Source organism: Pithys albifrons, chromosome 3 (genome assembly GCF_047495875.1).
Source record: "Pithys albifrons albifrons isolate INPA30051 chromosome 3, PitAlb_v1, whole genome shotgun sequence".
NCBI classification, from domain to species: Eukaryota; Metazoa; Chordata; class Aves; order Passeriformes; family Thamnophilidae; genus Pithys; species Pithys albifrons.
In genome coordinates, this window is record NC_092460.1 from 3,882,198 (window position 1) to 4,155,154 (window position 272,957).

The window sequence follows — 272,957 nt, forward strand, 5'->3', positions numbered from 1 at the left end:
TTTCCTTAAGCTGCCACCATCATTTCCAGGAAAGGAAGGGATTTCAGAGTTTTTCTAATGGTCCATTTCCACTGGAACCCATTCACCACAGGTGTTCAATATTTTCACCTCACCTGTACTTCCCAAATTACCATTTTCTCTTTACTGCTCTTAGGGCTGCTGAAGGCAAAGGAACTTTTTGCACCCAGATATTTCTAGTTCTGCACTGCTGCTGCATCCATGTCTAGTCAAATATTTATGGACTACACCATGTCTGGAGATACCGACATAGGCAGGACAAACATTTCACAGGAATTTCCTTAATTTGATGATTTTCAGTTAATAAGAGTTGAAAGACTAAAGGGAATCTTTTTATTCTCTGGTTAGTCCTGTCAAATACCCATAATTACTTCCAGAACAAAACCAAACAATGATCACTAGACTTTTTAGTAACTTTTATGGCCCTACCCAACTACCTTTTCCAACCACTATTAACAGGCAGCAAAAAGAGAACTTGTGTGTTTATGATGATCGTCCATATTTATCCTCAGGGTGTTAACTCACCTTGTCTATGCACATCAAGTGGAATATTTGAGAAAAAAATTACTTTCCTTATGTAGGTTTTTTTTGTTGTTTTTTTTTGTTTGTTTGTTGGGGGGGGGTGTTTGGTTTTGTTGTTTTGTTTTTTTTTTAATCACTGGCATTACATTTAATTCATGTTTGCCCTGAGTTATAGGGCAGTGCCAGCACAGACCCTCTGGATGCATTTTTGGGTAGCACTTTGAGAAGAAAAGATGCTGCAGGACAATAATGGGGATGTCTTAAATATCTTGAACCTTCATGAATAAGTCACAGGGCTGTTCATTCCCTTACAGGGATTTTCCGTGATATTATAATACAAAAATATTATTTTTCTTTTGATACACATGTAAAATAAACTCCACTAACAAAACATGTTGGGGCCCTGATTCAGCTCTGCTTGGTGTTCATTTGCTGCTACAAGAAGAGAGTTTAAAATGAGCTCAAACCATCAAAACCACCTGCTTGCTCTATTTTGCAATCACTTTACAATCAGCCCACAAGGTATTAAATGACTGCAAAAGTGCATGGAAATGGAGAAACAAGGAAATAGAGACACAGGGAAATCACATCCTTGATCCAGCTGTGTCCTGAGCACCATCATTTCCCATCCACAAGCACTTTTGTAGGAGTGAATGGCTCAGCTTTTAGAAATGAAGAACATCAGTGGATTTTCTCTGGCCTCATAGATCATCAGAAACATTTTAGGCCAGTTGCTGCTCCTGGCTGAAGTATTGCCCAGGATGGAAGCACCAATCTCCCCAGAACACTCACATCCCAGCGAGAGAAATGCTGGAGCTGCTCCTCTGCCCTCAGCAAAAGGCATTTTTTATTTCATGACTTCAGCCAAACCAAAACTCAAAGCAGCAGCTATTTAATGATCCAAAACCAGAGTGAGATTTGACTTGCACAAACATCCTATGGAATTATTCCAGATTTTGTAAGACAAAATGAAGGCAGCAATGGAGTTTCTGCAAATTGGGAGTAGACTAAGGGAATCAAGTACTGCAACCATTTTAAGGAGGGAGGATCAGGGAAAAAAAATAAACCAAACAAATTTAAAGCTATATATTCAAAAATAATAACAGATTGTAATTTTTTTATTATCTTTTCTGCTGTACAGAGACACTGGTTTAAACCTCCTCTCCAGAGATTTGCCAGCTCATCCTCCCTCCTCCCAGCCCAGCCCCAGGAGCTGGACCAGACCCCCATAAACCAGCAGGGAGCAAATTACCCTCATCACTTGGGTTTTGCAGTTGTAGGTGAAAGCCCTGCAGTGATTTAATGGCAAATGGAAAAGCCAGGTCTCTTCACTAGGGGCAAACTTTAATCATCTGTCTATGTGGCTGCTAAAAATTGCTTTAAAATAAATTAATAGAGGAGAGACATTATCAAACAGGCTGGCAGAAAATAGGGGGGGTTAGATTGTTGGAGGGGGGGTGGTTTTGATTTTTTTAAACTATAAATAAACCATGTTTCCTTTTTCTTGTTTGACTTCAAGCCTCTTATTCTTTACATATTTCATCAGGAGCCACCCACAAGAGGATCAGCCTGTGACATACAAGATCTACTTGTCAAGCACATGCCAGAATAAAGCACCCCTGTGTTTCAGTATTCAAGAACCAGCCTTAACTTTACCAGAGGTAGGAGCAGATGGGAGATCATCACAGAAAATGCACTTCTTAATTCACAAAACCACATGTGCTGGTGCAGTGCAGCACAGTTTAAGGTCCTTATGCAACTTAGAAAAAGTTTCTGTACAAAGTGTGCTCATTTTTGTCCATTTCACAGTAAACTGTTTATTATTATATTTACAAATAAGTTCAAGCTGTCTACCTTAAAGTTCACTGGATGGAGTAGAAGGCTGTGCCTGGTCTACATCCCTTCCATGTTTGCCTTTAGATACCACAAAAAGCAATTCTGAAAGCAAAGCTTGGAGATAGACTTAAAAAAAACTTAGTGAGAGAAGAAAAAAAAGACCTACAAACAAGCAGAGAAACCTCAGCAAACCCGAGTTGTTGCACAGTACAAGCAGGCAGATGGAATTTCACAATACACAGTACAAGCAGGCAGATGGAATTTCACAACTCCTTTATCTCAGTGCCTACAGCTAAACCATTCATATCCCTAAAACTCTTCAGAGCTATATGGAAAGCTCACATCACCGTGGACTCACATTTCTGGGTGCCAGATATTAAGAGCAGAAAGCAGCTGCTACTCATTTGCTACCTGGGAACTGCCCATTCTGGAGACTGAAGCTCTCTGAGAATCATCTGCAGCCACAAACAGATACAAACACCCCTCAGCTCAGAGCACCCCCTGCAGTCACTCCCTTCCCCTCTGCCACAAGGAACTGAGAGATTCATTGGTGCAAAGCTACTTACACAGAGCCCTCAGTGGAGTTCCCTCTGGTCCCCTGGGAGCTGCAGAATGGACCAGAATCCAACTTGGAGCAGCCACTACCTGGGATGGAGCTGGCAGCCCAGCCCATCTCATATCTCAGGCAGTCAGAGGGGTCTTGGTGCCTTTTGCTGCATGCTCTATGTGTTTTATAGGCTCCTTAAAACCTTCAGCAGAAGTTTTGGATTAAATTCTATTGATTCCACCAATGATTCACAGTCTACAGATTAAAAAAAGAAGGAAAAAAAAAGACTTTTCCCCATTGCTTGGCTCAGACAGGAACAGTAAAGCTCCTCAGAGAAGAGAGGTGGCAAGAAACAGGCAACAATATTAATCAAATCTTGTTTTACAAAGTTGCCCAAGATGAGGGGAAATACAACTGAAAAGTGACTACATCTCTAAGGTAGCACTTAGAAATGGGTGGAGGAGCCCACCACCACATCTGAATAATCAGTCAGGCATCATCTCTGCAAAGCAGAAGCATCCAAAACAGCTGAAAGGTGTGCTGGGAGTATTCTGAATTAATCAAAGCAATTTTATTTTATTTCTCTTATATTGTTGTTATATTTTGACTGTCCTACAGGAAGCAGAAAAATAAGGATAGATAACTTCCTGGCAGGGAATGCAGTACCTTGGGAGCTGCACCAGGTGAGTGCAGGGTCTGGCAGCACCCCCAGCCCAGCTCAGAGCACCACACTCACTGCACACTGTGTTCTCCAGAATCAGCAGCACGAGCTCCCCCTCTCCAACACACTGTGCCAACAGTCAGTGCTCTGCCTACCAAATACACCATCTGATCACACCCAGCTGACAGCCTGTGCCAGCAGATACCCAACACTGTCCTACCCTTTGCCCTCCCCCTGAGAAACCTGCCCTGGGGCAGAGACCAACAGCAGCCCAACATCAGCCCTTGCTTTGCTCGCTCCCCTTATTCCAGCTCTGAGTCACAGCTCTCTCTATGCATCACATTTTAATGGTTTCTTCTTGGCTCCCTTTCCCATTGGAAATGGTTGCCACCATTCCCTCACACCCTGGGATACACAGACAGCAGTTTTTGTGCCTTTTTTCTCTTTTCCTTCTTTAAATCTCCTGGTATTGTGTTACACGAGCAGCTCAGTAAAAGAAAGAATCAAAGTCATCATTCTATGCAGTGGAATTTTTCATTTGTCTTTCTATGCCTCGTCATTCATTAGTGATGCACAAAGTCTTTCCCTTTCTTAATCCTTCACCCTTCTCTATCCTTTATATTCTGTGATGTACATGGACTTTTGTGTTACAAATTCTTCAAAGACATCATTACTCTTTACATTTATATGCCCCAAAATAATCTTTGTAATCTATGATCAAAGACTTGCTCTATCTGGCTGCATTCATTTTCTTTCTTTACTCTCCCCAATCAGCCATTTTTATTTCTATTGAGTTTTGCTACCAAAAAAAGCCAGCAAATCAGAAAGCCAAGGCAACTCCAAATCATATCAGTGTGCTGGTGATTTGACTACACTGCATATACTACTATTCAGAAAAGTAGAGGTTCATCAATTAAAAGAAAAAAATCTCATTTTCACCCATTAATATAACTAATTGTCACTCAACCTCAGTAATGAGTAGGTATTATTCCCCTTAATTCACAAGAATTTCAGTAAAGCCTCTCCTTGCAGAACTCCAGGATTTATCAGTTTGCCCACGCACACGTTGCTCAACTAACACGAGCTGTTGAGATAATAGTTCCTCTCTTTTAAAAGCAGGTAAATCTGAGCTGCAGCAAACCCTCTTCTCAAACAGCATCTGCCAAGGGAGACAATTGTCAAGGCCTTTGATGTCAGTCCTAACATGTAAGTCATCACCCAGTAGTCAGTTTGGCCCCTGAACCCACCCACCAACATCTCCTCATTCACAGATTCCAAAGCACCACCTTTATCTGGACTTCCTCCTATCCTGCCTTTAATATCAGGCAGAGCTTCCCCTACACACCCCTAAATTCAACTCTTGGCTCCAAACTCTCCTATGTCAGAGAAAGGGATGTTTAAATGCTGAAGTTTCCTCATCACACCCAGTGCTGCAGTGTTGTTTCTTCTCCTCTCCCAAACCTACACTCAATCTCTGGCTCTCTATTACTTAGTGTTGTGTCCTCATGTAGCACTTGGCATTGTTGGCTCTCAGCCCATCAACTCATTAAAATGATATCAAATTATCAGTAACAGACTGATAATATTGTAGATTTGCTGCACAGTGAAGTCTCTGCTATCTTTGAGGCTCTCACACCTAACCAGCTTCCATGGGATGCTTTCCTGACCCTCAGACTAAATATTTTACTAACTTTCTGCTCCTTTATCTACAAGAATTAAGCACTACCAACCAGACAGGCACAAACACAGGGGAAAAAGAGGAGGGCACATCAATGACCTTAAGGAAAACAGGAATCAGAACATGTCCTTAAATCACTACCTTTTCCCCAAAATCCATGAAGCAGAACAAAGCCATGGTACAAACCACACCAACTTATGGACGTGACCCCTGGAGTCCATTAAATAAAACACAAATGTGTATCCTGACCCCACAGCAAATAAAGATATTCATGCCCTTAGAATGCTCCCAGTGCAGCACCATGTGAATTATGGCATCATTCTGAGGGAGGACCAGAGTTTTAATCAGGGAATTGTTTCTAAAGGTATTTTCATTTTTGAAGGAAATCTGAGTAAAAACAGAGCACAAATTATCACTTGCACTAATAAAGTCTGCGGATCATCACCGTTATTCCTTGGTGAGACAAGGACTACAGAAAATACTTCTCTGTTTGTTGGGATTTCTAGTCAGTCAAATATTGAATTCCCTTTAACCCATACACACATTCTTTCTTCATTTTTTAATATTTATGTTCTTCTCTCATTCAGTTCTGAGCAGTTCCCTTCTCTTATTTCCTTAGCCTTCTATTTTAGAAAACTGAGGTTTTCACTTCCCCCATGATGACATCAACACTCAGGAATTAACCTTGGATGCTGAACTTTGTCAAAACTGCTTTCTGTACCCAACTTTTCATTCAGAAATGTGCATCTGTGCTCTGAAATATTTTTCAGCTCCTCAAGGTTGTCTTACCCTGCCATTTGATTTCAGGGTGGAGGTTACTGGACTACTCAGATGCCTTCCACATCAACATGCCTGGTTTAAACAGGGGCTTTGGGGGTTTTTTTTGGTGGGTTTGGGACTTTTTCTTGGTAGGATATTTGGGGTGGTGACTGAAATACAGATTTACACATAAACAGCACCATAATGAATGTACCAGCATAAGTTACTATTCCATAAATAAGGTCAAAGTGCTAAACAAACTATATTAATTTACAATTTATAGCTATTTCTAAAAGTCTGTATAAAAAGGGCACATATTTAATGAATGTCAGGATGCATTATTAAATATCTCAGGTACACCAGGACAAAATATGCCTCAGGAATGAACAGTAACATCAATGAAAACCTGTATCCACCTGCTTTCAGCCCAAAGAGATGGGCTACAGAACCTGTCCATCAAACTCAAAACACTGTGAAACACAGGCCTTTTGAAGATTTTTCTATCACTAACTGGCAGGATGAACAGCTGCAAATTTAAACATCTTTTTGTAGTTTTTTTACAGGTTTTTTTTAATGCAATTTCACATATTCAGCAGCAGAGCAGCAGTGACTATAAACATATATACTAATATACATATATACTAATATGCATATATATATACACCATGCTATTGTATATATATGTTATATAGACTGCTCTGCCAGGCACCTGAACCTGCCCTGTGCATGCCAGTGAAATGCTGTTTCATTCCCAAAGACAAGTGGAAAGCACCATAGTACTTATTTACACTTCCATATTGTACTCATTTACACTCTATATGGCACTTATTTACACTCTGCCATAGTGGGAGCCATTGAATAGAAAATGAGGCAAAATGCTTTGATAAATTTAACCACTGCAAGCAGCAATTGTGCAGATTTTATTGGTGTTCCCTCCCTGCAATTCTGCAGATGGGCTACAAACAGCAAGATGTTAAGTTTGGGAACGTGACTTTGAAGTGCTGCCCATGGAGATGTTTCCCACTGGACAGGAGGGACACTGATCCTTTTTGGGTGACTGCTGGGAGTCAGCACCTCCTATCAAAAGAATTCCCAGGATCCATATCCCTGGATATTACCCTCATGCTCATTCAGCTCTTTAGAGGCAAAAAGAAGTATAAATATGGGGCAAAATTCTCTTTGCCTAACACAAGACTATGGATGATCACAAGATCATCCACTTGAGTAAGGCAAGACATGAACAACCTTGATAAGCTGTAATATTAGCTTTAAAGTTGTAGCATAACACAGAAGTCATTTTATATCCTCAAGTTCATTTAAAAAAAGGCAAATAACTCTTGCAGAGGGGTTGGAAACATGTACTGTATGAACAGAGCACCCAAAGGACTGATTATAAACTGGACTAATTATAAAGTGGAAAGAACAGAATTTAAAGTATCAGTCTCTGGTGCAAGCAGCCCACAAGCCATATCAGAACCTTGGCCAAGCAAGTCAGCTGCAGTGGGAGCATTCCACATGCTTTTTGTGGCAGAAATTAGCTCCAAAAAAGACAAATTCAAGTAGTTGTCACTGATGTTGAGCCAGAAAAGCTTTCTGCTTTTAGCCCGTTTCTCTGTGAGGTCAGAGGTGACCACAGGACCTTTGTTATTGCTCATAGTTCATTTTATTTGAATCATACATGAACACAATCCAAGCAGCTAATTAAAGACATAAACCTTCCCTTGGATTGGATTAAGGGTTGTCATTTTTTTTCCCCTTTCCCACAGGAGGATAATTTTTTGCAGCTTGAAGTGAAGTTACATATTTTCACAAGACAATACAGAATGAAAAAGAGAAACAAAGAAATACATGCTTTCCAAAAGCCAATAAAAGAGAGAGATTAGCTTTCAATCACACTGAAACAGGTCAAAGAAGTAAATCTACCTTTGCAGAGCTATAAAGAAAAAATCCATCTTTGTCTCTGCGGTTTAAATAAAAGTTTGTCAAGAAAGTTAATAATATGAAAGAGAAGGGAGGATTTATAAAAATCTTTTTGCAGAGGTAAATAATTGAAACAAGGCACAGAGCTCAGAAATGATTGTAGCTCCACTCCAACATGAAAAAAGCCCTGCTGAATTTAGCACAGTGAGCAGAATGTCACGGAATGGCAACGCTTCACAAAACCAGTTTGCATAAAGATGGAGCAATTTGGGAAGTTTCACTGGTACAAAAATTAGCCAAAATTTGACTGACTTCAGCACCTTCCTGCCTTGGCAGGGGAATGAAGAGAGGAGTGAGCCCAATGTCTCCCAGAGACTTGTCCCCCCGTTGCTGCTCTGGGGCATCCAAAGTGCCACACACTTTGTAACCCACTCCATTAAACCCCATTTCTCCCTTCCCAACAGGCCCACAATAAAAGGGCTATGCCAAGAAAGATCCAACCTATGCTCAGGAATAAAACCTCTTCCAGGAGCCCCTGGCACTCATCCCAAAGAAAAGTTTCTAAGGAAATCACCTTGGCTTCAAAAATAAAGCAAATTTCCTTCAGCTGTGACTCAGATGGTCCTTTCCTTCTGCAATCACAAAGCAGAAAGGTTTGTCTCTGACCCTCTTAAAGAAGCAATTTCCATAAAAAGCTTTCAAAAAGGTATTCTCTCACCTTAAGCCCAAACTCTTCAGCACTTTTTTTTGCAAGATATAAAGGAAGAGAAACCTCTACCAGGAGCTCACTTGGCTCATGCACTCGGGAGTTAAATGGACTGTTCATAGAAGGATTTATCCTCCCTGGACAGTCTGGTGGAGGCTTTGAAGTTGGGAAAGCAACTCATTTCTTAACACCAGCTGGACTTTTTTTTAGCCAGCAAATTTGCTGCTAATTCAGTAGTTCAAGACATCAGCAAGAGTTTCCCATTTCTTGCTTTCCCTCTGGCACATCACAATTTTCTCCATTTTCGTGCTCAAGGTCTGCAGTTCATTCCAGTGCCCACATAGGCAGGTGGTGAGGCTTTACTAGGCAAGAGCCAGAGGTTCTGTGGAGCCTTCTGGTCTAGTTTAAAGGGATCAAACGGACTCCATTAATCCCAAATTTTTGCCTACATTTTATCCTTGCCATCTCTATCTCTACACACCCCTAATTTTCCAGCAGGATGAAGAATAGATGCACTACTCAGCTGGAAGTGACTATTAAATCTCTGCAGCTTCTGCTGTTGCAGTTTTATTCTCCCACCTTGATCAACCGAGGCTTATTTCCTCAAACCTTCTTAGGGCAATATCCAATTCCTCAGAATCTTAGATTGTTGCTCAGAAATGAGTGCAGATTACTTGGCTGTCTCCTTACCTGCTCTGAAATGCTAAACAAAGATGTGAGGTACTCATCACCTCAATGCTGCCTCTTACCCGAGATTGTAATTTCAAATATCTGATTATATTCCTCCCCTGATGAGTTCAAAGGAAATAAAAGGCAGCAACTAAGATGCAGGGTTTAATTGCAGGAGGAAAAAAGGCTCTGCAGAAGTTTCATGTGACAAAAATCAGCAACAAGTGCCATTTGTCATTAAGTTGTCACATCACAGTGTGTGCAAATGAGAATATTTTCCACAACAAGAGGGATCCAGAACTTGTTGTAAGGAAAAGAAACACACACACACACAAATAGCAATCATGACTGAAAGACTGGGTGTTCACAGAAGAGCAAATAGTAAAAGGGGATAGGAAATATCAGCTTAAAAAGGTAAAAGATAGAAGCTCTTTGGGTCCAAATCCCTGGGTTTGGATATTGCTCAAGCTTGCTTTAGAACTCCAATTTCACTTCAAAATGCACATTTATTTCCAAACAAATATTTACCATTAGGTTTCATTTTACCAGGACTACTGTTACTATGGAAGACTGATCTAGTTAGAGGACATCATATTTATGGAATAGCCCTTTTTTACTTTAATCTCCATAGCAAGCACATTTCAAACAGTTACTGAATCAAAAGAGGGTGGTGGATGTTTCTGAAGACACTTAAAGATATTCTGGATCAAGAGAGACACAGCCTGACTGGGGAGAGCAACAGGAGGGCAGTGAGATTGGAGATCTGCAATGACATGACATGAAGGAAGATTAAAAACATTATGGGCTGTGTCCCCTAAAGAGCAGACAACTCATGGGGGAACCTCAAAGGCTTCATATACAAAGGGTAAAATATCATCTTTTTTCCCTACGTGGGACAAATAAGTCAAGTGACTCACTTTTCTTGACTAATTACAAGAAAAAACATTCAGGGTAAATGTCAAGAAAAGCTTTCTAAGGGCAGGGATGAGGAGACAGAATAGATTAGCTGAGCATCTCTCTACCATTGGAGATCTTTCAGAACACATTGAATAAATATCTGTCAGGATTAATAAATAGTTGATCCTGCCTTGGGGCTGATGGATGAGTTACATGACCTCTCTAACATCCTTCCAGGTTATTTTACTGTGATTCTGTTCCACAGTTGCTCACAAAACCAGGATCTGGATTTGACAGCTGAAAATACAATTTCCAAGGTTCTTCAGGAACACATGAGCAGTACAAAATAAATCTCACTTTCAGGGACCACAGAGCTATTTGTTTCCCTGCTGTTGCAATCACCATCTTTAAGCAGCTGGGAACACACACAGAAGTTGGGGTAATTTCCATTATCCAGTTTGGAACTCAGCTCCAAAGGGTGGCAGATTAACTGCACTGCAATTGTGCTGAGGAGCATTTCAGCAAAGATACATCTGTTAAAAGCACCCTTGAAAGGCAGAGACCTTTAAATCTTTAAAGTTGTCCCTTTGAAAGACTTAATTTTTGCAGAAGTGATAAAGGTTTAACTAACATAGCTTGATATCCAACCTGGGAGAGATCAGGGAAACAAATAAAGAGTTTAAACACCATTTTTGAGAATTAAAATGCAAGATCTCCAAGACATTCACTGGCAAGGGTCCCAAATCATTCTTGCTTAATATAGAATATCTCAAGTTGGAAGGGACCCATAAGGATCAATTAACTTACTAGCTAAGTAAGTTAATTCTCACCTTTAATGCAGCCAGATGGTTCCCAGGAACCAGATCACTGATAAATGGAATCTTTGGCCTTTCTGAGATCAATTTCATAGCTATAAGACAATGTAATATCTTTTAAATAAAGATTGCCCTTTCTTGTAGGAGTCAGTTGTCAAAGAAAAATGTTTTTTAAAATGGTGGCAATGAATTTAAAGAATTTATTCTCCTAATGATTTTTCTCCTGTGTACAACTGACCACCTGAACATCTCCAACATGAGCTCTCTTAATAAATCTTTCAGACACTGGGAAAAAATGGGGTTTGAAGTTTCCTAAATCAATGGCCTGTGTGACTCTTAATATTTCCCACTTTGGACATCCTCAAGATGATTAAGCTTTGTTTGTTAATTGGGGCTCAAATTGACTGGCAGCACAACAGTTCACTCCAGGTCCAGCCCCTGCTCCAGGGGCATGGACAGCACCATGTGAGGTTCCTGTGGCTCCCAAGCCATGCACTGTCCTCTCCACCACCTCTGCCCTCCAGCAAAACATACCAGAGCTGAGCTGCCTCCAGGCTTTCAAAGCTCATGATTGATGAGCAGGAGATGAAAAGCTGCACCAGGCCCTGCACTCTCCAGCTGCAGGTCAGGATGAGGTCCTGTCTCTGAGCCCAGAACTGAGCTCCTGTCACTTGGCATGGCTCTGTTACCCTCTGAACCTATTTACAGCACCATCCATTTTGATCACACAGCCCATCCATCTACATCCCATGCAAACTGAATTAAAGCCTCAGCTTTCATCAAAGCAGTCCTTGTTTGTGTTGCAAGATGTGTGGTTTGATCTCTTTGTAGCTCCAGCCTCGAATCCCAAGTGCCACGGGCAGTACCTGGTGTTGCTCACACGGTTACAGCCACCTCCTGGGTCCTCCTGAGGATCACTAAGGAAACTTGTTTGACTTTTTTTGTCTTGGCTGTTATTCCTTGAACCATGAGTGGGGAAATCCCCTGTGCCATGAGAGTTTTGGGTCACAGCTCTGGAAAAGAAGGTTGGGAGGTACACACAGAGCCAGGCCCAGGGAGCAAAGGCAAGGCACTGCAGCCCAGCAGAGATGGAAAGGCTCTGCATGTTGCCCATCACCTCTGCAAAGGACTATCCTTGGTTTCTAGAAAACCTCTGAATCTGAAAGCACTTCTCCAGAGGAAAACAAACCTATAGGTTTTTTACACACACAAACCCAAGGAAACGTTGTCAGTTGGGGATGCTCCCACCAGGACTCCATGGCCTCCTCCTTTACTCTCCCCATGGCAACAGTCTGTGTTGGTGAGGAATAAATGCCATGAAAGAACCAAAAAAAGCCCTGGTTTTCACAATTACTTTTCTTTGCAACAATGAGTTTTTCTCCTCCTCCAGTAAAAGGCATTACAAAACCAGGCACAAGCAGCTTTTACAGGAATCAGCAGAAGTGACAGTGGCAAAAGTTCATGCTAAAATCTCAGTTCTCGCCTCATTATGAGGAACTGCTCAATGAGAAGCACTGGCCAGTGTCAGGCAGTAACAGCGACAGCAGTATGTAAAAATCCTCTCCAAATCCTAGTTTTACACCACATTTTACCCTCCATTCCACAACAGAAGGGAACAGCCACATAAGCTGCTTTCCAAAGCAGTTTGTTGACTAACAGCTGGTTGAGGAGGAGGTGATGTTGGGCAGTGGCTTTATGAATTCACCTCACTGCTACAGGTTTCATCTTAGCCACAAATCCCTTTCAGACAGGAACAACAGAGGTTTGTACCTCCACCAGTTCACTTAGCTCACTAAACTGTATTTTTCATCCTTTCTCTTCAAGAGAGGAAAGAAAAAAAAGTCACAAAGTCAACACATTAAACCATCCAACTACTTTAGAAGCACATTGCAAACTCACACATCCAAACTTTTGTTCTAGTCAGGGTGTTCAGAGTAACTCAGCACTATATCATGCAGCTCATGGACCGAAATGGTGCTTTTGAAGCTACTCTAGCTTATCAGTTAAATATGCATTGATTTTTTTAATTTATTCTTTAAAGAGATGTATTATTAATTAGGCAACAGAGTAGAGCAGCTTCCCTGGAATTATTTCAGTCTGTGACTGAAAAACATATGCAGGATGCCATCCAGAATAAAACCCCTTAGTAACTCAAGAGGAGATTTCACACAGCGAGCTCAACAGTCAGCTTTTCAAAAATCATGTATTAGGACACAATATCCTTTCTTTCCAGTTTCTGCTGGGCACAGTAATCAGGGGCAAGATGAAGGATAGGTGACTGTCTGCTTAGTCCCTACTGATTAAAACTAGCACAAGGACAGCTTGTGGGATCTCACCCAAGCAACTCAATCCCTGTCTTCACCCATGCAAACCAGAATTCCCTTGACAGATTCACGACCCACAAACATTGCCAGAAGAACTAGCAAGTCCCACCTGACACCACCATGCTGGTTCAACAGCACAGTAATGACACTACTGGAAATATCAAGTCCAAAGTCCAATTTGAGATGTTGGACAGCCAAATAACTTAGAAGAATTTAATGACTTCATTAAGTTTGCTCACACTTACCTCTGATCCTGCTGGCACTGCAGAGCTGGAATTCAGGAGCTCAGTAAAGGTGGGGTGAATTTAAAGGTGTTTTCTTATTCATGGAGTCAAAGGCAGTCCCCAGTGCAAATTAAATAACCTGCACTCCTGTGCCTGCAGACAGTGCAGCAGAAACAGATGCAGAAGTAAACCAGCCCAGACCTATAAATGAATGACAGGGAGGACAATTAGCACAGCAGCCAACAAAGAATACACCACCCTTCTTCAGAGTGTTATATTACATTGATGTTTATGTTTAAACATGGGTAAAATTGAATATTCCCTTTTAGCACAAGTATAAATGAGAATGCAAGTTGCAGATAATGAAGCACAGGCCATAGACCGCTTGATAGAGCACAAAGCAGAAGCCTGTGAGAACTGCAGGAGCCAGCTGGGAGGCAGGTTCAGCTCAGGAGCTGTGACAGGGCAACCCAAACACGCACCTACAACCCAGCCCAGGTACCCCTGCACAGCTGTGGCTCAGGATGCTGTAACAACTGGTTCTTAACATTCACTTTGAAGGGTGCCCTCTGCACCTGCCCTCACACTCACACAGATCAAATGAGAACAGCTCAAGCAGTTGCTGCCCACATGCAAGGTCTGAGACTCTGCAAGTGCAAGGAAACAGCTCAGCCTCAACAGAAGAGCATCAGCTCACACAGGTGAGAGGCAGTGCCAGGGACCACAGGGAAGATGTGCTGGGTGAAGTGTCAACTAATCATACTGACAACTTGTTTTACTTCCTGCCATTCCCCTCTAACCTCTCATGATCGGCAAAGGCTGTTGCCAACTGAACCATCACGAAAAACAGGGTGTCCATCTCCACACCACAACTCCAAGCACTGTGTAAACAACCAGGATGGTTCTCAGTATCAGGGAACCCGGTCCCACATAAGGTGCTGGGAAAAGAGCCACAGGGACATGAGTGTGTTCAGCACTGCCCTCAAACCTGGCTGGGGTGACCTTGTGCAACTGCCCCTTCATTATTAATGCATGAAAAAAACAACTCACATTCTTCATATTGACCTCCTGTATATCACAGGGCAGACTGGACTTGCCAGAATTAATCTTGGAATTAGAGCTGAGCTTTCAGAAAGGTAACTGATCTCCATTTGGACACTGCAAGCCATGCAGAATCCACCAAAGCCTGTGACCAGCTGCTCCCTCGATTTGTTCTCTGCAGATTTGACCTTTTTTGACATTCAGTCTCTGGGCCTTGGACCAGTGAGACTGAAAAGCATTTCATTACCAAAATTTAATCATTTTTGTGTATCCAGCTTCAGGAGCTTTGCCTACTTACACAACCTATGAAAAAAGTCAGTCCAAGACACCTCAAAGACCAAGTGAGTCCACAAAGTCTTAGGTGCCCAAACATAGGATGATAGTGGTCTAATTATCCCTTAGGTTTCTTTTTATAGAGGTGACCTCTTAAAATCCATCTACTGTTACTGCACAGAACTGGGATTTTTACCACCCAATTTACCCACCACATCAGACACCTGAGATGCAGCTCCAGATAAAGGTCTCCATGCACAAACCTCAAACTTGTGTTTCCAGCTGACTGACCCACAGAGCCCCCAGACACACAGATGTGCTTCACAAGCACCCTTGGATGTCACATCTCTTTTTGACAGGTGTTGGAAGGAATTCAGGAAAGTTGCATTAACACAACTTTAAAGCAAGAGGACTCCAGGCTAAATAAATTTAAAAAAAAATAATCCAGAGGGGAACACAGAGAAGCTGACATGGCTCTTATGTTGGGCTGGTCATTTCACCTTCCTTTTCGCTTTTCCCTTCCAGAGGGACTGGGGCATTAGGCTGAGTATTGAACTGTCAGCTCAGATTTTCAGCCTTAAGAGATGAATTTCCCTTATGACTCGAGTCATGCCCATGCTAACCCTCTGCAATTGTGTATGTGTAGTTAATCATATGCAGCTACACTGAACCTGATTGTTAAAAGGCTGAGTAAATATAACTACACCCTCGTTATCTTGTTTAAAGGTAGAAAGATTAATTTGAATTCTAACTGGAAATACTGATTCAATGAATAAGCCTGAAATGTAGCAGTTTTCAATTACACTAGGAAATTGGTCTTTTGAATTTTCAAATTATGCAAGGCAAGGCGAGTTCACTTTAATCTATACATGGGGATATATTTGCCATCCTCACAGCGCTGTGTGTCAGTGGGTAATGGCTAAAAGGCCAGGGAAGAATCTGTAATGTTGGCTGTTGGTGCCCTCCAGGGGCCTGGCTGGGTATAAATTTCAGTCAAAACACAGTTTTTGAGCATTCAAGCAAATACTATAAATATTGCATATTATTACCCTGTTTTAAAAGGGGGGGAAGGTCATTATTCATGGTACTCAGTGGACAGTTTCTCTCCACAGTCCCACAGACACCGGGATGCTCGATCAAACAAGGCAAGGGAGGGATGTATTTATGTATTTATATTTGACTAGTTCCTAAGAAAACAGGGTTTGTATTCAATCCCATAAACCTGGAGGACGAGTAGAGGTGGGGAACACACTACATGCTGACAGCATTTGTGACAACAGGCACTGAGAAATGAAAGCAACTCATCCCAGTGTGCCATACGCTGGGAAGGTGACACCAACTCAGCCCTTACACCAGCTACATATGGAACCACAGGGTTAAAAATTCAAGAAAACTCAGTCTTGTAATTTCCACCCATGATTTGAGTTCTACTTACATCTATTTTTGGTTACAGGCTTGCTCCAGCTTTAGAGAAAATGTCTGATACCCTCCAGGGGGGCTTACACCCTCTGGAGCAAGGCAGGAAACATCTCTCTTCCCTCACATTGCAGGTTAGTTCCTTAGAGCAAGGACTATTAACTGTCATTTTCCCTTGCCATCCCATAATACAGCTGCCACAAGACCAGATACCAGAAAGCAAAAAGGAAAACAAAAACAAACAATAACAACAAAAAACCCTCCCAAACAACGAAACAAAAACTCAACTGAACAAAAAATCTACCAAAATCAGGCCTGTCAGAGCACAGGACTGCCCCACACAAACTCAGAAGATAACCTGGGTATAACACACCTCCAGCTACCTGATCCAGGATTTTCCTGGAATTACTGGGACTCTCCACTGCCTCCCAGTGCACAGACCTCGATAACTGCAGAGAGTGTGGCTGAGAGGAGTTCTGTTCTCGGGGCACAGCTATGTCAGAATTTCTCCTCCTTAACATTCCCACACCTTACAGAAGCATTTTGCCCAAAATCAGCCTGGCATTATTGTCCAGTCTCACTGCAAGAGTGGCTACCACTTCATAGACTTCTGCAAAATTAAAGCTCAGAGTTTTGGTTATACTAGAGATGTCCACCAAAACCACATCTCCCTTCTTCCTCCTAGAGGGTGAACTATCCAATAAAAATCTTGGCTGTGGAAAGCTCTGCTTCCATTGAGGTGGGTATGGCACAATCCTTTGTTTCAGGGGTTGAATTTCCAGTCCCTGCCCACAGTTTTCAGCCCACTATGCACAAATACTATAATGAATATTTAAATTTTCTGAGAGGCATAAGCAGGCAGGACTGCACTGGATGCTGGGAATGCCAAGCAGGGCACAACATGCTCAGCTCTGAGCCTTGTGCTTTCTCCTCCACAAAGTCCAGGTGCAGCTGACCTAATACAGCAACTGGGTATTTGCAATCATGAGACTCCAAAAGCTAAAGCTGCTGAAGATGTTCTGCCATGCCAGGGGCACAAGTCACCCTCTGATAGAACTGCTACAAGAGTTACAGTCTCCCTCCCCCTTTCCCTGCACAAAACTCCCTGGTCACGTCAAGAAATGAGACTTTAAAGATGAGGAAAATCCGAAAAGTCTTTGACGTAATTATTATCAAATAATTGTTCTGAGTCTTCTTTCATCTGCCAATTACAAGTGGAAATTGAGTCTGGGGAGCTACTGCAGATCATCTTTATGCAATTATGACTTATGATGAAGTACTGAGCCCCAGCAGCACTCCCTGTGCTCAAGCACAGTCCTGGATGGCAGACCTGGAGCAGCAGTGACACAATGTCAATCCTGATATTTAACATGCCCAAAAGCCAGAACCTGCTCCTGGTTTGCTACTGAATTTGACCACACAGCTCATGGATGAAAAATCACTTCAGAAATCACAATGGCAGGTAATTAGCAACACATGCTGTCTTCCATTACTTTGTTTTGTTCTCCTGAAATCACTTCCCATCCGTGCTCCCTCTCACTGCTTTCAAGGGTTATTTGTAGGGTTATTTGTTCAAGCCTGAACAGCAGTTTGGCTTCCAGCAATGCCACCGTGGTGGTGCTGCAGCCTGACACAGGTGGGGCTTGGTCTGAGTGTAGTCCCAAACAGATAAAATTTGACAGTGAGCAACCAGAAATCTGACTGTGCACCAGTTCAGCCTTAGAAGAAACAGCTCCATCTTTTTACCACCTGTAAGAGATCAGGCTGTCATTAACAGAGAAACATCAATTAATACAGAAGCCAATACACCAAAGCCTGAGGGTTCTGGTCCATGGGGACCTCAGACCTAGAGCTGCACCAGGAAAACAATCCCCCACTGATCCTGCCCCAGCCAAGCCATTTTCACTCATATTTAGTCAAGACTGATTCATATGGGGATTCTGGAACGATCCACTGTATTCCATGTTTTCCACTTGCTGAAGTAGAACAGAAACTCAAGTAGGTTTATTTTGGTCACCTGCAGGCCCATGTGAGTGGCAGCTCAGCAGGTTGGCCAGCACTGGGTGGGCACTGCTGAGAAATGCAGCCTCTCCCCAGCACCTGCAGGTGGCACGGGCTCCCTGCACATTCTAACCCAGGATCCATAATCACATTCCAAGAGGGGGGGGGGGGGGGAGGGAAGGAAAAAAGAAAACACTTTCTAGATGAACAGAGGTTTCAAAGATCATATACTGATTTATGATTTATTTTGTTCACAACCATCAATTTAAACAATTGCTTTATTTTCCTCAGGCTGTGCTGGATTAGATTTAGAAAACATTGACAAGAAAAGATTAATGCTGGAGAACAGCAAATGAGTTAAAGGAGACTGACAGTGAAATACACACCAGCACTGTGCTCAGAACAGCACAATATGAAGACTCATGAAAAGTATGACTTGTATTGATCACAACAGCAACAAACAACTTCAAACAACAAAGCAGTGCCCATTTTGGGAATTAAAGTTCAGCCAGTAATTTTAGCTAGATACCGTCTCACTGCCAAGTTTTTGCACTGACTAATCTTTTAACTCCTTAACAGGGTATTTTACCCCCCCTGCCAGGTTGCCACACACTGCAGATATGGGCACTCACATGCCACCCCCCAAGGGGGAAGAAACTGAAAATTAGGATTTCAGCAGGGTTAAATTTCGTGTGTTCAGCTTGAAACACCTTTTAAAATTATTTATCCACATTAAAAAAAGTCAGAACTTACATCATGTCCTTCTGCAGGTATTGGTCACTTAAAAAAATGGGCTGTTCTCCAACATCAGCATTACAGAGTCCTTCACACTTGCCCTTAAATTTATACACGTTGACACAACACTTTGCTGCCTTCCATTTTTTGTCTTTAACCTTTGTGTAGATACATAAATATGGAACAAACCAGAAAGGAGGACCTGCCTGAGCTACAGCTCAACCACAAAGGATTTTCACTGGCAATGAAACAGCAGCTTTTTCAGGGCATGGTGCAACCCCAGGAACATCCATGTCCAGTGGCAAAATTTTGTGACAAGTTGCACAGGTTTGCTCAAGAGAATGATCAGGGAATACGCTCTATGCACCTCTCCTTGAGCCAGAAATGCTGCACAAGTTTCCCCACAAATGTATTACACAGCTCCTGGGGAGAGTTCCCACACCATTCCTTCCAGGCTCATGACAAACAGGATGTCCAAAGTGATGCAACCGGGGGGGGGAGAAATAAAACACAATCCAAAAAACCCACACCAGCTATTTTTCAGGTCAGTTCTTCAGAACATCCAGCTGCAGGGACACATCTGGCAGCACAACTAAGAGGGATGGACAGTGGGACAGTGCAGAGGCAGGACCACCAACCCCAGTCCCAGCACTCCACAGTGCTCACAGCATCCCCTCTCCCAGCCCTGGAGACACCATCCAATACAGGATCTCATGAACTTTGCACTGAAGCTACCAGGACATGGATTCTAGTAGGAAAAAATACATTTACACTTGATTCAGCTGCCAAATTGCCTCAAAATGGGAAGGAAACTGAGGCCTAATCACTAAAATGAATGGCTTTGTAGCAAGCCTGAGGTACCTTGGCCACAGAACCAAGTGATTGGTGACATGAAACAACATTGTGGTAATCACATCTCTTTACAAAACAAAACTAGAGCCAATCGGGGTGGTCTTCTTTCCCTTAAATATATTAAAAAGTCATTACTTCAAGTACTCATTACATCAACAGAGCACTTTCAGAGGGACAGAATTAGACAAGCTGAAGGGTTTTTGAGATGCTGATAGTCCATCCTTCAGCCATCCCCAAAACAGCCCAATTCTTTCATTCAACAGCTAGAAACATCAAACTTCTATTTTCTCTGCTCAAAGCTTCTTGCTGCCTTTCACTGGCACAGACTCTTGCTGAGCTTGGGAAGGAAATCAGACTGCACACACATATCAGCACATTTGTTCCCCTGGGTCTAAGTTGAAAGCAGACAACATGTTTCAGAAATATTAATTTACAGGAGATATTTTAAGTGCAGCATCGGAGTTTCCCAGAGTTTTCCTTCTCATGCTTCAAGCTTCATTAATCAACTCAGCCCTGCCAAAATACATTGTAGGAAGATGTCTGTAGCTGCTGCTCCAAGGCATAATCATACCTCAGAGTGGAATATTTACAAGCCAATGTCTCCACTCTAACAAGGACACAAGAACCCAAACTGCCTGGCAGCTGCACAACACTGCACTTAACTCCTCCACATTGGAAGGATTCTTATACTAAAAAGGGAGCAAAGCAAGAGAAGAGCAGAGCAGCACAGGAACTGGGGAGAAGCAGAACATTGAAGTGCAAGGAAAAGGGCAGAGCTAGAAAAGAGTGGGAGAACTCTGGAGGAAAAATCACAGTTTGCACAGGAGCTACCAGGGAGCCAGTCCAGCTTAGGTCCTCAGGAAGGAAGGACAAAGCTTCTCTCCAACTTTACCAAGCTTTCTATAACTTCTTACCACAAGTCACACTGTGCTTTTGAGAGAGCTGAGTCAAACAGCAGAATCCCACTGTGACAGCACATCCCTCCCCACTGCTCTAACAGCAACACGGTCCCCTCACTGAAGAGCTGGATGACAAAAGTTTGCTGTCACAGAGCCACGGGGAGGAAATAACAGAATAACAGGAGCAACACTGAGAAGCTCTAAAGGTCAGCACTGCTTGAGCCAGAGTAGCAGTTATCCCTGCTCTGTTCTCACAGAGCAGAGCACCTGTAACAGCCCAGCACAGCAAGCTGGAAGCCAGGAATCCTCACCCAGTCCTCACACTGCTTGAGCCAGAGTAGCAGTTATCCCTGCTCTGTTCTCATGGAGCAGAGCACCTGTAACAGCCCAGCACAGCAAGCTGAAAGCCAGGAATCCTCCCCCAGCCCTATCACTGCTCCAGAGCCATGACTCCCACAACATGCCCCCCATGCCCAGCTGCTCTCATCTGGATGCCATCCACACCAGGCACTGCCTTCTGCAAGCCTTGCTCCAGCCCTGCTCTTCCTCTGCCTGTGGAACACCTGAGCTCTGGTCATTTCCCAGTCTCAGTCTCACTGATCAGGCTGAAAACAGGCGTGACTGTCTCCTCCTGAGCTGCACACAGAGCACAGCTAACAGGCACAAGTCCTGTGCCACTCCAATTCGAAAAGGTTTGGTGATACCTTATTTCTCCTTGTTTATCTCCCATGTTCACCTTGATGTTGGCCCCCAGAAATCACAGCAGAGTGATTTTCTGTGTATAACACCCTTTGTTTCTGCAGCAGCAGCATCCCAGCTCCCCACTCGAGCTTTAAGTAACAGAATAGCTTGTGTGGCCATGATAAGGCACATAAAAATTGCTAAATGCAGCCAAATGCTTCTTCAGACCTGGAAAAGCATCTTTCCAATTTCAAGCCACTTGTATGCTCTAATCTTTGCAAGCCACAACTCTTGCTTCTCATCTGAGAACAGAGAAGCACGAGCAGTTTTTGCACTGTTTGTTGCTCTTTTCAACAATCAAATCCAAGAAACACCAGCAAACCAAATTATAAGTTTTCCTCCTCTAGGCTTTCAGATGTGGTTCTTCAGATTTTTCCCAAATAAGTCATTCACAGTGATATTAAGAGCTCTGCATGTCATTCCAAGAAAGCCACGAGTGTGTGCTGGATAAAGAACATGCATCAGCCCAGTAACATTTGCCCCAAGATAATCAGCTCAGGGCTGACAAGTGACAAGATACCCTGTGTGCTCCTGAAGCATTAGGAATAACTGAGGTCCACACTTCTATCATTCTCCCACAGTCTCCTACAGAAAAATCTCCAGTTCAATACAGGCATGATCTGTATTCATACAATTTGATTTTCCAGAAAAAACACAGCAGGTTACAGTTCCCCTCTTTGCTCTCCAGTTACTGATGCTCCCACCTGTGGCAGGAGGGATTTCCAGGGTAAACATAAGACTTTTCTGCCTGTGCAGCTCAGCCTTTCTGCCTGTGAGAGGTGGGACAGGAGAGCCACATTTAGTGCTGCTAAGCCTAAAACTATCTTAAATAAATCCCACCTTCTTCTGGACCAGTCCTTTCCACTTACATCACCATCCACCTGCATGGGATGAAGTGCTGCTATAAAGCTAATCATTGTGTTTTTAGAGAAATTAGATGTTAAATGTTTTCTGATTATATTTAGTGCTCAAATACAGCTTCATGCTGAGTTCAGCTCAGCATAGAAATTATTCCTGTTCTCCCCAGAGAAAAATTGTAGTTTCTATAGCACAGAAAAGGTATTTCCCCCAAAAAATGGATCAGCTTAAGACCAAGACCAGCAGATTTCAGGCCTGTACCAGTGAGAGATTCTCAACTCTACAGTCAGGGATTTTCCACTTTAAAAAGTCCTGAAGGAAAAAGCTCCCATTAGTATTACTCCTAGAGCTGAGAAACCTTCAGACATCAAGTCCTGGAATTATTCAGTTACTCTGTCCTGAAAAAGCACTTTCATGCTGCTTGTGGAAGGGAGCATTTAAACACTGATTATTAAGCTTCTCTCTCAGTCCCAGATCCACAAAAGTATATTCTGAGCAACTGGAATCAAAGCTGGATTTATAGAAGAATTAGTACTTGAAACCCTTTGAGGACTTTTTCCTCTTAAAGCAAAACCACTGCTCATGCTTAAACCCACATCTCCACACCACCCCAAGGCTCACCCAGCACACACAAGCCTTGTACTCACCCAACCAGGAGGACAAGGAGACCAGCATCCAGGAAACAAAATAATCCAGATATATTGGAGGTAAAAATAAGCATTAAACTTTTAGACAGAGAAACCTTTGAGCAGCTCAGCCTGCAAAAGCCCTGGGTGGTGCCTGGGCAGCAACTCATCACCCCCTGCAGCTGTGGGATTCCTCATCATCCCCTACAGCTGTGGGATTCCTCATCATCCCCTACAGGTGTGGGATTCCTCATCATCTCCTGCAGCTGTGGGATTCCTCATCATCTCCTGCAGCTGTGGGATTCCTCATCACCCCCTGCAGCTGCAGGAGCTTCAACTCCCTGGCATCAGTTCCCCTGTACCCACCTGGACCCCATCACACCCTTCCCACTCCCAGGGTACGTTCCCCATGCCAGACAAGCCCTGTGGTGCACCCCCCATTGCATCTCCCTATGGGTAGCACCTCATGGAAACCCCAGTGCATCCATGAGCCTGCCCATGGGCACAGTGGTCCAGAGCATGGAGATGTTGGCTCTTCTAAGGCATCATGAAAGCTCAGAACTTTCTATTCTGTGACAAATTTTAGCATGTAAAGTTGTTTCCAACCAGAACCAGTTGCTGAAATACTGCACTCTTAACATGTTAGTGTTTAATAGTTTGAGCACCCTTTTTTCCTTTGTACCAGGAAGAATGTGCAGTGCTTGAGCACACACACAACAAAAAGGTTCAAGAAGTCTTGCAAGGCCTTTCCTACAAAGATTTCAAAGTACAAGTGTTCACTGAGGTGGGTAAACACTGAAACTTGGGAAGTGCCACTGATGTAACTCACACAGTGGGACAAAAGGCTGAGCTGTAACTTAAATCCAGCTCAACACACCCCCAACTTTGGAAACAAAAAATGCAACACCCATTCTGTCCCATGATACAGAAGTTTGTTCCTACTGCTCCCATACAGTATTCCCATTTTCAATTGCTGCAGGAGAAATCATTTGCAAGGCAGGCTGTGATGCTGATGAGTTATTTTTAAGATTTACTCTGGAATCTTGGCGTTCTCTGACTCCTCTACAGGACAGAAGGCATCTCATGAAAATTATTTATTCACTCTTAAACAGTTTTCTTTAAGTCCTTCCAGGTTTCCTTCAAAAAATGGGAGACAATAATGCACATGGAAAAAATAAGATAAGAATCTGCCAGAATCAAATTTTTTTGGTGCTGCTGGTTTAGAACAAAAATGTATGAAGAGCACAATGTAATTCCCATCAGATGGAAATTGTGCTGGCTTAAAAAAAAAAAAACACAGCTAAAATGGCTCTGAGTCCTTCCCTGCCATTTGTTTTTATAAGGGACTTTTGACAAGGGCTTGGAATTATAGTACAAGGCATGGATGCTTTAAACTGAAGGAGGCAAGTTTAGATTAGATATTAGGAAGGATTCTTCCCTCTGAGGGTGGGCACGCCCTGGCACAGGTGCCAAGAGAAGCTGTGGCTGCCCCATCCCTGGAAGTGTCCAAGGCCAGGCTGGACAGGGCTTGGAGCAACCTGGGCTGGTGGGAGGTGTCCCTGCCCATGGCAGTGGGTGGGATGGATGGGCTTTGAAGTCCCTTCCAAGTCAAACCATTCTGTGATTCTACAATTTCCTGATCTGCTTCTCAGTCACATACAGACAGCAGTTCATTTGTGAGCAACACAAGTACAGTGATATTGGAAACAGTATTAATTAATAAAATTGTGTAACTTTCAGGCAATGTCAACATGAGCAGGGTCACTTCTTACCTGAAAAGGAGTGCTAAATGAAGTCCATAAAAGACACACTTGTTTTCAAGAACAAACCAACTAAACATGGGGAACTGTCCCTGTTTCTCTGGGACTCTTTTCCTGTGGCCACACTGCGACCAGTGCAAACTGGTTTTACCCTGGTGCCCACTCCCTGACCTAAACTAAGGTCCTGGGTGACACCTTTAATACTTTTCCCTTCCTCAAGTTAGAGCACCAGAAGGGACAGAGACTTTGAGAGCACCCCTGAAACCCTTTGCCCTCGTTTGCCCAGGGGTCACTTTGTGGCTTTTGGCAAGAAATGCCATTACCTTCCTTACCCACCTGCAAATCAGTGCTGGTTTTCCGGTGCTTTCAGCCCCAGCCCCTTGTGCAGGGCCAACGGGGCTCTCAGCCACCCACTCAGGATGGATCAGTCCTGCCTTGGCCGTGGCACAGCCACAGGAAGATGACAAATTTCCCCTGTCATGCTTCATCTTTCGCTGGTTGTTAACACAAAACAGGTGTAAAGCAAAGGAAGAAAAAATACCAGCAATCATGGCAGATACTGCAGAAGAGGAGTGTGAACAAAGGACTAACAGGAGGCATCCCTGGAGACCAGCCTGCAGGAGGAAGCTTTGGAACACCCTTCCCTGTCTCCAGCAGACAATCACAGGATAATGGTTCATACTAAACTGTTAGTTTTATGTAGAGCTGTGTTTCATTAGTCCTTAATGAGTGACAAGAAAACTGCAGGATAAAATTTGGTACCCATCAGGCACCAAAGCAGGATTTGTACTTTGGAAACACTAGTTCTGTGCCTGCCTTTTTAAGCTCCTGAGTAGCTTTGGAAAACTTGATCTGCAGAGAGACTGAGCAAAACCTGGGCTTTGGTTTAGGGTATGTATCACTGGTCCAGCGTGTGCCACCTAAGCAGACCAGTAAGGTGGAGAAGGTATTGTGTCTCCACTCAGGCTGGCAATCAGACTCAGGAGTTTTAACTAATTGTCTCACTAATGTAACTACAAAATGTTGCTGAGGTGCCTTTTGCTGACAGTCAGCTCTGAAATTTCCAATATTCTCTGGGTTGGCAGAACCTGGGAATTATAACTATCCCTCCCTTAAATCTTGTTCATTGGAATCCTGGATTAAATTTCACCAAGGCTGAAAATTCACCTTCCTTCAGTGAGTTTGGGGACAAATACCCTGTGAGTTCTCTGAAACCTACTGAAGTCCACCATACACTGATCCTGCCTTTAGTTTTCTTTTTTCATGATTCATGATCTCTGCTTTGTTCTGAACATGAGAGCTTATCTGCAGCCACATCTTTCCCATTTTGGCTCTCATGCCTGTGTATAAAATGTTTTCAAATACAGTCCACATGTTTTTTAATACACTGAACTTGAATTTCATTTTATGGAACCCAAGCAACTATGTTTAGTAATTTCTTTTCCCTTAGATCTAGCCATTGGATTTTCTTTTTTTTTTCTATATACTAGCCATGAACTTACTGTACTTTAATTTTCTGATGTGGCCTCACTTCACATTTTGACATTTTGCTGAAATTTCAACAGCAATTAGTCAAAGCACGAGGATGCTTTGGTTTTCCATTTAATCCATAGCAGAGCATAGACCAAAGCAGTTCCTTCCAGAGAACACAGACTTTCTAATTACACTCACTAATGACAGGAGTGGTAAGAGCTTTTCAGGGGGAGGAGAAGCCTCATGAGTTCGTGCTCCAGCCTAATGAACATGATGTGATGCTCCTTCATGCAAAGTGACAGGTTGCACATCGGCAGCTGGGCTCCGGGCAGGGCTCTGGAGAGAAGCCTTGGCTCTGCTTTGCAGCCCTCAATGGCTTTCCCCCCACTGAATTTAGACTCCTCTGTTTCCCCTAGAATCAGCTTTGATGATCCCCCAACACTTTCTGATTTAAGCTTTTGCTACTCTTCCACAATCTGCTGACTGCAGCCCATGGAATTAACTCGCCCAGAGCTGCTCCCAGTGGTGATGGCACAGGAGTGGGACATCACAAACTGATGCCAGTGCTGCAGAGCTGAAGGGAGACCAGGATATTTAACCCTACCCTGAACTGGCTCTGAGTTAACTTGGGGTCCTCAGCCATTCCAGGCCTCCCAGTGCAGCAAAAAGGGTGCACCTCTCCTTGCTGGCTCTCCAAACGGGAATGCAAAAGATGTACAATTACTCTCAGTGGCCTAAGGGAATCCAGAGCTTTATCACTAAGCACTTCCACATCCAAAGTGTGCCACATATTCAGTTTCCAACAGCCAAATTGCTCTGTGTTGCTCCAGACACAACTGCACCAATGCACAGGTGGTAAGTGGGTTTGTACCTGCACCTCCAGAGGGCTGCTGAAATATCTGCTGCTTAAAAGATCAACCAGAAACCACTGCAGAATTTTGGGATCTATATGGACAAACAATTTTGACTACAGATCTAGAGAAGAAGAATTTGAATACAGAAAAAAAAAACCAACCCCAAAGTTTCCATAGAGAAAAAGAAAAAAACATGCAGCATATTGGATTATCTCATAATATTATTCATATTTTCACAAATATTATCACTACAGCAGCAAGTAATTGGCATTTCTCAGCTCAACATGACATTGTGCCAAATGTAATCAGTAAAAGTAAAACAATACACGGTGGTTGCTTCCTCAGCTGGAACAAACACTTTCAGAAAATGAATGATGTTTTTCTTGTGAACCCAGTAAACAGATAGACCACGAAATACTAAATATTAGAGAGCAGGGAATGTATCTCACACACACACAGTGTTGGCAGCCATGGAGCAGGAGGGTTGTTTCCCCCTGATGCAGGGAGAGTGCATGGCACCAAACACCCCAGAGGGGGACTATCCCAACACCACTCTGTTTCCTACATCACTTAGGAGTTTATTAAAATTCTACCCCTGTTCCAAACTTGTCTGAATCATAAAAAAGTTCTGAGCTAAAACCGAATTGCACATCCAGAACTTTTATTGACAAAAAAAAAATGTATTTCCCAAAACGTAGGGGATAAAGGAGAGAGAAACAACATTTTAAACAGCATAAACTGCACTGCAGAGACACAAAAGCCCTGCCAGTACCAAACAAGTATCCCAGACCAATCTCCAACTCAATGCCTTTATCCTAAAAACCCTCTGAGTTTAAAAATCCCTGCAGCTGGGATCAACTCCCAGACACGGGAAAGGCTGTTTCTGGAACGCTGCTCGTATTCTCCCATTTGTGAACATCTGCCCCGACACACACAGACACTCCAGACACAATTGCAGCCATCCCCAGAAAACCTGGAGCAGGCCACATTCCCAGGGACAATGCCAGCAGCCCAGCCAAGCCCCTGCAGGGTCCACTCTTTGTGCTCCTCACACTGGGGGAAGAGCAGCGGAGCCAGGAGCCCGCGGTGCCAGCATTGTGTCACCGTGTCACCGGGGGTGGCACAGCCAACACCCGGCCAGGCAGAGTCCCAGATGCTCCATGCTATCAGGCAGCAGCAGGGATGGTGCCTGGGCCAGGAATGTGGTCCAAGGCATTGTGAGCCAGGACAACAGCGAGACAAGGCGATGTGAGACAGCGAGCTGGCTCCCTGAGGTAGCACTGATACAAATCAAGAATCATTCCATAAAATTACAGAACTTCTCTCCCTTCTCCACTTACACATGATGGGTAACAAAGGTCCTTTAAAAATCAGCAGGTTGGTGTGACTTGGATATCGGAAAGAAATTCTTTACAGAGAGAGTGATGAGACATTGGAATGGGCTGCCCAGAGAGAGGGTTCTCCATCCCTGGAGGTTTTTAAGATGAGACTGGATGTGGCACTCAGTGCCATGATCTGGAGATCAAAGTAGTGTTGGATCAAGGGTTGGACTTGATGATTTCAGAGGTCTCTTCCAACCCAGCTGATTCTAAGATTCTATGACTTGCACCCTTCAGGCTGCAGCAAGTTTACCCAGGCCAACATTGTCCAGACAATATCCCTGAGAGAAAGAACCATGGAATGGTTCAGCTTGGAGGTCTGTAAATAAGGGATAAGGAGGTGGGCTAAAAGTTCCTGTCTTTCAAAAAGATTGAAAGCAGAAGGATGAACCTGGGATTCTGGTTCAGCAACAGTCACACATCTGAAAATGAAGATGCTTATATATTTATATACACACACACACACACACACACTCTCTAACCAATTATGAATTTTAAGATCTGCTCAGCTCTCACTGAATCCAAGAACTATCCTAAGGTGACTACAACAGGATGTATGGGCAACATTGTGTAGCAGCAAAACTCCTGAGGGCATAGCAGGGACTGGAAAGTTCTGCTAAAGAAATTTTCAACCATGAAATGCAATCCCTGATGCCCTTTATGTCTGAGAAATCATGTCCTGCTGGCTCGGATTAGCTGGCAGGGAAGAGCTGAATTCAGAGGAAAAAATGCAGAATAAATTCTTATTATCAGAAAAGCACTGGGTCATTGCATGCCAGTCCCAGGATTTTATTCACCATTTGGCTGCTCCAGCTATTCCAGCATCTCTGGGTATCATTAACATAACTTTGTGTAACCATTAAAAAGCTTTAGAATGCAAGGCACAAGGTAAGAGCTGCCTGCAATTGAGGGGCCAATTAAAGCACCAATTTGAAGTGGATGTGATACAGGAATTACAAGCCATAAGCAAGTCTTTTAACCATAATACTGACCAAGTGGCTCCCTTTATGTATTTAATGTTGCTACACATAGGCAGCAGCTGCTTAATAGTTAAATGCTTCACATTATTTCATAAATCCCAATTTTTATGCTTTCATGCTATGCCTCACAAAACTGAATTACCCCCAAACCAGCAGAATAAGGGAAATGGCCCTGAAAATGTAAAATAAAAGAAGAAAACCCATGACTTGAATTCCTGTTCCTTGCCCACATAAAATATTTATAATTGACTTTTCATACTTGCCATAAAATCAGATCTCCTGCAATTTAAACACAGCTTTAAATTAAAAAAACAAACATTTGTGCTGCTAGACAACATTTGGTGCAGATCATTGAGAACTTGGCCACCTTTAAGAAAATGAGAGGTCTGGGCACAGTCTCACTGATGTTCACACCAGATTTATTCCAGACTTTGAGGTGAGCCTGGCAAGATGTTTCACAGATGCAGCTGTGAGGGTAGTGCCACTTTACTCTATGGGGATGAAAAACATTACAGTAGATTTAAAGAACTTATTCATAAAGTTCCAGGGGGTTTATCAAAATTCAAACTTTTTTGGGAGGTGGGGAATTGGGGAATTGGAGACTTAGGGAAAAGGTTAAAGGTTTCTGGCTTCTTTTCCTTTTTCTAAAAAGAAAAAAACTTCTTGTAAAGGATAAATAATTGGGGAAAAATTTTATTAATGGAAAAAAATCTTTTTCTCCAAAACACACGCCAACAAAGAAGTTTCGTTCAAGCTGTATAGTTCCATTTTTGATTCCACTCAGCAGCTTTGGATTTTGATGCATCCTGTCTGCCTCAGTTATTTGCTAATGTAAGCATGGCCAATTATCTGCTATCATCTAACTGAAGCTATTACACTGCACTTACTAATTTACTGCTCAACTTGTCTTTATTCTGAACATGCAAATCATTAATTGATTACAGGTTTTCTGTAGTCAGCTGTGCAAATGACTGCTCTTGCCATTCACTGATGCCTCCTTCTCCACCTGTCTGTCTGTCAGCTCCTCTTGGTGAGGCCAAAATCACATTTCAGTCTGTTTGGGGAGCGATGGAGCTGAAATGACAGAGCCAAGAGGAGCCACAGTGGCTCTGTGGCCACTCAGGTGTGTGATGGTGACATTTGGCATGTGTGATGGTGACATTTGGCATGTGTGATGGTGACATTTGGCATGTGTGATGTTCTCTGGGGTTGGGCTCTTACGGAAAACACTAGAGGAAAACAAAGCAGAACACAACCCAATCTTGCTGTGCTGGACAAACTGGGATGGAAAGCAAGAAGTCAGAAAGCAGAACAAATCTCAGCACAGCAAGGACATGGAGCTGGTGGAAAGAGCCCAGAGGAGGCATCAAGGTGATCAGAGGGATGGAGCAGCCCTGCTGGGAGAAAGGCTGAGAATTGGGATTGTTCAACATGGAGAAGAGAAGGCTCCAGGGTGACCTAATTGTGACCTTCCAGTGCCTGAAGGGAGCCAAAAAAACAGATGGAGAGAGACCATATACAAGGGCCTGGAGTGACAGGATAAAGGGAATGGTTTCACACTGACACAGAGTAGGGTTAGGTTGGATATTAGGAAAAAAGTCATTACTGGGAGGGTGGGCACGCCCTGGCACAGGTTGCCCAGAGAAGTTGTAGCTGCCCCATTCCTGGAGGTGTTAAAGACCATCAGGCTGGACAGAGCTGCTCTAGTGGAAGGTGTCCCTGCCTATGGCAGAGAGATTGGAACTAGATAATTTTTAAGGCCCTTTCCAACCCAGACCATTCTATGGTTCTATGATCTGCTCTCCTATTTGCAGGTACACAAGGTACAAAGGAGGGTTGGATCTACAGAGATCCAGGATTAATAAACATGATGCTGTTCATGTGCACCGGGCACAGAGCCACGACCTTCTTCCAGAGACCCAACTCTGGCTGACTCAAGGCTATTTTGGCACCTCCCATGTGCCACACGGGGCCTGACTCACAAAGTACAGCTGTAGTATCAGCTTGTAGTGTGAGTCTGGAGTCCTTATTCACAGGATCCCACACACCAGGTATTACCCTCTACAATAAGTATTTATGTTGTAACCCTGACTCTTTGTGGCAAATAAAGCAAAGATCTGCATAAAAAAAGGACTAGTGAAATTTCTTAATAGATTAACTTTAAAATGTCACTTAAACTAAATCTATTTGTATACAGAAAAACCTCTTATTGCTGATAGAGGAAAAAAACAAAGGAGAAAAACAAAATACTGATAAAATATGGTGTCAACCTGAAGATTTGGAAGGAAATGCAACAGTAGCAGGTGCCTCCTCTGGCAAGGCTGAGAATAACTTATGAGTCCAGATGAGCTTTTAAGAGTCAGATCTAGAGCAGCTTTACCCCCATTTCCACCAGGCTCTGAGAACAGGTTAGTAATAGTTTCCTGCTATCTGCTAAAACAACAACTGCTTAGGTCATAGTAAAAAGCCAGGAGAGCTGGCTGTATTTATTCTACTAGAAGCTCTGGTTTTAATCTTGTAAGGAATCATGTGATAGCTTTATCTCTAGGTTGAAAAAGACCTGCCTCGAGGTCACTGGCTTGGAGTGACTGTGCTCGAGGAGGTGAGGCAGGAAAAGCCTGGCTCATTTCAGAGCTGTGCTGATACAACAGCACCAACACATCCCAGCATTTACATTCTGCTCTGGAATGACAAACCAACCACCCAGAAATCAGAACATTTGTCTGCTTTAATATAATTAATTTGAGGGTTTTTTTTCTGTTTTGTTTTCTTTTTTTCTTTGTTTTCTTTTTTCCATCTATATTTTTCCTTCCACCCTGAAGATCAGAAAAACCAAATTTTCCCTTGATGAGTCTCACATAAGATCATCATCCCAGAAACAGAGACTTTAAGAAAACACAGCAAGGCTCAGACACTCAAAAGGTATTTGAATGACTCACTCTCCTTGGTTTCAATGTGTGTGAAAGGCCTAAATAGTTTTGAGACCTGGGAACCAAATATGAGACTCATTACACAAGTGCACCCATTTGCAAAAATTCTTCCCAGCTATCAGCAGTACTTGCTGCAGATCTCAAACCTCAGTTTAAGGTAGCAACAAATCACCATTTTTATTCAGAGTGCTCTTTACCTTTGCCAAGCAGGAGAGAGGTTGTTCTTTATGCTGGTTTTCATCCCACCCCCTGATTTTCATAAGCAAAGGAGACAGGGAGGAAGAGATGCTCCCATCTGTGCAGAGGCACATCTGTGGCCAGCCCTGCTGTATTCAATCCTCTGATTTGGCTGCAGGGAAGAAGCAGGTCTTGATTGCACAGAGCTTTGAAGTTTCATAGTGATTGGAACATGTGCTGAAAGACAGTGTGACTACCACATTTAGAAGAAAAGTTGATTATCTATTGAAAGGAAGTCTGTTTATATGTTTACATCCACTTGTGTTAATACACAGGGAAAGGAGAGGGAAATTAGCATATGAAAATGCCAGATGTGACTAACAGCTATCAAAGTAAGATAGGCCTGGGCTCAGATCAAAGGGGTCTGCTAATTTGGAATAAGTCTGATACTCTTTTCTGTCTTAGAGTTACTTTAGGCCTTCATAGTAAAAAGACTCATTGGGAACCACAAAAACACATCCGAGTTTCTCATTTTACAGACTTTGCATTCCCATTGCACAGTTGCAGGACAGCACCAAAAGCAAAAACATAAATTCTCTCTGGTACCTTTCAGGCCATGTTCAAAGACATGAAGCATTTGGCATAGAAGATTTATGCACCAAGGTGATACTCTAACAAATTATGTCCAGCCATCTGAAAGTCATCATTTCTGTGCACATGCACGCATTTTAAAAGAAAGTCTACAGGAGGATCAAAAACAAGATTAAACCACATCTGTTTGGGTTTAAACTACATTGTCTGCTGAGTTCAAAGTTGTTTCCTTTCGTCTAAAAAAACTTACCCAGCTGTTTTTTATCTTAAATTCCTGCCACTATCAAAGAAGTGTTTTCATTGGCCAACTGATGTTATTTCTAGAAGTTGAGCTAGTTAGGAATGGAGCTAAGTAAGAAAATATGCTTTATTCATCAAAGGTCTACCCTCTGTGACTTGGCACACTGAGAAAATTAATAGAGAGGTTTCATCAGGTTCTAATGGGAGCAGTGTATCTACTGTATGTCATCATGCCATAAATTAGGTCCTCAATCTTTTTGCACAAGTAATTGACTACAACTGACACCGATAAGGAAAACAGGAGACGGAACGAATTGGAAGAGGTACAAATCATAGGATAAATAAACAGGGACAGCACAAATTCAATATGTGGGAAAGAGAAATGTTTTGAAAACTGTCAGCAGTCAGTAAACATTCTGCACAAACGCAGGTGTTGGGCAGTAGTGCTGTAATAGCAGGACTTGTTCAGCTACCACGGACAAATGTACACACACATGTACATGTGTAAATATACACGCACACACACACAGTAACACCAGACCACAAACTCCTGATGTTCAGCATTAAACAGAGCAATAAGAGGTGGTACAAGACTGCCTCCAACCCAGTGTCAGTGTTTTGTGTTAACATATGAAAGAAATCTGACCCTAAACTAAGAGGGTGCGGCATGCTGGCTGCATGCTGAGCGAGGAATCTCACTTTTCTATTCATCCTCTGCCTCATTGGATGGCTCCAAGTAGCGTGTGAAGGTCTATTTCACACGCCAGAGCACCAGTTTCACTCCAGTGGGAACTGGCTGAAGCCTCTCATGGAATCACAGAATGGTTCGGGTTGGAAGGGACCTTAAAGATCTCATTCCACATCCCTTGCCGTGGGCAAGGACAATGAACTCATGAACCAGACTAACTCCTGGAGACAAAGTTCCTTACATCCTAAGGCCAGTTTGGATTCACAAACGAAGCAGAAAAACTCTTACCTTGGCCAAACTGTTCTCAGAGCTGCCTCCTTTCCCCTTCCCAACACACCCAGTGTATGGAGGGAACTGGTATCATTCACTCTTTCAACCAGGAGCCCAAGGCAGGAGAAGCTGCAGCTGGGGCTGTTCAGGTGAGCAGGAGTATCTGCAGATGGAGACTTGAGGGTCCCACACTAGATTTTGGTACCTAACCCCCCGAAGTTCTCTTTACTTTGTACATCTTTCCCTACTCTTTATGAATTCAAGAACACAATTTACTCTTCTTACACAGCAAACAAGAACTGAGCAGTTGGGCACCCTCCAGCTGGTCCACTGATGTCACAATGCTTTCAATCTGTTCTTTATTCAGTTGTCACAGATTCATACATTTGATAGCTCTCAATCTGCAGATCATTCCTGTCATGGCCTAACAGCTGGCATTTCATGCCATAACACTGTAACTATGTACCCATAATGTACAGAACATATGGGGCTGACTTTGCTTACCAACTGCGTACACATCGTGTGCTCCACAGTCAAATGTAATTTTACACATTTCCAATGTGCACTTAACACTGTGTGGGATAAACCAATAAATCATTTGCCCTGGGAAGAGGAACAATACCAGCTAATTTATGTAACTAATCAGAAGCACATTATTTTTGTTGTGTTTGTTTTCACTGGAATCTTGAACTTGGAAATATTTTTGGGTGGTCTTTGCTCTGAATTCACTCCCCTCCTCTTTCCAAACTCTAGTGTTTCAGAGTAGCCTCTCTTTGTCTTATCTGTTCCACACAAATGGAAAAAAACAGTGCTTCAATCTCTTGACACATGTTTAGAGACTGCTCAGAGAAGGCTGGCTCTGTGTACAGCTCTGCAGGAAAACCCATAACTGGATCCTCCAAAGGGGGAAAGTTCAAGAATGGAAATAAATCAAGATGAAGAACAAAAACAAAATATGCTGTCAATTTATTCAAACACCTTCTGGCATACAGCAAGAAAAATAGCCCCAGTGCCCCCATCATTACTTAATGCAACTCTCTTTTTCCAGGTCACGGTAATACATGTCCAACCACCATCAGAAAATTAAACACAAAGCTGGCCAGGAACAGGATTCATACAGCTCCAAGGCAATGTCTTCAATAATGCCCAAGTGCCTTAGAAATTTAAGTCAGATTTTCAAAGTCCCAAAGCAACATTTAGGCCCAATTTCAGTGCTTAAGTCTCATGCCTTTAAATATCTTTTTGCATCTGGCTTAGGCCAGCAAGTGCAGTCGGCTGGAGCTACAAAAAGTCTTAATTTTTTTATAGGAGAACCCTCCCTCTCCACAGCAGATCATCTGATGGGCAATGGGAAATAGGCCTTGGAAATGTGGTGTGGCAAACCCCAATAATTACAAAAATATGCTGCCATTGCCTCTGAGTGATGGTGCAGAGCCCCAATGGGAGGTGAGGTGAGGACAGAGAGGGAGCAGCAAATATCCTGCTCTACACTGTACGTAACAACTCCCTCCAGTGCTATTTCAGGGCATTTCTTTCTCCTCCCCAGACCCATGCACCCTTCATCATTTCAAAGATGGATAGATGTGGACTGGGGTGGGTTGAGGTTTTGGGATGAACAGCAGCAGTAAGGGCCATCCAAGAGATTTGAATTTCAAATTCATGGAGGAGCTGGAGGGCAGCCCTTGGTGGGTGGTGGTCAGAACTGCCTGTGCTGCAAATATTGTGGTGTATTCTCTGCTAACTGCAGCTTGCTGGGGAGCTGACAAGGCTTGCTTAGCAAAGCAGATCACAGCAGTCTGCACCCTTGCTGCAGTCCTTGAAAATTCCATGTGAGAAGAACAAATGTTCTGTTTAGAGAAAAAGGCAAGTATTGCTTAAATATGGAATGATTATTCATAAGGATTGGGTGTATCTGAGTCCCATAAACATGCTCAGAGACATGGAACTTCCTTGGAGCTTTTCACAGCACTGAAGCCATGAGGAAGAGACACACACACTGCACGAACAATGTTTTCTCACTAACCAGCTCCCTTGTGACAGGACTGAACCTCGATAGCCCAAAGCAATAGTGCTCTCCAGCTGCAGAGAGAGAGGCTTTCTGAGATCACAGGTCTCCCTTCTGCTTGGGCAATGCATGTCAGAGAAACCAGCAAAAAGTCAGCTTAGGATGAACATTTCATCCTCTCAGTCCCACAGCCCTCCTAACATACCCACAGAGTCATTAAGTGCCTATTTTCAAGCATCAGAATACCAGAAAATATGAAAAGTTAAACCCCAACAAGATTATAGTGTTGACATCACAGTGGCTTTGTTAATCTTGCCTCATGTTATGCAAACCTTGAAGGCTGTAGTTATGGAAGGCACTGCATCCTGCCCTTGCAGGGTGGGGAAAAACGGAGCTGAGCCAGTTTTGAACTACGAGGATGCACCACTGGTTGCCTTTTACAACTCACAGCCAAGAGCAGCTCTTCAGCTTCCTGCTCAGCTGTGGAGCAGCTCAGGGAGGAGGTGAGATGTGTGAGGGCTCTGCTGGGCTCACTGAGCTCAGCACTGCCTTCCTCCATGGCAATGGCTGGCCTTAATAATACAGTGATCCAGAGGGAAAAGCAGACTCCAGCAAAATCCTTTCCTTTAATCACTCCCAAACACAGTGAATATTTCCAAAGAATTGTATGATATAAAAGCAAACATGACAGGCAAAATCCTGATGTTCTGAAGGCAATTTTAAAGATGTTTTGTGTCCAAAGAGACCCTTTTAAATATTGACAGACCTCCAGAATGTTCTTATTAGTCCTGCTACTGTAGGACCTGTGAGCTCTGGTCAAGAGCTTTGATCTACTGTACAAAGACATGAAGACACAACACACCCCGAGGCAGTTTGCAATTAAAAGAAGATGAGAGACAAGTTAGGGATACAGGCAAGGCAGCAGGGCAGTCAAGGTAACTACAATAATCCAGCCAAGCTGTGCTGCAGTATAATCTTTAGGGGTTTGGTATCACACAACCACAGGGAGTTCTGTGGAATTTTTGTAGAAATATACACTTTGTGTATGTGCAAGTGACCTTCCTCCCATGAGCATGAAGAAAAATGGGCATGGTGGACCATAAGCATTTGAGAGTCAGTGTTTAGGTAATCATGTGGAAATGACCAACTCAACAGGCTACAGCAGCTCTCAGAAGCACCTGGTAAACCAAGGCAAGATGTTTATAGGTGATATGACAGGGAAGGAATCAGAGAATGGATGTCAATAGAAGGACAAGACAGAGAACGGTGCAGGTACCAAAGGGTCAGGAAAACATAAACAAAATGTGATACTACGAAAAAAGCATGCCAAGGGTGCTCTTTGGTTTCAGGTTTATAAGCTAATCAATACCTTATTTCATCTGAAAAGGGAAGGTCCTACTGACAATTGTTTTCTCTTCCTCCCCATGCCCAGCATGGACAGACCATTCCTACTCATCAACAGTGGAACAGACTGAACCAATTCCTTGTGCAATCAGAGCAGGTCTGGAGCCAACAGAGAACAGGAAGGGGAGGGGAGAAATTGAAAAGTCTGCTTGGAAGAGGACTCTTCTCAGGAAGAAAGGGAGAATCATCCTTTGAGTTATAGCAATGAGAAATCTGGAAAGACTTCAGAGCAACACAAGGCTAATCACCCTTCCCTCTCCCCTGTGTCAGACACTGGTCTCATCTTGCTTGTAGTCGTAAGGACTAATTAATGCTGCACTGGCTCTGCTCATCCCTGAAGACTGATGTTAACAGAAGAAATCAAATGAACTGCTGATCTTCAAATGGAAAAGAGATGTTTTAGTGGCTTGAATTTTCATTGTTTGAGGGTAAGGAAAATATGCTTATTTTCTTTTTTATATACCAGGAAACATATGGAAGTCAGATTATATTTGTCCCAGCCTGCCAGTATTTTAAATTTATACAACCCAAGTCCTTTGGGGAATGTCATAAATTTACATACACTCTCAAGTGCTAATGCTTGCACTGGGATCTTTAGTTTTGCAGACCCATGTGCAAAAGCATATTTGGGCAACCTGCTCTTTAAAGGCTTTGCACATATGGAAGCCAGTGCAGGTTAACACTCCTCAGGTTGGTGCTACCCAGGCCAGGATGAAATCAGAGGCTCCTCAGACATCTTTGAGGACCTGTCAGCACTGACAGCACGAAGTTCTTCCCTTTATCAGCATTCACCCCACAGGATACAACAAGAACACCTTCCAGGCTGTATTAGTCATTAAGGCACAAACATTTTTCAGTTGGTCTTTTTATCTGATGCTAAAATTTAGCCCTAAGAAATATCAACTGCTGCTAGAACAACAGAGCAGTTTATCTCAACACTGTAAACTGATGAAAATTTCCCACTTTATTTTACGTATTCATTAGAATTGTTTTGCTTTATTCAGTGACTTCCCCATGAAAACCAAACTGATTTGTGTATGGAACTACATTTTGTGTATTGGCAATATCCCCTGATAGAGCTCATCAGCAGTAACATTGCAAGTTCCTCCTATTCCTATCACATTAAAGTTTAAATCCAATGTTTTTCCTCAGAAGTTAACACCAAATGCCTGAGCATACTGACCTGCTGCAGGACACAGGACTTCAGAAAGGTGATGTCTGACCTGGGGAGCTGCAGAAGCACTGAAGTGCTCCCCTAAAACCTGCAGTGTTGGAGGATGATCTTGGATGTCTCAGCATGGCACGGATCTGCAGGGTCTGGCATGGCAAGAGGACCTGAACTCCTCCTTACCTTCCCTACCTTCTGCTGGGATATCAGAAGGTGGCAGTGTTGGATCCACCATCGCCTCCAGCCTCCCCAGGCAGCTGCTGCCAGTACAAATGCAGCCTTAATAATGACAAATTACACATCCGCCGCTCAATTAGTCATCATTCACGTCGTGAGCCGCCCCCGTCGGGTGGCTACAGCCAAAATCCTTAATACTGCATTAGCTGCTTTGTTAAGGACACCTAAATCACCAATGCAGTGCTGGGAGGACAGGGACACACAGGCTCCCGGCTCTCTGCTCCTCTGGGAGGAGGTTTTCCATGAGGAATCTGATGGATTATAGGACAATTAACTCAGCCCATGTCCGATGGGGCCACTCCATCCCTTGGACATGTCACAGCAAACAGGAGATGCTGCCTTAGACAGAGACTGGCCCTGCAAGTGCTAAGCACCAAGCAAAGGGCTGGTGGGCTCAGACTTAGAAAGTTTAGTCAAAATAAAAGTGCTGCAGCCTCTCAAAGCCTTAGGCCCAGCTCAAAGAAGTTTGACTACACTGAGGGTGCGGACTTGCATATCCTCTGCCCACACACCAGGTCAACCAGGGCCCAGCTCGAGCCTGTGACTACACTGAAAAGTGCTTCACCACAGGGAATTAGCCCTACAGAGAAGGAAAAGGCATTATTTTGGCCCCAACCATCTACCTATCCCAACCACTTCAGCCTGTGTGTCTGTCTGTCTGTCCAGATGCATTCTCACAGGGTGAAGGCTGCAATGCCTTAGGCCAGCAGACTCAGGAATTAGAAAATTAGATACATGCTCCTGAGGGAATTCAGCCTTATAACTGCACATGGAACCCTGTTTAGGCATTCTCAAAAACCTGAGCCAGAGTGTGAGCCCAGAGGTCTCACCATGTGGCACAATCAGGCCCAAAATCCACACTGCACTCAAGGTTTGCACAGAAACCCAACCATTTTCCTTTCTACTCCTGATAACCACGTCCAGGTGATGAACTTCTGTCTCACAGCTCCTCAGAAAGACCAAATCACTGAGGACCAGCTTGGAAGCGCTGGCTCACCCCCTGGTATCCAGCCCAGTGGAAACACTGGAGGAAATATCTGCTCCCTGTGACAGGCAAACAATCTGGCTCAGAAAGGAAACACAACACCAGCTGATTCAGAGCTTTTTAGCATATGAATGTGTAAATTTGCTGTGACAGGTGGGATGTTTCAATGACTTTCAATAGAAAGCCAACTGCTACTTGGTTATCATTAGAAATTTCTCACTGAAATGCCAATGACTGGTGCCCCATGCTGGGTAATGGGGCTCTGAATGAGTCTTTTAAAAGAGAGAGTGAGAGCAACTAAAAGCAATATCCCTGCTGGGGGACTGCCTGATCTGAGCACAACTAGCAAAATATTTGTTCATGCAAATGTTTCCTGCCATGAGCAGCTTAACAATTTCATGCAGGAAAATAAACAACAAATAATGAAAAGCACATGAGGCAAATAGAAATATTTGGAATTGCCCTAATTACAGAAATCTTCACTTCATGGAAAGAGCCAGAGAGTCCAGCAGCCCAGCTATGACCTCAGTCTGTAACAGAGCCAGGACAGGAAGAGTCTTAGGAGGAGATTTCCAAGGCAGCTTAGCTCTTACACCCCTTTGCCAGAAGTTCAGGGTGTTCAGCACAGAGCAGCTCTTGGAGCAGCAGCTGCTGGAGACTGAGCTGTGGTAGCAGAGCTCGGGAATCTCCTCCTGTGCACCCTGATCCGTGCTGCCTCCCCACCTGGACAGCACCCACATCAGCTCCCATTCTGCCTCAGGAGGGATGAGGCACCCAGCTCTGTGGGCAGGGGGGCTCAGGATGCCACCCACCATGCCATAAGGACAGGCCTGGCTTTAGCAATCCAAACCACTGCACAAACCACTCCCAAGCCCATATGCAGACTGACTTCAGCATCATCCACCGCATGATTTGAGAGGAGGAGAGGAAATGGCCTCAACATGCACCAAGGGACGTTTATGTTAGATATTAGGGGGAAAAAATTTCATAAATAGGGTTGTCCAGCACTAGAACAGACTTTCTGGGAAAGTGGTGGAGTCATCATCCCTGGAAGTGTTCAAAACCTATGTAGATATGGCACTTGAGGACATGGTGGTGGTGCTGGATTGATGGTTGGACTTGATGACCTTAGAGGTCTTTCCCAACATTTGAAATTCTGTGATCTGCAAGGATGAGTGGCAAAGGATAATTTCACTAGATGGCTATCCTGGAAAATATCAGTAAGACAGGGGACACATTTAAGGACTCTTCTGATGGCTCCTGTCCAACAGCTGGCATGCAGGGCCTGTGTATTTTTACTCTCCTGGAATAATACAGAGAAAAGTTCCCATCTGTCTCCTCCAGTTCTGTTCCCTTCCAAGATGACTAACAACACATCACCACCTGATTTTGCCCAGCCACAAGAGATGAAACAGTCCAACCAGTTTGACTCAGGCTGATTTAAAACCTCCTGCAACACCCCTCTCCAGCTCAGCCCCCTCCATCTCCCACTTCCATCAGTGCCCTGGTTGTGCTTTGACTGAGTTTTATTAAAATAAACACAGAGGTGCTCAGAAACTGCAATAACAAAGTGATCCAACTGCAGACACACATATTAATGTAGGAGATTGCAACAACACAAGCTGGAAGCAGAGGGATTTTTTCCCTCCTTAACCAGACAGAACCTGTGCTCCATAGACAGATGGCAATGTTCTTTAAACTAGAAAAACACTGTTTGCTCTGCCCCAACATTCATGCTCACTGAACCACTGTCATGCTCTACATACACTAAGTGCTGCACCAAGGGAAACCAAACAAATGAATTCAAAAAGATTAACAACTCAAAAGCTTAAAGACATGGAGCCTTTTATGTTTTTCTTTCCGGGATATCTGGGACATTTGTTGTGAACACGAGTACTCTGCACTTGATTACAATTTATTGAATTAAACCCAGAATAGTTTCTGTTGTATAAAGTAGCACTTTCCTCCCTTATCTAACGCAGATGAAATTTTGAATTTCAATGCCAATCTGCAATACTGTGTTCTGTTACAAATACATTGAGCAAATTAAACTAAGATCATCTGGATATTTTTTTCTAGTTTGGTTTTTGAGGTTATGAGCAGGGCTTCAGGCAGCTGCTGCAATCAGTCTGTGACTGAAATGTTGGTTTCATGGTGGCTGATGACCTAAAGAAACAGCAAATGCTGAACATAGGGGAACAGAGCAGAATCTGTTTAATCATCTTACATTTCCTCTCTCTTTGTTTGTTTATTTGGTCTGAAAAAAGTAACTTTTCTAAGAAGGGATTAAAAGCTTCAGCCATTTTTGCTGCAAGAGCCTTTGGTTTCAACTCACAAAGACATAGTGAGGGGATTAATTTTACTTAACAATCAACTTGAAAAGCTTCCTTTAAACAAGACACAGGCATGTTTATCTTTGAAGTCAGATGTTTGCTCCAGTTGGAATCTAAAGAGAGTTTTGGGGAGCACGTTCACACCTCGGCTTTGCCTGTGGAGGAGGATTTACAGCAGTGGACCTTCAGCCACAAATCCCTGTGTGTGCCACGGCCCAGAAGAAAAGTCACAGCAAATGAACACGAGCTCCCAGAGCTGCTCAGGGTGTTTATAGGACTCCCAGTGCAGCATCTGCTGCTCATGGCTCGGCACACGAGAGCACATTAACATGGAGGGCAGCACTCCCTGGTGTGGGCAGGGCTGTGGAGCACTCAGCAACCAGCACAGGGGATGCTGTGGTTTGTCCACCCCGAGATGAGCTCATCCAACTCACCCCAGGGCTCACATCGACTCACTGAAGATTATTTCATAGCCAGTGGTTTAGAGGGGCCTTGTAAGGTTTATTCTTCTTCCTGGGTCCTGCCCATCCTAAAGCCCCCAAAATGTATCACCTATCAAAACCATGACTTCAAAGCTGAAGAAAAAAGAGAAAGCAAACATCTAAAAGCCCAAATGGAAGCAGACAACTACACCCCGTGCTGCAGGAAGTGTCACTTTACAATAAGCGAAGTCTGTGGAGGTGATGACATTAACACTCACAGCAGAATTTCGCTTCCAGCCCAGCTAAGAAGCAGCTGAGAAGCTCACAGCTCTGCTCCAAGGTGTCTCTTGAAGTCTCCTGCATTTCTTTGCACTTCCCTGACAACAGCTCTCTGTGCCCCTCTCACAACACCATGTATTGTGAAATCAGAGTTGTTAATTATGTTACCCAAGGCAGGGTGCAAAATAACCCTGAGCCTTCTTTCTTGGATCTTAGAAAACTATTTGACTCAGCTTTATTTCCTTACCAAAAGTATTAAAAAAAAAAAAAAAAAAGGGCACTGAGAGTTTACAAACTCTTTAGAACGAAAGTTTCTTTAATCTTCCATGGTCAGTGTGTGTCAGTGTCATGCTCAAACTTGCCAGTTGATTGGAATTTTGCAAGGGACATGCAGGGACCACCAAGGCCAAAGAAGGCCTGTCCTTGTGATGAGAGAGTGGCCACAGATTCCAGGGCAGAGGTGACCATGGGGGATGTAGATGGTCCTGAGACCATTGCAGGGGTGGGGTGATCTGTTCTGCACACTGAAGTCCACATGCACTGGTTGGGTTTAACCTAGAGCAGGGAAAGGCAATCTTCCCTCTTCTCCCCTGCTCATTGCACAGCTCCAGCTTGCCAGGAAGGAAGAGAAAAGCTTTTTGGCTTAAGTTTAGGAGTCTTTGCAGAGAGTGGTCTTCACTGCAATGATGGGGATCAGCTTTAGTCTATTATGGGTGGCTTAGTGTGAAGGTAGATGAAGGATTGTTTTAGAAGAGAGAAGTTAATGATGAGAAAAACCACAGGTGAAGAGAACAACCAACAGATTATGCCCCAAGAGCACAAGGGCTGCTGCTGTTGCAGGGTGAGTAGATCCAGCCTTTCAGTCCCTGCTTTATCTTCTCTCCCAGCTGAACTACCCACAATACTGAAATATTTCCTAAGTGCTTTCCAGAGTTTAATATCATTCTAAATGTCCTATAAACATCCTCATATGCATAAATTTTGAAATAACTACTTGAACAATGAGCAGTGCCCCCCCAAAAAAACTGAGGCACACACTGATGTGCCAGAAAACACACACTTTGGGTGTGCTATGGGGAGTAATGCAAAGAGCCTCCTGCCTTCAGCTACCTCAACACAGGGCTCCAGTCTTTCATCTGGGACTTGCCACAGGCAAACACTGCAAGTCAGGAGGTTTTTATTGATGGGAATTTCACCACATATTACAGTTCTCCACATTCGGGTTGAAAAATTGGCAATACTTTCAAGAAAAGTATTAAATAAGACTAAGGAAATAAGCAATGCCTAATGTGAAATCTGCCAAGTAATTTGAGCTGGAGATGGTGAGAAGTGTTCCAGCAGGACATTCATCCAGGAGGAAATTTGGTTTCCTTGAATACAAAATGTTTGCAGAAATGTGTCAGTTCCAGTGACACCGTGTTTTGAAAAATGCTGGAACAGAGCTTAGGTTGAGATTGAACATCGAGACTTTCTTTGAGTGGAACTTTTCTGTTTTGAAACAAGTTTTTCAATCCTTTTAATCTCATGTTACACAATATAAAACAGAAGACTCCATTTCAGACCAGAATTATTTAAACTGAAAAGTTGCTGTTGTATTAAAATAATACTTCCCCCCAAAAGCTCATGCCACAAGAATCCAAAACTGTGCTACGTCCTCATTTTGGAATAGAAAGTGATCTGAAATCACAGCAAACTCCTGTGAAATGGAACCCTCTGTTCCAACACAGCTTCATGGCTTTCAGTTAAATTCACAACTGGAGCAAAATGTCCAGTGGAGAACAGTCGAGCTGGGTTGAAATCCTTCTGACACTGTAGATTTGTGGATGTGATATCTAGGTGAGAATGCTAGAGGGATAATTACAGCAGATTTTCTAAAATCCCTAGAGATCTGGAAGGATCTTGAGGCTCTGACAGAGAAGTGGTGAGCACCAGCCACACCAGCAAACAACTGGCTGTGTCCCAGCAATTCCCCAGTGACTCCCAGATTTCAAAGCCAGCAGGGATCCTACAGGCTCAACACATAACACAGTACCAGCCTTACACTCCTGTCCCATTACTCAGATTGCCAAGTCTTGGGAATTTTTAGCAAGTGGTGGATTTTGGCTGGGAGGAGAGCTGGTCTCCCAGTCCCACAAGAAGCTCCAACTTCCTCAGAAATTTAAGCCAAGCTAAGGAAAACTTCAGCCAACCTTTCTCACAAGCTGTTTATCCTGGTGTCTGCTTCCCAGGATTGAAGCAATCACATTCCCAAAAGCAGAGAACTCTTCAGCTCCCAACAGTAACCCAATACCAGACTGACAGGGAAGGAGTGGGAATGGAGATGGAGAAAGATAGCAGATAGACAGCATCAGATTTCAAGAGCAGCTCCCCTGGACTCCTCCTCCACCCCAACTCCCTGTTTCCTTCTCTCCATCCTGACTGGTTTGACAGAGTAAGAAGGGAACTGCGTTGCAGCTGTATCTCCTGCTGACCTGGGAGAGAGAAGGAGACAGTTCTTTCTGCTCCTGTGGCCCAAGACCATCCCAGAATGAGCAGGATGGGTGCTACAGGGACAGGATAGCTGTTGATGGAGTCTATAGTGGAAAGAGGAGTATGCAGACCTGGTGGAAATGGAAAAAGCAGAGAACACAATTGATTTTAATGAGGAGCCCTAAAATAGTACAATTTGGGGTTAAAAGTACCCACTAAACAGCCCAAATAACTTTTCTTGATAAATCCAAGAGATACTCACATTGAAAAGAGAAGGAACATGGGAAAGGAGATTTCTGGCTTTTTTAAAGTTACCCAGAAAACAGAGCCCCAAACTTTCTCTTTAAACTTGCACAGTTAAAGGTGTAAGAGACAAATTTAAAATCTCATCCCTTTTCAAGCTGCTCAGGTTGAAACTACCACACACTGACCCAGGTTTAGAAAACCTGCGTCAAACCAGTTTGCACAGAAGGAATCAAAGACACCAGAGTAGCTGGTTATCCACACACAGTCCCCCCTTGAAAGGAGATGGTCAGACAAGAGAGAGACATGAAATACCACCCAGCCTGCAGCTCCTGGTGAGCAACTCTGCCCAAAAAGCTGAGCCTGAGCAAAGCCCCAGGCTGGGAACATGATCCAAACAGAATTGCTTTAATGAACCATTCCCTAATAGCTATCCCTGGATTCAGCCTAACAAGACCTGGAAGGCCACAGGTTTGACAGCTGAATACAAACTGGAAGATTTTTTTTAAGGTGTTTCAGGGCTGATGAAACATTCTGCAGGTAACACACAAAAAAATCCATATTGTTTACTAATCTGAACTTCCAGTGGAAAAAGAGATGGATGAAAAATCAGGAGGGCAAACTACACAAAGCTGCCAAGCTGCTGAAGGGCCTTGAGATTTTGGAGGGTGAGCAAGACTCAGATGAAATAACAGCAGCAACTGAGCTGAAATGGCTATCACAGCTAATCACATCCGTTCTTCTTCCCTAATAATTCACAGCTGAATAGAAGGCTCTGGGGAAGTATTGGATAAGCAAGTATTTCGTGCAGTGCCACTTCTAACAACTGCCTGGGAGTGATTATTTATGTGCAAGTGCCAAAGGATTTGACGTGACAGATTAGAAAGTAAAACCAAACTCTGCTCTCAAGGAAAGCACCAGAAATGTGGAGGAATGTATTGGATTTCAATGGAGCAACTGTGCATTGACATTATTGTTTCACAGTCACCAAACTTTCACATTTGGCCTTTTTAGAAGAGCTCAAGGTAAGAAAAGGAGTTGGGGAATCAATTAAAATCATAAATGACCAACAAAAGAAGGAATGGAAATGTCCATGTTCTGCTGTCCAAGCTCTTCTCTTTGTTGGATGATTCTTCCCCTATCAAGCCCAACTTCTACTTATTTGGAGATTCTCATGTCCATCCAAGGCCCAGTTTAGTTATCAAGAAATGAGCTTCAAACATAATTAGCCCTTTTCAAGTGGTTTTCTCTTTTTCTTCCCAGTAGCTTTCATGGCATTTTCACTTCCTTCAGCTTTTCAGCTTTCAAATTTAAACAAGCATGAAATCTTTGCTCTGTTGGAGCCAATGGCAAAATTCCCACTTATTCAGATCATCCCATAATTTCATGCTATATATTTTGTTCAAGCTTTGTTGCAGTCAAAGCTTCTTTGTTGCTCCAGTTAACAGTAGACTGTTTCCAGATTTTGGCATTCCTAATGTGAAGACAAAGGGCTACAAAACTGGAGTAATACTGGGAAGGAAGGTACTGCTTGAGCAGAGACAGTCTCTTTGGAGGATTTAGAGAAGGAAAAGGGATAAAGGTGCAAGAACACTGAACACAGTGTGGAGTGAGCAACAGAATCAAGGAGCAGAGGATGTGTAGGGGTGTAAAGTAGTAGGTTTTGAGGGGGAATTTTCTAGTGTTTAAGAAGTAAAATGCACCAAGGGATGGGAAAGTGAAGAGTGGGTATTACCCACTTCTGAAACAGCAAATGTACCTTTGAACTAGGGAAAATTGGACAGAAATTGTGGTTGAGAGCCACAGCCTGTTTTCTCTTGGGGTATTGGAGTCCCCATGCAATGAACTTGTAGCAAAGCAATGAGTAAATCCTGTGAGAGCATCACATCACCTGAATTATGTAGGTTATGTCTAGACACAACTGCTTATACCCCACATAATCAAATAACTCTTCATAAGAAGTTGTCCAAATAATGGACCCAGCTCTGGCACCCCAATAAATAATGATGGGCTCTTCCAGAAGTCACCTCTGGATTGCAGCTGGAATAAGACACAGTCCAACAGCACAAGCTGGCAGGGTCCAGTCTGATATGGTTTCAATTACATGTTTAAAGTCAAACACATTCTCATGACCAAAGTACATTTTAATAAATATATCCCCTCAAATGTCCAGTAAGGCTCATGGTAATCTACTTAAGCATTATTTTCTGGAAGGTTTAAGGTTCCTATAAGCTGAATTACATGTGGAAAGTTACATTAATGTGTCTTCACATAAACTCAAAGTTTATTGTTTTATTATTATAGAAAAACCATAAAAAGATTTGTCTGAAGCTATTGGCTGTTGTGCTACACATCTGGTGGAATGTTAGTTATTACAATAACTCCTTCAGCGCCCTCAAATGAAGCCCTGGGCTAAAAATGAAAATAAGTAATACGATAATACTGTAAAAAGATGTTATAGAATCACACGGAAATACTGAGCCAAATCCAGCTGTCAGGGGGAAAAAAATCCTGGCTGAGTTTCAAAAATAGCATTAAGTCAGGCAAGGAAGAAGGTCAAAATCCTCATGACCAAGACACAGCCTCAGCCAAACCCGAGGTGCTGCTGTAGCAGCCTGGCAAGATGAGCAGTGCTGGAGCCAACTGCTCAAGGATCCTTGGCTGGTCCCAGACTGACACTGGTTCTATTCCCAGAGCTAATTAAAGGCTTCCAAGAAATACTGTAGAAGTTTAATTTTGTGCTGGTCACAGATCAGGTCTGGGGACAGCAGAAGGGAGAAGAAGAGATAGCAAAGAGTCAGCAGGAATTGCAAGAGGTGAGGATGGGCAGGAGCAGCTGAGATGTGGGAAGTGTCAGGAGGTTGGGAGCAAAGAGAGGCTGAGTATGGGCAAGAGGCTTTTGAAGAGAGAAGTGGTGTTGAGGCAGCTCAGCAATACAGGCAGAATTCAGCCCAAATTCTGGTGTGGCAGATGGATATGAATAGCTTGATCATGAAATCTGGCTGGCACTGTGGTTTTCCTGGGGAAGGTGAAAGGAGTAAGAAAGGCTGGGAGATGCCAGGGAGGTTTGAAGCAGATGGAGGGGCTGGGGGTGTATTAAGGCTTTGAGGAGGAAGGGATGGCTGCTAAGGGCTGGGAAGAACATCATGGAAAGTCAGGGGTGTTCCAGGAAGGCTGGAGTGTGACTCCTCTCCTGTTTGCTTTTTCCTTCCGTCCTCCAGTTCCCTCTGCAGCAGCCCCCTGGCACAGGGAAGGGCTGTGGAGCAGGACAGCACAGGCAGGGACACACATTGCAGTCTGCAACAGCTGATCCTCATCTCCTCAAGCCAAGGCAAGTATGCAGCCTGTCATGCCTGTGTCTGCTGCCTTAATCTCTTGTAACCTCTGTTGGAGGCAACATCCATTTTCTGGTGGAAAAGAAATGTAGACAGGACTATACCAGCTGTCTAAAAAAAGGTGGCATAACTGGAACCAGTCTTGAGTGCTTTTGCTTCTGCAAGGAGACCAGACTGGTTCCAGCAACCACTGTCTATATTTATATTTATTGCTCTCCTGATCCAGAGCATATTTACCACGAGAGCTAATGGAGCAATATTTCTTCCCTGATCAGCACTGGATGCTGCACAGTCTTGGTGCTGCTGCACAGCTTTCCTCACTCTTCATCTGATGCAACATCCAACCCTGAGTTTGCCTCTTCTGAGAAACTAATCTGTGTACAATATATTTGGGGTCATGGTGGGGAATGAACCAAAAATAGTTCACTGAGACAACATTCTTCACATACATCAATCTTGTTGCTTTATCTAAATCTTAATGCTCTTTTGTACCACTTACCTGAACATCCATCTTCTCCAGATGTTTGATTTTTCATAGCAGTGGCACATTTCATCTGTATCTAATAACATTACTGAGACTTTTTTTCTCTGTATCAAGCACATTATTATTGTTGGCTTATCAAAATGTCACGGACTAATTTCATTAATAATGATACTAGGTGGAGGAAATAAAATTGATAGTCTTATTCTGGAAACCGTTGAAAAAACAACTAATCAGTTAAGAAGTTCACTTTAGACTTGTGCTCTGTCTAGTCTAGACTTATCTCTCAAAAAAACCCTCAAAAATCAGGAAGAGTAGTTAGGGATAAATAAGCTAACCAGAAACATCTGCCTTTAATATTCCATTTTGACGTCAGAGAATCTTTATTGGCCTCTCAAAATAGTCTAAGGTTTTGTGAAACAAGCAGCAAACAAAACATACTGTTGTCCAATTATTAAAAGATTTTTCCACGGATGATAAAAGTAGAAATCCTCACTAATTCATTTTTTTAAATGCCATTTTACTGCATTCATAGCAAAACTCAGGCCAGGGTTATCCTGTTCCACATAATCTGAGTGCTGCTTGCAACTGTCATTGAAATTACTCCCAGTCTTCATATTTTTGCTTTGGCTGTTTGGGTGTACCCAGTGGAGCACCAGCAGCTTCTGGCCTCTCTACTCACTCTACCAGCTCCCCTACAAGCCAGAATCCCTCATAATTGGACACACAGCCTTGCAAAGTGTTTTTTTGTGGAGAAAGAAACAGAATCCAGCAGGGAAAGTGGGATGGAACAAGCCCACCTGGCAGCAGCTTTGCTCAACCAACTTGGTCTTCAGAACCAACTGCACAAGGCAGAACCTGCTCCAAAGCCTTCCTGCCATTTGTGTCCAGCAGAGCCAATGGAAGGAGAGTCCCACAAGACACAGCTGGGGCTCCCAGCTGGCTCCAGAACAGGCTGGCATTAATTGCCATGATGTACTTGAGGGAGGAAAGCCACAGGCAGGCCAGAGGCTCAGTGGTTGTGCAGATCCAGGCAGTCCAAGTCCCTGTGCAAGCTGCATTCCAGTGCTGTGAGTAATGGTCTGGAGCTGGGGCAGGGGAGGAGGGCCACGGGGTTAGTGCTTTCCTAGGATTTCTCTGACACCTCTGCAAAGAAAGTGCTTGTACATCACTTAGGTAGGATGGATTTCACAGAGCAGCAAGACTTGCCCTGTTTCAGGGAGAGGTAAAGCCTCTGACACCTCAGGCAGACAGAGAGAAGCCACTCAGTCTGCTTTTCACCTCTCCATAAACATTGCAGTCTGAAAACCTCTTCATATCATTTCAAGCATATTTTCAATGGAGTCAGAGAAATTCCCCCTCCCCTACACACTGAGCACAAAGCAGAACACATTTTTGCAAGCCACAACACAAAGCTTACTGGCATTCCAAGCCTGATGCACATCTAGGAGTGATGATGTGGCAACAACAGCTCAGCAACAACTGGAAGGGATGTGAAGAAATGTAGCTGCTCTCTAAACAAACCCCCTTTGATCCATTTCTCCTTGAACAGAAGCGTGATGTTGTTGTTCTCCTTGGGAATTACGAAATCACTTTCTAAAGCTTTGGTTTTCTGTAAACATGGAGAGTGTATCTCCAAAATCCCACTAAGGAAACCTCGCTTGAAAATTTAAGGATCCTCATAACTCTTTCAGTCTGAAAATGTTAATAACTGTGGTAGGTCAATCAAGGTTTTCTTTGAGGAGAATATGACAACCTCAATCTTCTGTTATAAATATTTAGCATAAATCAGTTCCCTAAGTTTAAATGATAAAGAAACAAGTTGAGATCATGGAATATGAACAGAACCCTTGCAGCAGCCAACTGGGTTGGTTATAGCAGTGTTAGCTGGAGTTCACTCTGCTGGAACAAGGAGGTCTCCACTCTTGGCAGTCACCGGCTTTGAGCTGACCATCAGTTCTGAACTCACACACACAACCAAACTATAAACAGTATTTAAATAGACACTTCTACATCACCCTGCAGTTTCTCTCTTCCTTTACCCATACACTAACCCTTCTCTGTCAAATCTCTTGAAACCTATAGCTATTTCTTTGCTTTCTCAATAATGATGTTGTTGACCCTTCAGGGGCCAGAGCTCTGCCTTCACCATGGCCTTCTAACTTGGTTGCTGAGCTTGAGAAATGCCCCTCACCCAAACCTGCTCACACTGTACTTCAGTTTCTTTTCTTTAACAACAGCCAGAAGCAAATATATAACAACAATAATTGTGGTTTTCATTTTCAACAAAAAAATACAGACTCCCTCAAGATCTTTTTTCCTTTATATTGGAGTTTCTCAAATTTGAAATCACCCTTCCACAGGGTGTGTGCTGAGCATGGGTCAGCAGGATTCCTGCAGAATCCCAGAACAGAGATCTCCTGGAAATCAGATATTACATCAGCCACAGATATTTGTAACCACTTCTGGCCCAGAACAGACATCTGTACTGGAGACCCCAGATGTTCTCTAGCACATCTTCAGCATTTCAATTGTGTCTGTCTCGAGGCAAAGCTCCCTCCCCAACACTCTCAACATATCCATGATGCATCAGCTGCAGGAGGGCAATGGTGAGTGTTGGAGCTCTGTTTGCCAGCTGTTTCCATATTCAAACTCAAGCACAGCATCACACGGAGCAGCAGAAATGGCAATAGGAAAGGAAGATGTGCACTGAGCCTGACCCTGCTGCCCTCACACCACCCCCTGAGCACACACAGAGATACCAGGGAGCTCCATGAGCCCTGCACAGCCTGCAGTCTGTGTGCTTAGGCTTCACTGAGAAATGGATAAAAGCCAATAATACCAATTTTTGAGAAGAGCCTGCCATTTCTGCCCAGCAGACCTTGTGTGTGAGTGAAGGACAAAACCTGTAACCAGCTGTGCCAGTCCCAAACTGCCCATCCACAGCAAACATGGTGAGAACAAACTACCTGAACAGTTGCTGAGATCCTTCCAAGCTCCCATGTTGTGGCCCAGGGGTTCTCCCCCCCTCCTTGGGCAGCCTGGAGCCTTTGCTCTCCCCTCCCCTGTGCTGTGTGAGCAGTACCAGCCCTGGCCATCCATTCATGCTGAGTCCTTGGGCAACAGTACATGAATGACCTTCCTGGTTGCAATCTCATTTCTCTGTTATTTACTGCACCTTATCTAGTGCCTTCTCTGTGAGAACCACACCATAAATACAGCCCAGACCTGCCAGCAAACCTCCTGCTCTGTTAATAACCCATCAGGACTATTATATATGGCACAACACATAATGAAACCGAATAGCACATTAAAATAATTGGCAACCATGTACACCCTTATCTGTCACCTTCTTATGGTGAAAACCTTCCCTTTTCACACATCCTACACTTCCTGAGTCTGGTGCTTCCCTTTCACTAACTGCAGTTTTATTGCTTTGTCCAGAAAGCAAAAAGATATTCCCTTAACAAATCAGTTCTGTGTTTGTTTTAAGTCTACAAGGCCTGTGAATCTCCTTTATCTCACTTAGTCCTTATCTCCCTTAGTCTTTCCTAATGAAAAACATAATCATCATTGCCTTCCAGATGACCTAGTAGAGCAAGTCTTGGAATACATGACTTATTTAATGAACTTGGAGATTAAAGGGCCACTGTAGCTTAGGTTACATTCTCCAGTTGGGAGTGCATACCCCTCTCCAATTCATTAGGAGTTAATTCCATATTTCAACTCTTCCTATTGATGCAAAACATTTATAATAGTTTCACATACAAACACTGGAGTTAGACAATATAAATCTTCTGCTTTGGAGTTTCTTCTTTCCTGTGGAATATTCCAAATCTTTTCTATCATCCAGACATTACCTGGGTTAGAGCCTTCTTGATGTTTTTTTAACTTAAATTCTTTCCAAGGAAATTATGATCCTTTTGAACTGGCAGTCTATTTAGGTTTTGATAATTACTGAGTATCCTGTGCAAGAATTCCAAAGCTCATTTCTCAGCAAAGCCAAGAGGAGCAAGAGCACAAGTCAGGGCACCACAGTGCAAAATGCACCACAAAGAACAGAATTTATCTCTCTAAGTTTCTGTAGATTTTTCAGATAACCATGGGCTGTAAGACAGTGATAAGGTATGACTAAAGAAACTTTAAAATGGATATGAAAAAGCAGTAGAATAAGTGTCCAAGAACAGTTTCTGGGAGTTAAGAATATTCCCCAAAGTGCTGTGCAAAAATGATGATATAAGGATCAAAGCACAAGTGGTTTAAGTGGTGAGAAATGCAAATTTAGCTACACCCCACTCCTGTACCTTTATATCCTTGAAAAGAAGAGCCCCTGCAATTATCAGCACCGTGGGACAGGTACACAGGCAGACACCTTCAGAGGAAACTATTACTGACAGCAGAGCATTTTATGGGCACTGGGTTTAATGACCTCACTCTGCAATTGGTCCAAATTTCACTAATTCAAAGAAACTTCTCCTGTTTAAAAGAGCAAAGACACTGATCAGCTACTCAGTTTGTCAAACAGTCTTTAAATCATAAGTGCACACACACACACACACATATATATATACACACACCTACAAACAGATATTGATATTAAAAAAAAGTTGCCACACATTTTTTCCTCTGCAGACCTTTACAACCATTTCAAAACAAGCTGGATATGATCTTGTCTTCATCTTAAAAGTCTCTAAAACACACAGAACAACTTAGCTGGTGTGACTGCCCATAGCTAGAGAAGAAAAGGACACTTTCAGATGCACACACTTATTGGAGATCCAAAGGTGATGTGGGATCAGCTGCTTCATTATAGCCTGGCAGAACCAACCCCTGATCATCTGAGGAGAAAGAGGGAAGAGAAGAGGATAAGAAAGGAAAAAAGGGAAGAAATTTGTATTTTTACATCTCAGCAGGGGTTTTTTCCACAGGTTGCATTCCTTGCAGAGCAGTCTTTATGCAGCCTGTAAAGTCAAATCAGGTAATTTATAAATTAAGTTCTTGGTGTTCAAATTCAGTTCTTGGTGTTTTCACTTCTAGTTAGGCTCTGTCTGCCTCTCCACCCTGAGCCTGGGAGCAGCTCCCAGCAGTTTTCTGTTCTGGCACAGACAAACTTGATCTAAAGATCTCAATTATGGCTCCAATCTCAGTGGATTTCCTGTCTGCTGGCCCAGTCGTGGAAGGGCTCTGATTGTGCCAGGACTCTTCACCTTTTTAGAAAAATACATTCCTAGCTGTCCTGCTGGTGGGAAAAAGCTTGAAAACATTTAAAAAAAAAAAAAAAAGAAGTTGACCAGAAGCAAAAGGACTTTAGGACTTCATTGTCTATTACTGCAACAGGAATAACATCATTCTGTCTCTTGATAGTCCCCTACACACCATAGTTATGCCACTACCTAACACCTTGTCCATCATTTCTGTACCCAAAGGTCCAGAATAAGAAGCAAAGTGCTGCACTAACACAGAAGCAGCATTATATAGAGACAAAAAGAAGCATTATATATGAGATAGAAAGAATTTCAGTCTAGGAAATAACTCTTTTCCTCCTCCTTTGTTTAATTTCTTTTAGACTGGGATATTTTTAGATCATGCACTGCTTGTCCTATATAAATGTAAGTACCTATGGCCTCTTTTCACTCAGAATGTCCAGAAGCTCCTCTAACAAAATATTCAATACATAATAATATTATTGGAGAAGATACTAAAGCAAATGTTTGTGCTTCATGAGCACTGGAAATAAAACTATCCTTATTCTGCATGAGAGGCCAAGCACATCATTCTGGAGCAATTCTGCTGAGAACTTGGGAAGTGCTGTGGCCTTTGTGTCAGCAGTGAACTGTGCTTAAATAATGTCCATTTGAGACTACAATTCAGTCTCAAAGGGAGAAGAAATAGCAGTAAGAACTCCAAACCCAAAGATTTTAAGCTAGGCAGGACCCTCATGGTTAGAATGTTGGTAAGTGCTATTCCAGGAATAAATATCAAATCCTTAATTATAACAGCTAGGAATTTAAAACCATGAAGCTTAGAAGCTGGGCTTTGAAAACTTGGAGAAACTGAATCTTCTAAGACATTGTCTGGCACCACAGGTAACCCTTTCATTCCTCCCTTTTTTTCATTTTTCCTTGAACTGGGTAGGACCTCCCATCATTAAAGTAAGGAATTTCTCACTGAATCTTCTGAAGCACAACATTGATGAGACACAGTTAACCTGTACTCCTGTCTGCTGTGGAGCAAGGGAATAAAAGCCTTCTGGTATGTAAGTTCAAAGAAATGGACCTTTTACCACATTTGAACAGTTGTCTTGGGAATGCAGATTTATGAAAATTGATCCCCTGCCTTTGTCTGTGGGAACAATGTGCCTTTCTTCCCCACATTTGCCCCCTGTCTATTCTACTGACTCAGAACTTCTTCAGAAAACTTTTTTTAATTAATAGAGGATACCCTTGCAGCCACAAGGTTATAAGATGTCTCTGACAAACCTCTCTTTGGATACAGTCAAAGAGGAAGATATTTAGACTTCACATTCAATTTAAAGTAGAGGTCAGAGTTCAAAAGTGTAGTTTGCCCTTGTCAGGTTCTATTTGGAATTCAAATAGTCAGAAAAACAAAAGGCAAAATGACACATCCCCACCACTGGTATTCTCCAGGCTGCTCCAGAGCAGGCACAAGGGTAAAAGAAAGGATATTTCTGACAGTATTTGTTGAGATACACTATATATAAGCTCTGTATTTCAAAACACACAAAATAATCAGACAAAAAGAGTGTAGGTGTACACAGCTGTTGCCTAGGACTGACTTCAAAGTCACTGTCACTGGGGTTAAACTTATTCTTATTTATCCTTTATAGAAACTCTAGACTCTCTTTATAGAAACAAAACTCCAAAGCAGAATGCAGGGAAGACAGATTTTTTTTTAATGCCCTTACACTAACTGTTGCTGTGTATGAATTTTTCTTAGCATTGCCATTTAATCTGATTATTCTCTAAGAGGAAATAATAACAACTTCAATGATTTCTGCCATTTTGCTGAAATAAAACAGCAAAAATGAGAAAAGAAGCAGATTATATACATTACCAAAATGTGAAATATTTTAGGATGACAGGGTTTTTTCCAAATATTTCATCATACAAGTTTTCCTTAAAATAACAGCACTTTTAGGAAGCATTCCAGAAACATTTTCATCCTCATAATGCCCCCACTCCATCCCACCTTTGTCTCCAAGCGAAGTCAGATAAAAAGATCAGTTACAGAATCCAACAGCAGGTACAGAAGCCAAAAAGGCAGCTGAGATAACACCAGGCTGACAATCCTCCCTCCTTTTCCACATGGTATTCTTACCACAGGGAAGCTTCTATTTACACAAGTGCACCACTCCTTCAACCATAAGTAATTTTCCATAAAAATATGAGTCCTTACATAGCACCTGTAAGGACTTGCCATTCCATCATTTACTGTTCCTCACACAGTCATGTACCTTCAGATCTATTATTGATTACATTCTTCTTACTCAGAGCTCCCATAGGTAAAATTTATCTTTTTTTTCTAACCATGGCACCTTCTGCAAAGCATTCCCCTAAATTTCCCAACTCTAGTCAGAGAAGCTCCTTGTAACCTCTCCTGTGGCACAGTTTGAAGTCTAAACTCTCAGACATGTTTGATTCTGTGTGTTTGTTCCCTCCCACACCTGCCTCAAGCTCACATTGAATCCACCACTTTGTCCTGCAAAGCCCAAGCCCTGTCCCTGCAGATCTCGCCCAGCTCCAGCTCTGTCTCCCACATTATTGCTGATTGATGACCTGATTGTTCAGGTTGGTTTGGGTAAGACCATGAAACCATAAGGGCTGTCCATGCAAATAATGAAAAGGATGGGGTGGAGACCACCCTTTTCACTCAGCTGGGATGTTTGGCACAGACAAGGAAGACAAGGCCAGGTGACTTGTTTCCACTTCTGGCTCAGCTGTGTCTGTGCTGGAATCTGGAGAGGAGCTTGAAGAGTTTGTAGACCCAACTTAGTTAATCTCAGAGGAAAAGCGGAAAAGTAGGGAATATATCCAAGTCCTTGTCCAACACTTATTTTCCTAGGGACACTAGTTCCTACTCTAAGCAGAGTATTTGCATCAAAAAATGCTTTTCTCTATGGATTGCTGCACAACAATGGGCTCTGGATGGACATGGCCATGCACTAAGTATCCTTCAGTGCAAAAAGCACCAGAAAAATGGCCATGGTTTTTCTCCATTTATCTTCATTAGATGTTTAATTATAACTGGCCTTCAGGGTGGGGATCTCAGTTGACTTCTGTTGTTAGACAGCTCCACTCCAGCTGAAGGTTTGACTGCAGATGACAGGCAGACTCATACTAGTGCTGATCCTCAGCAAGTCCATGTGACAGCAAGGCATGGGAGAGTGGACTTTGGTGCCTATCACCACTCTGAGCCTACCCACAGACCCCCAGCACTGAAACTCTCTCCATCCTGCCTGCAGTGCTGCTGTGACTCACAGAAATTATATCAACAATTATATCACCTAGGAAATCATATAGAGACACCCAAGGTATGAATTGCACAGAAGACATGCTAGTAAACTTGTCAGATTGTTGTACATATTCCCTAATAATTTTCCTATCTTCCCTAGATTCATTTAGAACTTCAAAAATGCAAATATTACTTTCAATAATATTCTCTCTATTATTTCCAGGGCCACTCTGTGTTTCAGTGCTTAGAAAACGATGAACTGTAAAAAGCTTTGGCTCTGCAAAACTAATTGTGACCTCTGCCTGATACCATATTCCAATTCTTAAACTTCATTTTGTTTCAGACATTTATATGCCTTGTCAGCCTCATTTCCCAGTGCTGCATTACTGAGCTCCTCAGAAACCCAAACAATCCTAACACACATAAGTGTGACATGCTGCTGGTTTATGGTGAAAAACATTCTACTGACAAAAATCAGCCTCTCTCTAGACCAGTCTGAGAGACAACTGGTGATTTATTGGACAAATACAAGATTTTTAACATAAAGAAGCCTGCAAAGAGCTCGTTGCTTTGCTGTTGTAATGGGATTCCAGGCAGTGATTCTGCTCAGGGCATGTTGTACCCTCAGTGTCAGGAAGATGGATGAAAACCTGAAGTTCATCACAACAGTCAGACAGGACCAGAGAAAAATGTTGCTTTTCTGACATCAAAGAATCAATAAGCAGCACTTACATTTCAAGTTCAGAGCGATCAAAGTAGACAGGCAGCATTTTAATGTTTGTTTCCCTTTTTAGACCATATTTCTAAAGCAGAGTTGGTTGGTTTGGGTTTGTTGAAGGTTTTTTTTGTGCCAGACAAAGTAAGTTGGAGATATTTTCTCACAGCACAAGCTAATGTTCTCAATCTGTTTTCCCTTTCTAGGGTCTGCACAGACAAATTCCACAGCAACATCTGATGATAAGATCAGACAGTAGTAGCAGAGACATTTTTAAATCATATTTACAATGTGTCCCCTCTGGGCCAACCAAAGAGCAATCTTTCTTAGAACAGGACTTATTGGCAATATTTTTTGCTCCATTTAGAGATAATTTTAGCTCTTCTGTGTCATGCAAATACACAGGGCTTTACTCAGATAAAACTGCTATCAAGGCATTGGGAGCTCTGCCAGGAAAAGAGCAAAGAAGGCTCCTAAGAGGATCTCAGCTGGAGAAAGGTTTCAGGATTTGTTCTACTGAGCATAAACCAGTGCATTTTTAAGTGCATGTTTAAAAGACAATGAAAACGTGTTTTTAAAAGGAATAAACAAAAGGCACCAAAACAAGTAGTTTCTGAAGTCTAGATTTACTTTAGACCCACCAAAATTTCCATACATTTCCATGTAAAATGAGGCATTATTTGGCTCCCCTGGCTGGCAGGCTCAGGATCTCCCTCCCCATGGCCCCGGGACCTCCCCGCTCTCCACCCCCAGTGGGGTGGGGAACCAACAGAGTGGCCCAGTCAGACCCAGTTCTCCTGGTGGTGTGGTCTGGGGAACAGCCCAAAGCTCTACCCTCTCCCTCAAAAGGGTTTGGTTTATAGGAAGAGGAATCTACACACACTTTTTAACCCCTGACCAACAAAATGAAGTGCTGCTGGACACCAAACAGCAAATACATACAAGTTATAGCAGAATCAGAGATATTAATGGTATTGCAAATCCACAACTGGATACGGGTGTGGACAATGAGACCATCTGCCTCTACATTAGACAGGCTTAATGTAATCATGTCATACATGCTCCTGCCTTCTGGAAGGTTCTGCATGACCAAAGCTGGGGAGATCTGCCATGGAATCATTGCCAACTGGGGGGTTTCCTTCCCTGAAATGCCAGTGACACTTTGCACTGCCAGAGGAAGGATATTGGGCAAAATGGCCCATAAAGCAAAGAAATAAATCAGTACAGCAAATAGGTCAAAAGGAAGGAGGGGGAAACCTCTGCTATGGAAGGCAAGGTGGGCTCAAAACACTTCACACTGGAGAATATTCCTCACTGATCCCTTTAAACCCTTCCTAAAGATCCCTCTGAGATGGAACAACAGCCCAGCTCTGCCCAGGACCCACCAGACAGTGTGATCTCTGCAAACATACACCACAACTTCCCAAACACGCCACAGCTTGTGGGGATCTTGGTGGATGAAAGGGATGTAAATATGAGATTATATTATCTGGTATTGTTATTGTAATTTTATGGTCCTGTCTGTATACAGTGACTTAAAACTTTGTAAGCTCTTTTCTTGTTTGGCTTTCGCTGCCTTTAAGCATCTTAGTAAATTTATAATCCCTTTTCTTTAGCTTCTTTTTTCTATCTCTTTGCTTGAAGACCTGGCATGCAATGAATCAAAAAAGGGATATTTATACCCATACTGTGAGAATGTTTACAACGTACAGAAAATTCTGTCTGTGGTTTGGTCTTTGTGTACTTTCAGAATAAATGACAGTTTTCCAAACGTACTATATTACTGTTGAGTCCACAGAGCCTGTATTTATGTAACTAAAATGCTTTTATTTAGACCTTTGCAACATGCCAAAATCAAAACTATTTTAATGAATGAATCAAAGTAGTGCAGCAAAGAAATCTGTAATGTATTACCATTTCAAAATAAAGATTTCTGTGAAAAGCCTCTCAGATACAAAGAATCTGTTTGTTTTACAAAAAGCAATTTTGTTATTTTCATGCCCATTGTTTTAATAACAGAACTTTGATCTTGAAAATATTTTCGTATGAAACATGAATATGGTAATAGCCAAAGTTTCCATTTAGCTGCTGCTTCATGTTCCAAGAATATTGGGTTCCATTACATGTAGTATTTAATAATTCACATATGGGCTCCAAGCGACCTCCTTGCGGTCTTGGTGCAGACACTGTTACAGCTTTCCAAATTTTAACTCAGGTAAGTGGATTTTCAAACTCAGGAATATCAATAGCATCACTAAGGGCCTGACTTAGTTTTCCCAATGCCATGACCTGGTTTAAAGAATATGTGTGGTACAGGGCAGAGTTCCAATCAGTCATGCAGATATTAAGGGCTCCATGACTTCCCCACACTTTATTTGCAGAGTTCCTTAACAGAGCTAAGAAGCCACTATAATACTCAAACATCTTATATTAAAGTCAGTCCTCTGTAAGATTTTGGAAACAAAGGAAGCAGCTACCAATATTCCATTTCCTTAATTCCCTTCAATGGAATTTCCCATTCTGAAATTATAGCTAAAATCTGTCTTACTCTACCACATTTGCCTCCTTGGGCTTTCCTTACAAGTGTAGGAATGTATGAATGAATGAGGCAACATCTCACCTTCCCACCCACAAATGTCACTGGGGGAAAAGAAAACAGGATTTATAAATTTGTCTGGCACTTCCAGATGTGGAGCAGCCCTGCCTGAACACATCTGGATCAGCTCTCCCATGCACCTGTAAGGAGTGTGGTGCTGCTGGGACTGCCAGGCTGTGATGTATGTGTGGGTAAAGGGATCCTGATGGATTTATCGAGCATGTGCAAATCATCCCAGTAGCACATTGTATATCACAGCTCCAGCATTTACAGAAGCATCAGCTCTGCTCAATGTTCACTCCTGAACTGCCTCTGGGATTCCACATCCGCTCCTGGGGTGTGAGCTCGTCAGGTCAGGGAGGTGGTGGATCAAGTTTTGAGAAGAGATTCATCACAGAGAAGTTAAAGATGTGCTACAGGCAGCACTGAGGGTATTCTGAACCTCCTGGTGGCAACCAAATCTGCTTTAAAAGCAGTAGTATAAACACAGTTACATTAGGACCAGATACCATCTGCCTTGAAGGGAGACTAATGTTGGGTAGAATGGTGCCCTGGGCTGATATTTATTCCTCATTAAAGAACAATTCTGATAAGCTGAAGCCTTCACCCCATCCCAAATCAAGTTATGTGTGTGTTCTTGGGGCTTAAACACCTTTCCAGCACCCTTGAGGTGAACAAATAAATCTTACAAATAGTTATATGCCTCTAATGATACCTCTTGAAAGGAAGCTGAACATAATAAATTCCTGTTAATCTTGATGGATGGGTGGGAAGAGAGGCAGGCAGGAGATAGCCACAAAAAGCATGAGCATTAGACACTTCCATTATCATTAAACATGCCACCCTGCCCTTGAAAGCTGATTAACATCAACTCCCCAGGAAAAATAATGGAAAACCTCCAGCATCAGATGTGACCTTGCAGTCCACGGCAACTTCAGAAGGCAGTGAGTACACTCAAAAAGTTCTTTAATCTTCAGTTATGATATGAGCACCATTAACATTTTAAAGGCCTCCAAAATTAGGAAGTTACTTTCAGCTCTCCCACTCCCTGTCAGTAAAAGAGGACACACACTTGGGCTTGAGATGTGTCTGAAAACAATGATATATTCACTTCCCATGCACAGTTTGCCACCAAGGACCACATGATCTGTTTGTGCAGCACCCCCTGGGCACACTCCAGGCAGGATCTGTCCCTCCATCCTCGGAATTCAGTGAGTGCACCTGGAGTGAGGCTGGTTCAGTGTGGCCCAGAGCACACAGTGAGATTATCAACCAGTTACTGATACTGGAGAAACCTGAATCATCTCCTTTTGGTTCTTAAGTCCAAGGAAGCCTGATCACACTGGCAACACAGGAAAGTCTGTATAGCTCCTGAATAGAAACAGTCTTCTGTAGAACTTGGGCATTTTCATCTAGGAAATACCTGGAATATTTCAGTGCAGCTACATTTCAAATGCCTGGTCTGGGGCACACACTGTAACGTGCTGTCCCTGTGTGATGAAGCAGGGCTGCAGTATCACATCCTCCTCATCCTCCTCCATCTGGAGAGATGGGCACTGCTGCTTTCCCTGCATGCTGTGGAAATCATCAGGGGCTTCCCACAGCCTGGAGCCATCCAGGAGTAGGGATATGGAGCAACCCACCCTGCAGCAGGGCTGTGGAGCAGGGCACAGGTATAAGAGTTGCAGAGCCATGGCCTGGCTGAGGCTGCGCTCCCATTCCAGGAGGAAAACCATCTGGATGGCGCGGTTCCCAACTGGAGCAGCATTCCAGGGCAGGCAGGCTCCCACTGACTTGCACTCTGCTTGCTTTGAAACAGGCTGACTTGCTCTCAGCTTCCCTACAACTTTCTCCCACTTTCACTGACATCCCATGCAAACTCCACAAGTATTTTCCACTGCAATAAGCCAGGGAGAGAGTTTTTCCCTGCAGCATTTGGGGAAAACTGATGCAGTTATGCAAAGAGGTTGAGATTATTTTTAGTGTTAATGGTTTTATTTTCTAATTAAAAAAATAATAATAATTCTCAGGTTTTATTTGGGCTAAATCTATTGTTGCCAAGCAACAAAGAAGGATAAAATGAGAAGCTTTTTGAAATTACTGCTACAGTTTTGAGACCTCAGTTAGGTTTATGGTATTAGATTTAGCTCAAGAGGAAATCAGCAGATCATATATAATGTGATATATATAACATATATAATGATCAGCTCATTGGTATATTAAATATAAGGATGCAAACTATCCTGACTATAGAGTTTAGCACACATATGTGTGCACATACATTAAATTTTCTGATGTGACTGAAGTTCTCTGTGAGTTTTCTAAGTTACTTCTGCAGGTCAATTCCATCCAGTGTCTTACTACTTTTAAAAATAATGTCCTTAAATATCCCTGTAATTCTAACCTTTTTCTAACATTATTAGCTTGGGAAATGCTGACAGCTTTCTGTGACTGCAGTGGTCACAGCAGTGTGGCACATACTTGTCTCAGATGAAAAAGAAAAAGCCACAAGTTTCAAATTATTGAAGAATACTTCAAAGGATAGGGAGAAAAAAAAGTTATTCCAAGACAGATTGTTAAGAATCAGACAAGGAATTAAAAAAGTGACTGAAAAATCAAATTGATCCTTTATGTTACCTCTAACCATTACAGTCACTAAACACCAGCTCAGGAGCTCAGCTGAAAGGCACCACATTTGAAAGATCAGGCTCATGTCCAACCACAATTTTCTGCCTTTCTTATAATTAGATAAAGCAACTTCTGTGATATATTTAAAGGTAAATCCCTGGATCTTCCCTCCACTCAATTTAAAACTGTTCCAATTAAACTATGGAGAATTTTACAACAAATTAGATTTAAGTATTATGAAAATGAGAGTAGGACTCCAGTGATTCCTTTAAAAATCCTTAATGAATAAGACATTTGCAATGTGAGGTTTTGCAATTCCCAAGTGAAGGTTTATGAGTTCAAACTGCAAAGTTTCCAAGAGCAGAAAGGAAGCAAGATCTGAAGGATGTAATAATGCTTAGGATATTAAATGATACAGTGAAAAAATACTCAGATTTGGAACAGATAATTCATTTTTCATGTCAGTGAAGAACCCTTTGAGAATCCCACAAGATCTTTTAAAAATGGCTTGAGTGCCAGAAAACTTTGTGCTATTCCTGACTAAATCAATTGATCTAATAATAGATGGAAAACTATCCTGCCTTAAAAGATTTTCCACTCCAAACAAATGGCTTATTTGGACAATGATACAACATTCAACCCAGCTATGAGCAACTCCCCCCCACCCCAGGAACAGCTCAGGAAGGAAAATGTGTGTATTTACACTACTTGCACGTGGCCATTGGAGAAGATAACCAGAATGTATGTCCTTTTTGCCTCTTGCTTTTCAATCCACCTAAAATACACCAGCTAAGGGCAACCCCCATCCAACTACTGCTATTGTTTCCTGGCAACTGTACTTTTCTCCATTAAAAAAAAATTAGTCATACAGGTTTTTTTCCTTAGGGCAAGTCTAGCCAGTTAATTATTAAGTAACTAAATTGCTTAACTAGTTAGGGGAACTCTGACCCATCACCAGCCATCGTTTGGTTTCCAATGTGTTCATGGCTAACAAGCAGGGAGAAGATACAGCCACAGCTTATTCCCAAAGAGATGGCAGAGGATGGAACACTGAGCTCTGGTCCCAGTGCTTAAGGAGACAGCAGGATCTGCAATGTCCTGCACTACCTGACACTGTTCCCAAGTGGGATTCTGTTGGGACCCATCAACCCCTTTTGGAGGAGTCCAACCTTTCAGGTGTCCTGCTGTAGGCAAAGGAAGCAGAGCTGCACGGGGCTGAAAGTCTTCACACTGACGGTTCTCACTTCTGTGGATTTTGCAAGATGCCTTCTGCATTGGGATAGAAACCTATTCTGGGCAAGGAGGACCTTGTTGTTTACACAGGGATGCCAAACAGCTCCCTAAGGAAGGGTCTAAATGTAAACTCCTTTCTGTGAAATGTGAAAACTAACTGTGAACTCACATCGTTGCCATAGCCCTGCGGCAGCCACACAACACTTTGTCTTCTCATTTAGGCATCCCAAAGTCATCTGCAACCTGCAGCTTTTTCTCAGCTGTTCACAAAGACTCAATTAAAAGTCAAAACATGCAAACAGCCACTGAACTGGACTAAATCAGCCTTGAAGAAGAAATGCACAGCGACTGCTGCAGAACACACCATGCTCCTGAAAGCCCAGGGACACTCCAATGCTGTCTGTGGCACAGGAAGGTGCTTTTTCCCTTGGCTGTGCACAGCAGGAGACAAATGAACTTTGACATCGTTTCAGCTCATCTCGGAACAAAGACACAAAGGTTCCCCACGGGCCAGGGTGGGTTGTTCCTCCTCCACGGCCCCTCTCACTGTGAACCCCAAATCTGGTTTATATAAAGCTTGATGTTTTCTTTCATAAAACTGCTGTTTCCAGAGACCAGTCTGTTCTTGCTGGGATTAAGTAGACAGCAAAAATAACATGCTGCAGTGCACACTGCCAGTCAATTAAAGTGGATCATGACCTGATACTGATAATAGAGATTCTACAGAATATTATTCATGTTCCCAGACAATAAATCTTGGAAGTCTGGGATATTGTTCCAGTCCCATAGCATCCCCCAAACATTTATACAATGGTGTATTTACACAGCTAGGTTCATTTGGAGCAGTGGTCTCTCTAGATTGATTTAAGTAACTCAGAAGCTGAGTCTTCAAGCCTGTCTTGTTTTGGTTTCTCTCTAATTAAATAGTACCGAAAACAAATAAGCAAATAATCAGGGAAAAATATATTATTCATTTTCAGAGTCAACAGTAATTCTTCTTCATATAGATTTTGTACGAGTCTGCAGACACTACTTAGAGCCAGGGATCTCACACCAACCTTGTAGCTGTAATGCAAACCCAAAATGCAAGTGTGTAATTTTTCAATCTCTGCCTATCAACTCTGTTTTCTCTGCCTTTCTCTTAGTGTTCTTGCTTTACAAGCCTATACTTTTTGTAGTATGAACTTTTCTTTAAACTTTTATACATATATTCTTACTAGACCAGAATCAATTCTCTGGGTTTCTGTTCTCCAGAATGACCACCCATCTCCTGTTCTTGAGGCACAGGAGACACAGAAGGTCTAAGAGAATAAATCAACCTCTGTGTTCACTCATCTGCTACTGCTGTTGAAAACATAAGTGGCAGCTTTTAGTGCTACTTGTTGAAACTGGGTGTTTCTGGGTGTTGGTTGCAGAAGATACCAAGAAAAGTGCTGCTTATATAATTTCTGCCTTTCATGTCTACTGGGTTTACATTTTCTCAATAAAGTTAGGGCTAATGTTGATAAATGGCTAAAGTAAAAAACTAGACATGAGCAATTTGGGGCTTCACCACCATGTTCCACTCGACTGCCCTTTGATTCCAGAAGTCACTTCAACCGCCTTGCACAAAAATTTGCTTTCTAGTTAAATGTTGAGCGTTGCAATTGAAATCTGTGAGGGCTGACATCCAACATCTGCTGTTCATTTTAAAAACAGATAATAATAATGCTTTCCCAAATTTTCCATTATTTTTAATTTCTTAGAATAAAACATATTTCCACATGAAATATGAAACTAATAACTATATCCTAAAAACTCAGACATCCCTCTGTTATATTTCTGAAAAGGCCTGCTGGATGTAGAAGGAACTGTTGCAGCTGAAAAGAAATGCTGGGATGACTTGCTTGTCTTTTGCTGTGTTCTGGGCCATTGATGTCTTTCCCAATACAACATTTTTCATCCTAAATGTGACTTCAGAAAAATCTTGAGGTTTATAGAAAAAATAAAAAAGGGTGACTTATTTGTCTTGGTTTTTCTCCAAGCCCAAGTGCAACACCATCTATGCTGCACAGGCTGAATCTGACTCATCTAAGCAGACTTCTACTTTGTTGTATAAATCAGGCACCCTTTTGTTTGCCTTTGGCAAGGGAAAGGTTTTCACAAACTGGGTGACTCTGCTAGTGGAGAAGGTCTTATTTTCAGGACAGATAAAGTGACATGTTGGTGGCTGGAAGTAAATTAAATAACAGCAAACTGAGCACTCCACCCACCCAGGAACAGGACAAACCCAGAGGCAACAACAGGTTTGCCAAGGAGCTCAATTTTATCAGTGGGTTCCCAGGTCAAACAAACACTCTGAATGTGCATGAAAGCACTTCTACAATACATGTCTCAGAGTATGACAAGATTCTTGCTAAAACATACTTTGGATTTACAAAATGTCCCAAACTGCGGATATTTTGACAGATAAAGAGGTACCAGGGGTTTCTTTTCAGAAACAGCCAGCAGATATTTGGATAAGCAGTAACATCAGTGCATTTATCCAATATGACTCAGACCTAACATAAGCTGAAGTTCAAATAATACTCTTCAGAATAGCCATAAATGTGATAAAGTGTTACAGTCAAGAGCCACAGCAGAGGAAAGGGTCAAGAGCCTTTCCACTAACACCAGGGAAAGAAACAGGTTTTTTCATTTGCTAAATCTGGGTCAGAGGCAGTAAAATTTCCTTTGTCTTCATCATTTTAAACACTCATGAATCCTACAATGTGCCTTCTGAATGGCAAGAAAGTATTACTGTATTTATATGTATTTCCATCAGAAACCTGCTATGAGCATCAATGCATCAGATTTCACTCCCTCTCCCCCCAGTTTATTTTCAGAAAATATCCGAAATTTCAGCAGATATCAGAGTGCTGAATGCTCTGTCCATGGATGCCCTTTATCTAGTTTTATATCTGTGTAGTCCAAATCTAAGTGACATTTTTGACTTCTGGCAGGAAGAGTTCAATATATCAGAGAAAAGAGTTTCTTTCAATGTTGCATTAAGGCCACATTGAGATCTACCTGGAACATTTTCAGGACATCCACTAGTTCTATAAAATGGTACAGGTTCATTTACACCAATTATAATCAGAGACAAATGGATTTGAAGAGCCTGCAATGTTTTTTAAATACATTTATCCTCAAAAAAACAAGCTTTACAAACTGGAACATGGGTTTCACCTGCCCTGCTAAAGCAGCTATGCAGTACTGAGATTTTATCAGTCTAATCAGAGGCATAATGACTCTTGTGCTTCCCAGACTCATGGGCTTCACATAAACAGGTCCAGAGCTCCACGACTGCAATGCTACAATTCAGGATTGGACCTGTAAAGAACAATTACCATGAAACAAACAGCCCAAAACTTGTGCTTACTGGGTTTTGTGAGCCTTTCTTTGGGTCATGCTGTTTAGAGACAATTTACAGAGAAGAAAAAAGAGAAAAGAACTGTTGCTGAAGTGAATGCAAACTGTTTCATGAGATGGGTAGGACTTGTATGGATGTACATCCATATAACCACAACCCCTCCTGCTGCAGAGCTGGCACAGCCCCCTCTTCCTTAGCACACAGGTTGCTTGAAAAACACTTCAGGTAATCTGCTAAATGTTATGTAGCACATTTAGAGCCTGATCCAATGCCAGTGGAAAACCAAAGTGTCACATGCTATGTATTTTGAGTAGTCTGAATTGTAATACTAAAAGTACCTTATTCCCTTTGGAGAAGCCACAGACAACCCCCAAAGACCAGAAGAAACCCAACCCTTCAGCAGCAATCTGGAGCAGCAATATTTGCTGAGGAGGGACACTGAACACTTATTTTCTTCTGCAAAATCAGAGGAGTCGCTTTATTCATATGTGGAAACACAACCTCCCCACTATGTTTAATGACACAAAAATGCTAACTGCTCACAGGGGAAATACTAGATCAATGCTAAAAAACAGCTGGGAAAGACCAGGGGAGAGATTGCACAAGCTCTGCAAGGGCTTTGCGGAATATTTAGTTGGCACTTTTCTGGAGCGTTTGTGAGTATTTTGTGATATTTCTGAAGGCATGCTGGGAAAATGCTATGGGAAAATAGCAGTCAATAGGGGAGCCATATGAAAAAAATCAACAACAAATAATAATGAAAGAAGCTGATTTATCCCTCAGATAAATCAATGCTAAAGCAGAACTACACTGTATGCAGCAGCATTTCTTCCTAGGAAAGGGCAAGGCTAAGTTGTGTGTTGTTTCTATAATGAGTTCCCTTCGTTACTACTCCCACCAAGATGAGAGACACATCAATGCATCTACACATTTCAAGAAATCTGCCAGTCTCCCACCTTCCTCCCTCTTGGCTAATCATTCATTTTAATCAACTTTTGTGAATTTTCAAAAATACAGGCACTGTTTTAACAAAAACAGCCTGCATTGTGTAGAACTGAGCGTCACTTCAATGATTTATATTCACTAGAGCTGTAGTTCCCTCCTCAGATTTTATCCCTTGAGATACAATTCTTCTTCACCATTATTTTAAGGATTATACACCCCTCTCCCCTTGTCCTGCCCCATGTGGGAAAGTCTTTCCAACCAAAGAGGAGAGGCAGCTTCCCCAACACAGACCTGCCTCCACCCCTCTCCACTGCTCTATTTTAAAGCTTTCTCCATAGGTTTGTGCCTTTGAAAGGTATGTAGACCACACCTTGCAGCTTGTTCTGTTCTATTTTTTTCCCCAGGTCACTGTGATGTTGCCCTCTTGTTCAGAAACCTCAGAGTCTGAAAGCAGAGCCTTTGTCCCTTTGCCAGCCTTGTCTCCAGAGAGCAGGAACAACTGCAATGCCACCAACAGCGGCAGACAGAGCCTGAGCTCTCACATTCACCAGCCAAGGCCCCAGAGGGTGTCTCCGCCAGGAAGAAGCCAAGCCCTTGAGCAACATAACAGGCCTGCCAAGGACAGCCAAGTGAAACCAGATGGTGGGTTGGAGAGATGCAGAATGGCAGTGACACGGGGAGGCAGAGTGAGATGAGAAAATGGGGAGGGGACAAGGAGAGGAGAGAAGAAGAGAAATGAAAGAAGAAACGAAACAAGAGCCACGGACACAGGCACTGTGTTTGGCAAAAAATGAAATTATGAATTACAGCAGTTTTCTATATAGAAAACCCCACTTATGACCTTACCATTATTATCTGCAGTTTTACCCTCATTTTTGCCACAGGCCTGAAAGGTGCCCTCCTATTTCCATCTGTTTGGCTTCAATAAATTCCTGGTAACTGAATGTGTGCTCCCTTCACACAGTAGAGGTCAATGCAGTACTTTTATAAAACAACTGAGGCTAATGGTGAGGGAATGGCAAATGTACAACATAAACAGATTTCAGTAACTTGAAAGGGCTTTGCATGCCTCCTGAAATAATTCCTAACACCAGCTCAGTACACTAACCTTTGCCTTTAGAATAGCTATAGTCAGATAAATCATTTAACTCTACCATCAAGGTTGTTACCCTTGGCTTTTTCCATTACTTTCTATCTTGTTATTCAATGACTTAAATCAGTCACTAGGGCCTACTTCATCAAGCACCAATAATCTATAAAAAAGTATTTTTACCATGGTTTTTTGATGATTTTTCACCAGTTAGCTCAGTTTTCTTTAGAAACGTTACTGAATTTCTCTTTAGAAACGTTACTGAATTTCTCTTTAGAAACGTTACTGAATTTCTCTTTACAAACGTTACTGAATTTCTCTTTACAAACGTTACTGAATTTCTCTTTACAAACGTTACTGAATTTCTCTTTATATTGAAGGGAGGGGAAAAAAAAGTCAATTTCTACCGTGGGTAATAAAAACAGTGTTGGAAGGCATAACACTATTGCAGAACAAACAAATATATCTTTAGGTAATACCTGCCTTCAGAACCAAATAAATTAGACTTCAGAGACTGGGCTAAAGGGACTGAAGGCTTTGGAGCTTGGCTTGCTTGGGGCTGCAGCAGCACATCTCCCCTCTGGCTGCACAGAGGCAGAAACACAGCACAGACCGAGCAGGGTCTTATATAAACATGTCTTGGGGAGACACAACCAGCCCGCTCTTCCCACATGTCTCTTAGCTACAGTCCTGATGATCAAACAACAGGAAAAGCACCTCCCACCCCCAAAATCCAGCTGTTTAAATAGCAAATGTCAAGAAGGTTCTTGCAGCAGATTTCTGTGTGTGCAGCCCCAGCTGGCACAGGGGAGAAGGATTTGCCTTGGCCTCCAGGACCGAGGTCTCCCTGACTTTATGGCACAAAGTCCTTTTACAAAGAGCAGTTCTTCTAACTGGACTATGGAAAAATCTTGCTGTAGCCTTTATAAATGCTGTCTAATGGAAAACGAATTAGCAGAACAGGAGGAGTAGGTATGGAAGTGATCTCCTAAAGTCTCATTGTAATAAAGCAATACACAAACATACAGCCTAAACCATTATACTGAAAACAATCCTCTTCCTAAAACAGCCTGCAGCAGCAAGCAGCTACAGAAAGGGATCTGTTACCAAACATTAACACTCTGTCCTGGTTACTAGTCAGACCTTCTCCTGATGTTTAGCAGAATTCCATGCAGTCTGAGAGGAAGCCTCAATCCTAAACAAATTGCTAAGCTTTCAGGCCCCCAGTTTAACTACACGGTGGAAAACCTGAGTTGCAGTGGAAGAGAAGGAGAAGAGAAGCAATACCCATGGAACTGCCTTTCAGACCATTTTCCAAGTTTTATTCCCATTGCAGTGCCAATGGAAATTGTCACACAGATGTATAAAACTGGAGAAATCCCGATTCATTCTGGAGCTACCTGTGTCAACACAGTTTTTAATAAAAATAGGGATATGACATTAAAAGGATTCCTGCCCCCAGCCCAACTCTTTGTCCAGAGGAAGGCTTGGCCCCAAAGGAGCCACACAGTGGACCTGGGGACTGGCATGTTTAGCTCATGCAGCTCAGGTCCATGCCTGCAATATGTCTGGCTGGGCAGTCACAACAATTAGTTATTCTATCCTGCTCCAGGCCCTTCTACTCCTCCATGGACACACCAGGCTTGGGAACAAACTCTACAGGACATGAACTTGTACAAGCATGAAACACAAGTGAGAAAGAGTGACCCAAATAGTGGAGTGAGGACCCAAACACATCACAGCTCCCACGTGGGACCAGCTCTGTTCTCCACAGGAGCCTTCTCAGCTCCCAGAGGGTATCAACTGTTCCCTCAGGAGCCTCCATTTGTCCTTCTCTGTCCTGTATGACATCCACAGCATTTCCTGGCACAAAACCCTCCATCCCCCTCATTTTCAAAGCTGCTGACCCTACTCACAGCTCTGCAGAGGGAAAGTTATCCACATGCAGAACACTGGACACAGGGCTCATTCCAGCCTTGACTCACTTGGATATGTATCCATGCTGGTCCTTTGCTCCAAAGCATCTTCTCTTCTCCAAAATCTGAAGTTTCAGCCTCAGCTGTAAGTCCTCCTAAAAACACAAACAAATAAGGAACAGTTTCTATGTGCTCTTGGTGATTTGTCCTTTACTAGACCTGTGTGAAAAAAGTTAAGATCATGACTGTATTAATGTATTTGAAAATTGTTTTATTGTTAATTAAAACACAGCATTAACTACATCATTATCACCCCTTTACTATTTTTTTCAGATAAGTATCTTGTATTTTTACGGGGCATTCTGGTTCACAAAATAATTTTTTTCATGACTGGTTATTTCAGGATAAAAAAAAGTCTGTGTCTATTTCAATACAACTTTACAAAAAAAACCTTTGTACAGTAAATTTACATTTTGCATTTAGAAATTGTAAAAAAAAAAAACTCATGGAGAATATTTCCTCATAATGATCTGCTTCTAATTTGTTACAGTGACAACAAACTTGACATTTCAAGGAGTTCTCAGAAAATTCTGCTGTTATTTTTTTCAATCAGATCTAGTATTTATACTCAAAACTGTTTTGCCAAGACGTTCACATTCAGTCACTGACAAATGGAGCAGAGCCTGCCAAAACAGAGATACTTCTTTTCTTCCTTTTGGAACCTTTGTCAAAGTGCAGAAAAGATCTCAGAAACACCAACTGTACTTTTAAACTAAATGTCTGAAATGTTAATGAAAATTTGGGGCATATTTAATATTACAAAACCACAAAGAGGAAAAAAATAAAAAAATATGTAAAAAAAAAAGGAAGAAAGGAGCTGGAAGCTGCCTAGATGAAGATATTTGAAAAACAAAAATAAGGCTAAAAGTGAAAGAGTTATGAGAGCTACTCAAAATGTTTTTCATTAGAGCAAGATAGTTCTGAGTATGAATATTTAGGGACGTCACTGGGATGGATCTGGCACTGCATCCTGTGCAGTAGGACTGAATTGCTGCTACTCAGAGCACAAGCACGGGTTTTAGAAGCTCCTGGCACTTCACATCATCACACAATTAGGAAGTTACATAAACCAGCCCCAGTGGAAAAGCTTTGGGGGTCTCTGCACCCACTCAGTCATGACTCCTAAAGAAATTTAGAGCTCCCAAAGGATTCTGCTTGTGCAAAGAGGGAAAGTCTTAATACCTTCAAATGTGTTCTTTTTTTCTTTTAAAGAGAAAAAAAAACACAAAACTTCCTCATATTTCAAAAAAGACTTTTTGTCTCCTAACAGTAACACCAAGCATGTTTAATAGCTGGGATGTACCTTCTTTCCTTTTCTAAACTGAGTGATTGAGCTCCAGAACACACACGACTCCTATCACTTGCATTGTGTTAAATTCAGAGTAAATATTGATGCATATTAATGAGAAAAACAATGGCTTGACCTGCTGTACCCTCACAAAGCCCTGTTACCCCTCTCTACCCTTGGCTTCATTTTATCCCAACCCCATTCCCAACAAGAAATAAAGAAATAACCCTTTGAAAATTGTACTTACTAAGTACTGGAACTTCCCTTTTAAAAACTTGTTTTAAAGCAATATAAACTCCTTAGAAAATCCAACAGCACTGAATTCAAAGGCTGCCTTAAGCCACCACCATTTTCCAAAACAACTTGACTGTCAGAAAAAGGGGGAAAAAATGTAGCCAAAAGCTCAATTAGGATCAAATTAAAGGTCATCAAGCCCAGAATCCTGTGTCTGAGAGCAATCAGCTGGGGATGCTCATCATGGCAGAGTCTGTTAGCAGGGATTCTCCCCCAGTTCCTGGTAATCTGTAATTTAGAAACTTCTAGAGAGGGAGGTAAGTACCAACAGCTGGATTTATCCTCCAGATGCTCCAGGCCCTCCCTGAAGCCATAGGTACCTCTGGGCCCTGTATCCTCCTTCTGTAACACTCATCAGGCAGAACCAGCACTCTCCTAACCCTCTTTTTCTTTTCCATCTTGAAGCTCACCTGACCCAGAATTTAAGAGTTTTAATTAGGCAGCCTGGGCTTCCCATAAGGCTTCTGGTTTTGAACTGACATGTGTTATTAAAAGGGATTTTTCCCTTAGTTTATACAAATGTAAACAGAGCTGTAAATATATAAGCAAGGCGACTGCTTACCTAAGGAATAGTGGATGATCTCAAAAGCCTGCTTGTCAAATACACCTCGTGCAATTATTAAGAACTGTTTATTTTGGAAAGGGAACAAAAGCATCCTGAGATAAAGCAGCGTTGCTGATGTGGAAAAACCAGAACATTCCACATTATTCACAACCATCCTGCCAGTAAGAAAAGTGAATTACTTTCCATTCCTGTTCTTGAAAACAGGAATATTTTTCACATTTTAAGAGAAGAGGGTTGGACTGAAAGACCTCAGGAAATGCTTATATGTGAACAGACTGCCCTGATAAACACAGCTTCACCTCTTTTCCGTGGGGCCAGACTGTCAGTTAAGGGCAATCAGATTTGTCAGCTCAATACAATCCCAAACACACCTACTCGTGCAAAACGCTGCCTGTGCAAGTCCTACTGATGGGTCTGTAACATCCATAGGCATGGAAAATGGGGAGAAGATGCTCAGGAATTTCTGTTCACTCAGCACTCTCTGAGTCGTGGGCTGACCTCCACCAGGGCTGAATTCATCATGCAAACTCCTAGAGAATGTGCCACTAAATTATGGCCTGTGTTTTACGTCCCACCCATTACCATTGAGTTAATTACAGTCTGGATTTAAACATTATCATTACTTACAACATGTAAGATGTATCAAAGGGAAGTAGGCACATATGATGTCAGTTCTCGCCCTCTAAATTGTCTAAATAAGCGAGGAAAAGACAAAGAAATTATATAGTAAAAAATGTGGTGTCTACATCAGAATTTGATACCTATTGTGGGGTTTTGTACTGCTGAGGAAATTCAAGGATTTGTGGCCTTATGGAGTGGATACCAAATGCTCTCTGGTATGGAGCCTCCACAGAAATTTGGAATCCTTGTGTAGTTTCAGGCAACAAGTGGTCAGGTCTGGCCTCAGTCTTGTACTCAAATCACAGGCTTACTCATAGAAAGCAACAGCTCACCAAAACTGGCTCCAATAGCCAGTGAGGAGCAGCTCAAAAAAAGCAGAATTCAATTTCTAGCACTCAGCTAAAGATCTTAGGAATTACAGTGAGCACTTCTGTTACCCCACATTTCATGAAGCCCAGTCTTAAAATGTGGCTAATGCTCCCTTATCACAAAGTGCATTGTTGATAATAAAATGTGTAATAAAAAACTCCAAGACATTGTAGGGGTGAATAATGTAATTATTGAAAGAGCAACAAAAGTCAACACGGCTGACTGATCAAATTTCCTAAAAAGCCCCAGAAAGAAGAGCATTATTTTGTATTTGTCTCCATCCATATTAATACAGGAATGAGTACTTAGGGCCAAAATTTTTGTGGATCTTTCCTCTCAAGTATTCATGAATATAAACTTTCCTGTGACTTCAGCTCTGTGAAGAGATGAGGAGATAGAAGCCAGTTATGAAATAGGCTCAGATGTTGCTGGTCCTGCAAGTTTTTCTGAAGACAGCAAGATTTCTGAGGCAATGAAGTGGCTCTTAAGCAATGACACAAAAATATGTGTGGAACATCAGGAAAGGATGTTCATGTGCTTCCTCTTACTTCTGCCTTAAATGTTTCTGCTGGAACAAAGGGGTTGGATTTGGATTTTTGATGCAGCTTGGCCTGTTGTTTACACACCATTTCCTTCTAAGAGTTCCCTTTAATATCGTATGGTATATGTAAAAATCCTGACATCTAAATCAGCTGCCAAGTCAGAGTTTAACCTTTAGCAAAATACTTAAAATAAATGTCATATAAAGTGTTATCATTATGAACTATCTCTACTGTGCTTGATAGCTCTACCATCACAAGACTGACATTTTATCTGATCCACATTCCCCAGCTCTTCTGTGCACCTTCTATTAATGCAAACTTGTATTTCTGCCAAAGAAATAAAGGATGGAAGTGAGTTCAATTGAAATTTAAAGACAGGAGCTACAGATAGATAAAGAAAAACACAGAAGACACACTTAGTACAAAAAAGGTCATAAAATGTCAAAGAATACAGAATCTCTTTCAAATTTATAACTCTGTACAGTGTGTCAGTGCTTGGCAATGAACAGAGTGTTAAGAGGATCTTAACATTTTAGATATATTTAATATATTCCACATATTTTACAATTTTAAATTGCCCAGGATCCCTGTGAGTTTCTGTTTCTAAAAGGCCCCAACTCATGAACTAAGTGCATGAACAAGGAAGACCATGAACAAGGAAGACCATATTACATTGGATATGTCCAATTAACCTTAGGGGGTTTGTCAGAATGACACAGATGATTAACATGGAGCAGAACTAAACTCTTTCTCTGCATTGCCTAATCATTTCTAACTTTTAAAAGGCAGAATGATGTAAAAAAAAAATCAGATTTCTTTCAAAGACCTCATAATCCAGTGTCAAATGATGCCAACCTTACAGAAAAAAGGCGGGTTAAGATGAATTGCATTTGATTTGAAAAAAACCAACAGACTGACTGAAACCTGCAGCAAAAGTCTCAGTTTTGCAGCACGTTGAGAGCTGTTATTGTGTCTGTGCTACATCCCAAATAGGCCCTCACCCTTCTTATGACAGGAGAGCAAAGCCAAATGAGAGTCCTAATGGCTCAGCAGTGGTCCCACCCCAGCACTACCTCTGATGATGAGAGAACTGACTAAATAAAAACGACCTTCCTGAGCTGTGGCAGTGTAATTTCAGCCCTGGAAACCAAACCTCTCCTCAGTTACAAACCTCAAGCTTTGAAAATAACATTAAAGGCTCATGTTGAGAGGTTGCTTTTTAAACGTTTTTTTTTCAAGGGAGAACTGAAATGTGGCTCCAGTAGGGAGAGCTCCATTTGTGACTTTTCCCATGGACAGTGGCAGCAGGGAGAGGGGAACTTCAATTCCCTGTCAGCACTTCAAACTGTAGTCTCAGTGCAAGAGTGCAGAGGCCTTCAAAAGTTTTAATTTATAAATAAAGTATCTATTCCTACATAATGTCACATTAAAGTGTATCACAGAATTCAGCACACCATCTGCCTAGCCATGACTCCAAACGAAAATGTTATTCCAGTTCTTGCCTATATTTTCCATCCAAATATTTGTATAGTTTCAAATAGCTGAAGGAACCTGGTGCTGACGTCACTCTCATGGAAATCAATAAAAGCTCTGCCTCTGGCTTGGACACGAGTGGCCTCGAGCATCCTGGAGTGACAGCTTTGAAATGCTAAACCCAAACTGCTACAGCTCTGCTTGAAGGAATTCATTTATTCCTATTTACAACCATCCTGAACTCAGGAGGCACTTTATAAACTCGGGTAAAGAAGTTCATAAGATGATGCTCACTAATTTAGAGCAGTTATCTTACAAAAGCCTGTTCAGAACTAGTTGTATTGATGGATCTCCCCATCAGACAGTACAGCAGTTACTGACATGAACACCAACCTTCAAGTCACTCAGTTGCACCCCCACAGAATCTGAAGTTTTATTTCATATAAAATGGAAAGTGGTAAAAACAGATGCTGTGATTAGTAACAGCTATTCCAGTTTTTGTGACAAACTGCAAAACAACCAGGTGGGGGCTGGTCTCTTCTCCCAGGCACTCAGCAATAGGACAAGGGGGCACGGGCTTAAGCTCTGCCAGGGGAAATTTAAGTTGGATATCAGAAAAAAATATTTTACAGAGAGAGTAATCAGGCATTGAAATGGGCTGCCGGAAGAGGTGGTGGATTCACCATCCCTAGAGATTTTTAAACACAGATTGGACGTGGCGCTGGGTGCCGTGATCTAGTAAATAAACTAGAGTTGGACCAAGGGTTGGACTCAATGATCTTGGAGGTCTTTTCCAACCCAATCAATTCTATGATTCTATGATTCTATGAACAGGGCCCTACAAAGGAAGTGTGTACTGACATTACAGACAAAGGTTGGAGACTCAGCAGTGCAGGGCTGGTGATCCCAGTGGATGGAGAGAGGAAAGAGATGTGGCATTGCAGCAAGGGGAATGGCAGGAGAGACTGGGGAGCAGAGAGATCCTGAGGAGAAAGAGACAGAAAAGGAAGAGGCAAAAAGCAGTGAAGCACAGAAAGAAAGTGCAAGAAGCACTACTGTAGTCTAAATAGAATAATTCAAAAGTCAGCAATACACATGAATTAATTAAACTTTATCGCCACAGTCCTGGAGCGTGCACAACCTTCAGATGGAGTTAACAGAAACCTACATGCACAGTCCTATATCACATTATTTACTTTTTTTTTTAAGGAACAAAGCTGTAAAAAATTCCTTCTAGGTATTTCACCCTAAATATATGATGCACACTTTCTTCAGCAGATTGATGTGTACAGCCAAAAGCAGCCTTAAACTTTATGGAACATTAATAATTAGAACAAGCATTACAAATAAAATTCATATTTGAAAAGTGAAAACCCTCAAAAGAACTACTTGCCTGAGAGTGAAATCAGAATACAGTTGTGTAAACCATGAGTCTCTTACCTTCTAGAGGTCACTAACACACAAATAATCATCCCAGGCATTCAGGAAGTCATTTTCCTGTGATATAATAGACATACACTAAGGGTCACTTGAAACTGAAGTCTCTAGTTGGCTTCTGCTTTGCCATAAAGCAAAACACATTAAAAGAACAACTGAGCTGGTATGTGGCTCTGGTGCACGTGAGAATTCTGCACCACCATCCACAATGAACAAAGCTGGTCTCTTTTATTGCTTTTTTCAGTACTTGAATATCTGCCTTATAGGAGAAATTGTTTTTGCCTAATGCTATGTCTGGTGCTTCAGGTGAGGTCTGGCTGCCTTTTTATAGCATATTTGGGAGTGCTTTTAAATCATCACCAGGCAGAAACGGGTATCAAAAGTGGTGACATTTAACAATCTACATCACTTACATCCAAGTGGCATTAACGGGGCATTAACAGGCTATGCAAACATGGAATAAACTTTTCCAGGACGATACAGGCAGCATTGTGTTGTGACCCACCCCTGAAGGTGGGGTAACTGAGGTTCATGTTAACAGATCCCTTGGATCTTGGTAATGAATCCCTCAGCATAGAATGAAACAGCACTAAATGACTGGTGTTTATGTATGTATATGTATAAAGATATCACTTAAGAAAATACATAGGAAAAAGAAAGAAAGAGAAAGAAAAGATATCAGGAGATAGTGGTGCAGGAAGGTATCACCACCCATGGATCCAGCAGTGAGACTTGATTGCTGCAATTTTGACACATGTTGGTCACAGTGATGGTCACAGTGTTGATCCGTAGGGGGATAGGGAATGCCCAGGAAACATAAACTCCAATGAGTTAATATACATTCAGGTTCAGGTGGGAATGCCCAGATACCTCCCCTGTGGGTGACAGTTTTACACTGTCAGATATAACACTGTGGGTCGTCACATGGAGTCTTCTGGTGGAAGGCCCCAGAAACAAGTCTGGGGATGCTTCAGGGGTCTTTGATGGTTTGTGACCCCTTCTAAGGCATGACAGATGCCTCCCACATCAGTGTAGTTGAGCCAGTTATGCCTTCCTGAAACAGATGAAAACCTTCAGACCTACATGTAAATGTTCTGATACTTCCGTCAGGTGAAAGGGGGTTACACCTGAGCCACCTGTGTAAGGGAGGACATTGGCACGATAAAAAACATTATCCCACATCTGCAGGATCTGTTTCGTATCATCCTTCTCTCCCATCTGGCTCGAAATGCAGCTTGTTGTTAAACAAAGGTTTATTTAATCGTGGTCATCCTCCACTGGTGGGTGCTCACCCCTTCTGTACCTCAGTTGTTCTTGGGCAGATCAGAGGTTTTGCAATCACACACCCAAAAACTTTCCTCTTCCCTTTTGGTTTGGGGGTGCAAACCTCAGCAAAGCACCCTCCTGCTTTTGTAATTCATCAATCCTTAACATTTCAGTCTCTCTCACACTGGCAGACTGCTCTGTTTGCACTTTTTCTCATTGATAGTGTAAGAATTCTGACCTGAGGACTGAACAGTCAGTCCAACTTCTAAGCAGTTTGCCTAAGACCTGACCCCAGGGGCAGCTCCAGGTGTGCCCTTCCCAAAAGTCATCACAGAACCACGGAGTGGTTTGGGATGGAAGGAGCCTTAAAGACCATCTCGTTCCAAACCCTCTGCCATGGGCAGGGATACCGTCCTCCAGACCAGGTAGCTCCAGCCTTGCCGTCCCTGCCCTGTGCCCGTGCCCAGCCGATGTGTCCCATCGCCCCTCTCCGAGGAACCATCCCGTCCGTCACCGCCCGCTCACGGCGGACGATGCTGCTCCTTCCCCGTCCGGACTCACCATGTCACACCCCGCCACGACCCTCCCGCCTCCGCTCCCCCCTGCCCGCCGTCTCTCCCCTCTCCCCCATCACCGGCCCCTTCCTCCCCGCCCCCCGTATCCCTCCCGCTCCCCCCGCCCCTCTGCCCATCCCGGGGCTCCCGGTTACCTGCCGCCTCCCGGGGGGGAAGGGGCAACCAGCACGGAGCCCAGCCCGCCCCCCGCCCGCCTCTCTCCGAGACAAAGACCCCCTTGTCGCCTGTCCCCGGCCGGGGGGACCCCCGGGGCGACCCTGGGGGCGGTGTCGGGGGCGGTGCCGGGGCGGTCCCTGCGCGGAGGCGGCGGCGGGAGCGCGCACGGGGCTCGTTCCCGGTCGCTCCCGGGACCGGCGGGGACGGGGCACGGCCGCGGGCCGGGCCGGGGGCTGCGCTGCCTCTCGGGCGGCGGCGAGAGCGGCTGATACTTTTTTTATCTTCGTTCTCCGCCCGTCTCGTCCCTTCTCCGCGCTCCGGGTACTTTTTCTGGGCTTTTTTTTTTCTTCTTTCGGTTGTTTTCGGCGCGGCGGAAGGAGGATGGGGTTCGAGCTGGATCGCTTCAGCGGGGAGGTGGATCCCGACTTCAAGTGCAACCTGTGCAACAAGGTGCTGGAGGACCCGCTGACCACCCCCTGCGGGCACGTCTTCTGCGCGGGCTGTGTCCTGCCCTGGGTGGTGCAGCAGGGCAGCTGCCCCGTCAACTGCCAGCGCATCTCCACCAAGGAGCTCAACCACGTCCTGCCCCTCAAGAGCCTCATCCTCAAGCTGGACATCAAGTGCGACAACCACGCGCGGGGCTGCGAGGCGGTGGTGCCGCTGCAGCACCTGGGCGAGCACGCCGAGACCTGCGACTTCTCCCCGGCCAAGTGCCGCAACCGCGGGTGCCGCCAGGTGCTCAACCTGCGCGATGTGGAGGCGCACATGCGGGAGCGCTGCGAGGCGCGGCCCGCGGGGCTGTGCGAGCAGGGCTGCGGGCTGATGCTGACCTACGGCGAGCGCCGCGCCGGCGGCCACGGCTGCCTGCGAGCCCTGCGAGCCCACGGAGCCGCGCTGCAGGCACGGGCGGCCGCGCTGGAGAAAGCGCTGAAGAAGGAGGCTCTGCGCGCCGGCAAGCGGGAGCAGTCGCTGCTGTCGCGACTGGCGGCGGCGCAGCTGGAGCTGCAGGTGACGGCGCTGCGGTACCAGAAGCGCTTCACCCAGTACAGCGCCCGCCTGGACGCCCTGGCCCGCGCCCGCTCCGCCTCCCCCGGCAAGGTAAGGGTGAGCTCGGGAGGGGTGTCCCCGCTCCCCGAGGGGCACAGCGGGACCGCCCGACACCCGCCCCGCGATCCCCGGTGCCACCCGGGCCGCGGAGCCGCGCGGGATGCTCGGGATGCGCATTCACCCGTGTGCGTGTCCCCGGGGGGTTCTACGGGACTCCACCCCGATTGGGGTCTGAGCTGTGCTGATCTGGAGAGCCCATGTGGCTCAAAATCCTTTCAAATACCTGAGCTTTGGGCTTTAAGAGCCGTAATGCACCGGTTTCCATAGGTGTGTATTTTCGAGTCTGACCATCATTGGTATCTGGACCCCATATGGCAGCTCTCACAGCAAAGTAACAGGATCACGGTATTACTATTTTGTCTTGATTCTCTTCCCCGAAGAAAACTCTAAACTGCAAAATTGGAATTTCCAGGGCTGGAAATTATATTAAACTGCCAGAAATTGACTCCCAGGAGTCACACAAAGTGGAGTGAATTGGAAGAAGCTGCTGTGACCCAATGATTTCCAGACCCAGAGCTCACCTAGCGTCTCAGAATAGGGCTTCCTACAAAACACTGACTTTAGGATTAACTATTACGCAACTCGGACACGTTGCCAACTATTTCATGATCTGAAGCCATCATCTCCATGTCCCCATACAAGACATCTGCGGTGTACTTACAATTTCTTTCCCAGAATCACACAGGGTTCTTTAAAAGCTCAGTTTAGGAGAAGAGAATTTAACTTGACTTGAGCTCCCCCAGAATTAGACCATTTATAAAATGACCAGAACCAAAACCAGAGCTACAACAATGCTCAAGTTTTAATTGGAATGAGGCTCCCCAGTGAGGGAAGTCCTAGAAGCCAATTATCTTTTAAATGAAGACATTCAGAGTCCTCCCAGTGACCTGGAATGTGCTCAGACACAGCAGTATTAAACTGTTCAAAACTGTCAAACATCTGTATTCACACCTTTGGTAATGTTGAGGCTCTAAAAGTTGTGTAAAGGAAATAAAACTTCATGTTAGAGGGGGTTTTTCCCCCTTCCTTTTTCCTTTTAGAAATGTTTCCTTTTAGAACACACCATGTTTCCTAACTCAAAACAGAAAATATTTTAATACTTAATGTACTGTTTTAACTTCTGGCGATACTGGGTGTGGTGCTGGTTATAAACTTAGTAAAGCTGTTAAATTGGGGGTTCGCATTCATATCAAGATTCACCACAGTTCTGTCCCCTCCTTTTCCTACAGTACTTTGCCATGCCATGCTGCAGAACTTTCTGCTCCCAGCCTGGCACAGGACTGCCCCTGCTCCCTCCCCATGGCCCATGACAGGAGAGCCCTCCACATAGTCCTGCTGTCAGAAATCATCTCACCAAATCCCTACCTCGTCATCTCTGCTCTCCTTTATTCTCACACTGCCCCTCCTTCCTTTCCTGGTGTTGATAATGTTGGCTTTGCATTATTCAGCTCTGTGAAGTGTCGTGAGCTGCTGTTAGGCTGAGAGGTGCTGCTTCATAGCTGTAAATGCTCACGGTATGTAGTTTCCAGCTATACTTTCTATCAAATTTATGGATAGGTACAGCTGGCCGGGAGCACTGTGCTGGTTTTCAGCCTTGTTACAAAAGGCTGTTATACTGTTTTCTGAAGCAGCCACAAATCTGCAGAAAGCTGGAAGGTGTCATGTCACCACAGACTCGTGGTCTAGCGGTCAATCAATTACATGTCTTTCACAGCATTTTGGGCAGCTCGCCAACACTAACAGCTTTCCACTGCCCTGCTCACAGAGAAGTACAATCAGGAAACTTGCATCTTTGTGCACTAGAGAGTTTTTAAAAAAACACGTGGTAATCACCTAGTGCAGGGGATGCTTTACCAGTTTTGAGCTGTGGAATGCTGACAAGTTTACACTGTGGGGGTATTTTCTCAGGGACACTGGCATAGACTGTGCAGGAACACTGAGCAGGATGTACATACTTGCCTAAGGATTAACTCCCTGAACACAGGGATTACGTGTATGACAATGTGGAATAACTGATTTTCCATCATTATTTTATTATGACCATTATTCATATTACGTGTATTTTGTTCTATGTTACAATAGTGTGGTCTCTGTCAAACACACGTAGGCTGAGCACTAACTGTCTGGGTTCACAGTTTAAATATAGTGATTGCAGAACTTACTGTTGAATGTTCTGGCTCCTCAATAAATGAAGAAAAAGGCTTTTCTGACTTCCCAGCCTGGTGGCTGCTTGTTGCCACAGAGGTAGAACCAATCTAGAATAAATCAGATGACATATCCTGTAGTCAAAACAGAAGGAATGCCCACGTACAGTTCTGTTTAAATGCTTAGTCATATGGCATTAGGCCATTCATGAAAGACCCAAATTTGAGATCTTTTGGCAGTTTTGGAGACCCAGCTGTGGGTTCACCTAAGTATAGACTTTCTTTGTGATACTGGATGAATCACAGCTTTGCTGTACTTTCATCCACCATTGCCAAAGTGAGTTCTGTAACACTGCCATAACTATACTGAGAGAAGACATAAATAAAATACGTATTTTATACACACACTTGTCTGTAAATATCTCACAATTTTATAAGCCCCTTCAGCAGGTAGATGTGCCTTAAGTGACCCCAGTTGTGTTATCCATGTATATTCCATACCACTGAGAGAACACTAATTTTACTGTGTATTTACTGGATGTCTGATCTGGGCTTATTCCAAAAAGACAAGTTTGAGGGCTTAGTCAGAAAGTGACTATTTGTTCCTTGGTGGAAAGAGGTGAGGGTTATTGTGGATGAGCTTGAGGAGAGAGTGGTAAGGAAGGTAGTGAGTCTCATTCAAAATTAGTATTTCTTTTGATCAGACACGTCAATCCTGTAAAATCAAAGTCTAAACAATCAAGAAAAACCTCGTACTATTCAAACAGCTCCTAATCCTTGGTGAAACATACCACTGTGCACACCTATTGATAAGCTGAACTGGTCATTGCCTTGTTTACACAGCCGGCAAAGTCCTTGGGGAAGGAGGGAGCGAGGGGCAATCGGAAGCAGTTCTTGGCTGTGCTGGCTGCAGCCCGTGGTGGAAACCCTTCCGCTGGCCTGACAGCCAGAGACAGGGACGGACTTTAAATGTTTCTGCCAGACAGGAACCAGATATGATCTGACATTTAGGACCTCTGCTCTAATACCTCTCTGGTTGTGGTGACACGAGTTTGAATTCCACAAGAGCCAGATGAAGTTCTTTAAAACAAGATGATGTGTTTTTCTCAAACTGTCCCTGAGCAGGATGTGCCAGGCTGGTCCTCTCAGCCCTTTCACCAGTGAACAAGGAGCTGAAGTGCCTCCTCTGATGAAGACAGACCTTTCAGCCACAGCACTACCAAAGAAATTAGTCTTTCACTATCTAATGGGAAAAGCAGTCTATTAGCTCCACATTAGTCAGCTGAGAAGTACAGTAATTTCAAGAATTATGTTTAAGAGTTCTGCTCAGCTGTGGGAATACAACATGCCAGTAACCATCGGGTCTGCTGCCGAAGCAGCTGCCGGGGCAGGGCTGGACGCCGGCCACCAATTTCCACAGTTACCTCACTGTTTAATGATTGCTCTGCTGGAACGCCAGAGGCTGGAGGGGAAGAGAAAGGCAAAGCCCTGGAAAAGTCATTTGCATCGTGGCTTCCTTACGAAGCGAAGAAAGTTGTTAAAAAAAATCGTTAAGACCTGAGATGTGAATCTGCAAAAGTGACCAGGTGTTAAGGCAAAGTGGTGCTGCCTCCCTGGTGCTGGGGCAGTTCTGTGTGCACGGTGGGATTAGTGCTCTGGAACAAGACTGGTGCCATGGGGAAGAGGCAGACAGTGTACAAATCCACCAGAAACGGCTGGAAAGTTTCTTTAAAGCCCTTGTGGACAGAAGTACTTGTTCAGAAGTACCTACAGAAAACTACATTAGTTGGTTTTTTCCCCACAACTTAATATACTGCTTTCGTGCTTATTCAGCCAGGTATAGAAGCGTCAAATCATAGCCACATAAGGAGGCTTTAATGAAAACATTCAATTTTAATTACTGAAAGTGTCTTGAGAGCAATGCCATAATTGTTTCTTGATTGTTCTAATTGATTTGCCTTCTTAAAAAGGCATAATAGGAGAAGGAAACAGTGGTGCTAGCATGTGCTTGTCTTTCAAATCCTGAATCATTCATCCCTGAAAGTGGTCTCATGGGACTGGAAATTTGTTCCTTGAAATCCTGTCTGAGGTCTGGGTCTGTAGACTGGCAGGGAAATTGCTTTTACTTAATTCTTTTTAGTCCTGGTTACCGGGTTCTTACTGATGCTTAGTGCAGGCAAATTGAACTAAAATCACAGTTTGTTTATGTTTCTCTGTATCGGGTCCACCTCTATTTATTATTCAACCTGCAGTGAAGATAATGATCAGAAACGGACATAAAAGTTGTAAACCACATTTTCAGGGAGAGTGTGTTAGTGCAGCTCCCCTGTGGTGAAGTGTGTGGTCAGTGGAGCTCTGCCAGTTCACACTGGTAGGGAATTGGGCTTCCTTATCATCCCCAAATCTATAGGAGTAGTTCAGTAATCCAGGATTACTTTGACATTTTTTATGAGTTTAATAGACATTAATATTTGATTGACAACTTCAAATTGACATGTTAGGAGAAAAATGCATAAACTAAAACCATCTGCGTTGAATTACAATGCAACTGTTGTAATTTTTGTCATTAATTGGTTATGAAAACCAGACTTGTAAGATAACTTCCTCAAACTTTCTTGTGTTCATAACTTTTTCACCCTTTGGATAAAACAAAAGGAAAAGGTCTTGGATGTAGAAAAGTTCATCTGTATCTCTAGATACAGAACATACCAACCCTATTTTGATCTCTAAAATAAATGGCATTTTGAAGTGCTCTGCTGTTGTCTGTTGTATAGTTTTGTGGTGTTGTGCTGTAAATAACAGCCACTGGATTGAGACTGAAGAGGGAACATTGTGTACATTTAGTTGTCTTTAACAGTACATGCACTCACTTTTGTCTTTTTGAAAGTTAATAGACCCAAGTAGCATCACTGTGGCATAAAGAACATTTTATAGGAGTTCATAGTTAGGAACAAGTTGGAATAAGAGAAAAGGGTAACAAAGAATAATCACACAGTCCATCAAATACTACAGGTCCATCCAGTCTACCTTTGTTGTACAATTTTTGTCCGGCCAACTATTCACTGCAGAATTTCATATTTTAGGGGGATTAACATAATGTTTTTCAATGATGGAAGATTTCTGTTTTGCTAGTGTTAAAATTCCAGAGAAAAAAAATTATGCATGGCAGGTGCTGTGAATAGCAAATGCCATTCTAGGCCTTTGGCAAAATGCGTAGCAGTTGTGTTTAATAACTGTTTTCTGAAACTCACTAGAGACTTTCTGTTGTATAACACTGTGTTTGATACTGTTTAAAACACTGTCATGTAGCCAGCACTAGAGAAAAGCAACTTAAGGATCCAGTTCTCAGATTCAGTCACCCCCAAGCTATAGAAAAGTCAAGAGTTTGACTACTGGAAACATGGAGTATTTTACATAACACATCACATATGACTAGGTCAAGTAGTTGCAGGAACCAGTATTACATATAAAACTCTTCTGTTGCTGTTAAGTGTCTCACTGTAGATCTCAATAAAAAAGACACATAAATCTTGGGGGTGGCTCTGCTGCTGGAGCTCGGTGGGGTGGCTGGAGCTGTGGCTGGGAGTGCTGACTTTGCTCCTGCAAAGTTATTCTAAACATTTTTCTCTAAACTGCATGGGGGTAAAAAAAATAACAAACCAACCCACCAGACCTGGATGGCAGTATTATCTGTCCTACTTTACCCACGCACACAAAGGTTTTGAATGTGTTTGTCTGCTCTTTGCAGGGGGAAGAAACCAAAGCACTGACTCTCGTCCTCCATCGGGACTCTGGCTCTCTTGGATTTAATATTATTGGTGGCCGACCGTGCGTGGTATGTTAATTGTTAAAATATGTTTGCCCTTTGCAGTTGGGAAAAGCATGTAGGTCAACACTTAGAGGAAAAATGTTGCTGACAAGCATTTGGTTCTCTTGTGATTCTTTCAGAGCAAATCTTACACTGAGATGTGTATTGGATGCCTGTTTTCTCTCACAGCGTTTTTATTTGTGCATCTCATCACAGCCAGCAACGCCAATATTGGTGCAGTGTCACTCCCAAAATGATGAAACCCGTGGTGTGTCTCTCAGATCATGGGTTGAGAGCCCACAGCTTTAGGTCCTTTCATTAAAAAAACCCCACATTATTTACTTCTCTTTCCACCAGAGGTTCCACCCCATGTGCAGGTGAAGGGATGTAAATTAAACAACTTACTTTTGAATTCTGTGATTTCAGCAGATGTTTCCTGCACCATACACTCACTAATGTATTTTTTCTGGATGCCTGTTGGCTGGAGCTGCTGCATATGACTTTAATTAGATCAAGGAGTGGATTATACCTTGTCCTAGTAATTTAGAAAGTATTCAGAACTACTTCTTAGCTGCTCAGAAATCTGACATTAATCACAATTTATTCCTAGTGAATTCACTTGGAAGTTATACTCTCTTCATAGTTTTTCTATTTTCTGGGACATTGTTCTGCACTGATAGAAGGTGGTGACACAATACACAGGAGTATGAAAATAGCTTGTTAGATAAAAGTTGTTTTCTTGGTTTATTTTTAAGTCTCCAGAGAAAGAGCTGTGCAACTAAAAATAAAAATGCAGTGTTGTCTTCTGTTTGATGTGCAAACAGGCTCCATCTCAGTGGATTTTACATTGAGAATAATGGTAATGACAATTACTACTGAGCTGGCCTAAGTCAGAGGAAAATGATTATCACACAACTAATTTACCTAATGGAAATCTGTCCCTGGTTGTTTAATCTTTCAAAATGGGAGTATCAGGTGTTCTCATTAGCACAGAGTAATTCCATATTAAAGACATCAATAAGAACATTTCTTTCAAATTACAGGCACTGCTGTGACACGGACAAGCTTTAGCTGAGGGCAAATGAGAGTTAGTTTGAGGTACAGCAATGTGGTTTTCTTTTCATCCTTAAAGGACAATCAAGATGGGTCATCGAGCGAAGGAATTTTTGTATCGAAAATAGTTGACACGGGGCCTGCTGCGAAGGAAGGAGGGCTGCAGATTCATGACAGGATTATTGAGGTATGTGAAGTCACTGTCTTTTAATAGTGCAAGTCCCAGCTCAGGTCTTCCAATGGCATGTTTGGCGTGGGTTTGGGAGAAATGCACCGTGGTAAACACTGTCTAGGAGATATGTCTGTTAAAACATGCTTGACTTGATTCAGTGCTGACCTCCATGGCTTTAGGTATAGTTCTTACCTAAATATAGAAACCAGATTATGGATGGTATGTGCATGTCCTGACTTTCTGGGGAGCTAGCATCTATCTGGTATGCCACAGATAGTTCTTTTTTAAGCTATTGGAAACTTGTAAGTTATTTAGTTAAAACCATATGTGGAATATCTGTGGTGTGAACCATGATATTGTTTTTCTTAGTATTTCCAAGTTTTGAAAAGTCAGAAAAAGTTCTGCCCTGCAATTCCTATATGGTTTATTATAAACCTAAGTTACTTCCTTACTGTTGTGTTGTTTGTAAGTCTGAATTTCTTCTCATTTTGCCAAAGTCTTGACCTCAGTAAAAAGTCCTTCCTGTGAAAGAGATGAAACGTTTCTCACAACTTGCAGTGAGCAAATTTCTTTTCTGGGGGGAGGGAGTGAGAAAAAGGTTGGTTTTCATGAAACAAAATGCAGCTGATGGTGAGTCAGTTCCATTGTTTAGCATTTTGCAGTTAAGAAAAAGTATTCCTCACTGTCTTATTTTTGTAGGCTGGAGAAACTTTGAGAGTCTATTGTTCAAAAAGATAAGTGTGGTGTTTGTTGCCAAGGATATCATGGAACAGCCAGTTTCTCTAAGTAATGGAATTCCATTGCTCTTATGTTTTGCAAATGAGCAATAAACAGCTGTTAAGGATTTTCTGTTGGCAGGGGACAAAGTGTATTTGCCTTTTTCTGTACTGTTATGGTAAATTGTATTCACAATTTAGCAAAGATATAAAATATTAATTATGTTTCTTCATATGGGAAAGAACAGAGCCACGGTAGCAGAACTATAAAAAGATAAGAAGCTGAGCTGTGAAATGATCCAGAGTTGCTTAAACTATATATATGATGTAACATCATTGTGGAAAAGTCTGGACAGTTTTGTGAGAACTGTGTGATTCTGTTTGAACTGAACGTTTTCCCATAAGCCCAAATTTCCCCGCGGCGTGTTTGGAAAGCTGACATCCGTTTGTGAAGTAGTGCTCAGTCCCATAAACCAAACAACCCTGTGAAAACCAAAACTTTGTAAGATCAGATAGCCCAAGGTTGGGAAATGTCCTGGTCTCTCCACCCAAAACCAGCTCAGCCTCCTGGAGCACAAGCCCCGTCACTCCATCAGCAGTTGCAGTCAGACAGTGTTTGTCTGTGGAAGGTGCCCATGGCACAGGGGGCAAGGGCAGCCAACCTTGTCCCCCAGCCACAATCTGCTCACAGTTGCTTTCTACTTACTGATTTTTGGGCAGCCAACCTTTTCCCCCAGCCACAATCTGCTCACAGTTGCTTTCTGCTTACTGCCTTTTCTTTTTTTTATACAACCATAGAATAGTTTGGGTTGGAAGGGACCTAAAGTTCATCTTGTTTGAACCCCTGCCATGGGCAAGGACACCTTCCACCAGACCAGGTTGCTCAGAGTCCAATCTCCTTCTTTTTTTAAACTCACTCTTTACCGCTCCAATTGCTCCCTGAGTTTAGCATTTGGCAGCACTAGTGCTGGCCAGGTTAAGGATCTAAATCCCACTCTGCTGGAAGCACATGAAAGACCTAAGAGGCACAGGCTGGGTGAGCTTTCCTGCTTTGCCTCCTGGCTGTGGCCCCTCCCTGAGCAGAGCCATGCCTGTGGGAGCAGTGTTTGTGCAAGGTCTTTGCCACAGTCCAACTTACATTTCCCACATAAGAGGAAAGCCCAGAATAAAGACATTAGTGCAATTTGTTGTATTAATAACACACCAAGGGTAGCAAGAACCCATGTGTTGACATGAATTGATGTGTGTTGACAACTCTTGTTGTGCTGACCACAAACTCATTGTCATATTCACTCTTCTCACCTCTAAATATATACAAAACACTGATGAAAACTGAGCACATTGTTTCCCAAGAGTTGGCTTTGGGTGCCTCTACAGCAGCATCTCAGTTTGGATCAGGAGTGGCCTGTTGAAGGAAGTCTCTGAGTGGTGCCCGGCTAATGTGGTTTGACTCCCATTGTGGAGCAGTCTCCGAGTGTGCTAATTGGATTTCTTTTTAGATAAAATTAATTCATTTAATGCACCCCCACCACTGCAGGCATCCAGTTCATAGCACCAGACTCAGGTGCCCTAACACAGAGCCCTCAGAGTATGTGTAGTGTGGAGATGAGCTCCTGAGAGCAGCTGTTTCACCCTGTATTCTCTGCAATTTAAATTTAGCTCACTATATCTAACCTTCCTGTGGGCTAAAGAAAAGGGAGATATTCCTGCATTGAGGCATCTCAGCCAGCTTTGTCATCCTAATGTCCAGCTATCTTAGACAACTGAAATACCCTGTAAACTCTCCAGATGAAAACTGGGTAATGTCCAGTTGAGAGTGTCCTCCTGGAGGGTTTTTTTTTTAATAACCTTCACACTGCCAAAGTTTTGATTTGGCAGTTTGGCTGAAAAATCATTTACAGATGTAGCTGTAACTAGCAGGACACAGCTGGAGGACTTGGAACTTTGGCACATCATAGAGCATCCTAGTGGGTCATATTTGCTTTCAAAAACTTAAAAAATGGTAAAGAAAGATGGTAACAACTATTTAGGACTGAATTTAGCTATCTAGAACTTCTTTGACTTGTTCATTCAATGTTAAGGTTTTATGTGTCGTCAGCATGATTTTAAACAGACTCTTTCACAAAGAATTCTTATTCCTATTCCAATATAAGCTGCTGAGCATAACATCTCCCAAATTAATTCCAGCATCCATCACAGAGAATTTGCAATGAAATAAAACACGAATCATTTGATTTCCTTTTGGAAAATGTTTCTTTGCTGCAGATCTTCTGGTGGATGTGTTTTGCAGCATATATCAAATAAGAGTGTCATTTCTCATTTTTCAGAACTGCCACAACATTTCTAATTAGTGAACAGGGATTAGGGAGTGTAAAATACAGACACATACGGGGTACTGTTCATAACTGATAGAAAATGCATTGTTTTATTGATGTTTGCTTGCAAATTCTATCCCCTGACAAACTGGTACAGAGATAAACTTGGAATTATGTCAGAGATCGTTTTAAAACATATTTTCCTTACGTAATTTGGATTTCCTGTTCTATACTTTTTTAGAAGGTTAAATGCAGAATTAATCAGGTTCAAGAATTGACTTGAATTGACTGTAAAATGAGGATTTGGGGCCTTTTTATATCACTGAAATAAGTAATGTCACTCTGAGGTGTATGTTTCTACTGCTAAATGACACATCAAGATGAATGGTGCATGGTCTGTGCTGCTCAGTCATCACAGCAGTGTGTAACAAATACAGAGAAATAGCCTTTTTCCTTGTATTTTCTTTTACAGAATCTGTTAAATAATGATATTTAGTGCTTATATAGGGCTGTGAAGATCATGTTATAGCTATTAACTGCTTAATAATTTCCCCTCACTGTTTAATAGTATCTAACTCTGTAAACTGAGGTAATCTGAGGCAGAGAGAGAAATTAGTTCTAGAAGTTCTTTGGATCTTGGTCTTTTTGTAACTTCTCTCTATAAACCAAAGCCTCTTAGGTGTGTCTGTTTTCAGATGTTTCACAATTACTTTAGGAGTGAGGAAGTCCTGATTCTGGGAGATTTCCTCTGCTTTGACTACACATTTTTCATGCCCTTCTGTACTTCTGTGTTCAAAGCAAGCAGCTGATTTCATGCAGTACTAGTGATTTACTGAGCTATTGTTTAAGATGTTCCATAGCAAATTGCCACGTTAAAATCACGCTGAAAGTATTGATTTTTCTGCAAAGGAATTAGAGCTCTCAGAGATTTCATTTTTGTCAGGATAACAAAATGGTCCTCATTTCCTCTCTTACCAGAAGTTGGTTCAGGTCCCAGCCGTGAATGCCTCTACACAGCTGCTTGGCATTTCTTAAGAGAAAATTAGATTTTCAGAGTTTTTATTTTTAAGCACATCAGCTCTGAAAGATTATAAATTAAATATGGCATTCTCTTCTCACTAACCAGTAAACTTGTTTTTTAGCTCCTGGACTGCTTAGAAAAAGAAGGGGGCTTTTGAAACACTGACTGCTCACCACCTCAAAAAGTTTTAAGCACAATTAGGGTACTGTTGAGGTAGTATAAACTGTCACAGCTCTGCTGAAACCTGGAGGATTTATGCCATCTGGGACTTGCCTGGTGTTTCATGCTGCTCACAGGAAGGATCATTAGTTTAGGAGTTGAGAACACGTCTTAGTGCATTTGATTGATTTTCCCCAAAGCACACTCATGTGCTACAAATTACAGGCTGCTTTTCTAGTACGTGGATTTCTTCACAGATTACACATAAGAACAATGAAACTTTTTAGTGAGTCTTCTACTGTGGACCTACAAACAGAATTTGCCATTTGCTGCCATTTTACCATTTTTCACTCTGCAGTAAGTGAGCTGTTTTGGCAGAGCCACTTTCTGCTCACAGGAGGAGGTTAGGTGGCTTTCAGCAAAATTAATTTGGTAGCTCTTTTAACAGTGGAGCCTCTGAAAAATCAGGTCAGCACAGAGAAAGTCCATCAGCCACAGAGGACTGGCGAGAAAGGAGCACAGTGTACCTTTCCCTGCCAGTGACACAGGCATCTGCTGCTGAGGCAAGGATGGCTCTAAAACTGAGTGAATGAATAAAAGAAGAAACATTCCTTGTGGTCTGCCGGTGCGTGATGGGTCTAGTTTTTCCACCAGACTGAGTCTGTGGCTGAAAGGGCTCAGTGTGTTGCTGGTCTGGCTGGACTGTCAGTGCACGGTTGTGCTACACTGTGTGCCCCCTTCACTTATCACCACTCACAGGAAACTTCCACAAGTAATCAGTAAATAAAATTATTAACTAAACACACCTTAAACTTCTGATTTGCTGGTGAGCACTTTTTCAAACGATGCCAGCTTTAGTAGGGTAATCCTAAGCCTATATGTGCTAGCAGGACACCAGTGCCAGCACTAGCTGGACTCTGACAAGCAAATAGATTAAACAGAATTTTTTCATTGTCATGAATGGAAAAGTTCAGCTCTGCAAACAAGATTTACTGTGCAGCTACATACACTTAGGAATTAATTTTCTAGAAGAAAACATTTTCAGACAGTGACTTAAAATTGGCTGTTGGAGTTCCTGCCAGGACACGCAAGCACATGAGAGTATTTGAGGAGAGTGAACAGGACGGGGCAGTGAGTGCAGCTATAGCAGAGTCAGCTCTTTTTGGAGTTTATGCTCCCAGAAAACTTTCCAAGTCCTTTGTCCTATGTGTTAATGGTGTCTTACAAAGCACCCTCGTGCCTGTGCTATAACAGAGATCCTGCAGCTCAGTCCAAAGGGAATAATAACCTTAAGAGGAAAATACAAATGAAAATAGTTGGCTTTGGTTATCACTGCATTTTTCCTCTCATAAATTTATTTCCCTGATTTCATACCAGCACTGCAGTCTGAGCTGTGGCAGGGAAGTGGGGAAATGGGGGGATGAGCCAGAGGACAAAGGAGGTACAACAGGATTTTTATACTAAAAATTGTAATATTGTTCTTCCCATGAACAAAAAAACACATAAATTGGATGGGACCAAAATGTTGCAAACAAAGAAAGCAATGGTGTTTTTAGTATTAGTGACCTATGGGCTCTGCCTCTTCACTGATCAGTAGACTGCAGAGCTCAGGTTATAAGCACATTTCATGCTGCAGCTTTTGAAAATGTCCTACGTGAGTTCCCCTCAAATTTACACACCACTTTATTCTTCCTTTAAATGGAAGTCCACAGCATGTTGACCCTAAGAGTAATGTGGGCATTTTGAATCTGTGGAAGCTTAGAATATTGTTCTCAGGGGCATGCTGAATGAAAAAGAGGTAATTAAATCATCAGTAAAAGCTCTGCTAAACTCAGGAATAGATCCCTTATGGGTAACACTTCTTAAATTAATGGGATTATGGTGTGGAGTCCCTTCTCTCCTGCACAAGTCCTTTACCCTGCACTCCCTCTGCTCTTGCTTTCCTTGCTAACACAATTTGCTTGAAAACAACCCGTATCAGTCTTTAGCCAACATGAAACTTGTCCTGTAAAACCTTGAGTGCTCTGGAGATGGGGACCATGACAACTGTGCACAAACCAGGGCGAGAGCTGCCACTACTGGAATTAGGAGGGATACCACTTTTATTCAAAGGTGCATATATACATTTGTGAAGAAGTTACCTCTGACCAGTGCAAATCTTCAGCCCAACCCAGAAGACAAGTGCTGCTGGGCTGTCTGAGGTGCTCAGGGCCTCCTCTTGCAGCCCTGCCCTGCTCACACTGAGTTTGGGAGGAAACAGTTTAGTCAGAGGATTCTGCCCGTTTTCCTGCAGAGTGGCTGCAGTCATTGCAGTTCCACGCAAACTACTTAGAAGCCAATTGAAAAGAGTCTGTTGTGGGAATTGGTCTCATTTGGAGACTCTTCCAGTGCTGGGTCTCTCTGAGACCCAGGAGCCCACACCTGCATGGATCTGCCATCAGTTCTCAGAGCCACTTGGCTTTCCAAAACCTTTGCTTTGTGTGTGACTTTGCTGCTGCACTTTGGCACTTCCACCCTTCAGCACTTCTCCCAACAGCCCCATTCTCCATTTTCCTTTGGGAATAACCCACAATCCCTGTTGCTCTCACTTGCTGCTCTCTCCTGACACATGGACTGGAGCACAAGTCCTATGGGGAGAGGCTGAGGGAGCTGGGGGTGTTCAGCCTGGAGAAGAGGAGGCTCAGAGGTGACCTCAACACTGTCTGGAACACCCTGAAGGGAAGTTGTGGCTAGGTGGGGGTTGGTCTCTTCTCCCAGGCACTCAGCAATAGGACAAGGGGGCACGATGGGCTCAAGCTCTGCCAGGGGAAATTGAAGTTGGAGAGCAGAATGAAATTCTTTGCAGAGAGAGTGCTCAGGCATTGGAATGGGCTGCCCAGAGAGGGGGTGGATTCCCCATCCCTGGAGGTTTTTCAGCTGAGCTTGGCCATGGCACTGAGTGCCATGATCTGGTAAAGGGACTGGAGTTGGACCAAGGGTTGGACTTGATGATCTTGGAGGTCTTTTCCAACCCAATCCATTCTATGATTCTGTGACTGTGCACCCTACAGAGACCCTTTGATGTCCCTGCCACAGGGAAACATCTCCAGAGGGTGGAAGCCCAGGTTGCTCTGCTTTTGGGGGCTGGGATGGAGCACCCACAGTCCTTGCAGAGAAATTCAATGATGTTGTTCGTGTTTGTGTTGGAAGTGCAGTTCAACAGGAAATTGCTCTTGAGTAAAAAGAGAAGTGATTATGAGGAAAATGCTTTCCAGGTCAGATTCTCTTGCATCAAACGTTTCACGACCGTAGGGATGGAGCGAGTGGGAGGAAAATCCTACAGATGCAATGCTTTAAAACACAGTGAAAGTCACAGATTTTTTAGCACATGCCATGCACCCCTACCAGTTCTTTCTCTTTGCTGTGGTTAAACTTGTTTGGGACCACAAAGAACAGAGCTGGAAGGAAATGCAAGCTTGCTTTGGTGACTTCCAGTCAAATCTGGCATGAAGCAAGAGACTCACTCCATTGACTCCTGCATTGCTTATCCCAGAGCTCATTAATTCCCCCATCCATTATCCCTCAGTTGTGTTTACCATTTTCTGCTAAACCAATCCCTGCTAATTTTCTGTGTAAACCAGTTATTAGTGGGTGCCTCCCCTGCCTTGTGCAAGGAAAAGAGAGATTGCTCCCTCCTCCCAAGTCCGTGGTGGGAAGGTTGTTCCAAGCCTTGCGTGGCACCTCGTGGCTCCAGGAGGATTTGTGGTGCTGCAGGTCAGCCCATGGCTGGGATACTTATGTTAAAGAAAAAATACAACCCACTTGTGAAATGCAGATTTTTGGTTTTAGGAATTACTACTCTTTCAAAGAAGTGAGAAATAGCAGTTTCTTTCTCTGTAGCTAATCAGAGAGAAAAGTGTCAGACTCCAAACAAATACTCTTTTTAAAGGGTGTTCAGAATGCATATAACAATAGGACAATTTAATCTTTTCACATGTGGTACAATTCATTGCATTTTAAATCATCTCCTGTTCAGTTTTCCACATTTCAAGCCAAACCATTAACTGCTGGATTTTATTTTTAGATTTTTGAATGCGATGAGTCTTTTTAGAGAAAACACACAGAATGTCCTATCAACTATTTTCACACATTTTGTATCATAATTGGGCAATCAGGCACAATCATCCTTAATTTAGTACATATGTGGTACATTTCCATGCCAATTGGGTTAAAGATATGCATGAAGTAAGTGCAAATTAACTGACAAAAAGAGCAAGCTCAGACCAGCACTATTCAAAAGCCACTTGAGTCACATTTGCATAACTCTTCATTTGGAATTAAAAATTTAATTTGTTCAGCAAGTGTGAAAAATGCCAAATGTGGGAGAAAGATCAAATCTGCCTGGGGATCCCAAATCCTGATCCTGCAGCTCAGCCCTGGTTCGTTCTGGTGGAGGGATTTGTGTTCAGAACGAGAGCACGGCACTGTCCTAGTGAGAAGTGTAACACAAAGTCACTTCCAGTTAGTGGTATTTGTAGTTTTAATGACAATTAAGATCTTACTGCTTGTTAGTAAACAAAATATATTTCTCTGTGGGGGTTTTGTTTGTGTTTTGCAAAATTGCCAAATGTGAGTTTATGGTAAGACATGAATCCTGACACAGGAAAACATGGAAAATGAGAGTGCTCAGTGAGAGGTTTGTCAAATTTACTATAGCAAATTCTATAGCAATAATTGCTTTAGATTCATATTCTCCTTCCCAACATAAGGCTTTTTTTTCTGTGCCTAATCAATTAATTCTTTACATTATGAAAAATTGGAAATCATTCACAATTAACTGCAATTCTGGGCCTTAAACCCTGAGATGTGACAACATTAGCATTAGGAAATTAATTCCAACATTGTTGACTGCTGCTTTACTTTTTGTATGTTTTGATGCATTTTAAAACTGCATAACTTGACTATTTTATGTTCCACTAAAAAGTGCAACTACAGGACTTGTAAAGTTTTTAGATTCTCATAAATACAAATGGTACTGGGCTGACAATAATAGTAGTTAAAAAACTTTGCTTCACCACTGGGGCTTTTAAATGAAAATAATGTTTTGCTTTTAAGGCTTTATTATGCATTTTAGTATCCAAAGTAAATTTGTGTTATGTTAGGCTTGACATTATGATGAAACATCTTTAAAGAAGCTTTTATCTGCAAAGTCTTGTATCTCTAAAGAGAATTTACCTCTGAAAGGGGAATTTGAGTTTTAAAGACTGGGGGAATATTACATCAAAAAAGGAAAGCTCAGGATTTGTTAGGGGTGCAGGAGGAGTGGTACAGATGGGGAGAGCACTTATGGGGTGGAGAAAAAACATCCCATCCCCTTGTACATGCCAAGAAACTTCACTTCTGTGAAAGGCTAGATGAGTCCTGGTCCCAGATAGTTCAAATGGTGCAAGTGTCTTGTCTGCAACTCAAATTATGCATTAAATGTCCCTCAGTTGTGTGAAGCAGGTGGAAAAAAGATTCAGAATATGAAAAAAAAACCCTTATGTTGGTACAAGCTTCTCTTTCCCAGTCTTAACAAAGCCTGGTATTAAAATAATCTTTTTTTTCTTAATTATATATAATTTATTTAGCCTCTACTTTAGGACTTGACCTGTGGATCTCAGGAATATCATCCCTGCAGCAGATTGCTCATGTACACCTTTAGCACTGGCACAGTTACCATCCATAACCCCAGTGTAGTATCCACTGCTTAATTAATTATATGCTCCATTTAACAGCAGTACAAAATTAATCCTGTTTGAGCAGAGATGAGATGACATAGGAAGAATCATGTCTGGTCTCTTTAGTGGGGTGAATCTTATCTGGTAGTGTTTGCATTTATCCTTTATTTTCTTTCCCATGATCCGCAGCACTTTGAAGGGCACAAAAACGTGCAGTGCTGAAAGGAAGGATTGAGCCTGGCTCAGAATCCAGTTTAATTTCTGCCCAGATTTTCAGAGACAGGAGCCACAGGTGCTCAGTCCTGGAAAATATCACAAGGGCATTGGTAGTATTGAAATCCCACCCTCAGGTTTAGCAAACAGTCAAATCAGTGGGTGTTTCAGAGGATCACGGAGGGGCTGAGGTTGGAGAGGACCTTTGGGGAGCAGCTGGTCCAGCCTTTGGCTCACAGCAGGGTCAGCTAAACCTGCACCCAGGGCCACATGAATAAAATTCCTTGGGTGAATAAAAGCTCACACACATCATGCATGTGAATAGTCCTTTTGGACTGAGCATGAATTTGGGCTGAAAACTAGTAAATATTATACATTTTTGATTGATTGGATGTACATGAGAAAGAAACCAGCAACAGGAAGGGAGAGGGAAATGTTTCCTGAATCATTTGGGTTGGGGGGAGGAATTAGAAAAAGAACTTTTAGTGCTATTTTTTCCTTCTCTCCATTCTGCAGGCCTCCCAGCTCAGGAAGATTTAGTTTATTTCTTAAAAGGTCTTGCTTATAAAGCAGACCTTTTTCTGGCTCTGGGCAGCTCTAATAAAAATTAGCAGTAACTTTAGCAGCTGCCATACCACACGACTGCCTGGAATTGCATAACTTCTTTTTCCTCCTAAAGAAACACACAAAGATCATCTGATCTCTGCCCTTGCAGCGTTCTCCAAAGTGTTTTTCTCTAACTTGATTTCTAAACAGAAATCTTTTTTTCCTTTCTTTTAACAAACTTCTCTTCTTAAGCCCAAAGTCTGAGAGCAAATGGTGAGGGGTTCTAGGCAGAGCTTTCATGAGTTAAGTGAATAAGGTGATTATTTGTATTTTTTCTACTTCAAAGTCTGTTACTATTTATCAATAAAAAGCCATGTCATGGTCAAAAATATAGTATTTAAGATAATCAAGAAAATACTTTGTGGCTGAAATTCTGGGGGTTTTTTCTTGTTTTGGATGGAGATACTTTGTGGTTTGCCCAGGAAAAGGTCATGGTGGGAAAGACAAGGCTTCCGTGGCCATACCAGATGTAAATGGGACAGAGACTGTTGACTCAGACCAGATCCTGTTTGAAAATCCCAGACTATTTAACCTGATCACCAAACAGAGAGGATGGAAGTTCAGATTATGAAATTATTCTGTCTCTGGGGCATGTGAAGATGCACCATTGCTTCCTGGCTACTTGTCTTTCCTCCTAATAAAAAAGGAACCTAAACCCAAAACTGTACAGTGCTTTTTTCTGGTGCAAATTTCTTGCAAAGAAAAAAATTGGGTTTTTTTAATGAGGAGACCCCATTGATTGCATATTTATGTCTCACTCATAGCTGAGTTCCTCCCAAATCCAAATAAAAAAAAAGGCATGCAAGAACATCATAGAATACTCAAGGTCAGGCTGGACAGGGCTTGGAGCAGCCTGGGCTAGTGGAAGATGTCCCTGCCCATGGCAGGGGGTGGAATGAGATGGTCTCTAAGGTCTCTTCCAACCCAATCCATCCTGCATCCTGGGAGCTGCCCCTCCTGGGGCCACTGTCACTGCCTTGCACCCAGTTAGATTCCCATACCTGAGTTGGGCCATTGGTCTTAACCACAATAAAATTAGAATAAAATTTGAATTTATACAATTCTCACTTTTGCATTTCCCATTTTCCCTGCCAGTAGTACATCCCTTTTCCTGCTAGTTTGTCAAGGACCCTTAACTCCCATTTTAAAGGAAAGGCTTGGCCCCTTGGAAGCAGGAGGTGGAAGGGGAGCTGAGTGTCAGACCACGTGGAACAGAATGCAGTGAGCTGTCTTCAGCTGCTCTTACAGCTCATAAGTGCCCTGCTAGCAACTCTTGTTTTAATTTTAAAAGTTCACACAGCCAGCTCTATGATTCCTTCCTGTATTTGAAGGAGCCAGTACATACCAATGCACTTTTTTCTTTTTTTAATATAACCTTTCACTGGTTTTCCCTTCATTTTGGCCTCCCTCTTTCCCCTTAAAAGCTTTGTAGGCAGTTTCCTCTGCAGCAGGGGAGTTGCTGTTTCTATTACAAACCTTTCTCTGAGTTGCTGTTTCTATTACAAACCTTTCTCTAGCAACGAGAACTTTCTTCTTCGGTTTTTACCCAGTTTTACCTCCTGCTGCTGATTAAAACGTTCTTTTTCTCTCTCTTTCTCTCCTTCTAAGCTTACCAAGAAGCAAGTGAGCTTGCCCAGTTTGTGGCTGCCTCTTTGCAGAAGGTATTTGAGGCTTGCAGAGCAGCTGATGCTCAAGGCAAGTTATAAACCCAGGAAGGAGCAAGGGTGTCAGAGAGAGCTGGAGACAATATTGTAGCCTCCAGAACATCTCCAGGCTTTGCACACTATTAAAGGCAACTTTCACTGGGCTGACTCTGCATTTCAGTTTATTTTCCCAGCTTGTCTTATCAGAGTCTGCTGGGATTCTTTGTTAAACCTGAACTCTTTAGATTAACAAGAAACATTTTAGTGATGTATCTCAGGGAGGAATTGGGAGGCTGAGAAGATGCTGTGGTTTCTTTTGGGGTGAAATGAATTTCATGCATAATCTAAGGGGGAAGCATCGTGCCTGCCAGCCCTGCAGATTGGAGCACTGTTAGTCCCTTGTTTAGACTTTCTGCTTGGTTTGAATGCTGTGCTGTAATTTGAATAGATTTATAGAACAAAGGAACCAGAACTCTCCAGTCAGCTCTAAGATGATACACTTGTCACTAACTTTGTCCTTTTTATCCTGAATAACTAAAAATAATTTGCTTTCCATCGGTTCATTCCACTGCCTGAGGTTCTGTTCAGCATGAACAAGGGTTTCAGACACTGGCTCTCAGTAGTTGTTTGTGTCTCATTGCAACCATTTAATTCCCTTCCTTTAGAAAACCCTTGGAAAAAAAAAAACTAAGCCCACAAGCTTTTAACTGCTTAGCAAGTGTTTTCCTGCACTTTCAGGAAGAAATGCAATTATCATGGCTGCTTCAAGGGGGTTGTCAATGAAGCGATAAACCATGGTAGAATTTACTTATCCTTGAAGAATAATGCAAATTAAGGCTATAAATGGAGGTCTTGGGAAAGGTCTTGACCGCTTTTTGCCACCAGACTAATAATCACACCAAGTCATTCATATTCCCAGGCAATCAGGTGATGTACATCGTGTTTTGCAGGGGGAAAAGGACTGTGAAAGGAAGTGCATAAGTGGAATATGCTGAAAGAATAAATGTCTTGGTTTATATCTATCCTTCACGTGTTGATCAGTTGTTAACTGCAAACCACAACATTTCAGACCATTCCCTTTCTCAAAGGAAATTGCCTTGGAGAAGCAAGAGACCGAGGATGGGAGGTCAGTGTTTCAAAAGTTGGTAAAAATGGGAAGATAAAACCTGACCTGAAGTAACGAGATAGTTCTGATTAATTTGTTGTCTGCCAGGACAGAAATCCCATCCAGTTGAAATCAGAGGGAAGATTTCACTAAGAGAGTTTATGGGAATTGATGGCCATATTCATAAAATCTGTTCTAATCTAATAATAAAATGTAAGTTTAGAACTGTTTATTGTAACTATTACTGGTAGTCCTGTGCAAGCCTGTGGTGTGAGCTGGAGGTGAGCAGCAATCCTGAAGATAAAGCTGCCCCATAAAATGTCTATCACAGTAGAGAGACTTAAGGATGTTTTACATGTTCAAGCTAAGTATGGAAGGAGTTTAAAGCCAAAGGAGCTGCTTATTTGCTACAAGTATATGCACCAGATAAACAAAAACTGGGGGTTTAGGTACTGCTACAGCAGTGTCAGAGTCTCTAAATATGTGAAAATAACCTACAAATGCCAAATCCCCTACCTATGAGAGAACAAATTAATTTTATTTCCTTTGACTGAGTAAAACCATAACTAGTTATCAGAGAATCCAAATTGTGGTGTTTGATACTTGAGAAGAATTTCATGGAAAACATGACAGACTTTTAGTTCAGTCTCCCACTTCACACCAACCCAGCTGTTGGGAACAGCTCAACTTCTGCTTCCCTCACTTCCTCATTTCCACATTTCCAATTGCTTTTATTCTCCCAGCAACCCAAATTTTTGACGGGAGATGGTGAACCCCCTGTATTATGTTTCTGCCATGGATTACTGCATATTTTCTGTTTAAGAAAAATGAAATGCAACATTAACTTTCTGTTTGAAAATGGAAAAATGTTGGGTTATTTTTTTTTTCCTTTTCAGAATATTCCCATTATTTTTGTTACAATGCCCTCAATTTTCTATCCTGATTTTAAATTTTAGCTTCTAACTTCAGAGTAGATTTAGGCTTGGAACTTTGCAACTGAAACACACTGACCCCTTATGATTTAGAGAGACATCAGATTTGGGTTATTGTCAAGCATCCAAATTATTTAAAATTACTTTTCTCTGAATGTAAATTTTTGTGTGTGTCATGATCTAACTAGATTTATTCTATTCAAGTTTATAGTTCAGCTCCACAGTTAAGTGTTTTCTTTTGCTTGGATGTACAAATCCAACAAATTCTAGATCAAGGCCAACTCTAAAGCTCAAGTTTATTGTTGTTGTTCTCTCCCAGCCATTACTTTGTCCATCATTTAAATTGCCTTTGGATTAAAGTATTCTGTTATATCAAAACACGTGGCATTTGAGGCATTAAGAGCACTGAGCATATCTCTGGATCACAAATGGGGCTGCTTTTTGTTTTTCTTTATCCTGTACTGTGTCAGACAGAGGATTTCCTACCGTTGTTTGGGAAAAGAAAGCTGGAGCTGGAAAGGAAAGCATAAAACTGATTGCTCGATGGTTTAGTGTTACAGACCACCTACCCTGAGAGCTCAGCCTAATTGAAATTCTAAAGGAGGGAAAAGCCAGAGCCCAGCAACAAACAAATAGGGAAAACTTAGTGGAAAATTAAAGGAACAATAAAATATGATTCCATTTTGGTTGCAGTTTGGCACTTGGAATGGCTTTATGTGGAAGAAAATATAAAGCAAAAAAAGCCACTTAGGGGAAAGTCATTAGACAGACATTTAAAGACTTCCTAGTCAGACCTAATATAATTTTATACACTTACACACTTTGTTATAAGATCTGTGTATATTCAGATGTTGTTTTACATAATTCCTTGATTGAGAAGTTAAGAGAGGGGAAAATGAATAAATATAAGGAAGGGAAAGAAAATAAAGCTTGCATCTCTCCAGAGCAGTTTTTCTTAAGAGAGGAAAGAACAAGGCAAGATTTTTAAATTCTTTTGGGACCTCAGCAAGCAATTTATCTAGGAAGTATTTATTTTTTATAAAATCAGGAAGTTAGTGACAAAGAATAGATGTATCTTTCACTGCACAGAACTTAAAAGAAATGTATTTTTAGTCCTCCCTGTAAAGTTGACATCTTAAGTCTAAGTCTGAAAGTCAAGTTTGCACTAAATAATATGAGTTATTTATAGGAAGTTTGGTAACAGCATTAAACAACTATCGAGAGATTATCAGAAATGGAACAAATTAATGCAGAGGGGTAAGAATTGGGATCTTTAAACTGAAGACATCAATGCAAACATGTCAGGACATGCACTAATACATGTAAACACCAGTCCTGCATATAAGTCAGTGGTCAAATAGCTGATATCAGTGACCATTTGTGCAGGTACCACTGTTACTAATTAGTGAAAGGCAGCTGCTCTGCAGCTGAAAGGAATGAAGCTGAACTTAAAATTCACTTCGGGATGAAACTTTTTCCTAACTTTATTCACAACCACTGTTAAATAAATAGGTTTACTTTGGGGTATTGCTTATAGTACATTCAATACATGTCTGATTAAGGAGCAGCTTTATATCCTCAGGGATTCTGCTCACCTACAGACTGTGCTATGGGCTTGCATGGGACTTGAAATAACAGTTATAAAACTCTTCTGGCAGACCATTTTTGAGCTCACCTTTTTTTGCTCTCTAGGGGGATTCTGAACAGTAACAGAGAAGTTTTCCCAAAATAGGAGAACCTGCAGAACTACAGATTGTTGTGGACCACTGAACTCGAGGCACAGTTTAGGGCATTTAGTTTAGTGTAAGTGCAAAACTTTAAATGACAAAAAAATTAAAAAGCTGTCAGCTGAAGTTTGAATTTACTAAGAATATTTTCCAGAGACAGGGGCTACACCTCAGTGCTGTTTGGCTGCTCAGCTTCCATGATAGCATCGTGTAGGAATTCAGAGGGAGCTCAAACCTTGTATTCCCAAACACATTTATCTTAGTCTCGATCACTTGGGACTCCAACAGCACAAGTGTGGAGGCCACGTGGACACATCCTCGTTGGTGGAACAGCAAGTTCCCATGTGCTGCAGGTCAGCAAGAAGTGAGAGTGTTCTTGCCTTGGTAACCCCGAGGGGGATGGAATTTTGGTTGTGATCTCTTTTGGGGTAAGTGTGAATCGATCTATTGTTTCAGGGGAGAACAGCTGCAGGGGACACAAGGGAAGTTTGCAGGAGAAAGGAAAAGCTGAGTTTTCTTCAGGATGCAACTGAAAGTTTCCTTGGTAAACAGATGTTCCTGCAGTGGCTGTTTTGTACCGATACAAACAGTTATCAGCCTGTAAAAGCTCCCAAGTTCAAGGAAGCAAAGTGATGCCCAGTCCGTTCTAAGAGGCATCAGGGCAAGTTTCTCACCTCACACTCTTGAACCAAAATAATGTTTCAGTTATAAATGAAAAAAGGCCACTTCTCCTCCATCAGTAAAGGAAGAATTCCCCAGGAGCAGCTGCCAGGCTGCTGTGAAGGCTGATACCCACTGTCCTTCCAGGTGGGGACTGGGATTGTTCCAATTGCCCCTTTTAAGAGACCCCTTGGACATGTAAAGACACTGGAAACTGTTCTGACTCCTCACAACAGGTGGTTAGAGTCAAACTGCAGTACATAAAAGCTGTAGTCTTTCCAAGGTTTTCATTTTAGCCACGTGAGTTATTCCTTATTTAGCAAGACAGGACTTGTGCACCTAATTGCTATATGCCTTCTATAACAGGCAGGCAGGGCAAGTGTGAGTTCTGTTCTTTCTGCTTCAAAATGCATGTGAGCAAACAAACATCTCTCAGATGCAGTAGCAGCACAATATCCAGGTGTCTTGTTTATGCTTTGAAAAATTCAAGCCCACAGATGAAGGTTCTTTCCCACTTTAAAGATGTTTAACTTGCATTTAGTCTGTAAAGGATTCCTGACATACAGCTGGGTGAGCCTTTGTGTCATACAACGAGATACAGACTCTTCTCAAGGTCTTACATGAACTTTCACACTTGCATTGAATTATTTTCAATTTCTTTCATGGCCTGGTGTGATACTGGATGATTTTCCAAGGTTTGCTCCCACATTCCTTGCCTTTATTGCTCCTCTGGACCAGATTTGGGCCCCAAGACCTACCAAGACCCCAGTTATTGCCTAAAAACTGAACTAAGGCTTCACCTCAGCTCTGCAGTGTCAGAGTGATCTGAAGCATCTCCTTTGCTATTTCTTACAGGGGTATAAGAATATACTCTAACAAATAGGCATCAGAAATTGTGTGTGAAATTTTCATGGCTCTCTCTTGCAGTGCCCACTGGCAGTTCTGAAACCCACAGTGTCCAAGTCTGAAATCCTTATCAAAAAGGAGTTGTGCTTATTTCTATAAGGAATGGTTCACATGGAAATGCCTTCAGAGAGTATAGTCAGCTCTGCAAACCCTCCCTGCTGCAGTCAGCACAGTCATCCCAACACTACTTTCTCCAGTGTTAGAAAAGGAAAACGCTCAATACTGGTGATAACAAGAACCCACTAAAATTAATTGTGTTATTACTGCCAGTACTAAATGGAGGAATTCACTGAGTGGAATGAATGGAACAGAACAGACTTTAGCAGCAGAAGGTAAATAGCACAATTTTACATGAGAATCAAATATTTGACAGTTTTACAACTGGCTTGTTATTTCTGACAACTGTTGCATTGGGATAAAGAGCATTTGCTCTTTCCATTTCTGGCTTTCTCACATCCTCAGAATAGCTCATGCCTGGAGGAAGTGCTAAGAAACAGCTTTGTATTAATGCCACTGGGGCATCTGAAGGGTTATTTACTTATTCAGCTCTCACAGTAGAACCCAAAGGTTTATTTGAGCAGCTCACCAGATACAAAATGAGGCTACCTGTTAAGGTAGGGGCTCATATTGGCTTCAGATACCTTAATCAGACAGCACCAGTATTTTTGTGCTTGCACTGGGGAGGGCAGGCACCCTCAGCCCTGCTTAACCTCTAACCCACAGCATAAAAGTTACATGAGATCCAAGGCTGTGGGCATTTATTATTATTATTACTCCAGTAGTGCTTGGGGACCCTCACAGAAATGGAATTCCCATTGGCATTAGTGCTTATCTCAAACAAAGTGAAGTATAACTACTCAAAAATGTACAGAAGGACAAGGACAAGAGGAGTTGTGTCATCATTGATGTCAGAGAGCTGACACACAGGAGCTTAATTTACCAACTTCATGGCTAAGCCAGGTGTGGGACCCTGACCTTTCATCCATGGGGTGACTCAACCACAAAGGCAGCAGCTTCCCTGGGGGGGAGAGTAAATCCAGACAATTGTAATCCTCAGCTCCACATTGTTTGCTCCTCACTCCTGGATACACATGGAAGTTTGTGGTAGTTTCACAGTGCCTTTGTCTAGACTAAGATTTAGGTAGATAATACTAAAAATTCAATATATGACATATTTAACAAGGCACTGCATACATTACTATTTGCTGAGCTAGTCAGGACAAAGATTAGGGAAGCATCACTTCTAATGTGAACAACTGGGTCTATGCTAAATACCTATCATGCCTACACTACATTTTTTGGTTATACTAGACCAGACTAGCAAAGCAGTTCTAACAGAATTGGAGTCAGTGGAGTTATGGCCCAGCATAAAACAACAGAAAAATGATCAGATGGAAAATAGTACTTCATTAATAACAGAATGCTTTCTAGAGTTTTACTAATCCCTAAAATATAAATCAATTACCTCAAGCCTAAGGAAACTGTAAGAACTCTAAGACAAATAGGAACCTTTTCAGAAGAGTCCTGAAAACAAATACTTAAATTGTTAAAATACTCCTTGAGCCATAACTACAGCACCTGTAGTTCTATGCCCTATTAACAAGCTATACCTGCATTTCTGTAATGAATGGGAAGCATCCCTAATATGGATAGCAGCTGCTTGAAATTCCAGTTGTAATAAAAATTGCTTTATCCATGAGCTACACATTCAACTATAGTTTGCTGTATTTGACTATTTCTAGCAGGAATTAATAATACTCCTTAAAAAAAAGACAGCAAAACCTGCATCACTTTCAGATAGAGAAAGCATTTATTCTGTGTATGCCCAAGACTCCCAGAGGGAGATCTGGGTGTTCAAGGAATGCAGGGTGGGGTGGACTGTGCCTTTCCTTCAGCTCTCGCTGTAGATTAGCCCCAAATTGCTGTTTCTGCTGCCATTTTTAGTGATTTGGTATCAGCAGCTACAGACTCTGCTGAGATAAGGCAGGGCCACATGAGCTCTGCAGGGCTCTCTCTGGGCAGGACTATATCAGTCTGGCAGCTGTTCTGTGATGGGAAGGTATGTGACAGTTCAGGGCAGCTCCAACAAATGGCACTCACTCCTGAGAAATGGGCTTGGACAGAACTGCCCCCCAAAGGCTGTTTATTTAAGGCTTTCTGTTTTATGCCTGACATGTGTGTTGAAACCAGAGTTTTTACAGTGTGAAATGAAATAACATTAACATGTTTGCAGGAAATATATTTGGAGGTCTATAATAAACACCAAACCACTGCCCAGTAAGGATCTGTTGACATACATAATCTATAGCACTGACATGTTATTGCTGTTTTAACCAAAGATAGTTCAGTCTCAGAGTAGGTAGTATTTATAGAGGAGAAAGTGGTTTCTGGGGGAGTGATAAATGCTGGATAAAATGCAGATGAGCTGGGACTTGCAGCTCGTAACTAGTCCCCACATTCTGGGACACTGATTCAGAAGAGCAGAAAATGCAAGATCCAGAGCAGACACTCCTCACAAGTCCAAGAGTCACTAAATCAAAGTGTAACTCTCAGACCATCTCAGTGCTGTACACGTAAAAGGGATTTTCAGACTGAGAAGAAACCATTATTTCATATTAATTTTCCCATGGACCATATTCTCCATTTTCTTGTCCCTTGTGTTGATGTTTTATTTAATGTGAAAAGTGTGTAAAATAGTGTTGTTCTCACTGTTGGTGTTTCCCACTCACTGTAATTGAAATATCACTGCACAGGGTACAGGGTTGGAAGGAAGGAGACCAGTGTAGGGAGGATTTTGTGCAGAGAAAAGATGCTCATTGATTTCTTGCCCCTGGAATCTCTGCTCACTTCATGCTCTTGTCTTCCCATGATTCCCATCCAGGCTGTTTTGCAACACTGATAAACAGAGTTTTGACTTGTGTCTAACAAAAAAAGGATGCACCTTTCAATTCATTTCACCCAGAACTGTTAGACAGTCATTGAACAGGCAGTTGAGGTACCAAATTCAGGTTAAAGCTTTGGTTTTTATTTCCCCAGAGTGCTGAATTCATCACTTCCAGGATGATTTGGGCTCAGTATTTGTCCACACAGCACTTCGTGGACACAAAGTGCACATGCAGGAAGTCGCCACGGCTTTGCTGAGATAGGATCATTCATTAAGTAACTTATGGCAACGTGACAGGTTTTAATTGTATCTCCAGCTCCTCAATTCCAGCGAGTTGTTTCACAGTCTGGTTGTATCAGCCCCTTCACGCACAGGCTTAGCAAAGATTGTGCCACTCAGCCTCCAAGGGAAAACAGGGCAACTGTTTCCAAGCTTGAAATAACACATTTCAACTTAGGGACATGACCTAATGCCAAATACAACTTTGTAGGTTTTAAGTCTTATAAGATACATGAAAGAGAGATGTTTGTGATTTATGTGGGAAAGTATTGATTTATGTCTACACAGTTGCAGATTTACTGTAAAACTGATGCAATTATGTGGCTGAAATAACCTGTTAGGAATGAGGATTTGGGGTAGGGTAAGTATAGAACATCACAAAACTGGACTTCATTAATACTAGAAACTTCCCAGAGCCACCTGTCCTTATATCCAGTGATTTACCCTGGAATCCCCAGTGCTTGAAGGAAACCACCTGTAGGTACTGTCACTGCCAGGGGCAGATGGACCATCCTGGTTGCCCATCATGGGATCTTTCCTTCCACACAGACTGTGTATTCACAGGAATACAAAAGACAACTCCAAAGAAGAAGGAAAAAGCAATTCTGCTGCCTGGCTATGAGGTGTGTAGTGCATGAAGAAAGCTTTGTGATCTGAGTCATAGAATCGATTGGGTTGGAAAAGACCTCTGAGATCACCAAGTCCAACCCTTGGTCCAACTCCAGTCCCTTTACCAGATCATCTGCCCTTCTTATTTCTATTCCCCAGTTCCCTGAGCTAAGTAATGTCAGAAAACCCACATTTTATCTGTGAGCCTTTCATGTGTTTGAGGATTACTGTTACATGCACCCACATTTGCAGTTTTTACCCATAACATTTATCATGCTGGGACACTAAGCTCAGATGTTTTAATAAATATAGTGATTATTTTTCCCCCCTCTAAACATCTAAACTGTTCCTGAGCCATCACTCCTTTGCTGCTGAGTGTCAATATGAACTGCTAAGCATGAAATATTGTCCACAGCTACAGAATATTCTCATGAAACTACCATTTTTCAGAGATACAGTGGATAAGCTTTTCACTGATTTTTTTTTTAAATATAATCAATTTTCAGTGCAAACATTGTAAGATCTAATGGAAAGCTGCTGTAACAACAACTCTCCCTGCATAACTGCTGTTGGAGGTTTGAATATGCCATTTGTAAGGTTTAAATTGCTTTTGCAGTCAAGTGTTGTAATCCATTAGTGATAAGAAAAGGTATTTGTCTATTGGTTGTGGTTAACTACATTCCTTGTAGTAGAAACAATTTAGTCTCTTACGTGAACCCAGCGCAGGAAATTGTTTAGAGTCTGGCTGCAGAGCTGGAAAAAGAGAGCAGTTCATGCTCCCTTCCCCCAGCAGAAATGTGATGGATAACTGAACTCTGACAGCCAGCAACTTAACCTTTAGGAGTGTTACACAGAGCAGCACTACAGACTTCTGCTCAAAGGATTTCAACTGCTTCCCTCACTCCTTCTGGGGAAAGTTGTGTAGAAAAAGCTTTGCAGCTCTCCCTGGGATTTTTCTCTGAAAACAATGACGTTCCTTCTTTTGTCTGTTATACCATTGTAATTTTTTATATTTAATCTTCACCACAAATAAATTGTAAATCTGGGAACAAATGGATGAAGACTGAGATTTGGTTCTTGTAAATGGGAGTTGCAATTCTTCTGTCAAAGCTCTCAGATCTGATTTGCTTCCCTTTGGGTGGTGGTACAATGCTTGCTAAATATTACCTGCTCTGCATGTTTGACTGAAAATTAGCAGTGCATGGGTGCATTTCCTGATGTTCCTTTTTGCTCAGTAAAGACACTGACAAGTGTTGCAACAGACCTCTAACATGTGATCTGACACAGCAAAGCACGACGCATATTACATATCACAGACTCATGGAAATCAGAGAGGAAACATGTCAGGTGGTGACATCAACCCCTACACTGGCACTGACTGGTACTCTAAGCATCTTGGCCACTACCTGCTGTCTGCCCTCACATCCCAGAGCAGGATCAGGATTGTGAATTATTTTAGGATCCATAATATACTGCACATATACAAAGAAATATATTTCTAAATATTTTAAGGCAATAATTCAAGCACTGCACCCTTTGTGACTGTATTGCAGCCATTTACTTATATGATTATTATTACAAATAAGTTCTATTTTGTGAGGAGCTGGTCTCACAGAGGAGGGGAGTCAGCAGCCTGTTAGAGGCTGGTCTCACACTATCCTGAAACCCAAAGCAGCTTCCTGTGGGGTTTAAAAGCTGCAGCTGTTCCAGTGAATTCAAGATGTGTCTACAAAGCTCAGCACCCAAGTAAAAGCTGCAGCCTTTGGATTGGACAACACCTGATGTTACCCATAGGATCCCTGTGTTCTACTGGTTAAAATAATCCTTGCAGGTTTTCACAGGCTCACTTTTTGCTGGCAGTCTTTAATTTGTCCTGTAACACTTAGGAATATTGCAGAAGAGTCAGCTTTCCCACCTCATGTTTTTGACAGGAGGAGCTCTGAACTACATGGAAGGCTGGATAACAGTCCTCAGAAAGCCAGCAGTGAAAGAGGAGACAAACTACATTACATGGGGGTTACTTGTTTATCAGGAAAGCTGCTGAACTTTAGCTCCTGATTTCTGAGGAAGAGAACAGAGGCCGTGCCAGGATCTTGTCTCCCTTACAAAGGCTGGGCACGTTGCCACACAGCGATAGCATATTCTTCACAGCAAATAATCACATTAATAATGACTTCTTTCTTGTGCAAAGTGTTTGAAAATCATACATCATCATTAACATGAATATTTCCTGCTATCCTGCTGCCAGGGTGCTCCCAGCAAAGCCTGCAAGAGGGAAGGAGGCATTTAGTGCTGGTGCTTGCAGCAGAGTGGGAGGGCAGCAGTGCCACAGCACCCGAGTGGGTCACATTTCTCTTATGGTTTTAATCTGTGTTCATCTGACAGTGATTCCAACTTGTTTTCATTGAGCAGAACCATATGTTGGGTTTTCAACAACACACAAAAAAGCAAGGGCACTGTTCACAAGCTGAAATACCTCAACAGAGAGGGAAAGGACAGTGCTGCATCTGCCCCACCATTCGTTATTTCTCTTCAAAGACTGGGTTCAATTTACTGTGTCTGTCAGTCACCTCCAAGCACTTACTCCTTTCCCCTCCCTTTGTAAATCACATCCCTCAAATCTACTGCCATCAAGCCAATAGTAAAAGGTACCTCCCCCCTAAAGGGCCTCTCCAGTTAAAAGCAAAACAAGCACCTGATAATCCACTGGAAACCCTGAGGGATATAAATATACCTGCAGTGTATCAGGCTGGAATAGCCAGAGGGCACCTAAAGGCTGGAACACCAGGGTGCTCTGTCCACCTGAGTCCAGCTGACATGAGCATCCCCTCCTCCTTGTGCCTCAAGTTCTCCTCAAATGAGAAGTTTATCCAGACCTTTAAGATGATTCCACACAACCACCTCTCAACATTTACTTTGCCTTTTTGCTCCAGGTAATGCAGTAAAACACTGATCCAGCATCTGCTTTGTGTGCAGCTGAGATTTTCAAGTTTCAGGCAGTCTCTGCCTTCACAGCCATAAAACAAGGCAACAGTGGAATAAACAAAGCTTTGTCCTTATATAGAAGGTCTAAACTCTAAAGGACAATCCTCACTACCTTCTAACCCTGATGCAAGTTCACAGGTATTGGACAATTTACATTCTGCTTTGGATTACATTTGTTCTTACATCCTATTTCCCAGAGAAAGGGGGCTGGAATTAGATACTTGGTGCTCACCTGACAGATAAATATCCTCCAAGCTGTAAACTGGAAGCCTGCTCAGGTTTTTTTGCCATAAATAAAGTTGTATGCAATAGTAACTATAGGAGGGCAGACTTCAGGCTCTGGTGTTGTAAACACTGTCAGATGCAAAAAATAGTTTCTGGATTTTATACAAGGTATTAGACTATCACGATGTGATTACAAGGCATACATTTTTCTGGAAGCCTATTTATATGCAGCTGAGCACTGCTTTTGATTCATGAAGCTCCTTTTTTTTAATATAAAATGCAGTTTGGCAAGTTTTAGCACTTAGTTAACTAATTCCCACCAGAAATACTGAAAGCATGGTTTCCATTTTTAGCAAAAGGGATTAAGCTGATTTAGAAATACAGTATGTTGACAGTACTATTTAAAAGCATATGGACAATTTGCTCCTTTCTTCTCCTTGACAAAAATGAGTGGTAGCCATCGAATGTTGTGCATCAGAGCAGCAGCCTCTCTGTTTTGTACAGATCAGTGTAATCTTTTCCAGTTGTAAAATCGAATCCAAAGTAGCCTGATTTATTGTTCTCTGCTCTCCTCACAAGGCACCAAGGCACTTACACAGCCCTTTCCAGGCAAAGTTAGTGTAAATCACTGCATGGAGTCTTGTAGAACACAACTTTGATTGGTACAATAGTTCACAACACTAGATATTATTTAATTGCAAGTATTTGGTGATGATTTTCTATTAATTGCAAAAGTTTGTGCTAGTATAGCTCCAAGCTTCAAGAAATCTATGAAAACATAATGCAAGAGAAGAAGAATTATGTTTTGTTTGTTATTTGCATATGGAGCCTCTATAATTATTCTATTTGGGTTTTCTGCAAAGGAGGGTCTCAGAGAATCCTGCAGTAGAACAGAAACAATCCCAGAACAAAAGATGTCTGTACTTAAATCACAGAGTGGATCAGGTTGGAAGGGACCACAGTGGGTCATCTGCTCCAACCTCCTTGCTCAAGCAGAGAAATGTGTGTACAAACACAGTGTGCCCTTATAGAATGAAAGAAAATTATTCATAATTAATATAGAAAACAGGTTTGCTTTTTACATCCAAAGGTAAGCATGACTCAGTAAAAAGCCCTTTTGCATGACTACCTAGGCCAGCTCTGCTGCTGCTCTTAGTGATGCCAAGCAGGTTCTGACTCTGCTTGTCCCCACTGACTGTCATTAGGTTGGAAATAGATACAACTACTGAAGTCAGTGATTGTTAAGGATCCTGGGCAATAGCCTGGCCTTTAAGAAGGCCTGATTGGCCAGCAAGTATATAAAGGTTCTTCCCAGACAAAGAATATCCTGAGCACTGATACAGTGACTTTATAGATGTCACCGTCACAGGGGATGGCTGCAAGTCACACCCTCCTTTGGAGGGCCAGTTCCCAAAGCATGGAGGCTGCAGTAAAGCTCAGCATTTTCATACAGGCACCCTAAATAAGGTATCAGGGCAAGGGATGATGTTGTGCATCTTCCCCCACCCCGAGACATTGAGGTTTGACTCAAATACCTGCACAATTTCATATTCACAGAGCCTGAGAAAAATACATATACTGTGACACAGGAGTTCCTTTGAGTCCTGTGTGAACAGTAATATTTTTTATTTACAGAAAGTGCACTGAAATGGAAAATGCAAACCCCCAACAAGCAGGGACTGAAATAATTTTCTACTGCAGTCAGTGAAACTTTGTGCCTACATGATCTGATATTCACAGTGATCTGCAGTCAATCTCTTCATCCATTTGCTGACTGCAGTGCATTATAGTGAATGAATAACACCACAATATTCCCTTGCAAATATGCTACACTAATGCCTTGAATACTTTTGTTAATGATCCAGAACATTCACAGTCTCTTTTAATTATTTCATCTTCTATGTACATCTCAATTATTACTAAAATAAGCAGAACTTACAAAAAGTATTGAGAACAAAGTTTAAACATGAACAAATCAGTATAATATTAGAAGAGATCACAAACAGCAGCTCTGTGTTCTCAGCAGCACCATCCAAAAAAAAATGTGGTTCCCAACAGTTCACTGATTCATGAAAATCACACTTGCATCTAAAGTCTGTGTTTGGCTGAGGCACCAGGCAGGTGGTACCAACCTGTCAGGCTCAACACACAGAAGGATTTCAGAGTATTTCAGGACAGGGATGCTTTAAATGAAAGAGTCCAGTGTAGGATTTGTTGATCTTCAGGTGCAGAGGATTTTAGAGCTGCACTGACCAAAAAATAATGGACTTTCATATAGCTCTACCTCTGATAAGGAGACCTAACAGTGAGTATTTTGGGGCAGAAGGAATATAACACAACTACCAACCATCCCCATTTAGTCCATTATTTTTCCATGCTGCAAAATATGGTAATATTTTATGAGTATCAGAATCTGGAAATACTAAATGATTAAGCCTATAAAGAAAATACGCTGGAAAGCAAATTTAATCCAGACAGGTGTATGACAAAATAACTCAAGCTCTCCCTTGCTAACAAATGTCAAAGGAAGATAATTTACTTTCCCTTTAAACAAAGCCATTAGATGTTTTGCTCTTTAGAAGTGGCCAGTAGGAGAAATACTGTGCCCTTAAATGCTTCTTGGAAGTGCCACCTGCACAGCAATAAGCTTTCTAGTGTTCACACTCCCTGTGACCCATGGAAGCAGCATGAGGCAGGTTTAGGTTGATTTTATTCAAGGTTATCCTAGTTCCACTCAAGCTCCAGAGTCTCACAAATACCTGAGTGACTGTCCCCAGATAAAGCAGCTATTGACCACCAGATGTATCACATTCACTGGTAAACAGCACACAGAGAAGATAAGTGTGTGTAAACACACCTTGAACACAATTTTCAGAACAACATTTTCATGATTTAGTGTTTTCCCCAAATAGATGCTTACATCTGCACATTTGAAACATCTTACCCTTAGGAGTTGTAAAAAATGCATATAATCATGGCACATTTTTGAGAAAAAGTCCTTCCTATTCCGGGATCTTGTTGCACTCAACCTTGTTATGGATACATGAGTGTCTCCAGGGCTAAGCACAGCAAAATAATTGTAATCCAATTGTGCTGAAATATTTAAGGGAGTTTGTTGCTGTAAGAACATTCCATTTGACTCAATCAAGACACACAGCCAGAATGTTTTCAGAAATAAAAGTTCTGGCTTTTATCCAACTCCTGTGAAAGGAAATGGCCAGGCTATCATCTGTTCAGTGGGGCTTGGGTTGGGCTCTGCCTGGTGCTACCTGGGTCATGGAACAATTGGTGGTGGTAAATAAAAGGAGTTATCAATTGCAAGAGCAAATTACACAAATAGTAAGTGGTTTTACTCTGCCAGGAGTAGAGTTCTGTATATCAAAAAAAGAGCAAGCAATGACACATTTCAGCCTTCCTTTCACTAACTGCCCGAGGTACTGTGATTTCAACCCACCCATTCCCTCCTCCTGGTGGCTAAACATAATGTATAGGCACTGTTATTATAAATTTTGAAACATACACAATTTGTATTATTTTATTCAGGTAACTTCAGTTCCTGCACTTCACACCTTTTCTGCCAAGGCATAATTTCACTTCTTTAAGTAGTCCCTGAGAGCTTTGTGAAGACCCAGATCTGCTGCTTGGTTTATGCAGTCACTGATTTAATGGGAGTACTGACATATTAAACCTGGGCATCAGCAAACCCTTCCACAGTCATAAACCATATTTTGCCTTTGATCAAGTCAAGTTTGGCATTGATGACCAACATGTTTGTTGTTTGCACAAAACTAATCTGAAGAACACAGACCCTGCTGTGTGTTTCTGATGTCTGCCTGTGGTTTTGCTTCCACTCCTCCCCAAGGTCAGAGTCAAGAACCTGTTTATACAAAAGCCCCCTCAGCCCACACCCCAAAAGAATAGACCATGTTGACATTGATACAACAATCATATACAAGTGTATCTTTTCAGTTTTTAATTTCCTGATTTTTTGTTATTTCATTTTATGTGGGTTTTTATGTTGCCTTTGTTTTGGTTTTGACCTAATGGCAATTAGGGCTTGATTCATAACTTCATAATATGATTTAAGAAGGAAAAAGGACCTTGTTAGCAGAAGTTTATGAAGTTGTAAAAGTAAACAAGAGAAAAAATTACAGCAAAACCACAAGTGAATGAAAAATGCTAATCCTTTCCTCCTATGGCAGTTGTTTTCCAAGCAGGGACACAAGGCACTTAGGAGGATTTGACCACTTCCATGGTTACTCTTTGAGAACTATATCCTGAAACTCTTCTGATGAAGTTCTGCTCTCAGTATTCACCTCTGCTCATGGAAATCAAGGCTAAATTGTGACCACATGGTCAATCTTACTCCTGAACTCAGAGGGAGGAAACATGCTGACGGAAATCAGCTCAGAAAGAGGCAGGGAAATATTTCCAGATTTTTCTGACCCAGGGTTGATGATCCAGTTCCAAGTAAAGATAATGCGAATTTTATAAACGCAAACCAGCTGCTTGCTTTAAATCAGCAGAATGTTTTCTTCCAGAAATGGGCCAGAAAGCTGAGCATGCTGAAGGATGAATTTGTGTTGTTAGTTTTCAATCAACTGTCATTTAGCTGTAGGGAACTTGTGATTTAAAAATCATTGCAGCTTAAGGCTTGAATTAAAATCTTTGGAAATTACACTTCTGAAGCTCCATTAAGTGAGACTGTGTGATGTCCTCAATAGTGTGTGTTTGCTAACAAACCCAATTACACCTCCTTGACATGTCAGTTATTTTTCTTGCACTATCTAAACCACACAAGATTGGCCTGTTAGAAAGTTTAACTGTGATTATTAAGCAGAACGTGCTTTGTCAACTGCTCCTTCTCATCTCTGGGGTACAAATTGCGTGATGTGAAAGTGCACTGAGGCAAAGTTGGTCCACACTAGAGTTTTAAGGACTGGAGAAATTTTTTTCCCCATTAGATGCTTGAAATGCAGCTCCTTTTCCACACCAGTGGAAGAGCTTCACCCATCCTGTCTTAGCGCCTTTTCAAGTTGAAAAATTGGTAAATTTTTATAGCAAAAATAAAATAAAAATGAGCAATCCCTAAATCTTTTATTACTGCCTCTCTCCTCATCTCTAAGAGCCGATGTACTGAGTTATTTATAAAATGTTATTTTATGTTTCCTGACCTAAGTGGCTGCACATTCTTAGTGTTACTACACTGTAATTTTGTTACATGGTCACAAACTTTGTTTAGTGGTATGTAAAGTGCCAGCTGAGTGTAGTGAGGCACAGCTGGCACTGGCTGAATGTAAGGAGTGAAAACAGAAGCAGCAACTTATATTATTTTTAAAAAGGAAATTAATTTTCAGGCATTTCAAAGGTGTATCAAACCTTTTTTGTCAAACACCCATCAGTATTTACTATTAGTTCAGTAATTAATTAAGGATTCTGAAAATACAGTGATGTTTCCAATTGTATATTATTCAAATTTCAAAATTACTGTATTGAACAATATGAAAGGTAAAACCTGCATTGTGATTTAGAGAAAGTTTTACAGGCAAAATTTTACTATGGAAAACCATCAAGTTCCTGAGAAACAGGATGAATAATCCAATACAGGTGGGGACATCAACATAAAATTAATAAAATACTGAGATTGACCACCAAGTGATGTTTATACATACAGATTTTTTTGTCATCATATTATATTCAAACAACCAAAGAGTTTTTATAGGTGATAATTTTAAATATTCAGAAGTGGAGATATATCCCAATTGCACTCATTGCTATAGAGCAGAAGAGATCTCTTAGCACTAATAGGACTAATAAAAACAAAAAGCTGATTTCCACAAGTCTTTGCCTTCACACAACAGCATTGGGCGTGTATATACCTTGTTAACAAACCAGTCTGTTCTAATTTAGACACATGCAAATAGCACTGGAGTTGTTCCAGGTTTGTATCTGGAATTGATAGCAGAATTTGGGTACTGTATCCACACACACACACTAAGCTTTCCTCCCACTACTGTAGGCAAAGCTTTCAGAATAAGCAGAGCTCATTCGAAAATACGTAGAGTTTTAATTACAGAGTTTTTTCAGAACAATCTTTCACTTAGTCAACCCTGAAGTGTATTAACTTCTGTAATTCCAAATAACTGATTCTCCCTTGATAATCAGAGTTCAGATTTATGTTTCTGGACTGTTTGCTTGCAGTGCTTTGTACCTTGTCTTGGAAAGCACTCTGTGAGAGGGCCAGCAGTGAGCAATTACTGTATTTCTGGCTGGATATTTGGCTGATGCCTTTTACTCTTTATATAGTTTCATTAATGTCTTTCACATGTAAAGAACCCTTTTCATCAGAACACATCAGCCATGTAGAAAGGTGGCTGAGTCCTGTTGGCTGTGTTTTTACAGATGGAGATCTATAGGTGAGGAGGTTGTTGCAAGGGGCAGAAAGCAGTGCTAGAAACCAGTTTATTGGATCTTATTTCTTCACTCCAACCACTGGATTCTACTGTCTCCATATAGATTTAAAGGATTAGTTGTAAGCTAAGTCAGCTTTACAAAATGCATTCAAGTTCCACTGGCTATTTTTGCTGTGTTCAGAAATAAGCAGCAACATCCAACAATTTCATGGCAGAGAAACCACAATAAAGATCCTTGTGCTTTCAGACTGGGCTGTGCTGGTCTGATGCTCTAGGGAGTATTTGGAAATGCTGTCAGTAATTTTATCATCCACAAAGTGGTTCATCTGCAAACCAGTGGCAAGGGCCACATAATGGTTCCCCTTGTTCAAGTGGAAAGGGAGGAAGAGGATGATTTTTGGCAGTTTCAAAGGGGCAGTTTGCAGACTGAAACCTCATGGAAATGCCTAAAGCAAATTATCACTTATTCTTCCCCAGTAATCTCTGGCAACTTGAACAGCCCCTTGGGACTGTGGTCAGCTGGGCATGAATTAGAGCAAACCTGAATTGCTCCAAATTTTGTCAAGAGCTCAAAGTCTCCTCAACCAAACTATGTGAAAGGGCTGGTTTAGCCTCTACCTCCGGAAGAAATCCTCAGCTTAGCAGACCTAAGATTCTACCAGAAAGACTTTGATAAGGATTTAAGTGTAGGCCTTGAAATGCATCACAGAAATAAGCCTTTTCATCCACAATGAACCACAACCTCTCTCAGAACAGTTTTATGCCCATTGCTTGTCTTCCTTTGCAGAAAGGCTCACTGGGGTGCAGCCAACACAACAGGCAAAGCACTAAACCCCAGCAAGATTCAACCAGTAACAGACAGCAAATCTTGAACTAATACAACTAAAATGCAACTTTGATAGCAATGCAGAAGACCCCAGTAAGTATAAACCCACTGCTGATAAAGCAGGGCAGAAACACCAACATGTCCTACCGAGAGCTCTGAGATCTCCAGACAGGGCAAAGCAGCGAGCCAGGGCCATGGGCAAGCCAAGAAGTCCACGTAGTTCAGGAAAAAAGCTGGAGAGCAGTGCACCTTCAACACTCAGAAAGGGAACTAAGACCTTCAGCTAAGTTTAAGTGGATTTCTGGGCCTATGGGTGTGGTGGGCACAGACCCCAGGTGAGGCTGGTCAGGGCCATCAAAACCTCTGAGTGCCCAAGGCAGTCCCAGTTTCTCCCAGGGCAAGACAAAGATCTGTTCATTAGTCAGGGTGGCTTTAAGGTCCCAGAGCTGGATTATCACAATCTAAATCTGGAGTGAGTTTGTTGCCTTTGTAAGACCCTTGGAGTGCCACATCTCTGGTGTGAAGAAGCAGCACAGCTTTATTTCCCTTGCTCTCCCACTTTTTTTACGGACCCCTTGAAAGTGCTGGACCTTCTCAAGGGGCCTGTGCCATCAATGGCATTCCCAGGCTGTGCAATCCATGTCACCAGCCACTGGCAGTTCCCCCTCGAGCCTGCAGGACAGGAATAGCAGGGTTGCTGCAGGTCACTGAACCCCATGAAGTTCACACACCACCTGCTCCAGCCCTGACAGGTCACCTGTCAGAAAATGATGTTCCTTCACAGCCACACAAGGTCTGGCCCAGCTCCTTGGGCTCACTGACAGGCAGCTGTGCCCATTTCAGTGACAGCCTGTGCCAATGCCAGCCTAGTGTGGCTGGTTATAACAGTTTCACAAGTTTTGTTTTTAACTGAACTCCTGTTTTATCATCCCCCTGAAACACAAGAGGCTCCACATGTAAGTTGGGGGACAGTCTGACATTGATCCCTGGCAATAAGAGACTCCATCTTTAGACTGATTGGTATGTGCTCTGCATTTTTCCCTTTCCCTCCTTGCTGGCCTGGAAGGACTTCCAGCCCTGCTTTCTTCTTAAAAGAGGGATAGGTAGGAGCTTTGTAGGCTTGTCCTAACTCCCTGTACATACTTACAGGATGAGTAAGTTGCTGACTTGTCCTTAGTAATTTGCCACCATCTGAACCCTAACCAGACAAAAATACTTACTTTCTCAAATAAGACTAATAAATATACCCAGAGAAAATGCACATCCATGTGGGAAGGGGGTGTCTTTGTTTTCCTCCTCTTCCTGTGAGCTCCTGGTTAAATCTCCAAACAGCAGAGCTGGCCACACTGGCTGTGCAACAGTTTGTAGTCCCATGTGTAACTTCACTTAGACTTTTCCTATTTTTCCTTATTGTTCTGATAATAAAGAGCCCTCTCCCTTTCCTAAATAACCCATTTCTGAAAGCTCTGCTCCAGACAGGGCCAGATTTTGCTTGTCCTACCCCCATGAATGACCTACTGAGCTTCCCTCCTGTGAGGAGCAGGGTCCCTGCTATTAACCCCGCAAAGAGGCACCAGGTCCCTGTTCCTCCTCTTCTTTCCCTTCTCCCTGCCGGAGGCAGCCTCATCTCCCGAGGTGCTGGGCTGCTGTAACAGGATCTGCCCACTGCTCACTGCTCTGGACTGTGTTTTTCTTGGCACTCCGCTCCCCGAGACACTTGAAAACAGAAAGCAAGTCAAAGCGCTCTTGGCTTTCTTCCTCGCCTCTGCTCCCCCTTTCCTTTCTTGAAACAGTTTATGAATAAAATAGCAATATTCTCTCTTAAAAGCGTTGGGTTACAATGTTAAAATTTGGATTGCAAGGACTCTATTCAGTGTTCAGAAGTGGCAGATGTTTGCAACAGGCACAGCGGGAAAAACCCATCCCAGATTCCTGCAGCGGGAAGTTAAGGTGCAGGCTCGATGTTTGGTAGAAATATGAATCCCCGTAGATCACTTGCTGCATATTTTAATGACATTTAAACATAACCAGATACAATTAATACTTGAGGAGTGGGGAGCTATTCTGAGCAGCAGGGGCTGAAGGCGCTGTGTTCGACTGAGGAGTTATTCACCATTCACTGAGGAACAGGCTGAAAACAGTCTGCAGGAAATTAACTAAAATAACATCTCGCCCAAATGGAATATTTTAATTCATGCTAATACCAAACTCTAAGAAAATCCATCTATCTGTGCAGTATTCCTGTAGGCATAAAACAAACGGTACTTCCCATGTGCTCCTTCCTCAGCAGGGCTGATAGTTCCAGAAAATGCACAGGAATTTTAATCTCTCATGACTGTAGAACAGTGCTTGAGTCTATATGGGGGATGGAAAATACACATGCACCTGGAAGCAAACATAAATCACAGGCAGCCCAAGCACTCTGCGGGTTCTGCAGCCTCCTCCGGCCATCGACACACTGCGACTCATTCCAGACATTTCCCAGGCTGGAGTATCTGCTGTGTGTGTTTTGCACAGCGGCACTGCCCCGTTCACCCGCACCCAACAACGGGCAGGGGGCTGAGCTGTTCCACTGTGTGAGCTGGCAGAGTCAGGGCTGGGCCCAGCTGAGGGGTCTGGTCCATGGGACAGCAAAGTGGGAGCAGCTGGGACTCACCAGGAAATCTGTCGCATCTATAGAGCCATAAAGAAGCAGCGTGTGATCCAAATAGGCTCAAGTTTGCAATTCTTCAGCACAGATGCGCTACCATCAAGGGCTGGGAACTCACCCCAGCATTTCCCTGATTCACACCAGCCCTGCAAAGACAGTAATCCATTTCTTCTCCTTTTCCCATTCCCTCTGTGGCCAAAGGAAATCAGCTGCAGGAGATCCCATCTAGGAACAAGCTGGCACTGCAGTGTCTTTGCAGAAACAAGGGACAGGACACTCAAAGCTGGTTCTGCCCAGGAATTGCAGCCTGAGAGCTCTGCTCATACAAACCTGGGGCCATGTGTCTGCAATCATGGGAATGCCACTGCCTTGGACAGAACCAGGTGACTCTCACCACAGAACTGTAATTTCTAATACATAAATAAAATAAAAGAGAAGGTCTGCAAGAGTTTAGGGACAAAATAAACCCCGCATTTTGTAAGTTTTTCTAGTGAAGTAATAAAGGAAAAGCCCATATCTCTCTGTTATTGCAATGCCAGAGTTTTGTTTGCCAAGATTTGCATTTAATCTTACCTACATTACTGCAGAAAATTAAAGACATCTGAGAAATCAGAAGGAATTCCAGATATACTCCATAAAATGCTGATACAATAGTGTGGTTGTACAAGTACCTACAGATAAATCTTATGTTTTTATTACTTCAATAACTGGAGTTTGTTAGAGAAATGTAGTATGACAGTGATACTAACCTGATATCACATTACCCAAAAGAAACACACAGAACTGCAGGAAAAAAATGCAGCAGGAGGTAGCAAAATGCTTCATACTTTGGAATCCCATCTTCCCTAGAGCAGCAGCATCCACAGTGTGACCAAGTGGTTCAGAGCCAAGTGCTGTTCACAGCTTGAAGGTGTGGGGATATGCCAGGGGGAACTCATGGTGTATTTTATAACATTCTTACTATGGTGATGCTTAAGCATGAAAATTGTTTTGTCAGTGATGCTGAGAGATCTGCTGGCTCGTGCTCTTTCCCCATTTCTGCCTGGTGGTTCAGAAATCTTGCAAGGAGAAAAGGAGGATAAAGGAAGGAAATAGATATGATTGTTGGTAGGATGGTTGATCAGAGATAATTCCAAAATACTATTTGCAGGGAGAAACTGCTCACGAGTACCCTATTTTCAGGGTTTAAGTAAGGATACTTCTACTGGTCCCTACTCTGAAATACTGAAATACACCAATCAGAATATGAAATTTTTGTGAATACTTTCTTTAACAATTTCTAAATATCACACGATGCAGTTCAGATAACATGTTACTATTGTTTAGCTTAACATAGTCAGTATTTAGGTAGTTAGAATATTCTCCTGGCTACTTCTGAAGAGAGTCTTCTGCTGGAATAGTATGCAATAGCTGATAATACTAATTTCCATGTAAAGCAGATAGAGTTGTTACTCCAATGAGCATGGAATACTGAATAATAATAATAATAATAATAATAATAATAATAATAATAATAATAATCTATTTTTTCTTTTCCTGTAAGCTTCCCTTAAAGAACAGAAATAAAACTAAGTTGCACTGTGCATCCTAAAGGCTTTTCTTCTTGTTGTTGTTGTGACACCATGAAGAAAATTAAATAGGCAAGAGCCTAGATGATTTTTCATCGTTTAGATTCACTTCTAGGTCCTCTGCATGGATCTACACAGCTCACACACCTAAGGCAGCCATCAGTATGTTAGTGTAGTACATTAAACTACTCCGGTGAAACTCACCCCATTAAAAAGCATTTAAACCCAGTAACTGGCTCTTGGCCGGTGGTTGTAGAAGAGGAACAAAGGATTGTGCACAGAAACTGAACCAGTTTGGGGATAAATAATGGGTATTTCTTCTCTGGTGGGTCAGAGAAGCAGTGCCAAGTGGTCGGGACCAGCTGCAGGGCACAGCTCGTGCTGCCTCCCTTGTGCTGACAGTTCATTTCAGTCACTGAGGTGATAAATTGGATTATCAGGAGACAGAATGGGGCATGGTGCAGGTGATGGAGCAGCTTGAGCACACAGCACTGCTGGGTTTGTACCGAGGTGACCCAGCCCTGCTGGGAGGTGGAGGTGACACACACACACCTCACCCCAGGCAGGAGTGATGCAGGAGCCAGGGATGTAAATGGGCAGCTGCTGTGACTCACTAGGACAGTGCAGTTAAGCACAGTAAAATGTTGGAAAATACTATGTTTGGTAAGAAAATCCTGTTCTGAAAACCCATAAAAACTGGTGTGGGAGGTCTTGCAAAATAGCCAATCATGTACACAGTTTGAACTCAGAAATAAATGTAAACAACTACCTTTTATTAGTAAGAAAATAATTTTGATAGTTTGTGCCTCCCCTTAATTTAATAAAACCATTTTGCATCTCTGGTATGTGTGCCTGGGGATGGTACTTATTAAAGAAGTCAGTGTAGGCCAGTGGATGGTAGTTATTAAAAAAAAGGCCAGCCAAAAGCTGTCAGCCCAGCTCACACTGAATATCGGGAGGTGAAAACATTCTAGACACAGGAGAGAACTCAGGCAAAGGCAATAAAGTTAGACTGACATGCAGTGTATGGTTTTGCTATAAAATTGGTCTTCAAGAACCAATATTGACTGTTGTTTGAGTTTGTCTTTTCTGGGTGTACACGCTGGGACTGCCTGGGAGCAGCACTCTCATCCCTCACCCTGGGCAGCCCATCCTGGGCACGAGGGCAGTGAGCAGGGGATGGGGTGTGCCCACATGAACCTGAGGGCACAGGTGGGCTAAAAAGCATTTTAGCTCTTCACAAATGCTCAGAGACACTTTCACTCAGGGAAATCTTACCAGTGGCTCCAAAATACACAGTAAAGCACTAGGTCAAAATGAACCTCTGACAAGAAAGATTTTGAGCAGCCCTTTTCTTTTCCTGCTCCTCTGAAATGCTCAGCTGCCTCTCTTACCACTCTTGCTCATGCAGTGCAGTGAGATACACCATCCTCTGCACCTAAAGGAGGGGACCCACTCAGTCCCAGATGTGAAAACACGGTACCCCTGGCTCAGAATATTACCAAATACCATGATGACAACTCATTTTATGGCTCCAGTTGCTGTAGGAAGGCACAGATGTATAACAGGAATCTTGACTGCTTTGTATAATCTTGGCTACTTCACAGAGAAGTGGGAGAGCTCTTGGGAGAATGGGGCCCAGGAGGATACAACTGTGCACAAAAACTGGAGGAGGGTCACACCCTGCACTGTCCTTTTGCCAATTTAGAAGACAATTACAGAGAAGAGGCTTTGCTCAAGCCACACACATTGAAAAAGTGGAATTAGAGGGAAGTGATTAAGAGAAGAGTTAAGAGAGGGAAGATGTAAATCCAGTCTCCTGGGCTTTATTTAGAAATGTCTGGCAAGCAAGACTTCCATAACAAGTCAAAAGGCACATTTTCGTTTTGAAGTCATGACAAAATACGTGTTTTGCTCAGTAATGTTACACTTCAGCAGTTACAATTGTTTTTAATTAAGTTTGTACATTACATGTACACATACAGCTGCAGAAATGGATGGCCTGAGTTAACTGTTTGTCCCCTGGTTTCCAGGAAAGACACAAAGAACTGACATTACAATACTGGAGATTTTACCAACCACGTCTTGGCCTCTCCTATTTGTCTTAGGACAATCTGGCAAAGTCACTTAAGGATGGAAACTATCCTTCATCTGAGGGTGATCAAAGAGGCAATGAAAGTTGCAACTCCTGTAGCATTTACTCAGACCACTGAATAAAATGAGATCAGGAAAAGTTAATGAAAGATTTTGTAGAGACAAAAGTAGAAGCAGGATGGTAAAGCAGTAAGTGCTTAACTTGCACTGAAGTGTCTTGGAAATCCAAAAGAAAACTATTTTTTCAGACACAGGCAGTGAAAAGTTGCAAGGACTAGAAGACTAATAAAATTATTAGAAGTTCCAGTGGTAATTTTATATGTTATCTTTGAGAGGTTTGCAGACCTGGCTTGCCCCTTTCTATTCTCCATGTTGGCTGAATGCAGACTGATTGCTCTCTAACACCTCCCTCCTCCTCAGAATGTCTGAAGAACAAGGAAAGAGTCCAGAAGTGATCCATTCTCAGAACATGTTTTCTGTTGAGGAATTAATTTCTATACAAAGTTACGAGGCTTTACCAGCCCCAGCAGCCCAAATGTTTCCAGTTGGAGGTGATCTGAACAGCAGTTGCATTATCAGAGCAGGGAGAACCCACCTGCCTGCAGGTGCCAGGTGCTCTGAGTGGTGCCAGATGTGCTGAGTGGGCACAGGTTCCACTGAGAATTGGACCATCACAGGCTCATTTTTGAGGGGGAATCAGTAAACAGTAGATGTGTATTGTGGACTGTCAAAAATTTACTTGCCTAGCAGTGACCACTGACATTTAGGATTAAATTTCTCACCATTTTTTCACCCTCATAAAGCAGCTACAGGAACAGAAACAAACATGTTCTTGAGGAGAAAGTGGCACCATGGTTTTGTCAGTGCCTTTACCAGAGGGGACTCTTCAGAAAGACCAGAATAGTTTATTGTCAAGCCCAGCAGTGTGGACTCAGTCATGTAAAAGGAAAATAGTAGTTACTTGAAGAGTTGCTGAGAAGAGCTTCACTTTCTCAAGTAGGAAATTAAGCTAAATACTTCAAAATGGAAAACTTAAACTGCAGTCAGAGTAAGTGAAAAAATGTCCTTGGGCTAAAATGAGATACTTTGGCTTAGGTCTCTGAGTATTAATTCCTGCCAGCAATACTTAGGAAAAATATAAACTTAATTAGGACAGAAGGACTGGTGTGGGTATTGGCCTTATTTTCCTAAATCCTTCAATGTTGCTCCATTTAACCCTGCCAATGAATCTTTTTCTTTGATCTTAAGCTAACAGGATTAAAACCAACTTGTTAAAATTGAATCCTGAGCTCACAGTGAAGATTTGTTAAGGCAGAACTTTGTTAAAGCTGCTGTGTTTTCTTTTAGTTATTTACAGAGTTATGAAGGTAGATAATAATTCTATTGTACACATGTATTTTTTAGTTATCCCAAAGAACTGTTTGTTTAGAATCATCCATTCAGTCTGGGGCTAGAAAGGGTTGTGTTCTGTCAGTGGCCTGTCCCCAGCCTGCCACAGCATCTTCACAGTTTTCAGGACTGACAACCCCTCTGACATCTTTTCTGGAGCTCTGACTTAATGGAAATAAGTGGAAGTTGGAAAATAAACCTTCACAATCGTGGTAGTGTTTTCTTGGATTTCATGCACACTCATGTTTGTGGCTGCCCCAGCTCTGAGAGTGTCCAAGGCCTGGTTGGATGGGGTTTGGAGCAACCTGGAATAGTAGAAGGTGTCCCTGCCCATGGCAGGGGATGGCACTGGATGGGCTTTAATGTCCCTTCCAACCCAAACCATTCTGGGATTCTACTCAAAAGCTGAACGTAAATTGGTTAACTGAGACAATCCAGAAACAAATGGCAATAGAACATCTTGAAATCCTGTGGAACAGACACCTGACATAATCTGCCAGGTGGGCTCAACTTCCTGTCCATTCCTGCACTCCAGTGCAGCCCAAAACGTTACTGGGAATCTCAAACAATTACTGGGAACCTGACCCTGATTTTGTAATAAGGAATAAGTTGCAATGTGTTGTATCATTTGTTTTCAACATCTTTATAGAAACGCTGCGTTTGCAGTGTTGGCAGCAATCTTGAGGTTACTCACATTAATAACAAACTCTATAACAGCATTTACTGCTACACAGAATTTAATAGGTAAATTAACCATAGCAGTGGTTCCATTATTTAGCAGTGGCCTTACGTAACAATTTTATTTTTATTAGCAGGGGTGTTATATTGTGAAGGTTGGCTGTGTTATGAACTACAGAGCTACACTATAAACCTTAGCAAAGAGGCCAGTCAACCACGTGCAACTGCTGCATTCCAGAGTCAACACACTAACTCAGTCTCATGTCTAACATCATTTAGTATATACCTAATGAGAGTAAGTCAGGAGAGACATAAAGACTGTGTATTTATGTAGAAAATATGGACCTTATTCCTTTACAAGTAGTCATGGAATATATGTGCATGTAAGTAACAGTAAATGAGTACAGCACAGCCATAACATTAATTCATAGGGATTAATTCATGCACATGAAATACTGCAGCAGTTCAGTGTTAGTAAAATGCTGAGGAATGTCATTTATGGGAAAGCCTTGAGCAGCTGTCATCAGCTCATCAGTGTGCTGGAAAAATTATGGTCAGTTAAAAAAAATGATGGGTTAGGTTTGTAGTTAATGTAAATTATTGCCTTTCGTGTTCAGTGGAAAACGAACACCAGAAGACGTGCCCTATTATTTAATTTTCTTTTCATCTTTTTGTTGTAACTAAATTTAGAGAGATGCCTCATCTCTCACATGACTTAGTTGTTTGAAAGCTGCTTGACTCTTGCACTGGGTCTGGCAGCCAGGTTTTGGCAGTGGAGGGCTACAGGGGTGGCTTCTTTCAGAAGCTGCCAGAAGCTTCCCCAATGTCCAGTGGAGTCAGTGCCAGCAGCTCCAAGACAAACCACTGCTGGCCAAGGCCAGGCCCCTCAGTAACAGTGGTAGCACCTCTGGGATCACATGTTTTAGAAGGGAACTGCACCCCATGGAAGGACCCAACCTGTTCCCAAAGGACTGCACCCCTTGAGGAAGGAGGAGCAAGGGGAGGTGTTAGAAGATTTAGTTTTTAATGCTTATTATCGTACTTTGATTTGATTGGTAATAAATTAAACTTATTTCCCCAGTGGAGTCTGCTTGGCCCATGAGCCACTGGAGAGGGATCTCTCCCTGCCTTTATCTCACCCCATGAGCCTCTTGCTGTATTTCCTCTTCTCTCCCAGCTGAGGAGGGCAGTGATGGAGCAGCTTTGGTGGCACCTGGCATCCATCCAGGGTCAAGCCATCAAAACTATTTACTTTCTTATTCCAATTAAAGATCTGTGGAGTTATGGATACTATTTATTTGCCTAGTCAATTGGCTAGATTTTTGATCCACTTTATTATATACTAAATTCCTCTGAAGTCATATAATATTTACTTGTAGCCTTGCCTGAGTGCAAAAGAAAATATAAATTGACATCTTTGTCTTGTTGAAGATTAATCATGTATCATAAACAATTCTGAACAGGCAAGATGGGGATCAGATTGCCTTTGCATACAATTTTGTTAGAACTACTCAGAGATTTAAGTATGAAAAGTAGCATTAGGTTATCCTCTAATTGCATTAATCTGTTCTGCATGCCTATGAATTCTTCATTCCTAGTTATTTATACCATTAGTAAGTACATTAGTGGAGTACAAGTGATAAAAGCAGTTCAGTGGTAGTGAGAAAATTTCCTTAGAACTAAAAAAATGTGCTATTTGTAATCAGCTTGAGTTATAAATACTTCAAGTTGTGCTTTGAAGAAGAAAAAAGCTGCTAGTGGAGAAAATGAGGACTGCATTTCATCCACGAATATTTACATTGAGAAAGACATTTTCTATTAAGGTGGAAAAAGGCTGTCAAGTTTTCACACTCTCAGAAGAATGGCCAATGTGTGGGTAAGAAGTTGGCTGATTTCTCTGGACCATTTACAAACAAGGATGAATAAGCAAGTTGTAAAATTTCCACACTCCCATCAAAACAGCAGTAACAGATTCCAAGGGTGTTCCAGTGCTCCGTGACCAGGGCCCTCACAGTGTGGAAGGACTAAGAAACATCAGCTAGAAAGCACAGAGACCATTATTTTGAAATTAAGCAGACAATCACACATCTTGACTTGTACTTACTCTGTAACCTGTCCCACTGGCTGAAGCAATAAGGAAGCAGGGACAGGATTTCAGACAATGGAAAGTTCAACAACCTGTTTTCCCTGTGTTTACTTTTAACTTCAAGTTCAGTAGCAAAAAGTGTTTGGATTATCTAGAGAAGTGAAATATGAGAATAAGGTACATTGGTTCTTGATCATCATAAGGAATGGAGACACAAAAGAACATGTTTTTCTCTACAGGAAAAAAGAATACCCAAAATGACACATTTAAAGCAGAAAAAACCCAGTTCATGGGGAATGCAGCCACAGAGGAGGAGACACAGCACAGAAAACAATGGGGTACTACTTTTCAGATGAGAAGAAATAATATCATGGCCATGACCAAGTCCCATTTTAGATTCAAAAGGAGACCTGAAATGATGCAAACCTGAGCTCTACAGCCCCCAGTGAAGATCCTGCTGCCTAATGAAATGCAGATCCCCGGGCACCTCAGCACTCAGGAGAGCTGAACATGGGTTGACACTCTGCCTTTCGGCCCTTCATGATTTCCCCCTTTAACACATGTCAGTTTGACTTTCACTGCTGAGGTTGGAATTGTAACTGTCACAGTTAACACTCAGGTTTTCAAAGTTGGAAGGGCAAAGTGTGGTTTCATGTTGACTATTGGCTTCTTCCTGAAAAGGCAATAATAAAAGTGTCAGATAGTCCTCTGTGATCTGTTTAGGCATTCCAGCTTTCCTTAGGCAACAGAAAAGCTGGGCTGAGAAGAACAGCTTTGACTATCAGAACTGCCTTTTCCCCCCAGCTTTGTAGTGTTTCCCCAACTACAGTAGAGATATAATCTGTATTGTCCTAATGCTCTTGATAATTTGTGTTAAATAACAGCTCAAAGCTTGTCTGGAAACTCCGATGTCCGTATCCTTCATAGAGCTGTTTCTATTTCAAATACATTTTTAGATGTTCTTGCAGATTTTTAAAATTACACTGGCAGTTTCTTGTGAACTTCTGGAGGGGGGGGGGGGGGGGGGGGGAATCAGGCACTTTTAATCTTCCCAGACTTCATGAAAGCAGTCACTGGGCCGTTGGAGGGATTAACCAACAGGAGCCTTGAACTCCCTGCTCACATAAAAAAGTGTCCCAGGCAGAGCCCAGTGGAGCGTGAACGTGCCCACCCCGATGGAGCCGCTGAAGGGCAGCCCTGCATCACATGTGCTGGGTTCAGTGAGGGCCCTTGCCATCAGAGAGGGCTGAACTCTGCCCTTGGCCCTTGCCACCTCCATTATCAACCAGAGCAATTTGTGGGGGTTACTGTGAGAGCAGTGGCAGGGCAGCCTGGAATTCCAAGAGCAAACAGCAATGCTGCACAATGTGCTCTGTACAAAGGGCTTTCCCATCCCAGCTCCAAGACCCAGGTGGTGTCAGGAGGTTGGTAAATGCACACTGACAGGCCCAACAGCCAGGGCAGCTGCATGTCCTTTCTTCCCTTCTATGATCACACACTGTCCCACAGGATCCCCTCGGTGCACACAAGGACTGGCCTGGCTGGGACCAGCAGCTCTGCAGGACCTTTGTGTTCCCCAGGCTGTTCAGTGGCTGTTTCACTTGACTGACTCTCTGACACTGCACTGCAAGGACAGAACTGCTGATTTTCAGAGTCACGGTATATTCTGAGTTAGAAGGGACTCACAAGGATCATCGAGTGCAACTCTTAAGTCACTGGCCCATTTTGCCACAGTTGTCCTTTCTGGAGGCTTTTTTCCAAACATTAATTAATCTTCCCAACTGCAAAGAGATATATTAAGAGGTAGGAACCTGAAGTACAGGGAGAAAAGTAATGCCATGGTGGGTGACAAGCCAGATTTGATGGCTCATAAACCTTAGGCTGGATGTTTCAGAGTATTCAGAGTTACACCAGCACTTTGAACACTTAGAGAAGGGACACTGCTGAAGTTTGAGGTGTGGGGTGGCAGCACTCCAACACCCCAGCCAGATGGGAGGCCTTGACACATTGGGCAATGTCCAGCTTTGGCCACCTGCAAAAAGCTCCTTTGGGATGACCTGCAGCACACAGCAGTGCTAGACTGTTCTAAAAAACAGACCGTATTTCCCTCAAAACTCTCCCATCATTGTGCTCTTGGAGGTCTTCTCCAACCTCAATGGTTCTGCAGTTCTCTGTGTCCCTGCGCTGGACCCCAAAGTTTAAATCTTTGCCTCAGCCAGTCTCAGTCTCATGGAGACACAACTTGCCCCTGCAAGCCCCAGGTTTTGCTGTTGCCCTGTGGTTTTAGCCAGGCTGCTGCTTTCATCTCCATGCCACCCCTTGTCTCCTGTCTCCAGGGTGGGAGAGGGAAGCTGGAGCTCCCAGCACAGGTACAGGTGACCTCACCTGCCAGGGCAATGTGCCACTTCAGCCTGTGTGGGAAGGGAGGGGTTTAATGCCCTAATACTCACCGTGTGCAAAACACCACATTTTCCCCTATATTCATCCTAATAAACAGATGAGTCTTTTCTTTTTTACTTTCTTGAAATTTTTTCCACAAAACTAAATGTGAAGCAGATACCCAGTGTGGACAATTTCAACTTTCTGGATAAAACTGGTCAAGTAATTTTAAAAAATGGTCTGAAGAGGTGCCCAGGATGACTAATTACAGGTCTTTTTACCAATCTCAGATATATGATATATAAAAGGGTGCTGTGAAATGCTACTGTTTTGGAAATCTCCCTAGTTAATCCATAGTGTATGTAGGAAGAATGGCAGTTCTACTGAGCAGTGCATGTTCTTCAGCCAGACACCATCCAAAGGGTGGGGAAGTGGGTAAATATTCCCAAGGGCTGGATTTCAATAATCCAGAAAGTGGTAGGGATGAAATAAGATGAATATCAAACCCATTAATTACAGCAGTCAACTGAGACTGGAGGGCAACCAAGAGGAAGATAAATATCCAGGCAAAAAAGGGAACTGGGACATGACACAGACCAGGAAACCAACAGACTGAGGCTGAAGCCAAGTGCAAACACAGGCAGAAAGAAGGTGGCAGAGAATCAGGCCACACCACAGGGACACAGGCTTAGGATGAGGGGTGAGTTGCCTGCAGCATTTGGATTTGGGAACCTGCTCCCCAGGTGCCTCCATGGGTCTTCTACCAGCTGGGACAGGATCTGACAGAAAATTAAGATTCCCACAGGTCATTTCAGAAGCTGATAAAAATACATAAATCTGCAATAATTTTTTAGTTCATTAACTCAGATTTTTTTTTATTTGCTACTGACAATGTTCATTTATGAACTGGTGCACTGAGGATTTTAATTTAACAGGACAGGTTTCTTTAAGTAATCTCCTTACACCAGAAATGCATACTTTGGCATGAAAAAATAGTCTGTTCCCCAGTGTCTCTGGAACACCACAGACTTGAAAGCAAAAGTTTTTGTTGTGTAAGCAAAAAAAAGTGCATGTCAAGGCTGAATTTTCTTTATTGTTTTCCTTGAAAATATCAGCTAAACTTTCCAAGGGAATACATTTTTAAAATCCACATTGGTTGATTAGAAACAAATCAAACCAGATGCACTAACAGCCTTCACATGAAAATTCCCAAGCTAGACTAGATCATATTTTGGAACTGAAGTTCTGTAGCAGCTTGAAACCTGGAGATTGAAAAAATATGTTCTGGACTCTGATCTCCAAACATTACCCCTGAATAAACTCAGCTCTCACTGAGTTGGTTGCCCATCACAGGGTGCATTCTGTGATGGGTGTCCTACAGAGATGAACTCTGGATGTGATTTCAGCTCCAAGTCTGGGGGCTCTATCAGATGTCGTCCTGCCCTAGTGAAAATATTTACTGACAAACCACTCTCTAATTCTTGGGGAAAGGCATTCTGGGTTTTCAGAGCTCTTTGTGAAGTACATTCCTTTATAAAGTTACTCATGCAAAAGTACCTGCAAGGTCAGGACCTACATTTTCTCCAAGCAGCAATTCTGAGCTCCACGTTAATATTGAGGCAACTTTTGTGACTTAATATTACAGCAAATGGTAGTGCAGTTTGAGAAGAGAAATGCCATTTGCACAGGGAATCTGTAATGAATGAGACGGATAATGATCAGAAATCTCTGCAACAGCTGTAAATTCAGTATATGGTGTCATTTGCTGTACTCTCCTAGTCTCACTCTGTGCCAAAAAAAATGAATTTTTCATAAATAGAATTTTATATTAATGGAATTATTGAAATGGTTTGTTAGATACTTTATTAATGCTGAACTGCAAGGCAGTGCAATGACCCAGTTTGTAAGATCCAACCTAATTTATACAATGTTTAAATAAGTATAGAACACTATTTTTGAGCAAGTAAATCCACTGTACAGGTCCAGCAGAGAAATCCTTTCCTTCCTGACAAATAGCACCTTAAAGATTGAAGAGAAGCTGAAGTATTTAGCATTTTAAAATTTGAGAAACCACAGGGATAAAAGGAACAACCTTGGTTATTCAGGGTGGCTCTGCCCAACTCAGCACCCTTTGGAGTCCAGGCAAATCCTCCCGTGAATATCACAATGTGCAGCAGTTGGCAAAAGCTTTCCAAAGGGGTCTACCCAAGAATGAAAAAGGAATTATTCAGCATTCACCAACATCATATTTTCTGATGTGCTGACTTTTAAAACACTCTCCTCTCTCTACAAATCCCATCTGATTACAAACTCTTTCTTAAAATTTTCTATTTCCTCTTACAAATGCAACTAACATAGATCTTCTACTTATAAATCTGAGTTAATTAAATTGGAGCATGCCAGTGTAAGCAATCTCTTTTTAAATACAGACTCTGGGTCCTGAAAATCCCTCTCACTTGGAAAAACTGCTGCTACTTCAAAGCAACCAGTGAAAACCAAGTGCTCTTTCATTTTTTAATAAAGAGATTTTCTGGTCTGAAGGGGCACACCTGATATGGTTTGCATCCAAAGCAAGTGGGCTGTAATAAGTGGCCCAATGAAAGTTTAAGCCTCCTTTCAAGGGTCATCAGCTTTTCTGACTGTTACTTGATCTGTTTAGAACTGGCTAATTTGTTAATCAGAGCAAAGCTTCAGACTTGCTGTGATCACCTCCTTAATGCTGTTTTCACACACTGATAATTAAAGCAAAAATCCTATACAAAATTGTCATATGCTTTTCTGAAAACACAAAATATATCAACACCTGGTGTAGTCCTAAATCATGCTTCAGATGTCAGAGGGTTTTGTGTTCATACAGGGATTCAAAACTCATTTAGTATTTTGCATCAAGGGTTTTTCTTTTCCTCTGACATCCTCTACCTATCAGTTGAGTTGATTTTCATCCCTCCCTGGTTTGTGGCTGCATCTTTTAGTGGGATTAGTCCCTATTCAGATGATGAATAATGCAAAACAGACTTATCATCCCCTCTGCATCCTAAAGCTGGGAAGTTTGCTTGCAGAAAGCATTGGATTTCAAAATGATACAATTTAAGGGATTCTCTGCTTGGAAAAAGTTTTGATGAAATAATTTGAATCAGTTTTTTTTTTTAAAGAAAACAGAGTTAATTGGTGCCAATCTCCAATTTTCAAACTCAACTTTCTCATCTAGTTCAGCTGAATTCTTTCCTAACAGATTTACATTAAATACAAATATTCCAATCTCCAGTGAAAAGAGTGCCCACACAGGTTTTTACTTGGAGATTTGCTGAAGAATTTATCCTGTGCCAGGCCAGTGTTCTCATATAAGCTGCTTTTCCTATAACAATATGGAGTGTGTGTGTAGGGAAAATAGAGTGAAAATAGTGGAATGCAAATGCATGTCAGCTGGGAAAGTAGTGACCTGCTTGGAAGAATATTTATGTGTTTTCTCCTGACTTGGCCTGGGGAAGAAAACAGCTTGACAAAACATCAGCTGCGAGCAGGATGTTGCTGCCATTGAAAATCCACATGGTCCTACTTGAGAGGCTTCTGGAAAAATGCAGTGCTGTAGTTTAGAAGCTGGAGAGTTTCTTGGAAAGGCATTTCTCCCAACATCCGTGTTTGCCCTGTTTGAACCGGTCGCTTCGGAGTTATCATAATAATGTCTGCTTTTAGCTCTTCAGGTTGCTGCAGAAATGCACAGTGAAATCTTTCATTAAAAATACCTCCATAATTACACCTCTTTGCTGATTTTTTAGACCCAGTAGACTGTTTTCTCAGCCAGTAGAGTATCTGAAAGGCAGATGTATTCACATCTGAGCTTTCTAAAGTAGAAAGTCCTCCTCCTCTTTACTGTGTGTGTGTTTAAGTCACTGAAAAATATGCAGCGAAAACCATTGTTCTTTATAGTCTTTCCAGTCTGGAAGTCAGATCCATGACTGTAGGCCAGTCTCATTGCATGAAATAAAATATTTCTCCGAAACACCACAGTTAGTCTTTAACTGATTTACTGTAGTTAAACAGTAACAGTGAGAGTGTTCATAATCCCAAGCCTGGTGGCAAAACCACCCGTACAAATAAGCCATTCATGAGAGCGGGAGAGGCCCTGAATAGTCTGAGCTTTTCCTCAGCAAGGCCAGCAAGGAAATCTCAGCCCAGCTCTGCAGTCCAGCTGGAAAAAATTCTAAAATGAAAGGTCTCTAGATACCAAGTGAGACCATGAGTGTTTTGAATGTTGCAGGGAAAAAGTTTGGTCTCTGCCTGGATGTCTGCAGTGAAGTCACCCCCGGGCCCTGGCAGCAGCTCCAGACAGCAGAGGAAAAACAGGAGAATATCCAGCAGTGGGGACTCTCAGCTGGATGTTCAGGGAATGATGCTGAGGTGGTCTGGAATTGATGGGAGCTTCTCTTTCTTTGCTATTAGAAGAGAGAGTTGCCCCCGAGCCAAGAAAAAAGATCATGAGGATTATTAAATCTGTTCAAGGTGGATGAGCTAATCTTCTCCCATTCTATCCATTTAATTTCCATCACACCGACCATGGTCAGCCAAAAAAAAAGAAACTTTCCTTAGCTACTGTTTAGCAAAAACAGTCTTCATGTCAGATGATCTGTGACCTATTTATTACATGAAAACTGCCTCAGTTTAGATGGTTTAGGGAGGAGCATCTCAGCCACTGAGGAAGCCCTTCCACCCTCTCCATCCATCTCTAAGCTATCTGGCTTTGTTATTCAGCTCTACTGTTTTGTAGTCAGTGCTGCTAAACAGAACTTTACAAACTTCCAGAGGATGTTTTGCATGGACCTTTTCAAGCTCTTGAACCACTCATTGTAAGAATTTATTTATTTGAACACTTTGGGCGTCTCATGCAGTGTTTGTTTTCTGCATCCTTTAAATCTCAGACTGCCCAATCACTTATGGAAATACTGAATATCTGCAGAGCACAATGGCCTTTCAGAATTCTGCAATTTTGCAAGTTTATTTGTGTCAACAGAAGACAGGAAATTGGATGTGGCAATAGCTGGGAGGGCGCTGGGAGCAGCAGCAGTGAGGAGCAGCTCCTCAGGCAATGGAGCTGGACGGGAGGGGCTTGTGGCATCATTTAACCACAGCACTGCAAAGGTACAGTTGAAAAATTCACTGCTCTCAATGTCATGAGGAAAGGAGGTGGTTCAGAGACAGTTTGCAAAGCAGATGTACTAACTACAGATCCATTTATTTATTGTGGGATATTTGACTGCCATAGACTGCAGGGAGTGCTCCATAGGATGCCTGAGTAGTGTTTTAAAGGAGGAGTCTGTGAGCAGTGCCTGTGTCTCCAAAGTGCTGTATATTCCAGGTGTCATTCATCCCCTCTAGAGGCACATACAAATGAGGAATCTCCATTGATTACCTGGGCCAGGCTAATTAATATACCTGAGGTGTCCAGCCAAGGCCCAGCTCAGGAGGAGCTGGTGCTCAGGGGTGGGCTCCTGTCCCCACCTCAGCGTGCTCTGCCCACTGACCCCAAGGCTCTGCACTGAGCTCTCATCCAGCCTGATGAGTTCCTTGAGGAGGACCAGAGGAGGTCCAGAGGGTGTCCAGCATCCTCCTTCTGCTGTTCCATAGGACAGCAGTAACAACTGAGCCTAAATCTCTGTTCTACCCACATCATGAATCTCACTGTAAAGAAATGCTCCTCTTCACAGCAGTGATGATTGCACAAATAAACAACCTCTCCAGGGCAGAGGGGACAAAGCAACAGATATTTCATAAATAACGCAGTGCTGTGCAGAGAGAAAAGTCTCAGCTAGAACCCACTTGTTTTCAGGGTCTCATAAATATTCCCCAACACTTTCCCTTTGGAGAGGCATTTTGCACAGCTGAAGTCTGCTCAAAACAGGTGGCCAGGGTTGTTTTGGTGTTTGTTTGGGGGAGCTCTGCAGCAGAATTACAGCTGCCATGCTCTAGTTTTCAACACGTTCAGAAAATAGAAACAAGCAGTCTTCTTTGTGCAGCTACAGACTGACACAATAAGCCAAGTTTTAAGGCTGCTTCAGTGTTGGTGGAGTTCTCACCAAGGGAAATTTTTTCTGTATGAGCAGCAGGATTTTTCTGATTGCTTTTTGGGCTCCACTCGCAGCTTTGAAAGCTGTTGACACACATGCACAACAGACTTTGCCTTTTATTTTTTTTTCTCCTCAATTGAAAGCAGCTTTTCTTTCCTTAGATTTATGTTATCTTGTTTTCCTGAGTATTAAAATGCTTTGAGAAAAGAAAGAAAAATATATTAATTTTCCACGGGTAATATATTTTAGTAGAAAATTGGTGAATGCTTATGTTAAACCTAAACAATGCAAGCTGTTAGGACACAGAAATACAGTATTATCAAGCAGGCTTTAAAAAAAATAGTTAGGCAAGAGAAACATGGAAACAGCCCCCAAATCTGAGCAAATTATCCATGAAGGATCAGCCTTATGTATAAGCATATGGAAGTATGCAAGATTTGTTTATCATGACCTGGAACAAATCTATGCTGTGATTTGGAACTGAGTCCAACCTGGATCATCTGTCAGCTGTGTCTCCTGCAGCCCCATCTCCAGCTCTTTCAGGAGCAGAAAGTTCAGGTCTTCCTTCTGTTCAGGGCTGACTAATCCTCAAATTAGGAAAGTCTCAATACAGGGCATGATTCTGGAGCCATTTATCACAAACATAAGTTAGAGCAATGCAGCAAAAATAGACTCACAGTTTGTGAGGTTTCTTGAGGAAAGGTCTGAGGATTTGTATACAATTTGCATTTTGCCCTTTGGCTCTCACTTAATTAGGGACATCTCTAGATTTGTTTTTCAAATCAAGACCATGAGGGGAGTGACAGTGAACTCCTGTATGAGCCCACAGGGCTGTGTTTGCCAAGGTACAAGGCTTTTCCCAGGAAAGGAAACAAAGACTTCATTTTAGTCAGCTTTATAATGAGCCCTTTAGAAAAGATGGGAGAATGTGTTAACAAAGAATAAATATAACAGAAATGGAGATATTTAAATTGTGTGTCCAATAGAATTATCTCTGGGGTTTTAAGGTTTTAAAACTTAAGATGTTCTTGGAGGGGAAGTCAAGGATTATTTTTTTTAATAAGGAAAAAAAGTCAAGATAAGTAACATTGCACATATTTAATTTAGCTCTACCAGTGTTTATAGCACTGGACACACAGTGTTTTACTGCAGTGAGATGAATATTTATTAACAATTCGAAATGATCAGTTCCAAAATGTACAGTGCACTCCCGGTGATGTTTGACCACAGAAGTCCAGGTGTTTCCTGTCTGGCTTTGGAAGGCTGCTGAGCGTGTGATCGGATACTGAGCTCTGCTTTTAGAAGTTTCATGTGCAGCACAGTAACGTTTTACTTTGACTCATCCCTCAAAATGCAAATGGTTAACATTTTTAAGTGTTGGCATCACCTAATCTAATGTGGAAGATGGACCTGAGAAAGTCTATTTAATATGCACAAGAAACTGCCATCATTCTTTACTCCAACTTTGCTGTAGTTCTGTGAAGTGTTTCACTATCAGGGAATTAGAGAGAGAGGAACTCGATAGAAATTGATATTTTCTATGCTGTGCCTCCACATGACGTTTATGATGATGGTAATTCCACAGATGATGGCTGGTAATGGGCTCAGTTTGGGGCTTTGTTCTTTCTGAACAGTCTAGCTGGACACACTGGATAGGTCAGTAGGTCACATCTCAGCAAAAGCTTCCAAGACTATTAAGGCAACTTGAAGTAGACCCTATCCACATATCCAGAAAGAATTTAATGATGATTGTACTTGTGGGAGATTGCAGGGTACACTTCTCACCCAGACAACTGTGATATTGCAAAAGAGAATTTCAGATAGCACAGATGAACAGAGCAGCTCATGCCAGTGTCCTGCAGTCCTGCTGCCAGCCCATCCCTGGGCAACCCCTGCCCACACATGCACCCTTCTTTCCAGAAGAAACAGGAGTAGGGAATAGGCACTTGGATAACACCCATGATGTCCTGAGGTTCAGCAGCAGGAGCAGCTCTTCCTCAGGAGCAGAAAAGCTCCCAAGGCCGACCCTTGTCACACAGCCATCATTAAATGGGCCAGAAACTTCAGCGTTCCCAGTATTGTAATCTTCAGACAATTTTCCTTACATCTGAAACCCATCATTATAGAGCTTGGACTCACCCACATTTCCACATTTTCACATTACAAGTGTCCATGTCCAAGCCACTGAAGACAAATCCAATGACCAGCAAACTGACCTAGTTTTCCATGACACATTCCCCAGATGGAAAGCTTTACCTTGGGATCGTAAGTGCGTGCCGTGTTTGGAAAGTGTGCTCCTCTGTCTGTTTGTACAGGGAGGAAATTAGGTTTCTGTTTATTTCTGTTTACTGGAGGAAGGCTACTAAATCTCTCAATCTGCAGCTTTTCTGCAGAACTCAGAGCTGTGCTGCTGTCAGCAGTTGTTCTTCTGTGTGATCACCACATCTCAACAGGGAGAAGATTTCAAAAGCATTAAATTGCTTACAAAGCCTGGATTTTTTGAAAACCAAAGTCTGATGGTAGCTGTTTGCCTTCTGAAATGGTGAGATTGTTGTCACATTCTCAGAAGGACCTCAAGTCACATGAAAAGTAACATGAAAATCACTTCTGAAGTGACATGACCAGCCAAGGGCAGCCAATTAGTGCCAATTAAGCTGGTTCCCAACTAAGCTAACTCAGTTCTGCAGGTCTTCACGAATGCTTTGGTGGAAGTCAGGAAATGCTTCCTTCTTGCACAGCTCTGTGGTGTGAGGGCACTCTGGCAGTCCCAGCCAGCTCCTCCCAAGCCCTGTGCCAGCAGCACAGCCGAGCCCTGTTCTTTCCCATCCACTTCAAGAAACAACAGACTCCACAGTTCCTGGGAAGGTAAAGCTGAACTGCAAAAAACACTCCATGAGGAGAAGGGAACAGAGATTTTGGACAGAGTTCTAAGCCAGGAAGGGAAGTTACCATTAGAAAACTCGGTATCTAAATGAGCCAAGCCCGTCACTCGGGAGCCATCTAGTGCCTGCCTGGGGACTCACTGCCTCAGCTCAGACCTGCCCAAAAACTACCCAGCTACACCCAAAACTAAATAAAGGGACATGGAATGTGTCAAATCAGCTGTCACGAGACTTGGTGTCCAGTCCTGGCAAACAATACGCACAGAAACGTTTGGTTCTTCTGACGACTTGCCTGTCAGTGCTTACTGAATCTAACCTTTGAATAGTAGTTAACACTCTGGCTACAGATATTAATCAAAGACAAGAGGGTGGAGAAGCAGAATATGCTCTCTGCACTGGTTTGTGCAATGTTAGTATCAGTGGGATGAGAGGTATGGGCAGGACATACCCACACACATGGGCTAATCCCATGAATTCCTTCCACACTTAATCCCATTTACTGGTGCAAGGGCTGTTCAGATTAAAAAATGTGTTCTGATGGTGAGAAGCAACATGTCTGATATTTGAACATGCTGAGATTTTTTTCACTTCTCCCAGCCCTCCCCTCTCAATGCTTCTTTCTCAGTCTCACCTTATAAGCTTTACTTTGTTATTTTCCACTTGGGAATAGTTGATATTGGGAGCAGAATTATGTAAAGCATACTTCTTTTATCAGGAATTTTATATTCAGTTTTTGTCCTAAAGAAGTCTCAGGAGGGCCTGACTTGTATTTATGTACTGTTACTGAAGCACAAAAAAGTCTTTCTAAATCTCTTTTAGCTGAAAGTTTAGGAAAAAGGAGCAGAGCTATCCCAGGCTATCTTCAGAGAGTCTTTGAAAAAAATCTATGCATTGAAAGGTGTTTGATCCAGCTGCCTATTTTCATTCACAACACAGCAATCTACCTTTGAATTGCAGACTCAAAGGTGATTATTACACTTTATTTTCCAAAGTGACCATAAAATACTGTTAAGCGCCTTCATACTGTTCCAGCCCAGCCCAGGCAGTGAGAGCTGTGGCTGGAGTCCAGTCCCTGCTCTCTCCCCCACTGCTGCTGCAGGGATTCTCCTTTGTGCTAATTCATCCTTAGATCCAGCTTGTATTGTGCAGGAAAAAGCCCAGTGTGTCATTTTACACAAAGAACTGGCACTAGAAATCGACTGGCCCTGGTGTGTGCACTCTGCAGATGCACTTCAGAGCTCCAGACCAAGGCTGGAGCACCTCTCTCTGTCTTAGTCCTTTGTTGAACTCAGCTCAGGCTGAAACAAGAAGAAAATCTTTGTGAAGGAAATAGTGTTTTCAGGAATGGTCTCTGATTGAGGATGCCAGTCCAGTCACTGTGATCACTCTAGGTACAACTAGGTGTGTCCTACCATGTAGCCTGGGCTGATCACATCGAAGGAAAGAAGCTGTTCTGTGACTAGAAACACTAAACAAGCTGTTTATAAATTAAAGCCATTCTTCATAAAGGATTTGCCTTTGTTTTCCTCTCCCAGCTGACTCTCAGCCCTCCCTCATGTCCATGTGATCATCCACAAGCAGTATCTGGAAATGCTGTGGCTTGCCCAGAGAAACTCTGGGCCCCCTGGCCCCTGAGCACCCCCCAGATCTCAGGAGAGCTGGGAGAGCTTCAGGGCTTTCCATCACAGCAAAAAGTTCAGGAGTTGCTGAGAGAAGGCTGGAGAGAGCACACTTGGACAAGCTGCATTTCCCTGTGAAGCCAGGCTAGAAGGGACCTGGAAACATTTGCTGGACACTGGGAAGGCTTGTTCTCCTCCCTGTGGGAAGCAGAGCATTCTGAGGAGGAGGAGTCTTTTATGTACCAGCACTCCTGAGGCACAATGTCACACCTGATGCAAATGTGAGCCCCAGCCCTTGGCATGTCCCTTGTTTCCTACACCAGGTGCTGTACGTGCCCAGCTCAGTGGGAGGGCTCCTGTGCCTGCTCAGAAGCAGCACAGAGGGGTGAGGAGAGCCCTCCTGTGAGCTCCTGCAAACTCCCCACTTGCTCAGAGTTGGCCAGAGCCAAAGAGAACCAGCCCAGAAGGCAGCGGCACATCAGCCGAGGTCTGCTCAGGTCAGCACACAGGTGACCACCTTGGCCAGGTTTTCTCACCAGGTGAGATGTAATTCCATCAGGTCTCGGGTGAGTGGTTGGAGTTTGAGTTCAGAGCCACTTCCAGGCAGCTCTGGTGAATAAAACCCCTCGTTATTTCGGAGATTAACTAATCAGGTTTTTGATTCAGAACCCTGGAAATGAGAACACCTATTTTTCCCTTTTTGCTGACTCCAGCACTTTTTGGTGTAGGCACCCTGGGGAAGAAGTGGTTTAGTCATCCAGCCACGTAACAACGTGGGCCTTAATGAGTAACACATTTGTACTTTCCATTCTCAGACTGAGAAAGGGCCTATAAATAAAGCATAGTTGCCCTCAGATCAAGAAAACCTTTTTCTTAAATAATGTCATTATATTTTAAATTAGATGTACAGGCAATTACTGGTAAAAATGTTAAATACTGGATAACCTATGCATATGACCTAATTCAATATAATTTCATAAATGCTTGAATTCAATTAAATAAAAACTTTTGTATAACATTTAAACTGTTTGCTTAGTTCTCCCCAGAGCTCACAGTAGGTTACTGTGAGCCAAACAGCATTACAGCATTTGTTTAAAATGCCAAAAGGCTTAGGATAGATCCCATACACTTGGAGCTGAATCCCCAGTCACTGGACAGCCATTTCTGGGCAGAAGCTGCTGTATTAAATAATGGCTAGCTAATAAATATATTTTAGACACATTATAAACCTGGATGTTAAACCTTTTAGAGTAAATGAGATGTTTATTGCAGAAAAAATATATAATTTGCTGTTTTGACCTCGGTGTGTTGTCATGGCAACCCAAATCTTTCTTGTGCAGTAAAAAATCTGCTTGTCATCTGATTTGAGCTGGTTATTTGCACAGGTGGTTTTCTTAGCAGACAAGTACTTAGTAAAAACAAATCTATTCTTTCTCAATAGTTCCATTATATGTTCCCACAACAATGTGTTTCATCCCACTAGCTTTGTAATTAATGATCCATTATCAATTAATTAAATCACATTCGGATTTTATATGAGTTCACCTGTTGCACAATGCTTGCTCCCCAATCCTCCTTCCTGGGTGTGTTAATTTTGTAAGAGTTTTAATTAATGCTGAGAATGAGGTATTGGAGGTTGCAGGGTACTTCAGACAGTAGTAACAAATGTGGACCTGTCAAGATACCCAACAATTTAATACCAATTTCCTTAAATGAAATAAAGCAGCAATAGGAGTAACTGAATTCAGATTTCCAACCTGCACGTAAAACTGTTGTAAAATATTAAGTTCATCTGGTTGCAGACAATGGAGACTGAAATGTGGACTGTGCTAACTGTTCCAAAATGTCATCCAAAAGAGAATTCAATAGACAACATCTTTGCTGTTAGACCTGCTTCAGACCCCTCTGAGATCGGTGAAAAGATGTTCATTAACTGGTTTGGGATGGGATCAATGATTTGCAATCCCTTGGGCAGGCACTGTCTCCAGCTGTGACAGCCCATCCCACAGCAGAGCAGGTTTGTGGGTCTGGGCTGACTTTTTTACAGTATCATAAAGAGCAGCAATAGTAGAGGTGAGATGAGACAAAAGAAAGCACTTTGATCGTCTGACATTTTCTACAGGAGTTTTAAAGACAGACTGAGATGACACAGTGATGGAGTTTTAAACCAAGTCTATGTGATTTCACTGACTCTTACAAACCATTTGTACTGGAGACTGATGATATCCAGGACCACATGGGAGCAGGTGGACAATGTATTTTCATTGCTCTGGAATGGAGATGGGTCAGGCTGGCAGGGAGCTGGATGTGGAGCCACCAGGCTGTGAGGGGTGTTCAGTGGCTGCAGAGTAACATCAAAAGCTTTTCACCCTCATGGAAAGATCCTGGGATCCTCCAAGGAATGGGCTGGACACAGCCCTGGGCACCACTGAGCCAGTTGTGCCTCAGAGTGGCATCACCTGTAGGAGGTGAAGGGCTAAAGAAGGACCTGCTGTGTCCTACCTGGAGGGACGGGAAGTATTAAATGAAAAAATTCCCATTTGAAGCCACTGGCTTTAAATGGAGACACTTTTCTAGGCAGTTTTGAGCATCTTCTACAAATAAAAGCCTTGCAGGATTTAAAATTTTAAAAATATACACAAGGTAAATAAGAGGCCCTTTGCCAGTGTGGCAAACCATGTAAACAGCATTTTGAGATTGCTTCTACAAGTGATATGTTTAGTCTACAAGCTGGGTGCCATTAACTAAAGCACCTTTGTGTCTTCCTATAATGGCTTTGTCAAAGACTCAAGTTTTATACCTGCAGTGGAATGTTAAATCACGTGCCACCCGAGTGCCTTGGAAACACAACACTTCAGCTTCAGGGCGCTGTTAAGAAACTATATTGGGTAAAAATTTTATTTTTTCTGATTGTATGGAATTTTGCACACTCATAGAGAACAGCAGTATATATACTCAGTGTTATATTTAAAAATAAATTTATTTGTGCAAAAATGGACTGAAGCCATATTGTAACTATTTCACTAGATGGCACTACAGCACCAGGAACATGGGAAGAACATGGTCAGTTCCTGTGCCTGAGTTTATCTGGAATCCAATTTACTTTTATAATACACATTAGGTGTGATGGTGATGAATATTGCCACGAAGCAAACATTGTGGAGATCTCAAGTCCTCCACACTGATTTGCTCTGTCCCACATTTGGACAAAAACACATTGCAAGGAGATGGTCAGGAGATGGAACACAATGGAGAGACTCGAGGAAATTGTAACTTGAACAAGTATTTCCGTCCACAAGAGGGGAAGAAACTGCTCTGAAGAGTGAAAGGAGCAGTATCAAGTTTTTGAGTGGAATCAGGAAAAGAGGGAGCTCTGGCCAAAAGTGGAATGACAGCTTTAACACATTAAAAACGGCAATAAATGTGGAAAGGCTACACTTAGAGAATAGAAATTCTCCAGAAAGCTTAGAAAAGAGGAAAGACTTTCCAGATTGAATTGGAGGGTAGATAAGAGGTAGTCTAGGGATATTATATTTCCTTATCTTGGAGAAGGAAAGTATTCTGTCCATAATCTTAAGATTTCCCTGAAGATTAGTGAATAGCAAACTAGGGCCAGCTCTTCATCTGCTGTTGACTTTCATGGCTCCTCTGACTTCATTTAAGTCACTCTGAGTTAAACCAGATGAAGATCAGACCTCTGTAAGTTTGAAGCATTTATCAAGCAAGCAGATAACATCTTTTTTTTCCTTCATACTGAAGAATATTATTAAATTATGTGCAAAGTTTAGGCATCCTGTATTTTCTCTAAATTGTATTAACTGTGGTTTTTATTGAAGCACTTGGATGTTCCAGTTGTTACTTGTGTTCTTGTTTAATTGATCTCAACGGGGCTCAAGCATTGTATTTAAAGTAGTAATTTGGTAATCCTGAGGTCCCACACACGTGAAGCTCAGGGTGCTCTGATGGATGGGATTTGGCAGGTTTGGCTGCAGTGGCTTAAGACATGAGCATCTCCAGCTGTCCACCCAATACCTCTCTGACTTCCAGCATCAGCGTCCTGTGGGAAGGGGGACAGAATGGGACATGTGTCAGCACTCCCCAAGTGCCCCAGTTCACAGCCTGGAGTGTCAGCTGAACACACTGCTGAGGGGATCCTAAGTGAGCCAGGCTGATGTTCGGACACACTCCCTGTTCCAACATCAGTGCTTGGCATTGGCACAGAGCACGCAGCTGGAGGGGAACAACTGGGGCAGCTGGGGAGGGACAACTGGGGCAGCTGAGTGTGAGACTGACTGTGAGAGCCAAAGGCATCTGCCCCGCAGAAGGGGATGCTTCAGTCCAGCTCTACTAACAGAACACTGAAGCACCTCCTCTATCTCACTGACTTCACAGGTCTTACTGCCTAAACCAAAGGCTGTAGAAACTCACCAACTAAATTGAATCAGCTCTGGACAAGAAGTCAAAATAAGGGGGGTCCATTTCAGTACTAAAGTAATTTTCAATTTTGTGTTTTCTGACATTAGTGCAGTTTCATGCTCCTTACTGCAGTAATACTATACATGAGCTGAGGTGAAAACCTGTCTTGTGCAGCCAATTCTTCTCCAGAGACAACAGTGAGTCCACAGCGTGGGCTGAGGCTGAGGCTGAGTCTGAAGCAAACCCTTGTTCTTTTTAGGGGGGAAAACAAAACAAAACAAAACAAAACAAAACAAAACAAAACAAACAAAAAAAAACCTTCCCAGTATTTCCAATCTTGGTTATCACATTTTTCCTGTTGATTCAGTGAAAAAGAGTGTTAATCTTTTCCCTGAGGTGCAGGTTTCATTGTATGTAGGTGCTTTTAGCATTGCATTGGGTATTGTTGACAAATAGAAGTCTCTCAGTAAAAGAAAAAAATTGTATCAAAATTCTAAGTGCTGAATACAGGTGCTCAATTCATGTCATGTGACTGTCAGACAAATCTTGGGGTTAGCTCTGGAGGATTTAGAGACAAGTGAACTGAGATTTCCCAAATTTCACAAATCTAAGCCTGGAAATGTCAGTTTGTCTGTCGGCAGGCACAGCTCCCAGGAGGTCCTCAAACGTGTGACACACTGGACCCATCAAACACCATCACCTCAGGGGAAACTGCAACATGAATTCTGTGGTGCTCAAATCGTTTCTTTAATCTACACCCCTTTGATTCCTGGGGCAGTGGCTGGCAGGGCACGGGTGGCATCACTTCATCTCTGCTGAAGTTTCCCTTAGTCTGTGTCCAGCTCAGACTGCTGAGATGTGCAAACCAGCCTTCCCCAGACAGCTTGTCTTTCTACAAAAAGAAGCACGGACAAGAGGAGGAGGAGGAGGAGGAGGAGGAGGAGTGATTTACCCATTTGGCCACGATTGAAAGGCTTTCTCTTGCCAAGTGCCAGATGAAATGGGTCCTGCTCCCACACACAGGGCTGGGGCTCCTCTGCTGCAGGTTCCTCCTTAGGGCAAAATTAGAGGTGATGAAATGTTCCTGTTTGTTTTAAGCCTGAGATGGGTACTGACCCACTTTGGACAACAGGCCAGTGTGACTTTTGCTCAGGAGAAGGCAGAGTGATCTTTGCAAACATGACTGAGGAAGCTCAGTGGTCTGGGCAGCCTTTGGAGCTGTTTGGGTGAGCAAGTGAGACAGAGAAGTTCCTTGGTGTCACAGGTTATTCCAGGTAGGACCTTCCACAACACTCCTTTCAGCCCAGTTCTGTTCTCCTGGAATTCTGAAGGAGCTTCATCATTGCTCTCACCAGCAGCAGGGCTGGTTAAACAGAGCACTCGGTACCAGTATCACCCTCACACACAGAGGTGTGACATGAACAATTACTTTAGACTGACAAAGAGCTCGTATAATTGAAGTGTTTGAATAATAAGGCTCATTTGCTTGGAAATGTTAACAGGGCTGTAACCCCGTGCAGGGCAGTTCATGCTTCACAGCACTGAGGTTTGAGTGCCTGTTTTCCCTTCATGCTGATGCTTACAGTGCTTTTTAAAAAAGATTAGGAAAACATCAAAAAGGGCTGGTGCAGTTGTGTTTCTTTAAAAATACTATAATTAAATTTGTTATTATAAGTCGTTACTGTGCACCATAAATATTCACATATTTTTATGAGCATTTTCGCTGTCCATGGCAGATTCCAAATAGCAATAGTTTGATGGTTTCTGTGTTTTAGTAACAGTGTTTTATTTCAATGTTCTCTCCATGGTCAGCTGCGTACTTCTAAATGATAATTTTGGAGTTTGCTTTTCCAGACAGAGATTTAAAAATCTATTTGACCCACTTGTAATATATTGAATTTTTCTTTATAATCTCATTAAAAAGTGTGCAGTGAACACAAACCCATAATTTACCTGGTGTTGTAGTTTCATTAAACATCAAAAGGGTGCCTGATGGAGTAGAATAATCCTATTCTGCATCCTTCATTGAACATCTTTCAGAATAAGTTTATTCATTTAATTAGAAGGTTTCTCAATGTGAAGATTGCACTGGTTTTACCAGTCTGACCGAGTTTGCATTTGTTACCCAAAGCACCCTCTATTTCACTCTATTTAGGATAAGTGTGTTAGGACACGTGCTGCAAAATATCTCCACAAATTGGTACTTATTTTCAAAATTGTGTTAGTACTAATTCAAAAGTGAAGGAACAGAGAAGCTCCATTACACTTTAAAGTGGAATTTCCCCTTCAAATCTGAGGATTAGTCATGGCAAACAATGAAATGTTTAACTGAACATTAAATGGGATTATTAAATATCTTTTCAAAGTGGAAAATCACATGCATTATTCTATCCCCAGTACAAAAGGACAGTGAATTGGTTTCTCTCTTCATTCAGTATAAAACAATGACTAATACCATGGGCACACTTCAGCCTCAGAGGACTCTGCTGAACCACATGCACTGAAAGCTGTCTCGACCATTTTAATATGAAGGTGACATTCTCTTCTCTGTGATTAAAACATGGCATTGTTGTAACCACGGTGAGCCTTGTAAAAGTTGGGATGTTGCAAACTGGGATATGGTAAACTGGGATATTGGAGCTTAGGCAAATTCTATCTCCCCACCTCAGTCCCAGATGCAGACAGACAGTTTTGGAAAGATGCTCTGCAGCTCAGCAGCCGTTTCATCTCCATTTTTCTCTTTTATGTGTCTGGCTTTTGGGAGTCTGACCTTTCTCTCATCCAGATCGATGTGTCTGTAACCATTAATTCCAGGCAAACCAGGGCCTGTTTGTAACATCAGAGATCAGGATGTAACACATGGTCAGGTCTCTCTCTGCTCAAGAATGGATAGGTGGCTAACTAGGCAGTTCTGTGCAATCAATGGCATTGGCTGCCCTGGGAAAAGGATGTGCTCAGGCTGTAGAGGTGCAGAGATGGATGGCTCATCAGCATCCAAAAGAGCAAGGGAATGGAGTTGGAATCTCTAATCCAAAAAGTATTGAATCACCTTTTTTCTTCCATAATATCTGACTCCCTCTCCTGCCTCTGTTGGGTTAGGTGTAAGCTGATTTCATGCATGGAATGAAATAAATTGTAGGTGTTTTCTAGAATTAGGTATCTTTTGTCATGTGAGCAGTAACCAAAATAAACATCAGTAGGTAGTAAAAGCATTGCTGACCCCTAAATTTATGGAGTTCAGGATTCTTACTCCCAGGTAGACACGAAAAGCTTACTATGCAAAATTCTTTCTAAGAAAAATATCAGATGGAAAATATGCCAGTCCAACAGGACTTGTCCTTCTGTGAGCATCTGAAAGGGTCTTTGGAAGTAGGGTTGTTAGTTAATGAGATCATTTGAATAGTCTGTATATGTTGGCAGTCCCACTGGAAGAAGCACCAGTCCTTCCCCTCTTGGCCCATCTCACACTGAGCAATGACAAAGTCGCTGAAATGGATTCTGTGGAGATGCTTTGGAGGAAAACAAGGGCAGGGCACTCACTCGAGTTTCGTACTAAATCTCCTTTGTTCCAGGATGCCTCTCAGGAAAACCTTTCCTTTGCCCATGGCTGGAGTTGTCACAGTCCACACAGGACAATATTCTCTTTGAGTGCAAAAAGTCTGTAACTGGCTTAAAAAATATTTCAAAATTCTGGCCATTTTCATACTGAACTATTCCTGGGTACATGAACGTCTTTAACAAGTATGAAGAATTCTTCGCTGTGGTGCACCAAGTCTGTTGTTGTGGGTTAAAGGCTTTATTATGAGATGAACCCTCAGAATGCTTGGAACTTAATTAGGGCCTTTGCAGTGGTTTATTTGGGCCATAGGGGTGACCAGTAAGAGATAACAGATACCCACTTGTGTTCAGGTGGTTGCTTCTTTTGTTACTGTAATTACTCCTTGGAGGCTGGTTAGTATTTAAAATAATCTGATACTTTTGTTAAACAAATCCATATGAAACCAGCAGAATGAGTTGGTGACTTGAAGGGTAACTTAGGCATTAGTCAGAAGTAGGGCAGTGGCCACATCACATCCTGTTTTGAGGATCCCTGAACAGTCAGTGAAATAAAGTTGTTTTTATCCCTAGCCAGGTTTTCTGCCTACCAGAACATACAGAGCAGTGCCAGAACTACTTCCATAGAAAGGAACTAGATGAAGAAAAATACTTGAGTCTGTATACAAAATGTTTTAAACACAGGAGATGCATTTCAAAAATTTATCTTTTCATGGGATGAAACAAAGTTTAATCATTTGATTTTGTTCTGAATATTTCAGGGCAGGAAATAAATCTTTATTTCCTGTAGCAGTTGCTTCCAGACCATTCATCCTGCCACTGTTCAATGTCCTGACTATTCTGTGATCCTGTGATCTCCATTTCATGTTTGTTAGAAGATTTCTCTCACTGAGCTTTGTGCCAACCCCACATAAGGCTGTGGCAAATAAAACAAGAGCAGGTACAAAGTCATGCCAAAAACTCAGTCATTCAGCTAAGAACAGGCTTTGGATTGAGTCAGCATCTGTCGTGGTGCAGCAGGCTGGTGTTTTTCTGGGGTGGCTGCCATCATGTGCTTCAGCAGCTCAGCATTCCCTTCAGACACTGTGGGTGTAAACCCATCTCCACTAAGTCAGTGGCAAAATTGCCATCAGCTTCAGGGAGACAGGGGTGTCTTCTCAAGTCTCTGGGCTCAGTGTGATACTTCTTTTGTGTAGCACACTATGCCAATGCTTTGCTTTTCCCATGTTTCCCGTGGATTACTTGATATGACAAGTATTGTTCTTCATTAAACCCTATTTTTCTTTTTTTTTGTTTTTAATTTAATTTTCATGGCACTTCCATCCAGCCCTTTCCTAAAAAGAAATAAACATTTGCCCTGATGACAAAATAAGTCTGCAGTGTCTTTGTATTTGAAATAAATCTTCAACATCAACTAAAGGGGCAGGTGCCTGAAGTTGTATGTAGAAGGTGCTAAGGTGAAATAGCTTTCAGAGAAATGAGAAATGGCAGAATTCCTTGACATGTTAATCCTGAAGTGGCTGTGTTGAACCTGGCCAAGAGTTACCTACAGACAGCTACTGAGAGAAACAGATCTAAGTGTTTTTTTTTAAAATGGATGAGTCAAACTTCACTAAATGCTGGTGTCGACATTCTCACTGGAAATTAAAGCAGCCTTAATTCAGTTTCATTCACTTAGAAAATTGATTAACTGTATGGACAGAGCATTGCAAGCAATAATATTCCCACAGCTTAATGAGTTACCATTCATCAGCTGACTGTCAATAACTTCTTGTCTGTAAGATCCCATCCACCACAGTTGCAGGGTTTGCCTTGGAGCTGTGAGGGTCTGACAGCCTGCACTGGTCAGGGCCAGCAGCTGAGCTGGCAGGCAAGGATCTTCATTTCCATCACCTCGAGATCATACCCCATCCTCCACAAGTTTAAACAAGCCCCACATTTGTTAAGTGCTTGGTGTGGGCTCTGTTCAAACAGCCCTGATCCATGTTCAGGACCACCAGAGGAACACTGTATTTCAGGGAAACAGAACACCCTGGGAGAGAAGGAACAAACCTATTTCTGTGCCAGTTTACAGGTGAAGCCCACACGAGGTGTGTCACAAGACAGGGACAGGGAAGGTGGGGCCATATAGATTTTATTCAGCCTGGAGAAGAGAAGCTTTAGGATGACCTAATTGCAGCCTTCCAGTAACTGAAGGAGCTGGTAGGAAACATGGAGACAGACTATTCACAAGAGTGTGGAGTGACAGAACAAGGGGAAATGGTTTCAAACTGTTGGCTTTAGATTAGATATTAGAAAAAAATTCTGTATTGTGACGGTGGTGAGCCCTGGCACAGGTTGCCCAGAGAAGCTGTGGCTGCCCCATCCCTGGAAGTGTCCAATGCCAGGCTGGACAGGGCTTGGAGCAGCCTGGCATAATGGAAGGTGCCCCTGCCCATGGCAGGGGGTGGAATAAGATCTTTAATCAGCCAGCAGCCTCCTGCCCCAAGTGTGAGGGAGCCAACAGAAAGCTCACCCAGCTGTTTCTCAGGGCCACAAGTGCAGAGCAGACTTTAAGCACTGCTAATTCAATGCAAGCAACCAGGGTAGATGCAACTGCAATTTCAGTTTTCCCATCATTATCTCCAGTAAGTGCTCTTATAACTTTAAAACTCCACGAAGCTGACAATACAACAAAACAAACTGTTGGTGAATTGCACAGTTTAAATTAATTATGAGCCCCAGTGAAGGAAGTAAGATGAACAAGTGAAAAGCACTCTGCAGGGCTTTTCAAATTATTGTAAAGTTTGGAAAATTGGGCCCACTGTGTCTATTACCCACTTTATAACAGTCGTAACTAGATTGTTTTGTTTGTTGCACTGCTGGATACTCTCGTGGATCTTAAGGCCTTGCCAATTGTTTTATTTATTGGTAATTTTGTTGAGTGCCACAGTAAAAGGGAAATAATTGGACTTTGTTTATAGTGCCAAAGTATGTTTTCCTGAATGGTTGTTTGCAGCAGTCAGTGCAGTTAAATAAACCCATGGTCCATATACTGCAGGGAGAATTAAATAAACCCATGGTCCATATACTGCAGGGGGAATTTAAAGCAAGGGTTGGCTATTTGCTTCCTGATTATCTTCAGATTTAAATCAAGTGAAGCGCAAGTGGTTTTAAATTTTGAAACAGCTTTTCACCACTTTCCATGGTACTTGTATTGAGACAGAACTCCTCGTATGGAGTATTCCCCTTCTCATGGTTATCCAAACTCATTCAAATTCCCACCTATGCTTGGCACAGGCTTTCCAATAGATGGGCAAGTGGGGTCTTTGGAGGTGCAATGTGGTGGTTGGAAACACGTGTTTGAATTACACTAATTTAAGTTGGAAATCAGAAAAAAATTCTTTCCAGAGAGAGTGCTCAGGCATTGGAATGGGCTGCCCAGAGAGGGGGTGGATTCACCATCCCTGGAGGTTTTTAAACGCAGATTGGCTGTGGCGCTGAGTGCCATGATCTGGTAAAGGGACTGGAGTTGGACCAAGGATTGGACTTGATGATCTTGGAGGTCTTTTCCAACCCAATCCATTCTATGATTCTATGAAACAGCACAATGAAATGACGCTCAGTCAGTCTTGGTAGGGATTGACTGCTCTTTTCACTTCACATGGTGACATCCAGTTTCAGATATCTTGAAAGGGTCTGATTTTTTGAAGATTACCATTATCTAAAGCACATTAACAAGTCTCTCTGAAGCCACAGAACCACTGAATGGTGTGTTGGAGCACAAGCATTCTGACACCTTTTGTCACACTTTCCCCAACTGTTTAGAAACATCACAAATAAACCAACTCAGGAAATGCACATTCTGGAGAAAGAAGGCTATTCTTTGATCAGCAAGAAGCAGACATAAAGAATCACAGGCATTCAAAAGGCCCTTAATACAGAGAAAGCCATAAAACCCAGGAATGATGCAGGTTGGAGGAGCTGCTGTGGCAGCACCAGATGAGCTGTGAAAAGCACAGGGGGATTATAAGCAGAGAAGCAACAGAAGAGTTTGTGGGAGAAGCAAGGACACTGTTTTAGTTAGATAACAATGACAGAATTAGTTGCTGGTTATGAAAGCCACCATAGGCTTTGTTTGTTTGTTTGTTTGTAATTCATTCAGCTTTTCTTTTATCGAGTGAAAAACTGTTTCTAGTTCCACTGTATGAAATTTATCATTTCAAATTAAAACATCCCAGTAAATACCTCTTTCCTCCCTTTCTTCCCCAGAACTCACCAAACTTCAAAACGCAATCAAAGGGGGGAAAAAAACGAATCCAAAAAAAAAAAAGAAATTGGCTAATCTGCTTGTTTAAGTGTTGCATTGTGAGGTCTTTGCCATTATCTGCGACAGGCACATAATTGTGGAAAATTTTAAAGGCCCCATCTGGCTCCCCAGTACATTTATTCTAATTGTGAAAAAGCAGGGATATTCTTGCCTCTCATTAGTATAAGCTTACTTGCCTTGGCTTCTTTCTCATAACAACATAGGTCAAAGAGGAGACACCTTAATGAGAATCTCGGTAACATAAACAGGAAATGTGATTCATTTTCTTATCTTCATTTGCAACTCAAAACTTCATGCCCCAAATGAAAACACTAATTTTCTTTAATTCATTTTTTTGCTTTGTCTTTCTCTTGGGTCTTTATCTATTAAGCAGGACAATTATAGGATGTATTTTCATCATAAGTATTAATATTTCCATTTATGAATTAATTTGCCAGCATATGAGCAAGGAACTAAAGGACAATTTTAATTTTAATTCCTGGGGTTTATCTTTGGAAACAGTTGTTTTCACTTCTTCAACCCGCAAATTAGATGGAAAGGAAGAATTACATGGAGTTGAAGCTATTCAAAGTTGAGATGATCAAAAAGAAAAGAGCAGGGCACTTCAGCTTTCTGTCAACACACATTTTATATGCATTGCATTTAAATCGTCATCCGGAAGCCAAAGATAACAATTCCCCGTATTTTCCCTATGTGCTGGGCAAGCGGAAAAGGTGACATTATTCCAAGCTTGTTGTTCTATTCCCTACGTACAGAAAAGCTCAGGCATGTTGGAGGTGCTCAGTCATTGCACTGTACAGCTGCATTTGGATATTCAAAATGAATTCAGGAGAAACAGAAGTAAAATCAAATGATTGTATTTTACTTATGACGCAATTCCACGTGCACTTCTTGGCCAGTGGGACCTGGCAGTGGGAGCAGAGTGAGCTGCTGTGTCAGCTGAGGACCAGCCCCGTGTGGTCAGGTTGAAGCTGGAACCCTTGGCCAGGATTTGCTGGGTTAGGGAATTGCTCTGAAGACCACACAGCTTCTGGAGCTTGGCCACCTCTCTGAAATGGAGCTTAAATGAAGTGCTGCCCTCTCTGGAGTTCATCCACACACTAATCCCCAGTCCAAGTGTAGCATTGGTTTTAATTCCATGTTGTCATAAGCAGCAGCTTGAGTTAGTGATGCACACAAGCTGCTTGCACAATCCTCTGTGTCAGCTCAGGTGTTATTTCCCATAGGAAGGCTGCTCTCCTTCAAACCGAGCAGACAAAAGAGAACTTCTTTCAGGAAAACTAACTCTGCTTGAAGGCTATGCCAGAATGTGTTACCTATTGTGTAAAACAGTTTGTTGCAAACAAAATATTCAACTACTTTCTCAAATTTCTTGTTATGTAAAACAGTTAAAGTAATATATATTGTTTCATATTTATTACTCAGTGTAGAATGTCTGCACTTCTTGGGATTTTTTTTTTTTTTGAGAAAACTGCTGAGGGTGGGAGAGTTTATTCCAGCAGCCTCTGGGGAATCTGAAGTTACCAAACAGGATTTCCTCCATTGTGTTGCCCTTCTATTTAGCTGATGGGTAATACTTAAAGCACAACATGTTAGTTCCAGGAGGCTTCTCTGGGAAGATCAGGTGTGCTGTTGAAGCCACTTCCTAAAGCAAGCACTGGAGTGAGAGGTGAGCAAATGGCCAAGACCAGGACAGCAGCTGGGAATGCCCCAGCCCAGCAAATCACATCTGGATCCAGAAGTTGCAATGAAAACTAATCCCTTCACAGACACATCTATTTTAATTGTAGCATACAGAATACCTGTGTAAAACTGTCTTTTCCTCATTCCATACATTGGCTTGGGAGCAACTGCAGAACTGAGTAGGTGTTCATGTACTACAGTCCTGTCAGTTTGTCCAGGTAAAAATAACTCACGTTTTCAAACATCTATTTTCTGCCTATCCCATACACATCGTGTGTGCTTTGAAAAGTCAAACCTGAATGTGACCTGTGGTTTGATAAAAAATGTTAAGTTTTACACAAAAAGTATTCATTTTTCCTCCTTTCGGATGAAAAAATTGGCTTTCAATGCTTGCATTTGGATATTCAAAATGTATGTCTTCCCAATCAAATTGTAATGTAATTAAGTTGAAATTAAATGCTAACTACAAGAGCCACAGATTTTTGATATGGTCCTTCAAATCACTGCCCTTTAGCATAAAAGTAGGTTACTGTCACTTTGGGGAATGGGAGCATCCCATGAAATCAAGTTACAGAATCATACCAAAGTCACTTTTTCCCTGGCATTTAATTGGAAAGCTCAGTACACAATCACTCCATGCATTTCCATAAAACTACTCAAGGGATGATATGTGAAAATAATTTATGTCTGCTTCATTATGCAAGGTCGTTACCACTCATACAGAACACAAAAAAAGGCATTAAACCATCTCATATACTTATCATGTTTGTATAATACAGTATTTTTAGTGGAAAAAAAGAATTTAATGGCAGAGACTGTGTCTTTTGAAATAGAGTATTTAAAGGTTGCTGATCTTTTGATGGAATTATTTGTTCTGACATGTTTAGTTTGTATGTCAATCACATTGAAGTAGACTTCTAAGTGAAATTTCTGTACAATTTTAAGCAAATTTTAGCTTTAGAAATAGCCAGCTGTAGCCATGAAGTGACACAGCTGTGTACTGTAAGAGTGAGTTTTGTTCCACGAGGATGACTTTGGTGTTTGTGTGTGTGTGTTCTTTGCTTTTGGACTGCTCCATTCCTTATGGGTGATTGGAGATGCAGCTGAAACACTGTCATCCACACCTTCATCAACACAGAGTAAGAATTAGACTTTGCCAAGAAAGATTACAGTCTAGGCAGATGGACAGGGTGGAATCTTAAAATAAATAATCTCATCCCAAGACATGATGAAGAAGTAGAACTGATACAGGACTTGGCACAATAACATTAATTTGGTCAAATAGAAATAATGGTTAATTTGTTTAGTTCAATGTGAAAATCCCCAGGAGCTCTACATTGTCTTTTTGCAAATAGCCATCACTGCCCCAAGGATTTCAGCACTTTCCTTCTGCCTAAGCCAAGCTGCAAAAGCAAAATATTCCTTGCTTGAGTCACTCAACCTGAGCAGTTCAGTCCTATGGGGAGGCTCATTCCATCCCTATCCTTACTGATAGCACTGGGCGAATTAAGAAGTAATTGAATGAGTTTGTTTGTAAAATAATGCAACTAATACTTTCATGATAATGTCACAGTCTTTAGGGTGCTCAGTACAAAACCTACATACAGTGCTGAACTCAAATCCACAGTACCCACAATCTGGAGTAATACCTTAGTCCTTTGTATAGGGAAAGGGAATGAAAATACATTTTCTGTCTGTCCTGCTGAGCTTTTCTGCGTCTGATTCCTCCTAGTCTGGGTCCTCGTGTTTATCTCTCATGGTTACACTCATCTTCATTTGTATTCATTTTTCTAACAAAAAGGTAGAACAATGCCCTGTGTACGACACTGAGCCACTTAGTGCTGCTTGTGCATAGAGCACCTTCTCCACCTGAATCCCCCTTAGGCTGTTCTCCTCTCTGGGATTCCATGGTGGAACATCCTTCTCCCTCATCATCCTGTGTTTGCACATCAGAAATGATAGTGTTTGTGACAGGAATTCATTGGGACCATCTTACCCATCCTGTACCAGCCATAAAAAGGCGTAGTCTCCAAGCTGGTTCCACACACTGTTCATATCCAAGGCTCCCTGTCTCCCTGTCCATGATCCCAGCCCTTTCCTTCCCAGCATGCACATCCTTCACTGCCTGACAACTGTCTCCGCTCGTCCGCTCTTCCTCAAGACTCTCCATATTCACTGATTAAGATAAAATTTTGTGCACAAAAGGGGCAAAGCAGTGTCTCACATGCTGGTTATTGTTAGGGGGATATTTAATAGCTTTTAAATTCATTTAAGAAAATGGGAGCGGTGAGTCACATGTAATTATTCCCAGATAGATCATTAATTACTCGATAAAGTTTCTACACAATGCTGCCTTTTGCTTTTTTTGTCATAATGATGGTCATTTCCCATTTATCTCAGTTTGCTTGTCAGTTATTCCAGTTCCCTTTCATGCCCTATCTGTGATATGTATGTAAATATTACAGATTGAGATTGATAAAGGTTTTATAAAAAAGGCTGTTACTTTATTGGATTACAGAAGAGTTTATGAGAAGCTCATTTGATTATTGTGTTAGAATGGTATCATTTGCACCAATACAAGAATGGCTGGTTTGGTCCCTCATTGGTAACTGCATTTTTCATAGGTTTGTAATTCAGCTTTAGAAATCTGAGTTTGAGAATGCCAAACAAAGATACCAATGCAAAAATCACATTTGAGACTAAAACTGCTTTTTTAAAAAGTTCACCTGGCTACACTAAGCTTTTTTTCATTTAATTACAGCCTTATACTAAGTCTTCAGAACTTCATGCATTAAAGAGTGCATTTGACCTATATGTTCTTTAAGAATAATCAGTATATAGGCTCTAGCAAATGAATGAGACAGATGTGCCAGTTAATTGGACATCCAGACTGATGTCCTTTTCTCTGCTGTTTCTTAAGGGACCCAACCTTTAGTGTTCCGAAAGGAGAAGCATGAGAGGCTGAAACTCAAGGAAAAGCCATTAGTTCTCCCCTGTTTGGATCAGTTTGTTAATTTTACTGCTGAACTGATTGGGGTATCCCATGGCAATGGGTCCCTTTGGTGCTGCTTAATCTCCCACCTGCTGTATCTTCAAACATTCCTCCTGATATAAGTCAGAGAATGACAACAGCACAGAGCAGGCACAGCACAGAGTGACATTTGATGATGGGTATCCCCAGCTGACAACATAACCAGAATATCTGTGCTGGCATCTTCAAACAGCAGAGTGACACGAGTAGGTGTGGAGTTCTATACAAAATAAAAACTGTCAGGTAGTCAGACCCACCACACAGTGTGTTACTCCCAGCACTCTATTCCCAGATGGTTTAAGTGCAGCTCCCCAGCAACACCTATGGAACATCTCAAACAGAATGGTGATAACTTGCTCAGTAGCAGCTGGTGAACTCTGGGAATGGATTTATCCTCCTCCATAAACACTTGGACATTTATGAGAGAAGGCTGGATTCATTCTCAGAGACACCCAGTGCCATTGTGAGATTATTACAAAGTTATTATTATCCTGCCAACAAAAACACATCTAGTGAAATGTTTTAGATTAGCTTTACTGTTCCCCATTATACTCTTCATTTCTCCATAAATAAACAAAACCAGAAGAACTACCACAGGAAAGTGCAGAGAGCTGAACTCAAACATCTTTACTGTGTTTGAGCTCTGACTGTTCCCAGTATTCCAAGGAATATCCCTGCTCTTCACCCTACAGCAGTGGATTGTTACAGCTGTCCCACAAGGAATACGCTCCTGGTTTAGGAAGCATTTCAGTGTCTTTCTTCCCAGAAGGCAGGAAGGTTCATGTCCTGTCCTGCGAGCTGAGAACACGAGTCATGCCTGGTGCAGTTTCCCCACATCTGCTGCCCATTACTCTGCAGTTACAGCCCAGTGCAAAGTTTAGTGGGATGTACGTCAGTAGCGGGTCTTAAAACTGTCTGCAAAAGCTAAACAAAGCTCAACAAAGTCAAACATCTGAAAAAATGCCCAGTCATTGTCACCCCTAACCAAGCTCAGCTGTCTGTCCAAGCTTCAAGCACCCTGGGACTGAAGGAGAAGTCCAATGAAAAGACAACTTGGTGTTACAGCACCTTCCAGTCAGAGATTAAATAATACTCAGGATTACAGGCTTTGGGACCAGGCTCAGCTTTAATTCTTTAGTCCCAGTTGCAGCACCTTTGCAATCTTTATTTAAAAAGGAGCTGTCTGCTTCTCACTGGTTGTTTGCAATGCCTGAATTACTGAGTAGATGCCATTATATTGTGGGATTTAGAACATCTGGCAAATATTTTGGCAAAAATATTCAGAAGGTCAGATACAAACTCGGTGTGCAAAATTTGATACAACACATGGGTTTATGACTTAAAAAGTTTATTTGTACAGCCCATATAAGTGGAGCAGGCTCAGTGTTAGATAATGAACCTAGAAATCCATGTTTGCATCACCAGTGTTCAAAACCTGAAGAGCATAGACAGTGACATGAGAATTAGTTCAGGCCACCAATTGGATCCTGAATTTATATTCAAGCCTGGGGAGTTAATGCAAATACACCTCACTAGGCTATCAAAATTAAGTAATATTTTACATTTTCTGGTCAAGATATTATTTTGAAAAATAATGAAAACAGACTCTGTCACTCCAGGGTTTGATGGCAGGTCAGAGATGTGATCTGCCTGGGCTGGGGCAGTGGGGACATTAATTAGCCCTGCCCTACACAAATTACATTTGTATCAGTCACAGAGATAATCTCTGATGTGGTGCGGTCATAAAATAAACTGAGTGGGAGCTTCTGAATCTCGAGATTCTCTTTCTTCAGGTTCTCATGGGACACACTTGTGCTCCCAGAGCCTGATGTGAAGGCGTTTGAAGTCTACAGAAATCCTTGTGTTGGCTTCATACATCTTTGGACTTGGCTTTTAAAGCTGTGGCTGTGGAAATATGCTCCATCCCTCCGGAGCAGTGTCATCAGCTTTCCTTGCCTTTTAAGGGCAAGCTCTGTTTTTAGAGAAACACTGTGGGATATGAAACAGCCAGAAACAAAACAAACTTCCTCCCCCATTACTTTAGTACTATTGGAAGCCTGTTGCTTTGGAGCAATGGGCTAATACTTCATTATTTAGCATCTTGGCTGTGCTTTTAGGATACTGATGCTGGAGGATTTTAATGAGATTCCCCAGATCCTGATCCAGGCCCACCCAGCCCCTTCCCATGGGACAGTGATGTTCAGTCAGCTGGAACAAATTTCAGCAGCCACTGACCTGGGATGAATCAAAGCAGAACCCTTGAGATGAAACACCTTTCCCAGTTCCCAGCTCACAATCAATCCATGGTTTTAATACTGTTACAATTAACATGTGAGACTTCAGAGCTGATTAGCAGAACTGGCTTGTAAGAGGAGCAGAACTTCCCAAAATCATATTTGTGGAAGTTTAATAACAGCCCTGTTGTGCACTAAATGATATGTGGAACACACATTCCTCTGAATGGGAAGAGTGGTCTCTGTTAATGACTGCAGTACAGTTAGTAACAATATCAATTTTCCCTTCAGCTGTTCAAAATATGCTGTATTTTTTCTCTAAACATACTTTGGAAATATCCCGGGGTCCAAACATTTTATTGGAATAATTTATCTGTCAGATTATGAAAGTAGCTGGTTTAGGGCTAATTCAGTACACACAAAAGTTAATGTAAATACTGAATTGATTTCAATGAGGCAAATATTTCACTTTGAGGTCTGTTGTATTAACATCCAAGTGTTAGGACATAAGTATATTTTTACATTAAATCCATTTAAAACACATACATTAAAATATTTTGTTCTTAACTATTAAAAAGCTGATTCTAAGGAGCTAGAGATAACTACCAAATTACACCTCATTAATTGCAGTAATTTGACTTGCATTAGTGGTGTTTTGTAGAGTGGTGCCATTATCCCAGATCTGGCTTTATATGGACACCAGCTTGCCTGTGGAGCAGCAAAGGTGTGTGGAATGGCAAGGCTGTTTGTGGGACAGCATTCCCTGGGAACTCTGGGTACTGCCCTAGGACTCACATTAATATTTCTGCCTTCTTCAGCCTTCTGTTTGCCTATTCCTCATATTATTGATCTTCATAGTAAAGATGTTTTTTATGGGACGGGGTAAGGAGGACAGAAAATAACCTTGCAGTGAGCAGGAGGAGAACAGTTTGAAGGGGCTGCTCTCACCTTGAAAAGGAATTAGTCATTTCCACTGTGGGGAAGCATGAAGAGCTCACAGAAAGACCCCTCCTGATGGCAGGGGGCTCATTGCACGTATTTGCCTGGAGCTGAGCCTGTACCTGTGCACAGTTTGATGGAGGTGAAAACAAGCAAGGGCTCTAATCAAGTGGTGCATGAGTATAAATCAATTAACCTGTTCATAACTGTGATTTTAACCTTATGGACTTTGGTCTAACAAAGCTAAACTCTTGAATTCAAGCCTTCCATGTACATCATTTGCCCTCCTGGAACAGGAGACTCATGTGCTGTAACTTTAGAGGATGAACATCTTGTTTATTTTATAGCTCATTCCACAGCTTGCTGCCTTCACTCCTGAAGATTCATCTTTGGGGTTTTTTTGCCCTTTCCATTCTCTTAAGAAAAATTTCTTTAAATAAATAAAAAAAAATTAAAGGGCCTTGAATGGTTATACCCCCTGCTGATTGCTTTTGCTTAATGGCCTGCTTTCTGAGCTTTAAAAACCCACAACTTTGAACATAATAATGGCATTTGCTCTATGCTTGGGACTGGAAGAAAATTATAGGTCTGAAACATTTACTGTAGCAATCCTTTCTTTTGATTCATTTCTGAAAAAGAAGCAAGGGACTATATTTACTACTGCCAATAACATTTGATTGATTATTTTTTATATGTCATGGTATGTGGTAACTTAAATTTACATTCTATTTTTAACAGGAGAGTTGTGATATCAATTATTTTCCTTTGTAATAATAAAGGTTTATGTTTTGGAAAACCTCCCTGTGTTGTACAACATTTTGCAAATAGCTGAATAGTTGATAAATATTGGTTAAATATTTTTATTTCGATTGTGTTTACTCCAACAGACATTCAGGGCAGGTTCACAGACCAAATGTATCTATTTAATAGCAGGCCATGGTAGGTTTTTTAAATGCTGTGATTTCATTTAGCAAGAAGTAAAGCTTTAAAATAGGTAACTTGTGTACAGAATGGTTAGCCCAGTTTGGGTGTTTATGGGAAGGTCAGGCTTTGAACAAAGATGGAATGAAAACTACGTAGAAGAATTCTGCAGTATTTTCAAAATTATTTTAAAAATTAACTTACATAAAACACTGAATGTTGTCGTCAAAGAGGAAAAGGAAAGGCCCTCCTGGATGTCTGAAGGGGCAGGTGGAACTAGAAATTCCCTGAGCTTCAGGCAAAGGATCAGAGCTTGGAGCCCATGAAAGAGCCTGGGATTTAGACTGGCTGTAAAGGAAGCATTTCCTCAGTTTGAGGGGGTGCAGGGGTGACCTGTTGTTCATCTCTAGCCCTCAGGCTGCTGCTTCTGCCACTAAATTAGACCTCTTAAAATAAATGACTTCAATGTTAGGTAATAGCTGGGGGGTTTTCCTTGAGCTTTTTAAATTTTTCCATCTTGAAGCTCCTCCAAAGTTCAGAATTTACGATCTACTAATAACACCACAATATATGTTATTTTTATTAGACTTTCTATTGACCACTAGTCTAATACCTTTGCTGTCTTTATTTATGAGGAGATTGTTTCCAGCTACTGTTAATGTATTTTACAGAGCCCATGATGTAATTGTTAAACAGTTGTAATGAAGATTGAAGGTTTAATAATGCCAAGTGTTACAAATTTCTATTTAATCATTCCTAAATCGATTAGTTACTTTCGCCCAAATGCCGTGCCATCGAAACAGAGAAGCTAAAGATCCCAACCACTGTGGCCAGGCTTTGATAAATGGTATTTTGGTGCACTGGTAATTGAGTTATTGAATTTACTCATCTTCCAAATGATGTTTGCATTGTCTCAGCATATGTGTTTAGGGCCAGGGGAAGGTCATTAGGAGCTTCAGACTGGGGGCATGTTTGGGTTAAAGTGATTTTGAACAGCCACTGTTGAGGTTAGTCAATTAAAAGAAATAGCACAGAGAGATGCTACAGAAGGCCATGCTATAGGCTGGTCAGTAGGGAGGTCCCAAAGGCCTGGTTAAAATAGTCTAAAGATTCAGTAAGTAAATATCTACTCCTTGCCCCAGGCACTGACAAATGGCTGTGTGAGATGCCCTTCACTTAAAACACATTCCAGCTGTAAACAGATTTCACACTTTTAGAGGCCAAACTACAAAGGCCAAGGTAAAAGTTAAATGATAGCACCTTTTGTATGTATAAACACATCCTTAAATGAGCTTCCTTGAGGGAAGATCTGAGACACATGAAGTGTCCCCAGACTGCTCAGTGTCCCCAGTTCTGTTTGTGGCAGGGACATCCTGAGCTGGTCCAGGGGCTCATCCTCGGCGTGTGTGGCTCATCCTTACTCATCCCTGCCTAAAGATCAGCCCCATGGTCAGGGCATGATTAGTTTGATGAGATTAAGCTGCTTCAGAGACATAGTTCAAGAGATAATAGATTTGTATCTCCATCCTGCACACAGCTTGCAAGTGCTTTGTTCTCCCAGGGAGTGTGTCATTTCTGGGTAGAGCCATGTGCTGATGAGCATCTTTCTGGGGTGCTTTTCCCCTAAAATGGGGGGCAGATTTCCCCCATAACTTGACAGCACCTCTCCTAGGGGAGCAGGTACCGGTTCCATTAAAGCTCAAGTACCCAACCCATGGCTGCTGCCTGCATTTCTAATTAAAACCAAAGGAGTTTTGTCATTTTTCAGAAGTTTTCTGAATGATTAGACTGTTAGAACCAGGTAAGTGTAAGAAGCAGGAGAAGAAGCTTTCCATGTTTCTGTGTTCTCACATTAATTCCAAAGATTTTCAGGGTACCTGATATCCTCTACTACTCTGAACGGAGTTGCAGGGAAAAGCAAAGTCACTCTTGAGGTGAAAAATGGGCCCACTGTATTTTTAATACTTGGCTAATTGCTGTGTATAAAGACCGTTCTTAGTTTCAAAGCACTGGAAAGAGGCTCCTGTTCTATAATATTTCTGTTGTGCAGTTCTTTCAAAACCTGTTGTTTTATAAACACACTGTTTTGTATTCGATTTCTGTCCTCTAAACACTATTTAAATCCGAAGTAATAATTTCTAATCCTGTAAAATGCCCAAAGCTTAAATCAATAACCATTTGATGAATACATAACCTGAGGACATTCTGTTTGGCTGATAAATGATAATTGTGTGAGTGCCTGGCAGCTTTTGTGGTTAAACCTTTGCTTTTATACAATTAAATGGCCGATTCCTTCAAACACTTGACACACTCTTAATGATAATTGCACAAGGAGCTTATTGGGGACAAGTGAAACAAAGCAAAGACTTTTCTCTTGGTGCCTGTAAAGGATCAGCTGGAAAACCAGGGTGGTCCAGCTCTGTTTGCTGCTTCCTTGGGGGCCTCGGGGCACTGTGTCCAGCCCCTGGGCAACTTCGTGGGTCACTGCTCATGCTGTGTCTGAAGCATCCCCTGTGCTTTCCTTCCCTGCTATTCTGCCAAGGGCTCTGCTCCTCAAAACTCTTGGCCACCCCAACACTTCTGCTGCTGCCACCACAACCTCTCCCCAGGGCTGTAGCACCTCCAGCTGACCCAGGGCCAGGGAGGTGGGACCATAACAACACTGCAATCCTCTGCAGTCTTCATGGTCAGTTTATATGATTTTATGAGATCTGATCCCGGTAAAGGGGGCATATGATGCCTGCAGTAATGTACAGAGCTTGGGATTGCCTCCTAGAAGCATTATGTCTTACCTGTGAGTGTATCTCAGTCAAAAACCCATCCCCATCCCTCCATCCCTTCCTATAATGTTCGTTATCTTCAGCAAAACCACTCTGGAGCAGATGCAGGTCCTTCCCACCCAGTCTACCCTGTTATGGAAACTGCACCTCCAATAAACAAAACCTGTCTTTTAGAGGTTTCATTATGTGAAGAATGATTTTCTGCCCCACAGTTTGTAGCTGCTGAGTCCCTTCCAGCCTTGCAGTTGCTCTGCCATATGCTGAGTTTGTGAAACCTTGTTCATATTATTTTCCTCCCTTTACCAGAGAACAGCTCTTCAGGGGAGAAACAGGGAGCTGACAATTACACTGCTTCCTGCTGGGAATGGACTGTAGGACATCTCTGGCCAAAGGCTTTACAGGGAGACTTAAGAAGTATCTTTAGCCTTTCTTCCCTGTGTTGATGAAGTTACAAAGTGTGGCATGAGCAGTTTGACTGTAAGATTAGAAATCAGCCAGGAAAAATGATCCTGGTTTCATGTACTGCCAGTTCCTTTATGTTGACTCTTGCATCACTCAGAAACAAGCAGGAGGGGGAAAGTGGGAGAAAATGAAACTCTAATTATTTTTTTCTTTAATGATCACTGACAAAATAAACAGAGCATTCAGAGATTCTGGCATAGATGAGATTGTGAGCATTTATTCTCTGTTTTATTCTAGCCATGGTGTCACCCAGGACCACATCTCACATGACAAGGAGCAATTAAAGGAAAATGTGTCCAGGCTATGCCCCTGCCAAACTGAATCATGACCCTTCTTTTGGCAGCCTCATGCATGAATCCCTCCCCTTGGGGAACACCAGGCAGTGGCTGATTTGCCAACTGCCATGAGCCATACATTTTTTTGTGCATGGATGTCATGTTAGTGACATTACGCACTCGTTGAAAACAGACTTTATACCTCAGCATAAAGTGCTATTTTTAACGGTGCTTAGATATTCAGAGATGAACAGCAGCATCCAAGGAGAGAGGCAGTGTCTCTTCACAGGGTGTTTGCTTTGTTCCAAGTCAAAATTCACAGCCATTTGATTTTAAAAGACACCGTACAATATATACAGATAAAAGTGTATTAAATTACCTAGTTTGAATATAAACAGCTGTGGATATGGTAGCTGAGAGCACCTGGGGAGTTGTATACCACAGACATAGGATTTTCTGTACAATTTATTCAATTAAAGTGTGAAAAGTGTCTAAAAGAGTTATTTGAAGGGCTTTTGTTCTCCTGCACAATCTCTGCCTTCCACTCCTTTCTTTTGTACTGGTCCCTGAACACAGCTCAGGAAGGGAATAATGAGGGGAGAAATATCTGGGAAGGACACGCAGCTACACAGCAGAGCAAGCTTAGCAACACCACTCCCAGTATTTCTAGTTCATAGAGGAGATGTGAATAACTGTCCTGTATATTTAACATAAACTTGCTCATTAGAATTCAACGTGCTTGTATTTTCTCCATAGCAAATGTTTTCTTTATTTCAGACAAAGACATCTGACTAGGTAAAGGAACAGTGCCATGAGTTCCACACCAAAGCACAATAAACAGAGTGAAAAACTTTATATAGAATAACATTTAATCTATGTAAATGTGTGTTTCATTCATCTAGATGTAGCTACAACTCAGCTTGTTCCAACAGCCTGATCAGCTTGGCAATAACATTTATACGATGCCAAAACTGAGATTTTGCTGCCTCAACATTCAAGTTTTAGTGGCATTTTAGTCACTGTGGAGTGTCAGGTCTGGCCTTTAGACACTGTCTCAGAGGCTGCAGGTCCTCCCAAGCCTTGCATCCTATCTGCCAGGTGCATGGATGTCCCAAGGAATCTTAGATGACTCTGGGTATCTGTATCTACATTTCTGATACCATATATTATGACAACAGAAAGCATCTTTGTTAATCCAAGCTTGCTAACATAGAATATGTATTCACAAAGCACCCAGAACTCCTTTCATATCAAGTCTGCAGAAAAAGAATAAAACCTCTGGCAAAGCTGGAGTTGCTGCTCCAGGAGCAATAGCCAGGCTGTCATCAGAAAGCCCATCACACAAATATTACTGTTAGGAGATAAATAACTTGTAAGAACAAAGTTTTTAGGGATCTCCTCCTCACATCAGACTTATTTCCCTTCTTTAAAGACCATCCAAGATCACACTGCTCTGTTCTGCCTTCTGAAACCAGACCTGTTGTACAGTGTTCTTACAGTTGTCCTGTTTCTGTCCTTGCTAAAGACTAATTGTAGCACAGAATTACAGAAGAGCCATCATTAAATACAGATTCAGGTTTTGAAAAATGCAATTGTGAAGTGTTTAACACACAAGAGGACTCATAATATGTTCTCAAATTTCTAATTGGTCATTACGGTCATTAAAGTCTGATATAATTCCCTTAACATAATCCACCCATTTTTAAATGGAATGTAGTTGGCATTAATCAGTAAGAAAGATTCAGTAATTAGCTGGGATCATCCTATGAACATGAAAACTCCTACTGGTGATTAAGCCTAAAGTTTACTGAAAAAATTCCAAGCCCAAATACTTCAGCACTGGAAAGTACCATTAGTATTTGGGAAAACTTGCAATATTTCCAGATAACCTTTTGCCCAGCTCATACAGTGCCTGAGGCTCGAACTGTGTGTGGGTACAGCACAAGACATGAATTGTACCAGAATCCTTATGCCTGAAGGGAAGGTACAGAGCAGACACAAATGATAAATAGCACGTGAGCCAGGCAGTATGGGCATGAAACTCAGCCTTCTTGGAATTTCCAGAAAATAGAGAAATTGGAAAAAATGCAAGAATTTCAGACACAGCAGCTCTGCCAGACTCTTACCTCTCATTTGCATCAGTCTAAGTGCTTGGTGCTAATTATACAACTGCAGAGGGAAAGAACTGGTTTGGAATTCCTAGCGGATTTCCAGTGGTTCCTGGAGACAGGAAAACTGTTCATTCCTCCAGGAAAGGTTTCCCATGCTTGCTTTTATGCTTTGGTGATGTGCATTTTCCATGTCTCAACACATATTTCTAGGAGTGCTCATAGCCTGGTGCCTTAACAAGGGAGCAGCACTGTGAGCACTTGGATCAGCAGCAGGTCTGGGCAGGGGCACTGGGTTATTTCAGAGCTGTGACAAGTGATGGAAAGGTGGAAATGTTTCTTCTTTACAGCAGAAGTGCATTGCTGCAGCTGCTGGTGCTGTAGATCAGGGCTTTTCAGGATAAACTCACTCAAAGTTGAACAGCTTTTCAGAGCCAACATGTGATTCAAACCATTTAGCACAGGCAGTTGTTCAATTTATCATATCTGAGAGTGCCAACGTTTTTATTAAAATTAACAAATAGGCACCTCATGGTAAACAGGGTGAAATTACTTTTTTTTGTAATTAGACTTCAGACAATATTAGATTATGTAGTTAAGGGAAAGGAACTTTGCCTCGAATTTCAAAGTGGTGAATATCAGTTTAATTCTGCTAATGGCAGTTAACACAGATGGCTAAAAAGAGTAATTATCTTCTTTAGCTTTCTGCCACCTGCCACAAATGAACTGTTTTCTTTAATTACTCTTAATCACACAAAACAGAACTTAAGTCCTGGTCACATACTGCAACTTAAGAGCAAGACTTCAACCCTAAACATGAGACTTAAGAAATCACCACCCTGACCAAGAGCACAATGTCAGTGTGTGCTGTGACACTTGGAAAGATTAAAAAGATTAATCCTTTCCCTTCCAGGCTGGAGTAACGTTTGCAGGATAATCATACACGTCCTGTGGCCTGATCCAAGTAATTCCCAGAGCAACCAAAAGGCTATATCTGCAGTAGCAGGAAAAGAAATCCACACAATTTCTTCCTGCTGAGACACTTTCTCCAACAAATGATCAGTTTTAAAAGCCACACAATCAAGTCTGCTCTGAAACAGTGACTTACTGAAGAACTCAAAGTTGTAGCATTAACTATACCTGACTGATGAGTAAAGCTTTTTAGATACCTGAAGATATGTTAACAGATTAAAAAATCCCATTTCCATTGGGGCAACATTTTAATTAAATCAGTGTTAGGCACTTAAAAATCCCAACATGACACCTTTTGGAAATTTCTGGCTGCATTATATTTTATAACAGCAATTCTTGCCTCCCACCATTCAGAAGTCATGTGTTTGTTGGAAGAACAGTAATTCTTCCCCTCTTCTTTACTGCTGTTCTTGATGACTGAACTAAACCCCACAAACTCAGATTCCACAGAAGAACTGAGAAGCCATCCCATTAGTTCTGCCTGCTGATCACCACATTAAATTGAAAAAGCACTAATGCAGATCCTGAGGTATAGATAGATCTTGGTGCTTAAGGGAAAGGAAAAAGCACCAAATTTAGTGTTCCATGAATTATGAAGTTGGTAACTCTCCATCATCATTTCCCCCTAATTTGTTAGAGAAAGTTCCCAACAGAATTTATACACAAGGTGGTACAAGGAAAACTAAGGTGGACAACACTTAATAAGAACTTTGTAAGTGAAAACCTACACCAAGCAGACAGTTTCACTCCCCAGTATAAAATGCTCTGCAGCAGAATTGATCTGTGCTGCATTCCACCTTCTAGAAAAATTATTCCATTATTTTGAAATTATATGAACTCATGAATACTGCAGTTTTTTCTGGTACACTTTGTATTTTTGAATGTGTAAGTGGCAGAGAGAAAGGACTTAGTTCAGAACCAGAGATCTGGAAAACAGTTTTAAGAAGCTTGTGTGTGTTCACCAATATAAGGATAAGTAGAGCCCCAGACCATGAAATTAGCACTGACTGAGAAATCCCACAGAAAAAGATCCCTGGACTTGATCTTTAAGGAAATTAATTAGCTATGACAATAATGTTGCACACCAGGGCTTTGCACTGTGCTCCAACTTGGTGAGAGTTTCTATTTCATAAATTCCTTTAACCATCCTGATTAGCACTTCTAAGAGAGCCTCAGCTGTAAGAAAAGTCCATGAGTAGGTGTGAGAAAGAAAAGGTCTGACAGCACCATTGCCCCTGTGTATTTATACCACAGCAGGGAAAGTTGGTCTATTAATAGTATTTACCTTTGTTATTTGGTAAATAGCAAACTATTATTGGGCAATTATAGTAAAGGTCAAGATCCACTTTCTTTTTTTTTCTCCTTTCATAATGATGCTTACTCTGTTTTTAGCTTCAGTTAAAAAGTGCTTTTCATAAAGTAATATAGGCAGCATCATTTGACTGTATCTGAGCTTATGGCACAGACTTAATTTAATGGTGAAAGATAAGAATTTTCAGTGGTGCTTGCTCAGGTGTCCTTAATAACATCCTGCTCCAGCTTTCACAGGGCTTTGTTATAATAATAATAATAACAATAAGGATTCATACAATGTGGCTGTTTTCATATAAATATTGTCCAAGTGACAATGGATTTTTATAATCAGCTCCAGCAGTGGCCAGAGAACACGCTGCTGGTGTGTTGGTGCTGGGGGTGCTCAGGGCTGCAGGAAATGAAAACAACTTCAGAGGGAGGAAAGATTAAATACAATCAATCCATCAAGGCTCGATAAGTAACGGGCTCGCAGGGTTTTAATGGACTAAATAGTGTAATGTGTTTGGTTTGGGAACCGCAGAGTTTAATCAAGTATTTTTACATTTTTAAACAGGAAATGGCCTTTTCTGCAAAGGATATACACATTTGCAGTGCATAAATCAGCTCCTGAGTCCCAGGATCCTGCTCTGATGGTCTTTACCATGCAATTAACTTTAACTCTTTTTTTGAGGGAACACCCAGTCATTCTGGCAGTGAAAGGTGATGTGATGAGTTGTTGCTGTTGTTTTTCCATCATTTTGTTCCATTCATGTTCCTGCCTCTGTGCTGCTGCCCTGACCCATTTCCAGGCAGTGGATCAGCAGCCACAGAGCCCATCCTGAAGTGAGGTTCGGGTGCCACCTGAGCAGCCCAGTGACGGCACAGCCATTCACCCCCCAGACCTGCACTGCATCCCTGGCAGACAGACACATCCCAAACACCACTGAGAGTCTCACCTTCAACCTCTCACCCTTTCCCAAAGTATGACTGTGTTGTGTTTAAGCCCAGCCTGCTCGGTCTGTGCCCAGTTTAAGCCCAACCTGCACAGTCTATGCCTGATTTAAGCCCAACCTGCACAGTCTATGCCTGATTTAAGCCCAGCCTGCTCGGTCTGTGCCCAGTTTAAGCCTCAGCCTGCTTGGTCTGTGCCTGGTTTAAGCCCAGCCTGCTTGGTCTGTGCCTGATTTAAGCCCAGCCTGCACAGTCTGTACCCAGTTTAAGCCCAGTCTGCTCAGTCTGTACCCAGTTTAAGCCCAGCCTGCTCAGTCTGTGCCCCACAGCCCTGCACGAGGAGTATCCCCAGCGTGGCTGCTGGGAAAGAGAAGAGGGAGACTCCCATCGAGGCTCCCAGCGTGGGGTTTATTTAACACTGTACAAATGTCAGGTTTATTTAACACAGCCCAGGTTTCAGGCAGGACAGAATGTAGATATGACAGCTGTCTTTTAAATTATGCAGAAGAACAAGCTGAGGACAAATACAGCCAAGCAGTGGGTTGTTATGTGAATCCATTGAATACAGCAATGGCTATTCTGTAGAAAACCCATGGCATAATTTTGCAATCAAATCAGGTAGAATTCAAGGTGCATGTACTTTCTGCCATGCTTGCCAGATATGATGATATAAACACATATTGCCAAGATAAAATATGCACACACACTCACAAACATAGATCTCTCATCTGAGATCACCAATAACTTATCCTTTGCCAAAATGAGATGGAAAATTGACAAAACATGTATAGTTAATATACCCACTCACAGACTACTTTTGAGAAATCCAGTTCATGCATTATACATTAAGCAACTGCACATGCATTGACAGATATTATGATGATGAAGGTGCCTGGCTTGTCAAAATAGAGGGGGCACATTAAAACACCATTGACTGACACCAGAACTGGGAGCCTTGAAGGACAGCTAGAGACTCAACCAGAAGGGAAAAAGAGTTCTGGGAATGCCATTCCCTCCAAAAAATCAGATGCCTCTGAGTGCAAATCCCCCAGTTTGCAAGGAGAGGATCCCCACAGACTTTTGGCCCCGCTACCTCCTGCATAAGAAATTTTTTCACTGTTAAAGCTTGAGTTTAGGAAAGTCTCTTTATCCAGAGTTGGATTTTTTCTCCTTTCCAATTTAAAACTCAATGTTACAGTGAGGGAGAAAAAGCAAATGTTTGAAACATTTTCAAGTAAACACTAAAACTAAAAAGAAAGTGTTTGAAACAAATGTTCTTGTTTAAGTGATGGAAAGGATTTTCTGAAGCATTAATTAAGGAAGACATGCTGGATACAGGAAAGTGCTCATGACTATACCTGTCATACTGTGTGGGAAAATAAAGGAAAAGTTGTGTTCCTTTCCTTTTAAGTAGAGCATGTTCTGCTTTAACACTCGGAGATGAAGGATGGGTGTAAAACTGCACATGAACAAGACACTGCTCTGCTGAACTGCTTGACAGAAATGCAAAATAATCCAACAAACTACTGGAGAAAAACAATCTAGCTGGGAATGCATCTTTGCTGAGATGCCAGGCTCTTGTTCCATAATGATGTTCCAATGTACAGACAGCTTTGTGTAGACAGCCCTCACAATAAAAATTGTAACCTGCTTGAATGTATTTAATAAAAATTATAACAGGAAAACAGATATGATTAATATCTCCCCAAAATCTTAAAAATTTTATTATTAAAAAAAACAGGAAATGCATGAAAAAACTGCACCCATGGGTGAGAGCATTAGACCTAATAAAACTTATTTTAGATTGCAACCTTCTTTGGTATCTTTTTTTTTCCATTGGTGTTTGTTTTCTGTTCATGTGCTTCTTAAGTCCTGTCCTCTGTTGGTATCGTGCCACCATGACCAAAGTGACAGACTTTTGTCTCTGCTGGATTAATCAGTGTGTTCTTTGATCCATAACATATGCTCCTAGTAGACATTTAGCATCAACATATTCGAGATTTGTGGTCTGGCAGTTCGGTGCCTGATGTTAACCCGGCTGAGAGACACTTTAGAGCATTTAATTTTATCTTTTTTTCTTTAATGGGATCTGCCTTTCATCCACAATAGAGCTTGAACAACAGAGAATATGTGATGTTAAAGATTTGGGTTGATGGCTTTGCTTTGGAGATAAATTCTTTTTGGCAGGGAGGAAGCACTGAGAGGCTGCCCAGACAAATACCAGCTCAGTTAGTAGGGCTTGATGCACATTTTAGGCACAGGGTTTGTGTGGTCAGGGGAGAGGGAGGACATGAGCTCCACAGCACCAATTCTGATGTCCTGGAGGTCTGTCCAAGACCTTGATGTGCTGACCTTATTCCAGGGACATAACCAGGCACCATGGACAGAAAACCAGGGTAGTCAGTGCAGTTACCAAAAACTGGGCTGTTGTGACTTAATCTTGAGAGGATTCTGTGGTGAGAGCCCAAAGTGTGTCTGCTGGGATGAAGCTTTATTTCCTCAAAGTGCTGTGTCTAACTGTGAATGTTGCATCAGAGGAAACAGTGCAGGGAAAAGAACAGAAGGAACGGGGTAACCCAAGATATTTTTCCTTTAGTATATCAATTAAATAAAGGATATCAATTAATGAGATTCAAACTGTTTAATTATTTTTCACTGAGAAGTGCAGCATGTGATTTATGGCTCAGCTACTCCTTTACTGATCATGCTGCTATAAAGGGCTACATAATATATGGCTTTCTACTATGTCATGCAGAGCTAGAAATGGCAAGTATAAAATGGGATTAACTGCCCTCAAAATAGTCTGGGCCTGAAATTATTTATACAAGGCTGATGTCAAAACTCCCTTTGACTTCAGAGGATGCTGAATTACCTTCTCATCCTCACCTTCTACTGCACACAGGCACATTCCTGTCCATGGCAGATCTGTGTTGGGCCCCAAAATACAATGTGTAATACAGAGCAGAGAGGATTTTTATTCTTTCTTTTTTAAACCATTGTCCTGCCATGAAGAATTAAACAGAAAATGAATGGGGAAACCAAATGTCAGCTGCTCCCTTAGACTTCAAGGTTCAGGAAACTGCTTAGTGGGAGTAGGAAGAGACTGGCAGGCTGAAATGTAAGAGAATAATTGCATTATAAGAAGATTATGGAAGATTATTTTTCTTGTGGGCCCCAGATTTCTACAAAAACAATCCTGAATTGCGTCCTGCGTGGCAGAATGAATTCCCCCATTCCTCCAAACGACAGGGCTTTATTAACTGTGTGTTCCTCTGGTGAGCAGAATTAAAAATGGGCTCACATTGCAAAAGGTTCCATGCATCTTTCTTTGCTTTGACAACGGGGAGCTTAATGTGATTAACAATGTGGCAGCTCATAGCAAGAAGAAAAATAATTGGGTTTTTTCAATATACAACCCCCCTAATAATTCAGAAATCAATATGCATCCTGGGAGAGTTCCCCCAGCGTTGGTTTGGGGAGCAGGGTGGCCTGCCTGCATTTCCCTGTCAGTGTGATGCTCCTGCAGCTCTGGATGGCCTGGCTTTCCTTCCTAATGTTTAACTATAACCACTGGGACTGGAATCAGAGCTCCTTGTGGCCTAGTATGAATATTAATAAGACACTGGGCCATGGAGTTCCTCGCTGATTTTGACAGTTTAAAGGATCAGTTAGTTAATTAGAAGATGACATGGCACATCGCATCCCTTGGCTCCATCCTGCCTTCTGTCTCCCTCTTTTCATTTTCATTTTTGACATGTTAGATTACATCATTACATGTAGTTTCACTTGTTAGCCACACCATGAAATGAGACTATTTTAAACTGTAATTATTGTGATTCCTCTCCTCTGCTAAGAACATGAAACTCAAAGAAAGCAGACAGCAACTTGAATTTCAAAGACTTAAGAATACATGGTTGGTAATTTATAACCTACTAACTACAGCCAATAAGCAGGAAAAAAATTAAGTAGCGCAGAAAATTGTGTTGATTGTTATACTGGCAACCAATTTAGTATTTAAAGTAGGCACCCCCCATCATCTAGGCTTTATTTGTGAGTTAATTAATGTTCTCATAGGTGTATTTCTCAGAAATCTCGAGTCTCTTTCCCCCAGCCATGAACTGATTGTGCCTCTGGCCCTGTAGTTTCAATCCAGGACATTCATACTTTTCACCATCCAAAACAAAGTCTGAGTTTTCTATCATCACCATAGTCACAACAGACAAAAGTAATTTGAATAAAAATCACAGCACTGCAAGAGGTCTCTCGTTTGGGGGAGTGTCAGGGGAGAATAAGGGTAGACAGGGAATAAGAAATGTCACTGAAATCCTATTCCTCATCTACTACTGATACCCCAAAATCGACAAACCACAACTCAGAACATAAAAATTTAAAATAACCTGCAAAGCTACAATCACACCATAAATCCTACAAACTTTCAGGTTCTGCATGCCAGAGTCAATCTGCAGTCAGCCTTCAGGACAAAAATTCTGGGCACATAATACAACTTTGGAAGAACCACAACCACTTATTTACCAGATAATCTCATTAATTGGTATTTGTCTTCTAAGTTACATTGTGTCTGTACAATTCTTATTAAGCACATTGTTCGTTTTCTGCAGAGAAAGACAAGTCTGTAGGAAAACTGGAATGCAGTTTCTGGATTGGGGAAATCCTGCAGCTCTGGGGCTTCACTAGAAATGACAAAATTAGTGGGTGGATGTGCCTTCAGACAGCAACAATCATTTCTGGGTTATTATTGCTGTTCATCACAGTGTCTGATTGCCTGTGCTCTTTGACATTTCTTTTATCAAATGTTTATATTTGTGTATTCATTTCAATAATGCCTGATCAATACTGGTTATCACAATTGTATTTTTTGAGGGAAGGGATTGCAGAGGAAGTACAGCTTGTGATAACTCAAAGCATTTAGCCAATACAATAACCTATGTAGGTAATTTATTTTTTTCATTAAGGTAAACATGTCACCTCCCATTGATTCACTGGGTTTCCCAAAAATACAGTGCTAATAACAGGTGGAAATCACTTCCATTGCCATTGAAGCTAAAGCTGGGAAATGTGACCTGGAGCAGGAACACAGCTGGGAATTGTGTGCCCTCCAACAGCTGTTAACAGTTGGATTTGATGATCTTAGGAGTGTTTTCCAACCTAAATGCTTCTATGCCTTCACTCTTTGAACTAGACTTCCTTGTTCAAGGTGAGTCACTTTAGGCAGGAAAAGTGTCCTTGTATCATAGAAGGGATTAATGACTTAAAGTGTCTTTTATCCAATCAGTGTTATTACAACAGGATTGACTCTATAATGAAACAAGAGATGAACCATTGCTGCAATTTCACAGGATGGTGAGATTATATTGTAAAGAGCATAAATAGAAACCAAATATGATGCCATATTGTTGGGGTGTTTCATACACCAAAAAACAGAAACCTGAACACCAGAGCTTTGATAGACCTGAGGCACCTTCTGTGCCTCCCATAGTTTCAAGATTACCTTGTGGTTGGTGCTGGGACAGCACAGGTGAATTCACAGCTTAGACAGAGCCTGGCTCTGGGATTCCAAACCACTCAGAGTCCCCACATCCCTCTGTTACTCTTCTCCTACCCCTCACACCTGATCTATTTTTACTGTACTTTTGCTGCAGCAGAGTCGACAGCGGCTGCACATTCCCAGCAGAGCCCTGTGGTCACTGCTCTCCCCTCTGTGTGCCCACAGTGGAATTAGTCACACACACCAGCTCTGGAGCTAATGCCAGTCTCCTTCAGTGGAAATACAGATTTCCCAACTTCAAAGACAGAAAGGAACACTTACATTTCCTTTGTTCCTGAAAGACTAAAATCCTGTTTCATTCAAGGTCTGCTCATCTCCTGGGTCTTTCCTGCATAGGAGCTCTAGCTGAGAATTTGCAATCACATCCCTCATTGTCCACCTGAACCTGGAAAGGAGGACAAAGGCAAACATATAAGCAACTCCTTTCATTTTGACTGTCATTTACCATTAATACTTAATATTCCCACAAACCCTTTTCATCAGATGGTTAATATAAAACCTAATGAACCGTAGATGGCATTCCTGTTTTGCTCTGTTTCAAATTAAATGTGCAGTAGTAAAAACTGAGAAATGAAAGTTAGTATCTTTTCAAATAGAAATGACTCAGAATTCTTAATATGAATACAGTAGCTAAAATACAAGAGTGAAGGCTGTGATCCTGAGCAGGTCTTGGCAGTTTCTGGCCATAGATTATTAAGCATTATTCAGCTGACCCTAAGGGGAGTTCATCTGGAGACATTAAGGTCAGAGACTAGAAGCATTTGGACACAGTCAAATGGATTTTACACCTTTGTATCTCTTTGACATTACTGTTTTCCTTCAGCAAACTGCCTAATATCAGATATATCCTACTGGATACCTTTCTAAATCACTTCAATTTTCTTTGTCCCTGGGCTACAGTTATATGATCAGGAGCCAAAGCTATCACAGCCTATGATATACTATTTTACTTGCTCGTTTGTATTAGAATGAACTTTATTAGCTTTTAGGCACGTGTCTATCAGTTTTAAAGATTAAGTATTATGTCAATAGTTTTTATGCAGCATTCAAGTACACCTAATCATTTTGGTGCTCTGAAATTAAGTGTATTATCACTTTTCCAGAAAATGTTATTTTGAAATGAACCTTCACCCAGAGCAGCCTATACTTACCAACACTCTCCCTCTGAAGTGATATTTAACAGCAAAATCAAAATAGGGATTGATGCTCTGCAAGTAATTTTAGATTTGAGAGTATGTGAGCCTTATAAACATAAGCGTGTAACTAACATTTGACTCCACACTTCTGCGCTTTCATTATCCACTTTCTTTCTTTAAATGTTCTTAATTTGCTATTGTATATTCTTGTAACTGCTAAAAATAACCAAAGCACTTTACCATGTAAAAACTGACAATTTGTACAAGCTGAAATTTGTCATTCTTCTTAAATAGAAGCTGTCCAGTTAAATAACCCGTAAAAAATTACAGAGATGAGCTTGGCTGTTGCAGCATCAAAAACAGGAACTCAAAGATGCTTTTTTTTTGTGAGGAAGCTGAGGTTTCAGCTGACATGGAAGGAGCTTTTAGAGCACAAATCCAGCCTATAATCAGATTTTCTCATTTCCTTGCCAGTTTTCCGTACTTTGGGGTTTGTGGTTGGTAGTGACTGCCTACGTTGTGTGGTGAACAGGAGGACAGACAGGGCTAGGCAGGGATCTGAGCTGAAGAACGGAGTGTGACCTGCCTCCGATCCCTTGGCTGGGGTTGGTGTGTCCCAGCTGGCAGATGGTGGTTCTGGAGCAGGTTATGCTTAGGTGAAAGAGCACTGCCTTTTGATTAGTTCATTCTCTGGCCTCAGGAGCTGAAACCCTGTTCCACCCACTTCCATCCCAGTGTCATCTCTGCAAACCCAGTGTGTGCACCCTCAGGTTCAGGGATCACCTTTTGTCTTAATCTTTGACCAAGACCTCTGGGCACTGCTGTAATCAACACCCAGAGAGGCAGCCCACGGGAGGAGGAGTTTTATGGTCCACAGGTCAGCCCTCAGCATCCCAATTCTCCCCCTCAGAAGGTCTCAGTGGCATATTAAACAGTTATTTACCCTATTCTGACCTCATCGTTCTGCTTCATGAGAGACTGAATTAACACAATGGCATTCCCCTCTCTACTGGCCTTGCAGTGCTTACAGGGATGGGGCTCTAATGCTCCTGAAATATCACTGTCTTTCTCAACTAGCATAAATTAAAGAGATACCAGACTCCTTAAAGAGCTTCGAGGACAGAACGGTTCCTTCAGCAGCTTAACAATAAGTATCATTTCATTTAAGTTGCTTCTGAGGATTGGAACTCTTTCAGAGATGCTAAGTGGAGCAAATAAGGATCTCAAGACTTCAACATTAACTGATGGGAATAAAGCCAAAGTTTTACATTTGCTTCACATCCTCCCTTGTGGTATGTTTTAGTTTAAATATTTTGGCTCAGTCTTGAAGCTTACAATGCATAGGCAGATTGCTATACCCACATGCAAAAAAAACCCCACTAGAATTGAGATCTTTTTGCTGTTATATTTGGAGTATGTATTTAATTATTGTGCCTGCACAATGCCATAGAAAATCCTGGTTTGCTTTCACATGTTCAACAAAGGACTTTTTTCAGAAGGGTATTTTTAAATTAGATCCACACTAATTACATGTATTATTAAGAATCTGATGCTTCACAGCTATCAGTGGGTTGTATTATTGAACATTTCCAAATAAACACAGGGAAACAGAACTCAGTCTGAACACATTCCCAGCAGAGGCATTTGAGCTTTAATAGAGGTAACCCAATGGCTATAATTAAAAAGCACCTTCACACACTTTGAAAAATCCCAGATACTTTAAAATATGGTTGTGTAACATAGTTTTCTTTTGCACTACTCTGTGTAACCATAACCTGTGCAGTTCCCTGACTTCTGTTTATCTAACACACCAATGTGAGAATTATTTATAAAGTCACAGCTGTTCTCCTTTCTAGCTTTTATTTCTCACAAGTCTTAAATATTTGTTAAAACAAGAAAAGTAATTAAACTATTGATATAACAAGCAAACATTTCCCATTTCACACTGCTTAAATAGGAATCATTTGTTTAAACAGGACTTGCTAAGTATATGTACAAAATATAATGTTAAACAGTTACTACTTACTAGGAAAGCCAACTTGCTTTTAAAGAAACAAAATAAACAATGCCAACCCATCATCACTGGTATCACAGGCAGCCACTCCAGCACCAGGAACTCCCAGCACCAAGGGATTGGTGTTTGGCCAGGTCTGTGCAGGAGCTGTGAGCCATCTGCTCCTCACACAAAGGACACGAGTTTATTCTTGCTGGTGGGAACTGCTGTCCAAGAGCCAACCCTTGGCAGCGTCAGTCCCTACCCTTGAAAAGCTGGCAGCAAGTGCTTTTTAGCCTTTTGAGTTCCCTAATAATGATCCCCTCCAGGGTGCAGGTCCCTCTTGAGTGCTTTATTTCTCTCTTTATCCTGATTCACCATCCCATGCAGACAGGCAGGACACCTGAAGTGCATCGGTCTCCTGTGGATTCCCCTTACCTGCCAACACCTGGCAGGCTTCATCATAGAATAAATCAAACCTTTAAACAGCAAAATTTACATTAGGTTTGTGGTTGCAAGCTGAGAGATTGTGAATTGCAACTAAGACACATACAAAAAGCAGCCTGTGGTCTGTGGCAGGATTCCCTCCTCACTGTGCCCCACCTGCAGCTTCCAGGGGGAGAGAGCAGCACCCTCCCCTCTGTGGTGGCCCATGCAGTCTGTCTGCTTCCCACCTTCCTCTGTTTCTTGGGAATTAGCTTTTGGACACAAAAGCAAATGTCTGATAGTCTGAGCCAGGTATGGTGGTGAAAGGGATTTTGCAGACTTGGTCAGTCGGGGAGCAGTAATCTAGATAAATGTTAATGAGGGCTCTTGCTGGCACCTTGTGTATTCAAAGGCTATTTCCATTGTTCCCAGTCAGCTGGCTCACTGGCTTCCCATTCAGCCTGGATTGCTGGCATTCAGCTGGGACCACTCTGACATTCACATTACACGTGATATAAGTCATCCACTCCTTACATTTTGTTAAGCTCATTATCTGTGGCACACGGGCCAGACCACACATGGCACATTGTTAACACATAGGACAGATCCCATAAGGAGCTGCCTTACATGCCAAAGGAGGCAGGTTACCTGCACCAGTTATAGCAGGCCTTGAGGAGGGTTCCTGCAAGGCACCTGTCCTGCCTCAGTATATATGTTATAAAACAAGTGTGGTCACATAATTAACACCCACCCCATCCCAGGCAGCTCACGTGCTCTTCCTGCCTGTCTGGGTCCAGCAGTGAGGAGCACTGAGAACATCTCTTTGTTCTTCATATCACTCCTCCAATCTCACAAAGAGCAGTTAGAGGATGGGGCTACCCTCATCAACCTTCTGGCATCACCCACTGAACTCGTTTATCACAGAAGTCTCATAGGAATTAAACTGAAAAGTTGTACCGACTTTGTGCTAAGAACTTGCAAACTGCAACAGCTCAGAAGTTGAGTGAATTTAGCAGATTTCACAGGGACAATGCAAACCATCCTGGTGCCAAACTTCACATTCCTGTATCAAATTATGTTGATACTAAAACACAAAGAAAATATATCCAAAATTTCTTAACATGAACAAACAACACGGAGTGGGTTTTTCTCCCTGTAATCTTACACTTGAAAATGACTGAAACACTTGGACTCAAGCGTACAATTAAAGGCAAAAGTCAACACTGGACAATGCCCAGAACACAAGTTTGCAGCCCAAATGTTTAAAGTTTGGCAGAGTACTGTGAAAACTTGTCTATATTATTAACCTGAGGCAGTGCTACCATTTTACCAATGGGATGAATAGGGAAATACGAACGACACTGCAATAATGGAAACCATTTCCAGTGAGATGAGCACTGGCCTGGCTGCCAGAGCAGTTTATTTGCCAGAGCAACAGTACCACAAAGCCACCAGCCCCTCTGAGCCAGGCTTTGCTGCTGAGCCCCACACTGGGGCTGCGTCAGCTGAAGAATCCCAAACATCACATTTATGGGACCCTCCACTCGTACATCAAAACAAGTCCTCTGCTGGGCTCACTCTCCTGGCCTGATTTACGGATTATCTCTTGGAATCAGATGAAACATTATCTCATGCAATCTTATCATGTTGCTATAGGGAAATAACAAATAGGTGCGTTTCCGTTGAAACTGGAAATTAAATATCCCGCATGTTTCTGGTTTCTTTCTAAGCAGATCCAGCTGCGTGTTGTTTCTAAAAAAAAATAATTCCTGACTGACATCAGCCACGTGAATAGAACAATAATATTTAAATAGCATCTAGTATTCAAGAAGCAACTTAATTGCATTAAAAATAAAAAAAATGGATGATATATTTTTGGAAGTTTTACCTTAAGTTGCTTAATTAAATTACATAACCAAAATTATCTAATCAAAGCCATAAACTTTTCTACAATTTCCACAGGGTTTTTTTTTCCTTCAATTCAGTTATCATCATCATCTTTTTCTGCTTTTAGAGAACACTAGTTCCCTATGCAAGAACCTTTCCAGTTGTTCAAGATCCACAGTCACTGACTGTCAACCAACTTTGGAAAAGTTGTGGAGTGTGACTGGCATATCTAAGCAGGGATGGCCTGAATCATTCGTCAGCCTTGAGGGCAGCACTACCTCTGTCTTGCTCTAAATTTGCAAGGTCTACCAGCATCACAGCAGTTATCAGGGAAACAGCACGGTACAGCCCAGGAATGGAATCCCTTCCTGCTTTCAGGAGTTTGGCAGAGATTTCAATCATGGATGGAGTTGGAAGGGATCTCTGGAGATCAGCCAGTCCAACCCCCTTGCCAAAGTTGCACAGATTCACATCCAGGTGGGTTATGAACATCCCCAGAGAAGGAGACTCCACAACCTCTCTGGGCAGCCCATTCCAGGGCTCTGTGACTGCCAAAGTGAAGGTTTTCCTCATATTCAAATAGAACTCTCAGTGTTCCAGTTTGTGCCCATTGTCCATTGTCCTGTCACTTGACACCACTGAAATGAGGTCTCCCTTCTTTCTTTTCCTGTAGGCAGGCAGATTTTGCTAAAAAAATAAAGTCTCAGAGTCAAGGGACCCATTCTTATCAGTCTTCATTTACTAAAGTTGTACTAAAACCTGGACACTACCAACTGCATTGCAGTAACTTAATATTTAATGCAAACTGGGAGTCAGTACAATTGTAGTAAGAGCTGAGTATCCTACAAAGTACCTACAGCAAGCACCTGTGTACAGAGTTTGGACAGAAAAGATGATCCTTGCACAATATTCCCATTGTGATCCACAGAAACTCGCTAAGCAAATGCTCAGAAACCAGTTGGATAACCACAGCACGGGCTCCAGGCTCTGCCATGCAATTCTTGGGTTGGAATAGACCTTTGGTCTCATTCCTGGCTATTCTGTCATCTTCTTTATAGCAGAATGAATTGAAATAAGGTTATAAAAATGCACACCCTCTGAATGCTTAAACAACTGGGAAAATTGCGCTCAATCCACACTTGTAACACAAGGTAGTGTTTCCCACAGACTGGAAAATATCCATAAAGCCTCTGACTTATGAGTACTTTTCTAGCTCATTGGGCAGTTCACTGATGTTTTATCCTCTACATCTATGGCACAGGTTTAATGTGGATCTCAGCACTCAAATGCTGAGTGGTCATAAATGCCATGCTTATTTTATTGTATATATTTTTATAATCTCATAAAGTTTGTATTTCTAATACAGCCAAGAATATGGGAACCTGTCATTTACACCATTCGAAGACACAATGAGAGTCAGGAGAATAGATGACCATTTTTCCCTTGGAATACATATTAATCGAAAGCTAATCTATATGAATACAAAGCATTCTTTTGTGTTGTTTCTTTTTCTTTTTTCCCCTAAATCCTCATACATTCTCATATCTCTTCTTTGCTTTGTAGCCAGGTCCTGAGGCTGTGTGTAGGCTTTGAGGGACAGAGATGCTTTTCTCTGTTGCGGTTGTTAAACACCCAGTCCAGTCAGCTCCTGCTATAAAACTGAGGCTCTCAAATAGCACCACAATCCGAGGGAAATAAATGCTGCTGAGCATATTCAACTTTGCCATGGCTGAGTTTTGCACCATTCATTTCATTGTGCCTTACATTTAAACTGCTTAAATATGGTAAGAATTATCCTGGGGGACCGTAGTAAGACGTAGTCGTGTTTATTTGTAATTGCTACAAAATGGTTTACAAAATTGTTAGTGTCCTTTATTACGCCTGCTACTGAAGCACTTGCCTGTTAATTAGAGAAATTTCAGCTGTCATAGCTGGCAATTATAGCTTGTGTATCACTGTTGTTATGAATAGTCAATGAGCGCTGATTAATATGCATGAGGAGCAGTATATAGCGAGTGGCTGTGTAGGGAGAGCGGCAGAGGGAGGCGCAGGGGATGCCGAGCACTGCCGGGGAAGGAGCAGAGCGCCGGGAGAGGCTCCGCAGCATCAGCAGTGTGCGGGGTGCGGGTCCCGCCGCCTCCCCCGGGGGTGCCGAGGGGATCGATGTGTGCGGGCTGACAGCGCTCGGGGCTGCGGGGGAGAGTTCTGCCGCTTTGACTGAAACATGGGATGCAGTTTGTGCACTCTGCAGAAGCAGGAGGAGCAGTACAAGTTACTGTATGAAGTTTGTCAGGTAAAGAGCTGCGTTTCGTTTCTCTTTGAGGGCTGGGAGCACAGCAGGAAAGCTGGAATGCCAAAAGCTGATGATATAAGTGGAAATGAAAGGGGGTTTGCCTTGTTTGATATGGGTATGATAATTATGAATTTATTATGTTCCTTCCCATTTACACTTGCAGGACATCAAATATTTAAATGTAGCTATTATACGGCAAACTTTTATACATAATATATATAATGTATAAGCTATTAAACCTCAAACTTTTATACATAATATATATAATGTATAACTTTTTATACATAATGTAAATGCATAACTTTTTATGCATTTATTTCTTTATATATTATACATTCAAAACTTTCATCACAAAACAAGACTTTTACTCATTTCTCTAGTGTAGATTAGATAGAATTTCTTGACAAGGATCGTGCCTTGGTCAGACACTGTTTACACAAGTTAGGAAAGATGCACAAGGAATATTTTGTACCTGTTTAGAAGTACCTACAACCACTGGTTTCTGTGCTGTGCATTCTCTAGTGCTCAGTCCGCTCTCTAAGTGCCTGTTCCTGTCAATGTAAGTTTAAGTTTAGTTGTTTGGGTTTTGCACCTTGGTGTGTAAAAATCCCAGTTAACAGACACTTAGATTTGACGGCTCATTGAAATTACTGCCCTGCAGGTCTTTATGCACTGAATTGCTCATATTAAGCTTCTGAGAAGTTTTTTCTAAAATGTAGTAATACATCCATCCCTATTACAAAGATGTGCTTTTGTGTTTCTGCTTTTCCTTCTGAAATGTCTTACTCTGGCACATCTGAAGTACGATTTGGACCAAGAGGGTGGGATGGAACCATGCAAAGCGATGGCCAGGTGTTCTAGAATGTATTCCTGCAGAATATGAACCTTTGGAAATACTCACAGGCTTTTCTGTGTACTCACAGTAAACACTGAAATGGTGAAGTGGGTTGTCTATGGAAAGGCTCTGGATAAACAGAAACTATCCAGACCCTTCGAGCTGTACTTTTATCCCCTTGCCACTGCCATTCCTGAGGTGGTTTAGAGTAAGTGACAATTGCTGGGTGACATTCCAAGCGCTGCCGTGTTCCACGCTGCCGGCAGAGGGAATTGCTCAGCACTCCCGTATCCTGCTACCTTCCCACCTGCAGCTGATCCCAGACACTGATGTCACTGACAACAAAGTGAATAAAAGATGTGGGCTGTATGTTTTGCTAGTAGGGAAGTGATTAAATTTTAACCACATAGTTCTGATCTAATTCTCGCTTGCTCACCCAAAGGACGCTGACGCCTTGTGGAGTAAAAAAAAAACTTGTGGGAACAAATAGAAAGACATGTTGACTGTCATTTCTATTTATACCAGCACACTTCCACTAAGCTGCTGTGCATGTGATAGGGGGAAGAATTTTAGAGAGAGGCAATCAGATTTCTCAGACCCTGTTCTGTGCTGAGCACTAGTCCCAGATGCTGTGAGAGGACACCTGGGACAGGTGTGGTTTGTGTGACTCCTCCACTCAGATCAAGCAGTGGTTGTGGTCATAGTTCATTATCTCCCAAGATCACCAAGTTTTGATGGGTTTGAGGACTATCAGTGAGTCCCATTCAGGAGTGCAACAACCTGGAGAACCTGAGACAGCACCAGATGATGAACGTTGTGATTGCTTAGGAAGCTTGCTCAGTTTTTGTAGAGAAAGGAAAGTGGCAGAGAACCTTTGCAACTTACTGACATCTCCCAACAGATGCAGGACAGCATTCTTTAAATACATGTCCTTAAATCAGTCCCAGGAACAGTCCCCCTGATATCTGAGATGACTGAACTATCTGGTACTGGCTGCAGGTGCAGATCCCTGGCAGGAGTTTGGATTTAGAAATCAACCTGCAAAGTGCTGCAGCCTGGGTTCAGCAGTGTGTGAGAACTGTGCCCTGCACTTCTGATTAACTTCAAGGCTGAAAGTCCTTGGGGAGACACTTCTGGAACACCCTTGGTTTCTACAGAAGTGAAAGGTGCATGTAATCCTTTAAAACTGGGATTTCTAACATAGTAAAACCTGAGTTATTTAAGACTATAATCCCTGATTATTCTAGAATAAAAATAACTGTGCAAAATTATTTTAACGGGACTACTTTGATTTCTCTGTTTCACAAGATAGGAGGGAGGGAATTCTATAGCTTGTGGAGCACATCCAGATAATTATATGTCCCTGTAGCTATAAAAATATGTCCTCACGTAACCTACACATAAGAGCAATCACTTAAAATTTAATGGTGAGGGAGATGAAGGATCATCATTGAAAATTACAGAATATAGAAGTTTCAAGATATGCCAACAGTAGAAAATGCTTCGTACAGTGTTTTGATTTTGTGTCATCCCTCCAACTGTAATATCGTGATAAGATGACATTGCCATTTAAAAAGTCTAAGTTAGGTAAAATTTGCATAACTTAGTATTAGGGAATATTAAGCATTGTTACAAATAAATCCTCTTAGCCTTTTTGTTTAAAAGTTCATGACTCTGAGATGCAGGAATTCAGAAAACACTTGAAAGAATTAATAATAGTACATAACTTCACTTTCTCTATTATTCCAAGAGCTTTAGTGTGGCTGGGAAATTAATGCTTCAATAAATTACAATTCCAGAAGGTCCGGCACGGCTGGCTCCGTAAGTCCTCGTAACAGTGAGCACAAAGAGGATCAAATATACCAGGGCTCAGGCTTTATCCCTTCCTCATCCATAGATAATTCAAAGAGATCCTCTTCATTAAGGGCTTTGGCACATTGCCTACAATTTCTTTTTGGGCCGCTCTGAGCTTAATGATGCAGAACAATGGTCTTCCCTCTTGTTGAACACTTACCTTATTGTACCTTTAATCACATCATAAAAACCAAATTAAGGCACCTCATCATTATAGGCTGTTGTAGCTGTGCATATCAATGCTTTGGGGGACCAACACAAAGGGGACTGGCAGCCTGGAATCCAATGAGTGTGCTCCTGGCACACTCGGGATGTGTCTCCTGTGTTAGGTGTATCCTGAGCTTTACTTCCCATTGCATGCAGCACAGGAAATGCAGTGATTATATGCCAGTAGATGTTGGGTTTCTGGTTAAATGGAAATCTTCAGAACATTTTAAGGTTGTGAAAATGGAGGGATAACGGGGAAGAAAGAAAACTAGAATATTGGGAGGGTGTTTTACTCCAGTTTTCCAACATGCTTTACTGAACAATAACAGAAATATGGGCTTTTTCCCCTTGTAGAAAAATTCCTGAGGGACCACAAAGCAACCTCCATTGGAGAAACTTGCAGAAGAATGAGTCATCTGAGATAAAGTTGTGGTGTTTGTAAAATAAACTAAAATAAGATTTAAGCTCTTAGTTTAACAAACTTTCTCAGTACCTATTTCACACTTAGCAGGTTACACATAGTTTGGGAGGTAAACACACAGCAAAATAATTTCCAATATGAACACAGTATTATATAGAATCATCATAGAATGGTTTGGCTTGGAAGGGGCCTTAAAGATCATCTTATTCCAATCCCACTGCCGTGGGCAGGGACACCTTCCACTAGAAGAATTTCCAAGGATGTGAACAGAGAATTTTAAATCACAGATGACACTGAACTGCATGGGCAACACTCAGAGCTTTTTGCCTGGGATTTAAGATGATGGAGTTCATCCAGTTCTCACACTGGGAAGGTATCACATAAACAGCCCATCAAAACTGGCACTTCCAGCTCAAACCATAAGTGAGTATGGAGACTAATCCCTTGCTCCAGGCTGTCCCTCCAGAAGAAGGACAGAAATGCTGGCAGGAAACAAGCTCATGTTGCCACTGCCCTTGGTTCAGACAAGCTGAGGTCAGAAGATTCCTGCTCTGTGATTGTTGAGCTGGCACCTTCACAAATACTAAAGTTCATATATAAATAAACAGTTGTTGCAATGACCTTTTGGCGTTTCGGTAACTTGAAAGCCCCACTCACATGGCCTGGCATGGCCCTGGGACAAGGAGAAATGACAGTGGTGGGAAAAACAATGGTGGGCAAGCTGGATCTGTCCTTTAAACTAGACTGGGATGTGATGCAGCCAAAGTTATATAAGCACCAAGGTCAGCTACAAATTGCTGCGCTAATGAGAGGTCAACAGTGATGAGGAACAAACCAACACTATGTTCCATTGGCAGCTTCCAGCAGCATCACTTGCAAGGAGACTGTTCTCCAGCAGAACTCACACAAAAACTGGTTGCACTGAGCTGATCACCAGTGCAATTCCCTTCTCCATCAGAATTCCATTCGCATGTTTAGACTTGCAAAAGGGAGCCTAAAGCAATCAATCGTTAAGAAAGTCTGATTCAAGGAAACAGTCTAACTAGACTTAAACCTACTGAGCAATGATGTTATCCTAAATCAGGGCCAAAATGAAGCTTGCCAAAATACACATTCAGCTCAGGAAAAAAAAAACTAATCAAAACTGTAAGATTTAGAAAACAGAAATAATTGCCTCTGTTCGTACGCTTTTCACACCCTCAAATTTAATTGGGCAGCCAGAGAATTAGTTGCTCTACATTTCAGTAGTTTTCCATGCTAAGACCAAAGTAGTTGTGCCAATTATAGGAAACTGCTCTACTTGAGATACAGTGTATGGCTTCATGTGCTCTGGATGTGCAGCCTGTGCTGCAGCTGAAATTAAGACAAGTGCTGAAGTTCTGTTCTGTCACTTCACTACCATTAAACTTGACCTCAATAACAGTTGTGAACCTATCACACTTACTTCAAAGTAGGTATGTGTTTGCTTAAACAAGATGTTAATTCCAAGGGCTTTGTTCTAGACAGGGTTTTCTACTGCTAAATTAGTTCAGCTGTAGAAAAACTCTGCTTGACAGACTGGAGACTCATAATCTTCAGAAAACTGCCCTTTAATGATCATGGCGCCTGTCTGTGGCTCACAAGTCCCCTTTCCTAATTAGACATTTACCAGAAACTGGCAATTGAAATTTTCCTCTTCACTTGATGATGAATAATGCAATGCCTCTGTTAGAATTTCTCTGGAAGAATATCCCTTATTGTAAAGTTAAAGAAATATTTTGCCCATTAAAGAAAGACAAACAAGATGTGATATAAAATAAATAAGTGACAAATGGTCACCTGTGGTATAAATGGATAATTTGACCTACTCTGCACATGAAATATCTTAATGCTTCATAATCTTCCTAAAATCTATGGTGCCTTTCTTCTTTACATTGGACAGATAAAATGCTTTAGCCATAGCATGGATTTGTTTGGATTTTTAAAAAGTGATAAATGATTGAAAGGATGAGTTTTGTAATGCTTTACACTTACACATCTGTTTAATCCTATGAAGCAGGTGGCAAGAAATCACAAGGGAGAAGGCACCAGGGACGGTCACTCTGGGCTTTACTGTCACATGTCAGACATGGGCTGGGAAAAAGGAAACATATGGAGTAGTGAAAAAGTGCAGATTTAATAAATGTGTTTTGTTGTGTTGATTAATAATGGAACAAAAGGTCAGGCTTCATTTTCACCAGGACAGGAGAACTCTACAGTTACACGTGCACTGGGATTGGTCCTTGCAGAGACTTGGCGGGTAAATGGGAGCAGATCCAGCTGGCCCTGCTGAACTTGGTTACAAGTCAGGGATTTGACAGGAGAGGGGCAGAGTAAATAATATCAAATACATATAAACTTCAAACCATACTACAATATTCACTGCTTTGGTCAGTGATTATTGAAGGAAAGCTTCCTACTAACACAGAATATCTTCAGGCAAAAAAAGCCAGACACCACCATCCAAAACACAAAGGGTCACAGTCATGGCAGAGTTTTCTTCCTTGTGTCCATACAGTGATAATCCTGCACAGGGACACGTGGGGGATTGGTCACATTGTCCACTGGCACAGGAACTGGGTATTTCATTTTATTTATAATTACTGAAACACCTCCTGGCTTTACACTGAGACACCTCCTTAGCTGAGGTCACACCATGTCTCAAACACTACGGTCAGATCCATCAGATTCCTTGGGAACACCTGGGAAGTAAATGTTCCCTTCACAGAAGGAGTAATTGTGTGCTCAACCTAAAACCATGTTTGGCTTATACATTTTATGGATCATGTGCATTTACACTGAGTAATCACTCAACACCCATTCACAGTTACCACAGTTACCATTCACAGAACCCACAAGGAGGGACTGAGAGGATGGACTTAAAAACTACAGACAGTGAACGACAGTGCAGAAATGAGAATACTGGGAATTAGAATGGTCTTAAAAATGGTGTCTAGGAGATGGTCTTGTGTGACCTCAGGCAGATCACTAACTTGTTCCATTTTCTCATCTGTGCAATATTCCTTTTGTCTGTCTGCTTGGAGCAGCTCTCCAGAGGCTTTTGGTGTGTGTTTGCATAGTCTGATATGCTACTAAAATAATTACCATTTGAAGGCCTGGTCTGTGCACACCTTGTGCTACTCTGATTTTAATTGAGGTATGATGATAACTATTGCTGTACTGATCCATGTGAGCTGTGGGTGCTGGAAGGCCAGAGCAGGGGAAAGCTCCCTCCAGGTCTGTCTTACTCTTGGGCCATTCTCAAAGCACCCTCTGCATGGCCCTGTGAGAAGAAGGTGCTGCTCTGCAGGGACTTCTGCTCTGATTCAGTACAAGAACTGGTTTCTCATGTTACTCCAATTTAGCTTGACATAGATAGAGAATACACAGCTTTTTTTAAAAGTCATCATTCATAAAAATCTGTACTTTGCTGCAGTAAATTAATACCTTGACATAAGATTTGCCTCTTGGGAGGAGCACATGTGAAAAAGATAAGACCATTTCTGAGGTGCCACACTGGAGGTGCAGTGCTAGAGGTGGGCAAAGCCAACGGGTGTGAGAAAATGGGTAATTGCACTTGCTGAATCACAGTCCTTAGTAATTCCTGATTATTTATGGCTATCATTTGTACCTCACTCACAGACACCATTGATTGGCTCCCTCTGGGTCAGGCTGCTGAAATGGCAGAAAGAGTCATTAAAAGGGGAGGCCTGAAAACTTCTGTGTTTTAGATGGACCTGAGTTATCAAGCCATGAACAGATACAAAAAGGATCACTCTTAAAAAAAATACGAAAAAAATATTTCTGCCCTGGTATAAACTCATTTAACATGATTAATGCATATTTAAGAAAAAAGGGCTGCAACTAAATTTGCTTTTAGGGAAAGCACAGGAGTCTCAGAAGCCCCAGCATTGCTCTAAATATGTTTTCAATGAAGCAAATGATAAAATTCCCTGAGGTTTTATTTTCAGTTGTGATCCACAGGAGCAAAGCCTGAGAACTCAACCAAGAGCAGGCACATTTTAGTATGCTACAGACAGTACTAGTGCTGCCCTGTTAATACTTAAATGTGCTAATTACTAGCAAAATAAAAATTCCTTTATTTCCAGGGTCTTTCTCCCAAGATTTTCCATTTGCAAGTTAACAGTTTAGAGAACAAATGTATTCTGTGCTCTCAAGTAAAAGAATTTTGCCTTGGTCTTAACTATTTTGTCATGGATGGCTCACAAGGCAGAAGGGAAATGCACACACATGGAAACAGTCTATTACTAAACAATATAATTCTGGGGTTTTGAAAGAGAAGGAGACTGTACATATGAGGGAAATAAAAGAGGGATTAAATGGAGCTGCAAGAAGAATTAACCTATATTTCGAACCTTCTTTCTCCAATTCCTGAGGAAAAGGGGGTTTAGAAAATGGGCTTTTTGCTGCTCTAGCTTCTATAAAAATCTTTAAAGTTGTGCTGCTTTTTCTTAATATGCAGACTTCTTAAGAACGTGCTAAAGAAGTGAATCAGACCATAAAGAGTGTTTTAAATGGAGCACAGACTCTGTAGTCTAACAGAACTAGCATTTTTATAGGGCACTTCCCAAGGATTTGCATGAATTTCTACAAAGAAAAGCTGCTTACTCATTCTTAAACAGAAAAAGTTTTTTCTCTGTGACATTTGTGAGCCATAGAAGAGCCAACAAGCCATACAATGCATGCAAATGTTTGCCATTCATGGCATTAAACCCACAGAACTCAGTCTAACTTGATGGAAAAAAATAATTTTATTTTACTGAAACGTTTCTAGTTTCTTCTGTGTACTACCAACATCCAGCAAACAATGTTATACCATTTCAGCAAAAATAAAGTACTAAATAATTATAACTACATTCAGTAAACTCTGATGCACAGGGATTTTCTGGCTTTCTCATCCTTTCAGTAACTACTTCCACCAGTGTCCAAAACTTCATCTGTACTATTGCAAATGATGTTTGCTCATTCCTGAATGCAGAATTCCTCTCCTGCATTCACTGAGCATCCTCCCCTCATTCCCTTGTGCCAGTCCCTTCCTCGCACAGCCCTGTCCTGGTGCCCCTGGAAAAGATACTAAGAATTGGTGGCAACCAGGAGAAAATTTTGTCCATGTAAACAAGTGACATATTTTTATATCCCCGAAAGCTTCTTATTTATGCCTGTCATTAGAAATGGCAATTAATTAGTCTTCTCTACCCTCCCAGAGAAATAAAACATGTAAATCACTTACCTTGCTAAATAATTAAACAGCAGCTATTGGTAAAATGACATTTATGTAATAGTCCAACTGTGTACTATCTTGCCTCATATCTCAAACAAAAATAAGAGTGTGTTTTCTAGTAACAAGGAACAATTCTGTCATCTCAGTCTTGGCTGCAAACTCCCTTTGATTTTACAGGAGGTCCGGTCCAGCCTTGTCCTCACAGCACGAAGGCTGGAGGGCTCCAGCCTCCCAACCCTGTGCCAATCCTGACCTCAGGAAGATTTGGCTGGAAATTAACATTTAAACAGTGGCACTTGGCTCAGCAATTGCTGGGGGATCCCAAACCTCTCAATAGAATAATTGTGAAGGTAATAGCACATGTGTACAGTATAAAACATGAGAAAGTCTGTCCTTGCAAAAGGTATTTCACTGTGACATACCCAGAATTAATAGAGGAAGGAGATGTCAACAGGAAGGATGCCAAATGCCTCACAGAGCTCTGACAGAGAGAAGCTGTTGTATATCCAATACCTTGCACACTTGCAGCACTGGAAAACCATATGGAAAGCCATGTCCTAGCAAGGTGGTGCAAATTCTTTACATCCCTAAAGAGACATTTGGTTTTCTCATGGGGTTTTTTTTTCCTTTTCTCCTTCTTGAGGAGAACATCACTGACCACAAATCATCACTGAGTTGTTCTTTCCCCCTTTCCAGTGGCCATGGCTACTGTGGCATCCTGTTCTCCATCACGGATGTGAATCCAGGATTGGATGACCCAGGCTCACGTTATGGTCCATCTGAGAAGCTGCTCAATATGTAGCTCCCAACATGAGAGAGATTTGGAAACAGACTCAGGAAGGCTCTTGGGTCTTACCAACACTACACCCCACAAGGTCCTACTGCCCATTTTACTCTTTTATGTCCAAGTCAGCACTCAAACTTTTCCAACATTTTACATGGTTCTTAGAATTGAATCTTAAACTATGGTCACACTGTATTTATTTGTTATGTTCACACCTCCTAAACTGTCCTCATCACACACTCCTAACTGTCCCATCAGTTCCACCTGATGTTTAGGATTCAACAGTGAAGTCCATTTGCTGCTTCCATTTGGGGCCAGATAGAGCATGTCAGTTATTTTCTGTCTTACTTTCTCTCTTTCTTTCTGGACAGGATAATGTCATGTTTATCTATAGATTTTTTGCTGCCTGTACAATGCAGATTTTAAGTGGCATCCTCTCTGCAGCCTACTTTTGTGCAGAATATAACATGCAGTATATACTATAAATTAATACTACAAATACTATCCTATTTCATAATAATTAAATGGCTTCAATTAAAAAATTCAAGGATACATTCCTTATTTACTGTCTGATCTTAATTTAAAATATGTACCTCCATGTCTCATGCAGTGGTTAAGCATATCTGGCTCCACCACAAATTTCATCAGGGTCCATTCAGCTCAGTTTAACTCCAGACACTGCAGTTTAACTACAGCTTTCTCCACATTCAGGATATTCCCAATGCTAAGAAGGTCCAAAAGCTCAGCTTTTCACCATTTCAGACAAGTTAATTTATCCATCTTTTGTGCCATGAAAGATCCCATTGTCTCTGTCACATGGCATGTTCCTAAGAAATTATGCATATTTGTAGTTTTTGGCAGCCTTCTGAAGCATTCATATGCATGAATTTTTTTTTCTGTGTTATTTCAGATGTAACTATAAGAAAAAAAATTTGCTGAGCCCAATTCAGCAGCATTAGGAATAAAATCTGTGACTATAAAGCCATTTTTTTAACAAAGCAAAGCTGTACAGAAATGTTTATAGGCTTTTAAGCACTGGCAGTAATTGTTTGTCAATTGTGAAAAATTTTCAATATAGAAACTAAACATCTTGGTATCACCTATCTGCTAGACTCAAGATTACCCACAAGTAACTAACTCTGCACAGACACCAGAAATCAAACCATTGAAATCATCCCAGTATATTTTTCTAGTGTATCATTTTTGTGCTCTTATAAATAAAATATCAATACCTGCTACTTTTTCTAACGAAAAAGCAATTTATCTCTATTATACATAAGCAGACTTGAGAATTACTGCTTTTTATTATCCAACTATTTAGCACTTCCATCCTTGTGTCCTTTCAGTAGAAAATGATATTATTGGTGTGATGGGATGAGAAATACTGAAAAAAAGTAATTGTAAACTTTTCACTGCTTGCTATTTGCCACATAATGTGGCAGTTACTGCAGATTTTTAAGCAGCCAGGTTCAGACAGTTTAATTCCCTGCTATAAATGACTTTTAAAGCATATTTTTGTATATTTCTCCATCATTCCACATTCAGGATCTAAATGGTTAATAGCAATGTCTCTGTGCAACCCGTCAACTCTCACCCTGTTGATGCAGTTCTGAGCAACCTCCCAGGTCAGCAGCACCAGCAGCCAAGGCTGCTGCTCAGAACAGGAACCTGCAGAGCTGAAAGGATTCCACTCAGCTGGAGTTCAGGAGTCAGTGTCTTGTACAGGATTCACAGCCTGGCCCCAAACCCATTCATCATGTGAACAGCCACTGTCCAGAGAACTGCTTGCCTGATACGATGTGGGTGCTGCCACAGTTCACAGAATTGCTACTTTTACAGGCAAAATCCCTGACCATATCTTAGCAGTGGGTTAAGAGACCCATAAGAACAACAGTCCAGTGAATTCTATAATCCTATTTTACTATAATCATATCCATCTTGCCAAACCCATGATTTAAAATACATTGTATTCACATCAAATAGATCTGCTTTGTGAGTTATTAATTGTCCAATCAAAAGTCACAAAGCTTTTCTGCACAATGTTTCCCTTTGCAGGAGGGGAGGTTTGACATGAAAATTTAGCTGGCTCTTCTCCCCAGGTCTAAAATCTGGTTCTGTGTCCTTCTGGCTGACTGTGCAGCACTTCTTCTTCATGGCATTATCAGCTTGCAGAAAACATAGTCAGGAAACTACTTGGAAATAATTTCTGTAGTAACAATTTATGATACAGTCCAACTACTGCCTGTTCCCTGCATAACATCAACCTGTCTTTGAAGTTATGATTATTTATGTAACAATTACATAGGAGAGCACAACGAGGCTGCCAGTCCATGGGTTTGCATAAATAAAATGTCCTGAGGAACCTAAAGTAAAATGCAGGCCTGTGCTAAACTGTCTGTGCTCCAAGTTCATTACAATATTTGGGAATAAACTAGAAATCTGTCCTTTGCAGGATTTTAGCAAGTTTTACCACAAAGATGTAGTTATTCTGAGCACACTTCTGAAAAACAATACATGCTGCAATTTAGATTGTTTTATTTTGATTGCTTGTTGGATTTAGCTGTTCCAAAAAAATTAGGATGCACACAGTAAAATGTGCAACATTTAATTTGCAGCAAATAATAAAACTCAAACCATAATCAGCGTTTCCTTTTTCCAGAGAAAACATTACGCTGAACTTAATTTTACAGCTGTGCAAACTCTTTTAAAGTAATCTGCTCAATTGGGCGAGTTAATGATGTTTAATTTGACCAGGCCAAACTTCCCATGGTGTGCCTGACTTCGAGCAGGGTGTGCAGTGCAAGGAAATGCCGGGCCAACACCTTCCCCTCTCAGCTGGCCTGACAAAAAACCTGGTGTCATCACCTCTCTAAGATAAGCCAAAGATGACAGCTCAGGAGTGTGATGTGCACAGGGTAATGCAGCAGGAATTCAGCCTTTTCAGTCTATTCTGAGTTAACCCTCTTTGTTAGCACCCAGCTTTTTGCTGTGGGCAATATGTTAAGTGTGGGCTAAATTTAGTTACTGTGCTGCGTAATGTTACTCATTCAGTGCCCCACTTATTTAATGAGACCAAACGTGGCATTGCAGAGTGTGAACTAAGTGCAGTCTGATACAAGCAAAGATAAGAGAAAATGGATATGTATTTTCGAGTTTTCAATTATATTTAAGACGTTAATGTGGCAGAGTCACCACATTAGTGTACATTTCACACATGTACAAAATGATTAAATGACAAAGTAACAGCCACCAGTAGTACCTGAGGCTTCTGTAACTGTGTCCAGTCAGGGCAATTCATTATTTTTATGACTTGAAAATTATATGCTACTTTTCCATGCGCTTCATGCAGAAAGCAATCATTGTCACTGTGAGACTCACACCTATGGTTATGGATACGATAATATGGATTATCAAGTGCAGAGTTGTCTGACTGGGAAGAGTACAATGTAAGACATTCATAAAGAAAATAAATAAATGAAGTATGGTCCTTGATTACAGAATGGTTTGGATTTAACAGACCTTAAAGCCCATCCAGTCCCACACCCTGCCATGGGCAGGGACACCTTCCACCAGCCCAGGGTGTTCCAAGCCTTGTCCAGCCTGGCCTTGGACACTCCCAGGGCTGGGGCGGCCACAGCTTCTCTGGGCAGCTGTGCCAGGGCCTGCCCACCCTCACAGGGAAGAATGACATGAAATAAAGAATGGTTGAGAAGGACTAATACCACAGGGGCTCTCACTGACAGTGCAAGTAGCATCTTCACATCTCAAACTGAGTTTATCTCTGTGCCAGCCAACACCTATCCCAGTCCAAAGAGCATGGTAACAGTTCCACAATAACATGATGCTTTAAGATGGTAATTTCACTATCAGTTTTCACAAACAAATTACTCTGGGCAGCTTTCTGTAATTGTTTGGTTTGGCTTTTTTTCTTATCTGTATTAAATTGCCAACAATTTGCAGGTTAAAAGAGTTCCCAGTGGTTCCCACTATGTAATGTAATTTTTTGCATATAAGCCCACAGAGTATTTGCAGTATTTTCAGATTTCTCAACAGACCAAATTTCTAGAGAACTTTGCATCTTAGGCTGGAAACAGCAGAAAGTGGACACATGTTCAGTCCTTTAACCACAGTTACCTTTTGGAGTTTGTTCCACACTGTTCTTTGTTTTTAGCTCCCTTAAAATGACAAATCTTACAGTTGAAGACATACAGAAACGTGAGCTTTTCTCAGAAACCAAAATTCAAATGAGAATTATGGTTTTGCAGCTTTATAAAAACTCTAATATGAGCTCATCTGTTTCACTGCCCCTGGTAGACTTACATACTGAAGGGAGGATTCATTAGAAACCATGGGAGGAAGGGGAAGCTGAGCATGAGTGAAATGCAAAGCCACAGTGAGTTGGGAGGGCCCATGGCCTCTCTCTGCATCAGGAAAGACACCTCTGCTTGCCAGAGATTTCAATCTGGGTATAGAACTGAATGTTTCATTTTGGGTTTGCTTATGTGAACAAAAGCTTCGCTTCTCCTTTGAGATGGGAGGGACCTGTGTCCTAAATCTCAGACCCCACCTTCCAAGGCCTGGCATGTCTAGTACTATTTCTATTCCCTACCTTGAAATGGAATTTTTTTATTGCAGTGACTGAGTACCACCATCGTGTTTGATCTGAAAAATTGTTTATCAGACACAAAACCATAGTTTTGTAATTTCATTCCTGTTCGGCAAAAAGATTACAAGACTAAAAAAAACAAACAAAAACTAGAAAAATTACAGGAGAATCAATAACTTGTTCTGTTTGAACAAGGGTTGAGGGATTTCTAATCTGCAAGAAACAAATGGGATGCTGGTTTGAACTTCAGCTCAAAGAGCAAGCCTGGTAAAATCTATCAAAACAAAAAGCAGAGCAGATTTGTAAAGTTGCTGTAGCGAAAGGGGAAAATGAGAGATGCACAACATTGCAGAAATCATTCCCAGCACTGGCTGCAAATATCTGGAGGTGGAAGCTGAGACTTGTAGATAAACTGCAAAGCCAACAAAGGCAACCTCCCTCCCTGACAGTGTCTCTCCCTTGGTTTCTCCCCCAGGTCAATGGGAAGGATTTGTCCAAAGCCACGCACGAGCAGGCGGTGGAGGCTTTCAAAACAGCCAAGGAGCCCATCGTGGTGCAGGTGCTGAGGAGGACCCCGCGCTCCAAGGGCTTCACTCCCACTCCCGACACTCAGCTGGTAGATGTGGGCACTCAGACAGACATCACCTTCGAGCACATCATGGCTCTGAGCAAGATGGGCTCTCCCACCCCACCTGTGTCTGTGCTGGATCCGTATCTCCTGCCTGAAGAGTAAGTAACAGTTGGGAAGCCCTTGAGAATCCTTGTGTTCTTAGTGTGGCATGTCAGAAGTAGTTCACAAACTCACCTTGACTGGCTGGTGAATGTGTACTCTGGGAGCAGCCAGGATTCCTGCACCATTCAGCCATAACTCACAACATTTTCATTTTTCCTGCACATTAGCAAGCCATTACTCACATGAGTAATGCCACTGAGTCACAACATGGCCTCATAAAGCTCATTTTTTTTGCTGGCATTTGATGGATAAAGTTATTGCATTTTGTAATTCCTCTCACTGCCTCTTTGGGTTGCTTATGTTTTAACTTTATTTTTTATGGCTGCCATAAATTGTGTAATGCTAAGAGCTGCTACATTCTGTTCCAGTGTATTAATTACTTTATTATAACCCTGCAGCGCTGTTACTCAAATAAGTTATTTTCTAGGACTAAAATTACTTACCAGTGTTGTCAAGGATGTTTTAGAATCAAATTTTAATTATTGTTAATGGTAATTTGATGCTTTTGTACTTACAAATACAAATGACAATTATCTCCTAGTGCACACACCCCCCGCCCTCACATGCTGTTTGAGGGGAAAACAGCTCCCCAAGGAACCCCTGCAAATTGCCTGTCATCCTGCCACGCATCTCCACAGGGAACAAGGAACAGAAAGGATTCTGACTGTCTCAGTTGCTGTGTAGGAGAGGCTGATGTGGTCAAAGCACAGCAGTACCTGGCTCTGAGATGATGCTGCACACAGAGTAGGGCAGGATGAGTGTGCAGGACCATTCTGGGAGCGGAACACTGTTCACACTCCCCCTTCCAGACATCCCTGTCGGTGCTCCTAGGAAACAGGGTTTGGCTACAAACAGGCACTGATCCTGTGCTGCTGCTGAGTGACTTTCACAGCACGTTCACATTCCCACATCCAGCCAGGAGCTGGGATTCTGTGTGCAGTGTCTGTTCCTTTCGTGACTCCGTGGGTACTTAAAAGATGGTTCCAGCGAATATTCCGGCATGGCCACCTGTTCCCAGCCCATTGAAAATCCAAGCACAGCAGCACAATTTAGTGGAAATATTTGACAAAAGGCTGTAGCTTTGAGCATGCTTGCAGTGAGCAAACAGCAGGGCTTGCAGCACTGTGGAGAGGACGTGATTATTCTTGGAGTACCAACACTGCACACCCCAACCACGTCTGCAGGAGGGGCTTTCAGCACCTCCAACTTGCCAGCTGCAAAGCCAGTTACATTAAGAAAATGGCAAAAGTTAATTTGGGATTAAATTCTCCCCTGTGAGGGTGGTGAAGCCTTGGAATAGGTTTCCCAGAGAAATGGTTGATGCCCATCCCAGGTCTGGCTGGATGGGGCTTTGAGCAGCCTGGTCTAGAGAAGGTGTACCTTCCCATGACAGAGAGGTTGAAAGTAGATGATCCTTAAGGACCCTTCCAAGCCAAACCAGTCTAGGATGTAGGTTGCAACATGCCTGCATTATTCCAGCTTAGCCCTATCAACTTCATATTGCTCCTTAATTTGTGGGACACATATGAACTGTTGGCGTCATCACTGACCTTACTGTGAGCTGGAGAGGTTGGTCCTCCCCACACAGCCCATCTCATAACTGTCCTGACATGTGAGAGCAGGCAGGCAGCTCTTCCAGTGTGTTGTCACCCAGCATGTACAAGCAAACAGAGTAATTTTTCCTAATGCTTCTTCCAACTTATCCAAATCTCATTCAGATTAATCTACCCTGCCTCTGACAATGTGGGTATCTTAGCCAATTAGCAGATGCTGTTACATAAATAGCCTCAGAGATATATCTAGTTAAGAGAGAATTAAAGGGAGTTCACTTTCACTGTAAAAAAAAGAATTCCAGCATAGAAAACTGTGATCACAAGAGCATTGCAATGCTTAAACTTTCAAAGTATAGACAATGAAAGCATGGGAGAGCTCAAGCTGTAATAAACAGCAGGCTGTCCTCTTGCAAGACAGATAATTTTGGTTTAAAACCCTTGCTGGTGTAAATAGTGTAGCACATCGAATTAAGCACATGCATCTCCTTTGCTGTGGTTGGTCCCTCACGCTCACAATGAGCTACAAGCTTGGAATGCCATTAACATGCTCATTAGAGCGCTGAGTGCTGCCCTAAAACAGACCTTTTTTTTTCCAGCCATCCATCAGTGCATGAATACTATGATCCAAATGACTACATGGGAGGAATTCATCAAGAAATGGACCGGGATGAGTTGGAATTAGAGGTAGTTTCTCTGAGTTACTGTTTCGTTTACCGATGGTTTAACATGTGCGTGTCTCAGTCCTTGTATTGCTTATAGAGTGAAAAGACATTTCAGAGCAGGTATTTGTGGTAACATTGCTCACTGGTTACTTTGCAATTGCAAACCCTGCTGATACCTTTAGCAGTTCACTGAACTGTGCACCAGGGACTGATGATCTTCAACTCACAAATTAACATAAATAATGAAGTCATTGATTCCATTAATTAAGTTCTGTGTAACTGTGCTGATTTAGGCTTTCTGAAAATCCGAAAGGCTCTGCTGAGTGGCAGGACTTGCTCCACATAACCACAGTAAAAATGTGTGAGTTTCTCTTAAATATTCCCCAGCTGAGAAACAGATGTTCTTGATCATACAATTTAGAAATATGTTAAGTTTACAAGACAAGACCAGGATAGATTTGCCTCTATACTAAGCTGTTCCTCCCTTTTTCATTACTTTAAAGTGACATATGTATATATATGAAATTACAGATAATAAAAGTTGAACCAGTCAGTAAAGTATGCAAGTTCCATTTTCCTGCCAAATCTTTAAGAATCACTTTTGCTTTTAGCACTTATGTGTACCTTCAGAAGTTCATCTTCAGTTTTCTCATGCTTAATTTTAATAACCTGTTCCCAACCATTCAGAGTACAGCACATAAATTGTGGGCCTTAGTTCTGCAAGATATTTCAGCAGGGCTGACCCAGTGAAGTGCTTTGAATCATTTGTAATGAATAGCAGTAAAGTATCCCAATAGTTCTAAATACTGCCAGCTATGTCTGACCCACCTAATCTATCCAAGATAATAAGTGAATAGTTTGCCCTTAGCTGGCTTGCACTTCTGATTTCTTAGATCCTGGTCCTGCTAACGCCTCTTTGTCAGAGCAGGCACTGCTGCCCTGCCTGTAGCTCTGCTTAAATCAGAGGGAGATTTATCAACAGCTTCAGTGGGAGCAGAGTTCAGTTGCTCTATGAGCACGAAGTTGTTCCCTTCTATAAAAGTGTTTGCAGGATCAAGGACTAAAACCCCATAAAAAGTTTGCAAGCTGTTTCCAAATTCTGCAGATCTGGTAGCAATTCATCTCTGTATACAAACGTAAATCAAAGGCAGGATAAAATCAAAGTGCCCATAAAACAAATGCTACTTAGAAGACTTCAAGGCCTTACTTTTCAAACAAGGGCACTTTTTTCTTATATAAAAACAAATACAATAGAGATTTCAGTCTTAAAGGAAAATGTAGAAAAAAATGAGTATTTCCTACCAGTGTCTTTCCAAAATGAGTTTTTAGGAAAGATAATAAGTTATAATTCCTTCCATTAGAAGGTCAACTAGTTGAGCTGAAAACAGTTTAAACACACACACACTCCAGTAGCCAAATGCTAATATGCCTTAAACCACAACATTAATAATTTTGACATTGATATAGTACTTGATGGCAAAAGGTGATCAGCTCAGTAACGCAGGGAGATAAACATTAGCAAAGTCTCTGTACCCTAATAGTGTTTCTTAAAAACCACTAAAGATTCCTGTTCAAATTGTAAAGACTATGATCAATGGTAAGGTCAAAGTGCTAACAGGGACTCAACTGGCTGGTTGCTTTTTTGTTTGCCTTTTGATAGATATGTTTTAAAAGATCACAAAGGCACAGTTTCATTGACTGCAGCAGGAATGTTGAAAGTAAGAAAGCCATCAAGTCACCCTTCTGGGTTTGTGTGTCTATAAAATGTGCTTTGAATTCAAATCAGAAGCTCCTCATCTAAACTTTTATGGTCTATAACTGACTGGTTAGTGATTTGTAACAAGTAAACAAGACAAAAAAGGTGAAATACCCAAGTTCACAACAAGCTTCTAATGTAAATATCCACAGGAAGGAATTTATGCTGGCAGTATTGCTGAGATGCCAAAATTGTATTCTCGGGTTTATCTCTCAACATTTATCTTAAAATTGATGACTCAGAGGTAACTGTCCTATTTTCCCTATTACAAAAATAAATAAATACATGCCATTTCTTTTCTTTTGAAGTTTACATGCCACAAGCAATGAGGGACTAAATCCTGACCTCCTATTTTATTATAAATGAAAAGTACATTCATTCTTCACGGAGGCCCAGCTAGAAGTCATTTCAGGCTCATAAAGGAAGAATAATGTCACTTCAGGATTCCCCAGCAGTGTTATGCATTAATATGTTTATTCAAACAAGTCTGGCCAGCTGTCAGACACAGCCCAAGCCAGGGCTCTCTCCGTGGAACTTTCTCACATTACAAAGGAGAACATTCTACATCAAAAAGGGGCTTGTTCCCTCCCATTTGCCTTTCTGTCTTCACCCTTTGCAATGTGCAACTCCTATGTAGGTCTTCCTTCTTTCCATGGAGAGACCTGAACTCAGCTGAGTGGTTGGTTGGGACTCAGCAAAGCTTGGACATGAAAACCACATGAAATGTTTTAACTGCTGAGATACTTCCCTCTCACTCAGTCTTGCACAGAAGTGAAGTGTTCGTGTCAAAAGACTGAAGGAGGACACCAGATCCATTCAAAGAGCTTCTTGCCCACCCAGTGCACAGCTCCCAGTGTTCTCAGCATGAAACCACAACATCTCATCAGCCACAACACAAACAATGCAAGCACCAAAATCTCTGCTTCATAGTCTGAAGTTAATACTTCCCTGCTTTCAGAAAACCATAAATAAAATCTGAGTACCAGGTTTCAAGCTCTCCCCTCTACTATACTTTGCTGCTTTGGTTGAAATTTTACTTCCCCAAGAATCTATTTGCAGGGGAGGGGAAGAGGTGGGAGGTGACTGTCTGAACATGGGATTTAGGAGGCTCCATCACAGGCACTCTGCAATTTTTATTCCATCCTGGTTGTAAAGCATTTCAAAGTATCTTTTGTGTGAATATATTTCTTCTCTATGAAAACTCCTGCTCCGCAGGGAGTTGCCCAGATCAGGAGCTTCTCAAGGCATTGCTGTGTCTCTGAATACAAAGGACTCCAGCCCAGGCCTCCTTCAGGCAGTGATTGAATATGTAAAGGTTTAAAAAGCTTCGCAGCTGTACTTTCTAAGACAGATATTTGTATGTCCTTTGTTTGGAGCAAATGCAAAAGTGGTAAAACTTCTCAGCTTGCTCACAAGCCAATACTGAAAGGTTGTCTTTCCTCAGCTCTCTGGAGGGTTTAAACCTGGCCTTAACACCTCATACTGCATAGGAGAGGTCTAAATCATGGACCACTGCCCATCTGCTTGGCAGAGAGCCTGGGCATCCTCCAAGTTATCCTGCTTAGGCATCCCAAACCTCTTTTCATTAGGATGAGAAACCCTTTTCTTCAGCCCTCCTGAGCACTACTGATGACTAAAGCTGGTCCAGTCTCTGTGGTCTGTCAGGGAATTACCATCAGAGTGCTGAGCTGGCACAGAAAACTCCAAGCAGATTCTTACTTCTTCTCTAGGGCAAAGAATTAGGGAAAGAAATCCAGCTTTGTCAAATTTTCTCCTCTGAAAAGCAGAGGGGTGGAGTTTTTACTTTTTACCTGTGATGAAAACCACATTTTTGTGAAAATACAAATGTAAAGATCACTTTCTTAGGTTCAAGACAGCAAGAACTTGACTTTTCCTCCTGCTGTACCGGGGTCATGGCCATAAAGTACTGAGAAGGCCTCAAACAGTATAAAAGGAAAGAGTTCTTTATATTTATTTCCCTGACATTCTTTTTTACATGAAACCTATTAATGGAATAACTAAAAAGTAGGTCCTGCTTGAGGTCAGGACAGAAAAAAATCCCACCACATTTTACAGAGAGAGGGAGAGGGACAGAGTACTTGCTATGCAAACTGTGCATAAGGCTTTGTCAATGTTTGAACTTTTTTTGCCCCTCTCTATCCTCTCATTTCAGATTTCTACTTCTCATTTCTGCCTTGTTAGAGAAAGAACTTTGATTTTTATAAATGTGCAGACAGGCCATAATTCTAATTCAGCAGTACAATAATTCAATAATACGTTGCAAATGAAGGATCTTCTGAGCTTATAGAGGTTAATTTACTATTATCACTTGCTCCTAATTCATTATTATGAGTAGTTACAGGTAAATGTCATAGGGCATGTTCATTTCTTCCTGCCTTGCTACAAATGCCACATGGGTTTCAGCAATCAGCTCTTCAAGCCCTCCTTGGCTCTGCATTTTGTGTGGAGCCAATAATCTTTCAGACAGTTCTCTTGCACAGACTATTTTGAAAGAGCATCCAAATCCATCTCAGGAATGTCTCTCAAAATGTCACTTTTACCTGACTTAAAGAAGCAGAATCGTGAGTGTAAAAATTGATGAAATTTTTACATTTATTGTATTAACACAGCTGTGACATTCCCAGGCTTTGTGGATTCCACCATCATCTCCCAGCTGATGTTTGTGGATCCAGCCCAGGTGCTGAACCACCTCAGTGTCTCCCCTCTGCAGTGTTGGTTGCTGAGAGGTTTGTACAGCTCCTTCCAACAGGATCTGAGCCCCAGCTGAGCACTAAACACACTTTCATCTCCACATTAATCCAAAGGAGCCTGGGCCCAGCAGAGGCTCTGGAAGCAGCAGGAGGAGCACAGAACCCTGCGGGATGGCAGGATAAGACCCTTGGGCTGCTCAGAGCTTCAACCTTGAGACAGAACAGTAAAAAATGGCAAATCCTGTGGCATTGCAAGCACATGAACTGACACCTCCAAAGTTCTCTAGGCCTGCATTAATTCCTCTTGTTTAATTCATTCCTGATACATTTACACAAGCTGCCATAAAACCTGCACTTGCAGGTGCCAGTTTTGTGTTTTCCCCTTTTGTGTATCTCTGCATTATACAGACTCTCCCCCAGTGTGGAAAATAACTTCTGCTTTGAAGACTCTGGTGTTGCTTCTTCAACTCCAACTGGAATTGCACACTTTTATCTTTCAAATATTTCAAAACCTTTATGATTGCATTAAACCTTCACTGACGCAAAGACCATAGAAAGCAGCTGTTCCTATCTTTGAGTTTGGAAAATTATCATAGTTGGGTAGCATCAAACCCATTTACTCTATTTCTACCAAGGTCTAGAGGGATTGCACCCAAGAGTAAGTCTGTCAACTAATTACTCATAAAAATTCAGGTTCTCAACACCTGCTCTATGAATTTTTTGTTTGCTATAGCTCTTTTTGCTCTTTGTTTGTGAGTGTGTTTTTAAACAACACCTCTTTTTTCCTTTTAAAATATATATATTATTTACCAGATGATTTATTACCTTCCAGTATATCACAGGTGATATCTTGGACGGCACATTTTAAATATAAATCCCTGCTTTATTGTTAATTATGATACTCTTTATGGTTGGAAAAACATGCATTGTTAGTCAAAACATGTGGCAGGTAAATGAAGCTACCAGCTTGCTCCTTGTTTTCCTTCCACTCCAAAAGGTGTTGGCAAGTGTTTGTGGTTGCACAGGATCTATTTAAATAAGAGCCAAGGTCACCATAACTTTTCTGTTTGTTTCTGTGGGGGTTTTAAACTTTTTTTTTTCACTGCCACTATGACAAGCAGCACAAGCCACAGCACTGGTTTCTTGCCACTTTCTCAAATCAGTAAGGTGTATAAAAACATTCCCAAAGACATGAAATATTTAAGTATGCAAGGAATAAGGGAGTCTTTTTAGGTCTGGATTTGGCCCAAATCCCACCTCATCCCCCAGTTCACACCATGATAAAATGCAGAATAAACACATGGACTGCAGTGGCACACCCAAGGATCAGCTGAGATCAGAACTGAATCCACTTTGTCTCATCTTTTCTTCTGAAGAATCTCCATCTCCCCTCTCGAAAGCTTTAGAAATCTGAAAAAAACCTGCTATTAAAGCATTGTGTTCAAACCCTTAAGTAACAAAAGAGGGAGAAAAAGCACAGCCCTTCACCATGGATACTATTGATTGAAACCACTTAAATACCAGCTGAAATGTCACCGACATTTACAGCTACGTTTCTTTAGGGGGAAAAAAAAAGAAATTACACATGTTGACAAGTAAATAACACGAGATTGCTGATCCTGGCAGCTGTCATCTAGATGCACCAATAAATTATTCATATCAGCTTGTTTTATTGTCTTGCCCCTTCCAAATGGCACAGTGTGGGGCACAGCACAGACAGGCAGGGAGAAGGAGTTGCGTTATCAGGACTTTTCCCTTGGAACAGCAGCTCCAGGCACAGACACGTGATGGAGGCTCTGCCCTTTGGTCCCCCTCTTCCTCACCCTGTGTCCCTTTACTTGGTCCCACTTTTCCCCTTTGAGCCCCACAGTTGCATCTTTGGGAATTCTTCATGGCAAAAAAGCACAGAGGAAGAACATGCATTTTTAAGATGGGGCTTAAATGTCTCCCAGACTAACAAGACCACCATGACCTGCTGAAACCAAGATACTGAAGTGCCTATTATATTTCTATTACCAATACCAAATGCTTTGTTGAGAATATATTGATCTTCAGACACACTTCTGAGAAATTTATTAGATCATCTCATGAAAATTATATGATTTAAGGTAATAGAGTATTATATTTTTCTCTGAAAATCCAGAGAATTTCCCTGCTTATAAGGAAGTATGTATCAGCTGTGACAAATATTGAAATCATACTTTATAAGTATTTTAGCCTTTGAAGTCTTACCACTACATGAAATACAGGTAATTTTTCTTCCTTAAGATCAATAAAAGGTCTATTTTCAAAATGACTTCTTATTGATTGAAGGGTCAAAAATGCCCCAGGTATTGATTGTCTGCATATAATCACGTTTTGCTCAGTAAGTTAACCTCGTCTACAAGTGAAATGAAAAGAGATCCACTATATCACTTAAGCAAAATATTTTCATTGGATTTGAAAAATTGCTTCCATCAGTCACTGGTGTCTCACTGACAATGTATTTTCCTTTATCTTTCCTTTTTTTTTGAACCCCAGGAAGTCGATTTACATAGAGTGAACAGCCAGGACAAGCTTGGCCTCACTGTCTGTTACAGGACAGATGATGAAGATGACATGGGGATTTATGTGAGTGAGGTAAGATTGAGCTGATTTCCATAAGATACAATTTGTCTCTTAAACTGCATTGTTGGGCATTTAGGACATTTGTCTTTTGTTTGTACCATGTTACAAAAGCAGCCAGAATACAATAATTGGAAGAAATCTAATTACTTTCCTTTTCTCCAAACTGAGTGCAGTCCTGCACCCACTGGAGTCAAACTTGGTTATATTAACGTTTAATGTTGTTCATTTTTCCCCAACAGAGTCTTGCTGTTCAATTTCAGATAATGCCTTCAAAGTATTCCAAATAAATCCCCCCTATTAATTTTTGTTCTTAATTATTTCAGAAGCAGTACAAATTATTAAAAAAACCCAAAACACATTTTTGTTTGCAAATATTTGGGGTCCATTTGTCTCTCTTTGCCCCCTTCCACGAAGTAAGTAGCATTTTATACATGAACTTTTTATCATGCAGATCCATATCAAACTAATAGCAGCAATTTGGGGAAAGAAACTCATAACTAAATCTGAAATCTTCCATTAAAATGGCCCACTTAGCAAATAAGTTGTTCTGTATGCAAAAACTGATTCTAATCAGAGCACTGTGTGAGGCAAAATACTGACATTTCAGGTCATTCAATACCAAACAAACATGATGAACCTGCATTCTCTGAAGGTGCAGCTCAGGGAGAAATGTTTTGGGGTTGACTTGACCACTTTAATTTGCATTTCAGTTTGTCTGATATGAGCAAGGAGAGGTCCTGTGGTCACTGAGGGAGATGTGACCGGCACAGATAGAGCAGCAATGACAGGCACACTGGTTACACCACCAGTCATGTTACCAACACTGGGGTTACCATGGGAAGTAAATGCTGAGCTCTCAACCCTCCAGAGCACTCAGTGTTCTCCTGTTTTGCAGATTGATCCCAACAGCATTGCTGCCAAGGACGGGCGGCTGCGGGAAGGGGACCGCATTATCCAGGTACGTGTGTGAAGGGCTGCAACAGCATCCCGTGCCCAATCCAACACTCCTGCCCAACCCTGCCCTGCACAAGGCTGGAGATGTGCACATGGGCTGTGCCCAGCCCCTGCTGCACCAGGATCTGTCCAGTTCTGTGGAGCTCATCACAGCAGCATCCAATGACCCCATGAAATACCTCACTGTTTGCTCTTTCCCCCAAAGATCAATGGCATAGAGGTGCAGAACCGAGAGGAAGCCGTGGCACTTCTCTCCAGTGAGGAGAGCAAGAATATCTCCTTACTTGTGGCAAGACCAGAAATTCAGGTACTGTAGCAACAAAAAACCCTCACTTGAGTCTTAATTAAAACAGCTGCTGTTTTGTAGGAAGCAGTTCTTTCAAAGAATTTTCACCTACCTAAATCTACCAGTCTCCTGAAAACCACATTATACAGTTTGACTGGACATATATATGGTTTAAAATAATGGAAGTGAGCAGTCATGGTACTTATATTTTATATTAAAGTTCAATTTCTAAGACATTTAGTGATTTATATGTGCTGCAATGCTATTGCAAACATCAGTGCAAGGTATTATAGATGGTTTTAAGCCACAGGTTTGAAGAACATACTGAACTCTAACTCCTATAGCTATTGATTATTCATTCATTAAAACACCTATTATTTAGCTCTGCGTACACCATCTCTTAAAGCAGTTGAATACTGTCAAGAAGCCTCCTCATCTGTAATAAAAGGTTGAACCAGATCCCTTTGTAGAGCAGGGATTAGCACAACAAAGGTGTTGAACAAACAGCCAGGAGCACCATTGTTTGATCTGTCTCTGCTCCTGGTGCTGTGAGAGCGGCCCTTGCCAGTGCACCTGCAGACACAGGGTCAGGATCATCACTATCCTCTTAGCCTGGAAGTGTCTGATCCCTCCCATAGGGATAATTGAGGATGGGAATAAAAAAGGTCCTACAATCCTGAGCTAGATTTTCCCCCTGGTCCTTGATGCTGCCTCACAAATAATGTGTTCAAGCTTAGGGCACTGGAGTATTTTTATACATCCTAATCAAGTTGTGCAAAAACCAAAACAGCCCCAACTCTTAGAAGTATTTTCATGGATGTAGAAGTTGGAGTTTTTTCATATATGAAAGGGTTTTGCAGATAAAATCATGTTGTTGGAAGTGGAGGCAGCTGTGGGGGGAGGTAGAACAGTCAATACCTACACTTAGCACAAGGACATGTGTGCTCCTTCCCAGGATACAGCACCACTGTCACAGGAAGGAATCCCCTGAGATTTCCCAGTCACTTTCCACAAAGAAAAAACCTAATTTATGTCAGTCTTCATTCTTTTGACAACAATTGGTTTGTTTTTTCCCTCCCTTTTCACATAGCTGGATGAAGGATGGATGGATGATGACAGAAATGATTTTCTGGATGACTTGCACATGGACATGTTAGAGGAACAGCACCACCAGGCAATGCAATTTACTGCCAGCATGCTTCAGCAGGTACTGCCCTTCTGGTGTGCAGTGCTGTCAAACTTCCCACTGCACTCAATATTCCAATACTGAGCTTGACTGAATACACTTGGTGTGTCTCAAATGACATTAAGTCAAGATCAAGGCAAAAGGATCTCCTGTAAAATCAAGATATTACATGACTATCCACTAACTTCATCTTGGAGAGCAAAATGTTTTAAACTGTTGCCTTTTGTGCTTTGCCCCTTATGATACACGATCACAGTTCTTAAAAATCCACTGTTCTTGCTGTGGTCACTGAGAGAAGTACAGGGTATATGGTGGATAGAGCAGGCAGAGAGCTGGATTTTAGAATTCCCTATTTGATATGCATACACAGACTAAAAACAGCCTGCCTCCCAAAACCTGGAAATGCAAATGGAGAACTCAGACAAATTACTGAAGTGAGATCTATATAAGGGGAGAAAGGCAAAGAAAAGGTTTTTACATAGCAAAGTCTGTGGAGAGCCACAGATTTGGGCCTGTATCCCCCATTGTTCTGCCACAATTAAAGCAGTTCTTGAACAGCTTTTCAGGTTTTTCTAAAGTTTTCTATAAATCTACACCCTCTATGGCATCCATATTTTGTGAAGAGACACGCTCTCACTTTGGCACTGCTGTAGAACTGGATATTGTTGTGCACCTGAGTGGAAAACAATTTGAATTCTACTGTCATTGCTACATAACTGAAACATAGGACTCAGGTTCTTCTGAAAGGGACATCCACAGCAGCCTGTGCTTGGTCACCATTTCTATGAGTTCTTAATAATGTTTTTTCCACACAAGACAAAGATGCAGAAAGATTGAAAAGTGAGAGATAAAGAAAACTACTCAAAAATAAACACCCTGGAGCTTTTCATGCCCTTGCAATAATTTATCTTTCTGATTTTTTTTGTTTCATTGTTAGAAGAAGCACGAGGAGGACGGAGGTACCACAGACACAGCCACTATTTTATCCAACCAGCACGAGAAGGACAGCGGCGTGGGGCGCACGGACGACAGCACTCGCAACGACGAGAGCTCCGAGCAGGAGAACAATGCGGATGATCAGACCACCTCCTCCAACACCTTGGGGAGCCAGAAGAAGCTGACATACAGCCATGACACCCTGGGAAGTGGCGATATGCAGTTCAGCAATGAGTCGTTTATCTCTGCCGACTGCACCGACGTTGACTTCCTCGGCATCCCCGTGGATGAGTGCGAACGATTCCGGGAGCTGCTGGAGCTGAAGTGCCAGGTGAAGTCTGCCAACCCTTACAGCCTGTATTACCACAACAGCACCCTGGATATGAGCAAGAGCGACCAGGAGAGCGTTGACAGAGAGCTGGAGATGCTGAACGAGGAGCTGCGCAACATTGAGCTGGAATGCCTGAACATCGTGCGGGCTCACAAGATGCAGCAGCTGAAGGAGCAGTACCGGGAGCCCTGGATGCTGCACAACAGCGGCTTCCGCAACTACAACACCAGCATCGATGTCCGCAGGCACGAGCTCTCGGACATCACGGAGCTCCCCGAGAAGTCTGACAAGGACAGCTCGAGCGCCTACAACACCGGGGAGAGCTGCCGGAGCACTCCGCTCACGCTGGAGATCTCCCCTGACAACTCCCTGCGCAGAACTGCAGAAGGCGTGAACTGCCAAGGTAACGAGGGGGCAGCGGCGTATAACGTCTCCCAAAAGAATTCGTGTGCCAGCTCAGACAGCCATGAATCCAGCGCTGGTAAATGCCACGCCGCCGCTAAAGAGCCCGACCTTGGCAAGCAGCTGGAGAACAAGGAGAGAAAAGCCAGCGATGGAAGCAAAAGCCCTACTCATGGTCCGAAGGCTTCGGGCTCCTACGCAGCCCCATACCACCACTCTCCATACAAGCATGCCCACATCCCTGCCCATGCACAGCACTACCAGAGCTACATGCAGCTCATCCAGCAGAAATCCGCCGTGGAGTACGCTCAGAGCCAGATGAGCCTGGTGAGTATGTGCAAAGACTTCGGCTCAGGCCAGAGCGAACCGAGGATGGAGTGGAAAGTCAAGGTCAGAAGTGACGGGACCCGCTACATCACCAAGAGGCCAGTGAGGGACAGGCTGCTGAGAGAACGTGCCATAAAGATCAAGGAGGAGCGCAGTGGCATGACCACTGATGATGATGCCATAAGTGAGATGAAGATGGGCCGTTACTGGAGCAAGGAAGAGCGGAAGCAGCACTTGGTGAAGGCGAAGGAGCAGAGGAGGAGACGTGAGTTCATGATGCAGAGCAGGTTAGAGTGCTTAAGGGAACAGCAAGGTGCAGAAGAAAAGAAAGAGGTGAACATCATTGAACTGAGCCACAAAAAAATGATGAAGAAGAGGAATAAAAAGATATTTGACAATTGGATGACAATCCAGGAACTGCTAACCCATGGAACAAAGTCACCGGACGGCACACGGGTGTACAATTCCTTCCTGTCAGTGACTACTGTATAATCACCCTTGCTAAATTATGTACATAAACCACTACCATTGGGGTAGGAATCAATGCCTCGTTCAATGTGGCAAGATTTTTGTATATAAGATACAGGCATCACATTTATAGTTCAAATACTGAACTCTACAACTGTGGGTGCAGGATCTCCATTATAAAGTGGAGAGGGAGCTTGCCCATCTCCTTCAAAGGCAATATTAGCAGTGCTTTTTGGAACACTGATTGTACTTTTTTACTTGTTACCTTTTACATGAAGTGTTTAAATATCAGAAATGTATTAACCATACTTACACAGGTAATTTGCTTAAACTATATTCATATTAAAAGGTACCCATGCTTTTCTTTGCCTAAAAAAAATACAAAAAACCCACAAGAGCAACTGCACTTATGTATTTTTTTGTGAAACCATATTTTGTGATATTATTTTGCTGTTGGTCACTTCTACACAGAGTGCTGTTTATCAATACTTAGCTCAAGGTTTAAACTCAGAATTAGGGTCATTCTCTTGTAATATTTAACATTTATCAAACAGCAGTTTTTAGAGTTATGCTCAACATTTAAACATTTTTCTTTTTAAGGTTTCTGAAGAAAGTATATAGGTTTCATCTGAAAAGCCCGAGGCAAACTACACTATAATGCAGCTTTAAAGAATTTTAAAGCATGTTTGCAAATGTTGCAACCTATTGAAGAAACGTGCATGTACAGCTAATTTGTTTATATAAGACAGTTTGTGGAATTTGAAAAGCCCATGGTAGTAACTGTTTGCTTTATAGATTTGAATGTATTGAATTATAAAAGCAGTTTCATGAAATCATCATTAGCTACAAACATTAACAAGTAAAATAAAGTAAAATAAATTATTGTTTTATATTTCAAACTACTTTAATTTCTTTTTTATTCCCTTCTGGTTTCACCACCAAGAACATTGTTTTCTCAAGCATAGCTCCTGTGCTGCAGAAATGCCTGGACACCCACCAGAGCCAAACCTGAGGGAATAATCAGCATCCTGACTTTGGGGGGAATTTAGACTGAGGTTTTCTTGAAGGCAGGAGACATAAGGGAGAAGGCAGGGGAGAAGTACAAGGACTGTCAAGAGTAGAATCAAGCAATGCACGTCTTCAGCTCACAAGGTGTTTAAGATGAACTGTAAGAAAGAAATGAGACTTTTTCTCTCCAGCTTTGCTTCGTGGTTTCTTAGTGGTGTGTAAAACCCACCTACAGACTTTCAGTGTGGGTTTGTATTAAAAACAGACAATACCTAAGTTCAAGCAAATAAATATGCAAATTAGATCGTGAAAAAAGACAAAGAGGTGTCAAAGAGGTATCACATTCCTTTTCTTGTTTTCTGTTTCTGATTAAGAATTCAGATATAAATTGGAATATTATGGTAGATCAAATGACAGACTTATGAATCACTTCCAGATGCCCCATCCCCTCTCCCTTTTCCTTTGAAAACTTGCTTCCAAACCCTTCTAAGTTTTTGTTCTGGACTCTTCTGCCATAACTATACTGAGCAAAAACTACACAGAGCAAAAATTAAAGTCTCACTGCTAGGAGTGAAAAGCTGGAAAGGGAGAGATTAACAGCTTCTGGGTGCCTGTTTTGTCTGCCATCAACAAGGAAACACCAGATTTGTTTGGGAGTTTTCCCCTCCCTTTGTGGTCTAGCACTGAATTACCACGGAATGTGTGTCTGCCATACTCCACTGTCAACTTTTACAGCCCTGAAAACGCACTTTCAGCCCACGTAATCTGGCACTCATGTCAATAAGCGTCTGCAAATTCATCTTCAAACTCTATTTTCCTTTGGGATAAAGTGCTAGTCCTACTGTAGTCCATGAAAGATTTTTCTATTGACTTTGTTAGAGCCAGGATTTCACCTGACATACACCAGCCATTATCATCACAAGTGGTACAGTGGGAAGAATACAGGATTTTCACACACATTGCTTTCAATGCAAGGCATTTTCTATCTCTGTCTCAAATCTGCTTCTTGTTCTGTTCATCCCAATTGCAGGTGTGAGAGCCACAGCAGAACACTAAAACACACAGACTCAGATGAAAGGGCAGAACTCTGATTAGTATGGAATAATAATCCTTAAACCAGGCATGAAAAGACAGGTAAAGCATCTTGAGTCTTCCTGGAAATACTAGAATAAGATTTGAAATGTTCTAACAAGGTAGAGTTATCATCAAGGTGTTCCTCATAAAAATAGGCTGGTTAGGAATAACCTCACAGGTTTGGGCACCAGTTATATAAATGCTGAGCATTGTATATATGTGTGTAACAGCAGAAATATTTGGGAATTCAAGTGTGATGTGCAGAAATTACACCAAGGTATCAACAGAAAAAAATTTACATTCTTTAAGACGTTGAAATAAAATTATTGGTTAAGAATTACTCTCATACCTTTGAGTTTTTCCTCCCTAAACATTTGCTGCTGTTTTGGACAGTTAAAAATCACTTCTCTCCTTCAGCACTATTAATTAGCATCAGTTCACAGAATCCATCAGTTATCCCAGAAATCTGAACAAAAGCTTTGCAAACTGCAGATTTTCCTTTTCCTTTTTCAGTTATCACACTTTTCATTGCCCTATCAAAGTACTTCATGTGGTGTTGAAAAGGGAGATCTTGAGTCTTTTATTGTCCTCAAGAAAACACTGGAAATTACCATAATGTTAGACCAAATCAGACTCTGTAGGGCTTAACACAGGGAGATGTGCCCCTTCCATTGGAGAGGCTCATTCCAAGTGTGCTTTGGAGTTCTTTTAAACTTGAGGGGCTAAAAGGAGAGTCACCTGAAAGGATAAATCTTCATTTCCATCCTCCTCCTTTTCCCTGCCTCCTCAGCCACTTTACAGAACCCACTCTCAAGCCTGGGTGAAAACAGATCCCAGGGTGGTGAATACACAGGGAGAGATCCCAAATGCACAAAGGGGGAACAAGCAACTGCCAAGCTGCCTGAGAGGTTGGACCAGACCCCGTGTGAGCAGCTCCCCTGAGCTCCCACACAGCCCTCACCCATTCCTGCTGCCCCAAATCATCCCTGCTCCTGATTGCAGACCAACAGCTCAGTCCCCATCCTTTGCCAACACGTTCCCCTTCATCAAACCAGAGGTGACCACAGGACACTCCGAGTGCAGGTTGGTGCAGGATTTGACCTGATTCTCTGCAACACGAACAGGGCTCTGTGTCAAACTGGGGTCAGCTTCCCTAAATTGCAGAATGTCTCCCAGATGTAAAATCTATAAAAATGTAAAATACTTATTTGCAAATAGGGTTTAAATCGGCATGGAATCACCCAGGTTGCATTTGCTCTGAAATGGGAAAGCCCTGAACCAAACCTAACAGCATTTCTTGGTAAATTAAGAGAACTTGCACAGTAGGGATGGCAAATAAAATGAGGTAAGACTACATATTGCCTAGGGACTACTGGTTGGAGAACTAATTAGGATTATAAACTGAAAGTATGTAAATTAACCAAATATAATTATCTGCTAGTGGCCTTTGGAAATAGGTTACCGGATACTTGTAAGCAAAATTGCTCAAATGCCTGGAAGCCATACAAAGCAAGCCATAAGCAATTTAAATTCCTCTCTTTATTTTCTATTGTTTTAAAGCAGTTGTATTAAGGATTTATCAGAATATGAACTAATTAGAAAACTGAAAAAAACGAAAGTGAGGCAGAAAACTGACACAGCAGATGTTGTACCTCCATCCCCAGGCCCCCGGTTTTATTGAATAGAAATTGTGTAATGTGACAAAATAGCAAAGATTCTGCTTGGGGTTTCATCAGAGCAGTTTCTCTGAGCTCCCAGCCAGAGTTCAGCTGGAAGAGTGGTGGGTTCTGCATGAGCACAGCACCTCAACCACACAGGGCTTATGGAGATGTGGCCACTGCTCAAATGCAAACATGCAGAATTCACATCCCTTTCCCTCCACGTGTCTGTCATGGCACGAAGTAGCCCCAGATCCAGGGGCTTCTGAGGGGAAATCTCACTCACTTTATGGCATCAGAAACACAAAACTGGCCACTGGAGAAACTGATGGTAGTGGGGACTGGGGTGTAAATATTACACATTGAAAAAAATAACAGGAGGTCACACATAAAGGATGCCTGGGCTGATTTCACACCCAAGCATGAGCGTTTTAATATGGGGCTAAATGAAGGCCTGCCACAAAGCCCACTTATGTGATCTGAAAGACTCCAAGCAGCCCCAGAGGATTAGGAAACAGTCTATTAACTTACATACTTAATTATCCTGAACTGTGTTAGTGACATCCATGAATGGAAGGGCCATCACAGCTCTGTACCTCAGAGCACAGCTTGATTTTCTGCTGCTAACCACACCACACCTGCCCACATGCCTTCCAATGGACACTGCTTTTAAAAAAACCATCCTGCAGCCCTGCATTTAATGCACTGGCACCCCACCCTGTGCCCTCCTCCAGAAACCCCAGGAGATCTGTGTCCAGTTTCATGATGCAAAATGAATCCTGACCTGCTGCTAATTGACCATGAAGTAGATTCATAGTTAGAGTGTTCTTGGGTCAAACCCTCTTCTCAGTTGGGTCCTAAACCTTCTTGCTGGAATCCTAAAATACCCAAAACATTAGAAATATCCTCATTTCTGTAGCATAAAACAATGCACCTGCCTACTCTGAAAACTAGGTAGAAAAAAAACAAACCCAAAGTTAATTAAAAAGCTACATGTCTGTTCTACTAGATTTGGTCTAGCAGATCTGAATATTGGGAATTAAAGCTTCATCTTGGTTCTGTTACCTAAACTAGTACATCATCATCAAGGACCTAAGAGCATACTTACAATGCTCCTTATTGAGCAAGCTCAAAATAGGAACAAAGTTCTACCAGTTTCTGTGAAAAACTGTGTCACCTTCTGAGACACAGAATGTTTCTTAGAAGAGATTTAATCTAATCAATTACTAATGAAAATAATGAGTTGGCAACAATGCTCCAATTAGTGTTCTAATTTGCAAAAGTATAATGCTAATAGCATAAAAAAAAAAAAATCAGTGTAGCTCCACTGGAGCTGAAGCCAAAATAAACCTTTGGGTTGATATTCTTACTTTTTCTTCTATGTAAATCAAAGTAATTTTAAAAAGATAACAATTTCTACCAAATTTTCTTCCAGCACCTCTATGAGTAATCAAGTTAAAGCAAGTCTAAACAGCCCATACCTATTTCTCCCAGCAGATAACGCTGGCTTTAGGTCACACACTTCTCACACCCTACTCCCATCTCTCCCCCTTCTGGGAAAAATGAGTCAGCTAAGGCAGAAAGGGATCAGAAAGAATAATCCCCACAGTCTTCCAGAGTTGGGCCTGGGCCCAGCTATGACTGGGGATCAATTACATATGCAGGAAATTACATATATAACACACACTAAACAAGCGCCAAGTCTGGCTCTGCTTGCGTGTTTTGATTTGGTCTTTAGTTCTTCAGGACCAAAAAAGGACCTAGTCCATCCCATGCATGATATGAGAAACACATAATATCCCCAAAGGACTGGAAGTGTCTCCATTTCCACAGCATGAAAACATTAAATGATTTGCTCTAAAACCCAGGCAGGAGATTGTATTATAACACACAAGCCTGAAGGAGTGGCACTTGCCCAGAAACAAGGGCTCCCAATCAAACTGCTGACAAACCCTAAGCTGCAGAAGTGCAAAGGCACAACAGTTTGTGTGGTGGGTCATGGACTGCTCTGCTGGCCAGGACAGAGCACTTGGGCTGTCCTTTCAAATCAGTTTGCCAGGGAGGAACTTTAAAGGTAATTTCTTTGACAATCCATTCTTTTTATGTGCAGGACCATGCTACAGGGAGCCCCATTAACTGAGAATAAGAACCTCTCTGTAAAAGTGAACTTTTGGTGACCTTCTCTCAGAGCAAATACTTTATCATATTGGAGAGGGGCCTCCCAGGTGTCGTGACAAGGCTCCATTGTCCCGATTAGGAGAGCTAGCTTTGATTTGCAATAATCCATCCTTCGCCTTAGCTGGGCTTTGTTAGCTTAGAATGCCATAAACAAAGACTCCTCAAAAGGCAAATCCAGCTAGAATTGTTTCATAAAAGTAAATCAAAAGGCTGCAAATGGAAGGCACACGAGGTTTGTCAAATTTCTGCTTCGCTTCAGTTAAATGCAAGCATCCAACATTCACTGCTCCTCAGGACTCGAGGTATAAGCCCAAATAATTTCCACAAGAAACACAACTCAGTTACACCATAAGGTCCAGCAAACACAGATTCCAAATGTTACAAAACACAAAGGCAACTTTGCAAAGCTATTCCAGGACCACTTTTCTGCTCTGCTGCATTTGAACTATTGAAAGACACTCCACAAACTGAACTCTTCAGTAATGAACTGGTGAGCCTTTTTCAGTATTTCTATTCCAAAGTCATCAAAAACCATCTCTACTCAGGAAAGACTGGCCCTTTCTAGACATACAACCACAGAACTTTCTTCTGTGTCAGTGTTTTCCAATGAGGCCAAAAGGTTCTGCTTCATTTATTCTTTCCAGAAGTCTTTGTAGGCATCTCTGTACATCTGCATTACAAAATAATTAAGGCTGGAAGGGACCTCTGGAGATCATCTCACCCCGTTCACTGCTCAACACAGCATTAGTAAGGATTGATAAACACAATATGAACCAATAAGGTGCCACAGAACACAGATTTCAGGGAAATCCCAAAGGCACAATGAGCCAGACACTGAAAAGGGGGTTAATAGTTTCAACACAGGCTTTATCCTCTCTCTGCAAGCATTTTCTTCCAGACACTGCAGCTTGTCCTTCATGTCTTGGTCTTGCAAGGTTTTTCATTAAGCACTCCAAGCACCAGCTTTCCTAATGCAAACTATGGCAGGGGCTCAGGGGTTTGAAAAGTGACATAAGTGGCCTTTGGGGTCTGGGACAGGACAGAACCTGCATGAACAGAGTCCTTTGGGTCCCAGAGCCCTGGTAGGGAGCACAGTAACAAAGGACCTGTCCCCACCGTGATGGGTCCCTGTGACCCCAGGCAAGCTGGTCCATGAGGTCAAGGAGTGGGAATAAGGCTCTGGCATCACACCACAAAGTGGCTGTAGCACAGCCCTAAAGGAGCTGTACAAGACTCACACTTGATGCACCAGATTTGGCAGATGGTTTTGTACTCACCCCCTCAAAATACCTGCACTGGAAGCAGCACAAACCCCACACACCCAGAGGATGGAGAAGGTTACATGCCTTTGGGCATGAGCACAACAGAATTTTTCCTTTGAATTATTCAGGCTGGGGAAAAAGGTCACATTATTAAGAAAAAGTAATAACTACCACATAACACATCTGCCTGTATTTCCAAGTCACTCACTTGCCAACTCTTCTCCTTCCTGAGCCCCAGCACAGTTTCCAAGTCCTTTCTCTAAGCATAAATAGCACCAGTCCCTCAGTGGGACCTCCCCTGGATGCTATGGAAGAAGCAACCAACATTGCTGAAGAAAAGTAGCTTCATCCATCAGTATTAATAGCTCATATATCAAACATTCTCACACAAATGAGGAACAAAACCAAAGCTAGAAAACCCTTTCACCATGTTTTACAGTAATGCAGCATCTGTCGTTCCCAAAACTAAATCAGAATAAATGTGGCAATTTCAGTTGCCTGCATGTGGCTGTTGATGAGTGCAGAAAAATATTTCCAAATTAAATGGATGAACATCCATGTGGCTAAAGTAGTACAAACAGGACCAGGCACAGCTGGTACTTTGTCTCCTAACATGGAGATTGGTGCCATCAGCAGGGGCACACGAGCCCAAAATGCAGTAATTCTGTTGAATAACAAGTACCTGGCAAAGGACTTGTGGATTCCCAACACAGCTTTAAACCTCAAGTCATCACCAACATCTGAGGCAGCAAGGCTGCCTTAACAATGCAGTTCAGACTTTCATCCTCTCCACTGGAGAAGGAGCAGGAGACCTGCTTCCAACTCAGGTTATCCACATGCCAACCCACAAACAGCAGCAACAGACCTCAGGAAAAGAACCTCCTAATATTCCCCTTTAACTGCCAGCAATCCCTCAAACATCTCTCCCCCTCTCTCACTCTCCTGGTTGATCCATTCAGATAACAACAATCATTTGTTACAAATAAACAGGAACACAACTCTGAGTTACGAGTTCAGTGACCACACATATCACTCTTCTTATAAAGTACTAGAAGTGATTTTTAAATCTATTTGTACCAAATTAAGAATCTTCACTCCAACAATGCTCACAAACACAGGCAGTACTTTCCCATGTAAGGTAAATCCATTCTCTTTGGAGACTGATACTTCAGGTTTACCTCAGGTTCTTGTGGTCTTCAGACACATAAATGGTTGTGGCAAGCAAAAACAAATGCTCTATTCCCAGGCAAGGTCTATTCCCTGTCCTCCTCTGCAGGGGTTGAGGAACTTCTCCAAAGCAATTTAGTGCCCAGTGAAGACACACCACGAGGTAGGGCTAAAGGGAATTAGAAATGAACCCCTAAGTTGAGAAGACAACATTGCACAAGGCAGTGACTACAAGCATTTCAAGGGGTCTGTGTTTTAGTTTGTGATTCTTGTCTTGTACCAATCAGAAATTTATCCTCTCTCAGGACTGGCAGTCTTGTGGGAGGTCTTGATGCAAATCCTCAGGACTGTCAGCCTGTGGTCAGATGTCAAGAGGAATTCAGCCAGGACAGGAGGTGACCAGCTGAAAAAACAGCAGCATTGAATAAAGCATCTGCAATGGTCTCATTCAGCCAATGATCACAGTGCCCTGGTCACTCTGTCTGCTCCTCTCTGCACAACCAAACTCCTTCAGGTGGCCACAGACCTGTGCTTGTCTAAACACTGACACAAAGGCCCTCACTCACACAGACCTCCAGGCCATGGAAACACCACAGTGGGCCACTCATGAGGCCATAAATGTTTCTGACTTCTTTGGTATTGAGAGGAGCAGGAAAAAGGGAAGTGCTGACACACCAGACCCCCACAGATACAACTACACATGCCAGGATGCACAACAAGGTGTCTCATCTCTCCTCCAAGACACTTCTAGTCTCCTTCAAAGCAAACGTTGCCCTCAGTGTGATACTGAAATACAAATTCTGCAGCAACACCACGGGTGAGAACAGGAAAACAAGAACTAGACACCAAAGTGCAGCAGCAGCAGGAGGAGTCCCCTCTCCAGCTGTACCACAACCACCATCCTGAGGACCCTTCAGAAGAGGTAAAACCAACCCTGCACTTGCTCAATATAAAGCTGTCATCTCCATGGGACGGAAAACAGGCTGAGGTTAAGATAAGGAATAAAGACAACACCAAACTCAGCAGCTGAGTTTCAAATCTCAGCCTTGCCAGGCTATTCACAGGTAGTTCTCAGTTCTCACCATCTCCCTTCAGCTGGGAAGTCCTCCCTGGTTCTTACAACATTCAGAGTGAAAGCCAGAGACAGCTGTACCTCCCCCTCTTCCACCTGAAGCTTCAATTTTGAAGAGCAAGCATTTTCCAACAGAAAAGTATTTTGAGGAAAAACACATTTCACTTCAGTACACATGACACAGACACATCTCAATAGACCTCCACAGAGCTGAGTGTCCATTCTCACCCACCAGTGGCTCAGCAACCTAACCAGATTCAGAGAAGGGTTCTTAGAGAAGTTAAAGCATTCCACCTCTCCCCTCACACCTTCCCGAGGCCACAGTATGCATTTGACAAACTCAGGGAAAGGCAGTAGCAGAAGAGTTCAGTTATGAGACAACAAAAACTGGCACAGGGTCATTGGGCTACCATGACAGTGAGACAAAAATTGTCATTAAAAACAAAGACGACAAATGTTTCCATTAAATTAAAACTGAATAAGGCAGAACAGCTGCTGCCTCCAAATGATGATCATTACTTAGGAGTTTCAGTGCAAGTCTCAGTGAACAGGAGACTGTGAGGAGACCGACTTGCCAGCTCAGGAAGCTCCCAAATTATTACTTGCCAGAACTTGCGAGGGCTATCCCAGGCTACAGCACCGATCTGCACATGCTTTTCAGAAGCATCTGCTAAAGGGCATGATCAGAGAGGAAAGTCTGAGTTATGTGGATTTGGGGTTTGGCCCAGGATTAAGTCATCACACCATATGACATATGCAAATAGGACAAATACAAAAGGACTCTACAGTCAGAGAGAGCCTTAAGGTTTTGGTTCGGGTGAAGCAGCAGCAAGTGCACTATAGAAAGGGAGAAGGGAAATGCAAACGCTTCTGGTTCCTCTCTGAGTTACTACAAGCATTTAGCAGCTTACAAAGAATAAACCTTGCTTGAAATAGAAATCCAACTTACTCTGAAGCTGCTAAATGTGATGCTGCCTTGGGGAGAAATACAATTAGATTTGTATAAAGACTTTATTAAAGGATGTTTTATTTTTTTGATAGTCACATGAAATATTAGAGGCTAAAATAAATCCTAAAATGCTCTGACACAGAATTAGGCTATTTAAGGATTAGCCTGGATTATTTGCAGAAAGCTGGGAAAACCCAGCAAAAATATCTGCCAACAGCCAGTTGACTAATTCTGAAGGAGGAGAGATGAAAGAGCATTCATAGTCTTTGTAAATTTATATTCAGAAATACAGTGTGTAAACAGATATTTAAACTAATGCAGAGCATGAAATAGCTGTGAGTCCTTAGAAGTCAGTTCAAAACTCACTAGGGGTGAGTTTTAATCAGGCCTGTATCAATGAGGATTCTTTCCAGTATGTCTATCAGAGCCTGGCAACACTACATGAATCAGCATAGTTAAAATCAGATCAGAATTTGATCTAGAATGTCTTGCTAGTTATTTCAAGCCATTGCTGAAGGAAGCCAGGCATCTTCTGCCACGGGATGAATGATTTATACCTGTGAAGTCACTGTCTCAGATCATTCCTATCCTGACGAGTCTCAGCTGGGGCTGTATTTGGTCATTGACCATCTTTAATTGATGAGTTGGTTCTGTTAGTTCATTGTCTTTCTACCCACTCACTTGAAAACAGGCCAAAGTATTGACAGCAAGGAGTCCTCCCAGTGAAGATGAAAAGCTCATGGGTAGGGCCCTACTGGAGAAAGTTCCCATGCAAGGCCAAATTTAGAGAAAGAAGATTCTCTGCAAATATTTCCATTGCAGATTGTCCTCCCAAAGAAGAGACCCAGGGGAGATTTATTATCCCAGCCCAGAACTGGGGTGGGCACCACCACCATGGCCAATGTTAAGCAAAGCCTCAAGTCATCTCTGCTCTGAGCTCTTAATCAAAATGGTTCTTTGTCCAGCACATGAACAGATTGTCTTTGCTCAGTAATGTTGGTCCATCACAATCCAAACATCACCCTGCAATGGCAAACACAACTTGAGGTGAAAGGGAAGAGGAGAAATTTGTCTGTGGAGGGAGAGAGTAGGATGAGGGAGGAAGGTTAAAAACAGTATCCACCAAGACTGGAGCTGCTGTTATGTGAACTGTGAGAAAACAACCAATGCTGCCTAATAGCTGAGTCTCAGTCTGTGAGGGTTTTTTTTTGCTTTTATAGTCCTCTGTCTGCTTCATGCCAGTGTGAGCTACAAACCATAACTTTAATAGCTCCAACCAAAGAGTTATGATAATATCAGATGCTGTGGATGATGAGCAAATAACAGCAAAAAGGTAATGAAAAGTATATATTTATGTCCTTGCTGTTAAACTCAAAGCTATAAACATTGACAGCCCTAAGAGTAGCAGTTTCTATTGTCATTGATTAATGCTTTGTTTTGAAGAACAAGAAGAAGGTTAAACCAAGAAAAAAATAAAGACAATTTTTTTTCTTCTCTCAATCTGAAACATTACATTGGCTATTTTAAGTGAAGCTGCATTTCTACAACATTTTCACAGAAGGCAAAATGCCTTCCAGAGGAAATGCAGTGGGATCTTTTAGGGCCTTTGAATCACACCACAAGGCATGTCTTAAAACACTAATTAACAGCAAGTGTGCTCACTAATGTGTGCACTTCACATTTGTTTCTTCTGTCCTCTCTGTTAGCATCATTCCCAGCTGACAGTGTGGCCATACCCACCATGGATCCACTGCAAAACAGGGTTTCTGTTAACTCTCCACTATTGCCTCAAAGACCTTAAGGACAGTCAACCCAGCCAAACCAATGCAAAAACTTTGCAATTAATCATGATAACTGCTAATGCAAAAACACCTCCTGCCTATCATGGCATCAGGAATGCAGTTGGTGGCTTAAAACTTGGAAGAATCTTCCATGTCTGCCACAACCTAGGAGACACTGGCTCTGTACCTGGCTCTAGTGCTTTGTTTTCCCTCTCTTCCTACCTTGCTGCCCATTCAGAGGATGAGGTTTATCCCCACAGCTGGTTCTGAATGGAAAAAATAAGGCCCCACACTCTTAACACTTCTGCAATGCTACCAACCTCCTCCAACCTGATAAGAGAGAAGTTTCATTTCTGCTGTTTCTGCTCTGCTGAAATGTTCATACCAAACATTTGCACAATTCTCCCTCCAGCACTGCTCCCCCTCTTCCTCAGCTCCTCTCATAACCTCCTCTCCTTGGCACCACACAAACACACCTGACAACCACACAGGAAATCCAAAATTGCATTCTCGTGAGAGTTCCAACAGCAAAAGAGCCTAGAGGTTGTCTTTTTAATCATCTTAGATTAAAAAAGGAATACAGAAGGGAAAGAGCTAGCTAGAGCTATATAAGATGGCAAATCTGAGACTCACTCAGCAGAACGGGAAGTCTGTGCCATTTCCTCCTAAAATACAGACATGGCACTGCACAAAGCACATTATAGTGGCAGTTCATCAATCCTCCTGCCAACCCACTGACCCTTCTCCTGTTAAAAAGGCATCAGCTCTTCCCTCTACTGCTATTTGCTCTTTCTCAAGCCCACAAGCCCATCACTTCAGGTGAGACAAAGCCCCCATGGCATAACTCACTGCTCTTTTCCAGGTGGCACCTGGGCATTAGCCTGACTCACTGCAACCCTACAAGCTCTCTCTTTGCTTCTTCTAACAAGATCTCACACATAAAAACAGTTTTCCTGCAAAAACAAGGGTTGAGAACAAGACATTTTTGGTTAAAAGCCTCATATTTTTTCTGAGCTGAAAGAAAACCTATTTCTCCTGAACATCAGAAATGCTCACTGTGCAACACTGTTGGAAATCGTTATTTATGTGCCCTGTTCTTACACTGGGAGCAAAGATGCCCAGTCCCATGTACCTTCACCATGGATTTTTGTTGCTCCTTAAGGGAACTGACGTGATGTTTTCTCCTTACTTTTCTTTTTTAATAACTTAGATTGTTAATATTGCTGCTGTTGTTGCTAAAGAGCTCTAGGGGGAGATGTGAAAAGAGTCTAGTCCCTTGTGTAATGCCTGAAATCAAACCAGAATACATCAGGCTGACACTGCCTGCCTGTTATTGCCTTAAAGCTTGTTATTAAAAACAAACAAAACCAATTGCTGCACCACACCATATTCCACCTCCCCCAGAATGGAGGGACAATTTGATCTGGTGGTGAAAGACATCCAGGCTTCAGGACTTCTTCAGAGGGACTCCAGACAGCCAAGCTGACCATGGGCATTTATATCCCAGCTTCTCTGGGACAGAGGAAATGTGGAGAATACTCAGCCAAAGAGAATCCCACTCACTCACACAGTTCTGTATATGCTTCACTAAAGAATTAATGTGAAACTACTTCAGAAAACATGCACTATAACGAATTCTGAGCTTTGAAATGAGCTTTCAAAAGCCTGTCAAAGTCAAACCCTCCTGTAGCATCTCAACAAGAGCCAAGCCAGTTTTGTGTAAGGTGTTGCAACCACCTGAGGACAGGTGTCTGCAGAGGTTGGTGCACAAATCCAAACTCCAACGTTGCAATTATTTGTGGACTATTTAGAAGTGACAAGTTCACCTCCCACAGCATGCAGGCTTTCAACAAGACCCCTCCCTCATGCAGCAAATGTCACTCACACTCTGCTTGCTGCTCTCACAGGCTTCCCAGAGCACCTGGGAAAACCTGAGAGAGCATCAGTGCAGCTATTTGGATCAAAGAACTCCAAAATTTGGACTCTTAAAAAAGAAAAACATGAATAATTCCTCTTTGAAACTGGCAAATACTGATGTTTTCATGAAGAAGCTAAAAGTTCTATACTTCTATAAATGTTTATGTAAAGAATTTCTTCACTCACCCACCCCCCTCTGGTTTAGAAAGAGGAAAGTCTGAAGAGCTGCATTAATCTCTGTGAACCACTATCTCAGCTGCAACTACCGTTCAATATTCTTAAAACTGTCAGCACCAAAAATATAGGTTTTCTCCACAATAATTGCTTTTTAAAATCCCAGTAAGGCCACTCTAGGGAGAGCTGTTATCATGAAATAATTATGCCCCTTTGGGATGTGAACACATGGCTGTGCTTTGCGGATTAGAGCAACACCCCCATGAATTACAGCACAACAACATTTCCTGGGCATGCTTTTCTCCTAAAGGCAGGAGCTTTCCTGACCTCCCTCTCCCTTGTTTTTAGAAGGTGGTTCAGGCACCTTAGCTAAAAATGTGTTCCTAAGGATTGTAAGACAGCAAACAGCTGTGACTTTCTTACTCTACAGCCATCTGTGTTCATGTATTTTGCATGAATCATTTTGGCTATGGCTGCAAAAGTTGTATTTGATTTGGTGTTTGTAGATTCCCTCGTTATCAGACAGCCCTGACATTGCTGAGAGGGGACCTAAAATGACATGAGCTTTACTCCATCAGGCCTGAACTGCATGTTGCAGGTGAAGGGAAGCACCAGGACTGTTGTCTGGGAGAAGAGGAACAAAAGACTTTCCCAGCTGCACTATTAAGGTCCCATAGTTTGATTTCACAAAGGCAACAAATTCAAGCTCCCAGGAGATTATCAAAACAGCCTCAAAGACATTGTCAGCTGTATGTGAGGAAAGTACAACCCCAAGTCTTCATCACTTGCACTTGTCTTCACCCTGTTAATTACCTCTAGGAGTTCACACTCGCAATAAAGCCTTGTATGTCTGGTCGTGTGTGTATATACTGATTAATACACCATTTATTGTTCATAATGCAGCAAGGGCAAATATAATAGTACTTACAGATAATACTTGCCTAAATACTAAACAAGGTTTACAGTATTAACAGATCCTAAATCAGACTCAGAGAGAGCTGCACAAATACTACACATTTCAATGACTTGGTGAACAAGTTAGGGCAGGGCAGGGTCAGATTTCAGGACTGGAGCCAATTCTAATGCAGCTCATCCCAGCCAGCTGATGTCACCTGCATCAGTCTCCACACTTCAGTGCCAATAACACCATAAAAGATGTAAGTCTTTCAAGGTTGGGTGTTTGTTTTTTTTTTCCAATCGAAATGAGAAAGGGTTGCACTGTCTGTAAGAGTTTGGACACACTCCCAACAAAACAATCATCACCTGGTTTGGAAAACAGCCTAAACTGCAATACCAGGGACCTATTTACACCTAAAGAGACAAAGAAATTCAGGACAGGGCTCACACCCACTAAACAAAGCCCAGTGAACAAGCCACCATGATTTCTTCTGTGAAAGGAGAGAATTAAACGACAAAATCATGAAAATGACAAATGCACCAATGTGATATAACAAAACATCTTTGCCAGTGTAATAACAGCCATGGGTTTATGAACCATTGGGTAAAACAACCCAGAGAAAAATCAGGCCATTTGGCTGTGGCTACTGGAATGTAATAGATGGCTCTTCAGCTGGGATAACTGAGCACATACTGCAGTGATTAATGGGAAAAGCTGGGTGGTGTATAAAGTGTCTAACAGAAGAGAGCAATATGGCATGCAAACCAAACTAAAACCACCATAAATAATTTAGGCACCCTTGCAAAGATTTACAAAGATTTACTTCACATATAAATCCTCTTTAGTGTAATATCAGAGAAAAGGCTGAGCACTTCTATGGTTATTTATACAGAACAGAATGGAAATCTCACTTCAGAAAGAGCAATGTTCCACTTTTTGCTCCCAAGACATAATAGAGCAGCATCTTGGCTAAAAGTCTCAAAACCTTCAACAGTAAAACAGAAGAGTTTGGGCTTGAAGGGACCTTAAAGATGATTCCAACCCACTGCCATGGGCAGGGAATCTTTCACCAGACCAAGGTGCTCACATTCATCAGTGCAACATAATAACAAATATTTACTTAAAGGGTTGAAACTAATAAAATAGTAGAGGATGAACAACACAAAACTGGTCTCACTCGTAACTTCTGAGGACAGTGTCAGCATTTAACACTGTGCCTGCCCTGCAGGTCAGGGTGGACTCACAAGTGCCAAGCCCTGAGCAGTGCAGGGATTCTCACAGCCCGTCCCATCCTCACAAGAGTCCAACACAGCTGTTCATGTTCCAGCAAGCCCAACTTCATGAACAGTCTTGGGTCAAGCAATAAACTGTTATTTCTTCTCTGTTCAGACTGTGCCAGGGCAGAACATGCTGTGTGAGACCTTTCACTAACATGACCATGCCTGCTCTTTGCTGTTGCAGTCTGGTACCCAAACAGCACAGCCAAGTGGGGCAGTTCTGGACCAAACCCTGCTGTCAGTACTCCAGGGATTAAGTCAAAGGCTGTGGAAATTTGTCTGGCAGTAACACACAATTGAATTTATCTTCCAGTCCCAGGTACCACTGCCAAGCACTACATATTCCTTAACCTGAGCTCAAGGTGTAGGCTTCGGAAGCCTGAGATTGCACAGAGAGCCACAAGCACGTCATTGTTTCCCTGTGTGCTCTGAGGCTGATCTGCAGAAGTCAGGACAGGTTTACAATGAATCATCACAAGCCTGATGACTGGAGCTGAACCTTATGGCCCCACATCTCTGCAGCTCTGGTATGAGCAGGGGAACTGGGTGCTGGACAGCACAAGGCACGCAGCAGAGCCCTCTCCCTGTCCAGGTTGCAGGCGCGCAGCAGAGCCCTCTCCCTGTCCAGGTTGCAGGCGCGCAGCAGAGCCCTCTCCCTGTCCAGGTTGCAGGCGCGCAGCAGAGCCCTCTCCCTGTCCAGGTTGCAGGCGCGCAGCAGAGCCCTCTCCCTGTCCAGGTTGCAGGCGCGCAGCAGAGCCCTCTCCCTGTCCAGGTTGCAGGCGCGCAGCAGAGCCCTCTCCCTGTCCAGGTTGCAGGCGCGCAGCAGAGCCCTCTCCCTGTCCAGGTTGCAGGCGCGCAGCAGAGCCCTCTCCCTGTCCAGGCTGCAGGCGCGCAGCAGAGCCCTCTCCCTGTCCAGGCTGCAGGCACGCAGCAGAGCCCTCTCCCTGGCCAGGCTGCAGGCGCGCAGCAGAGCCCTCTCCCTGGCCAGGCTGCAGGCGCGCAGCAGAGCCCTCTCCCTGGCCAGGCTGCAGGCGCGCAGCAGAGCCCTCTCCCTGGCCAGGTTGCACAGAGAAGGTTCATTCTCTGCACTGGGAGCTGCAGCCAAAGGCACATTCTTTGGCTGCTGCACATCAGAGGGCTGTAGATAAAACCCACAAAGCAGCCTTAAGACCACAGTTGGCCAGTGTCACAAAGGGTTGGAAGATGGATTTTATTTTTTTCATATGATGATTTTAGACATTTGCCTCTATTCATCCACACTGAGCATGTTCTGTGCGGAGTTCATCAGAAACAGATAACGCCTTCAGCCCAAAGGCAGTGTTGTTCCAATGCTTCCATATATTTATAAGAGTTCCCAGCTGTCTCTGAAAGCAGAATATGTCCAAGTCTTATTTGAAGTTTGAAGACTTGGTGCAGGAGCAGAAGAACAAAGCCTCAGGATTTTATCCTTTTTATTGCTGCAAATGTCAAGAAAAGTTTAAAATTAATAGCAACCAGCATAAAGTGGAATAAGAAATAGAAGGAGCATTTATTGTCTCAGATACAGCCCTGCACCCCTGACATCTCCATATCAGGGCAGTATTCTCTCAGCTGTTGCAGCCGGGAAGCATAAAACATGCTCTTACTGCAAACACCATGAATTTTTCTGTCCTTTTAAACCTAGCTGTGGAAGGCTGCATACTATAAAAACAAAGAGAAAGGAAGATTTTCATTCCACGTAAGGCAATTACCAGGGCTGTCAGCAAGAGCAAAATTTACTGCATGAAAAGGGTAAAGAGAAAGGAATGTGCCAAACAGGAAAATATTGAGGGAGATAGGGTTACAAGGTATTTTTCAGCCCCAAATTTGGTAGAGGTTGCTCTATTGCTCATAGAGGTAAGAGCAACCTCCAAAACCCTGAACACCCCAGAGGTTTTTATCTGTGCAGGTGATCCCATCAGAGCCAGGACACAGAACACACACCTGGGCAGCTTTTCAGAACTTTCTAACACAAGACATGGGACCACAAAACGCTGTTCCTGTGCAGTTCTGAGGTCATGCCACATATTCCTCTGCAAAGCTGGAAGCTGTGATGGAAAATCACAGCCAAGACCCATCTGACTTCTCAGAAAATTCTGTCATCCCTCCAGATTGCTGGGAGATGAACCATTGATATTCCCAGGCACATGATGCAACTCCTGGGGATGGTCCTGTGCAGGGGTAGGACTTGGAGTTCCTTGGGGGTCCCTTGCAACTTGGCACATTCTGTGGTGAGTTTTGTGCAGTGCTGCTGCCACCACTGGAAGCATTCCCAGGTGGTCCAGGCAAAGCAGACATAGCAGTGGGCTTTTATATTCAGTATTACTGCCCAGGGAGCTCCAAGGGGGACCATCACTCCAAATCATCCAGAGGATCCTTGGCTGTGGGTGAGTGGAAATGGGTCAGTAACACCACAGAGCTTGGACCACAATGCTACTGTAAGAAACAACCAAACATCACCTCACCCAAATTCTGCTGTATTTGAAATTCAGGCACTGCTCCTGCTAATATGAAATAATGGCCCTGGCTGGAAAGATTCCTTATGCTTCTAAGACACTCCTGACATCTTCCACAGAGTCCCTTTGCTGGGTTAAACCAAGACAGCCATTCTGGAGAACAGCTGAGGTTCTGCCCGGCAAATCTCTGTGCAATGAATAGTCCTTGACAATGTCAGACTCCCAAAGATTGACTGTTGCCATTTGCCTCAAAAATGTGAGAGATGAAAAAAAAATAGATTTTCTTTTTTAAAAAAATAGAATACTACATTTTTGACATAAAAAGACACCAAATCAGCATTACAACTTGGAGAATGTGATGCAAACTGAAGAATAAGTATAGAAACCTTTGGCAAACTCCCAAAGAAAGCAAATGTGTAGGAAGTCTCAGCCAAACTCTCACTGGAGTAAAAAAAAAGGAATAGCAAGGGGTTTATTCTGTGTAGCATGTGTTGGTGGGTTTTGCTTTTTTTGCCCCCAAAGGATCTTCACTCAGCCACAACGGGGGATCCTGGGGTGCTGAAAGCTGTGAGGAGTTCTATACTGAGTTGTTAGTTCGGCTGTAATTGCTGCTATCCTTAATTTTGGATCCTCAGCTCCCTCAGAAATAACTGTCCCCTGCAGGCAAATTGTCATCCTTAGTGCCAAACATACGTGGTGCCTGTATGGCCAGTGAGGAAACCACCCTCTGAAGTGCAATCAGAGAAGAGAGAGAGTTAAGCTGAAATCTCTTTTAAGTTGTTGAATCCTTGTTATGAAAGATTAGGCATAAATATTAACACCACTGCTAAGCACTTGTATCTCATTCCTGCTTGCAGCAAGGTTTTATTGCTGGGTTGTAAGTGCCTGAAATTAACACCTTTTTCTGAAAACGCTGACAGAACTTCCATTGTAATAGTGCCACAAGGCACAGAGCAGATCTATGGCACAAATACCAGTCCATTTAACCCAGAAAGCAAAGGCAAACAGAGCTCTGGGGGCCAACAGTGGCCAACCAGCCCTGGGGCAGCCCATTCAGCCCTTACAGCCCTGCAAACCTCCCTGGGGGAGCAGCTCAGTGCCAAAGGAGCACCAAGAGCCCTCCAGCTGCCAGTGCTGGAAAAAGCCCTGCCATGGCTTGACACTGCCAGTTCTGGCGCTCCAAATCCCTGACATTCTGCTGGGAAGGAGGGGGCAGGAGAAGGCCAGGATTCAGCTGGATGCCACAGATGAATCCATTTCACTTCGACTGCTTTTGTTTTTCAGGAAAGATATCAGCATGAAGGGACATGATCATCCTGACCTGGCACTGACTGATTGTTTTGTGGGTGTTTATTTCTTTCCCCATGATTTCATTCCATAAAAGCAGCTGACATGAGGCATCCCCCATCCCAAAACAAATGGAAGAACAAAGGGAGCTAAGAAGGGGAAGAGATGATATTGGATACCAAAATAATTTCACTCCCCTTATAGCTTTACCTTCCCTTTTCCATGCAAGCACACTTGCAATGAAATACTATTTCTAATTTTGAAGTTTTATTTTCTTTTTTAAAAAATTGATAGCAGAAATGCCTCAAAGAATTGAAATTCCAAGCACACTGCTTTGAATATATAAAGATTTCCTTCCTCCTATTCTTTTTCCACAAGACATTTCAAGCAACTGTGTTGAATTTTCAGACACAGCTTTTATTTTCTCTGCAGCAAGATGCCCCCACAGCAATCTGAACCTTTCATATTGATCCCAAGTGAAACCCTCCTGCTGGTATGCTCTGTTGCCAACCCCAAATTAAGTCAAGATTTGTGGACAAGAACCCTGACCATACTTGTGACAAACTATGTTTATGTCTCATTGAGCCTGTTTGGATGGGGCCCAAGCCACAGCTCCCAGAGGATGGCCCTTCTGCTCCATCCTTGACACCTCCCAGGCAGAGTTCCAGCATCTCTCACCCTCACTGATCAGCAAGGGAAGCAACTCACTTTTTCTCTCCATTTGCAGCCACAAAAAATCTCATAAAGCTGTTGGCTGCCTGATTCCTCACCATGAGCAACACACCCCCCCTCACTGTGACACTGCAGTGCTGCAGGGGACCCCCCATGTGCAATATTCCTGTCCAGGGTCTCACTCTGGACTCTCAACCTATCGTTGCTCATTCATGTCATTTTGGGGTTTGAAAGAATCAGAACATGGGATGAAGCTCAGCTTTTCCACACTTTCTGGACACCTGCATCAGGTGAATGAATCAAAAGTCCTGATAATATTTATTCACCTGGTTCCAGAGTCAATTAAAGTAACTTGCAAAAATTACCATGGAAACTTCAATGCACACCAATACTGGAATATTTAGTCTGCTCTGATGGCCCAAGAGAACCCACCTCTATTCTCAGCTGTTCTCTAACAAGCTATCCAGACAAACAATTCCAAGAAATCTGCCTGTCACACAGCACAGTGCTTCCCTTTCCCTGGCCTGGGCAGAGGCTCCCAAAGTCCTGCAGTGTTTCCAAAGGCACTTGGTTTTGAGCTCACTCCAGTCCCTTCCGATTTCAGCAGGACCAGAGCTGGGTCAGCACCGTGAGCTGCTCTGACACTCAAGGCCTAAGTTAGCTCAGCCACCAGTGACAAACTCAGAAGGGTCTTGAATACCATTAACCTTCTTTCAGTCACAAAGTGCCAGCAAGCAGAAGAGCTCTTTTATTCTGCACAGGTCATTCTGTATCAGATTTTGGAAAATGCTTGGATTACCCTTCCTCAATTGCTGTGCTCTAATTGCATCCCAAAACAGTGGGTCTTTATGTAACAAACAAACCCCTGTACACACTTATTTGTTTTACAAAGGAACCAATTTCCTCCTCAGTCCTGAAGCTGAATTTCTGGGTTTAACAAAGTCCTTTGTAAAATACAAACAAAAAAGCACACTGGTGATCTGAGCAGAGATTTTCAGCTATACACTTGAAGATTTTAGTTTTAGGATCCATCTGATCTTTCCAGCTTCTGAAAGAAGAGACAGGAGGAAGAGCTTAAAATTTCAATGAAATACATAATCCATCTTTTGCCTAAATCCTCCCAGTCACAGCATGCTCACCACCTGCTTTCCTTTCCCTCATGCAGCCTGGGCTCAGCAGGGAACGGTCTGTTGCAGTGAGGATTTCCATACAATTGCAAGGACAAATGCTGCAACTCAATTTTAAAGTGAAGAGGGTAGAATTATAAACAAAAATCTACTGAGACTCAGGCTTGCAACCATTCACAGTGTTGCATGTGCAGGCACCTGTGCACAGAGCAAGGGCTCAGAGACTTGCTTTGTGACACTGGTTATGACAGACACCAACACTGACATATTTCTGCAACCAAAGTTAGATAAGATTAATTATATTTATATATATGTATACTTATCATCAGAGGACGCCCAGTGGATTATTCAAAACAGGCTTTATCACAAAGGCTCACATATATGGGTAAACTATCCATTTATACAGCTTAGTGATTTTAGTTGTCTCTTCAGGAAATCTAAACAAAACCCCCCTGCTTCCCCTCCCCAGGGAAGCCAGTCCTCCTTTGCCCACTCATCCACACTGCCCAGCACTTGGGTGATACCCTGATGAAAAACTGTGTAATCACAAAAATGACAAAAGTAATCCACGAGGATCTGCAGAAACCATTATTTATACAGGAAGGTCTCAGCAGATGCTGACCTTGCCCTGAGTTCTTCCCATCCCAGTGGCACAAAATCCTCTCTGTTGTTATTAACAAGGACAGTCCTATGAGCCTGATATGGTTACAAGATTTAGCACCTTCAGGTAAAACTTTTGTGCTGCATCTTAATTTACTACCCACCAGCGACCCTTCCTTTTTATCAGTCAGAACAGGGTAGATTAGATCTTCCACATGGATTTTATGTTTTGTCATCCAGGAGATTTACAACCTGCCTCACCCACTGCATTTGATGGGGGGAGCCACATTAACAGTTGTCCTCTTGCAGTGCTTGGGAGTGCAGAGCATCATGCTCTGAAAAGCTCCAACCAGAATACTCTGCAGGTTTGTATAAATTCAACTGGCAAACAAGAGGCACACTGCAGTAGCCAGGCTCAGACAGACCCTGCCACCATCCTGAGAAGACCTGGTCAGGCATTTCCCACCAAAACATCAGCTCCCATTGTGTGTCACCAAGAGCAAAAGGAGACTCTGCTTCCCAATAGCTCACAGAATGGTTTGGGCTGGAAGAGACCTTAAAGATTACCCAGTTCTGCCATGGCCAGGGACACCTTCCACTATCCCGAGCCCTGTCCAACCTGGCCTTGGACACTTCCAGAAATGGGGCAGCCACAGCTTCTCTGGGCAACCTGTGCCAGGGCCTCACCATCAGCCAAGAATTACTTCCCAATATCTAATCTAAACTCTAAACCTCCCCTCTGTTAGGCTTAAAGCCATTCCCCCTTGTCCTTCCACTGCATGCCCCTGTGAAAAGTCCTCTCCAGCTTTCCTGTAAGCCCCTTTAGGTGGTGAAAGGGGCTCTAAGGTCTCCCTGAATCCCCCTCTTCTCCAAGCTCAACAACCCCAACTCTCAGCCCAGCATGATACAAACCAAACATCTTTCAATAAGAAAAAAACCTGGTCATTTTAAGTTCAAATATCATTGTTAGGAAAAACAAACCCAGCACTGAGCCCTTCAACTCAAACAGGAACATTAGTTGTTAAGTACTTGTTCTGATCTACAGCAGCACTGGAAATTAATTGTTGCAGAAACATTCTACTTGCAGGAACAACCACCCTGGATTTGTATATAAGACTCTCTGCTACCAGCAATAAGAATGGTTGGGTTAATATCACATACTACATCTCCTTAAAAAGATACTTTTTATAAAAATATCCAGACTAATACAGGCAATGATCCATATGATGACCACAACAACTATATTAAACACTAAAGCACCCAACACATTAACCTTAATTTCTAAAGATAACTCCCATGTGAAGGGAATGATTTCCTGTGGTCTTATGCTTATGAAAACTTCCAAAGCTCATTATTTTGGTGAGCCAGCTGTCACACCTTCCCCAGAAGGGTTAATGAAAGCATTAGAGCTTTCTGTGCAAGGGCTGGAACCATGAGAATAGGCAGTTGTAAAGGGGTAAGTCAGACAGGTGTCTGATTACAGATAACATCCTCACTGTTTACTAAGCACATCTGAGCTCCTACAAAGAGGTGAAGAAAGCAGATAAGCAGCTTGTAATTCAAAAAGACAGAACTTTGCTGAATGAGAAATCTTGACTACACATTTAATCAAAATAAGTAAGATTATAAGCAGTAGGGCAGTCTCGTGTGGAATATGTGCTATTAATCACACCTCGAATAAGCCTGAGGAACTCACTACTAAAAAAAATCCCTATTCACCAGCAAGTTTATAAGAAATTTAATCAAAATGAAAAGGAAGTTTGTAGCTTAAAAATACATTATGTGAAACATTAAGGTTCTCTGTAGCACCTGAAGCAACAGGAATTATATATACCCATAAAATATGATACAATAAGAGCACATCTTTAAAGAACATGGATACAATACAAAGTGAACTTTTACATCCCCAAAGTAAGTGATGAATCTCAGACTCTAAAACAAACCTCTTTTCTCAAAGCCAGGGGAAAACAAGTACCTAAAGAAGCACCCCAGTTATTACACAATTATTTAAAACCAGAAGCATAGTATTTGTATTCTATTCGGAGTTCCAGTACCATTCTGAGCAGCACCTCATCCTAACCTGACTTTAGAGCTACACTCTTGATGAATATGCTTCTTGAAAGTACTGTCGGCATCCCAGATGCTGGAGGGGAGTAATGATTTTACTTGGTTTCAGTCAGAGGTGAGATTTGTGCCTATCATTCCCCTGACTAGATAGAAATAAATTAACCTATCACAGTACTTGGGAGCGCAAAATCAGCTTCTGTAAAGCTGCTGATTCCTCTTGTAAACACCATGTATGTCTATCTAGTGGTGCTGCTGTCAGCTCTGTGCCCCTCCAAGCCCACCCTCTGGCTCCTTGAATTGTCACCACCAGTCCCTGCATCCCCTCCAACCCACAGCACTGACAACACTCATCTCTCCAGTGGCACCTCACACTCCAGAGCTGCAGTCACAGCCAGGAGCCCTCCCTGTTCTCAGCCCATTATAAATATTGCTGCTTTGTGGCTGTTTTGCTTCCTTGTGTTTTTAAGATAATCTGTTTTGCAACAGAAATAATTGATCAATCCAAATTTATCTTCATACCTCACTGTCTCAAATAATTTAAATCTTCAACTTGTGGTCTCACAGGCCATTTGGGACCCTGCAGGAACTGAGTCTTTGAGGAGGGAGAGAAGCTCTAACTTTGAATGTGGGTATTTCAGAGCCTCTGTTTTTCAAAGAAATTCATGCTTCCCAATTCCCACCTTGTTAAACTGCTTCCTTTGCTTTAATCCCTGCAATTGATCATAAATCCCTTTATCCTCAGTTTTCATAAAGCTCTGACTCTGCCAAGGAACTGTCTTGGTTCTTTCTGCATAACTGAGGACTCAGGTTGTTAATTTAAACATGAGCAGATCCATCATCTTCTCCATACAATTCCTCAAGTAGGGCTGAGTAATTCTCACTAATGGAACACACACATATATGTAGATGCAGCCATAAAGGTACTGCTCAAATCAGTCTCTGGATATAACTGAGGGATCATTTTCAACAATGGTTTGAGTAAGTCAGGGGGAAAAAAAACCAACAACCTGTCATGCGAATTAAGTACAACCCTTGACAAATATCCTCACAAATATCCTTACAGCAGTCCTGTCTCTGTGCAAGTGTAGTAATGTGGAATTGCCAATGGATGCACCACCCTGAACCAGAAGGGATGTGCCTAAACTGAGCAAAACAGCTTAATAGGTCTCCACTAATTTTCTTTGGGGTCCTCACAGACACTCCCAACTCAGGTGCCAGATTATGCTGCTTTTTCTTTCATGAGTACCTATTAAGGACCAAACTGAAGTCATTGGTTTACTGTATAAATAGCACTGCTTTCAGTTATTATCCACTGGGATGCCATCTCAAGGCAGGGAAAAAACCTCTAAATTCCTTTGCCCATCACCAGAGATATCACGGTCTCTTTTCATACATTGATTTTTGGTGTTATTTACTTTACAATAGTAGAAATATCCCTTTGCATGTTCCAGAAATAGGAAAGCTAAAGAAGTCATCTATATGAGTGTAAGATAGGATATTGAGCTAGATTCCCTGAAGCAGAAGTCACTTGCATCAAGGTAATATTTCAGAAGGCTGGAATTGATTTCCAAGTCAGTCCTTCAGCATCCACATTCATGAGAGCTCATATTGGGCGAAAACAAGTCGATACAAGAGGCATGAGAGATTTAAAAGGCTATGAGGTACAGTAGGATAACAATGGATAATTTACACATGATGCTTAATAAGCAACTGCAGAAAAGCTTTTTCTTTTGCCTACACCCAGGGTAATTCTTCTTTTTCTTTACAGTTGCACAGTAAACTTTATCTTGGCAAACCTGAGCCAGGCCAGTAGCTCTTACTCTGGTTTAATATGACAGTAAGTTACCCAGCAGTGCACAGTATTTCTTCCTGCAAGTGCTTCTTGTTTGGCAGCAGCAGCAACTGAGGAGTACCCAAGTGAAAACCTGTAAAGTGTGGTTTGCCCATCCACAATCTGAGTCAGTCTGACACCTTCGTCCTCAGGGAGGGGCTGTAGATCCTTCACTGCCAACATTCCCCTTTAAAGAACAGACAAATTCCCCCTCCCTCAAGTGGAAAAGTTGTAGGGACTCTGAGCCAAACTGATGTTTTGTTGAACTGAACGATGGGGTTTAGTGTCAAAGAACACGTACTGAGAAGGAACAGTGCTATAAACCCTGTAAATTCCTTGCTCTGATACTCCAGCCTGCTTTTGGTTCTGGTTCTCCCTTAGTAAATCTTTATCAACAGCATTCTATTCCATTGCATCTGAGTCCATCAGGATTTATATCCAAGGGAAAAAAAAAGGAAAAGAGCTGAATTTGGCCTTGCTCCACTTTGTCAAAAAAATCAAAATGCTGTTTCTCTCATAAAAAGTCTAAGTAATAGGACTTTTCCGAACAACCCCATTTAATATTCAGCCCCAAGAGATAACTTGAAATCAAATACCTAATTTTACATAAGAAAACCTTCATTTTATCTCTTTAAGAAAGCCCATATACTAACAATGCCAAGAATTGTCAGGTTAAAATATGAGACAAATTAACATTCATTAAGAAAATGCACCTGCAACACAGCCTACCAACTGTGAAAAAGCAACTGTTCCCTGGATTTGCATCCGTATTGTCTTCACCCCTCATTAAACAGCCCTGCTGAATTCTGCTGATCACTCACTGGCTGCTGAATGTTCTGCAAGAGGCATCTCTTTGGAATCATGGTAATTTTGCAAAGTCAAATTATTTCCTCAAAAGAAGTCAACAGGCCTTTAAAAAAAAAAAAAAAACAACACTCCTTTCTCACTCCCCCCAAAACAAAACAAGTTTGGTTATGTTTCCAGAAGGGCTGTAATTCTGTAATTCTTGCTGTACATTTTTGCTGCCCTGTGCTTGCCCAAGACACTGCCCTTCCCAGGCCAGCAATCACAGAACTTGCTGGGCACTTTTCTGTGGGAGAGATATTTGCAAAATCAGGTGCTCCCATGAGTCTTCACAGGTTGCACTTCAAACACGAGGTGAAGCACCTTGGTACATCCTGGAAAGAAGTACAGACTAGACCATGCCTTTGGAAGAGAAGCACATAAGTCATGCTTTGATTTAGTTCAGCCATTGCTGTGCCTTGCACATGGTCACATACTAATGCTACAAATACATTGATGTCATTCGTGTCACATCAGGGCACACCTGAGTCATTTCAGAGGTGGCATCAGACTGTCTGGCTGAGCTGTATGAATCTTGAGATTATGGTAGTTAAACTAATGCACCCAAGAATGAAATAATCTCTATTTCCATGGCAGTCTAAAATTTAAGCCTGGATGTTTTTCTAAAAAGACATGTCAGAGCCCAAATAGAAGTTATTGTCTTAATGCAGAGGTTGATGGGCAGGAATCCATTGGTGTGTTGCACACAAAGTCAGACTAAGTTAACAATTCTTTCTGGTCTTCATAAGTCCAGTTGAGACATGTCATTAAGATCTCACCATGGAGCAGGGGCTGTGGACAGCACATGCAATGTCTGCTAAAAATGCTGCAGTTAAAAGCTTGTTTTTAACTTTCCCACAATAATAAGTAAGGAAAGCTAACAGCAGAAACTACATTAATGTGACTGAAATGCCACTGATGTGTCTCTGCCAAAATGAAGGGCCTGTAAAGGCTGTCAAAGGGTAACAAGTCAGACATTCAAAGACAGTGACAAAGATGTAAACAGGTAAATACTCAGACCTCTGAACTGACACAAATGGAAGTTTATACAAGTGCCTAAAAAAGAAAAAAAATCAATTGAACCATCAAGAAAATTAAATTCGAGGTCAGCCAAGTATCTTTGCACAAGAGAAATCCACAGCTAATGGGGGATAAGTGCTATGATGTTACATCTGGAAGGCCATTGATGGTTAAAAGAAGTTGGACCTGTATCCAAGACCCTGAGGAACTGTGCAAGCAGCAAAACACACCCTACAGCTGAGTGCTGCTGCTGGGCACGTGGGCACACCCCCCTCTGCACATTCTCCTCACCAAGGGCTGTGCTGCAGCCTCACTGCAGTGACCTTGCTCTGTTTGGCAGCACCTTCAGCAAACAGCCCACCAAAAGCAGGGATTGAAGGGAGAAAAATATTGACCCAACAAAAACAGAACTATAAACCCATTCTTCTCACCCTTCCAACTGCCACTGTGACCTTCTGCATCTGCAGTTTCAACGTATTCAATCCCTGCTGGAAAACCTTGGAAAGAAACTGTTCTTCAGAAGCCCAAGTGTCTGGTGCAGTTTGTTTATTCTGGAACTAATGACCTTTTTTTCCTCAGTGCTCTCTTTCTACAAGACTCCATGTGAACCCTTGTGCAATTCCAACTTTCTAAAACATCACACATGTTAGAACATAGATGCTACAAATGGAATAATTTCATTGCCCAACCCATGAAGCCACAGAATTTGATTCACAGGATAAAACATTTCTGTAAGGAACACAAGATCTCAATTCTCTTGTTGAAATCAGAGACATGAGGGTCACCTTGGATTTCCAGCAGTGCCACAAATGGACCAGGATGCAGATACCCAGGATGAGGCCCCAATTCCAGACCTGTTTAGAGAAACCAGCCTTTGCAGCCTCTTGGGTACTGCAAACACCATAACCCTTGATAAATATCACCAGTCAGTTCAGACCATTAAGCCTTCTATGCACAACTAGAAGGTTCTCACTGTAACTGGGAATTCCACATTCCAGCTCCCTCACAACAAGCTCAAAGCCTGGTTATCAGTCCCTCATTGGGACACACAACCCTGGCCAAGGAGCAGGAGATGCTCCAGAGCCTCAGGCACTGCCTGTGTCAGCTTTGCCAGGTACCTGATTGCACAGAACAGCATGTGAAGTTCTCCACAGGTTTCTAAACCATTACAATAATTCGAGCAGATATTCTGTGGCACATTTTACATTATTATAGCTCCAACTGGATGCAGAATATTACTTGCTCTGGTAATTCCCAGCCCAAGTGTAGCAATTATGTAATTTTAAAGTAAGTGTGAGGGAGAAAAAAAAATCAACTATTCACACACCAGTTCACTCCAGCTTGCAGCAAGCAGGTGGAGGGGTTTGGGGGGGAATTTGAATATATAAATTTTTTCCACTAATCTAACACCTCTTCAGGCAATCCCTAAAAGTATACAATTTCTTAGTTTATTTATCTAATGATAATCAAACAGCATCAGTGCTCGAGGTGGAGCTGAAATTTTTGGGACAACAACTATGTCCAATTTGGATGACAGAATTCCTTATAGAGTACAGAGCTACATAATTTTACACACAACCCCTTTTGAAACAGGGCCCTATAAAAAGTTAACAACATGAAAGTATCGAAATGCACATAAAGACAGATATTAACACTCAGAGAACACCAGCAATTATCCAATAACCCCAAACAGCTCCCCCATGGTGTGACAGCTCTTTGCAGAAATAACCATGCTCAGCTATGAAATTGTGATTTTCCTGTAAATTCACACTTTTGCACAAGCTTAAGCTCTTTGCTGCTTGGCAAAATATTTAAACATTAGGCAGACTATGTTGCTTTTTATCCAAGTTGTCCTAACATACACTCAGCATTCTGGAATCTCATTCTCAGAATTGTCCCAGTTCTGCTAAATTTTTCAAAGTCCAAATTAATTTTTAAGTCCTTCCTACTTTATCTTAGTGCTCTTAAGAGGGAAAGATACAGTATACAATCCTGTCCAAATTACCAGCAATTCCAAATTTCCATAGCCAAAACCATCCACCACAATCTGCCTGTAGAAGAACCCAAATTACTGCATTTATGAACCTTTGAAAACACAATTTGGGCTTCATTAGGGAAGAGCAATTTTGTCTGTAAATTCCTGCCCTTCTTCTGAAAGTCTCCATTCCCCTTCCCAAACACAGCATTTAGTCAGCAGTTTAATTAATCAGGTAAGGCTGATAGAACTAAAGAATCTGCTGCCTATCCAATACTCTGGCCAAGAAAATGCCCTTTCATTAACAAAAGGGAAGACCCTGTGGGAAGTGACATCATCCTGTTGGTATCCTTTGCCTCTGGAGAGCTCAGGCACACCATCCTTATTTACCCCTGCCAGCAGAGCACTTGGCAATGCCATGATGCCACCTGCCCACCTGCCCCTGGGAAGGCTCCTGTACTGCCAAAGCAGTGGCCAAGGGGCAGAGCTGGTTTCCATTACAATAAAAATAGGGGGGGGGGAAGGTTTGGGAAATGGGGAAAATGTTTCCTGCCAAACCTGCTCAGTTTTTGCAGGTGGTCTTGGAGGAGAACTTGTCCTATTTCTCTTGCTCTCATTTCACAAGTTTTAGAGGAACTCTGTCAAGTACAAAGCAGTCACAGGAGAGGTGTGTGGATTTTGTAACCTGGAGGTGGGGGGGCAATTCTCAGGACAATATTTCAGGCACTCCAAACTCAGTTCTTCTAGAAAGCTCAACTTCTCAAAAGGACACCCAATCACTCCGTTAGCATTAAGAACATCAGTGTTGCACTGGGATGTGGCTGCTGGACATGAAAAAGTAAATGTATGTTCTTTTGTATCCAAAAGATTTTTCATTGCTTTGCATGCAGGGAAATAAGTGTCATCAATTGTTTACTTTGAAAAGACAAACACTTTTAGACTTTGGAATGGGTGAAATCCCACAGCATTTTCTTTAGACTTAAGTTATTGCTCTTTAAAAGGAAATTCAATACAAGCACAGATACCTAATTACTTGTGAATCAGTCCTATATAAATATTACACTATAAATTAGACTGCTTGAAAGTAATTCCTCTGCTTCTTGAGATCCACTGAAAAACAAATTATAATAAAATACTACTGTGCCACAGCAAAAAAGCCTTCATATTTTACCAGAGCTGAGATAATGAAAGATTCAGATGCTTTAAATTCTCCTCAAGATTCAAAATCTTGTGAAATCCATATATAGACTCACACACAAACTCCTTCATGCACTGATAACAGCCCTGCTGCCTTCAGAGCATTGTTTAACCAATTTTAGCACCCACAGGCTCCTCACAAAGCACAGACCTTTTCTCCCACTGCTGTTATTTTCAGGTAGGTCCTAACCTCACACCTGAGTTCTGATGAGTTCCAAACTGGCCAAAATAGATGCAGGCCTTTGTTGCTTCCAGCATGTCCCTTCAGTGCTGAAGCCCTGGTGACAGATGGAAGGAGCTGCACCACGAGAGCAGCCACAGAACTGTCGGTCTCCAGAGGGAAATTCTGCTCCAGACAGGCACATATGGAGCAGGAGACTTCAAGTACCATTTGCACCACAGCATGAATCTTCATGCAGTGATGGATCTGAGCAGAGCTGACACTTGGCATCAAACTCTTCTCCAAAGACCTGGGTGTTCTCTCTCACAAGGGCTATAAATCTCCAGTAAGGAAAAGAACATGTTTAATAATTAATCAGAATTTTCAGGTTGGCCACTGGCAAACTCTGCTGAACAAACCTGCCTTGCTGAACAGCTGGAGCAAAGGTGCCTGTGGAACTCTGCACAGAATTCATAACAAAGAACCCACTTGAGGCTTGGGTGATTTCTGCAGTGCCAACACACTCTATGCCTTTACCCACCACTACCACTGACACAAAAACAACAGGTTTCACTCCTTTCTAAGTACATACACAAAAGTTTACTTTCTTTCTTACGTGTAACCATTACTTCACAGATACATCTATCACACACAGCTAAACCAAATGATAGCCCAGCTCTGATATTGCTCCATGTTTTCTCCACAGCCTGGAGCTGTAATTTGACATTCTAACTGAATGTCCTTCAGGGTTAGTTTCTATGGCACTCATGACATCCAGCTGGTAGACAAATACTGGTCACTACTGAACATCTATACTCATACTCCATTTCCCAGCAAGAACTGAGTAAGGACAGACACTGAATCATCAAATCAATGTGTGGGATTATTCTCCCATCGTCCATGTAAAGCTGAACTCATCTCAGATGCAGCTCTTCATCTACACAACAACATAATCCTGTTCAAAGTTCAAACAAAGACTCCTATGTTATCTTCCAAGATCTCTCCATAAATGAATGCAAGCTGTGATCACCTTTCTTTCTACATGAAACTACATATTTAAGTTATACTGACACTGAATTTAATCTAACACTGTCCTGCTAGAAGAGCTAAAGGTTGAGAAAGTAAATACACCCCCCTTAAAGCTCCTCACCAAATCACTGCAGTTATTTTAATCACAGTTAATGATGTCTGAGATCAGGAAATTTTTTATAATGTGTTGTCACCAAGATTAGAAGTGTAGCAGCAATTTTATATTTTTGTTTAGGCTACAGGGAAAAACAATGTGCAAAGAAATTGTGTAAAATGGTAGTTTGCATAATGCCCTACTGCAAAGAAAAGCCTGTCATGTAACAAATATCCAAGAAAACTATTAACTTGTCCATCTCTGTGAAAATCACCATTTATAATTAATTTAAATGTCTTCTGTATGAACAGCCTGGATGTCTCAATCCAATCATCTTGTTTGGTATTATGGACCTAACAGCTAAAGTCAGACTCAGCAACATCTGTGTGCCTGCATTCTGAATAAAATGCTGTCTTAGAAAAGAGAGAAGCTTTAGTGCATTGCAGTGCTTAATCTACACTTAACCTGCACTTTAATTGTTAAAAAAATAGCAGATATGTGGAAATTCCTGTATATTAAATAGTTAAATACTCCTCCCTATTCCTCCACTCCCTTCTTTTTTTTAAGATCCTTCCAACAGGCTACTTTCAGAAAACTTCTTTTACTTGCCTGGGCTGCCAGTCAAGATTTCTGGGCAATGATCACTCTCACTGCATTACCCAGTGTCAGTCACAGCCTGTCATATCACACAGATGGGAAAATCCAAAGTGACTGGTATTCCTGGAGACAAATGGAGCACAAGGCACAACTCCTCTGATTCTGCTGTGACAAGCTCTGTCACACAGGAACAGCTGAGCACATTTACTAATAACCTGCCCTGTCCAAACAGCATCTTGGTATTGGCCTTAGAGCAACAACTCTGGGGCATAGACAAGTACCCTGGTTCATGATTACATTCCAATTTTATGAAACTCTCACCATTTCCAGCAAAATCATTCCTTAATGAAGGTAAGAACACGCAGGTATTTGCAGAATGGGGACAGCAGACTGAACTGAATTTTTTAATTGTGTATGAACAGTGCGATGAAGCCTCAGTGCAGCTCCCCAGAGGTTACACCATCCAAGCAATAAAGACACAGTTGGGATGTTCCTGCCATGTGCAGTTGGCACACAAGGTCCCAGCACACCACTTAACTTTGATTTACATCCCCACACGTGCCCACTGGTGGGAAGGGCCTCGAGCTGCTCTCACTCAGTGAATGCTGCTCTGTGCACTCCACAGACTGGGGCAATATTGAAATCAAATTCCAAGTGAATTATCACACAGCAGCATTTTTGTCTGTCTTCCCCCACCTTCTTTGCTCCATTCACTACAAGTTAAAGCTCTGTCTCTGGATTTGGCCTCTACCACCCAAGCCTGAAATACAGCTATGCAAAGTGTGTGATAAATTCATCAATTTTCAATGAAGTTACAAATCTCACAGGCAAGCCATAATCTCTTATGAATTTTTGAGTAAATTCTAATCAAGTATCAAAGACACCTTGATCAAAGCTATGTGAAATTCCAGCGCAAAGTGAGATTTCAAGTATTTCAGTAGAGGACACAGAACCAGAACCCACAGACCTTTCTAATCCTTCAATTTTCACCAAATTTTTACAAAAAACCCTTAAAACTCAAAAAAAAAGAAAATCTAGAACTCTCACTGAAAGCAGTGATCAAGCAGACATCTAAAGACTTGCTTCCACAAAGCCCCATTAACCAAATTAGAGTAGAAAATAACAGACCTTTGCTGGGTAAATTGCTGCTGACAGTTGGAGCTTTTCCAATGAAAATGCCTTATAAGCAATAGGGACATCTCCAGTGAGGAGGATATTGGAAATCCTGCTCTGGAACAGCTGCTATTTCTCATGTTATCACCCCCTTGGGAACTGATGTCCTTGCACAAAACAGATTTTGCATGAGGAAGCTGTAACTGGAGCACTCTCAGAGCTGCTCAAAGTGCCTCACAATCCCATCTCAGATGTGCCCCATTTGGCTTCCCCCTAAACAATCCCCTGCCAGCCAAGACTTGGGCACAACACTGCTCTCAGCCTGACATCAAACACACTGTATTTGTAATGAGTCTGAGTTCCTCTATTCCATCCCTCATTGTTGCTTCTGTGGGGTTTGGATAACAGCACAAATCAGAGCAGCCTTCGGGAAGCACGAAGGATTTTATCCTTCCTCAGGAAGTGATCCCTATGAATGCAGCTTGTTCTTACCCCACCACCCTATAACCAGCTCTCAAACTGAAGGAGAAAGTTTCCTGTAGCCACTTGCAATTTTATATTTTGCCCTTTCTATGACTGAGAATTTCTCCTGCTTTCTTAGGAAACTGTGTATTTAGTTTTTTCTTATTATAAAGGCACAACAGAATGCAAGTCTCAGTCTGGCTTCCCTCTCACCCACAGCTTAAACACAATTAACTTTCCATTTGATGCATTCTTCCTGTCTGCACTCATAATGCTCCCCCAGGAAATGAGAGCCAATAAGTCCTACCCAGGAGTTGGAGAGCAGAGTACTGACCAAATATTGTATAATGCTGTATTATAGGCCTATGGGAAAAAAGTTAATTAAAGACCACTGATATCCTTTGGGAAAATGTTTAATATATTAGCTCTTGCAGCACAGCAATACAATATAAACAAACCCCTCCTCTTTGGAAACTGTGAATATATCACACATTTGGGGAAAAAAACAGCAAAATCCAATGCAGTTTTTATTGGTCATTGGCCACAAATATATCTAATAATATACACAAGGAACACACAAAGAATATTGACTTCCAACATGATCTCTACCGTGGCCGATACATCACAGTCCTAAATTGGGAAGCACCTTTATATAATTCAGGAGCTGTCAGAATTTTAACAGTAATAACAATTAATAAACATTTTCACATAGTTCCTCGTGCTCAGTGAGCACAAGAAAATGCTCAGAGACAAACCCAGGCTTCCAAACACGCTCAGAGTAGGAACTTTGGAAGTCTGAACAGTTGTATCCAGAAACTAATTCAGAAGGTCTCTCTCCCTTCTTAAGTGTCCCCAAAGGGATGTACAGCATTAATAAACTGCAAGGTATTCATTTGAGAGGTCAAAAACTAAATGCTCCAATAGTCACATATTTTAATGCAGTAGAGAAGGGAAAGTTTATTGAATAGCTTTCTCATTAGCATACATTTCCAAAGGAACCAACCCAGTCTCTAAGGTAATATTAAGTCTCATGGCTAGAGTTTTCTTTTACTTATGTTAGTAGCTCCACTGGAGCAGGTGCCAAATTTAAACACCTGCAACAGGTTTACAGGATTGTTAGCACTTGAATTTGAACACAAATAGGATGTTTGTTCGAAAATGAAGTGCATTTTTCCTGCAAGAGGCTCCAAAGAAAGTCCAAATGTGCAAATCAGTCTCAACTTCCACTGGCTTTGGTGAGGCAGAGGCACATTGGAACCCAAGTTCCTTGGGTGTCCCACTGCCACCAGCAGGAAGGGAGGAAGGAAGAGCCTGTGCTTGCTTTGCTCTGAACTGATGGATTACGTGAGAGGAGGTCCCTAAACACAGAGCTGAATGGCATGAGAAAAATTACATAATCCAAACCAGAAAACACAATTTCCAGTGGGATCTGAGACTCTGCCTGCTGGGATAGTCCCTTACATTTGCTGCATTCAAGGCAGCTACTGGCCCAGTGATGTACCTGACACAAACATGCCAACCAGAGAGAAAAGACTACACCATCTAGAGTTGCCAGCACAGCAGGTACTTGAAAGGCTCAGATCTACAGCTCCAGACACTGCTTCCAGCCCTGGGGAGGGCACACAACACAGGGAGGAGATCACAACATTTACATGTCACCTTAAGTTTCAAAATTTAAGGCAGAAACACTGCCCTGGAAGCTGAACTCTGAGGCTGTGTGTGCAGTGTATGTGAAGAACAAACACAGGTGGAAAATGGCTACAAATACACAGCTGACCACAGGAGCGTTCTGTTTTTAATTTACACCACCATTTTAAATTCTATGTAACATGCAGCTTGCCCTTGTTCTTACTTAACCAGGTCACTGGCACTGAGTCTTGCCATAAAAATAAAGTTCTGTGAACAGTTTCCCTACCACCCACTCACACCCACAGTTTTTTTCACCAGTAGATCTCCAAACACTTCATTCAAGAGCAGGAAGAAGGATGACATGGCCCACCAGGCTATTGCCAAAGCTGTCACCTGCCTAAATCATACATCAAAACTGTATCCTGTGGGTGCCATTGCCAGCTCCAATAAAGACATCAGCCCCTGAGTGGGATCCTCATGGTAATTCCAGCAGCAACAGCCAGGTCAGCTCAAAGGAATGTCTTCCTTAGTATTTGTTTTAGGACCTTTTTTTTAAATACCTCCACACAAACTCATTATAATCACACATGTTCTTTTTCTGGTCCTTAGAAGAGCACACATCTGCAAAGAGGCCACACACCAACTGAAATAAGAGTCATTTGTCTAGCAGGGTTTCTTGGTGGAATACTCAGCAAGGAAGACACAGCCTCTGTGCTAAAAATAAGTGTGTATACTCTGTGTTTACAGTTCTAACTTTCAGCTTTAACTATAAGCTCTTCTAAGCAGAGTTATTGTACCTATGATTTATCAGGCAACATATTGCTATTTACTTTTGTAACTATAAACACCTTTTTCCAACGCTCAAATAACTGTTTCCTCAAAAATAACCTCACATGAAAGGAGTAATAAGCACAAAATTATGTTTCATTAAGACCATTAAAGATTATTTTATTAGCAGCTCCATCAGATATAAGTGGCATCTTTAGCCTATGCATGTGCATATGTATAATCTGTGTCAGATTTGTCAGGTTTTGATGGATGTTTTCACTTTCACTGCTATTATTACTCTTATATAGTAATAGTGGCAACAGGGACCTAGTTTATTAAACCTTATGTTGCATCTGCCACAGTGCCCTGGGGCTGAAGTGTAGTCATCTAATCCAAGCACTATTCCTTGCAATTACACTTGATTGTTAACTGTGTATGTTCAGGACCACTTACATTTGGCTGTTGCGTTTCTTCTGGTGGGCGACGCTTGAGCTCCCAGAGAGTTAATGGGATTACACAGGTCATTACAACTGCAACACAAAGTAAAAATACATTAATAGAGCTAATAGTGGATTAAAAGATCAGTGATAACAGACAACACTATGGCTTTGAAACCTTTTGGGTGTGTATTTTAAAGGCAGATTCAGAAGTGGAATTGGTACTGGGGGTACCATGTGCTGGCACCATCCCAGGGTGGCTGTGGCAGTGCCTCGGTGCCATCCAGCCCTGGCAGCATCCAGGGTGCACATTCTGCACCATCCCTCCCACAGCCAGCAGCATCCTCCATCCCCCACATCACCAAGTACCACAGAAAAGCCTGAGGTTTTCCATAATGTATCACAATCACCTGCACATTTGTGCAAACACACACATTGATGAGCTCAAACTGAAAAGAAAGGACAAGATCATGTCAGTCATTCACCTCAGGTGACAAAGCTCTCAAAGCACACCAGTGAAGGAAGAATGCAGTGATTTCCTGGCTGCTGCATTGCTGTTTGAGCATATCTACCATAAAGCAAACTTCTTCCAAGAGAAAATTTCTTTCATTGCCCTTGGGATTCAAGGAGCACAAAACTAGTCTGACAAATGTCAGCACAAGGCACAGAGAAAAAGCTACACACTGAGTGGTCCTACAAGAAATAAGGCAAGTCCAAAGCACCCACTGCTCCACAGAACAAGTAACTTCAAATGGCAGGGCAAAGGAAACGACCAAGAAGGGAAGTCAGTCCATCCAAGTGTCTGAATGGAGTTTGGAGTTTGCAGCAGCAAACAGAACATGGCCACTCATCACCAGATCTGGCAGCTTGGCCTGAAAGGGTGAAAATAAAACAGAGCTTTGTGAGATCACCATTATGTGGAGTGCTGTGTGCCAGTTCCATTCATTTGCAGCAAAGTGCCTGCAAGCCAAACAGAAAAGAGTGAAACTACATGGCAATATTTGCTTTCATCACATGAGGAAGATCTTTGCCAGGAGCCAGGTAAGCTCAGAGCTCAGGTACAGCAAAGGAACAGAACCAGCCAGGCACAGGAAAACAAACAGCTGCCACTATCAAATTATTTTGTCAAGTTACACTTAAGGCTTGATTGATGCACTTCTAGCATCAAACAAGATTAATCTTGGAAGGTTTGAGATAGAGTCACCATCCCTCAGTTAAAAAAATTTCAAATCAACCAGTGTGAGATTAATTAATACAGAAGCTGTAGAGATGTCTTTTAGTAATTGCTGTTCTGCAACAATTTGGAAGTTTACATCATTTGCTCAAAGACAGACAATTGCTAAGCCTGTTACCAATAATGAATCAAGCTCTCTAACAAATAGTTAATCTCAAATATAGGCACTTGCATAGATGCCTTTATTGACATTTTTCTCAATATACTTGCCTTAATTAACACAAGAACTTTTTGTACATTGAACACAAAGTTTGAGTTATTTCATATTCAGAAAAACAAAAAGTGTACTTTGTAGCAGCACCAAAAGGGTCACAGTGGCCTCCTAAAACAGAATAATTAAATAATTAAAGTCATACCAGCAGACAAGCAAAGATGGTCTAAGAAATATCAAGAGACTGAACGCATAAATCATGATTACAACCCATATAATCTTTGACCTACACACAAGCTACAAGGTTCAAAGGGGGCATTGCATTATGTATTTATTGCCTGACCAAGTCATTATTCACCAGCCTTCATTTTAGGAGGCAGGTATGATGGGAGTCCCATGCAATGAGGAATACATCATAAAATCTCCCTTGTAAAGGATGGCACAGCTAATTTATCTTGTGGTGCCTCCTTCCCAATTTATGGCATGGCAGCTTCTTACAAATTGAAGATTCACAAAGCAAAGCAAGAACAGAACAAAGTGTAGCAGTTCCCAGAGTGGCCATTGTCTTCTCCATGTCCCTGACAGCCCTACTCAGCACCCTGGCAGTGGGAAAAGCCACATTATCCCAGGGCTGGGAGGGACAGCAGCAGCACAGAGCTGGTCCAGCACTAAAATCTGACTCGTGTAGTTATTTACATGGGGCTGAACAGCCCATCAGCCCCTCTGGACATCAGGACCAGGTTGTCCAGTGCTCCCATTAACACCTGCCTGGAATGTCAGAGCAAACAACCCAAACCACAGCCAAGCCTTGAGACTCCAGCAAGTTGAAAATCTCCCAAATACTGATAGGGAATCCATAGGTACACAGTGGTTATGACAGTCCTGTGCTGGTTTTGCCAAAAAAACAGGGGTCCCTAAAGACTCCTTTGCCAATATTCAGCTCTTTCTAGTAATACCAGAAAACTGTACCAGACACTTTAATGCAAAATGTTCACAAAGAAACTAAAAATTATTGCAGCCTATGTGAGAATGTGCATTCAGTTTGTTCTGTATTCAGCTCCTGCAGAGGAAGCAATTTCTGTGAAAACCAGTGTTGTGCCTGGTTTCTGGCACGGTTATCCAACATGCCCCCAGGCGGTTATTTGTAGTATTTACATTTTTTACCAACTTATCAAGAGAAAATCCAATTGTTCCTAATGACAGCCACACTGTGCCTCTCCCATTCTCATATACAGGAAAGTGTTTATTATCCATTTGTAGTAATTAAGGCACTGATGTTCTATGGATCCATAAAGCCAACATCATTAAGCAAACAAAGGCACTTTTCTTCCCACCCAGAATTATGGCTGCAAAAAATATTTAAGAATAAAAGCTCAGTTATAACACATACCATAATTTGAAAAGCAAACCACCACTGGCTATTATCAAGTATTCTTAGAAATTAAACAAGTCTGTAAAATAATTCTTTTTCCACCATTAGCTGAAGAGTAAAGGAAGAAGTAAAACAATTAGCTGGCCAAAACCAGAGAGATGGTGTTTGACAATGATTTTGTTTCTGTATTTGAGTTTTTCCTGTAAGATGGTTAAGCAAACTGCTCAGTAAGTTATTTGAGCAAGGCAGAAAACCAGGATGGGAATTAAGCACCTGCATTAAACAAACATAACTAAACCCACTGCAGCCGCTGAGACCAGTTGAAGCCAAGGTAGATCTGCCTAAATTAACTATCAAGTCGGGACCTTAAGCCCCTACATATAGGACACATCTTTGCCACAAGACATCTTTCAACATTTCAGAGGATTATTAGGATTCCAGCACATCATCACAACATCTTCAGAGAGGCAAGGTGAGATCCAAAAGCCAGAGAAGTCCACAGGAACACTTGCATTACACTTTGGGTTTATTGCACATCTTCATTCTCTGTAGCAGCACTGCACAACCATAGCACTTCATGCAAGTATAATTTTATTTCATTACTCCTTATTCCTGTGGAGGATACCCAGCCCACCAGCTTTTTCAGCAGAAATTTGGCTCTTCACTTCTGGAAATGCTATCTTGCTCTACACATCACATCTTATTCCATTTTCTCTCTTGGCAGTGCTGAGTTATCCACTGCAGCACATGTTAAATTAGGACTGGAATACTTGACAAGTATTTTCTTCCCCCAGCCATGCAGTAAAACAAACTCTGTTCCTCTGCAAGCCCCTCCTGTAAGTGCACATACAATTCCAAGCACAACAGCCTCAGTCCTTTTTTAACTTGCAGAGCTGGAGGAAGTGGGAATTGACATCTTCTCATGGTATGGAGTTTAAATGAAGTGTTTGAAGAAGGTGTCTCTCTGGAGCTGTACAAAGTTTTGGGAGAGGTGACCAAATCGTAGTGAGTTTGGATTTCAGTGCAATATGTGAAACTTGGACTGCATTTTCTGAAGTCTGCAAATCTTCTTGGCAGATTTGAGCTTTAGCTCAAACAGATCTGGACTGATTTATGTTTTGTTTGAAATGATGCCCAAAACTATGATGAAGGTTTCCACCAAACCCCTCGATTCAGCTCAATGGAGTGGTCTCATTTTTCCTGGAAGATGAGCCCTAATGCACTCCCTCTGCAAAAGGAGAAAGATGTGCAGAGAGCTCCTGCAGGGTGCTGAGATGACCAAAAAAAGAGCCTCCAAAACAAGGATGTACCACACAGCACTCAACCCAAGCGTCAAAAAGAGATGCAGTAAAACAGCTTTGCATAAATTCCTCCCATTTAATATCCCACTTGAAGAGCAGCTCACACTTCATCCTTCAGATTTGAGCACAGTACAGTGGGAGAAAGAGGTCTGGTACTTGGGAAGGCAGTTTCACAGCAACATTCCTGTTTTATTTCCCCCTTTGATAACTGAGGGAGAACACAGAAAACCAGGTGCTTGGTTGGAACAAGTCAATGCAGCAGTGAGGGGAGCACTGACCTAAGCCAAGGGGGAACTGTTGGCAGGGGCTTAATCTCCACTACAAAGGATCTTACAAACACTCCCAAGTCCTCAGCTAAGAAAACTTTAAGGAAAAGGAATATTGTAGGTGTGCAAACAACCTCAGACCCTCCAGGATGAGACAGAGCAGGGACCAACATCTCCTGTGCAGATTTTTACCTTGACATCTTACCCATTAACCCCACCTGCAGCCTAATGAATGCAGATACCACAGAGTACACAGACAAAAAATAGCTTTTATATTAGATTTTAGCATGTAAGTTATGGACAATAACATATAAAAGCCTTCCAAGATATAACTCAAAAGAGTTTAAGACAATTTTTTAAGAGGGGTGGTGTACCTAACTTAGCTTTTAAGATTCACTCCAATGATAAAAAAATACTTCAAGGTGACTGGGACTATAAGTTCAGGACTTGCTGTTTCTTCATTCCTCTGCTTCATGATATGCTGCTGAAAGTCAAAGTTGGCATTGAAATCTTTTAAAAATCAGATCTGTTTAGCATTTTAATTTCATAACGCACATTACACAGCAGAAGTTGAATCACTAATTATCAATTCATATGAAATTTTACTTCTATGGAAAAGGCCATTTGCATGTATATCAGATACAGTTTGCATTTAATACTGCAGCAAAAGTTATATCTTAGTGTCCTGTAACAAAGTTGGATTTTATGTTATCAATACACAGGGGGAAAGAACCAGAATGAGTTTCTGCAATACCTAAAGTAACAGGTTATTCAATCCTGACTGAAAATCCAGTTATAAGAGACTAACTATTTCAACCTTTTAAAGCACTATGTTGCATTAAGAGAGTCTTTTCCATAGAGTCACTTCCACAAAAAGTTTTTGTTCCTCTCTCCACAAAAAGGTTAAAAATGAGGGTCAAACAGAGCTAATCATCCAGTTGAGTTGTTTTCTGGATTAAAAGGTGGCTCAGGACTAAGAGAACCTCTAAGTGCACCTCAGCTTCAATACCAGAAGGAACTGCAATTCCAGACAAGAATTTCTGCATTAAAATCATAAAAATTGGTCCCTCAAAACTTCATCACCTCCACAGGTGAGCAAAGCTTTCAGTATCAGACAGAATCCATTGCAGAATCAGTGTTATCAAAGATGGTGAGATACAGCCAGTACAGAAATGAGGATTTATCCTGAACTGTCTGCTAAAGAACAGTCCAAGGTTCATGTGGAGAAGAATCAATACAGTCCTAATAGCCCAGTGGAGGGGCATCTTCTCTCACCTCCAGTGAGTCATTCAGGGAAATATCAGTCTTATTTCTACCTGCTCCATTCCTCAATGGAAACATTCCCCTTGGCAAAAACCCCAAGAATTCCCACTCCTTTTCAGATGTTACCTCAACCATGATCCTTATCCCCCACCTCACTGACCCCCTGGGCTGGGGCCCTGGGCTGCAGGAGGGGAGAAAGGAACTTCATATGTCACATTTCATCCCTTTACAAACAGGCAGGTGATTTCTATTTCTTTTTTTTAAACTAACCTTCACTTCACTATATTTATCCTGACCAGGTCACATCTTTAGAAATAAGAAGAGAAACACTGATTCTTAAACCAGAGCTAAAAATCACACCTGCTTTGCCTCAGATGCTCAGCATGGTATTGCCAGTAACAGCACTTAGGAACATAACCACTCAGATTATTTGCTATAATGGTGCCCCACTATAGTTCCCAGGAGAACTGGAATTGCTGAATGTTAGGAAGGAAATGCTGGTGTGGTGCTTATGTGAAAACTCACAAGGTTCCTGCTCCCCAGGGAATAGTTTCCCCCTGTGATAATGCTAAACATAAAGCACATTCAGTTTTAGGACTGATGAAAATAAAATTGGTGTGAATAAATTAATATTTTTTATAAAAATGCACAGTCAGGGCATCGACTACATATGTAAGGCCATAAAATTTTACTGTCTCGCTTTGTTGCTACAGCTATTGTCCATCTGTGGCCACATGTATTTATCCTCATTTTCTACAAGGCTCATGCCCAAGCAGTGCATTTCATTATTCAGTGCAAAATGAAGTAAAACGACTTTAGGAGTGAGCTGTGAGTTGTTGTATGTACAGGGAGAAGATCCACTCAGTTCATGGGGATCCTGTTTTCCCTTTGCATTTGAGGACTAAGTTTTGGAGTCGTCACTTGCACTAAGTATTTATAACAAAGGAATCTGCTCCTCCTAAAAATAGCTTTAGCTTGGTTTGCAGAGTCACTGCTCCTCCTCTTCCTCACAATCTCTGCTTCAACTCAAAACTCTTTAGAGACAGAGGTCATGTCAGAGATGATACAGATTTGGTAAGAAAATCCACTTCAGAGACACAAAGTGATGCCTTTGTAAGCATGCTAATAACACAGACTGCTGCATCAACATGGCAAAGGCTTAATGTTACTTTAACAAAGGTTTGGTTTCTTGTTATTTTCTGGGAAAACAGTAACAATTTAAAAGTTAGAAATGAAAAAAACTACTATGGCTCAACTCACAGTGCACAAGTGAAATACACTATAAAACCTTCCTTTGCATTCAAAGTCACCATGAGAAAAACACACTTCACACAGAAGTTCCTAGAAGGCTTCAGATTACCATGACAGTTGCAAGGATAGAGGTAAAAATGCTTTTGACAAGTTTCTTTGCTGGAACTTGATTCAGCAAAAGGATCTCAGGACATGCTCAGAGCTTTGCTGACCCGGGGCTCAGCAGTGACTGCTCAGTCAGCCCCCAGTGGGCACCTGTGCCCTCCCTCAGCCCTCACACACCTGGGGGAGCAGCACCTGTGCCCTAATGAGACAAATACTGCCTGTTCACTCTGTGCTGCTCATGCCCACAAAGATTCAAACTTTTCCCACCTCTCTCACCTGTCTCCCAACACTCAGGCCTCTCCAGTAGGTTACTTCTACAAAGGGGGATGATTTAGTGTGACAGATACTTCTAGGGCTGGGAATTTTTAGTTTAGATGGATTCAGTGTTTGCAGGTCACAGAATTTATCTCAGTGTCTACTTCCTTAAGAGAAAAAACCAAGGCTGGTGGAAAATGTGCTTTACACTCCTCAAAGTGAGACTGAAAAAACCTCATTCTATTGATCAAGTAGTTAACCATCAAATAACACCTTTTACAGTCTAAAGGGGTGATACACAGAGATATAAAGAAACTAAAAGGGAATAATACCATGACCTATTGCTTAACACTGGCAAGTCAACACCCATAATATTTGTTTAAAGCCTGGCTCAGTTGGTTCCTGACACCAGCACTTACTGGAGTCTCATGCACAGGCTGGAGTCTCATTCCCAACCACTATCCCTTAATACCTGTCCAAACACAGCCCTCTTTTTGTGTTAGCACTTTAATTGAATACTAAAAAAATAATAGTTCACTGAATGCAAGATTTACTAGAAGACATAAAAATAAAATGACAATAAAGTCATACACATAAATTAAGAGAGAAGCCCTATAATCTAGTCTGTGCCAACACTATTTTCTCTCATGTCTCTGTCTCATTCCTCACCTTCTTTGAAGTACAATAAGTTACCACTATTGGTAAATGTTTATATTCAGTTCTGCAGTGTCAAGATACTGACAGTTAATATAAGCCTTCCAAAAAATGTTCCCATCTTCCCAAGGCAAGACAAATATTTATCATATATGTCTTTTTGAAGGCTTATGTCTTTTTGGGAATGAGTTCCAGGATTATCTTTATTCCTGTCTCAGCAAGTTTTAGCTAAGGAAACTAGAACAAATTAGGACTCTGTAGCCACATTCAGACTAGCTAAAATCAATAGCTTTAATTTTCACATTTAAACCTACAATTTTCATCTGACAGGCTCAGCAGGTTTTAATGCACACAACAATTTACTTTTACTGTTTTAATTGTTTTTAGTCAATCACTTTTATTGCTTCTCTGCATCTGACTAAACAAATTAATAGAGCTATGTTCATAAATGATTACTTTGTGAAATGACTTGATAGATACATTTGCCAGGTTCACCTTCAATTACTGCCAACATTAGTAATATTTATACCAAAATGTACATTTATCCATGTTTTATAATTGAGTAACAGAAGCAGCAATAGCAAAAAAAACCCAACCCAACTATTTCATGAGCACCATACTATCAAATTTCATCTTTCTAAGTCTTTGCCCCAGGCCAAATGAAAGCCACTGGGACCTGCCTGCATAGTTGGCTGGAAAATCCCTTTCTGGATCACCAACTACTCCTGCCCAGAGTCTGACATGGTCTTTGATTGAAGAAAACATATACAAAGAATATATAACTCAATGGTCAGGATGACACTGCTCCAGGGCATTGGAGACATGGATCAAACTCTCTGTTCTGTCCCTTGGACAAGGGCAGTGAGACTCCAGAAAAGGCTTCGTGCTCCCTCCCTGTCCCCACCCAACTCTGCTGCTTGGCCAGGTACAGGAATGTTACCTTGAACACACTGCACAGAAGGCTATGCATGGCCAAACGTGGAATATATGCTAATTCACTAATCAAAATCATGGCATATTGCCACAAAACTGGAAATTTCAAGCAGCTTGCCTTTATGAATGCCATGGCAGTCCTGACTGACTCTGAGCTATGAGGACCTTCACACCCAGGATGCTCAAAACCCTGGACTCTGGAGCTTCTTCATAAACTCCTATTTTATTAGTTTATCTAATGAGAGAAAACACCACACAACCAGAAGGTAAAGGGCCCACTAGATTCACCCTAATTCAACATACTTGGCTCTCCAGACATACATAGACACACTCTTTTGGCAGGTAATTAAGTGCTTCATCTACAGACACTATACCAGTTCTTCTTCCTACTCCTATTTTATCACACTCTTGTGGTATCCTGGGGATTTTGGGAGAGTCCATCACTCCCCCTCCCCATGTTTCTTAAGCATCTTGCCATGTGAGTGAGTAAACACTTAAAGCTCTCCTCCCATCTTTATAGAGCATTTTCTTTTTGTCCAAGGAGCCACCAAAGCACTAAACCAGTTACAGCTTTTGTACAAAAGCTAAAAACGATTCCACACTGGTCAAAACTGCTGACATCAAACTAGTTTTTCATTTGAGATTCCTACCTAACATCTCTTGTATTTGATTTAAGCCCTCAGTGAACATATGCCCTCAGAAGTGGTCTGGGTCTTAAGCTGTAGGAAACTGATAAACTGCATAGTGTGGTAAAAGGGCTTTTACTTTTCTTTTAGAAACCTGCATAATATCTCATATGAAAGAGCCCTGATCTCTGGCTAAGGCTGCCAGGTGCTTCATGAATATAAACTGAATATATTAATTGCATTGGTACTTAAGCTACCAAGCTTACAACTCTGTTGTAGCAAGAAAAATCATGAAAAGCTTGTATGACAATAAAAAAAACCTGCAAAGAAGAAGCCCAGTTTGTTTCCTGAGGTTTGTGCAAAGCTATAATTAGGATTTGTTTTAGTATTTTCATATTTCTTGAATCAGTTCCCCGATCTAAATACACACCAGTTTTATTTTAAGTTGCTTGGTATTAAACAGACACTTGATGCCCCAGCAGTTTTCACAAAGCCACTCCTTGCTGTCCTGCCTGCAGTGAGGTGACCCAGCTGTTCCACAATCCTTTCTTTTTATCATCAGGCAGGACAGACCCTCCAAAATGTCAAACTGAGGGCACCCACCTCTCTTGGGTGACATACCCCAGGGCATGTCCACTGTTCAGGACTCTTTAACAAGGAGCTAAAGCTGAAAAAAAGGCTCAATCAACAAATTTTCTGTCCCAGATTACCCAAACTGCTGCTACTCAGGGCACAGATCAGCAGGAAGAACAGATAAAGCAAAAGGTGGAACAGCCTCTCCACCCACAGCCAGATATTGCCATTTCTGTCAAAGCCAGCCCCCTCCCACCACTATATTGCAGCAGAGAGAAGGGCTGCACAGAACCAGAGTCACAAACCCTGGGCACGTCTGCATTCCCACAGGAAAGGACTTGCAGGATCTTATCCACTTGCCCTGTGTGGCAGCTCAGCAGCCTCAGCTCATTTCTCAGCTTGCCTTGAAATGGTAACAAGCTACATAAAACCAGTTCCTTGTGTTTGTGCAGAGCAGCACTGGGGGATGTTGGCCCGCAGAACCCTTTGCAGAATGATTGAAATGGTGTCCAAGAGTGACCCTGAGCCACTTTGTACCAGCCACACACGTTCTGCTGCACTGACTCATTCTCAGTGTTCACATTGCCCAGCTACAGATTTCATATTTCTATCAACTAACGACATCATTTCATAAACACTGGTAAAGAACATTGTTACAGAGTATGATTTCAAAGCTTAATCTTGAAATAAAGGGCAAGGTACCCCTGCTGCACTCCTGGTTTGCAGCAAGCAACCTGAGGGAGCTGAGCAGATCAGCTGGAAGCTTTCAGTGCCCACATGGTGGAGTTTCCCTCCCCATACACACATCAGAGCATGATGCTCTCTCACAACTTCTGAGAAAAGTCCTTTACAAACAAGAGCTATTGAAATGCTGTTCAAGCTCACTTATTCTGCAACAATAGCGAACAATTGCAACAATTGCAAACAGCGAGGGTCAGGCCTTATTGCATTGGCCACATTGTGCAGCAAAAGCCTGTAGGTCCCAGTCAATACAGCCCAAATAAATAGAACAAGCAGGCAGTGGCAAAAAAAAACCCCAAAAAAACAACAACAAACAAACTAGTTTGCCCCGGATCACATAGAAAGTCTGCATCAGAATCAAGAGGGTCTTAGTGTCTTACTGTGAAAAACATCCTTTCTCACTCTTGAGGGAGGGAAAAAAAAGGCAAATTAAAAAAGAAAGATCAGCCCACAGCATTACTATTAAGACTCTGCCTTTTCAGGAAGAAGAGCTACACCAAGAAACAGCCTCATCCACATCTTCATGCTGGGGGCAGAAATCAACACAAACTTGCTGCAGTTGATAAGAAGTTCAGTGCTTGGCAAGATCCTTTTTCCATCTCAACTACCTAAAACAAAAAATACTTGGTACCATGTACCATTCACTGTGCTTTACAGAGATGTTACAGGGTGTATTCCCAACACATACATAAATATTTTGGGAATGCACCCCTTTATTCCCTTCACTGAACTCACATCACAGTTTGCTTTACAGCTGCCAAAATAGACGAGAAAGAATCACATCCAGGCTATAAATCGTATCAGCCCACTGCAATTAAACACATTGAAATTCTAAATCCCAAAAACCAGACTTTGCAGTGATACAATTGCTGACTGCATCTCCCAAATACTCTATTGCTGCCCTTCAAACGTGCTTCCCATTTACAAGCTCACAGAAGCGACTTTACTGCCAATTCCTCTATTGATGGCACATTTTATTGACAAAATACAGCTGAGCCACCTAAAGCAATTTCAGCTACAGAATAACCTTTCACACAAGAAGTTAACCAGCTCCTCCATCCATTTGCAGTAGATTTAGATTAGCAAACATCACACAGACACATTCAGGTCCTTTGAACAGCCCGTTGATGGCTAAGGACAGGGTAATGTTAAACAGTATTTCATGCTCTGAGTTCCGGGAAGCAAAGCCTTCTGTGCTCAGAATCCAGAGGTCTGGATTCCCACTCTGCCACAACCTGTTTCATCTCCCTGTACCTTTTCTCCCCCATCTCCAATTTCTCCTTTGTCTTACCCCCCCCCCCCCCCCCCCCCATTATAATTTTCTTGTTACCCTTGCACAAACACTGGCTTAGTTTAACAATGCAGATTAAAAAAAGAAAAAGCTGTCCAGTCTTCCCACAAGCTTAAAAAGCACCAGACATGCACAAATCTGTCCAGAGTGCAACCAGTGGCACTGGAGTGATGCTTATAACAACCAACCAGTCAAAGGGAGGCTGTGCAGCCACAGGCTGACAAGTCCCCCATCATATAAATACTTTCAAAGCAGTATAGACTCCAACATCAAATCATGTCTCTTTCCAATACAGTTGTAGAAAACATTTGCTCTATATCACTTATGGAAGAAATCACAAATCTTGAAACATACCAAGACTTGGAGCTCCCTGTTAAGGAAACTTGCTAGGAAGAAAAAGTTTTAAAAGCCACTTTTACTGTCAGGCTTAATTCTGCATCCCTGTCAAGGCTGTCTTCAAGTGAGTTTGCCTGATCAAAGATCTTATATTTGACCTCTCAGGATTTGTCCATAGATCACTCCAATGCAGGTCTGCCACCAGCTGCTCCCAACTTCTGTCCTGTGCTGGCTCTCACGCCCCCTTCAGCTTAGCCTGTGCTAAAAAATTCCAGAGGTGGGTGGGAAAGGGGAGAGCCCACAGAGAAGCCATTCCCACACAGACCCACACAAAGCACACCCCACAGCAGGCAGCCCGATGGAAACAGGTAAATTTGCTGCCAGATCTGCACCAGCACAAACCCCAGGCAGAGACTGCTCCAAAGTGCAGCTGAGTAGCATTTGGAATTGAACTGCAGCTTTCAAGAAACATTAGATATGCACAAGTGCAAATCCCTCCCCTATGGACATGGCCAAGACATGGTCAGATCACACAGTTCAGCTCCACTCTCAGCCTGGAGCACCCCCAGCACAGCAGTGCCAGACACCACCAGACTGCCACCAACTCCAGAAAACAGTGCAGCTGCAACAAGGGTTTACCCCTGGAGAAGGTGGCACATGGGGAGACTGTTTTACCCATGGGAGGCTGGATGGCTTTGCATGAACCCCATGCAAAAGAACTCAGCACTCCCATCTAAGGCCCTTTTACAGGTCACAGACTTGGGGGGGGACACAGACATTGAAGCTACTTCTGTCCTATGGGAGCTTTTTCCAGAGCTCAGTTGGAAGTGCAGACCTGGTCATTTACTCCTGCACATTGGGTACTGACCAGAAACATTTAAAATAAATAAAAGCCATATCTAACAGATACCACAGAGAAGCTAAGAATCAACACATGACTTGCCCTGGCCAGAAAAGCACACAGAGCAGGAAGAGTCCTTGCGCTCACAAGATAACTCACACCACCACATCTGATGGCTGGGGGACTGGATTCTCCTCAGCATGCAGCTGTTCCAGAGAGCTCAGACACTCCTTGCACTGCTGCTTTGGAGAGCACAGCTGTATCATACTCTCAGGCACAGAGCATGACACCTGGGGATGGTCCTGAGCAGGGCTAAGAGTTGGACTCAATGACCATTGTGGGTCCCTTCCAGCTCAGCATGTTCTATGACCAGATGGCCTGAAATAGGTCTCATCTGTCCACATTTACCTTTCAATTCATCAGCACAATAACAATTTTTTATGCTCTGTGTTAGTCACACAGTTCATACATTTGTGTGTGTTTCACCTCGCTAAGGAGGTCACCTGATGCTTTTCTGTCTATGCAACCCTCTGGTAACACAACAGTCCCATGTCAGCCCTGAGAAACCACTACAAAACTGTGTGCCAGAATCTCCTAAAAAAGAGATACTTCTATTAGTTGCTTTGCTCATTAACAGAAGCTGATCAAAGCCATAGTCCCCCCTGAAGATGTTGCACTCCATAGGCTACTGCAGTTGTCTAAAAGAAGACAGTGCCTTCAGTCCCAGACAGCCAGCACAAAACAGCAACTTCTGTTTTGGTCCATTTTAAAAGCAGCCAGGAAGGCAGAGCAGTCTCTGGTCGGGTGTTCTTGTCACTCCAGAATTGCTCAAGCACACCCCACACACTCTCCATTATAGGACCTCCACAGCCCTTCCAGTTCCCAGAGGGCACAAGGAGGCCTAAGCCAAAAATCTCACCTTGTCAGAAGGCAACTAATTCTGTCCTAAAATTACAAGGCATTTTTTAAAGAGCTCTATCACCTTCCAAAACCCACATGTTTAATTTCCTAGGTCAGTACTCCAGTCATTTTATTAACACATCACGTGTCACCACATCAGGCTCCTTCTGCGCAAAACAGACTTCATTTCCTTAAACTCAGAATCTACTAGAAAAGCCAAAGAGAAACCCTCAGCAATTACCATCCTTACCTGCAGAGAAACAGCAAAACCAGCATCTCCTCACCCCTGAAAGAGGCTCAGCCTCTGCCCCAGCTTCCTTTTATGCCACCCCAATCAAGTCAATATTGCTTCCAGCTGTGAGAAATCCCCCTGCTAAAACACATCAGCTGTGCCTAATGAGGATCCCTCCTACCCACCTGTAGTAGTTTTAGTAGGTTTTTTGTCAACCCAAGACACCACCCATGTGAAGGGTTGCTTCCAAAATCCTCAGTTTCTCATTGAGAAATTGCTTTTTGCCTTCTAGTTTTACTTGCCTTACTACAGAAAACTCACAAGCCTATTTTATAAACACCTGAGGTTTATTGCACCACAAGAGATGCATCAAAATGCAATCCATTTTATGAAGATTTCTTAGGAAAATGCAAAGATGTTTTCCATAAAGTTCCTAAATTGAAAGTTTGTGTTATTATTTTTATGCTGTAAGAATTTAAGACTATATAAAGGTGAAATTCCCACTGTAAAGATTTTAAATGCTTGGTAAGAAAATATACATGTTTAGAAGCTTGTTATTTAGAGTAACTCAGCTTCAAAAGGCCACACCTCTCCATACTCACCCACAGACAGCTCCATGTGCCTGTGCAGGGAATTCACCCCACCTGGCTGGTTCTGTGACCCCAGAGAGCTCTGCTGTGATGCCCTGGTAAAGGCAAACCCCCTTTACAACCACACAGTCAAGATCTGTTCTTTCCATGAGTTATTTTAGCAGCAGCACTGCCAGATCTCCGAGCAGAGGCTTTGCACTTCGTTCCAGCCTTTGCCACACACAGACCCCTTTGAATGCACAGACTCAAACAAGGCAGCAGGACCTGCAGTCAGAGGGAGATCTGAAGAGGAGGCCTTTGGTGAAGGGCTCATGGCTCTTCCACTGAGCTGAAAGTCAAAGAGAATGCAGAAAGGAATAAATAATCCAAAGAACAGAAGCAGAAAGAGTCTGGTAAGACTCCAAAAGGCGCAGATCTATTCTGATAGTCCTACAGAACCAGGAAAACAAGATGTTTCTTTAGTTGTGTAAAGTCAATTTTGTTCTAATTTGTCAATTGTTGTTTAAAGACAAGTTTGTTCTATTACAAGGGAAGGAGAGCCTTATAATAACTGCAGGGTTTTTATTTTCTCCATTACTTTAATTTATCTCTTGTACAAAAATGAGTCCAAGTTTTGTGGGTCCAGGAAACAAAAAAAAAGGAATAGCAAGTTTGGGCATCACCTCCTACCCCAGTGATGAGAGCAGTCACCTTGTCAGGAAAAAGATGTGTCAAATTCCTGTTCACAGGATTGTTGGGGAGTTTACATGGATGAATCCTTGAATGAACCAAGGAGTGCACCAGACACTGCCCAGGGTTGCCCCAGCAACAGAACATCGGAAGGCAAGACCGTGGGTGTGGGAACTGCATGGAGTGAGGCCCCTGTGGCAGGGCTGTCACTCCTTGCTAAGATTCCCAGGGAGATAAGTGACGCCAGTGGAAGGCAGGAGTCTCTCTGTCTCCCACATAAACAGTCATTCAGTTGATGGAGAACACAGCATCTCCTTAGCATCTTTACAAGTTGGAAATAAAATGCAACCCAGGCCGAGGAGTTCAGGAAAGAGCAACGAAAGTCACTGGGAGTCATTGTGAGCAAAGGTGAAATATGAAATATTTGAGAGAAGTGGCCCCAGAGGGAAAGGCTTGGCACTCAAAAATAGGTGTATGTTGGGAGAACTAGGACAGCTTTAAGGATGTCTTGGGGATGTGGGATGGAACAGAGACAATTTCTGAGGAACATCAGGGCAAAAGAAAAAAACAATCCTGAAAGGTAAGTACATTGAAGAGTGGAATTATCTTAAGCACCTCAAACAACAAAGAGCTATCATGTCTTCTGAAACTGGACTGGAAGAGGGTTTAGGTAATGGAAATGAGAGATGAAAAAGGAACTTCCTGGAGATGGAAAGACAAGACCAATTAATCTCTCATTTGCCATGGATTTCCTTCAGGAGGCATCCTCATCTTCCCAGATGCTGCACCTGAGCCTCAGGTTTGACCTGGATTTGATATATATTGGTTCTAAGGGCAGGGCAAATGCCTTCCTACCCCCTGCTGGGCTGAACCAGCTCAGGGAAACTCTAGCCCAATAAAACAGAAGTCTTTCAAAATGATGAAATATTATAAGGGTGAAGGGAAAATAAAAGAAGTAGAAATCATCACTGGAAGTCATCTAGTCCACCCCAAACCTCCAGACTGGGCTCCATCACAGGGATGAAGTGAGGGAGAAGAACTTTGGGAAAAAACAGTTTATCACTTTATCCTTACAGCTACCCAAATGCCTGGACTATTTCCCTCCGGTCATCTAATTCCATGACTCCTTCTCCTAAGCACAATGGACAAAGGGGACAGATATAATCAGTCTGTTACTCAGACTGATTTCACTGAGATCTCTTCCACAACCTCAATCTTGCTACAATGCTTTGTGAGATTTGGGGAACTGCAGAAGGGAAGACCATGGGAATTAGAGGCTGGGAAGGGATGCAGCTGTGGAGCACTGCATCCTTTCTCTTGGTTTCCTGACAAGCAGCACCTTTGCCATTGAATCCCTGACAGCATCAGCCGCTCTTGAGATTTCACACCCACCCTGCAGATACGATGACAAAGTTACGGTACTTTCCAACTTTGGACTGGGAAGAAGCAAAAACTTTTGCAACTCACATCTCTCATGGTGTTCTGTAGCATCTCAGCACCCGTTTTCCCGCAGCGTGAGGTTTGTCTGTTCTGAAGCTCCATCTCCTGGAACCACGGAATTAACACAGGAACGGCTCAACTTTCACTGCAACAAAGGTGTAAGTTTAAGAGGAAAGTTTGTAGAGGCGTGAATCTTAACGGGACAAGTCTAAACATTATAAACGTATCCTTGATTTCTTTAATGTGGAAGATTATCTTATCTGTGGGTTTATTTTCTCTGCCCTCGGAGCAGGGATCCGTGACAGTGTTGCTGTGGCAGCTTCTCTGATGTCTCATCACATCCCACGTTCCTGAGGCGGCCTCTGCCGGCACTTGGTTGCCACTGTCAGCTGTCCTCGACCTCTCCTTCCCTGGGCACACCGAAATACCAGCCTGACCTCCGGGGGAATGCCGCTTTCCAGCGTCTCGAGTTCGCCCTCGTGCTCTGCCCCGTGTCCGGAGGCAGCTCCGCATCTCAGGTTTCCCATCATGGGAACGAGCTGGCGCTCAAGTTCCTCTCCCTGCTCACCTATCCAAGGAATCCACGTCCTTGCCATTGCATATGGACATGTGTGAGCTGCGTGACCTCGGCACCAGAACCACACTGTGCTGGGCTGAGTCTCCATTCCTGTTATCCCGGTGTGTCTGTTGATGCCACTGAACGGGATGGTCCAAATTCCCCCCCACCGGTTCTGTCTGCAGCACTTTCTCAGAGAACTGCTCGAGTAAAAACCACCACACACACAAAAGTTCTCACAGGCTGAAGCAGCAGCAGAAATATTTTTCATCCATTTCCTGCACCCCCCAGGCCAGGCATGAACTGAAACACAATTCCAACTTAACTCTTCTGGCTGGGAGCATTTCCTGCTGACATGCCTAAAAACAATACTCGGTGCTGCAGAGGTACCTGAGCCTTGGAAACCCACAGAACCATTTTTGCATTAAAAATGAAATTCACTTTGTTGAAGCCAGCAGTAGATCCAAGAGGATTTAAGAAAGAAATCCAAAATCCATACTAAAG

The 272,957-nt window shown here is 42.2% G+C and overlaps 1 protein-coding gene across 2 annotated transcripts; it reads left to right on the forward strand.

Moving 5' to 3' along the window:
- Positions 1-81,544: 81,544 nt before the first annotated feature.
- On the forward strand, positions 81,545-217,975 carry PDZRN3 (PDZ domain containing ring finger 3). 2 transcript variants are annotated; one of them, XM_071550220.1, is made up of 10 exons: positions 81,545-82,451; positions 88,353-88,439; positions 89,545-89,652; positions 202,640-202,893; positions 205,047-205,134; positions 212,100-212,198; positions 213,082-213,144; positions 213,346-213,447; positions 214,517-214,633; positions 215,550-217,975. In XM_071550220.1, exons 1-10 carry the CDS (start codon positions 81,735-81,737, stop codon positions 217,098-217,100), a joined length of 3,186 nt encoding a protein of 1,061 aa, XP_071406321.1. In that variant the 5' UTR covers positions 81,545-81,734; the 3' UTR covers positions 217,101-217,975. The 2 variants fall into 2 exon arrangements, with proteins under 2 accessions (XP_071406321.1, XP_071406323.1); XM_071550222.1 differs by lacking the exons at positions 81,545-82,451; positions 88,353-88,439; positions 89,545-89,652 and adding an exon at positions 187,957-188,197.
- Positions 217,976-272,957: the final 54,982 nt, after the last annotated feature.

Bases quoted from the DNA above. Each gene is read 5' to 3' on its own strand.
- PDZRN3 (XM_071550220.1), top strand. From the start codon at position 81,735: ATGGGGTTCGAGCTGGATCGCTTCAGCGGGGAGGTGGATCCCGACTTC. The intron at 212,199-213,081 runs GTAAGATTGAGC...CCTGTTTTGCAG, and splicing joins TGGGGATTTATGTGAGTGAG to ATTGATCCCAACAGCATTGC. The intron at 213,448-214,516 runs GTACTGTAGCAA...CTTTTCACATAG, and splicing joins TGGCAAGACCAGAAATTCAG to CTGGATGAAGGATGGATGGA.